Raw genomic sequence first — 288358 nt, forward strand, 5'->3', positions numbered from 1 at the left:
TCTTGCTGCAGATAGTCATTCAGAAGTTGCAGTCACGGGTGGCTGTCTTCCTACGGGAACCAGCCACCATTCCGTCTGCTACCCAGGCTGTGACATCTGTGGCTACTTCCCCGATGACCACCCACGTTAGCAGCGTTAGTGATATGGGGAACTCTGCGAACGTAAACCTGCCTGCCAAGTGCTCACGGGCCGATCGCACCCCGATTCGCTCTTCTGAACGTTCCCCAACCGGCGGTGGCATACCGTCCGGATCCTCACACACACACTCGGAAACTATGTGTGACATAGAGGAGATGTCGCTCGCAGCATCGGAGGGAGACTGGCATCCGACTCTGAGCCCAGCAGTCGAGTTCAGGAGGAAGCAGAAGTGATGTCATCCGTGCTAACCCGGGGATACGTGTTTCCTGAAGTCGGAGCGCGGTGCAAACCACGCCCACCCCGGGTGCCATGTTTTTCCCGGAGGTGCATGAGGAGCTGTGTAAAACTTGTAACGCTCCATTCACGGACCGCCCTCATTAGCCACCGAGACAGTGTAGGGCAGCTCTCGAGCTCCCAGGGACTGTGACAGTGTGACCAAGGGGACGGTCTGCTTCATCATTCCCACGGGGGGTGATTCGTCGGCTGGCGGAGCTAACCATATTTCGCTGGGGGTCCCCCGGAGGGAAGGTTGGCTCCGCCTTTTTGCCTGGCGGGACAGCTGCACGCACTGTCAGTTTGAGAGTGGTGGCAGCTGTCGTGTGTGTACGACCCTACGCCTCAACAGGGTGTGTCAGGTTGCCGGGCACGCGGGATCTCGGAGGCATCTAGGCGGCCGAGTCGCAGCATGGAAAAATGTGGCTAATTGCCACTGTCTGCTTCTTCACCGTCAAAAACTGCTGAGCGCAGTCCTCGACGGTGTTACCAACAACCCACCCTGTGAGATGGGTGCATCAAGAAAGCAGACTTTCTCTGTGTCACTCTTCTGCACAAAGAACAGCCGGGGGTGTCTCTCCTGGACCCTCTCCTGGACACCAGTGATGCCGAAGTCCTACATGCTTTGGACGGTAGGCGTGGCCGATTCCCCCAGGTGGTAGCCGCACGTTCCACCCAGGGGATCTCGACGTAGCCTTTGGCTGCCCCACCATCCAGGGTGGTAAGGGAGCTGGAGCTGGTTTGACTGGAGCGGGCCGTGATTGGAGCGCTCCAAGTTTTACACAGCTCCTCATGCACGTCCGGGAAATAAATTGGAGCTCAATTCGTCAGAGCTCAGATTCGTCAGAGTCGGATGCCAGTCTCCCTCCGATGCTGCGAGCGACATCTCATCTACATCACGCATCGTTTCCGAGTGTGTGCCTGAGGATCCGGACTATATCCCACCGCCGGAAAATGACCTATTTAGAAAAAATCTCTAACACCTCCGGAACCGGCAAGACGCCCAGGGGAAGGTCGCTGCAGGTAGGGATGATCCGTTGCTCTACGTCGTAGATCCGGCAATGTAGAAGAAGAAGAATTCATTGAATTCGTTTTGTTCGTAGTCATGAGCGAAGACTCTGAAGAACAAAAGGTAAATGAATGCTCCACGCCGGCTTCCTTTTATACCGGACATCCGTGGGCGGAGACCGGCATGCAAATTTCATTCGTCAAATTTCATTGGCCTTTTCTATAGTAGTCAGAGTTGATTGGTTCTCAAGGGCGAACTCCATCTGTCGTTCTCGACACAACGTCGAGAGACCGACAGAAAGGGAACTATATTTCATGCAGCATCCTTTAGTTTCAGGCATCAAGCACACATTCCTCATATTTATCCCATCATAATCGGATTCTACAACAATTTTCTGCTATACCACATGCTAACAATATCAACGTATGCAGAGCCTTAATCCAGCCTACAGCAGACTACAGCATTCTCGGCCTGGCTTTCTCACGATTTTTCCCTCCCAAGAATCTTTGAAATAAACGTGTCCGTGAACATGATCCGGTCCGATGTACTGTTTAGATTTTCGTGTAATGTTAGGCCTTCACAGGAAAAAAAATCCCGATATGCAAAAATGTTTGATATTTAGGATTTTATATAAAGATTATGTCTTTGGTATTTTCAAAACAGCCATTGAGAGACAAGTCTGCAAAATGACGGAGGTGACTGATAGAACTTATTATATAAAAAATATTATACACACTTCTTCTCAGTCTCAATGTAAGAGCATCCCTATATGTCAGCAGTTGGATGTATTTTTTTAGTTGGTTGAATGGATTCAAAGCTTCAAAAAGATGTAAAACAAAATTGTTTACATCCGATTCCCGTTGAGAACACATGATATGCATCCTCTGGTATGTTTATCTTAATAATTTGTGACACGTGTATGTGACACAGCAGCAGATGGAGAGCAGGAAGTGCCTACATTTGCTGTCGCTTATGATTGTTCAAATAGCCATGAAACCACAAGGTGCATTTATTGCATAGCAAAACGCTGTTGTTCATGAAGGGGGGAAATGCGAGTATTGACTGAAAATTGAGTGCCTTGTAAACCTGAAATAATCCTAAAGGCTGAGGCTGGCTTTACTTTAAATTCATTATTAATTAAATTTATGTTGGAGATATTTTTTGCTTACCTTTGTTTGTAAACTTAATTTCAGATATATGTATATTTATATGTACTCTTACTGTACATTGATTGTTACTCTGTCTGATCAAAGTAGCCAGCTGTCACTGAACTGGTTGGGCTTGTTTCTTATGTATAACCACACACTAATTGAGGAAATCCTGTTATTGTTTTGCATTATTGCTTGTCTAATGCAGCTGTTACTATAATTGGATTACTTAATCGTTGTGAAACTGCTTGTGTTGACTCTAAAAGGTCATTATCAGAGCACAGTTTTTAGAAGTCTGTATCAGCACACTGTCCTTGTCTTTGTCTCACGCTAGAAAAACTCACTCAAGAGAGCAGTCACAGAACTGAAAACTCACATATGAAAGGGTTAAATTAGGCAACCCAAACAAAATCTTTTGCAAAAGTCTTAACAAGCATACATGGAAAATAAGAAAGGAAAGAAAATAATTAGTCTACGGAGAGGCTTTGTACAGTGTGACTGTGTTCAACCACTAGTTTCCAACTTGAGCTATTGCATATAGGTGTAGGCAATAGGTGTGTGTAATCCAAAAGCAAACTGCTTCTTATGCTTTTAAATCCCTCTCCTGGAACATGGATGTCATATACATTAATGTTCACAGTATATAGCCTTCTGTTTATATTGTTCATAGTACATACCGACTGTCATATTTTCATAGTACGTGCCCATTGTATAGTATCTTCCTAATATTGTATTCTGTATTTATTCACACTGTATATCCTGCACTTGCTAATTGCACTTCTGGTTAGACCTAAACTACATTTCGTTACACTGTACTTGTATATGTGTAATGACAATAAAGTTGAATCTAATCTAATCTAATATGCCTTATCATATGCCACATCTTTGAATCAAAGCATGAAAATACTCATCATGAACTTTAGTTTATTATTTTTTATGAATATTGTAATGCAATTTATTCTAATCACTGTTACATAATGTTGAATGAAAAATAAAATGATATGGTTAGTTGTGTGTGAGGTGTAGAGTAGTATGTGGAATTTGGAATTCAAGCCTGTGATCTACAGTACATAATAAAATGCAGCACAGAATAATCACAACAGTGTGGTACACTGGTTACTAGCCTTTCTCTGTGAAACCTTTCATATAAACATTTGTTAATAACACTACAATACCGAATAAGTTGCTGTCTTTATTGTATTCATGGATGTAAAATATTCCACATAGTGACTTATCATGTAAAATGTGAAAATTACTATATGGGTTGATACATTTGTAGAATATGACATTGTGGAAGTTTGTGCTTGCTGTAACTTCCCAATTCTGTAATTTCATCTTTTCTAACTGTGGTTTTGGAACAAATAGCGGATGTTTATGCAAATTCAGTAACATTAATTTAATACTTAAATCTGGTAGTTATGTAGGCTAGCAACTAAGAATAAAATACAATGCCACAGTATCATCACAACTAAACCTTATTATGCCACAAAAGATACATTTATATGCCAGCTATCACCAGATTCTCAAAATCAGTAGTACACAACAAACATACTTGTTTGCATATCCACCTCACCACATGAATATTCATATAGGTAAATAACCCAGCGGGTAGGCTAACTGGGATTACTGATATAATGTGTGTGCGTGCGTTTGTATTTTAATGTTGGTTCTCCAATTGTGTGCTTCAATTCGTTTTGTTTGCATGTATTTGTTGGGGCAAAGCAGACACGAGATGAACAGAGTTACAGTTGCACCCGGAGGGTGATTTATTAACAGTGGTTACCAGTATAGTGAGGAAATGTTCTTATGGGAAGTTGACTCGTGGGGTGTCCTTTAAAGTGCTCAGTGAGAGCTCGTGGCGGCTGGTTGCTTCCTCGCTGATGGTCGTGCTTTTATCCTGTTTGGGAATGGTGTACAGGTGCTGAGGACAGGCAGGTGTGCGCGCGTTCGTTTCCGTGGAACCTATCATCTTCTGACTGGTTTTGAAAAGGCGAATGAAATTTGCATGCCGGACTTCGCCCCGGACCTCCAGTTATAAAAGAAGATGGCTTGCTGCATTCATTCACGTTTTATTCTTCGGAGCCTAAACATCAAATGATATACTTTATACTGGTGTCAATTGCTGGATTCTTACAGTGGATTGTCCCTCTTCGTCAGTGACCCCCCTGGGTCCCCTCGGCAGTTCCAGAGGTGTTTCCTAAAAGAGTAAATGTTTCCAGCGTGGCATGCCCCACTGTTCTCGGGGATGGAATACTCTCATCGAGGAGGGGGCGGACACGATGTCTGCCTCAAGTGTTTGGGCGTCCGGCATGTTGAGGCAGCCTTCGTGGATACATCCTGCCCACACTGCAGGCGGATGCCGACCAGACGTTGCGGTCACAGGTGGCTGTGTTCTTTATTTTATTCACCCACCACCTCGTCTGCTTCCCATTTCTTGACAGCAGAAGGCTTCAGCCCAGGGAGGGTGATATGGGGATTACTCACGGACAGGTTCACGCCTTTTCAAAACTAGTCAGAAGATGATAGGTCAACACCATCTGTCGGTTTGACACAATGTCAAGAGACCGAGAGAAAGGAAACAGCTCTGATTCTGAAGATTATTGATGGATCTACACAATGTGGCAAGGCGACTTGATCCCAGTCAGCTCACTCGTCTGACCGTTCCCCTAGAAGCGGTCTCACCCGTCTTGTTCCTCAGCCACGTATTTGGAAACGTTGCGTGATAAGATGTCCCTTGCAGCATCGGAGGAGGACCTACTGAGATCGAGACCACCATCGGGCCCGACCCCAGCCATTCCATCGCTGGTCGGTCAGTCTGGGACCTGCTGGGCCCCTTCGTGGCCAAGTACCTACAATCTCACAAAAAGAGTATCCTCTCTCTCTGGGTATTTCTTGCAGCCGCTCTCACCCTCCAGACGTCGGTGTTCGGCGTCAGTACAGGGTCCTCCTCTTCCGTCTGTCCCGGTCTCCACGAGTCTTCACGAAGGTGGTGGAAGCCACCCTTGCTACCCTCAGGGAGAGGGGCATGCGTATACTCAACTATCTCGACTACTTGCTCATCTTGGCACACTCGCGAGATCTGTTGTGTACACACAGGGACCTGGCTCTTTGGCACCTAGATCATTTGGGTTTACAAGTAAACCGGGAAAAAGTAAGCTCTCCCCCGTGCAGAGCATCTTTTTCTCAACATGGAACTCGACTCTGGCTCCTTGACAGTGCGGCTGACTACCGAGCAAGCACAGTCAGTGCTGAACTGCTTGAACCTTTTCAAGCAGCAGCCAGCGGTCCCCCTTAAACTATTTCAGAGTCTCCTGGGGCACATGGCATCCGCAGGGGTGATCCCCCTAGGGTTGTGTAAGAATGTAAACTTCTTACGTCCCCTTGTCTAAACGATATTCTATTGTTGAAGAGTCTAGTCGACGGAACACACAGAGTTTCTGGATCCAGGAGACAAAGTTTGACACAGACACAAGTGCTTGTTCAATCAGAGTCCAATTTTTATTGTTTAAAGGACTAATATTTATAAGCTTGAAACAGGAGGTGTCATATAAAACCACCAGAGTGGAAAATCACCAGACTTTCTGATTAGTCTTATTCCTCCTGAACAATCAGATATGATCACGTATTTAATATTACAACATCAAAACAATTGTCCCTAGGCATCATTAGGAACCTTGAGATGGAGAACAACAGATACTTATATCAACATAAGACAGTATAAGATACGATACAACTTTCAACGAGGTTAAACAACAAGAAAGTAAGGCACATCTTATGTGAATAGAAGCTAATACTAATAGGAATGAATATGAATGATATATGATATACATATGATATATGAACTTTGTATTAAACACAGATGCAATATTTGTAGAGGACATGATGAAATCCAGATTCTCACAATGGCCACTTTCAGACCAACGGTCTTACAAGTAGTCCTATGTCCCGAATCGTCAAGCCCATTATCTCCTATTCGTTCTGGTTCTAACTCATATGTGTGAACATAATCATTATCATCCTCGTCCATATCGCTGTTACGATCAAATGTTTATCCCCAAGTTTGATTCTGATCTTTTGGACGATAACCTTTAGGTGTTCGTCTAACCAGCATAGCCTGGTTGACGTCATTTGTTCTCTTTGCTAACATCATTCTATAGGTTCCGGTTATCCAATATCCCAATCCCCCTGATAGGCTGTCCAACCATTGAAACCATGTTGCATCTACCGGTGTGGGATCACGAACTGATTCTCTCATGTGCTTCACAACTTCAGTGACATTATCTGCATAATCTGGAATTGAAAAACAACAAGACACTCCTAGCATTTTGCACACTCCTCCTTTCTCTGCTGTTAATATATCCAAAGCAAGTCTATGTTGCACGACGGCAACTCTCATTTTCTTTAATTCGATAGAGATTAAGTTTAAATCTTGTGCTGTGTCATTTTCTAGAGAAAGAACTTGCCATGCCAAACCATTGTTTTTGTTCAGAGCAACAGTAGTACCGGTTCCTGTAAACAAACCTGCTATGGACCATCCCACGTTTTCCCAAAGAGTAGTCCATGGATCACTAATCTTGTGGCCTGCATAATAATTAGGCAGTTTCATTTCCCTTTTTTGTCTCTTCAAAGATGTGGCCAGACAAAATAGCAGCATAACAACAACCTTTCCATTCCCCTGCATCTAAATGGTAATATGCAGTTTCACCACCTGGGCACATGTTAAGCATGCATCCAAAACAAGCTTTGCTGTTATATGAACATCGGCTATACAATACAGTTGATTAATTTCTTGAACTACTTGTGCACAACTGGTGTGAGATAACCCATGGTAATGTCTAATTAGGATAATTAACCCTAATTTTGGTAGTACTATTCTACCCTGTTCATCTCTTATAATCCCTTCCTTGTCAGGAGTGCAAACACTTTTGCTCCAATGCTCTAAGTCTCCCTGTGTTGGTTGACTTTGCAGGAATTTGATATCAATGTCAGGTACATTCGTTATGTGCACTGTCATTGCTACATGTGTTTCCTTTTTTGGATTTAATATGAGCTTGGGCTGCTGCCTTTGCGGCTTCATCAGCCCTTCTGTTGCCTATAGTCTGTTCATCCTCCCCTGAAGCGTGACCCTTGAACTTAAATATGGCCACTTCGAGCGGAATCTGAATTGCTTCACTTAACTGTCCCATCAGATTTGCATGTGCTATTGGCTTTCCATCAGCAGTTTTGAAACTTCTTGCTTCCCACATTTTGGCATAATGGTGAAGAACACTCCACGCATACACTTAGAGTCTGTGTAAATTGTTACTCTCCTTCCTGTCATCAGCTCACAGGCCCATATTAATTTCCATCAACTTTGCTGCTTGAGCCGAATTGTAGTCTAGAGCAAAAGCTTCTTTTACCTCTCCTGAATCGGAAATCACAGCATAGCCACAAAGGTAGACACCGTCAGAGGGCTTTGAACAAGACCCATCAACATAAATGTGTTCTCCCCATGCATGCTCCCCTCTGCATGTTGTGTAAAATTACACCTACCTGATGGGATGCATATAATATTAAAGGGTGTGACAGTACAGTTTTCTCAGCCATCTGTACAATCAGAGCAGCTGCAGCCACAGCACAAAGACATGCTGGCATTCCCGTGACTATGTTATCTAACTTCTTAGAGAGATATGCAACTGGCCTATATGTTGAGCCATGCAGTTGCAACAGGACCCCTAAAGCTGCACCCACTGCCTCCCTAACATGCAAGTGAAAAGGCTTGGTGTAGTCCGGCAGGCCCAATGCTGGTGCGGTTGTGATGGCTGCTTTCAAGGCATTGAAATGTTCATCTGCTTCCGCAGTCCACTCCAATGGTGTGTTTGGTCGAGCTTTGTGATCGATCAGACCCCTCAGGTGCCTATCGTGAATCGCGCAGTCAGGTATCCACTGTCTACAATATTTAATGCGTCCCAGAAAGCTTTGTAGCTGCTGCACTGTTCGTGGGGACTTAACCTTTCTGATCAGCTGGACCCTATCTGTGGATATTGCTCTGAGACCCTGCATCAGCACATGACCCAAATAGGTCACCTTAGTTTTGACCCATTGCAGTTTCTCTTTCGAGGCTTTAAAACCTGTTTCAGCCAGTGCATTGCAAACTATCACAGATGCTTTTTCACAGTCCACCTCCGTCTCCCCCGACACGAGGATGTCATCTGCAAACTGAAGAACACAAACTGATGAAGGCAGATCAGTCATTTTGGCCAAAGTTCTGTGCACTGCTGCAGAAAAGACAGCGGGTGAGTCTACATAGCCCTGAGCAAGGCGTTTCCACGAATATTGCTGCCCCTTAAATGTAAATATTAACAAATGAGTATCTGGGTGCACAGGTACAGAGAAAAAGGCTACACACAAATCTATTACTGTGAAATACTTGTGCGAATGTGGCACTGAATTCATAACAGTCAAAACATCAGGCACAATTGGTGCGAGTGGTATGATTAACTGATTAACTCTTAAACCTTGAGTTAATCTCCAAGTTTTCCCATCAGCTTTCACAACAGGATTAATTGGTGTGTTATATGGTGAGTGTGTTTGTTCGAGGACACCCTGCTTGACAAAATTTTCAATCAAATGTTGAATACCTTGTTCCTTATCTTTAGACAAAGGGTATTGTTTAATGTAGACAGGTTTGTTTGTTTTAAGTTTAGCCCTGTAAGGTTCCATGTCAATGAAACCAGTGTCATCCCTGAACTGAGACCATAACAAAGGGTTAATCATGGTGTCCACCCCTGGAGGCATGCTGCCACCGGAGACAGATTGCCCTTGAGCCGCTTATCAGTCCACTTGTAGGCACAGGATCGACAGATGCCTGTAAACTGTAATAATTGTGAATTTGTGGAAAAATGGTTTAAGACCATTGGCCTCCCCATTACTCGAGAATGTTAGGGTCATCATACAAAAATTAGAACCGACATCACTCTGCGGGTATCCCTATGCTTGGTTTGAATGCCACTCGGTTGGATATGAAGCACCCGTGTTCTCATGTCTGCGCTGTGGTGTGTGTGTGCGAAACTTGTGCAACTGTCTGCACTCTCGTTTGTAATGGCCCCTCTTTCCGCAATGAAAGCAGATTATTTCTGACTTCTTCCTTTTGCTAGGATGCGGCAATTGCGGATTTACAGACGTTTGTTCAATGTTCCTCTTTTCTGGATAGCCTGTAAACATAGCATGTTCCATTTTTACAGAAAACCCACCAGAGCTATCCAGCTCTCTGATTCGCTTTCCTAGAGCCTCTAAAGTCATATCATGCAAGTTTGAAGTTGTTATTCTGATTAACTGCGCTTGTTAAGGATTCATGTTATTTAACAGAGTGTTGACAAACAGGGGCTTTTTTTCATTATTCAATGGCAATTTAGAATCTTCAACCCATGCTTTCTTAAAACGCACAAAAATTTGAGTCTCTCTTGCTGCCTGTTTCAAAAGATAAGTCCTGTTGACTCCCTAGACATTTATCAAGAAACACTCTTATCTGTCTAAAAAAATATTTCAACATCTGTAAAAGTTTCCCAAACAACGCATGTGGGTTTGCAGCCGTACCGCTGATTACGATTTTATCATGGTCAAGTGATAATGCAGGACATTTTTCAATCAGTATTTCTTCCGTTATGTCAATGTTATTATCAATTATTTGTTTCACCGTTTTTTTAGACTGTTTTATATCGACTGTTTGTTCTTGACCTGAAGTGTTAGGTTTTGCGGAAGCTTTGGGTTTTATCATCAGTGACAGGTGGAGAGGGAGAAGTCTGTGTTTGGCAAGGGGCAGTGAATCCCGGCGGCTTTTCTAATGGCCACCGGTTTTGATTTGCATACGCAACAATTTTTGTTTTTTCCGGACTCTGGTCCCAAACCTTTTTCATGTCTTTCCATACTGCATAAGCTTTAGTCATGTAAGTATAATCCCATATTTGGTCTCCCCAGCCTTCATGTTTTTTTTCCGGACCCTTTGCCAATAACATACACTCATCAGAAAAGGACCCTTCCCTCGGATAGGGAATATCAATTTTCGGTTTTATTCCCTCCGACCATACTGCGAGATTGCTAACATATGGATCTATATAAAATCCTTGATTATTTCTGTACATAAATGCCACTGGCGTTTCTACCGGCAGTGGCCTTGAAACAGAATTTCCCATCTTACACTTCAAACCAGGCGGTGATAAAACAGTACAGACAAAACAAAATAAAGAAAAACCCTTGTGTTCAATCGACCAACAGTTTCAACAATGCTGCATGTATTATATTGTGATCAGAGGTGGATATTAAATTCACCGTCTTTTCTGACAACAATATTTCAGTATATCATGCAGTAACAATGATATCTATAATAAATTTTCAATTTAACTGTAAGAATGTTATTTTTTGAATAAACATCAAACAGATTATTTTTGTGAGTAACAAAGCCTCTGTCTCAAAGCTAACACTTAGATCTCAAATTACAGTGTGATCAAGACTGCATGTCCTATTCATTTTCGTTAATAATTATTTTACTAATTACTGTTGTCAGCCTCACTGTCACAACAAGGGGAAAGTCAATTCCCACTAACATGAATTTGAAACACCACAAGAATCCTACAGGGTAAGCGTTAGATTTCTGTAAGTCAAAAAGAACTGTATAGAAAAACACTTACCCATTTTATGTAGGTCTGTGACCGATCATCAGTGCGCTTGTCAGGTCTTTGTTCTCTTGGTTCTAAGAGAGAAGAGTGTCTTCCCCTCTTTCGCAGATGAGCCCCCAATCTGTAAGAATGTAAACTTCTTACGTCCCCTTGTCTAAACAATATTCTACGGTTGAAGAGACTAGTCGACGGAACACACAGAGTTTCTGGATTCTGGGAGGGAATGAACTTCTTCTGCTGTTCTTGGATCAGTTTAGATGTATATATGCTCTTCTTGCTGTTCCTGCTCTTTGCTTTGACTTCTATTGCTGTTTGCATGCGTTTTCTTTGCATGGCTTTAGTGTAACCATTTCTCCAAGCTGCTTTCATTCTGTTGTTTATCTGAGAAATGAAGAACGCTCGCCTTCACCCCTGTTTTAACCTCTGTTACTCTCTGCGCCGTTTGTCATTTTCTTTCCCCTCTTGTCATGTTTCCTAGTATCTAATGCACTAACAACGTGTGCGAGAAATGACGCAAACCAGAAAGCGTCGCTTGCTCGTCCCTCAGACATAGTGTTTGTTTATGCTTTACTTTGTCTGTACTGTGTACCTTTAAGAGAAAGGTTTTGAATGTTTATGACCCCAGTTTACAGACAGCGTATATATATATATATTTCATTCCAAAACAAAGTTTTATTTTTATACCAAACTTTAAAAGTTTGTGTTCTGTTATGCGTTTCAAAGTAAAATAAATCCAGGTTTAACATATAATTTTAATATAGGCCTACTCATATTACACGCCCCTGCTTTGAATGTTGAATGTGTGTTCCTGTTAAATCCTACATTGTGGGACCAAATAAGGGACAGGTCCCTATGAGGCAAACGGCTTATAAATCAAATTTATTGGTGTTATTTGAAAATATAAGAGTTCAGCAAAGGTCTGTGTGATGGACGGTTCAGGGGCCAGAATACAGTTACAGTATAAAAATAATGTCTATGCGAAGTCCCCATAACATGTAAACCTAACATGTGTGTTTATGTTTGTATTTTTATCTTGGTTGTGCAAGTGTGTATACATGTATTTCTTTGTATGTTGTGTGTGTTTGTGTATTAAAGTTGTGAGTGTGTTTATGTTAGTGCGCTATTTTAACACTTTCATAAATCGTTATTGCTTCTAACAATTTTTACATTATTATCAAAGTCAGATAAATCTAGGCCTAGATGAAATGCAAACCATTAATGGTCCTGGGCTGGCAATGATGATTTACCACTCAGTGTTTATTGGTGTATTTGTTTGAATCTGCATCAAGCTCACTGTTTCTCTTTTATATATTTTGTCTTGGTTTGAAGAACAGACCTATTAAAGAAGAAAGTCTCCGGAATCAGTGCATTTTCCTGATTGCGAGCAGTGCTCTGAACAACCACACGGTGGCAGCACTGTCCCATGTTTATTTCCTCAACTGAGGTTTCTGTAATCCTGTGGCTTTACCTACAACAAACGCCGTTAGACTTAGTTCTTAGTTCCAAAAAGTGTTTTTAATTCATTTTTAATATTATTAGTTATATTGAAAATGTAAAGTTACGTTTGTAAACGTCCCACTCGCATGAACGTTCAAGCCGCGTGGCCTCATTTATTAAATGTTTCCTTGATTAAATATAATGGTTACCATGTAAAATATGCAAAACTAACATATTAATTTCTAAAATAAATAAAATGTTCTTATAGTAAAGTATTGAGTTTGTTTAACAGGTGTGTGTGGGCGCGAGCACGTGGCGTGCTGTCACGTATATTTATGAAATAAATTTTGTGTGTTTATATGTTTATAAAATTCATACATAGACCCACGAGAAAAGCCACATCCCGCATTTAGCTGCTCAAAAGGTAAGATGTGTTGGTTTACATCTTGCGTTGCGTGTGAAGCTTGACATGTAGCGATTCTTTCTCCACAGCTTTATTTAAACATCATAGTTCTGGTTTTGTATATCTGCTCCAGCTTAAAGTGTTTGTGCCTGTTGTGAATATATTGTCAGGTTTGAGTATGTTGACACTCGACATGTTTTTCTTCATGTGAGAGTTTAAGTGTGGAGTCTTTTCCAATACATTGTGTTAGGTTGTGTGTCCCTAGGCTTCTGAGGCCATTGTGTTTTCTGTTGTTTGCAATGGAAGAAGACGTGTTTATTTACACTAAAGCGTGGATTCTCAGCATTTTTTACATTGGTTTTAAGAATTACAAATACTTGAAAACTATAATGTGACAGCAAAATGTAGAAAACAAACCTTGTAAAGGTACATTGTTTTTATTATTGATATTTATCAAATCATAGGAGAGGTTTTTTCCATCATTGTTATGTTATTTTATTTCTGTCAACTAGTGCCATTGAAAGAGAGAGTCGCGTCTTCTACGTTGACTCCAATGGAATAGTTTTTTCACAGTTTCAATAGTTTCAGGAAGTGACTAGTAACGCAGGGAGCTGCGACTAAACAGACCAACTGAGGTAAACTTCTAACCAATTTAAAGATGAAAGCCATTTAATGCATACAAAATGAAAGAAATAAAGCATTTAAAGAGAAAACATAACTTCCTAGAACTATCTGAAGGCTCCATGAATCACGTGACGCTACATCGTTTTGGACTTCCTTTGGCAGAACTCTCTTTCTCAATGGCTCTGCTGTCAACTACCCATTTACAAATGACCCAATTACCTTTTTTTTTTAAAGGGATCATATGGCCCGAATACGTGTTTCTGTGTCTTTTGTGTGTTATAAGTTGCCCTTGCATGAATTACACACGTAAAATTGCAAAAATGAAGTGTCGGAACAAAAGATACATTCCATCTAAAAGCATATGCTCACCCAGACCTGCCTGAAACGCCTCGTGTAACCACACCCCCACAAATCTACGTCAGTTTGTGGTATGATTTGTCTAAGTACGGCAATGCTATGAGTTGATAAAAGCTGGATTTATACATTCGTCTAGCTCCGCTCTGCGAGCCTCCGCTGACTGCACACGTACCTCTGCAAACGAACAAGGCGTTTATAGTTGATGCACATGCCGATGTGCTATTCTTCGAAACAATATAGGGAAACTCGGAGTAATTGAGCTAACTAACCATAACCAGCACATATTAGCGTGGAGAAGTGGTTTGCTCATACAAGGCAATTTACAATGGTTTTACTTTTGCATTTATAGGATAAATCATAGTGTACACAGATTTACTATTGTCTCACTACGTGAACATTAGTTATATATAAGTGCTATACATTTTAAACTTTACATATGTTATTCAAAATGTATTGGATAAAGAGTCTGCATTGTTCTGTAATCTTCGTTTTAGCCGTGTCATATGACCCCCTTTAACATTTTATTGTTTTTTAATTTTTGGAAGGTGTGAGAGCTCAATGTGTTGGCATTGGCATGCGCTTTAAAAAACCTTATTAGAAATTGAATTAAGCTGAAAGTGGTTAATTTTTTTTACAGTGTAGCAATTTGATACCTCCTGTCCTATGAAGACAAATGAGGACCTCTACAGCTAGAGTCACAAATGTAAGCTTTATTGTGTGATTACTTCATGTGAGTCACGCTTTCATCAGAACTTGATTTATTTGGTGGTCTCGGAGTATCCACACCATGTGTTGACATTTATGACTGAAGTATTTTTTGTCATTTTTAAATGCGCCCAGAAAAATGTCCACACTGCATGCACGACTGCGTCAACCCCTAAAAAGACGCGAAATGTGGAGCAGGCCTAAAGCAGTGTTCTTCACTGAATGCACTTTGGTTGCTATGAAACAAAATATCTGTGAGATTAATAATATGTTACCTGTAATTGAGTGAAAATAATTTGTTGGATCAACACATTCATAAAGCCAGAGGATGTCATCAGGTTACAGACTTGGACTCTCAGAGACCAGCATTATGAACATTATTAATGGTCAGTTAATGTACATGTTGCGTAGGTTGTAAAGGTCGGTAGGTGTAGTTTTTTTGCCCAGCCTCTCATGTGCTATGATTGGATAAAAGTCTGCTCTCATCAGTGTCACTTTCACTCACCATTGCAAACATTTAAAATCTATGCTGGCCTTAAGAAAAAATGTTTAGGACACACTTTCTCGCTCACTTTTGTCCAGGTCTGCCAAATTCTAAATCCTGGCCGAGTTGTTGACATGACATGTTTTTAGTTTGCATTTTTAGTTTTTTAGTCTGTCTAATTTAAAATATATTAATCGGAAAAAACAGACAGTTGTAAAATTGTGCATATACTTGTTTATGCTTTTCTTTTTAATTTGTAAAAGTTGTTATTTATCGACTCATGCTTGAGACATTGAAAATTTTGAGATTGATAAAATCGAATTACAATATTGTCTTTATTACAACAGTTCCATGTAAGAGAAACGTTCACTCCCTTTTTTATGACAATAGTAATTATATAAATGTTTATCCTGTGTGACAGTGAAAATGTCATGTCAACAGCGCCATGCCAAAATCTGCCAGTGTCGTAATACCAAACATTGACATTCAAGAAACCTTAAAGACGTGCAGCATTTGTATATATAGATATCATTTTATTTGCTTGGCATAAAGCAATGGTAAAAACGCAACTTAAATAATCTCACATCTTTAAATAGAAAACCTCTTTTCTCCATTACAAGATTTATCTATAATAGCTTAACATAACAAAATATAGATGAAAAAAGAGAGAAATACACTCTAGCTTCCCACCTCAGTCAAACCCTGTACAAATGGCATCTATTTAAGCATGGGGAAACTTTGTAGACACTTTAGACATGATCTTTACATATTTTAGGTTCTGATAGCTTAAGCCACACAAACACTGCAGCATTTAATAATGTCATTTGCACTTTCTTGCATTTTGCACAAGAACCTAAAGCTTGTGTTTCTAAAGCTCCACTTCAGTCAGTCCATCTTGCTTTCTTTTTTATTGTCCATTTCCTTTCGTTTCTCTCTGTCTCTCACACCCGAGACGTCACGAGCAGTGATCTGAGTCTGCGAGTTAACGTCGCCTCCAGCACCTCCAAAAGTGAATCTTTCCCGATCCGTGTTCCGGACCCCAGGATTAAAGCCCGGAATGCTTCCCTCTCCAACAGTCCTGCCATGTTCTGTAGGAAATAACCCTCACAGTACGTACTGAGCTCCAGCGCACCATGAGCCTGCAATACAAACACCAACTATTATTATAAATTATATTTTACTTTAAACAATGATAAATTATTTTAACCTAAATGTTAGTAGTATCATTATTTTTTTTACCTTAGCAGTGTTGTAGATGTTTATAGCATTGTCAAGGTTGATATTTTTAGCACAAAGAATTTCACTGTGTCTCTGAAGCGCCCCCAGCTGGAAGGAGCTCGCCGCTGACAGTAACTACAACAGAGAATAAAACGAAAATGTCAAGATTGAATAGTGTGGAACAAAAGAAATGCAAACGTTTACCTTATGTGTTAACCAGAAGAAAGAAAATCACACGGGTGGGGTGATGAAATGTTGACCGAAATTACATTTTTTGGTGAACTGTCCCTTTAAATCTTGTGTCATTACCGATTACATTAAACTACAAAAGTATTTTTTTGCCAAAAACAACTGTAATGTATCTGAAAAGATTATTGCAGATAATATGCGAGGTTCCACTACATGAGCAATACAAATGATTTGGCTCTTAAGTTTCTTTGGCAAGGTTTGAACGCTTGGGAATCTCCAAGATCATATCTGCCTTCAGTCTCCTTAGTGCTGGAGAAGATTATGAAATGATTTATGAAATGTGGGTTGACTGTATATTGTTTGTCTTACCTCCAGTAACTCCAAGACGTCCATCTTGAAAGACTCAGTCCCCCCGCAGTACAGGTATGACATCATCAACTAGATATACACACAATGCGAGAGTCATTAACCCTGATTTGTGTAAATCATGTTGTCATACGGCCCGGTGAGTGAGATTATATCTGACGTTACCTGGAAGATGTTGTACTTGATGTTGCTGATCGCGATGTCTTTGCGAGGCTGAGCGCCGTCTGACCCGTTCATCGCCAGGAGAGTTCTGAATCTGATCCAAGAACAGAACATTAGAATAATTGTTGTGAACTTTAAACACCATTATTCCTTCAAAGCATCACTTTACAGATCTTAACGTGTAAGAAGTCCCTCCTTTTAAGTGTGGTTTTACTTTGGGGTATACAACAGTTCTGGTTCTCAAATCTGATAGGATGAGAGATGTTGGAGTGTTGATACTGGACCAAAAGAGGGCTGGGATACTAAACGTTTTTGTTTAGATCATTTTTGAGTACATTTTAGCCAAATTCCAAAATGCCGTTGTCGTGCAAATGAACAGTCGAAACGCATAAAACGTTTTCAGTTTTTATTGAAAACTGTCTCGTGTAAACGGCATCTTAAACTAAATTCTCGTGCTCTGATGAGATCTCACCTCTCAGACGCTGTGAGGAGCAAAACACCATGAGCGTAGAATGGTTTCCCTTCCAGTAGAAACGTCACGTCAGACATCTCTGGGTTGTTTAGGAAGTGAGGATCTGTGGAAAGAGAAAATGAGACAAATAAGAACAAACCTAAAACAGAAACCAGCTCTTCTGTCATTTATTCACCCTCGTGTGATTCAAAACCTGTCTCTGACTTCCTTCAGTGGAGCTCAAACGAAGATATTTTGAAAAATGTTTCAGTGGTTTTGTGTTCATATGATGTTAGTCAATGGGGATCAATGTTGTTTGGTTACCAACATTCTTCAAAATATCTTCTTTTGTGTTCCTCAGAAAAAAATCATACAGGTTTGCAATGACGTAAGTAAATTGTAATTTTTGGCTGAACCATGCCTTTTATATATGACACTAAAGTATAAAGTACTTCAGTTGTTTATGTTTCGGTCGCTCTGGGATGTTTCATAAGCTGATAGATGGTAGTAGTTTAGATGTTGATTGTCAGTGAATGAAGGTGAAGTTCATTACCCAGCTGAGCCGAGAGAGCCACTTTCTTCTCCACGATAGGAGGAAGTGGAGCTGGACCATAGCAGTGAGATATAATGATGCCCAACTGCTGGATTATGGCCTCATTCTGTAAAAATAAACACCGGCAGAAAGATTATTGTAGTTTCACCCGGAGACTTATATTACTTAAATCTGGTGCATATTTGGGTGTCGATTCAAAAACCTACAAAAGACTACAAAAATGGCATATTAACGTGCACACCGTAAATACTTCCCAGTCACCCTGAAATGTTTTGGTCTGTAATGTATGTAGGATGTATCAGTTGATTTGGACTATAACTGATTTGTTTCAGTACCTTGCTGTTCTTCAGGATTTTAAACATCAGAGGAAGGCCAATGGTGACCAGTTCCTCGCAGTAATCCTCCTCTTTGATGTCTTTGAAGTCTCGCAGGAGCGACAGCGTGACCACGGCTCTGGACTTCTGGTGAGCGCTGCGCAACGACTCCAGCCACACGTGGAGCTTCCACGGCACTCCTATAGAATGTGTTGACTGTTAGTGAACTATGATTACCAAGATATTCACGCATCTTCAAGGTCAAATACCAAACCTACCCAGTGATCTGAGCTCCATGGTGACGTCCAGGTAGCCGTGCTCGGCGCTGTAGAACGACGCCTCCTGCAGAGCTTTCATGCGGGCCTTGCACAGCTTCGGCAAGACGACTTCTGACAAATTGTTGCTCAAATTAGGAGACGGCGGAGGGGGTAAACAGTGTCCGTTCCGGCTGGAAGCCCCGATCTGAGCCTCCACGCCCTCTGCCAAGATCTCCTCCAGAGAGAGCACGTCCTCCCTGACCTTCTGAGGCTGAGAGAGGAGCTTTCTCAACACATTCCTGGAGAAGAACAGCGTAAGATCACATGACAAATCATCAATTAAACCAGACAGTGCATGACAAAGCAGTGTTATTAATAGTGTAAGTGAAAACATGAATTCATGATGTGAGTGCTTTAAAGTGTGCACTTGAGCCGTGTGTGCTAGTGGGATCTGTTTTCATTCAGCCGGGGGCTGATGGGAGTCGTACCTGTGGCCGTGGGCGGCGGCGTGACTAAAGCAGTTCATGTCCTCATACAGCGATGATGTCAGCGTGTTAGCGCCCTGGGATCTCAGCCGGGGGTCCGCACCTCGCGCCAGCAGTAGGCTGACCATTTCGTAATTCCCTGCGAAACACGATGAGCGGAGGAAAAACAGATGGTGAGATTACAGAGGACATATAATAAATTATAGAAACAAAAGCAATTGGGGGCTGTTTACAAATCACTTTTTTAAACTTAAATCTCTTGTTGTGTGTGTCATCCCTTTTTATTGTGTTTTGGTTTCCTCAAAAGCAGTTTTACTATTATAATTTCTTTGATGTACAAAAATGTAAATTGATGACATCATGTGCATGCGTGTTTCTTTACAAAGTCACATCGTGTAGCAAAATAAATTTTAGTTTTCGCAGATTCTAAACATTACACAAAATTGTACTAAAAACAGATAATGCATACAGATAACATTGTAGTGGGGTCAGGGTATCCTGAGTCTTACAATGGGAAAACAAAATGTACTGAAAAAATAGGCCTAAATTAATTTTATGAATACTAAAATCAGTCTTTTTATTATAAAACAATGACTCAGGAGCATGCAAATCTAAAGTCTTGACCTCTGATCAAACTCTCTTTATAGTACCTCCCCAAAGTCAGAATAAGAAATGTATCCACACATATAAAAGGTTTAAAACTAAACACGTGTCCTAAATTGTGAAGCACAAAGACTGCCAAAACTTTCCTGACCCATTTTAGTCAACTCTGGCTGGTTTGTGCCCAGTACAGTTTGGCTTTGGTCTGCCTACATGGCTGTATTTTGAGGAATTCCTGTTTGGAATGGGAGTAACCAAGATCCAATGCAACATCTTTGACTTGTTGTCCAGCAAAAATCCAGTAAGTTTACTGGCAAAGCAAAACTGTGTTTGCTTTTGTAAGGCTTTTCTAATTCTTAACTCAAGTAAGATTAAACAGACTTACGATTCAATATCTTATGCACTTTTGTCTTTCAGGTACATTTATGTTGCATGTTTTTTTACACATATCACATATTTTGCAGTGTGATGAGCTGGTACACACCTGCTGCAGATGCCAGCTGAAGAGGCGTCTCGGCACCGCTCTCTTGTTCATTACGGATGGCTGCTCCTTCAACGTTTGCACCGGCATCTAAAAGCAGCTTAGAAAATAACCAAAAACTATTAGTACCGAGGTAAGATTTCCAACAAATATGACCCAGTATGTGAAAACCCAGCTAAAGTCATTTTAATTCAATATATAGCGCTTTTCACAATTTTCATTGATTTTTTTTTTTTTTTAAAGTATAAAATTCTACAGGGCACAATAATATTAATTTTATGTTAATTAACTGTTTTATACCTAAAATCACTCAACATACTGTAAAGACCCTGATGAAAAAACAGCATATGCTGGTCTTTGCTGGTTTAAACTGGTCAAATGAGCATCAAAACATACCTAACCCAGCATATGCTGGGGTTTTTTCAACAGGGGAACATAATGTAAAAATATAACTTTGATATGATTAATATTGACTGAGTGAAAGAGTGAAATGATAGTGAAATCAAACACTGATGCATGTTATCTCAACATTTGACTTTGGCAATTTAGCTCAGATTTCAAAGACTGGGTCACAAAAATGCCACGTGTAATATGATCGTGATGACAATCTAAATGGACATGATCATACCCACAAAGGGTCAATGTAATGTAAATAAAAATGTATTTAAACAAGCATCTGTTTACCTGTACCACTGATATATGTCCATGTAACACGGCGAATGTGATCGCAACCCAATGTCGACTGTCTGGATGAACTGAAGGGTGTTTGGGGGAACAGCCAGGGACCTGAATGCACAAGATTATTAGAGTTGGTTTTCAATAAAGACACATTACTATATAAAGACATATTCACACATCTGAGCTTTAGTCACATAGAGATTCAGACATTTTTAAAACAATCTCAAAAGTTTTGCCAAGCATTGCTTCTTGTTTCTTTTTTTGCGTCCTTTAGTCATATCTAAGGCTGCCAGAGTCAGTGATGTCATACAAATGGTAGTACACACCGCTACATCTAGATTGGCCCCGGCGTCTATCAACATCTGGACTAAAGCTTCATCTCCAGCCGAGCAGGCGTACATCAGCGGGGTCATACCCTGTTACAGATACAGAGAGAGAGCACTGAATCTGACATCTGGATCCAAAACATGCTATCAGTTTAACCAAGTGATGAATAGTTTAGTGTAAGTTGTTGACAGGTGGTTTTAAAAGCGTGACTTGTGGCTTTAATCGAACGGTACCTGGTCATCCATGCTGTTGACACCATCTGGTCCCAGCAGCTCGATGGCTTGGCCGATGAGATCGGTGCGGCCGCAGTTGAGCATACGAAAGCCCAGGTCCAGCTGGAACTTATCTGTGGCGGCTTTGGCATCTAGCCGTCTGAATGAACTAAAGCAACACTCAGGCCTAGAAGAGAAAAGAAGAATATTAGAAAACAAATGTGAAAGGTGGAGAGTCAGTGAGGGAGTTTGAAAATGGATGGTTTGGGTGGAGTGTTGTATTTTTTCTTAAGTTTTTATGAATCTTTAAGAATAGATTTGAGGTCCTGACATCAGCTTGTGGGCCGCATTACGGGTGGATCTGTACAAATCTGAGGCTTCGTCTGATGAGGTTTTCTCAATATTTTAATATAGTTAGTTGGAAAGTCACACTTATGAGATCATGTCTGGTATCTTCAGCTGTGCAGCACTTGCTTGAATGTATTTTCAGAATAGTCTCACGTGGTAAGAATGTTGGTAAATGCACCAAATTAAAGAATGAACCTGAATCCACACAACTTTAAAAACTCACCAAGCCTGGAGCACATAATATATATATATATAACTGAGCTTAGATTTACTTTCTGAATCCTCTTTGCATGTTATTCTAAGAAATGTTAAATCGAAATGCAATAAGGTTGCCTGCCTCTGCGTTTCTTTTTTTCTTTTTATAATTCAACCTACTTCATTTTGTGTCCGAAACTTCATATTAATGGGATAATATGACACGGCTAAAATTAATATTATAGTTTGTTTTGGATGTAATGCAATGTGTTAACACAATTCAAGGTTAATAAATGCTGTATTTCCCACATACAGTGCATGTTTGTATCTCCTCTTTGCCCCGCATCTCTGAAACATGCAGATTTTGAACAAAGCTCATCGCTTTGAAAAGCGAGGTGTGCTCTGATTGGTTAGTTAAGCAGTGCGTAGTGATTGGTCCAATACTGCAAGCGTGTGATGGAAATCTAACGTCTCTTACCATATTTGGAACGTCAGGTTCCAAAGCAATTGTACTGACAGCACACACACCTTACTTGGCGTTCTTAGTCAAAAATCATACCACGAACTGTCGTAGATTTGTGGGGGTGTGTATACACAAGGTGTTTCAGGCAGCACTGCGTGAGCATTCGCTTTTAGATTGAATGCATCTTTTGTTCCCAAACTTTCATTTTTGCAATTTGACATGTCTAATACATGCATGGGCAACTTATAACACACCAAAGAAAAACACGTATTTGTGTCATATGACCTCATTAAGACATTACTTACTCCTTTAAATAAAGTTCCTACCTATTGTCCGTTAATACAGTACGTTCTATAAAGTATGTAGGGGTAGTATGAATAGATTTCGGAATCCACCATGTTTTATTGTCATGTGACCCGTATGCTCTTTGTCCTATAACGCATTAACATTAACCTATACCTAGGCTTCGGTACAAACAGAATTAATTCACAAGAAATTCATTAATTTTAATTACATTTAGAAAACTATTTTTATTCCATTAAAATTTGACCATTGCTCAGCTCTCGTGGCATCATGGGATAGAGAAGTGTCCGTCCGATCCACACTCACGAATCTCAGCGGAGGCAGTTGACCATCCGTGTATTTCTCGCCTACTGAGGTTTCGTACATACTACTCCTGACTCATTCTCATTTTCGCCTACTTCATAGTATGGAAGTAGGCGATTTTGGATGCACGATTAGTAATGGTTGTTTTAGTGTTGTGATGTTGTTGCTCAAGTGTTCTGCGTGGTGGTTTCTGGTTATTTTCCACAGTAACACAGCGACCACGATCTCAACTGTATGCTTGCTTATAGACCATCTTGCAAGATGTAAACAAAAAAGCACTTCCCAGGAGCACTTTTTAAGTCTTAAAGGTGTTTCATACATTTAGAAATGTTGGTTGTAGTTTTGTTCCTACTGTTTGTGTGGAATAAAAAAAACATTTTGTGTTTGGACCAGCGTTGTTTAAATCTTGCAAATTGTGTACAGGTAGCTATAAATAAACATACAGGAGCTTATGTTTTGCCTTAACTTGATAATGTGTTATTTCAAAGCTTCTTACTTCAACAGTCTGGGCTCACAGTCTAGTCCAGGCAAGAGAAGACGTGCAGTCTGTCTGACATCATCGCTGTCCACCAATAAGCTGCGACGGTGCTCGGCGTGGACAATGGCCACGCGCATCCACTCCATCAGAGGGGGGAGTAAAAGGAACGGCCTGGAGCAGAGAAACAGGATACACATCACAAGTTTGCAAGGAATTGTTTCTATTATGACTTCTTTTATTTGAATGTGGTATTGCTGTAAATGACCAGCAGTCACTATTTAATTTCCTGGCAAACTCAAATTGAAATCTTTTATACGTCAGGTTTCTTTATCTGTACTCTAATAGTCTCATTTATGTTTAAAACTTCCGAAATCATTCATTCACCCACTGTGTGGGTGTGGGAATGTAACAAATATGCAGCGATCCAAAGTTGTGTAAAACAAGCTCGGCCACACCACACTAAATCTGTTTAAATAGAAGGTCTTGTGCAATAAGTGGAGAGCTTTCAAAGAGTCACACCGTGTCTTTCAACAGCCTGTCATATCAATGTATTCATGCTTAGGACGAGATCCATCTGCTGGAATTTTGTTTATAGCCATTAAAGACATGAATGTGGTGTGTTTTTGTAGGCGTGTGAGCTTCTCGACAGAACTTGATACAGATATAGTTAAATCTGTGTTTACTTAAAACATGTGGGTTGATTCTTGGAACCAGATCAAGTCATGTAATGGACGAAATTACACTATTAGAGGCACAATCTGTGTTGAAAGTATAATTAATTACTTTCCATTGTTGACAAGACTTTCAGGCTCTTAAAGGTACAGAACAGTTAAAAATGAAAATTCCTGTTAACTTGCTAACATGTTTCAAACTTGAATGACTTTATACAATAAGACAATTTTTTTCTTGATGCTTCATTCCATGAAAGCAAACCAGCAGCATCTTCTTTACCAACAGGGGGCAGTGTTGTCAATGTTCAGTGATCACAGTTACCAAGCAGTTTCTTTGGCATTGTCTCTTCCCAAACCCCAGTCTAATCTTTACGGCAGAAAACTTTGATAAAACGACGGAAATACCCATTTCCAGCACTGCGGGTGTTAGATAGCGTCTCCCCAGTCTTCCATGCCTTTAGAGGAAGGGGGCCTCACGTCAGATATCACACCGAGGACTGTCTCCAGAGTGCTCGATCCATAGCGAGAACTCAATGACGTCAACGTGAAAAACAAAAAAATCCGCAGAGAGTCTTGACGGCCCAGCGCGGCATGCAAATGAGACTTACTAAGAGGTGCGTGAAGCTCATTAAACGAACAAGATATGAGAAACAGAGAAACCGATCTCTGGAGGACTGCAGACACGCTCAACCACAACAAACACGAAAACATGACACATGACAGCTTGACAGGAGCAATTTTGGGTTCTGAGAGAAAAGTGTTCTTTGAAGTTGAAACCTCTAAAGATTTGGAGGAAGATAAAGACACTGCATCCAATTCTAATTTGTTAAAATCTTTAGACTCATTGTGTGTCTTTTAGCTAATCATTTAACATGATACATTTGTTCAGTGTAGTGAATATCCAATATCTACATTTATTCTTAACATTGCCACAAGGTGTTGTAGATGGTTTAATCGGACGTACGCATCTGGCCTGAAGTTAACTTTCAGTCTGTGTTCAGTTATAACAATTTTATATTTATAGTAATATTGTATTATATATTAATTGTATTAAATTCAATTAAAAAACTACTTGACAGCTATTGTTTCTTTGCAGAGGTCTGCTGTAAGTTAAGTTTGGGCCATTTAACATTTCTGTTGTCTGTAGACGGTTTCAAAGCGACAACATAAACAAACATTACTGCGAATGCACACGTAAGTGGACTGCCCTTATCTTCCAGTACACATTCACCAACATTGGATTGCCTGTAGAATATTTTTGATAACAAGCAAAAGAAACAAAGAATAACCGTAATTTGGCTAAACTTGTCTATTTTTCTCTTTCAAGGCAACAACATTTTGAGGTGAACGTTGCTTGGCAACTTAATAGTAGTTATTTTTAAAGTTAGTGTGTAGCTGGCTACATGTTATAGCTGCTGTAAAAGTACCCCATAAAATCGATAATTTTCAAGTAAAATATTGTAAATGCTTCAAGAAAATACATGTTTTCATGTTATTTTACAACCAACTTGAAAATTTGCTGTTTATTAAAAAAAATGTGTAAACATTCTGTGTAATAAAACAGTATGGCGTAGACATATGAGGTTAACTTTTGACCCCCTTGAGTACAGATGTTTATTACTGCTAGAAGACAAAGGTGCATGTTAGCATGTTGCAACAGGGCCACTTATTGGCTTTTACGTTTGTGCAGTTTCATATTTGGTCATCGAAGTGCTGACTACTAGTAATAAACCTGCTCTGTCTGTTCAGACTAAAAAACAATCACAAAATGATTTTCAATCTGCTTTTGAACCACATGTTAATTTAATTTGAAGCTTTATTATTTCAGTCTATCAACTTTCTTTTTGCTGTATGAACTGAACAGATTTGAGTTGGATAAGCCATACATAAATCAGATTTTCTGCCTCTCTCTTCATAAAGCCAAGAACAAAAAAAAACAGAGCCATGTATGTAAAGCCAGCAGCTGCATAATTCTTCTACATCAGAACTTAAGAGGTTTTTGTAGCATTTGTTAAACCCGTGGTTGTAAAAAGCTCAACATTAATCCAAGTGTAAGGAAAGAACTTCACAGGAAAGTGAGGGGAGGTAGTTTGAGGAAACATGACTGAGATACGCACTTCAACACCTCATACTTTAACACAAACAAATCGTAAAAGTACATTTAGTTGCCGACAGCATTGATCAATAGAAGTTTCCCAGCGATATAGTTAAGACTAATAGATTGCATCCTGGTAAATGTGTTTATGTTGGGCGCTGAGGAGGAGGTGGATCGTGTTAGACTTTGCTATCTATGTGAGCTTATAAGGATTCGATGTGTGTTTGTATCTCAAAGTGACAAAGCGCTTTTCCATACAGTATTTACACACACAGGTATGTGTTAGAAAGCTGCTAATAACTGCACCACAGAAACACTTATGAACTCACAACACTACAAAATACAAGGATGTTTATGGTATGGGAAGCTAAGCTACCATTGACATCTATATCTTTTTAAAAATAGCTAATTATAATTACTATTAGTGTTAATAAGTAGTAATAATTTAAGTCTATATCTAAGCATTGCATTAATATCCACGCAAAGGTTGTGGATTTGATTCCCAGTGAACACACACACTGACAAAAAAATGTACACCTTGTATGCACTTTGCTTAGGATAAAAGCGTCTGCTGAATGCATAAATGTATATACACATACACAACTTGATTATCTGCCCCATAGCTTTTTTTCCACTGCTAAGTGGAATTATTGATCCCTCAAAAGCTTTTCAACCCACAACCCCCTGAAATGTTTACAGCTCGATTAGCATGCTAGGTTACAACAGCCCGCTATGCATTCAGGGAAATGCAAACTTCTGATGGATAGTCCACTCGCCTGACCTGCTCTTATATGAAAACAAAACCAGCATGAAATGTAAGCCCTTCAACATTTTTACAACCCTGGCTTTGTTCTGTCGTCAGCGCTAACACTAGTAAAAAGCAAAAGCCCGTCCGCATCCCTCCGTCTCTTGTTCGTTTGGCCCCTGGGTCGCGCCTCAACAATGACCCCTGCTTCTGATTCAAGGGCTCAAGTTCACTCCGCGACCTTCGACCCGAAACCCGAGCTCAATTTCGGCCTACATCAAAGCTCGGCTAATCAGGGCTTGCGGAAACCGGATAGCGCTTCAGGCTAATTGGGCGACTAGCGCGCACAGACATTGACACACGTGTTTAGAGCTTTTAACATGACTAGATTACACTAGAGATGTGTAACGGTGATTAAGACAGTACTGCTGAGACCACACGACTAGTTTCCCTGATATAAACATATAAAAGACTCAAAGACGTCTCTGAGTCATATACAAATACCAGAGGCTGGCAGACGACTGTATGAGCACTACGTCTCAAACCCTGTAGTTTTCATCCCAGGAATTTTTAGCGGTTTGGCAGAGGATCATGATTAATTCCACCATCACTTGCATTAAAGAGGAGTGTTATGAAGTGTATTTGTCTAAATTGAAAAGCATGTTTATATAGTATATTTGGTACATATATGGATTTTTTTGATCAACTGTCCTTCTATACATCAGACAGGGCAACTCTTTGATTAATCTGTTCAATTGCTCTTTATATATCACTGGTCAAAGTTTGGAAACTCAATTTCTTTCATTAGAACGTAAAAAAAAAAGATTTTATATTGACTGAGTAAGATCATGTTAAAGATTGAAATCATAGTAAAAATAAATGGTTAAAATCAAACTCATTAAGATTATAATACTTTAGCTTGATTTTTCTGAGATAAATTCTAAATAAAAAGTTGAGTTACTTCAATCCAGTGTTGGATAAAAAGTTGGGTTAGAAATGAACCTATGCATGGTTGTTTCAACCTAAAATGATGGGTTGTTTTGACCCGTTGTTGGGTAAAATAACATATTCTGGGTTAATTTAACCCAATTGTCCATTTTTGACCCAAAGATAGTTTGAAATAACCCAAGATTTTTTTAGAGCGTAGGGTCACACACATGCCAACTGGGATACAACCCATACTGTTCATCCACTAGCTGGTCTGTAAGGACACATCTCCTCTTTTGGGGTCAGTGTACTTCAATCCTCTCATCTTACATTGCCCCCTTGATGTGTGTCCACTTAACACCCAGCACTCCCCTGCACCTCTCTCGACCTCATCCTCCCTCTTTCTCCACCCATTCGATACTCGACACACAACCTGTCCTCGGCCATCATAAATCAACATTTCCTACAACAAAACTCAAGCTCAGACTCTGCTGGATCCATAACGCCCCTTTCGCGTTTACGGGCCTCTGTTAGGACCACACAGTTCGCCTGTGCCCCATTGTGGTTTCATTTCAAACAAAGGTTTTATAGACTTTTCAATGGGAGGCGTGATGGGGAGACCTTGAATAATGATTGAGCCCTTTACCGTAATGACTGCCAGAAGTGAGGAACCTGTATCCCGTTCTACTCTACCACACACACATGCTACACACCATGACGCTGTAGATCCTTTCTTCCACAATCATGAAACAGGATTCAGAATTGGGGATCTGGAGTTGGTAGTAGGGCGTCATTGTTGTTTTTCGCAACTGGGACAGCTGTAGCCAATATGAAGATTTCCCATACACAACACACAATCTGATAACTGCTCACATACACTAAAGTACTCACAATCAAGCCATTTAGACAGCTCTGCTTCACAATCAACAACAAAATCAAAGTTCACAAACATCCCATTCCATCACTGGAGGACTTGATTCACTTTACTTCTGGATGAAGGAGACGGGTAACGCTTCCAGATGATGTTCTACCTGTGTGACCTATATGTTATTACAAAAGGAATGTTTGGAAAGATTTGGAGGCCCTGTTATAGGTTTTGGGAGAGCTTTGCTAAAGGTTGCAAGAAGCTTTTTGAGCTTATGATCGCTTTCCGGATTAATTGAATGACTGAATGGAAACATCTCAAACTGTCCACAAAGCTTTTGGTTTAAAGGCAACACAAGGAAATTATTAACAGCAGTTCTTTTATTCAAGTGTGCTATTAATGTTCTTTTACTAACTTGGTAGTTGACAAATATACAGTAAATTTAGAAAGAGTAAAGAATGAAGATAAATTCTTCTTATGCTGTTTAATATTATAATTTAAATAATAGTATTTGTTATTAATAATAATAAAAAAAATTATAATTATTATTAAAAAATTGTTTTCTAAATTTTGTCACACCATAGGGACACATTGAATGTACTTTTAGAAAAACATAGTTGTGGATAAAAACAAACTGGGCCAAGTATTATTTAAATAGTTCACTTACAAGTATTTACAATATATATATATATATATATATATATATATATATATATATATGTGTTTACAATATATATATATATATATATATTAATTATTAAGTGAAAGAAATACTGATGGAGCACATAAATGTGAAAATAAAATGTTAAGATATGTTTCTTATAGCTATGGTTTTTTACGGTATGACATCTGTTCAATTCTATTGATTGAGCTGCCAACGTGTCACCCGTTACCATATATATAATGTTAATATTTTGTTCATTTTTAAATTTGTGCTTTCACTGCATTACGAGGTTCTCTCTTATGGTTGTTTATTTTTAATTCTGGGTAAAAATTGTGTTTTATTTTAAGTGACGGATTGACTAATTTGTATTAATTTATATACCGAAGCATTGAATGTTGTCAATTCTTCATTTAAACAAATGTTATTAAACACTGTTAATATTTTGGAAAGAAATCTGTTATTTTAATTTTCAGTTTTTTATATTTTGTATCATAATATGATACAATTGTAATTTTGTGTAAACACCCCTATAATGTAAACTCAAAAATAAACTTGAACTTTTCTTAAGAGTACTTTGGTGTATATTTAAGGGATTACTTGATGCTATTAAATTAACGTTCAAATATTTTCTAATTAGTTAACTTTCCTAATAAAGTCAATGTTTCTAAATAGGGCGCAGCTTGACCAAAACCCTGAATTTTATTATTTTATATTAGAATTAGCTTTGGGAAAGTTCATTTTATAGATGCGTTTGTCCAGATGGGATTCACTAGAATCATCACATTGTAACTCAACCTTGCCATACGTAAATCATCTTATTAACCTTCAGTAATACTTGTGCCCTCAGGACATCCTCAAAGTGAGACAAGGGCAGCCAATGAGCCATTCCTCAAAACAAACATCTTCTGAAACAGAATGTAATGAATTTCCAGAACACAGCAGCTGGGAAAGGCATTTCAGGAGCTCCTCACACTTCTACTGTATCATTAAGAGCTTTAGAAGTTCCTTCAGGCTGTGGATTTCACAGAGTTTACTTACATGTCAATGGGCCATTAGGGGTTCGGGGTGTTCATTAGTTTAGTCCATTCATTGTGTGGATTAGACTGGATTAACGGGAGGGGGTTAGTAATGAGACTCACCTTTCTTTGCTTAAGGCCATCCTGGGTGGATCCAGGTTGGGGTTCTCCATGGACTCCATCTGAGGACATCGCAGGAAGTAATAGAGAGTGTGGAGGGCATCTGGAGACCAGGAGACGGGCTGTTGGCGGGCGTGCCGAGCCGGACTGAGGCCGTGCCGAACAGAACTGAGACGCTGCATGTGGTGCATGGCCCGTGACACCAGGTCACCTGATGAACAAACATCATATTTAACAGTTTATACGAGAATTTAAATTTTTCCGAAGCAAGAATGATCCTTATATCACTGATAAGTGTGAGATCATTTTTATTCAATATTGTTAGGCATTGTTGTATTCTTAAATCTTATTGGTTGATCGATCAGTGAAGGTAGTTCTCGCTTAGTGGAGCAAAATTTTAAGTACAAAAGATACAATTTTAATGTTATTGTGGTTTTATTATTATATTAGATTATATTAAATAATTATTTAATAATTATATTATAATAATATAATAATTATATTATATGTAAATTCTAGTTATATTTTTATTTATTTCCCTCCCCCCAATAGTATTATTAATTTAGTTTAATATTATTCTTTTTCTTCATTATAATTGTATAATTATAATGATTTCCTTTTAGTAATCATATTATTATAATGACATGTTTATTATATAAATCATATATGTTTTTTTTTATTGCTCTTCCCCTTTAATTTTTACTTAATTTCGTTGTTTAACTTAAAATTATTTAAGATGACGGCTCTTATTTTTCTAATGTTTGAAGGTTAAAATAAAAAAACCTTCACATTTAAAATAATATTTTAATTGTTTCAGTTAACCATAATAACCCTGACAAGAACCAATAAATACATTATATAGACATATGCATGTGGTAAGTATGATAAAATCATAAGAACTGACTTGAAATATAAAAAAGAATGCATCTGACATCCACTTCACGACTCCAAAATGTTCAATATTAACATATATATTTTTTTTTACATACACTTTTAAGTATTCCTATACACTTTTACAGAGGGTTATATCATGTTGCCTACCTACATAACAGAACACTAACCAAAACCACAAGCTATCCATTATTGTAGAGCTAATATGGAAAAAGAATCGACATGGATAATGTCTCTCCTCAAACCAGTTTCTGAACAATTCACACACCTGCTGAACTATTTTCCTCATGTTACTCTCTGTTTGAGAGGATATTTAGAGTATATATACGAATATCTGCCTCGACAGTGGAATTAAACTCAACATAAAGAGAATGTTGCAGACTGACTGCTCCATTTGTGGGAACATGGGAAGTAATTGCCCCTTGAGTTTTGATCCGAAAGATGCCAAATCTGTAGCAATAAGGGCCCTTTTGTGCTCTGCCGCGCCCTACAAAGGGTCTTAAGAGAATTTATAAAGCCGTCAGGAAGTTATGGGCCTTTGTTCCTAATGCCTGACCCTGGCGTTCACATCATCTCTATTGGACTGAAGATATTAAATACAACATTCACAAAGTTCAACGTAATACTGCCCTAAGCGCCCCTCCAAACAAAACATTAAACCCACCCCTAAACAGAGCCACACTTTGATTAGTTTGTAGACATCCGTAACTTTCCCCACACTGTACACACATCCTCCACGGTACAGCTGGATCGAACCTACACCATCGCTCGTGGGGAAAGTGCCAAATAAGCCATCAAGCTTACGGACCGTGTACAAAGACAGCTCTCACTGAATTTGTTTAGTTTGTGGGCCTTTCCTAACGCCCCACTAAATGTTTAGCCGGCATGAACGTGCGCTTGTGCTGTAAGAGACAAACAGTGGAGTGTTTGGGTTCTCGCAGAAGGAAATTCGTGCCTTTCCATCAGTAAATCCAACCTGGCCACCGCAGGGCCCGTGGCATGATGGGTAAACACAACTCTGCAGGAAAGAGAGTAGGAGAACGACGACCTGTGCCTACAAAGAAACTCCTTTAGCGTTGAAAATATCCCAGTTTCAAATGTAAACTCATGTGAGAAGGGAACCAAAACATAGCACAATGAGCCAACAGTCGTAGTGGGCGTGAAAATGTGTGTTGGATGTTTCAAAGTGTTTCTATGAATAGCTACTGCTGTGATCTTTGGTAACCTGTTTTCAAGAACTCCAAAAACATTATGAGAAACTACTTCTAATTATGAGAAAGAACTGAGAAAAGCAGTTTTTATTTATTTACTGGCATCAAAATAGACCAACAGAACCAGCAAAATACACAACAGGCTTTGTCTTTATCAAGAAAACCAAACATTGAATCAGGGAGACAGACAGTGCGTGTCTCATTTCAAGACATATGAGTCAAACATTATCTAAAGACGACACTGTCTGGGAAGAGAGGAGAGGCTTCTTTCTCTCCTGTTTGATAAAAGGGAAATATTTGTTCATCCTGCTGGATTTATCTGGACAAACTGGTGCACTGAGCACTTAACCGACAAGATAATAAGCAAAACACTTTTCGTCTGTCTTGTAGCGTCTCATTTAGCTTTTTTCTTATCAAAACATTCTGTTTAGAGAGCAAACATGGCCTTCTCTTTGGCAGAGACGTCAGCGTTGTGTACAATAATGGACTTATCAGTTGGATAAGATAAATCCCATTGGCACTATCTCTTTCCCCATTGTGTTTAAGGAGACGACACCGGGCGAATGTGTCTCTGCATGATCCTTGTAATAATCTTGTCTCTGTTGTGTGTTATCTGAGCTCTCTGACAGGTGGGGATATTAACCACAATCCAATGATGACAAATTTGACTCTGAATGTATAAAGAGTCTGATAGCAGAGAGATGTTCTTTAAAGCTGCAATCTGTAACTTTGGTTAAAAATAAACAAAAGTCTATTATAGTGGAGGGGTTCTCAACTTTTTTGACTCCAAGGCCCCCACCCCATTGTATTCAACAATATTCAAAGGTCCCCCCTCATTCACAAAAACACACAATTTCTACCCAATAAAATATTTTAGAGCTTGACATTAACTGGAAAATGTTTATTTATTATAAAAATGGCCAATTAATAAGAAATGTGTTTTTTATATACATATTTCTATGCTCTAATTTTTTATTATTAGTCATCTTGATGCCCATTACGAAGTTTAAAGCGTATTGTTACAGTGTAAGTAGAGTAAAAAGTCTGTGTTTAAAGTGGTCTCAATATCTCACCCTGATTCACAACTGTGGTATAATACTGATTTAAACTTTGAGCTGTCGAGAACAATATCACAGGTGACGGCACTTCATTTGACTTGAGAACCTGCAATTTTATGGTCAGAAACAGAGATGGCAAAATAGAGGCAAAACTTACAGATTGAAACTTGAAATAATACAATAAATCAAGTTATTCACACAGATTTTTATAGGTATATATATATACACTTTCCGAGATGTAAACACTCATCAAGAAACACAACGGTTCATTTTTATTTGATTATTTTAAATCATACATATATAATTACACCTTTAAGATATTTATTTTACATTTTGTTAAATACAATTGAACGGGGAGTTCTATTGGAACAGCTTTGGACCAGCAACTTTCCAAAGTGGTCTGGAGTATTATTTTTTATTTTATTGCATTTATAATAATTTTAACCTTTTAGTGATTTTCTTTTATTTATTTGTTGATATATATATGAAGAGTTAGATTAAAAAATGAGATAACTCTGTTAATTTTTTATTATCTTATCATGTTTTTATTGTGTTTTATTTTGTTAGTCAGTTGGATTTTATATACGGTGATTATGGCTTAAATTAAAACAAACCAACTGCAGTTTGATAAAAAATTAATTGGAATCCACAATAAAAAAATGATTTTTTCTAACCAAAATCTTCATTTTATTATAAATTGTAATAACTAACTGTAAACTACTATTTAAAATATAATTTAGTTTATAAGTGTTACTTCGTTTGTGTAACTAAGCACCAACTTCTTTGTCAATACAATCATATTGTTGTTTGTCACGAAAACCAAATAAACCAAGTTAATTTTGAAAATATGAGTTTTTTTTTGTTTAACTGCATTTTAGAAAATACTTTTAAAAAGCTCTTATCAATGTGCGTCATACTGTAAGGTCTTGGCATGCAAGACATTCTCATAAGCTGTATGACTTCATAAGCTTGACCGTGACCTTTATGAGTCATATACAGTACAGTAGATTCATATTGCTCATTATGGACGGTGTAACTCAGGAGAGAGGAAGTGAGACAGATAAAACTCACTGAGCTCTGAGATGCTGCCCACACATGTAGCCAGTAGAGCCTGTTCCAGCGTCCGGAGTTCCAGCTCGGCGTATGCGTCCTCTCTGCTCTCCAAACCTGTCTGTCGGCCTTCTGTATATGGACTAAAATGAGCAGGAAGTGACAAAACACCTGAAACAGAGAGAATACTGACATTTAAACATTTCCATTGCTACACAAGTAACGTTTTGTACATGACAGGTGGTCTCTTGTTAACATACACATTTGCTATGAATTAAGAAGTCTTAATCAAATTAGGAAAAAGTGAAAACAGCCCCAACATTTCGGATGATAAAAATCTGTACACAGAAAACGAAAATAGGGCATTTTTTGAGGGCTGCCGAACCACATTTAGACAAATCGGAGACATCAACACAGTCCACAGAGTGACATCTTGGCAGATTCTTGGCATCCTTGCAGATGCAAACTTCACATCACAAAAAAGGGTTCTTTACAAAACCACCTGTTGTTCATTTGCAGTATACCGTTGATCTCAAACATGCTACAGTAATGTTGTGAAAAAACACAACTGTTTAATTACCAACCACAACCGCCACCTTAATTAAGCAACTGCGACCGATTCCACACTGAGATCATGAGACACCTATAGACCGTTTCATCAGACATGCATGCCAGGGCTGCCTTTAACTTCCTGTCTGTGTCTGATATTTTTTTGTAAAATAACTGTATTAATTAAGCGATTTGTTGAATGGGTCCTGCAATTTGATCGCATTTAAAGAAACCTAATGGCACATTGACATCTAGTGGTTGAGCTTGGTATCACAGTCTAAATTCAAAATATCAGAGAGACAATTTTAGCAAAGTTACGGTTCTCGGATTCTTCTGCTTGTTATCAAAAATAATCCACAGGGACTCTATTGTTTAAGAATGTTTACCAGAAATTGTCCCTGAACGACTGGAACGGGATGTTTTGTTTTGTTGCTTGGACTTGAGAATCGACAATTTTCAACAGATTATTTTATATACTTGCTCACTGACTCATTGACTGCTTGTCACTTTTAAACCATTGCAACTTTAATCTCAATGCGTTACAAATGTTTCACAAAAATGTTTTACAAAACAGCGGTTGCGCAAGGTTGGTACAGTCACTTCCTCAGTAAACATTTGCTCTGACGTACACAATTGTTGTTTTCTGGAAGAACCTGGTGGTCCAGTCTCAATGATGATAACTGGTGAATTCATGGGATCTTCCCTGTAACATCTGACAGTTATTCTCTTTAAAGCCTTCCGTGTTAGAGCGATGCGTCGTGTTCTGTACTGCTATTGACCCGCCTGCCAAATTAAACAATTGTGTAAGACGGTTTCATTAAGCTATTGACTTATGGTAGATACAATTACATAACATGACTCATGGCTCCTTCTAGCTCTTCCTCTTTTCACTCCAACTGAGATGTTTGAGGCCGACTTAACTCAGAACTTGTTTGGATAAAGAACTGGTTCTTTGTAGTTTCTGGGATAAAGCTTTGTTTTGGCCTACAGGGGTGACATCCCTGCCAAGGAAAAGGAAACAAGCAAGGAACCCAACAGGGACGCACAAACAAAGCAATATTGTCCCATAAGAACTGTTTCTGATTTAGGGATAAATTATCACAGGAACACTAGAGATCATTGTTTTAAGGTGCATGGATTTACAAAATAATACCCGTATTCTTCCATCAAAAAAAGGTCAGAAATGCATGATATTTACAGATGAAAGTGGCTCCACTCTTCACCAATACAATCGATTTATAAAGCACAGTACAGTACTACGGGAAACGGCTCTCTGGACCGCTCACAAACACCACGATCATAAATTCCAGTACACAGCTAAATGTTTGTTTACAGTAAACACCCTCTGATGTTATCTGTGATTTATGTTTATTATGGCACATTTACCGCCTCAGGGTGACTGACTACCAACAATACTGTGAAAGGTGATACAATATCAGACACAAAAAGACAAAAATAGCATTTTATATGAGTGAACTAAAGATATCCTGCTATCACCTTTGCTTTATTTATCGAATGCTAAACGGTTCTGGGTGGTTGCCAAAGTGTTTTGGAAGACTGCGTTTCAATGTTGTTGCTAATGTGTTTTGGTGATTGATAGCTTTTTTTGTTATAGATAAAAAATCTTGTTTGTTTTATCCACCATTCGAAAGGTCGAAATCAGATCTCACTCTTGTGAACATAAGGTATGTTGTATTATTCACATAAGCTTACACTGTAAAGAAAGTCTGTAAAAAACACATTTTCTGTCAGCTGGAGCAACAAAAATATACTGTAAAATAATACAAATTCCTGTCAAATTAGAGGATATAAGAATATATAATAAATTTGTTTTTCTTGTATCATTTTCTGTCTTTTTCTGTAATTTTACAGTTTTTGACCGTATTTAAAAAATACATGTAAAAAATTACATATTGTTTTTAAAATATTCTGACAGCGGGCCCCAGAAAAAAAATGGTAAAATATATTTTTTACCAGTAAAATTACATATTGTTTTCAAAAATACATAAAAATCTTAAAAGGAAAATCTATAAATTAAAGTTTTTTTACAGTGTATGTTTTTTCTTAACCGGTTCAAGTAAGGAACTGAAAAGTTTTTGAACCAAAAAGAATAAATACCAACATGAGAAATATTAATATTGATATATTTGCTGGTGTGAGCACCACTGAATATGAATAAACAGACTCAGAAATGTCACTATGATTGCATGATTTCGTCATCTGTGATGCATACCTCCAAATACAAGACAGACGGTTGGGTTTAAAATATATTACTTGGTTAAATCCTCATGGCTTTTCAGTCAGTTGTGGTTAGGATTTCCAACAGTAACGTCAAAGAGTTCCTGGTAAATAAATAATTACCGGACGTCCCATATGAAGATCTGCTCTGTGGTTCATCATTTTTTAACATGATTGCTACATTATGAATTATATATGTAAAAAATAAATGCACAGATCCCTAGACATCAACACACACAAAAACATATGTTGTGGTTGTTTGCAACAGGCGATATTACTGTTTATCAGAAGCTTTAGATTCCATCAAATGAGATACAAAACCTCTCTGTGAAAACCCAACCCACAACAAATTTGTCCAGCTGCGCGGAGTATAACCTCTGTGTGTGTGTGGTTTTCAGTATGGAGGGCATGACAAAGCCTTGAGTATTTGCTGACGCTGTACGTTCCATTACAATAGACCTTTTACAATGAGAACACAACAAAACAAATACGTTTAACACGTGTGGTACTAACAGCAGGGGTCATAAGCATTTATTTAAAAAGCTTTTCTAAGTCTAGTTGTCGTCAGGAGATGTTTGTGGCAAATTAGATATGAACTGAATATTGTGAAAACTGTTTTTAAAAAGTCTAAAGGTCTGTGTGGTATTAAGGAGGATGTATTGACAGAAATACAATATAATATAAATACCTATGTCTTCAGAGGTGTTTAAAGATCTTTTATAATGAAGCATTATGTTTTTATTATCTTAGAATTAGCTATTTCTATCTACAACGCGGTTCCCCAATTCACCATGTTGTTTCTACGGTAGCCCTAAACAGACAAACTGCTCTACAGAACATTTCCTAAATAATTTATCAGCCACCGTATAGTGATTTGAAAAGGTGGAGTGAGCGGTGAAGTGAACCATTGGTTGCAATTTAAAACCTTAGCACTAGATGTCGCTAGAAATCATACACTGGACCTTTAAGAATTTGAGTTTAAATTTGAACAATTTTACATTGTTGTAAAGTAAAGTAGGGCCTATTTGTTATCGTATTTAAGTGTTTATCTTTTATTTATTACTTTTATATTATTTATTTAAATATATACATTTATATTTTTTACATTACTTTTTCCTTTTTCGAATAAAAGGGTAAATTAGATATTTATTATTTAATTTGATAAGTCAACGAGTAACCATTAAATAATCGTGATGTCAATATTGGGCAAAATAATTGTGATTATATTTTTGCTCATAATCGCGCAAGCCCTAAAAACTGCAGTCAAATGTATACATACTATAGTCTTTTTGAACTTTACCGTCATAAAGCTTTGAATACTGTATGCTACTTGCTTCCTACAATTTTCATTCTGTTTACTTTAGTAAACACTAAAGTATACTGCAGTATTTTTTATCATTTGGGTTGATTGATGTAACTTTCTTTAACTGAATATTACTCTTATACGTTGTCTTAACCAGGTGCACAGACGTGTATCATTTATCCTAAAAAGACCATTGTCAACTTAAAAATTTAAACCAATTCAAGGTCATAGGAATTTAAGGTAAACCATATGGCATTCATCTTCTGTTACCAACCGCGCATAATCTCATCTGTGTAGGCTCACCAAATTCAGCTTAAAACAACAAATCTCTCTGTCCCGATCCAGTGTCACGCTAACGTTTATTCAGTATCTCATGCTATAAATGACTGACAGCAGGTATGCATCCAGCCTGCTCCTTTTCCGAACACTTCACACATAATTTTCACTCTTCTGGCTTCTGCGAACAGCAATAAGTTTAGAAGCTGCCAGTAACAGTGAGAAAAATCCCACGAGTCCGCACCCAGCCTGAACTCCCGTCAGCCTTTCCCATAGCACGTCCCAACACACTCATACATAAAGAATCTCCCTGCCTTGTTTGTTTTGGATCATCACTTCTGGGAGACGAGGGTGATAAAAGTGAGAGAAAGAGAGATCTGTTGGTCTAGCTTGGAGTTAAGAACCAGCTGAGGTGAAAATTATTTTTTTTATTCAATTTTCACATCCGGCACCAGACCTCACATGCTACAAAAACAGGCAGACGGTCTCCCAATGTGAGTGTATATGAATCTATTATTTAAAGAAGTCCGTCTGACACTTCCAGTGACAACAGTTCTGTCCGTATAGAGCGCATTCCTGCTAGCTAATTGGTCTGGAACTATAGATGTGTTTGGTCTAACACGCGTCAGTTGTTCCAGAATGTGTATCCGAGTGTGTAAAGTGTTCGCTCTCTCTCCTTCACAGGCCCAGAGGTCTTGTTCTCTGATGTCTAAGTGGCCTTTCACATTCAACGAAGGCCACCTGCTCCAAAAACAAGCACTTTATTCATAAGGACCATGATGAACTTCACAGTCATTTCCTGCCGATCAGAAACGGTGTTTGTGGGACCATTCAAAGGAAGATGAAGAAACAATATGAAGGTTGAAATGTCACAAAACACCGGACCTGTTTTAGGGCTGTGCTGCCCACACATCCAGAAACAATAGGATTTTTGGTCTTCCAGATGTCGACTTTTTGAACTTACAAAGTGTTAACCGCACCTTAAGACAGCTGTTTCGTAGGCTGTGTGGCATTAATACATTAGTAATGCCATTTAATACAAGAAAGTACTGTAGCTACTGTAACAGATAAGTTGCAACATCAATGTCATATGCTAGTAAAGCATATTTATGACTTTATAATTGTAGATCATAGTAAAGATAACATACAAGTATAAAAAAGATTATACAGTATAATATATAAGTAATACCTGCTGCTCCCCCTGCCACTTCTTCCAGAAAACAATTTCCATATTAAACACACAAATACACATTTAACTGCACAAAATATATACATTTGTATATATGCGTTTGGCTCGTGCTTTTATTCAAAGCGACCCAGAGTGCATTGCAATTTTCATTTCTATTTCATTTCTATGGAATTGAACTCATAAACTTTGCAATGCTTAACCAATTGAAAGTGATAAATGTGATCCCACAAAACCATAAGTCATAAGTAGCACAGGTTTTTCTTTTATGCTAAAAATCATTAAAAAATTGACCCTTATAGTTTTGTGGTCCAGGGTCACATATATATATTATACTTGGAGTGTAAACTAAAGGTCAGCTTTGTGAAGAATTTAAGAAGGATTAGCAATAACAATGCACACAACCCATGTGTAATGTTTATAAAGACACAGCCTAGAAGAATGACTACATAATATTACCACATGACAGACATACAATTATAGTTTGCTTTTTCATGTGCATTTGTAAATTTAAAAATAAACTCTCATTTTCTGATACACTGTAATTTACCTTTTTCAGAATAATTGTGTCCAAATAATAGGTATTTACCCTAAAAAGTCAGTGTTTTGTCAATTTTGTACCAAACACTTTATATTTGCATGTTTTGATCTAACCTAAGGGGGCATTAAAAGGAAATTCTATGGAAATGTGCAGCCCCCGCGACATCACTACTGGTGTATATGGAAGTAATGTTGTTGTTTGACAATGTTTAATGTTGCGTTAACAGTCGAGTTACAGCAACTGAGTGCTTTGAGGGTGGTCACCGGTGGGGGGGTCTTTCGAACAGTAGGAAAAAATAACTTGAGCATCTGTCTTGCCAGGTTGAGCAGTTGTATCTGTGCGGGAACATTCTGGTTTATATCATAAGAGTTCAGATCACTTCACACGTGCCTGTCAGGCTGATGAATCACAGCGTGGACGATCGAACGCTTGTGATTTATGATCCAGCAAATTTAAGAGGAAATGTTTATTTTAAAATAACTTAAATAAACAAACAAAAACAAGCATGCTATATGAATATAAAAAATATTATACCACAATTCACAATCGTTCCCAGGAGGCTTTAGGATTTTGTTAAGATTAGGATGCTGATTTTCTGGTCCTCTTACTTGGATCTAATGCCGCAAGCTGGATGATTATTAAACTTTCTGCTCTCTGCCTTCATGGCTCATGTAGATCCTGTGTTATGAATTCAAGCCAGCTGTGGAGCCAGTGGTTTCTTTTCATGTTTACAAGAGATTACCACAAATGATTTCGTTGTTCCCATGTTCCAGGTAATAGATATAGGACCATAAGGACCAATTTTTCCCTGTTCAGATTCATAACGTTACAACGAAATACCAGATTTTGTTAGATGGCCATCACTATTCATTGCCAAAATGTTCTGAGTTTTTTTCCATGTAGTCACATTTCTGTCTCTACTGTACATGTATGTAGTGTATAAGTAACAGTAATAGTGATGCTTACCCTATCAAATACTATATTCAACTAATTAAAACTAAAAAAAAACATGAAAATAGCCTCCGAGTTCAACATTTTCCCCACCAGATGTTGTGCAGAACTGTGCGTAGTCGCCTCCAGAACAGAACCTCCATGTAAGAGGAGACCAAAAACAATCGGTCTGCTGTTCAGTCTGTGAGCGATGGAGAAATGGCAAATCTGATGGGCTGGGAACGTCAGCATAAATGGATGGAAATTTAGCATGGTGTCAAATGTTGATTTTATTTTCCTCTCACTCCCTCACACACTTACACTCTATACTTATTCCCTCAGATGTCCGGTTTTATGGCCCGTCACCTCATTAAACAAGATGTTTCACATAATACACGTGAATCAATGAGACCAGTGTTTCAGCAGGACTGTCTACAATACATTTAATAGAATGAGAATTATATTTTGTTAGCATGACGGCACAGCTAAACGCATGGTGCTTTAACCACAATGAGTTAAAATATGTCACAAAGCTTTTTCTTTCAAAACAAAATCCAATTTTTATCACTCAAACTGTCTCAAATCAAGCCTCAAGCTATCTCAAGTTTGCTAAGGCTAGCAAAAAAAACTTAGAACAAGATGATGATCTTAGAATGTTTTACTTTTCTTAAACACAGTGTTATAGATTAAAAACAAAGTAATAACATTAAAAACATTTATCTTGGATAGTAACAAGTCCTGCATTATTTGTGATACAGACATTAATGATACCTCAAATTATGCTCATTAAGGTTGGATGCTGGGATTCTTTGCCTGCTGGGCGATAGAAAGGATGTGAAATACCCTGTTGATATACACTGAAGGAGGTAAGCAACCGCTTAGAAATGCACTAATAATTAACACCATAGCAACAATAAAGCAATACCCTGACAACCACCTACCACACCTACTGCGGCAGTGATTTTTTCACAAATAAGCTTTACAAAACTTGTGCAAATCTGCGTAATGGTTTCCATTTGTTTTTAATCTTATAGAAATGTACAGTTAACAGAAATCAATGCGCTGCAAACCAGAGCACATATGTTCTGAAAACCCCCCTTTTAAAAATCAAGGACCTCCTCCTACGATCTTAAAAACTACAATAGAAATAGATGGTAGGCTGAGTTTAAACATCAAGAGTAAATCTTGTAATGGTCGTCCACAATTTTACAGTGGAAACCTAATTCATACCAGGAAAAGACCCAAACCTCACTTTCCTGGCACAGAGTATGTGATATTCAGATCAATTACACTGTTTAATATACTGCCTGTAATTACAAAAGTTCACTCCAGTCTGAGTGCCACACAGCTATAAGTTGTATTTTCCAGCAGAAGTTGTTAAAACGAGTTTATAATTAATTAATTAGTAATCGAGTCTTCTCAAAAGTTTAAGAACGAAACACAGAAAATAAGTGTTTAATAATAAAACCAAATAATAAAACTGAACCACTACAGTTGTTCATAAGGGTTTTTTTCATTCAAATGCAGAGGAAAATTCTAACTTAAACTCCCCCAAATCATGCTCCTGACAGCAGGCTGTATCTTGATCCTCCGGGCCCTGAGGGGACAGAAGCTCACAGATGTGAAAAATCATCCCAACACTCTGTGCTTTGACCTCTGACCCTCACACCTAACTGAGTCAAACATTCTGTCTTACAACATTGTAGCCCCTCAGCACGAAAAGCAACCCCCGGTGCACGCAGGGAAACAAAGCTACTTTGTGGCAGTCCACCCAAACATGTCATTCATAAAGATATCATTGTTTCAACTCCACATGTACAGAAGAAAAGTAGAAGTTGGTCACTTAAAGTTTATGTAATCATGATATACCTTCAGTTGCAGTTGCTTTGAACAGCTGTCTGCATTGATAGCATTGCTGTGTTTTGTATGCGGTCCTGTGGGGTTCCTGCAGTTCGACTGGTTTTTATCATAAAATAAGCATCCTTCATCTTCATTTAATATAGCATACTCAAGTAGTTCAAGTATATTTTTAGTATACTTTATGTACCAAATACACTAACATCAATGTCCAAGAAGTATACCTATAAGTGTACTATTTCAATAATTAATTCAGACACTATTGGTCCACTATTTGGTTTATAAAAGGATATTTTTGAGTGTCCTTTAACTGTAACAGTACTGAGTACACAATGATTTTCCTATAACAATGTTTTTGTTTGTATTGCATCTACTGTTGAAAAAAAATGTATATTGATAGTTCAATAGTTACTAGTTCAATACATTTTAATAGTGTTTCATTTAATATTTTAATAAATAAAGTATACTTTTAGTAAACTATAAGTGAAAAAAGTGAAAAGGGGTTTAATGTTACTCAATCCAAAGAGTTACCACAACTACTAGCCAAGTAAACATAGAATACTTGATTTTAAAAATATAAAGTTTAGGCCAAATGTACTTGTGTAAGCAAAGTATACTTGAGTGAATTTCTAAGTATATTTCTGGGAACATACAAAGTAGACTGAAAGTATACTTACATTGATTTAAAATGAAGTATAGTAATGGCTCACTTGAATAAACATATTTTTGTAAGGAGAGCGTGTGAAGCATTGGGTTCAGGGTCATGGGTCAATTTCCGAAAAAAAAAACGTGTGGAAATGTGGAATTCTTTTCATCAGAAGAAAAACACAATCAACATGTTAACTCTGTTAACAAAGGATTGCGTTAAAGTTCACTGAGAAATAAAGGGCAACAACTCCTGAACCTGTGTCCTTTGTTTATAAATAAGCTCAACGTACAGCTGATGTTTTGACGCCATAATAAGAGACAGTTGCCGTCTGGTAAAAGAGCAGCCAGACAAAATACAGACCTCACCTGAGAACTGTCATTATAGGTAAGGTCCCAGTTGATTAAAACGTAAGTTCTCACTGATCTCTAGTAGCAAAAGTAAACTAAAGCACTACAGTTTATTGCAAACCTGGCCGAGAGCCACTTCTGTCATGCTGGACGGGCTTCGATTTATGTGCCCTGACAGAAGCGTGAGAGAGAACAGCAAAGAAATTGGGAGTGGACCTGTTACAGAGGCAACGCTGTGGTTTGCAAACTCACCGCAAATCATTCAAAGACACTCATGGCTATCTCAGAGGATTTCAAGTTTTGCCGTTCTCCACCCTCACAACTTTCTTTTAGTCTGTGGCTTGTACGACCATAGAAAACAAGACCCAGACCTGTTGTATGCCAATGTCAGATGCCATAAAGCTTGTTTCCATTCATAGACAGATGAGACCGCAACTTGGTATACCATCAAAACATACAAGCCAGTCATCCGGTGGTTGCTGGTTACCACTAGAACTGTGAGAAACTGGACAAATGGGCGGACAAGACTCTAAGGTTGCCTTGGAGGAGATGAACTGGGACATGTTCAATCATGTGGGGAGGACCTTAAACAACTCGGCTCTTGTTTAACAAGCAACATCAATTTTGTGCCGTTCCCACGTTAACTTTCTCAAGAATAACCAAAGGATACTCTGGAACTTGAATGACCTGCTAAACAAGTAGACAGTTTTCATATTTTGAAGAAAGGAACCAAAGCAAGTTAAGACAAAGCTGAAGGCGAACAACAGTGGATTAGCTGGAATACAAATGTAAAAAAACAATATTGAAAAATTCTCAGGGAAGTGCATGGGAAATAAGCTCAATGTGTTTGACAAATTTGACACAATTACTGGCTCAAACCCCCCCCTCTTCTTTCCCTGATGGGCTTGTTGGAAAATGGGTGGCATGTTGGGGGGTTTCTGCCCCACTGCCCCTCCTCCACTGGCTCTTGATCTCTCAGCATTCGGCCATTCACTCTTCCAAACCCTTACCCACCCCATTCCATATCTCCATCCCGAAATAAGCTCAGAGAGATGCAAGGGGAAACCAGCATAGTCTCTTGAAACTTTTAAACACATAGATCATGAAGACATGTCTGAAAGCAACTATAGCCAACGGCTTAAAGCTTTTCAATGAGGATACTTTCCACTACATGCCATATATTTTATTTAGTACCTATCCTGACAGGCTGAGACTAATTGAAATTTTCATGGCTCTTATAAGGCTATTTCCAATTTGGCAGCCTTCATGAAACACAATGACTTCTGTCTCCATAGGTGGGCCCTCTGTCTTCCATGATAAACATATTCAGATGTCACACAGACCTTGCTTGGTTTGAGGACAACATGATGCTATTACACAATGTGCCCTGAGCATCCAATGTAAACATAACACTCATGCTCATAAATGGCCGTCATACTCTTATAAACTCCACCTGTGCCAGAATTCCTTATTCTTACTATCATGAAGACCCAGCTGTCATTACTACAGGTGCCTCTTGGAGGTCATCTTTTTTTGACATCTTTAAATGACAACTATTCTACACACAACACATAACCTCATTCTCTACAACCACAAACAAACACAGCAGGGTAAACACAGGCATGCTCATTCAAATACCACTGTGTTACCACACCCCACCCCCCCCCTTCTGGACACAGAACAGAGCGGAAGGAAACAGGCTCTGGTCCCAGAGGAACATGGACTGCTTTTCCTCCAGACTAGTTTAATGGAGACTATAAGTTGGGGGCGAAACTCAGGATTATAAAAAATCAATATTCATTTGAAAAAAATCTAGTTTGGGGTCTTTATTTCAACATCTCATTGAAACAAGCAGCTTATCGTCAAAGTTGAAGGTTTTGTTCGAGTTAATTGCCGTTTGTTGGTCCAGGACTTAAGTACAAACCACATTATGTGGTAATTAAAAACAAAACGGCATAGCAAGCAGCAGCTTCATGCTTGTTCAGGAGTTGGTGATGGCAATAAGAAAGCTGTGGCCCAAAGGCCCTTGGGGCCACCCACAGACGGCCCATTCAGGCACACAACCCAGATGGAAATAGCAAAAAAGTCATGCTGGAAAGGCCACTGCAACCTCTCCTAAAACCTACATATCTGCATTTACCACAAAACACTAAAACCAGGCCTTGAGGCAAGACATACCCCTGTTTAGTTCCTTTAGACATATTTGGAGCATAGATGGTCATGTTATAGGCGTTTCCTGCCCTACATGGGGTAAAGGAAAGGTCAGACCATTTTGTTTAACATTTTTTCCAGTCCAAGACCCACAAAATTACACTATTGTACTCTTAAACTAGCAGTCGTTCCAACAATGCATAACCATGTGTAACACCATCTGTTATACTTCGCATTATAGATTTATTTGAGAGATTTATTGAGATGTACCCAAAGCAACTTGGAGCGTACAATGTTCACATACATATTATCAGCATGTGTGTTCCCCGGCATTCAAACCCATAACCTTTCCATTGGTAATGTGTTGCAAATGCGTTGCTAATCAATGCTAAACCAATTATGGACTAGAAACATCCAGAATTGGTTGTTGTTTTCTCTGGGTAAGTTGAGATATGGTAAGGTAAGCTCTATTTAAAGGCTACAGTTTTTTTATAAAGTACTAACTATTACCTTATAAAAAAAAATTAAAACAACCCAAGCATCTCAGTTACTTATACAAGCAACCCGAATGGACCATAAAAAACACAGGCTTCCAGAGTTAGCATCCATCTATTAATACCGCAGCTAGCGTCTGTGCAAACACCTAACCCCCTGTTCCGAATTTGTCTTCATTTTCTCCTCCCTTCAGGCCTGATAATGTGCTAATAGCACATCTTACCCAGATGAACTACACCATTACTTCTTAGCTGTTGTTTTTCTATAAACAGCCGACATATGCATAGCAAGAAAAGCAGAGGTTTATGTTGATTGGGCGCTAAATGGTGATGCAGTCTCATGGGATTCTAGACTGGCTTTGTTTTCTTGCCATGTGTGCTAGTTTGTCTACTGCCTTCTTTTGACACTGTAATTATCAGTCTGTTCTGCTAGTCCTTTAATAACAGCGGGATGCTGAAGAAACGGGGGATGGTGCAAATCCTGTGCGCTAATCTAAGACTAAAGATAAGGTTTAAGATATACGTTAAAAGTGTAAACTGGCTTAGGGGGATCTAATCACGAGCGGACAGCGCTCAAATGAGGCCAACGGTGACCGGATAATAGAAAACACTTTCAGTAAATGTCCACGTCACACTTGTAGTGGGCAACTTCGAGGAGATACATCAGGTAACAGATAACTAAACTTTTGAGCGATATTGTATATATGTACTGTATATTGTTATTGATAATACACAGTCCCTGCATCAAAGGGCTCCTACTTCGGTCCTCTATGGTATGTATACTCTGAAAGCCCATCCATAAAAATCATTCATTGACGCCGTAATGGATGAGGTTATGGATGTAGTCAAAAAAATCAGCTAAAAAATTCAATCATGGAAGTCACAGGAAATAGACATATGCAAATACACAGACTTCCTTTGCACTTGGTTCACAAGCTTCTCTTGCAGATTTTGGAAAGCGAGAAGTGCTAATTGTCTCTCTCTGCTATTTTAGGAGACTCCTGTCAGACCACATGTGTTCTCACGTGGAGCGGGGTTCTTCACATAAAAGCAGGCGATTTTCTCAATTATGAGAGTGAGCGTTCAAGTCAGATACTCCACATTTACTTATTTGCACAGGGACAAACAGAGACATCAGAAGACCCATCATCAATGAAGATCTTTGCACTTTAACAGGAAATAAGACAATGCATCTTTTCCTGCCCCTGTGTTGAATAACTGCTTCCTTGGGCCTTTTTTCCTTCCTTGTTTTCCCCCAAGAAACCTCTGAAAGTTATTCTCTCCAATTTCCCACGAGTTTCAGTATAGCGTTATGAGCCATTTGTGGTTACTCCATCAACCGGGCCTGGCAAGAACCTGGCTGAGGTTAATAGGGCTTTTAAAGATGCTTTATAGAGGAGCTTGAACTGTATTTTCCAAGTCTGTTCTACTTTTGAAAGGTGATAATCTTTAAATACTAGGGATACACCCAGCCAGTTTACTGAATCCTTACCTCAGGTGGCATCTCTAAGCAAATATCTCAGAACTAGACTCCTTTTACCTTCATTTGTATCATGAGATGTTAAACTAATATTTTTTTAAAAACCCTCCGAACTGATCGGGATAGTCCGCATGTTGTAAAAAAAGGGGTTGATTGATTCTTTCAAGGAAAATTAGAGACCCTTAGGGGTAAAAGTAACCACTGTTAATGAGGCATATCCTTGATCTAGACCCCAAGAGAGAAAAGACCTTAAACCTCCATCTGTTATAAACTTGCAAACTGGCTTAATGACAATTCAAGACGTAAATGTGGACAGGGGTTGAGGCTTGGCAGGATGCAAAATCTTTAGCAGGGCTTAGTAGACCTAACTATTAGCGTGTGCGTGTGTGTGCGTTTGCGAGGGCAAACGTATATACGTTAGGCCTCGTCCCAAATGCCGCCCTCATCCTTTGCGGTTCACCTACATGGTTTGGTGACGTAATGCTGCAGGGCCTGTTGGGTAGTAGACCGCCGAGAAGCTGTCCAAAAAGGAGAATTGGGGGAATATCATGGCCACAGAGGGGTTGCTCGTGAACAAATCTTAAACCATAAAATGACAAATGGGACTTCACGGACACAAGTAACCTAAGGCAACAAAACAGAAAGTCTGATCAAGTGCACCATTTGGACAGACTCAAAATGACAGCAATTTGTAACAACAACCATACATATTCCATATAGATTTTTATAAATGTACCTACAAAATAAATCAAGAAACTCGCTAGAAAAACAATGTGTAATGCAATTACTTAAAAAAAGATGTTGGCAAGCCGTGCTGTAGTTTGAAAGCTTTGAAAAGCGAAGTTAAGCCAAACCATCTAAACCTCCTATTTTCGATAGATTTATTGCATATGAACTCATAATTCATAAAGAGTGTCACAATGTTTTCCGTGGAAAGCAAACTGCATCTTGTTTTGAATCTAAAGAGAGGCGCTGGGACTATGTGGTCTCACACAGCTGACTTATAATGTATTTGTGCAACAGGTACTGACAAAATATTCGCTACCAGCTGAAGATGTTCTTCAGAAATGAACAGCTGTTAACCACACTGTAATAATAACCAAACAAAATGACACTTGGAAAAAGTATTAAAGTTTTTAAAATATAAAAAAACTGAGACATGAAATGTCTATCCATTCCAAGGTTATTAGAGTTGATCAGAATTATTTAAACGTTTCTGTTATAATCAAATATTAAAATCAAATAAAACACTGGCCTAAGTATATTTAACAAAAAAGGGAAACTAAATGAAAATGAGGCATGTTGCCTCTGAAATAATTTACACTTTAATTTAGTCATTTAGCAGATGCTTTATCCAAAGCGACAGGGAGGAATAAAGCGATATATCATACAGAAGCAATAATACAATAGGTGCTAATACAAAGTACCTAAAAAAACTGAAAAAGTTGAGCCATTAAAATGATCTTGTGAAAATAAATGAAACCTAAACTACAAACAAATAAAAAATATATTTATTACCGACAATATAAAAATAATATAATAAAAAACTTTTAAAGCAATATAAAAATAAATAAATAACAAAATAATAAAAAGCAATAATAGAAAAATAGCTAAAAACTAAAATTACCAGGTTACTTTGAAATATTACCAAGTTTATTCGAAATATTAATAAAACTACAATACGTTTTATTTTATTTAAAACAAAACTTCAATAACTCATAACCATTCTTCAATAACCATTCTTCGAACCCCATGGAGGGCTGGAGTTTATTCAAGCATCTTGGGTCACATTCATGGTAAACCCTTGACCGGTCCTTCACAGTACAACATGAAACATAGAAACACAAACCCAACTATTGTGCCGATTTCGAGCGCTGTCTGCAATAGTTCCTTTAAACCCAACCCCCTCCCCCAAACCTCATTCAATAAACAAAACAAACTTCCAAGCTGCTGTATCAGGTACCCTGAACCAAAGAGTCATTAAACTTGCATCATTCGTTAAATGGCGCAGGCTGGGGCGAGTTCATTAAAGCAGGGTCATAACACTGTCTTTGTCTCAGTTTGAGTCTGACTTGCAGATGTCCCCGTTACATGAAGAAGGACAGATGCCACATATTTCTCCTGCGCTTGTCTCTGAGCACAGCTTGGTTTTATAACCACGGACAAAAGTGTCCAGTCATAAGTCTGTCCCCAGACAATTTGCAGATCAACAGAGAACAAAAGCCTTCACACCATCAAACAAAGCATGAATTAAGCTCAGATTTTACTCAATTGAACGCTTTTCTTCTGTTTTTAACTTGTAATTTCAACTAGAAATAAAAATCAGGTTCATTGTGAAAAAAATAAAATAAAATCGGGTTTATCACTTCATTGTGTTTTTTCAATGACAAAAAAAGACATTCAGTGGTCCTTTTTATATAATGCCTGCCATTATGGCAACCAATTTCTATGAAGGATCATGTTTTTCATAACTCTATTTCTCACGTTGAAATTTATTTGTAGTCATTTATTAAGACAATATCATTCAAATAAATCTTTCTCTTTAATACATGATTTTATATAAATGCGCTTATAACCAACTGACTAAATTATCCCTTTCCTAACATATATTTTATCTGTTGTAAAATATGTCTAACACTGATTTTAATTGGATAAGCTCCATTCAAAGCTCTTATATAACATATACGCAACCCTTCAAAAAATGGAATCTCTTGAATGGCAAGTTTTTAATGATCTTTTGACATGAAAGCATATATCTGAGTGCTTAAAATTATGTAGATAAAACAGTATTGCAGCATATTCATTTCTTTCATTAGAAAACAGAAAACGTATTTCTGAAAGCCGCAGACAATCGTGTCCTTTAAAACGGTCCATCTGTCTGGAGGCCAAGCTCAAAAATCAGCCTCTTACCACTGATTTACGACTAACATCCTTAACGTCTCAGTGTCCAATTCGCCTGTCCAAAACCAGGGTGACCAGGGTCTCTGAACAACAATAAAGCTAAATCTTTCCACCATCTCAATCTGTTCCTTCAGGCCACCAGGAAAGGAAGATCTAGAACATTAAATTTGTCCTCAGCGTGTCTCAACTGCTCTTGTGCTAATCTCAGACATGTAATCTGGCTTCAAGAAACAATGTGGAAGTACACAAACAACTTTACTTTACTTTGACACAATTTTAAACTAAACTGAATGCAAAATGTTGAAAGACAATAAAAGCTGGTTAAATTGGAGTGAGCATGGTCTGTATTTATGGTTGGGAATGCACATCCTCCCAAGCAGATATTGTCTCATTCTCTACCAGTTGTTTCATGCTATCTTGATGCCCGCGGGGTGAATTCCTCCTCGTATGAGAGAGGTTTCTTAGTAGTTTACCGTAAGAAAGATGCCTGTGATATTGTGTGTAGCTCAGAATATTTTGTATTAATTTTCAGGCCTGGGCACGTGTCGAACAGAATAATGCTGGGAAAATAAAAAGGTTTCTTCAAAAAAAATTAATAAACTCAAGATATGTTATTAAAAGTTGCACAGTATGGTTCACTGCATTTTATTATCTTTAATTTTTTTTTACTAAACCATCTCCTAACTGACTTAAGAAAGCTGTTATCCTGTGGGAAAGTTGGTTTTGCAATCAAACCTTCTAAAGGCAACAGCTAGATAAAAAAGCGCTGTGGACATTATCCAAAGTAAACCTCAGCTTCTATACAGCTCTTAAAGTCCGTACATTGACCTTCTGACTTCATTAAACTTTGATGCGGCTACATGTGTTTTAAAATGCTCTCTGTGAAGAGAAACACAGGGACTTATTGGGATGACCGGGCATCTGAATTGTTTCAGTCATTAACTGTATTGAGTGTAAAACTACAAACTAGGTGGCATGTTTAATCTGTAAAATACTTGGCATCCTGCTAAAATGTTTTAAACTTTAAAATAACTCATTCTGCGAGTATCTCTAAGACAGTGAGTATCTCTATGTTCCCATTTAAAGCAATTATATATTACAGGAATGCTTTGGCGAATGGCTGCTTATGCAATATATCATCTCAGATCCGATTGAACACAGCAGAAGAGATGATGCCGAGAGATTAAACACAGAGGAAAGATTGTCTTGTGTTTGAAAAGGCTTTTTAAAGTTATCCCATTCACAACTATCAAGACAGATGTCCAGACTGTAAGCCAAAACGGTAAAAAACGCATGCGGTTATATCATCATTCATAATATCTACAAAGCATATGGTTGAATCTAGAATTCTGCTCATGACTGATGTGGATAATGACTGAGTTTGTTAAATACCCAATGATAACCATCAGGGTATGCTGTACAATCCAAAACTTACAAACTACGAGACCTCTTTGGGTAAATTTCATGAATAAGTCATAAAAGTCCCATTGAAATTAAAAATGACAATGTTTTTTCATGAAATGTTGCAACATTTATTGTAAATAGTTAGTCAATGTGGGTCATTCTCTTTTTAAATTTTGTGTGGCCTCGTAATCTTCCGTTAAAATCTGAATATACTTACCCTTCATTTAATGACTCTCCTTGACATGACGCATGTTAGACGGCTTGGGCGGAGCATCCGTTAACTCCTCCCCTTTAACTCTCAGTCTCTAGCCAGTTCGCTTTCAAAATGCAACGGCTGTTTTTCTACATGCAACCAAATCGCAGAGAAAGACGAAAGTCACGCCCACTACTTTTCTCATTAGAAGTTCCATTTCACTCGGAAATGGGTTAAAATATGGAAGTAAAATGATCGCAACTTCCCGTTCACGGGGACTTTATCAAACGTTTTATTGTGACAGTTGCGATCTGTTCACCCAGAAAACTAACAGCACAACCAATTCATGCAATATGAGGTCTCTAGAGAATTTGTTACTATTTTACAAGGTGGGTTAATCGAATGAATTAGTACAATCTTATTTGTACGTTTTAGTACGATTTGTCATTGTGCCAGTGATTGTAAACTTTTGGGCGGGGTTAGGGGCTTAACTATAACTATACCATACTTTCACTATGCTAACCTCAAAACGGGGAATAAAAAGTCACCAATAACGAAAAGTATACTAAAGAACTTTCTCATCACTTGTTTAAAGCTACAAAAGTGAAAAAATAGCTTTGCAAGCTATTTTAGGAATAAACAGCTATTTATGAAGCTTTGTGCTGACAGGCAAACTCTCTTTAGAGAATTATGTTTGCTGAGCTGCACAATTCACCTGTCTCTCTCTCTTTCTCTCTCTATCTCTCTTCTCTCTCTCTCTGTGTGTTGCTTAAAACTGAAACACGAGCTTTGAAACACTTTGAAGCGAAATGGAATTATTCCTCCATCACTCAATTTTTCCCTTCTTGACTGTTGGAAAAAGCAAGACAGCCTTTTCTTTTCACTATTCACTCCAGTGTTAAACTCCTGCACGTGTCATTGTTGGCCATTTTCCCACACTGACCCTCATTTCCTGTCTGGGGTCAGCGTTGTCATGACAACATGCAGAAGACTGACCGAAAATGCTTATACCGCTAAACGAGAAATAGGTGAGGGTGCCAAAAAAACAATGCCATGTGCTCAACAGCCTCAATCCGCTGGATATTGCCGTTTCTTTTATATCAATCCTTCAGTCCAGCAAAAGGATTATGCCCCAAACTACACCCCCTAATTCCACAAACAACATTGTCCTAAATCTATTGCTGCTGTTGTTACGCTTTTGAAAGCAAAAGCCTTAATTTTGTTTTAGGAATGCCAAGACAAACGCTTACTTTATGTTATAAACATTCCTAGACAACCATGCAACACAACAGTAAATTTATTAATCTACCAAATTTGTGAACAGATATGTAACCATATGTACCCCAACCAGTATTTAAAAAATAAGGTCAGAGAGATTTCGCTTTTCCCGGTTGTTAATTAATACCAGCTGTGAAGTATCACAAAGTAGTCACGTCACAGGAAACTAAGTGAATGGTATCCAAATGAGAAGGGAGCCAGGGTCATTACCAGTGCCTGGACCCGTGTACACGATATACTGATTCATGAGAGCAAGGGAGCTGATTTAGACACAGGGTGTTCACACAATAAACAGTTTAAATAAAAAAATATTGTATTTTATTTCACCCTCATTTAATTCCAAACCTGTGTTCGACTCTTTTTTTCTTTTGAACACAAAAGAAAATATTTCGAGAAATGTCTCAGGGGTTTTGTCCATACAATGAAATTCAATGGAAGCCAGTATTGTTTGGTTACCAACATTCTTCAAAACATCTTCTTTTGTGTACTGCAGAAGAAAGAAGGTCATGCATTTTTGGAATGACAAGATGGTGAGTACATGATGAAATAAATTTTGTTTTTTTGATAAGTAAATGCTAATGACTTCACATATTATATAATCCAACAGTAAAGATTTAATGCTTTAAAAATGCTTTTATGGGGCTTCAGTACATTCAGTGATCTTTGGATATTTTGAACCGCCATAAAATACTCGGGCTACACCATGCATGGACTTTTTTAGCTACTCGCAGACATCTAAGTAACTTCTACAGCTGGGCCTTTGGTTTTGGCAGGAAATGTGTATAAACAGTACCACTGACCATGCAAGATGGTGTTTTCCTTGTTACTGCCATCCTAAATCCAAAAACCATAAAAAAAACTTCCCTGTCTGAGACACAAGTGCACTGGCCTGAAAAGTCCATATTCAGAATGTATCAGGGGCTGAAATTATATTTTAGTGCCGAATCGTTTCCATCATGGTAACCATTATATGACTGCAGTGCACAGTGCCTGAAATTCAAGTGAAGTCCTGCTTTGCACAAATTATAAGAACGGTCTCATTCCCCGAGAATTCAATTTTCTAAGTTCTGCTATCCACATTATTTTAGCAATAAAGACATACATAAAATGGCTCCATATCTCAATACTCTCACTGTACATCAATTGTCTCATTAATGTCTATTTCAAGAAACTATCAAATAAAGTTATGGATTGAAAGAGCACCAAATTATTCCACTTGGAAACGAGAAATAATAGCTCATCTAAACTCCAGCTCAGGCTCACCATTGTCCATCTCAGCAACGAGAAACAATATTTTAAGTGAGCAAATCTCTGTCCTTATTCAGGAGCATAAAGATGTTTTAAACATGAATCGATCAATCAATCACCGTAAAACTATGTAACACAGAACATTATTATCATAAATTCTCTGTGAGAGAAACTGATGCGTTCGGTCCACCTCTATCTCCTGATATTCACTCAATTTTAAATGGCAAGTTGGTACAGTGGGAGCCTTGTTAAAGCATGTGCGCTCCCAGAAACGGCTCCAGGAAAGAAGGACTAAAGTAAACAGAAAGGAGAGAGTGTGTGCGAGAGAAAGTGGGAGTGACTCGACTTGGCGAAGAGAAGTCGGCCTTAAAGATTTCCAGATGTGGGGCTGGTTGGCAGATGATAGAGAAGAACGATTGCAGCGAAGGGACTGTGAATGATCCTCTTCTGAAAGTCCCTATTCCTTTAGTCTTTTGATTGAGAAATACTTCTTTCATTACAGCCATGTTAGTCAACACAGTAAAGTTCTTCCTTAGTCAACATTTAGGCCGTTTATAAAAAAAATTTGAGCAAAATATGGTATTAAAGGAGCAAATTTATTTTTTTATCACTGTGAGTTGATTTGATTCTGAAAACTGGGTTGAAATAAGAGGTCTTGATGACATCAGCGATAAACAAAAGTTGTCGGGGCAATTGCAAAACGTTGCATAATAACACAGAAACATGTTACAAGGGTTCTGTATAACAAAACATTCTGTCACAACAGTATACACAGTTATTTTCCCAAATATTGTTGTACAATCAGAAATGTCACATTACAACAGTGGAATTTTGTGAACTTAAAAAGAGACATTTAAAGCTAACCATGCAAAAATATAAGACAATTACAAAATGCAAATAAAGGTGCACTGACGCATGGCAGGACAACAGTGTTTAAAATGTTCTCAGGCTCAACAATAGCCTACAACAGTAATGATGAATAATCTGGGAGTGAGCCGCTTTGCGTAATCAAGTGCCACTTCTGAAAGTGCGCTGACTCACTTCTGCATTATCAATGAATATGTTCTGCTGTGATTTCACTGCACTTCATAGAGGAAACACAGATGCCCATTCATCACAGATATGGCACACAAGGGTTCTGTGAAGTGCACACGCTGCGGTTTGTTAACCTGGCCGTCCTGAAAGCTCATTGATCCAGCGGGTGTTTTACGTGCTGACCTACTTTGTCCGAAAGTAAGCTGCATGAGGCTCGTGCAAAGAGCTGAATGGATCTTTGCTGGCCAGCCTAAAAAAAGCTTTCAGCCAGCGTAGCCTAAATATTTCACCTAAATTACTCTGATGTCCAAATAAAGTATTTTACAGCCTTTGAGTCACGTGTACGGTGACAAAATCACTTCTGCTTTCAATTTTAGAGCCCTGAAATGATAAAAAATGAGAGAGTTGCAACTTCATTTCTAACAGACTTGAGATATAAACTTGCCGGAACATAAAGGCTAATTCACACTTATCCAATCAACGCCAATAAATTCCAACACCAACAAACATCAACATTCTAAATATCCATTAGCATTGATTCAACAAACGGCAACATGGGTTTCACATTGATCCAACAAATGCATTTAAAACAGGCCAAAGCCATTTGACCCATTAAAAAAATCTGGGAATGCCAGATAAAGAAAACCTTAGCAACTACCCACAAAAGCCTGTCCATGTTTAGTGCAATGATGCCAACAAATTCTGCATTGACAGAAATATTACAATCGATTTTGTTTGATCTATTTATGATATCGTGGACATGAGAGCTATATGATTTCAACTACAGATTAGGCATGGGGCGGTATGAGATTTGGACGGTATGATAACCTTTAGCAAAAGTGGCACGGTTTCGCGCTATTGCTATTTCAATACTAAGATGTGTTATTTTCAAATGTCTGAGTATACAAACAACAACTTTTCAACTGGACACAAATACATTTTATTTTTAAAGCGGCCCTAACACACATCGTTTCTGCCAATCTAATATAAGTATAGTTTGATCACATTTATAAAAGATACATAGAACTGTACAATTACTTCCGAAATCATACGGCACGTGTGGGGAAGGGTAGACTGAACTAAAGCACGTGGGTGCATACAAATCACATACATCAGTTTCACTCACCACATGCGGTTCATGTCCGGCTTCTTTTAACTCTGGGACAGCTCCATATATCGGTTTAAAACAATCTCCAAATCCAGCGTTATATCCACCGTTTATATTACATTTATTACCCAAATGCAGTGAACAAACAAACACCTGAACTTCGCGAACGTATGCTCTATCTCTCTCCTGCACACAAGTGAAAGTCTGCGCTTGATCCTTCTCCTTGCGGCCACGTAGGCGAGCAAATGCTTTCCGGGAGAATTGTCCAATAAAGGACTAAGAAAATTTGTTATGAAACAGTTTTATATTTTCGGAAAAACCTTTACGAAACCTGTACGATCACTGGGGGAGTGTATCGGGCACAGAAATACTATGTAATACGCCCAACTCGTTTTTTGACAAGTTGACCATGTTACGCATGAGAAGACGTTTAACATGCAAGTCAGAATGCATGGAACATCATTGCAGCACCCCTTTAACCAACATTCATAGAACATATATGTCAGGTAAAAATTAAGGCTTAAAATTATAAACTCTTTCAAAAAATATATTTTTGTCATACCCTATATATTAGGCCTAAACATCAAACATTGCATTACATGACTTAATTATGTATTCTTTTGTAAGCAGAGCTCAAATCTTAGAAACGGTAACACAGAAAATGTTAGTGGTTTTGAAACCTTGACTCTTTCAAACCTCGGTATACCTTGAAACCGCTATTCAGCCCATGCCTACTACAGATACAATAAGCTGATGAGATAAAAATCATGTTGTCTCGCTGTTTATTTTTTCATGCGTGATTTAGAACGGAGAGTTCAAGTGGAAAACGAATGTCTTGTGAATGCCGGTGAAAAAACCCAGATGATGCTGGTAAACCACAGAAAAACTGAAATTACAATGCAGGTCTAGATGATGGAGAAGCTGGAGAGCGAAAAGTTCTTACAGATGGAAGACATGAACTGGACAAATCATAAGCACAATGTGATTTTATTACACTGTGATGAGGTGACTTACCAAAACCTCACACAAGAGTCTTTGTATGAACCATGAATTTATAAAAATCCGCTCTTCTTCATTTCACTCAAGGTGTAAAGCACAAGTGTAATTTCATCACATTAACCAGTTCTATTAATTTTTAATAACATGTCCACTGTTCATTTAAAACATTACACAAAAGAAAAACAAATTAAGTTACATTATGCAACACTTACCATTGGCGTTCTTCCCACATATGAGATGTTCGTAGGGTTGCAGGACGCCCCACAGCTCAGCATCATTATTGATGACCCCCTCCAGAGCCTCCGCTGTCAGGACGCAGCCGGTGGTCGCGCCGTCCCTCTCCGCCGCCTGCAGCCGCACGCCCACCTCCTCCACGAGCGCCTCTATGCACGCGCTCAAACAGATAGCCGCGTACTCGTGGATGCGCACCGAGATGCGAGTGTCCACCATCCAGCGGAAAAAGCGTCCAGCCGAGAATGTAAGCCCACACCGGGCTGACTTCCCCTTGCGCAGTAACTCTCCAGCGTTCATGTTATACATAGATATGGCCTTCACGGTGGCCGAGACGCAATGGTCAGCCAGTGTCCAACTGAGCACCAGCCGGATCGCGCTTTGTATCTCGAACCGGGTGCATCTGCAGTGCATGACACTGAGCCGCTGCGCCTCTCTGGAGATTCGAATGAGCGCTCTGCGCATCAGGGTGGACAACCTCCGGACAGCGTCCGCGGAGAGCGCAGCGCCCTTTCCTGCGCCTTTACGCACGACCCTCCCCACGTCATCCTCCGTCCACGGGAACTCCTCGAGCTCTGGTAAGCGGGGACACTTGGAGAAAATGTCTTCGGGGTCCTCCGGGAGGACTGTGTTGACTGTATCCCAGCTGTTGTTGCGGCTGTTCATGGACCCCGAGTAGTACCACCAGTTACCCCGGTGAGGAGCGTTCGTCAACGCATGAGAGTTTGACCTGGAGGAGGACAGGCTTAAAGAATTACACGAGTCCCCTGCCCCGTACCCGGAGTCCAGAGTTAAATCCTCTAAGGTCTTCATGTTTGCGTTGTTTATTCCTGCCATGGCTCCCGGAGTTCTGGTGTTTAAAGGGAACCTGAAAGAGAGGAGATGCGCGTTTAAAGCGGTGCGAAACTCAAGCTCGTTCAACTGGTCTGGTCCAGTTTCTCTTTGATATTTCCGTAGCGCTCTAAACTGTCACACAAACCAGACCTAAGCACACTTGTGTTTTTAATGTTTTAAACGTTGTTTTGCATCCCCTGAAACGATAATGCTCGAAAAAAGTCGCTTACCTCGCCAAATGTCCATTCCCAAACTCGTAAATTACGCAGGAGTTTCTCGTGTATTATTATCCAGTTCTTGAAAACAATCGATTAAAGTTTAGGCAGCAAATCCACAAATATGATGTAAATCAGATGCCAGATCGATCGGTGAGATTTAATGTAAGCTATTTTTTACGAAACGCACAAAAATGGTCCAGGAATGGGCGATGTGCACATGTCACACCACACGCCTCCTCTTACTGGAAACTAACTGAACTGAAAGCGGGCAGCGAGAGAGTGTGGTGGTGTATGATTCGCGAATCATTTGGTTTAAACGACTCCTTTGAACAGAGTCACAAAGCGTTTGCCTGAATCTCTTACTGTACGCCGAAGACAAATTGGCAACTGCAAAAAAACAAAATCCGGTCAAAAACATTATGCGAATCTTCAGTGTTTAACAGTAATGTAGATTCTTTTAAACAAACTCTAAAAATGATATTTTCTGAGGTAATTGTTGATGTTTGAACGAGGACGAATCGATTCATGCTTTTAAAACAGGCCATTTAAATAAGTCGTGTGAATAAAGAGTCGCAGTTTCTCAAAAACACAATTTTCTTATTTATTCTTATTTTTTCTTATTTATCCAAGAACATATAGGCGGATTTGCCTTTTTTAAATCGGATTCTTAGATTTTTTTGATGTCCTTATATTTTTATGACAATTTAATGGTAATTGTATTAATCAATACAAAACATAAATGAACATTTCTTCCTTTTATTCAATCATTTTCCCATCCTTGTCTCATTTCAAACCTGTATGACTTTCTTTCCTCTGCAGAACACAACATATTTTGATATTTTGAAGAATGCTGGTAACCAAACAACACTGACTCCCATTGACTTCCATGATACGGACACATAACCACGTAGACATTTCTCAAAATATATTTTGTGTTTCTTGAACGACGTGGGGTTAAATGAATTATGACACAATTTTATTTTTTGGTGGACTGGGCCCTTAAACGAAGTAAAATAAATGCCTTTTCCTTTCAGGACTCAGGACTTTGTTGGTCTTTATCTAATCTTAAGGAATTTACATTAATTGTGTTAGTCTGGGAGATGCTACACACACTATTGTCTCGAGCTCTGTATGTATTTTTCAAGCTGATAAAATAGCTATTGTTCTTTGAATTCACAAAACAAATATGATTCCTCTATTATTAAATCATTAGTTCCAAGTTAACCATAAAATGTATTTGTTGTATCATTAAAAAACGTTGAACAGGAATCAGAACAGAAAGAAAAGCACAGACGGGTGCGGCAATTTTGTGTGCAATGTCAACATTACGTAATCTGTCAAGACAAACTTTATTACATATGGTCATTCTGTAAACTGAAGAAGTGACACCTTGCTCTCATTACTCTTCATGACGACATTAAAGCAATCGTCTCAGCAGGCTTTGTCGGTTCCAGTCGCCATAACTGTTTACAAACTACATGAAACCAATATGTATTGGTGACAGAGATAACCAGACCCGTAATATATTCATTCAGTCAGGTTAAACAAATTAAATTAATCTCTGAACTTTATTACTTACCTGAAACAAACCTGATGCAAGTCTTCGTGAGTTTGTTCGATCTCTATGCATCGTGTTGAATATTGTGTAGAGTCACAGTAAAGTCCTCAAATAAATTGCAAATGTTATCTCGATTAAAAAGAAGCACGTTGTGAGTTATAAGCAGTGGATTTGACATAAAGTGTTTAACTTATAAAGGGCAGCGCTCGCTCACCTGGTGCAGCATACTTAAATGAGGCCTCTTATGGTTGCCAGATCCACATAACAAAACCCGGTCATGGGTCTTTCAAAACCAGCACAAATCAAACCCTAAAACGCTCTCATGTATCTTAGCATATTTTAAAGTAACTGTCATGCTTTACAAATTTATTTTTCATCATCATAAACACACAATCTTTTAGGAATGATGATGAATGAGGAGAGCAGACTAATACAAAGGGTAACCGTAACCTGGCAACACTGGCCGAGACGTAAACTTGTACTGATGCGACCTCTAGTGGTTGAAAGATGAAATCAAGAATTTCACTCCTTTAGACAGTGCGTATACTTTAAATGCGTGTTTGTATGGAAGCAAATAAGAGACATAATGTTTTGAAATTTAACAGCCTATGAATACTTGATTTTGAATTATTTTACTTTGGAAACCATGTATCTGAATTTATTTGTTTCGAATTTACCTCTATGAAATTTAAATATGAAAATTCTTGATTTCCAATTTAAAAACCTGAATTTAATGCTCACAAATTCAGATGCAAAAAAAAATCTACTTACAGAATTTCAGATAAAATACATTCAGATTGATCAAATTTGATTGCTCTTATTCAGATCTCAAATTTCAAATTAATACTTTTCAAAGAAAACATCTGTCTAATTCGACTGCTCAAATTCAGATCGAAAAATTCAAGTTAAATATTCACATGGTGACATCCGGGCTACCCAGGATAGGAAAAACAGTTGAGCCCAGAGCCCTGTCTGCAATTGAACCGAACCACTGAACCGAACCATTGAACCGAACAAGTGAAATATAAGTAAAATAAGTTTATTTTTTTTGTATCTGAATTTGTGAGCATTAAATTAAGGTTTTTAAATTGGAAATCAGGAAATTTCATATTTAAATTTCATAGAGGTAAATTTGAAACGAATACATTCAGATACATGGTTTCCAAAGTAAAATAGTTCAAAATCAAGTATTCAAGTATTCAAAATATTCAAAACATTATGTCTCTTATTTGCTTCCATATGTTTGATTTCTGCACCTCGAATCCAAACGGAGCTATGACGTTAGACGGTTTCAGCAGCAACAACATAAACGTTACGTGGCCCAACACTTCCGGTAGACCTTTGCAGAATGTACTCTCTTCTAAAACATTTGATTAGTTTCAATTTAACTTAATTAAATGAATTAACAGTAATAAAAATTAAATAAAGTATAATTCTCATATAATAAGCAAACATAAGAAGTTAACTTCAGGGGTCTACACAAAATCAAAACAAGAAACCAGTCAGTGAGGTGCTTCAGCTTTAAGCTTTATTCTTTTCAAAAAAATAAACCAAAACGGTAAAAGAAAATGATATACAGATAATAGCAACATTCTGAATATTTCTACACAACAATTTCACAGAAATTACCTTGTGATGCAGATCCCTGTATAAATGTCTTCCTTTCCTGTCCTTGTGTTGTTATATAGGCAGTCTGAATGGATATCAAACCAAAACTCTTTTAAAATGACTTGGGCTGACAACTCTCATGTCAGTTTGTAAACACATTTAAAGATGTTCTTGTTTGCATGTTACAGCAGAAAAAAAACAACACCTGAGCTGCCCATGTCAGTGTACAACTATGTTTTAGTCTACAAGTTTTCCCAAAAGTACTTCGTCTCGAGAGTCAAGAATAAATGCAATAAAAATGAAATTGAGCAAATAATGAAAGCTCAAGCTGCCCGATTTCGAACTTTTTTATACTCAAAATGTTTTCCAGTATTTGTTTGACACAAAGTTGTTTATTGACAATCGTGTCTACCTTCTCCCCCCGGATGGACTGCCCTGTTAAAAACATCAAAGAAAGGCACACAGCTTTGGGACAACATCATTTTCCTACAGTTTAAGTCTTTAAAAATGGATACTGCAAATAGTCTTGATTACTTTAAGTCCAGTCTGGAAGTCAGACTAAAAACATCCGTCTGAAAAGAGTCTCGCTGCCGTCTGGCTTAGAATTGGATTTCCTTGGCCTCTGTGAAAGGAGCCATTAAAGACTAAACCTGTTTTAAAATCCATTCGTGATGAGGTCAAGAAGCAGCTCTCGACAGCAAACAGACACAGATGAATACAAAGACAGATAACTTTAATTTCTTTGCTCAGCAGGCCGTTCTGGGGTCCAGATATGTACATCTGTGATCAGCAGGACTTTGAGAGTCGCCGTTTATCAGTTCAATCCCGCGCTTCAGATGTAAGAAGTTGTCCCGTCTGAGCCACAAGGGACATTTAAAGCAATATAACAGCAGACGTTTAAGTACCAGCGCACAACTAAACCTTTAAACAATCATTTCGGCGTATAACACTTCAAGTGCAAACCATATTAACTTCATCCAAAGTTCCTGAGCTGCTCGTGTACAGTACATTTCACCCATCACAGAAACAATTCTCCATTTTTAAATACATTTTCAGTAATTTCTCCAGAAATCTCACCTAACAGACAGTGAAATACATACAAATCCAGTGACGCAAATCTCAAAATCTGCTTCAGTCTGAATGGCAGCTCGCAGACAATAAATCAACCGGATCTCGTCCTGTCTTCTTATATGAGATGGACCTCACAGTAGAGGACTCAGCGGTATGTTCGTCTAAGGGTCCCGTTCTTGGCAAAGAGCGGAGTTTGTTTGAAGTGCAGTTTTATCCCTTGGGTGTTTTGCTGGACTGTGAGTTCCACATGCCTCTTTTAGAGTGATAGTAGTGAAAAAAGTTTCTCAGTCGTAATCGCTCGACCTCGAGACCGTTTTGTAGCACTCTGAAAGAGAGAGAGATCATGTCATTTCATAATGCACTGCTTTATTTTGTGAAATGTGTAATCTCTAGTTTGGACTCATAAACCATTAAGTGCATTTAGAGATTTTATTTTATTTTATCAGCAGACATTGTACAGCTTTTAAATTTGGTAAATATTAGTGAGACTTGAAGCCTTTCCATTGCCAGTTTGCTACATTGAGCCAGTTTGTGTCGCATAAACTTCCAGGTTATTTGACACTTATCTTAACCTGAGTTGAAGTCAAATGAATATTTTACAATCGCACCCGACAGCTCAATTTATAAATCGTTATTTCAAGCATACAGTTGAGATCGGAGAAAGATAACAAGACCGAACACAGATTTTTTTATGTATCTACTTATTTATTTATTTTTTACAAAACACAGACTGTATGCTTCTTTTTAAGGATTTTATATTTTAATGACAGAGTATATTAATATATAATTGTATTATTAACTATTACAGCTGTAACATTTAGGTAAACGTATTGCCATTGACAGAATATTTAGCAATCTGTTTTCACTATTATACAGAAGGGGGCGCTATTATGCATATTTGAAAGAAAAAGCAGCAATTTTTTATTGCTTGGACCATTGTTCTGAATCTGATCTGATTGGTCTAAGCCTTTTGTTCAAAATGCATTTATGAAGAAACCTACCCACATTCAAGAAGTGATAAATAGAACAAATAACGATATTAGATTTTTCACTATTAAAATAAGCTATTAAAAAACAACTTTCATTTGATATACTGTATGTTCATATATTCATAGAATAAAATACTATAGATCCCATTCAAGTTCGGTGAAAATGATTCTAGTTTTTAATAGTGTTTAATATTTCAGTTTAGCATGAATATTCACTAGTTTAGTCCATCTGCAAAAATAACTGTTTATGTCATGTCATGAATCGAAAAACTTAAATTGGTTTGTAGAAAGGGAAAATCAAATATGGAGATGCTGTAATCCCAGTCTATTTGTTTCAGATTACACAGGAATACTTCAAGATGAAGCATGTAGACTCATGTCGGATGTTTGTACCTGTCCAGCAGTTCCCAGTCTTCTCCCCCCCAGCGGTCTTTAAACTCCTCTGTGTTCATTCCACCAATTTTATCAAAATCGGACTTAAAAATACCAAACAGGCCAAATCCGTTTACCTCCCAGTAACCTATAACAGAAAGACATAACAGTGGGATTAAGCATACAATATATAAAATTTACTGTTTAATACTTTATAAACCCAGGAAGAACGTTATTTATTCCAGCTTCATATAAGTGGTTTATTGTATAATGATTTTCATCTTAGTTAATGGATCTGCTCTTTTTTTCTGATGTGTGTATTACCATCAGGCTCATATGGTGAACTGCCACAACTCAATCTCATGACTATAGGAGCGAAGGCCAGTCTCCCCTCAACACAGTGTTTTCTGATGCTCTCCAGGATGTTCAGAGGAAAGTGAATGTGTAGGTCACACAAAAACACAATACTGTGACTGTCCTGAAACACACAAACAGTAAAATCCCACATCAGAGTAAATAAGTGTATACTGTAGAACATACTGGTAAAACATGCGGATAGAAAGATCTCAGGTTTGATTCCCGTCTGAATGACTGACGTCATCTCAATTTCTAAAATATCTGAATCACCTGACGATTCCTAGAAACAGATTAAGATCTTTCTTACAAACAGGGAGTCTTTTCTGATACTACGCCTAATGTTTAGGTTTAATCTTTAATCCTCTTTAAAGCTCTTTATATCACACTGGAATTTCAGTAATGATACATTTCTGGGAACTAAAACCATTCACATGTTTGTCAAACTCGTAATTATGAATCACAGAAAAGTGCAAAAGCCTGGATTTGATCTGTTCAGCCTGGTGCTGTTTGCACTTGTATGAGGCAGTGAGTATTTATTGAAATATTATTGAAGACATTTTCAGTGCAATCTAGAGATGGACTGATACCAAATTTCTCCACAGATACCGTTAGCCGATTGTTCAGAGTGATATCTTTACATTTACATTTATGCATTTGGCAGATGCTTTTATCCCAAGTGATTGACATTACATTAACCTGTACATTTATACTTAGGTATGTGCAATCCCCGGAATCGAACCCAAAAACATGCGTTGGTAAACAGGAAAGCTGTCGATAATGAAGAATAAATGAATATTTCTAACATTTCTGAATGTTATCAATTCATATAATCTCTAGTACAAACATACTTATTTTTTATCAATTATTATAGTGTGAAACAAAATTTTCAGAATGGATCTACAGAACCTGTTCAATGCTATTGCTTTAATCTTCGCACCTAGTTCACATAATTCGTTCAGGCAACTAAAGCATTAAACAGTATTAGAATAAAACCATCAGGCACAATACATTCTTAATAAACATCCTCCTTTCTGTTATATAAACGTTCATATTGATTTTCTAAAAATGTTACTCTTAACCTTTGTGTGGGGTTCAGGGCCCGTATTCTTAAAGCGTCTAAGAATCCACTGAAAAAGCTCTTAATTTAGCTAAAAACTTCTACGTAGGAATCTTAGCATAAAACCGATTCAGGGCCAATCTGAGGGCAACTTTGAGGAAGGAAAAGACAAACACATTTATCTTAGTGAGGAGGCGGGACTGACCCCGTTGCTATGTATGACACAGTCTTTTAAAGACTGTGATTGGTTGGCCAAGAAGGAAAAAAGGCCACTGTTGAATATGGGGTCGTAAATTTGAAATTGCACAACTAACGTTTTTCAGTTTTACCAAACACATGCACACACATGCACTATATATATATATATATATACATATCTATATGTGCATGTGTATATACATATATTTTTCCATGCTGTTAATATCAACGTACAGTATTTGATAGAGAATGAACAGTGACACAGTATCTGTAACTGCTGTAATTGTTTGTGTGATCACATTGTGACTGTTGTGACAGAACCAAATCGTCTCTGCTGTATAGTTGCATTCCTCCAGTTGCCAAATATGTTAATATGATTACTCCTATTTCAGGCGCTATGGCATTTCTGCGCTGTCTTGGAGATGTAAGCGTCTCTAATTTCTCATTCTAATGTGTTGTGTTTTATTTACTCAATGTCATTCAAGTTAATTTAATATAGCGCTTTAACATTTTGCATTGCATCAAAGCAGCTGTACATGAAAACCAAAACCAAAAAAAACCTAAAGGTAAACCTTAAAAGTAATATGTAAATTGTCATGCATTGCAGCTTTTGTGTTTCGTGAATTCGTCTACTGCTAAAGAAACTCTTAAGTCTCTTGAAAGTCCCCCTCGCTATTCCCAATATCATTGACCTAACAGCTTCTTTAAGGGTTAAGATGCTTTATGAATTACTTTGTCTTTACTAGGATCCTTTCTGTAATTCTAAGGGGAAACGCACACATTTCTAAGAATTTTCTTAGAATTTTGTCACTAGGAGCAACTCTTTGAGCTTAGATTTTTCATGAATATAGCCCCTGGTCTGTGTAAACCATTTTCAAGGTTAACTTAAGAAAGAAAAAAAAGATCTCAGACCTTAATATTCATTAAAGATAAACATGTTTTTATACATGTCATGGAAAATAAATGCACTTTTTTTCATTAATGCGATTTAAATGAGGTAAATTACAAATATTAACCATATACTGTGTATGTTGCTTGTAATCCAGTTCCTCAGAGGTGACATCATTTTGTTGGCTAACCCGGAAGTAAGCCCCACACTTGTTCCATCGACCGAAAGCCTGTGCACTTTTCCCATAGACTTTTGGAAGATCGCAAAAAATAAGAACTGTGATTAACAAAGGTTTATGATGTTTAATCGTTTTGTCTAGACAAGATAACCTTTACAAATTAACAATACATTTGTTACCTATGAAGTCGAAATACTATCGGCAGAATTGAAGAGCTATCACGATACTATATACAGACCTACGGTCTATATCAACGTCACCACCACCTAGCCTCCAACAACTCTTTCAAACTTTATTAAAAATGTGTTCCCTGGTAACTTATTACTCCCAGAATGAATCAACATTTAAGTTTTAAGAGATTTATGCCCATGTTGCATTATTTGTGAACTTTACATGTTTGATGACTTCTATCGTCCTCGCCAAAGGAAGTAGTAGCTATTAGCAACTTGTTAGCAACCGCCATTTTCAAGACACAATAAGACTTTTAAAATATCACAAGCGGATTATAATTGGTGTTTTACTTCATAGAATAAAACGTGAAAATATTTAGAGATTTTGTTTACCACAGACCTTATTTCAGGCGATTTACCAAAAACCCATTAAAAAAAAACATAGACTTTGGGGTGATGGAACCGGAAGTCGTAAAATGCTAACTCGCTTCCTGGTTTTGTATACAATAATACGTCATCTCTGAGGCTTGTTATTGACCTATCAGTAAGTTGTGAGAACAGTTAGCTTTTAGGTTTGTACGTTAGCATGGACTCACTAACTCAACTAGTATCAGCCCGAGATACGATACTGGTACTGAATCACTAAATGACATTAACAATCTGCAAATAAAAACTATAACTTTGTGAAAGTTTGACAACCAGAAAATAAAAGTTTTTGTCTTCACTGGGATTGGAGTTGAATCGGGTTACTGCGCCCACATTTTGCTCTTTTTTGTGTGGGTTTAGGAAATTGAAAATAAATTCCATTCCTAATCCTCCCAGGACACCTGGAATTAGTACACCAGGCACATCGCTTTATCATTTTTGTAACACCATAAAGCCGACGAGAACTTCGGATCTTACAATGTTTCTCAATGGTGCTGAAACCTGATGTTGTCCGAGTTCTGGTCCCCGTGCAACAGGTATTAAACTGCCATTGGCTCATCTGCGTTCAAGGAGAGGGGCTTACCGATAGACCAATTGGGACGACGTAAACATCTATGACGTAATCTTTGCAACTATTTATTGACATTAAAAATAACAAATAATACTGTGGGTCCACTAGACCTGCAAACATTGGCAAACATAGCAACAAAATTATGAAAGGGGCCATAATGGGTTAAAAATGTCTTCATTGTATTTAGAATTTCATGAACATTTCACATGCATTCTGCAGCCGTTTTTATAGTAAGCGACGAACAGTGCATCTAAAGCAGACACTTCTTAGTACATGCTGCATAACCTGGGACTCAAACCCATGATCCTGGCATTCATAGTGCCATGAATCAGTTAGTTAACATGATTTACTGTTATCATAGCAAGAATTTTTATACCTCTATGGTGTCCACACCAATCTGTAACCCCGCAGAACGTTCAAAGTTCCCTTCTCTTTTTAGATACTCGTATCTGTTGCCGAAGAGAAAACACATACTAAGACATAGGCCTACTCATTTATAAATCCAAACAAATGTCATCAGCAGTGTGCTTCTAAATTAATATATTAAGCATTAAGAGAAGAGAAGCATTGGCTATAAACATCTAATAACATTTATTCCTGCAGATGAATGTAATATGGAGGTGTTTACCGTGGAACAGAGCTCTCTCTAAGTGCCTGTTCAACATCCATATCTTCACTCTGAAAGTCCACGATGATGATGTTAAAATTGTTGTCCTTGGTCTCACGGTGGAGCAGCTCCATGTCTGAAATAAACTGCTGAACCCAGCGGGCCTGATTCTTCACTGTAGGAAAAATAAATATCCACAAACTCATCCTTATAACATTATATCTGTTCGCATCTTATTTCCTTGGCAGACTAGGAATCCCAGAAGTGTGTGATTCTTAATGTTGCCATCTTTGCTCATGGGCACTTCTGGACGTAATTTGAGTTCAAAATGAGTTCAAATCAAATTAGCCATAAATGACATTAGAACAAAGTAACTATTGAGGTAGACAGAGAAAAAGTCATCCAGAAACATAGACTAAAATATTTGCACGTAGCTTTTGTCATGGTTCTGCCATTTCTGTTCAGGCTTTTCCAGACTTGGGGTAGAACCCATGATAGTATTACGTGTTTAGTGTGAGAAAGACATGGCTGTGTTTATATATTGACATGGCATGTGCTTTCTCGTGTCTCGTCTATGGCCCCGCCCCTCTCGTTTCCTTGTTAGCTTCCCTTCAGTGTTTCATTACCCACACCTGCCTATTGTTAATTATCCTTTGTTCGTCTCCCTATTTAATGCCCTTGTATTCTCTGTCCTGTGCTTGTTTGTTCATGTATCTTGTTGTGTCCGCATGCTTGTTGGAACTGCCTTATTGAGGATTGGTCAACGCTGTGTCCCAGCGTTTCTGCTCCAGGGCTCAGTTCCTGTTCATTAACCTTTTAGATTTTTTCTTATAGCTTGTTACCCTCCGTGAGTTTTTTTGTTCCTGTTTGGCTTTCTCTGTTATCCCTGTATTTTACCCCATTGTGGGTTTTTTCTTTGTGTTTCTTGTTTAAATATTAAAGTCTTTTGTTTAATCTCACCACCGTCTGCCTGCAATTGGGTTCTCTCACCACACGTCCAGTGACAGCCTTTTTCATGTAGCTTTGTAATGTGATATTTTATCATCACAAATAAACATTTACAAATTACAATACAGAAAAATGCTTTTAGCTAAAATAAAATTGATTAATAAATAAGAAAAATATAATATATGACCCTAATAATAATAACCATACTAAAACAAATATTAAATAAAATACTTAATACATAAATACTATATTATGAATAAAAAAAGGCAAATAAAACAATATAATAACTAAATACAATACAATACAAATAATTTAAAACAAAAAGTACTCCAATGTTACCTCAAGTGTCACAGAATGCAATGTATCGGAAATAAAAAAAACAGATGGATGAACGGAACAGGTGAATACATTATCGACACAAACACCCAATATCCACTTACCTGGTACTACAAAATGTACCATGACTTCCTTTTTCCACTGTAGCATCACTGGCTGGCAAAGCAGGGGTTTGGCATACACTGTGCCTGACTGTGCCGTGCCGTGAGCCCCTTGGGTGGGCATACGAGATGGCGGAGGCGGGCTGGCGACTGGGGCCAAGGGAGATGATGCAGTCACTCCTTCCACATTCTCCAGACTGTCTTCCACCCGACCGCGGTGCAGCAGCATATAGATGTACTCTGAGAGACGGACCACCTTACGGCCTCTTTCCATCAGCTCCAGTTCAACCAGATAACGGTTTCCACGAGCAGAATCGCGACGCTTCTCTACGTTTATGATGCGAAGGAGAGTGTAAATCCTATGACGGAACAAGAAAGAATTTGATTGGTTGGCAAAGACAGAGACTATTCCAGACAGGAAACTGTAACATTTCCTGTTTGCACCGCAGTTAATCTTGTCGAACATCGCCTCCAACGTATTCTATTTTGCTTTTGCGATACAAATATTAAAGCTGCAATCCGTAGCTTTTATTAAAAACAATAGAAAATCTATTAAAAAAAGAAATCAGAAAATGTCAGTTTGTTGCTTTTGACTTCAACACACATAAATACGCAGTATGTTTAAGGGGTCAAATGCCACGAATATGTGTTTCTCTATGTCTTTAGTGTGTTACAAGTTGCCCATGCATGTATAAGACAGGTAAAATTGCAAAAATTAAAGTGTCGAGACAAAAGATGCATTCTTTCTAAAAGTGAAAGCTCATCCAGACCTGCCTGAAACGCCTCGTGTAACCACAACATGGTGAATGTACATCACTTCGTAACGTGACTTAATTAAGACCGCCCAAATCTATAATAAAACCTCCTTGTTTGCCTTGCCAAAGAATGAGACAACTAAAAACAAATGGTTATATTTTATCTACAACACTGTTCCGGAACAGTACAATCTGAATGTTCAAGTTTGTGCAGCGCATTTCACTGACGATTGCTTCATGAACCTGGGAGAGATCAAGGCCGGCTGTACACCACGAAAGCTTCTGTTTAAAAGTGAGGCAATTCCAACCACTACAACTTCGCAAGGACAGTCTGGCGCTTTAGATTCACGTAAGTATATTTTCATTGTTAAAGACTTTGTTACGAACTGAGTTTTGTCGTGTGTTTGTGATCTGCAAATGCATGCGCACGCGCAACGTGAAAAAAGACAACATAAGTAATAAAAATCAGTAATTATGTTCCAACTAGAGCCTACAAATGCCATGTTTATATAGGGGTTTATTCTCTTTGTTGAGTCGCGACGAGACATGGTGTAACACTGGTTGATCACTAATGGCAAATCTTTATATCGTCGTATATAAAAGGTAAGGCTATAGTCAGCAATAGTTTTTAACTAGTTAACATAATATCTTTTTAAAAACCCCACCGATCCTTTACATCCTTTACATCAAGTCGCGCTGGCAAAGTTGATGTATCGCTTTGAACCTCTTTATTTTACGGATCAAATTTGGGCTCGAATTGACATTTTATCAGCTGTCAGTACAATTGCTTGGGAACCTCATGTTCTGAATATGTTAAGAGGCGTTACATTTCGGCCACATGCTTGCAGTATTCGACCAATCACTATGCACTGGTTAACTGGCCAATCATAGCACACCTCGCTTTTACAGCAATGAGCTTTGTAAAAAATCTACTCGTTTTTAGAGAGGCGGGGCAAGGGAGACAAACATAGACATATGTGGAAAATACAGCGCTTTTAACCTTAAATCGTGTATACACATTGCATTACATCTAAAACAAACAAAAATATTCGCTTTAGCCGTCATTTGACCCCTTTAAGTAACCTGCAAATGAATGTTTCAAACACAGATGGCGACATAGAGGCAGAAGTTACAGATTGTAGCTTTAGGCAGCTTTTAAATTGCAATATGTCCATTTAATCCATTTATTGATTTCCTCAATGAGTAAATATATATATATTGCTTTATAGCTAATATTTAATGATAAAAAAAGGTTCTTGTATATCAAATAACAAAAACACCAATATTTTAGCAATTTTCAAATGAAACTATATATTATAACATTTAATTAGTACACTGATAACAGCATGTTTATATGTGACCATAAAACAACGACATGCAATAATCATCAGAAATGTTAACTTTCCCTACGTCAGTGATTTTTCAATCAATTACATAATTATGATGTTCATTTACCTTTTGGGGGTAACTTTCAGCCAAAATTGATTTGCTAATAATTAGATGATTTAATCACCAAATCGTGTCATTCATTTGATAAAATATTTGTAATCGCTTTACAATCCTACTAAAAATCAAGGTTACTTCTTAGTGTTTGGTTATTTGTATAAAAAAAATTCTTCTTCTAGTTATGCCATGCTCTATAATATTTTATTAGGTAGAAATTGTAAGTGAGGTGCTTTAAAAATTGGATAATGGGGGGTGGGAGGGGCGGACCTTGAAATTAAGAAGGTTAAGATCCACTGCTCTAGTGTAAACACTGAACTTCATTTATTTAAATGTGTAATAAATGATCATCAGTTGTGCACACTCCTCACCCTCCATTGCGTTCATTAAGTTTCTCCATGTACTGTGCCAGAACATCCACTACTTCACTCTCGGCTAGCTGTAGGTTTCCTGACACGTTGCACCGAAGGTCATTCCAGTCTGAGCGTAGCATCTCAAAGTCCATGCTGTTCACAGAAAATGTCCTTTGCCAGTTTATGTCCTCTTCCGCCCACCCAGGGCGGGGCTCTATGTCCTCATAGCTGTACTCCGACAACCCTCCGTCCTCCTCTGGATCTGTCTCCGGACGCTGCTGTTGGGACTCGGTGATCTCGGATGTGTGCATGTAGGAAGTGACACGAAGAGGCTCTGTGGGAGGAGCATTCATGGAGGAATTAGTGAATGGCGGGCTGGGGGTTATGGACGAATGAGGGGTTGTAATGACCCTTGATGGACGCTGGTGTTTTTGCCAAACACCTTTGATCCTTTTATCAAAGCGGGTCAGCGGTGCAGCTCTGTTCGAGACAGCTGGATTTTCTGCTGGCTTGATGAAGTTGGAATTTGTGGGAGAAACTCTGTTCTCGTTTAGGGGAGACCGGGCGAATATCTGGGATGCTCGGAGAGCTCCTTTGCTAAATTTTGGTTTGGCACTGAGGCTAACCAGTTTTGTGGTTTTGCCGTTCTGGTACAAGAAAACCCCGGGGAAGACCTCTCTGGGTTGGCGTGAAACAGTACTTTGCTTCTCTTTAGCAGGACGAGGTCTGGTAATGTAGATCTTAGTGTCCTCTTTCCTACGTTCCTTGTTGGTGTGGCTTCGTTGGTTACCTGGGGTATGAATAGTGTGAACGGGACTACTGAGGATTTTCTTGGCTCGGGTATTGATAGAGACCAATGAAGACTTTTGTGGAAACAGCAAAGCCGACCGGCTTATTTTGGGTGAACGGTCTTCTGATCGACCCTCTTTGAAGTCCCGCTGTTCTCTTTGAACCCAGTTGAGGGAGCGACCTCGTACTACATTCTCCCCCTTTGGCAACTCTATCTCAGCTGGATGGTCAGGAGCATCTTCATCCATCTCTTTTGGTTGTGCCACACGGCTTCCTCTCGTGAAAAAGTAACTTTGCTCTCTTCTCAGAGCTAGACTGTCCGGCTCTATTTTTTGGGGGTCTGGTATTGTGGGAACGGTTTTTTTGGAGGGACTTAAGGTGTGACTTGATTGGGTGGGATGGACAGGCTTCTTAGCCGACTGGGTGCCAACAACTTGTGCCTCATCAACTGGGTCCGCCCCCTCTTCTTCTTCAAGAAAATCTACAGTAACAGAAACACAGAGGAATTGGCAGCTGTTGTGATACGTGCCATATGACTTATCATGAGACACGCTAGAACCAATGAGATTTGAAGTTATCGTGTTTACATATTCAGATTTAGCGTTTATGGGTGTGTTTTGGTTTCAATTTTAATAAAACATGCTCAAAATATGAACCGTTTTCTCATCCACCCCAAACATTTCGCTTCCAGAGACATTCACTGGTGACCCACCGCAGACTTTTGATTACTTTTACGATGGATGTACAGTATGCGCTTTCTCAACACAATCTAAGGGAAATTCGTAACTATTTTACGGCCGATTTGTATGAAATTCATACAATCTTATTCAGACCTTTTACTACGATTTGCTTTCGCGCCAGTGACGAAAGGTTTAGGGGAGGGGCTTCAGTAATGCTTTTTTCAATGAATCGTATGTTTCTGTATGATTTACATAGTGCCGATTCATACGAATTAGCCATCTCGTAAAATAGTTTTGAATCACTCTGAGATCGGATTGGCTTTCAAGAGCAAGTTTTGATCTATATATTTATATAACGTGACATATATTATGATAGAATTCTCATTATTGGTGAACTGTTGCTTTTATCAGTTTTATTTGTATTGTGAAATCAACACAATACATTTTTTATAGTTGTATGTATTTTTTTAGTTGCAAAAAAACTGTTTAACATTGAGTATTTTTTTGCTTTATAATCAAATTTGATGTGATGCATTAACGCATCTTTTGTATTGCTCTCAGTTTAAGTAGACCTTTCGTTCTGGGAGTGAGCAGGCCTTAACCCTATGAAAATAAAGACGAGTTTAATTTCTGGCTGCAGACCAAAGGCATTTTCTTCTGATGAATATGTCTGCGATGTTCTTGTAAAGTGGTTTGTAAGAGAACAATGCACTAGTGAAGTGATGTTTCTCTTCTGGATCACTGATCACAAACTCACACGCACCATCAGGATTGGGGAAGAAGAAAGGCCTGTCATCCTCTTCCTCATCCATCTTCATGTATTTATAGAAGCCAAACCTGCCATGATACACAGAGAGAGAGAGAGAGAGAGAGAGAGAGAGAGAGAGAGAGAGAGAGAGAGAGAGTAAGCCACTGAAAATGTAAGAGAAACAGAACTTTCCTAATCTACAATCGATCTCTCTTAAAACCTGTAAACATTAAAAACTATGAGTCTCCATATGATGTTTCATCTCTCATCAACCTCTTGAATCTTTCCTGCCTTATGAGTAGGAAAAATCATTTAAAGCAATGATATCATAGCCAGATTTACACAATCCAATCACATGTACATGTATAAAAATCCCGCCTACTAAATAATCTGTTCCAATCATAAACATCACATTAAAGTGAGACATGTATTTTGAGTTCATCCTAAATGATTCACATCATGCATTGTCTTTACAATTTATCAAGGTGTAACACATATCAACTAGAATCTTGAAGCAAAAGCATACTTCTCCAGATAGATGGGCGACTCTCTATAGAAGCACTTGTTCTCTTTCTCCATGTGGGTCAGACGCGTGAAGTCATTTGGATAGACGAAAGAAAGATACACCTGGAGACACAACCAGACACAACAACCTGTTAACTAACCTGACATATCGGAAGCTCACTATCTGAAACAGCATACAGTACCTAACAACAATATTTATTTATTCTGTATATCGCAATATACAATGTAAATGTAATTTGTATAAAATTGAGACCACATACTAAACTAATAAAGTGATTTTGTTTTATATATATATATATATATATATATATATATATATATATATATATATATTTATATATATATATATATATATATATATATATATATATATATTGTTTAATACATATATTTCACATATTTAACTAATAATCAAATTCTGCTTCAGTCTAGTAAATCAGATCAGTCATAGAAAATGTAATAGATTTAATGGGTATAATCTCTGCTGATAAAAACATAGAAATCAAATAGAAACGATCACAGAAATTCTAATGGTTTGGATTAGAATACCCTTACAACCCAATAGCTTTTGCCATAAAAAACATTACAAAACTCCTTTTTGTAGTGTGTTTTGGGCATTATTCCAATAGGATTTTCACATCCCACCAATAGAATCCATCACACACCAGTAGACATCATTATAATTTCCATTAAAACAAACACAAGTTCCATTATAACCAATGAAACCATTACAACTTCTTTAGTGGTTTCTCTTGTTTTCTTTCAGCAGGGATGGTGTCTACTGGTATGTGATGGATTATATTGGTGGGATGTTAAATGTTATTGGAATAATGCCTACAACACACTTCAAAAAGTTTTGTAATGGTTTTAATCCCTGCTGAAAAGAACCCCAATAGAAACCATTAAAGAAATTGTAATGGTTGTAATGGTTTTAAATGGTTTTAATGGAAACTGTAATGGTGTCTACTAGTATGTGATGGATTCTATTGGTAGGATGTTAAATCGTTTTGGAATAATGTCAAAACATAAAGGAATTTTGAAATGGTTTTAATGGAAAAAGCTAACGGTTATGATAGTATTTTAATGGAAACATTAGAATTTCTGTAATGGTTTCTGTTTTTTTTTTTAAGCAGGGTTGGTTCGTTGTTTCATGAGTATACTGTTACTTGCACTGCATTTGTTGTGGTCATACAGTACAAAATCACATTATAATATAAATCTATTATAAACTATTTTATTAAAAGCTTTTTGTTATTTTCCTGATTATTCCTGTAAAGCTGGTTTGGAGCAATCTGTCTTTACAAAGTGTTAGTGCTATATAAATTGCTTCGATGCATTTAGCTACCTTTTATTATTTGCTTAAACTGCTTAACTGTTGTTTCCTCTTACAAAGTAGCTTTGCCAACACTTCATGCATACAGAAGTAGCGCAGTGATATCCCATTACAAACACCATTTAACATGACTGTTAATGTAAGCCTGTCGTAACATTGTTGAACCAAAAGGGGGCAGTAATTACACATTTCAATGCAAGGCAGTCCTCAAGCAACAGATGATTGAAATCTGCTACCATAAAACCATTTTGACATAATGCATATATCGATGTGCATATGCTTCTGTTTAACTCACAAATTGAAGTCCTTGATAGCGGGCGATGGGGAAGTCTTTGACCACGTATGTCGGGGAGTACAGACAGGCGGGCAACACGTTCTCAAGACGAGCGGGGTCAATCATGGGAACTGTCAGAGAGACAGGCAATCGTTACAAAAAGCATATTATACAATTTCACAAATACGAAAAACACAGAAAAAGATGCACTTCAATGGAATGAGTGACAAAAGAGAGAAACGGAATGAAAAGAGTCGAAAGAGACTGTGAATGGACAGTGGCTCACTGTTGAAGAACGTGTCGCGGGGGTCTGGTTGCAGCATATCGGCGCCGTGTTGGCTGCGGCTGCGAGACTCGGCCGGGACGGGACTGTGGCTGGCCAGCGTCTGAGGAATGTGATCCACGTGGTTCATCTTCAAACTGCTCTCATCTTTCATACAGAAAGAAAGAAGAATGGATGAAAAGATGACAAAACAGTGTCGATGCGCATACAATGCACAAAAGGAGATGTGTAAAGAGATAGTTCACCAAAAAAAATGCCCTAAATGAAAGTTTAAGGTGACTGCATCACTAGGACGAGCAATAAAAAAGAACAGGATTTAAAGCTGTAGTTCACCCCAAAATAATATTATGTTATGTCATAATTTATTGAAACAACACAGTTTGATGAGTATTTGTATCTATGTATCTAACTGACATGTGGGTCACTTCATATCAGAGAAACAACAATGTCTGAGTGACGCATGATGGTCCCACCCATCAAACGATGAGGACCTCCAGACGTCCTCCTCACAGATGAGACAAAGAGCCTGTGATATCCGCTTGAGGCGGCGGATGTCACACACGCTCTGCTCTTTAATGTTTGAGTGACAATCGCTGTGAAGTGCTTAAGCTCTGTCGTATGTTCAAAGGGAGTTCAGATGAAGGTCAGAGGAACCAGCAGATGAATCAAAACAAGAGCCGGAGCAAAGGGAAGATGGAGGGCTAGGTATTTAATATTACAATGCTGCTAAACTGCAAGCTCTTCATGAAGGCGTTGGGCTCTTTAATCATCATAGCACAGCAAAGTGTCCGCAATGTAAACTGCTCACACGCACAGATATGCCATTTACAAAACACAGCCCTTCTGTGTCTTGAACCCAATTATAGGGATAGTTCATATATCCATTTAAACTCTGTCATTATTTATTTGCCCTCTAATCATTTCAAACCTGTATGACTTTCTTTTCGTTTGCAGAAAACAAAAGAAGATATTTAGAAGAATGTTGATAACAGAACAACATCAACCCCCATTGACTTCCATTGTATGGACACAAAACCTCTGAGACATTTCTACAAATATCATTTTTGTGTTCCACCGAAGAAAATGTCATGTATAGGTTTGGAATGACATGAAGGTAAAATAGTCATTCCCGTGAGATCAGGTTGGACTGTTCAAGCTGCTCTAGCTATGCTCCAACTACAGGGAATTCATTTCGTAGGACATCACACTTGATTCAAAACAACCATTGTCAGGATTTCTTTTGAATAACCGCTTCAAGCGTGTAGCTCTGCAGCTCATTTAGTGATGGCTTATATTGAACCTGTTGCTTAGAGACCCATATCCCACAATCCCCTGCTTCCAACACAAGCGTCTCAAAGTACGAGATGTGTTATAAGAAGGAAACTGTTACCTCAACATTTTGCAAAGCATTATAGGTTACAGGATTTATTTTATTAAAGATTTTAATTGAAGAGTTTTCCATTTGCGTTTGCAAAAACAGGTAGCTCTGTGAGAAATGTTTAATAATCAAACTGCAGTTGGATGGTTTTCAATAAACAAAGTAAAAATAACTCGCTCACTAACACAAAACACAATAAAAACATGATAACATAAGAAACGTGATTTTTGAAAAATCTGCTTTTGCAATAAACTCTTAAATTATTTCTCAGAGATTCCTCTTTCATAGCTCAGTAAAATTTTTGACATTTACAAGTAGTCATTTTTTAAGCAGACGCTTTTATCCAAAGCGACTTACAAATGGGGTAAACAATGGAAGCAATTTGCACAACATAAGGACAACAAAAAAAGCATAAGTGGAATAAAACTGGTCTCACAAAGCCCACCACAGTATACTGAGCAATTATTATTCATGTTATTTTTTTAATAGAAAGGGTAGAAAAGAGATAGAAGTTGATCAGTCAGATGCTGACGGAAGAGATGTGTTTTCAGCCGATTCTTAAAAATGGCCACAGAAACTGCAGATCTTGTAGTAGCGGGCAGATCATTCCAACAATGTGGAGCCGATCCAAAGGTGCGTGAGAAGCCCAAACAGACACATAATGGACAAACAATAAGAACATTAAGACTTAAAGTTACTTGAGCAGCTCAAATAAACCTGCTTAGGAGAAACTTTATATAGAAATCTCTGACTTCTGACTTCAGCCTGTGGTTTTTTATAGAGTAGACTTTAGCATATGTTGAGATCATATCTGAAAACTTAAAAAACGTCTGAAAAGCAGAAGAATTTAGCAAAGGGCTCCTTATCACCTACAAGAGACAGATTTTAGTTTAAATATCTAAATTGGGAAGCTCTGTGAGTTAAACAAAACAAAAAAACACAAGCACTGCTGTGTTATAAGATGACATTTGTCCCAGAGACGGATTTCCGAAAGGTTCTCCTTGAAGGTCAGCATCATCGTCATGGCAACGGTAGGCAGGCTGCAGACGTTAGCGCTAGCTCCCTGATCTCTCTGAACTAAGACCCATCCGTGCGATCTCATTCTTTCCTACAACAACTCACAGCACAAGTGTCATTTTAATTCACCCAAAAATAAACATTCTGTCATCATTTATTCCTCCTCATGATGTTTAAAACCTGTGTGTGACTCTTTCTTCTGCAGAACATCAAAGAAGATATTTTGAGGAATGTCTTTTTTTGTCTATACAGGTTTGAGCTGACATGAGGATAACTAACTATTGTACAATATTCCTTTAAGCTTTTCAAGGAGCTTAAGCTAGGACTACCTCTCTTGAATCCCTGGTACAGGCCCCTGAAAATGACTTTTGAGCGTGATGCGGTAAAAGAAGGCATCATGGCTACATCTAGTCACTTCATGCCCCGTGGGACAGTATACAAAGACCAGCGACCGGAAACAGCCTCTGGCAGCAGAACTCTGTCATCCATCTCAAGGATCCCAGTGAAAGCTGCTTTCTTCCCTTCCTGATCTCAAAACAGACACGAGGCGCTTTCTGTTTCATAAATAGTTTAAAGCGAGACCTCTCGACAATGAAGCATCTCTGGGAACAACATGAAAGACGAAAGTTGAACCTAACCGATCCTGAAACCCGTGACAGAATAACAGAGATACTGTAGCTTGTCAACGTTAGTTTGTTTTGTAACGCGTGGAGTTTTAGAGAAGGGAGGTTTACCTGTGTACAAGGAGATGTAGGCAGAGTCGATGACCTCATATTTGAGTCCTGGCAGGAAAGGGCGCCACTGTAATAAAGACAGAGAGACGGAGCATTAGAAAGAGAGAGAGAAGTCACAGTCTCAGACTGTATGGACATGGTTGGTCAACAATCCGTTTGCTGAAGGACTGATGCATTTTGCTCACAAAACTGGCCAGATCTGACAGAAGTCACCTGTTCTTTTCAGACTGGATGACTTTCATAGTTCATGAGAGTCAGAGCACACTGTTTCTATCAGTTGAACACATAGACTGTATGAAACATGGACGTAGTGTCTGTGACGTCACCCGTAAGTTTGTGAAGAGCAATTTTGAAGCCTAAAGTGGGCGGAGACATTTTTCGTCATCTTGGCAGCGCATCAACGTACGTCACTCCTGGATGGTAAAAAAGGCAAAAAAGCAGGACGTGTGTAGAGCTGAGGTGTCTGATTGGTAAAACCACTTGTCACTTAGGTGGCCACGCCCTTAATTGTGTAGAATTATTTGTACCAGGCTGTAAACATGCTTTTTCTGCTATAAAGTTGGGCATTTTTAAGTCCTGGTGAAATTAAAAAGAACAATTCCTATAATTTCATGGAATATTGCAGTGTTATAAATAGCTTATCAGTGTGGGCCATTCACCTTTTAAAATTAATGTGTCCTCATAATCTTTCATTAAAATCTGAAAGTGCAGTTCCACCCTCTAGTGGCTATCTGTCTCGGATGACATCAGTTAGACGCCTTGGGCGGGGCAGAGCCGTTAACTCCTCCCCTTTAACTGTCAGTTTGCTGCTAGTTTAATTTAAAATTGCAACGCCTGTTTCTACACATCCAATCAACACAAAACACAACCCCTGACCACTATTTTTGTACATACATAAACAACGCAAATTAAAAACATTGCTGTACTTGCTTTACAACATTGAAGTAAATTCGGTTGTTATGACTACATCACTCGTCAAAAAACGCACAGGACACATGAAAATGAGAACATGGCTGATGTAGTATGTAACATCTAATATTAACATCAGTACTGACACAGAATTTACCATCTCTAACCTATATGTTTACATTTTAAGCTCTGTCAGGTTACACTCACAAAACACCCACTAAATCCACAGCAAGAAATGACACGTGCGCACATCAAGCAGCTTCTCACAGCACACCTTTACAAACCATCAGACAAGCTACAATCCTTTTAATGACATTGTGCAATTACCACGTCACTTCTACTTCTGCTCACTATAATGAGGGGAGACAGGTTATTTTCCTCCGTCAAACACACACACACACATACTTCAAACATCAGGAAAGACCAGTGGCCTATATCAGGAAGCCGGTTTGGGTTTTTACCCAGGTAAGTTTCCTGTCAAGTTTCCGGGCTCAAGAAGGTAAATATATTTTTGAGGGGGTTTCGTCACCATAGTAACTTAGGCTACATGGCAAACCAGCAGGTTTTATTCTGGGTTAGAGATCACAAACCAAAACTGGACCAATCAGCTGTGAGAAAGTGACGAATATCTGATGCTGTAAAGCCACCCCCCTCGTATCTCTCGCTCCAAATAAAACAAAAGTTTTGATAAGATGTTAGAAAATATTTAACAGCCAAGTGTTTATTTGTGTTGTATTTTTACATTTATTGATCATAATCTAAAACAGGTTCATGTAATTCTTATGTGAGTTGATAATTTATATTTATTAATTTATATTACACATAGCATTTAAATTAATATAACTATATTCGTATAAAAAAACTTTAATATATAAAGCATTTTAAAGTAATGAACTACAAATATTATATTTTGATCTTATTGTAAACCTATATAAATCATTTAAATTCAGTCAGTAGCTGCCTTCTCAAATTTTCTGTTTCTCATCGTTCCCAACCTTTTTATTCTATTTACTCGCAAATTTCAAATGTAACACTTGAATTTCTCTATTGGGATGTGGATGGATTATGAAACAGAATGATCCACTTCAAAATTCTTCTTAAAATCTATCCTGTCAATTTTGTGATCTAATGAAGGAAACATGTCTTTCCCTGATCTTGTTTGTATGTATAAATTCTGCAATAAAAAAATCTTACACTACAGGTGCATATCCACGAAATGTAAGCTATTGATTTGTGTTCATGGAGACATATTTCCTCTTTCTTTCGTGTCACTCGGCACGTATTTAAATATTATCTTTCAAATGCATAAAATCTGATGGGATTTCCCCCTTTTTTACTAGTTGGCTCATTCGTGTGAATGCCTACAATCAAATTTTTATTTTTTTGTTATGATTTGATTTTGCCCCTGTGACAATAGATTTAGGGGAGGGTTAGGGCAGCTATTATCGTTGCTTTGCCACCACGTGCAAGTCGTGTTTTTTGCTAAATTAGCCTTTGTGCCTGTAATTTTAGGGTTTGGGAGGAGGTAAGGTGTTGGTTAGCCACCACCTAAAATATGTACGACATCCTTTGATATTAAGTTATAAATGTACACATACACACAGTCTGTGTATTAAAAAGTCTTGCTGAGTGACATGAAATAACTTGTGCTGACTGATTCGAAAAAAGGGTGAAATTTGTGTCCATGAACACGAATCAATTTGACATTCCAGGCCTATGACTAGGTTGGCATTCCTATAATAAACTGTAAATCCTAAATTCTCTAATTCTTAATCGTATTCTCTTGATCAAATACAAGTATGTGTATGCGTTCATTAATACAAAATTAATATGCATTGGGTATGGACACATATTATTATAAACACAAACTTTTATTCTGGATAAACAGCCCTAGTATTCATAAACACAACATACAGAAATCAACACATACTAAATTGTAAAATTAATTATTATTCCCGCTTTAGAAAACCTTCGTTTTCACATTTGATTGTGGTTTAAATAATCAGATTACAAATCGTTTTGAATCCCGTTCACACCTGTATGCAAACAGTCCCATTAAGACGTCTTAAGTAACTGCTAAGTGCTTACACGTCTCTGTGTTTCTCAGTGTGTTTCTCTCCAGGCTGAGTTTCAGTGATAATATAACTTGAGTGTATTGATGAAAGCCATTGGCAGTTAAAAGCCTCTTCTTCATGATAAATGTAGGTGTCTCGACTTGTGGATGCTATAATCATTCCAGCTTTTAAGAGAGACAGAAAGATAGTGAGTGCAGGAGAGCGACTACGAAAAGTAAGTGTTTTTGTGACATGGAAATCAACTAAAAGCTTTGTGCGTAGAAGTACTCTTGCAACACCTTTGGTGACAAAAACTCATCTGAAGAGAGAGAGAGAGATCGAACAAAACACTGTTTATGGGGATGTGATCAAAAGATAAAGTGCTATCAAAAAGTAAAAAAATAAATGTATATATTTTTTCTTGGTTGAATGTATTGTCCATCATGAGAAAAATCAGCACAAATAGTGACGAAAGAGTTATGCGTCAAAACTCTAAGTATATGACACAATATTACTAATGTTTTCTGAATCAAATATCACACAAATATTTTTTTAACTGTAAATGTTTTTATATTGTAATTAGCTAAACAATAGAGTCAATCATGAGACAGCTGTTGTTTGTGTAGCTCATGTCTTCTCATCTTATGTCTCTAATGACATTTATTTTGTGAGACAGGTCTGATTCACTGACCTGAAGCTTCCAGCGTCAAGAGACAAAATCAACAACAAGAGGGGAAAACAAAAGGTAACAATACAGCGAGAAATGACGACAGTATTTTATTGTTCTGTGAGCTGGACAGACTCCATCCAAAGGCTTTGGGTCAAATTGGATTACCCGGAAGGTCTAGTTATGCTGAAAGAGTGATATTGTAGACAGAATCTCAATATTAACGTCTCTGTATGATTTATTTAGCACATATCCGAAAGCAACATCCGATGTTTAGCTCTCCAAACTTCAGATTACATTTAGTATAATACAATTAAAACCAAACATACGGGAAATAGCTGAACTGATATTTCTGTTTGAAAATGTTTTTGTTTTTCATTTTTTGAAATTAGTCAATTCAGTACAGCAAAAAATCACCAGGGTCATAACCACATTGATTTTGCCGAGTAAGACCAATTCGGGGTCAAAATTTTTCATCGGCCTGAAAAAAAACCTGAAACTAGAGGGAAACATTAGGTTTATAAAATCCTCTAACCCAGACTAAACGTAGTCCTTAGATTAGCATCAAATCTATTATCTGTTTGGCCTTCTGCAAATCAAGTTCACCAGTCATAAACTCTATTGCCTTTCGTTTGCATATTGTCCTTTGCATATTTTTTTGCACTATTTGCCTGGCCGGGGGGGCTGCTTTTGAATTTAGAAGTTAGACATAATAAATATTGCATATAAGAATTTATAGTCCGTTTAATATTTGACCTGTGGTTCTCTCTCCTTTACCCCAAATGTGTGCTTTCAATGTGCGTGTGTGCGAGTGTGTTTGCGTGTGTGCGTCTATGTCAATGTGTGTAAGTATGTATGCAAATTGTGTGTGTGGAGCACTTGTATGTCTGTCTTTTGTTGTTTTCACCTTTTTTTTGTTTTTACAGGTATATGACTTTAGTTGTTTTTCTTGTAGTCAATGTGTCTCATGTACAGCTGCTTCGTAACAATGAAAATTGTAAAAAGCGCTATATAAATAAAGTTGAGTTGAGTTGAGTTTGTCACTTTAATATTCAGATTAATGTTCAACATATGTGGGTTAATCAACTTAAAAAACTTAAAAAACGATGTCATGTCTTTTATTCATAAACATGTGGCTAATAGTTTTGAAATCAGTAAACCACAATGAATGGCAAAGGGTTTTAGGCACAAAGCATGTCATTTTACAAAACTATAATATAATAAAAGACACTTACGTTTCATAAACGGTTACTTATTTATTATTATTTATTGGGGTAAAAAATTCCTTTACCACTGTCGCGGTAAACAATCCTCTACTAGTTTAAAGACTGTGAACACCAAAAACAATACCTGTTAAGACTATAACCATATATTAGCTTTATTATTTTTATCATTACATTATTTTTGTACTAAACTCGGTGTAAATTTGAATGGATTTTGATTGGGTCTCAATGTTTTGTTGTTCATCAATTAAAAAAAATATAGCATTTACTTGAACATTTTGGCAATCAAAATTTTTTTCTGTTAACATTAATTCACAATGAACAAGTGTATTGACATTAACCAACATGATAAAGATTAAAAATGATAAAAAAACTGTGTTGCTTACTGGTTAGTTTATGTTTAACCTAATGTTATTAAGTTATAAATTTACTAATGTTAACAAATACACCCTTACACTGTGTCTACACCGGACGCGACGCATTAAAACATTTGTCCACACTAGATGTCCAGTCAGTGTCTAAATTATTATTATTTTTGAACTAGCATTACTAAAGAATTAGCAAAGTTTAAAATTAATATATAACAGATTAGTTTGATTTTATAAGAGGTGAAATTGTGGCAGTATCACTCAGTTTTACTGTGAAAGAAAATACATTTAGAAAATTTCATTTGGACGCCTTTTCGTGTGTGTCTGATCCTTTCTGTGAAATGAGGAGCAGCCAGCTGAAGCTAAATCAAAACAAAAGTACTTTCAATCTCTTTTCCTCCCACAGAGTGTTTGCTATGGACTGATGCGTCTGATGGCTTCACTGAGGGGGGCCTTCAGTCTCATTTTTGGTGTTTGTGATGATAATGTGATGATGTTCAATTTCTTATCATGTTTGTGCTGCTCTTTTCTAAAACAACAGAAGGCTTTGATGACACATCCATGTAACGTTTATTTTACCCTACATACCTTTTCTCTATATAAAGTTGATCAATGTCAAAAATCAATGTTTTTTTTTAATTAAGAGATATACTAAATGAAACACCACCACCTTGTATTTACAATTATTTGTCTAAATATTGAAGTGTGTTAATACGCCAGTATTTTTAGTAATGCTACAAATACAAAGAAATGTAAATTAAACAGGAACACATTAGACAAACAATTTGGCCACAATATTCGTTGTAACCAGCCCAGCATGCATAGTGAATATATTATGTGGTCAATTATGTCCTATAATTATTGTTTTCTTGTTTATGCCACCACGGTTTGTTATTTGCTGTGTTAAAAGCTCCTCTTTTTACAGAATATTTGTTAATTATTGACTGTGACTGTATGAATACATGTAATATATTTACTTTGAAAGGTGTCCAATTATCTAGAGCCCTTCGATCTGCGCGATGTGGAAAAGCGTGGAAGGAATCACATAAGGGGAATTCTAATATGTCATCTGCGTGTGTAAGGGTGAATGAGTTGTACAGTTTAACATGTTACAAGCGTGACAGTCGCTGATTTGTCTGTATCTCACTATACGTGGACATGAACACATTAACTTTTTCAACAGCACTGAGTTTATTTTACAAGCGTTTCACTGTATGAGTGAAGCTACCGTAAAACACACACTGAACCAAAGTTTAACAATATGCGCCAATGCCGTTACAATGAACGGAGAGTAATGCAAGGCACAATATGGCGCTCTAGTGAAGGAAGTCAGGCAATAATGACTGACGATTCTCTGGGGCGTGTCTCTTGTGAGGTGCTTGCCAGCCTGTGCGCAGCCGCAGTTGATGAGGCGACATCGAAAAAAGTTAGCAAACCAAAGTTATGATACAATTCATGTCATATTTAATTTTTGATTGAAAATATGCTCTTTAATTGTGAATTTTGCCATCAATTTCAGAAATATCTGCCTGACACCATTCAAGTAGATAGGACTGTGGACTTGACGTATTGCTATCAGCGACTTCCTTAAACGGACTATGACTGAACCTCAAGCGTCTTCGCGATGACCCGCCAAAATAAAAGTCAGCTCAATTTGAACCTAATTCAAATTATTATACTTGTACTAAATGTAGTAACACTATACATTATAGTGTACTTTAATATTTCCTACAGTAAAGTTCAACAATACTATAGTACCCAAGAATTTCACTATAGTGAAATAATTACAATATTATAATTACTACAGTATACTACCGTTTTTTATGGACAAATGTATTTACTATTGGATAATAAAAATTTAGAAAAAACGAATTCGGGAAAAGGAAAACTTGTCCGTAGGGTGTGAGTGCGTGAGTGAATGAGTGAGTGTGTGTGCCCTGCGATGGGTTGTCACTCCATCCAGGGTGTATCCTGCCTTGATGCCCGATGTCTACTGAGATAGGCGCAGGCTCCCCGTGACCCGAGGTAGTTCGGATAAAGCGGTAGAAAATGGATGGATGGATGGAATTCGGGAAAAAATAAAAACGATATGGCCCAATTTATTTATCTGTATGTAACATTAATACTTTGTCATTTTCCTGCCTATTAATATAATGAACTGCAGTTTTTATGCTTGTGCTACATTCTATTTGGCCTGTGCTACAAAACTTTAAACCTCTGCCAATTCGGTGCTATGTGCAAAAAAAGATAACGTACAGCCCTGCCTTATGTATTCTTGAAATGCACTGTAATTTGCTCTGGATGAAAGGAATAGAGATAACTGTAAATTCTGTAACTGTCACCACCCTTAGGTTATAACCGAGCAAGCACATCGAGCGCATTCAACCTTGTAGCCAAGTGAGCGTATCGAGCACACTCAGCAAACATATCGGGCACGCTCTCCTGCAGTATCTGTGCTCTCGAGTGCCGCTGGGAAGAACATTTTGCGTTGTTGAACTGGTATTTTAAAACAAACCAGTAAAAAGACTGAGAACGAGTTTTTGAATAAGGGCTATGCATAATTCTCCTGCCCACAACTTCACAAGTTTGCATGAAGGATTCTGAATGCACATATACTGGATAGTAAATATAAACACTCACGCATTCTGAGCAAGTAACTTAACATTTATTTATTATATAACATAAAACACAGTATATAAAACAGTCACAATTGTTTTTTTAAAACACACAAATATTCCAAGTGTACGATCCAGTAGTGATGTTCCGTTTGACACTGATGCTTCAAAGCTTGTATCAAAAAAACAAAGCATCTCACAGTGAAGGACTGTTCAGGAGCTTGATTCGTTTTGCCATAACCACGTGATCAGTGACGTCCGAAACTTTGTTTTTAGTCACAATCAAGTGACTGCTTAGTATTCTGATTTAAAATGCTACACTGCATTAATACAATTAAAAAAAAGATGCTTTGCTAAATTAATAAACTTAAGTATACAGGAAACATTACATGAAAAATAACATATGGGATGCAGCAATTGGCTGTCGATTGCGTCGTGACCTCTGTACGAGCGCTGACTACACGCATTACATACATGGTTGACGTTCTTCTAAAGGTATCTTCTGGCTACAATTCAGAAGGTTTGCAATGCAATTTGTTTTGTAATATACTGTTTGTTGGTCAATTTATGGAATACATACCTGTGACTGTGCTTTCACTCATTTTGTATGGTAGAGAAGGGTTAAGGGTGGCGGATGGGTAGGGGCTCCAAAATATCTTTAAAACCGTAAATATTCATGAAATTATTGATATAACGCATTCAAAGAATTAATGCATAAAAGTGAACAGCCTAAAGCAATGGAATATCCTGCAGGTCAATACATAACCGTACGTCGTAGTAAGCTGTTGGTGATAGTGGGCTTTTGGTCATAATAAGGTGCTTGTACAAACGACCGATAGTTTCGCCTTTTTTTGGTGGACAGTCTCTTTTGGACAGTGCAAGTATGGGCAAATCCAATGGGAAAAAACCAGTGGTCTTTTTTATTGACAAAATTTCAAATAAGTGAAGGAATATCCGTACATAAATTGGTATCAGAAAAAAAATCCTTCTGGTGAATCCCTTTAATGTAACAATAATATTTTAACCAGCTCACGTACTAGCGCTATATTCAAACAGTAGTGCGGTGTACTGGAAGCTAAACTGTAGCATCAGTCATGCAAAGGTATTGAGAATTTTGTACTAACAATAACATACAGACATACAACCAGACGAAGATGCTCATGTAAAGATCTTCATGGTACCCAGACTGAATAAATCTGTTCACAGCCTTAAAAAAAAATCTCCTTTCAATGCTATTCAGGTCTATTTCTGTGTTATCAAAGCTTTGAGTAAAAGTGGATAATATCAAAAGTTTTATTTCCTATCCATCTACAGTATTTTCAATCCTAAATTGTTTTTTTAAGCCTCAGAATAGCTTTCAGTCTGAAAAGCCTCATATAATAACATTTACCAAAGCAGACAATAACATTTTTCCTAGAGCAGAAAATGGATTGTTAAGAATTTGAAAGGACAGCATTTAGGCTTGCGTATGTTTCAGAAGAGACAACCAGATGGGACATGAATGGAAAAGTGCCCTGCAGTCTGATGCAGGCGACCATCAATAGCGATTAATATCTGAAGCTCAATGCAGGTGTTTCAACATAAATCAGACTCACCCCAACTTCAACGTGATCTGAGCCCTTCTCATCTTGCTTGTGGAGAATCTCAAAGTAATATCGTCTGGACGCCATGAGACTAAAGAGAGAAAGAGTTAACATTTTGAGTTAATAGGTTTAAGTCCTGTATTTGTGTTTTGTCATTCTTATCTTATTGTTGCATACTGACTCGTATCATCACGATACTTGAAACCTATAATTTGTTATTTTATTGTATATTGTTTAGTATACAATAAAATCAAACTCATACTTATTCAATTGTAAAATTGTATTGAGTTATGTTTAATTATTATTAGGGTCTCGACTAAGGATTTAAGTTGTCGAAGCAGAAATATAATGTCTTGCCTACAGTGTGTGTGTGCATGCGTGTGTGGGGATGACACCAGGTTGTTAAGGGTACAGCACAAATCGCAGGGGAACATTGATGCTCCAAAAGACAATCAAACATTAATTTACAGAATTTGTTTACAGAATATACATTTATTTTAAATAATAAAAAAACAAAATATGCCAGAATCAAGAAACAATGTGCAAAATAAATGTGTTTAGGCAAAATGTCTGAGATTCAGAGGAACATACAGTATATTCAAAACACAAGACACAAATAGTAAAATTAATGGACATTTTCCTTACATACAACACTAGACCAGATCTTGCCTCAAAACTATTTTCAAAACTACTCGATAATAATGAACAGTTTTTTACAAACGGGAATACAGCACATTCATTACCAATTACCTACCAATAAGGTTCCTTTATTACATTCCTCCTTACCATGCGGTAAATAACGCATTTTACCATTTAAACAGTCGAAAATATCCCATTTCTTTACATCATAAATAATATTTTTGGCGCAGTGCGTGCCCGTCTGCTACGCCATTGCCCATATAACCAAAATGGCATGATCCCCATTGCATAACACCTCTGCGAAGATTCGCCTGTGAGATTGGTAGTCGAATCAGGCTCCTCCTATCAAAGCATCAAATCTTAGACTCTTGGGGGTCACCCCTAGTAGTTATACTCTATATACTAATGTTTTAAATCACATTGTAAAATATTATGGAATCATATACCAGCACCCATATCACCCTGTAGCCCAGTGGTTCTCAACTCTGGCTCGCAAGATCCATTTTCCTACCAAGTTTAGCACAAACTCTGATATAAAACACCTGAAAAAGCTTATCAGCGTTTTTAGGAATAGAGTCAAATTAATGTGGCGCTGCGCAAATCAATCAGTGTATGAGATTTAAGTACTGCAATAGCGATTTAAGTGCAGATTGCGCGATTTGAATCGCTCTCGCGGTACTTTAATGCGATATGCCAAACAATCCCTGCAGCCCAACATTTAATTGAACGTGTCTGTTCCTGAAGTCACTTATTAGCCTCTTCAGGTGTTTTATCAGAGTTGGGGCTAAACTCAGCAGGAAAGCGGATCTCACGGCCCAAAGTTGAGAACCACTGCTGTAGCCCAAGACTCTGAACCTGGTCAGTACCTGGATGGGAGACCTGCTGGGAAAGCTTGGTTGCTGCTGGAAGAGGTTTTTGTGAGACCAGCAGGGGGTGCTCACTCTGTAGTCTGTGTGGGTCCTAATGCCCCAGCATATTGATACTGTCAAAATGCACCGTCCATCAGATGAGAGGTTTAACCGAGGTCCTGACTCTCTGTGGTCATTTAAAATCCCAAGCCCTTTGAATAAGATTAGGGACGTAACCGCGGCATCCTGGCCAAATTCGCCCATTCGCCTCTATACATCATGGCCTCCAAATCATCCCCATATTATGTACAAATTGGCTTCATCACTCTGTCTCCTCTTCACCAATAAGCTGGTGTGAGGTGTGACCCTATATGTAAAATTGAGGCAAAACTGAAACCTAATAATGAAATTAGGTGCATGATGTGGTCATAGCCATAAAAATGACAGAAATGGGTAATGTGTGATTAGATCTGTAAAAGATTAAAAAAAAAAATTCTTGTAAATATTTGAGAACATTGTACCATACAGTATATACCAATAATATATATATCATTACTATATAGCTACTTATAATATATTATTACTATAATTTAAAATATAAATCTATATAAAATGTATTCTGTGTAATTATAATGTAATCATATTGTCCTGTTTTATATATCACAGCATGTCATAATATGTACAGTATATCAAATCATACAACATTACACAGCATATATTGCCAAATATCATATTCTATATTATATTGTATTATACTATGTATTATATATCAAATGGTTTGTCTGCCTGATTTTGCATTTGTGAATCACTCACTAAAAATCTCCTACAATGTGCTCTCCGATCACAACAATCACACCTTTGCTTCATTTCACACCTTATTAAACCTCTGAATGTTACATTACAAACGATTACTCGCCGGCATCATCCACCCCTCACTCTCAAACCATACAGTACCAACATCATTTATACAAACAAAACACTATTTAAACACTTTGCTAAATCTGTGGTGTGAGGCGGCATGTTTTATTTACACAAACTAATTATTTTTAGATTTGTTTTGTGGTGCCCTGGCAATTGGAGAGAGGAGATTTGCAACACGAGGATCCCGAAGAGCAAATTTGCACATGCATATTCATGAGCGCCGCTAATGCGCAAGACATAATTTAGCTCAGACGCAAATGCAAATGTCTCGCCTGGTCCGTTGGGCGTACGAAACAGACAGAGGAACCGGAACGAGCGAGAATAGACCTGGGTTCAGGGATGAAGGGGATACTAGTTGAAAAAAGAGAGAAATGGAGAGACCTTGCATCTATCACGTCACAGTAATGTACTGTAAAATTACTGATGGAAGGGAACAGCGGCCCATCATCTGAAATGATAGACGGAACGGATGAGCGGTGCAGAGGACAAACCGCTGTGTGAGTCGGAGGTAAAAACAGGAAGTGTGTGGAATTCTGTGGTAAAAGTAGAAAATAGACCCTCTTTGCGGGTGAAGGTGAATGTCTCAGTAGTGTGAGTGGACCGCTGGTTCCCAGACTGAGAATTAAGTACAGTGGGGGGTGTCGATGACAGCACAATTTTGCCGTCCGATTCGCTCTGCCTGTCTTATATACCACACTGCAATCAATCACAGCAGGTGTGTCGGCGGGATGCCAAACAGGACCTTTAGAAATGTGGAGAGAAATAAAGCTTTCCCATTCCAGAGAAGACAGGAACCAATGAGAAAAATTGTTTATTTCCGGATATCTAGTTCATTTGTAGTGAAACAAATGGTCACATTTTGCAAACAGGTTCACAAAAACACAAGCCTGGAGTATATTTAAAAACTACAGATCAGTTTGAAAACCTAGTCAGCTGTCTACCTAGGGAACTTTATAGGCATTATAAGCATGCACTGAAACACAGTGTGTTTTATAAAAGACAGCAAAATGATGGTGCCTTATTAGAAACCTGTTTTAGACAAACAAAAGCAGAACTGAATGATGTATCCTTCATGTTTACGACAATCCCAGAATGCACTGCGACAAGAAAAATTTCAATTCCAAAAATAAAGTATATTATGTATAAATGTTCTATATGCAAACAGTTTTGAAAAACGAAGACACCAAATAATTATTTATTCTCAGGTTTTTAAAGTTTACTTTATAGTAAGTATGTGTATACATACAAATTCTGCAAACTATTGAGATTTCCAGATTCCAAATAATTAAATAATTAAATAATTCCAAGTAATTTTATATAGCAACATACAAAAATAAACAAATAAATAATAAAATAACTAAAGTATATATCAACATTGCTAAAAATGTAACTAAAATTAAATGGAAAAATAAAATAAAATTTTAAATATGAGTAAAACTACAGTCAAACTAAAAACAAAACTTTAATTATTAATTTTATATAATAAAAAAATATTGATTTTATTTGCAGAAAAAACAAAGGGCAAACTGGTTGAATTCCTTTAGACCTCAAAAAAAATGTGTGTATATTTTAACAACACATCAATACTAATGTTTAATGTGTGAACTGATTTTTATTCATATATTTCGATTGTGCAATGTAAACAGTCATTCCTGTTTTGACATTGAAACTACAGAAACGTTTTTACGTAATAAATTGCTTATGAAAGGTTGTCGTTAACACATGCAATAATTGTTTTTCAGATTAACAGCTTATATATTTAAAGCCATTAACACAAAATCTGTTTTTTCAGTCATAGTGTCTAGCATTACATTATATACCCACGCTGGAACACGGCTCAGCGAAACGCGGAAGCGGTCCCGTCTGGGGAACACATGGGCTACAGGCTGCATCAGAATCTGTCAGACAGCGTACAAGTATTAACTTCTTTTTCGTGCTTGAATAAATAAAAAAAACACACAAGATTATGCCAGAAAGCACAATTTGTCTAGTATTTTTTTTAAATCTGTTTCATTCATTTATAAGTATCCTCCTCATTCCGCCCAGGGATTCACCAGGGTCATAGAGCATGCAGGTCACTTTTCAAACAACAGCGCTTCTATTTTCTTGACAAACTAAAAGATGTAAAATTGAATTTGTATATACTTAGAATGATGGATATGGAATGCATTGCGTGTTGCTTGCTTGCTTTGATCAAAAGCTTGATGCATGTAAGTCTACATGTAATAATAATAAGAAACGATGCTTATAACCAAAGCTCTAGACCTGTAGTTCCAATCATGCAACTTTGCGATGCTGTTTGCTATGGATCGTTGGAACGATGGTTTTGGAAAACACTTTAATCGTTGAACTATGCTTGAACGACAGAACTTGCGACCATAGTTGTCTAACATTGTTTCACATTGTCTTAAAGGGGACGCGCTCTTAAACGTGCAGCTGTGTCTCTTGCCACTAATGTTAATCAAAGAACAAAAGAAAAGAAGAAATCAATGTGATGTTGTAGCGTTAATTAGGATTCTTCTATATTTCATGTATTTAGCAGCAAAGACTGTAACGTGTTTGAGAACTTTATTTATTTTCTATTTAGGTCTATTTTCCTATATAAGAATGTTGACTTTCATTGATGAAATGATGCTGGTAAAGAAATTTAATTTTCTACATTAATTTGGAGATAAAATGTGATCTATCGACAGCCCTTGTTTAAACATTTTGTTGTACATAATCACAATCATTGACTGTAGGATTAGTTGTTTCACAGCTATATTTACATTTCATAAAACAAACCGGAAGTGAAAAACGCAGGCGTTTGTTCTCATCCAGCAGGTGCTGTTACAAATGGGGGTTGGGATGTCCTCATTGTGCCGTGAGGGATGGATAGCAGTGCCTGCTGGATATACAGCATCAGATATGAGACTCAACATTGTCTCATCATGCTCTGTCAGCAACGTCCCATTTTTACACCAAAGTCTCTCAGCCAAAACATTCTGTAGTTTTAAGTAAATAGCGTTCATCACAACTTATCAAACAAATGACCTCAGATCAACTTTCCTTTATAAGACCCGAGATGCACTTGCAATTTCTGGAAAAGTATGTCATCTACCAAATTTTTTTGTTGACAAAATTCAAGTTCCCATGCTTGATCTGACAGCAAATAATGATGTCATAATCTGTTTGTCATCAAACTTAGATATTGCATGATTTAAGAAGATGGGCACAAAACAGTGCATGTACTAATCTCAATTCCTTTTCGATTTATATAATACTTTTTGGAGCTTGTCAAACATAGTCTTATCTTCATTTGTAGCATTGGATGAAGATCTGATCCATAAAGCAAACTTCAAAACTGAAAACACATCAAGAGTTTAGAAGTTGTCATCTCATTGGTTGAATTCTTTAGGATTTCCAGGAGATGTGTGTGTTGCGTTCATTAAAGCCTGGAAACAAAGCCAAACTTTTGCTTTATATTTCAGTCAGACAGTCTTTTGGGCAGTCTTTTGACAATGCTGCTATGGAATCCAGATCTTATGCCACCAGTCTGAAGATCTGGCAACACAAGACTATGCAAACATATCAAACCTTATAGGTTATAAGAGGAAAATGGTGAAGGTTTGTATGTATGTGTGTAAGTGCGAGCGTATGCTCATTCACATGTCAGAGAAATGATGAATAGAGGCCCAGTCCGAATGAGAGTGAGCGAGCGAGTGAGGGAGATAGAGAGAGAGGGAGAACAAGCTCTTAATTGTCTGGCTAATTGCAAACTCTGACTCAGTCTCTGAGTAACTGTGCCGAGTCCAGAACAGACACGAAGATGAATGTGAGAGAGAATCTAACAACCCCATTACCGTCACACTTTCTGCCAACAAGATCCGTCACAATTTTACTTTTCGTAAAACATTTCACCACAGAAGCAAACATCAAAAGGCTGATCCCACATTCTGACTCGACATCATAAAAGCGCAAGAAATGTTAAAATAGAGATACAACATTGCTCTGGAAGACAAACTAACTTTAGATACCTCAGAAATAGAGTGGGCTGATGCTCTTGTCAATAATTCAGATTCACCAATGGCTGTTCGGCAGACATATTGCATCCCTGTTCAGCATACAGAAACACAGCCAGAATATCACAGCTTGACGTCTGACAGTGATATTAAACAGACCAATTGCTTATAAGGACTGCAGATATATCAGTGACATGACAGATCCTCTTCGTTGAGCCAAAGCAACTCAATGGTGTTATAGACCCCTTTTGGCCAATGTCAAACAATAGCTGAAAGCAAAAACTAGAGGCGGCCAATAGAAATCAGCACAGATTCAGCTACATAAGGAGTTTAAAATATCATCTTGTTGTGTTGTTTAGTGCCACAATAGACAGAGTACAGTCTCCAATTTGATATTTCAACACATACCTGCTGCCATTGCAAAACAAACACATTGATTTAAAACACAATAAAAGGAGCGGACTGAACAGAAGCGATCATCAAAAATACTCGCGTTTCACTTCATAACAGTAATTTAAGATTAAAAAACATCTGTCTATTTTTGGTGAGGATTATGGTTTGGTCAAAAATATCTCACGTATGCCCAAATCAGAAACTGGGGAAAAAAGGTTATTTTTCACATAGCGCTAACTTTTGAACGCAGAGGGTATCCTAGCTAACTTTGTAGTTATAAAACTAGCAGTTAACTATCGACCAGAAACTAAACATAAAGGAAACTGTTCGTCATCTCTTTTGTTTTTGTTGTCACAAGTGCATTAGTATAAAGGGAGGGAACAGTGAGAAGGCTCATGTTATGTGTCAGGTTTGTGTTCAGTAAAATTAATTTGCTAACGTTTGCCACTATTAGTACACGCAGGTATCTATAGATGTATTCTCTCTCAGTTTATCTTTACTGTACACACGCTTGGTTTCTATGTCTGGTAGGTGTAGATGTCAGGGCACTTAACCGGAGGTAATCATGTCAGTTCTTCTCTGGATCCATTGAGTGAGCGTGTACAGGTAGGCCAGGTTCCTTGCGCTAAAGTGAACTTTTTCAAAAACATTGCGGTCATTGTAGTCTTCGTCAAAAAGAAAGCAAATAAAATGTGCTACCTAGCATTAGTTATGCGGTCAGGGGGATCTTTCTAACTCCACCTAAGCTCCTCCCACAAAATGTGTCACAATGTTAACTAACAGAAAAGGCATCTATACGACAGAAAATTTGTCTGCCGACTTGCAAAAGCTCATTGGCGCCATCTTGTGCAACTAAGCCCATTAAACCGGAAACTGATATCCCGACTTCTGACAGCATCGAAAGTTCGTCACTTTGCTTGCGCATTGAGTCCATATCAAACAGCCCTGGAAGGCAAGTCAATATATGGTAGCATGTCGAATTCCATTGGTTCTCGCGTGTCTCTTGATTAATAATCCTATGAGTGGTGAATAATGAGGTAATTTACATTTATAGGTGATTTATTCCTTTAAAGACAGTTTGCAAAATACCCACTATAATGCTTCTAGTAGCAGTGCTGAGAATGCACCGGGTATCATAATGTGAAAACATCAAAATGGTTAAACGCATCATAAGCATCCTTATTTCAATTGCCTAGCATAACCTACAACATTTCGAGTTGAGTAAAACATGAGTTGTATGAAAATGGTGTAAGAAAAGACGCATAGGCAGCCATGACTCACACACAGTCCTTGCTACAGTGTTAAAACTGTTGACTTTGACTTTATTGTATTAATGAACTCCATGAGATCTTGGGCAGCTGCGGAATCATTAAGATTCATAAACTTTGTGTATGTGTGGCGTTATTAGTGCGAAACACTTCATTTCTGGGATCCCAGCCACAGACAGACTTCACATTAGATGTCAGTCTGATGTGTCAAGAGAGATCAAAGTTTACAATCCAACTTAAAACTAACAAGCCTCAGCTATACTGGAGGAAATCCATTACTGATTAAAGAAAAAGAGAGAACGTCATGGCTCAAGGGTGAGGGAATTAAAAAATGCTATATTTGGAGGGAAATTGTATTTTTAACTGGATTTATGTACATTTACTAAAATTGATAGTAGTATTTGCTCCTACAAACTGGGGGCAATCACAATGCTGTGGTTTGCTAGGTTGTTACTAGGTGGTTACCAACTGTTCTAGGAGGTTTTCCCTGTCAGATAACCCTGGAAAGCGTTCCTCAAAAGCCTCAATTTGTTTTCAGCAGAAGAAATAAACACACAGACGGCTTGAATGACATGTGGGTGATTGAATTATCATGAAATTTTCATTTTAAAGTGAACAACTCCTTTAAAATCAGAAACAGTATGGTTAAATATTGCTTAAAATAAAGTGGGATAAGACTTTTTATTATTCACTTTGCAATTCATTTCACTTAATGCAACTGCACTGTAACAGACAGAGCTCCGTCAAAACTTTTCTAAATATATTGTTTATTCCTGTTATATCTTAAGATTTATGTTCTAAGTTGATAATTCACAGAGGGTAAAACGTATCCTTAAGTGTATCCCATATCAAAATCGTCATATAACGCACAGATAAATTTGTTTTATACAATCATTCACTATTAGCCCACAGGCTGTACGCATTCCCAGCCTTTAGTTTCTGAATATTGCCTTTACTGCTTAACTCACTGTTCTCATTATGACATGTCTCTGCGCAGGTAAATGCGATTCTGAAGGACGACGAAAGCGTTGGAGCCATAGTTCTGCACGCGGGGGTGATTGATGTGAGAATGCGGCAGTCAGAGATCCTGAAGAGGGACTTCAGGAGCCTTGTCGATACTGTACGCAACGCATCTCCCAGGGCCAGGATCATCGTATCAGGGCCGTATTCCTACTTACCGACGAGGGAACGAAAAGTTCAGTAGACTATTAACGCTTAATAATTGGTTAATGTCATGGTGTATTGAACAGAAGCTGCTCTTTGTAAACAATTTTTATCTGTTTTGGGAGCGACCAAGGCTTTTCCTCCCCGACCTGCTGCACCCCAGCAGGATTGGAGCGGAAATTCTGTCTGACAACATCTCAAAGACGCTACACACCATTTGACTAGTAAGTACAAACTTTAACCATAGTCTGTGTTCCTCTCACCCAACTGTTAAGAATGTTACTGTTAAGAATTTTACTGCTTCCAAATGCATAGAGAGTATGTCTGTCCCCCGAATGATACAACCAAATAATAATTTTTGTAAAAGTCAGATGAAAAACCTTATCATGATTAAACGAAAAGACAATATATTTAATGAGCAAAACCAACGCCTTAAGTTTGGACTACTTAATATTAGATCACTAAATCCAACGGCAGTCATTGTAAATTAAATGATCACAGAGAACAGTTTTGATATGCTATGCCTTACTGAAACCTGGCTTAAGCCAAATGATTATTATGGTCTAAATGAGTCAACTCCACCAAGCTAGGGTTATATGCACGAGCCACGTCCGGTTGTACGAGGTGGTGGTGTCGAAACAATCTTTAGAGATCTTCTCACCGTAACTCAGAGAACAAAGCGTACATTTAAATCATTTGAAGTGCTTGCGTTGAACATAATTGTTCTGAACAAAAGTAAAAAAACGTTGCTTTCTCTTACATTGGCTACTGTGTATAGACCCCCTGGGCCTTACACTACTTTTCTGATAGAGTTCGCAGACTACTTATCTGACCTCTTGGTTAACGTCAATAAAGTACTGATTGTCTGAGATTTTAATATCCACTTCGATAGTGCTAACGATCCATTAGCAGTGGCGTTTAAAGAGCTACTACACTCTTTTGGTGTAACGTAATACATCAATAGACCTACTCATCGACGTAATCATACACTATATTTGATTATATCTCACGGAGCCGATCTAACCAATATCGATATTATACCTCAACGCGACTATGTTTCCCATCACTATCTTATAACATGTACACTGCGCACTGCAGAAATCAGTTGTATATCTTGTTATCGACAGGGTACAACAATCACCTCAACTACTAAAGATAGTTTCAAAAGGAAGCTGCGAGATCTGACTCCTTTAATAACCTTGCCAACAAATATACAAAATAATGACATACACGAAAAGTTTCAGTCTGGCTTCAGACCGCATCATAGCACTGAAACTGCGCTCGTAAGAATTACAAATGACCTTCTTATTGCATCAGATAAAGTTAACATCTCACTCTTAGTCCTGCTTGACCTTAGTGCTGCTTTCGATGCTGCAGTCCTACATGTCGCCACGAAGGATGTGGGCTGACACCGGGTTTACGCGAAGGTTGTTAACCCTTGCGAAGGTGTTTGGGCGTAGCCCAACCCGCAGGTCTACAGATGTCTGCTAGAGAGGCGCTTCTGGCTAGTGCCCAGGAGGTGGCTATACCCCTTGTGGAGTAAGCCCTCACTGTCAATTGTCATGGGAGAATCTGAGATCATTATGCCGTCGTAACGGTGCGCCAGCCTCTGCTTGGAGACAGCCTTCCCCTTCTGCTGTCCTCCAACACAGACAAGGAGCTGGTCAGAGCTTCTGAGCTCTGCGTGCGGTCCAGGTGGAGGCGCAGTGCGCGGAGTGGACACAACACGGATGGGGTCCCAAGAGGGTTTGGAGCGGAGACGAGGCGGATGTCGAAGGGGTCCTAGGCTGCCGGGAAGCAGACGTCACGTGGGATCTCGGAGGCCTCTAGGCATCTGCTGAGCGCAGTCCTCGACTGTGTTACCAACAACCCACCCTGTGAGACGGGTGCATCAAGAAAGCGTACTTTCTCGGTGTCACTCATCTGCGCAACGTACAGCCTGGGGTATCTCTCCTGGACCACAACCGTGGACATCGTCCAACCCAGGGCCCGTGCCGCCACATTGGTCGCCAGTAGAGCGCTGTCAGTGGCGGCACGGAGATCCTGCATTATACCCAGGACGGCCTTACCCTCGTGGAGCTCTCTCAACTCCTTGGCCTGGCGGACCTGCAGGATGGCCATGGCGAAGAGAGAGTAGGCAGCCTGGCCCGCCGGCAGCGCAAGCCTTCGACACCAGAGATGCCGAAGTCCTACACGCCTTGGACGGTAGGCGTGGCCGATTCCCCAAGGTGGCAGCCGTCTGCAGGCACAGGTGCACCGCAGCCGCACGTTCCAGCCGGGGGATCTAGACGTAGCCTTTGGCTGCCCCACCATCGAGGAAAGTGAGGGAGCCGGAGCTGGTTTGACTGGAGCGGGCCGTGAGTGGAGCGCTCCAAGTTTTACACAGCTCCTCATGCACCTCCGGAAAAAAAATTGCACCCGGGTGGGCGCGGTTTGCTCGGACCCCTGGACCCACGTATCCCCGGGTTAGCATGGCAGACATCAATTCTGCTTCCTCCTGAGCTCGACCCCTCAGGGGGGGAGCTCATCAGAATCGCATGCCAGTCTCCCTCCGATGCTGCAAGCGACATCTCATCTACGTCATGCATTGTTTCCGAGTGCGTGCCTGAGGATCCGGACGGTATGCCACTGCCGGTTGGGGAACGTTCAGAAGAGCGAATCGGGGTGCGATCGGCCTGTGAGCACTTGGCTGGCAGGTTTACGTTCGCAGAGGTCCCCACATCACTAATGCTGCTAGCACTGGCGGGCATCAGGGCCTTAGCCACCGACGTCACGGCCCGGGTATCAACGAAATGGTGGCTGGTTGCCGTAGGAAGACAGCCATCCGTGACCTCAACTTCTGTATGACCATCTGCCCACAGTGCGGGCAGGATGTGTCAATGAAAGCTGCCTCAGTGTGCTGGACGCCCAAACACTCGACGCAGCTATCGTGTCCATCCCCTTCCTCGATGAGAGTACCCCACCCAAGAGAACAGCGGGACATGCCGCGCTGGAGAATGGACCTTTTAAGAAAAAATCTCTAACACCTCCGGAACCGCCGAGACGCCCATGGGAAGGTCACTGCAGGTAGGGACGATCCGCTGTTCTACGTCGTAGATCCGTCAATGTAGAAGAAGAATTCGTTGAATTCATTTTGTTCGTAGTCATGAGCGAAGGCTCTGAAGAACAATAGGTAAATGAATGCTGCAAGCCGGATTCCTTTTATACCGGACATCCGAGGGCGGAGACCGGCATGCAAATTTCATTCGCCAAATTTCATTGTCCTTTTCTATAGTAGTCAGAGTTTATTGGTTCTCAAGGGCGAACCCGATCTGTCGTTCTGGACACAACGTCGAGAGACCGACAGAAAGGGAACATGGAATTAGCTTCCACTGTTATGCAGATGATACTCAGCTATATATCTCATCAAGACCAGATGATTCCTTCAAACTATCCAAACTGGCAGAGTGCATCGAGGACATAAAACATTGGATGACTAATAATTTCCTTCTTTTAAACTCTAGCAAAACGGAAATATTACTTATAGCACCAAAAACACGTAAACAGAATATTTCCGATTACAGCCTGCAAATTGAAGGCTTCACTGTTACTCCAACAAATACAGACCTTTGCGTTATATTAGACGGCAACCTGTCATTTAAAAATCACATCTCAAATATCACAAAAACAGCCTTCTTCCGCCTTAGAAATGTTGCCAAATTACGAAATATTTTATGTGTTGCTGACGCAGAAAAGTTTATTCATGCACTTGTGACCTTAAGACTTGACTATTGTAATGCTTTACTTAGTGGTTGTCCTGTATCATCAATAAACAAACTACAGTTAGTTCAGAATGCAGCTGCCAGAGTTCTTACCAGGTCAAGAAAATACAATCACATAACCCCAGTTTTATCATCGCTTCACTGGCTACCCATTAAGTATCGTATTGATTTTATTTCTTTGAATTACTTACAAAGCTTTAAATGGTTTAGCCCCTACTTACTTAACTGAGCTTTTATCACATTACATCCCATCACGCACTCTACGATCTCAAAACTCAGGACTTTTGATGACACCTAGGATAACTAAATCCACTAAAAAGGGTTGAGACTTCTCATACGTAGCACCTAAACTCTGGAATAGCCTTCCTAATACTATTCGAGGGTCAGACACACTCTCCCAATTTAAATCTAGATTAAAGACACATCTTTTCAGCCAAGCTTTCACTTAATGCATAGTTAATGAACAGCAGCTACGCTAATTATTCTCCTTCTGCCTTCGCCTCGGGATGCCCATCCCGAGGTAGGAAGAAATTCCGCCAGGTCCAGATGATCGACATATGCCCATCCCCACCTAAAGATTACGCCAGCTACAGCTACAGACTGACTGACCATCCCAGCTCCATCTAATGCAATTCCACCACCCAAGAGAAATACGACCATTGGACCATCCCAGCTCAGACCACTACATCCCCAACCAATAGCAAAGACGGACTACTTGTCACATTAATGCTGAAGTTACACTTGGTATTTAATGCTAAACTTACATTACATGTCAGCAGTTTGAAGTTATAGCTGCATTCAGTGGCCCTGATTGGAGGTTGTTGGGTGGATGTTTGTGTGGAGTGGGAGTGGAGTGGGGGGACTCGTTGGTTGTGGGGATTCATCTGCTGGGGCTGTGTGGGTCCGGTTTGGCCTTGTTTTGTGGTCGATGTCGAACAATGGAGGAATAAAGCTACAACATGCCATTACAATTTTCCCTGGTTGTTCCTCTGTTTTCTGGTGTAGATCGTGGAGTGGGACCGGGTTGAACCTGCACGGTTTTCGGTGAGTGGGACTTTCTGGGTTACAGATGGTGGGCTCTCCCTCTTCCTCATGGATATTTGCTCGGTGGCTTATGGTCGGGGTCACTGAGTGCAGCTATGACACGTCAGAGGGGATCTGGCCCTCCCGGCTGAGCCTGGTTTCTCCCGAGGTTTTTTTCTCCATTAATCAATCATTGGAGTTTGGGTTCCTCGCAGGGCAGTGTTGGCTTGCTCACCGGGAGACTGCATTTATTTATTTATTTATTAATTAGATATTATTTATTAGAATGATCTTGCTTGTTCTACAAACACCATGCACTGTGCTGTGTTTTACCTTTTCTGTTTTTCCTGTTTGCCCCTGTAAAGCTGCTTTGGAACAATGCACATTGTGAAACGCGCTATATAAATAAACTTGAATTGAATTGAATTGACTGTAAGAAATATATTTGTAACAAATCTCCATAAAAGGGAAGGAAGGAGTCGGGAACCGAACATTTAATAACAGAAATAATAACAGCTGGCGGCCCCTCACGGACGACGGCCGGCGAACAAAACATAAATACAAAACACAAGAACATAAATATAAACTTAACATATAATCGGGCCCGGTCCTCTCTCTTCGACGGTCCGGTCGCTCGATTCCTTTTATATGCTCCCTATCTCCTACGTGATTCGAGCCCGGTGTGCGCACAGCTGGCGCTAATTCACAATTACTCACCGAACCACGGTCTCGCCCCGCCTACTCCACTACAATATTTTTTTGTATTTTTGTCTTGCTTTTCAGTACATATGCAGGTATCTGAAACGTATTAAATCAACTGTACATTCACTTTAAAATATTAAGTCTTGTTTATGGAAAATAGTATCAAAATTCTTAAAGCAAGAAAAAATATCTGCCAGTAGAGTAAGAAAAATACACTGAATGAACATCACAATTGAACCAAACTGTTTTCACCATTCAATAAAAGAATATGATATGGCCTATATACAATTATATATGTGTAGCACACGATGATGTGAAAAGAAACATAGACCAATATACAAACATTTGCTCCAGACTTCCAGGCAGTATGACATAGCACTTTTGTGGAAATGCCTGAGGGCTTGCTAAAAATACACTGATATGATGCCCCTCTCTCTACGTCTCATCCCATCTCTCTTCTCTTGCTCTTAAAGTGCAGAAACAGATCTCACATTCAGCAAACCCATCTCTGAATCCTCCCATATGGTGCTTTTCCACAGGCATTCTGGCCACCTGGCTTTCCTACACAGCGTTTGTCACTCCATCATATTATCATCCGATCGCATCAGTAGGACTAATCTAATGGAAAGCCCATCAGAGACTGCAGACCTGCATCATCATTCAGCTTGCATGTTCAACATCAATTTGATGAAAGCATATAAGATAACCACCAAAAGTACTTTGAGAGTTGATCAAACTACTAACAAATGATCAAACCCATACGTGGGATGTATCCTGTTAGCTTTCAACAAAACACTTCAGGAGGTTTCTAAGGAACTTTTCAGACATCTGCAATAAAACAAAAATGTGCACACTTTTTCTTCAGCAAGGAAAGATGCTTCGATAATCACTTTCATGATTTACGAGAGAGTTGGAGTTCATCGAAATACAAGCAGGAGCTCAATTCAATCAAGCGAGTGCACGCTGAATGGATGCAAGTAGAGAAGTGTCTCATAGCGGCTTGATCCGCCGTTAGATAAGATGCCTTTTCTGTTCAATGATCTGTGCTTGTGAAAAAGACTAACAATGGACTATCCCACATTAAAAGCGAAGTGCTTATCTTCCAATCAATATCTTTCATTGCCTCAGTATTTCTCTCTTGCTCAAATTCAATAACAGCATTGATTCGTGATCATGCTAATCGTGATAAACACAGTAAGTGACTACACATTTTGTCTCTTTCACTGTTGTTTTGTTAATCAGATCTTTGTGGTTTTGGACAGATTCTCCATATTTAACATTGGAGATACTAAGTGCACAAAAAACACAATTTATTTAAAACTGTCTTACGTGGAAGGTGTATCTTAGAGAAACATAACCGTTCCAAACTATTCTAAAGTACCTATTCAGACAGCACTTTAAGCACAAACTTCGAAATAAAGAATTTTGTAAAAGTTAGACAGCATAAAACATTAATTCAGTTCAATTTAGTTTCACATGTATCTGTGAGGAACAGGCAATTCCAGAATGCACGGCAACAGGCTCCAGCCCAAATCCACATAAGAGTAGAAAATTCGAGAGGAAAGTTCAATCCAATTATTCTTATTTCACTCAATACTAAAGTATAATGGTTTTGTCTGATAAAAAATTGACTAATTTATTCAATATTTATGTGTGCTGAGTATTTATAGGACAATGCTAATGGCAGAGTCTCTCTGGTCCATTAAGCCCCATCTTCTTCATACAGACAAAAGTACTGGGTGTTCTAGCACGCAGTATTGTGTTTTTATCATCAGCTAAAGCATTGTGTTAACAAAGGAGGAGTACGATTCTCAGCAAGGTCACACATACATATTAAAAGATATTTCTGGAAATTTAAATCGTCTTCAATGTTGTTTGTGGTGGACTTGCTACAGTTTAAATCCGTTATAACGATTAAACTTGGCTCAGTGATATCGAACTGTAATTCGGTCAACAGATCTGGAACTACTTTAAAGGTGTGCCTTTGACTGAAAAATATTGCACACCGGAAGAACCTTCATCAGCCAATCAGAACCAAGCATTCCACAGCCCCGTGGTATAATTTGATATATAGCATGATACCAAAATCAATATACCAATAGAGTAACAAAAATTCACCATGCTTAAACTACATGGTATTGTAACAATTGTTTTTACTTTTTTTAATCGGTAGTATAAGTAACAGGGATGTAATAATAAAATCTAAATCTTACCGTACGGTAATACCTCGATATAAAGTCCACGAGACTATATATTTGGCAATATTTAAAATGGCAAATGATTTAAAATGAAAAATTATGACTTGGAAACGTGCCTCAAGCATCCTCTTTTCTATAAATGTCGCTTAGAGGTATGAGTTATAGTATGAAATGGGTCAAATGACCCAAAAATCCCTTTAATACAATAAAATCATTGCACCAGATGGACCTTGACAAAGGTTACATCTATCATTTTTTCTAACGTTCTCTGTTCGGCCCAGAAGATCTCTGGTTTCATACAGTCATGTGACCACGATAATATTGAGACAATAACACGATATCGATAATATTGTTTCATGCCTAATTGGTAATAAAACTGTGGTTATACAAATGGTAATGTATTTGACAAAAAATATATAATTAATAAAATCATTGAAAGATTTTCCAAAGCGATGTTTGTAATGCTCCAAAGTACATTTAAAAACCATACTGGTGTTGTAACATCTTCACCGCTGTCTGAGAAACTGTTACAGGTGTCATGGTTCAAATACCACGGTACTTTGTTTTACATACTGTAGCTTATAATGGCCCAGGTACACAGTTAGCATAACTGTTCACAATACAATGCATTTATACCGGATGAAATTCATCATACTATCAAATCTAATCTGAGGCTAATTATGGATCTACTTGATTATCATAAAAGTGATTAAGATATTATTAGCATGCATGAATTAGCCTTTTAAATCACGGCACACATTATAAGAGAAGAACAAAGAAACTCTTATCTTAGAGCAAACATTAGAAGCAAGATTATAAGAAAAAAAGCTTTAATGTTGGCAAATTTGCTTTCGCTTGGGTCCCCCCCCCTCTATAGTCAACCATCCATAAAATATACATCCAGACATGTTTTCTTATCTATTCTATTTTTGTACAGTACATGTTGATAACCGCTGCTTATCAGAATGATGTGAAATGGCTTAAATCTTCGGATTTTATTCATGTACATTGTTTTCATTCAGCAGATGCTTTTATCCAGACTGACTTACAATGCAGTCATACTGTATGTTTTATCAGGCAACCTGTGACCCTGGCATTAAGCATTATGCTTTACCAATTCATCTATAGGAAAGATAAGCCACTTCGTTGAGCAATTCAGTGTCGCTCCCAAGGGTGCACTTTTTTCCATCCAACGTCAAGGGCAGTAATAGGTGAAATACTTACAGGCCACTACAATGGATGAATAATGCAAAGAAATGCTAAGTCATATCTCGTCCTTCGTACACACAGGCCAATGTGAGCAGTCGAAAAGACTAGTTTGACTTGACTGCACATGTGGTTTTTGGAAAGGGTGCACGAAGATGGTTAAAAATGGGCTTGTGGTATATTTCTGGCAAACTTCATACTGCTCTTCAACAGTTTTTTGAGAAACAGCTGAGCTAACGCTGACACTTAAAAGAAACAACAGTGAACTGACAACAAAAATCTGGCAATCAAGATGTATCAACCCGTAACCGTACTTGCATGAACTGTGAAATAATATTCCTAAAAATATACAGACCTGCCCAGAAAATATGTAAAAGGTGAGACAGTTGCTACTATCTATATACTCAAACTAAGATTTACGAAATGGGGTCGGATAAGTTTATGCGTAATTAAATATACAATAAAAGAGAATGCTATAGATCACTTTACAGCCGCACATATGGAAACAAACTCACTGCTAATTCCAAGAGAACCATTTCACACCGTTATTAATGATGCAGAGCATCAAATTAAAATGATTTGTTGGCTTTAACAGGCTTTTTAGAAAAACACAATATGTTAATCGACCGATTTTACTCAGCTTATTGAAAGCGGAAAAAGGTGTTTCTATCTTAGAAGCAAAAGTGCAATTCTTTAGTATGATATTTAAAATCACAGCGGTCGCGTGGCTCTAAATGATGCCGGCTCTTTGAGCGAAGCAGAGAGAGGAAATCATTAAATGCCCCATCAGATAAAGGGCAGCAATTTCCTCTAATTACCAGCCCAATCAGTACCATCAGGGGTAAAATGACTGAATCAATAGACATGAGTGTGGGCGGTTTGTTTACAAAGACCGAATAGAGGCTCTTGATTGGACAATGACACAGGAAGAAGAGAATAGACTCTGGAGACGGCAATAGACGTTACTCAGTATCTTATTGTCAGCTTTGCAAAGCTTTTGTTTGGATGATGAATCCTTTGTCACCAATGAGTTGATGTGTGTCAAGACACACATTCTTGTGCTTGTGAATCTAGGAAAAAATATGAACAAGCTGCACAATGCAACCATAGCTCACAATACAACTTCCCACTTTGTTAGCTTTGTTTTTGAACGTTGTATGATGTAATTAGTGGTGTTCTGAAAAAGCATCAGTATTATTGTTGTGGATACTTATTATTCTGCTGCTTCTTCTTCTTCTTCTTTTATGTGAAAATTTCAGCACACTTCTTGTACCGCAGCTTTTGATGTAGGCCCACAGATGAGGGCTCAAAACGACCGGCCTATACGGGAATGGTGTGCTATGACTTTTACAAGCAATTGGGAGGAGCAGATGCCCCTGTCTTTGATAGGGGGGCAAAAAAACACCATAAACATCCAATTGACTTAACATGGCATCCAACTTTAATGGGTCGTAGCTCCGAGCGAGAATTTCATGAGGGTTACAACATTTGAGGAGCCTATCAGCCTCTGTAAGAACATACATCATATTAGGGTGTAAGCTGTACCCCTGGGGTGTAAGAGCCCCCAAAAGTTCCCCATTGATTTAACATGGGGCAGGAAACATGCCCATATAAGCCTTCACAACTGTCATAACTGTCCCGTGTTGAATATCTTCGCAGTACAACCACTTAGAGACAAGGGGGTGGGCTTATTTGACTCCAATTTGCAACCAATGAGTATCACATGGTCATCATGACGCGATGATGCCATGTCCCTAGCAACCATTTACAGCAACCTAGCAACCGTTCCCATAGACTCCCATTATAAAAGAACCAGGTGGATATCTCTGCAGCACAGTGTCGTAGAGACAAGGGGGTGGGCTCATTTGACTCAGACAACCAATCAGCCTTTTAAGATCATCTTGAAGCTATGAAGCCACACCCATAGCAACCCTTTTTAGCAACCGCTCCCATAGACTCCCATTATAAAAGTCCCAGGTAGATATCTCTGCAGCACAGTGTCGTAGAGACAAGGGGAGTGGCTGTATTGACATAGGCAACCAATCAGTATCCAAGGAACTTCATTACGTTACGAAGCCACGCCCATAGCAACCAAACAGGTTAGCCTAGCAACTATTTAGCAATACCTATATCTTTGCATGGGAACATCGTAGAGACATAGGGGATGGTTCTTTTCACTCATAGCTGAGAGTATCTTTACTGGCAGATGCTAAGCCACGCCCCCTAGCAACCAAATATGTTAACCTAGCAACCGTTTAGCAATACCTATTTCTCTGCGTCAGAACATCGTAGAGACTCAGGGGTTGATTCATTTCACTCATAGCATTTAGTATCATCAACTGGCATATGCTAAGCCACACCCATAGCAACCAAACAGGTTAGCCTAGCAACCGTTTAGCAATACCTATATCTAAGCATCAGAACATTGTAGAGACATGGCGATTGGATAAACTCTTTCCAGCCTTCATGTGTCACCACCCTAGTGAGTGCACAGTTCTATGGTTTGCCACGAAGCACCACTCACATTTTCTTCAGAAAATGTACATTTCTAGTTATGTTTGTTATTTGCAGCAATTATAAACATTAGTCCATTTGTAAGCTAAACAATGGTATGAAAGTGGGAAGAAAAAAAGCAGTTTCCTGATCGAGAAATGTGTGTGAGTAAGCAGTGTTTAGAGTAAGTCGTGATTCGCTGATTCGTGTCACAGCTGCTGTCTGGTGCACATTTAAATGTTGTCATTTATGTACTCACTGCATAGACTTCGATGTCTGGGATCTGAATTTCGTAAACTCCCCGGGTGCAGTCCACTCAGTCCCCAGCTGAAACACACAATAAATATATAGTTATTTTATTTTTATTTTTTTATTTCAAGTATTAGAAAAAGTTAAAGCTTTTTAACTTGTTGGAAGTGTGCTAGATCTGATAAACGCCTATGATCTGTTTTTGTGAAATACACATTTGTAAATTATCATATTGTTTTAGGTATGCATGGTAATTTATAAAAAAAGTTTTAGAGGGATATAGCCTAAAAACAGTAAATACTTTAGAGGAACAAAAATTTCAGGTTCAGGTGCAAACCTCACAGAGTCGGGTACAAAAGCATTGGACCATTTGGGTAACACAATTATAACTACTACTACTACCAATAATAATGAATAGTCAATAATAAAATAATATTTCATAATAATGATAGTCATAATAATAAAAATGTTGTTTCATAATAACTATTTTTTTAATTGTAATTTTAATTATTACAATTTAGCTTTTAGGCATTAAATGCAGTTCAAAGTTCTTTACATAATCCACAAAAAAACACACAGTAAATATAAAACAGGAAATAAAAATACACCAAACATAGAAGATAAAAAAGATGAAATACATAAGATACAGTATTAAATGCTAAAACATATTTAAGAAAACTAAAATGTAAAAATGATGTATTTTCATCTGTAACACATCTTTAAAATACAATAATTTAGAATTCAGTTTATTATACAAATATAATAATTCAAAGTTAACGAGTTAAACACAGCGTCAAAAGACACATTTTCGCTTTCTTTTCACTAGCTGTAGTAGTGAGTGTACCAGCATCCCTAATATCACATGGTAGGGTCTTTCACATCTTTGGATCATCATTTACAAATAATATATCTATTAATATATATAAGTTATATATCTACTCCATCTGTAATATAATTACAGGCATCAGATAAATGACTTGTGTGGTAAATTTATGCTGAAATGCATTGTGGTTCATGAAATGCTTACTATAGAATGCATCAGTACAATGCAAAATCTAGTGAGTTGTCTCACTGTCTAGTATGGGTTATATCTCCCTTTGAAGACAGCACACATGGCTGATTAGAAGCCTCATAAGTTTCGCAACACTCCCTTAACCACTTAAATAGTTATTTTTACATTTTGCGCACGTGAGATTCGACTAACAGACCGTTTTATTCAAAGAGTTGTTGTTGGTATGTTGCCAAGCTAAGACGCTGAAAATATATAAGTCTATGGACAATTTCACGCATTTTCAGCATTTATTTTGCTTATTCAAGTAAGACATTAGCTTAGCAAAATGCTTATGCCAAACTCTATGCACTATTCATGTGAGCGGCATTATTTGAGTTGCAGTTTAAACTTTTTCTTTAAATCCCAAACTTCCCCAACCTGACCTACAGGGCCAGGTTCTTCAAATAAAATCTTCAGCGCTCCATCCCAGCATGCCTGTCTTTAATTGTCACGTGCAGCGTCTCTCTCACTCTCAAAGCCGCCGTGCACATCACACATCGCTGCAATGAATCATAATGCCTCGTGGATCCCTGTTGCTCTCAAAGACGTCTTTCATTTTTCACACACCGGAGTCTCAAAGATGCCCTCCACTCTAATTCACCCACACATGCTCCTTGTTTCACAAAAAAAAGTGTGTTTACTTTCACACACACCTTGCCTGACCATCAGGTGTGACACCATGTGACTCGGCCAATGCTAATTACCTCGTTGCCAAACGCAACTCGGTCTCTTGTGGGGGTTGAGAACAAAGATGCGCTGTGTACTTGTGTGTGTGTGGCTCGGCATTTGCCTCCAGTGGCTACAGTACATTTCCACTTGAATGATAGTTTGGGGAAAAGTTTAGAGTATGAGGAAATGTTTGCTCCGTGCATGCTTCGACGCAGTTCGGCACAATAAATATCGAGGCTTGTTAAGGAAAACTTGCTAAGAAAAAGATGTATCAAACGAGACAAGAGGTGTTAAAAATAAGCCCAAGGAGAGACGCAGTCGGTTATTCCACTGAAATTTCCCCACTGAAGCTGTGCAAGGAAACACATTAGTGATATGATATAGAGAAAAATATTTTTATTTATATGTATGACTCATTTTTCTGCATGAACTCCACTGAACATCTAACAGTTGGGCAGAAAATAGTGCGAACTACATATTAGCAATATGTTTTATAGGTAAAGGTGAATGTGTAATTTTGCAATTTATGGCATCAACAACAGAATTACAAAATTGTGTAAAATTGCACATTTAAGACTTGAAATTAGCATCACTTTCGGCTAGCATGAAACTAGCACTCTTGTAAAATGTTCTAACATGTTGATAGTCCAGCTTTCATTTTAAGTTAAATGAAGTTCGTTTTACAATAAGCGAATAACAAAAGGTAGTAAACATTTCTTAAAAATATATTTCACATTATATTCAGCATGGTAAATGTTTTTACGAACACAATGAGTGTTTCAGCTACAAATAAACTAAAAAAACACCTTAAATAATTTGGTAAATTGTAATGGTTCTACACTCAAAAAGTTATATGTTGGACTTTTTATGTCCACAGGTTCCACAAAACTGGATTATGTTTAATTTAAGCAACATTTACTATTTCAGTAAACTTAAGACACTACATTAAGTTAACGCAATCTTGTTTAGTCGAATCATCTAGTATTTGCTTTAAATCATTACTTTGATCAAATTTGATTGTGCTAAAATGTGTATTTCACACTAAATAAAAAAATGCATTCAAGATTATTATTTTTGAACAAGAATGATCAGACAAAACTTTCATTTATCTTCTTTCATCTATCTTCAATAAGAAGATATTGAGTTGAGAGAGCTCAACAATAAATCAAATTTAAAAGTGTAACCCCCCCTTTCCCTAAACAACGGCAACGCTTTTCTTAACAACGGTAACCACAAAGTTTAAAAATATAACAAACTCTTTGCTAACTCTCTAAATTCCTAAGATAAAAAAACATTAAACACTAACAAGTGTTTTTTTAACTGAAAAACACATACAATAACAGTTATTTAAGAAAATGCAGTCATATGCAAAGAATGCTGGGAAATATAAGTCCTCTGCCCAGCTGTAACAAGTTTCTGTTAACACAACACAAATCCTTTTAGTAGTCACAACATAAGTGGATAAAGTTGAATAATTAAACATATAAAATCATGTTGTGTCCAAATTTACCAAAAAATGTGTTGATTTAACTTAAGTAAGGTAGGTTGGACAAGCATCAAAATTCGTTATTTAAAAGAATGTTGTAAAAATGGACAGTGACTAAAATGAATCAACTTCAAAAAATACTTTTTATCATATAAACCATTTTACCATGCTACATGAGACACAAGCTTTTTTCTTAAATAAAGTTTCTTTAAAAATGTGATATAGAGTATAAGCGGTTATCAACAGCCACAATGCCGGCACATTTAGCAACAGTTTGTCATTAGAATATTACTGCTACGAACAATCAGATAACTTTATTCGTCTGTAAGAGAAGAGATATAATATTTCTCTATGATAGATGGCAAAGGTTACTATTTTTCCTCTTCTGTATACAATTCAGACTATTCTGAGACACGTGAACTTTCCTTGAACACAGAATTACATTGAAGAAACTCATTTCGGTTATCTTTGACCCTGGAGAATGGAAAGGGGGCAAACAGAAAATAAAGGACGAGTAGAGTCATAGAGCTATTATAGTGAAGAAATATACTGCATTCTTATGTCTTTTTTGGGTCAGCTTTTTTGTTCCCACTTCATTCTGTATTTGTCAAGTAGACAGCTCAGAATTGAAAGAAATCTTAACTTTAGCTTGCTTGCTTGTAGTACTGTCATGAGATTTTTCTAGCCAAACTTAATGTCTATATGCAATAACATTCTTTTATTACTCTTGGTTGGATTTCCCCACCTACATGTGACTGGAAAGGTCTGTCGGGATCGTACTCAGGAAGTCACTTGGAATTCCGGACAAGCTGTGAATCCTCACAGACAAATAGACGCCTCAGTGCCTCTTTGTTTCAATCGATCACGCGTCTCAGTGCCAGGATATCGAGTCCTTGGCGAGTCAAGCCCTTTCTCAGCCAGACGTAATCGATACTCTAGTAAACCTCAAAGTCCCCAAACACGCTCGTAGGTATCTGACCGAGGTGCTAATTGTGTTTTACAAAGCCAATGCGCTTATACGGATCTACGGATAAACAGATCTAAGGAAAAACACATCTGGGGAATAAACATAAATGAAATCCAGTAGCAGTAAGGCTCTCTGTGTGAGGAAATTGACACCCCTGCCCACAATAAAACCTATAAAGCTGAAATCACTCATTAAATGAGAGCATTTTTAGCTTATATTTTTTGGTATACTTGGTCAAGTATAAAATAAAGTTTATTCGAGTATGTCATTTGCTTAGCAAAATGCCAATGTCAAACTTTGTGCAATTCCTGTAATTACTTTCGGCACCAACTGAATTTAAATTTAGGGACTGGACTTTCCATTTCAGATGGAGGGACTTATCGGACACAATTATTTCCTCTCATGGCAGAGAAATTACAAAAAACATTACAAACAAAAAAAATGTCATATAGAATTAAAAGGGTCCTATTTGAGCTATTTTTCAAAGTAATTATTATGTTTATATTATGATTGGATTATAAAAAAATCCTTTATATATTACATATTTGACATATTAGCAGTTAGCTAAAGCCCTGATGCCGGCACATTGTGCAACAGTTTGTCATTAGAATGTCACTGCTATGAATAATCTGGTAACTTTATTCGTCTGTAAGAGAAGAGATATGATATTTCTGTATGATTGTTATGACGTTGAGAAAGCCTATGCATCTGAATTTTGTTTTGTTTGTATTTGCTCATCCACCAAGACATTTTTATGTTCCAGGTGGGTGTCGACTCCTTTAACCAGTTGGTGATGATGATTGGCCTGGATATGCACCTTCCACGGATATCAGGACCGCCCCGAACACTCGTCCATGGCCTTGATGACATTGTGCAATCGTGTCAGGTGTCTTCACGCTTTGTGTAACTCTAGTTACATTCGTGATTTGCTTTCGTTCTTAAATTTTGATTTGTGAGATTGTTCGTACTTTCAACTTCCTGAGATTACACCACGTTGTCCCAGAGAGTCATTTTTGTGTTAAAGCTTTAGAGTGTTTTTTATAGTAACTTGAATCCACAATCTTTTGTATAAGAGCATCACTTGTTTTATGATTTGGATTTTAAGATTGTTGTATATACACTCTTTAACTTTAAAAATATTTGTATCTTAAATTATTGTACATATTTTTGCCAAACTCAACAGAGGTAGGGGGTCAGACGCCATTTTGTTTACATGTCTTTTACACTTTGTTAATGATTAAGGGAGACAGTTAAGTTGATTTGTAATTTTGTTATCTTCCTTTCTGTCACACATACACTCACCTAAGGGTTATTTAGGAACACCATACTAATACTGTGTTTGACCCCCTTTCGCCTTCAGAACTGCCTTAATTATATGTGGCATTGATTCAACAAGGTGCTGAAAGCATTCTTTAGAAATGTTGGCCCATATTGATAGGATATCATATTGCAGTTGATGGAGATTTGTGGGATGCACGAAGCTCCCGTTCCCCCACATCCCAAAGATGCTCTATTGTGTTGAGAACTGGTGACTGTGGGGGCCATTTTACTACAGTGAACTCATTGTAATCTTCAAGAGACCAATTTGAAATGATTCGAGCTTTGTGACATGGTGCATTATCCTCCTGGAATTAGCCATCAGAGGATGGGTACATGGTGGTCATAAAGGGATGGACATGGTCAGAAACAATGCTCTGGTAGGCCGTGGCATTTAAACGATGCCCAATTGGCACTAAGGGCCCTAAAGTGAGCCAAGAAAACATCCCCCACACCATTACATCACCACCATAATTGCATTAATAAGAAATCGAACAGGTGTTCCTAATAATCCTTTAGGTGGGTGTATATCTGATCCTCCTTCGCATCACCAGAGATCATCATCTCCAGAGTTTTAATGGACTTCATATCCCATAATGCTTTGCCCATACTGATTACGGTAGCACCTGTTCCTCATTCCACAAGACTATATAATCTAAACTCACGTTTATCTAGTCTTGTTTGTTTATACCTACATTTTGCCCGTCTTGACCTTCTGCCTGTTCCTGTTCAGGAGTTCTGCCTTGCTCATGATATACCTGTTTGCCTCTTTTTTGACATCTTTTGTAGTTGTATGTTCCAATAAACTGCAAATGGATCCACAACCGTTTAGCTCTGGGGAACACTTTCAGTCTAAAAAGGTTATTTAGGTTCTAAAAGTAGATTTTGTAAAAAAAATTGGCCTTGTCTAACCCTGAAGAGATTCCCTGTATTTAATACAATTCTTTATTTGGCAAAACTCTCTGTGTCGACAAAGAACCTTTTTTCTGTTACGACTTACTCCTAGAGGTTGTAACAATGAAAGATGGCTAAGGCTAGTCTTCTTCCTCTTCTGTATACTTTTCAGACTATTTTGAGTAGTGGTGGGCGCGTTAAAAAAAATGTCGCCGTTAATCTATTCTCAAAGTTGGGTTGGGAGCTGGGTCTATACTACGCAAGCTATGATGACTTTCACCTTGATATTTTAGCGCGGATGTATACCAGCTTAACTGCACTGTACCGGGCGAGAACGAGATTTTTCAACTCGCGTGATTCGCGTCATTCGCGGAAGCAGAAGCCGCCTCATCATCTCATAACCAGGGCTTCATTCGCGCGATTCGCGCAGCAAGTAGGTCTATTGGCTCTTTGCATTAACATATAAATCACTCGCGCTTGACACGCCATTCGCGTTTGGTCTGAACACAACATAACGTTACTGTGAAATTACCGCATCAAACGTGACATGCTAACATGGATGCAGCTATGAAGCCGCCGGGTTTGCTTCAGGGAATATTAATTTTTAAGAAGCTTCACAATAGAAACATCGACAAGACTAAGGTTGTTTGCACCTTGTGCAATGCGGAATTGGTTTAAAAAAAACACTTTCTCTCAACAGGTAGTGGTCTAGCTTTAGTTGAAACCAGTAACTTTGTATTGAGATCTAATGTATTATGGCTCCTCTATGACATATCGCTTGTTGCTCCCTCAATCTTTGTAAGTCGCTTTGGATAAAAGCGTCTGCTAAATGACTAAATGTAAATGTACTGTAGGAGCTCTTCCAGTCTCAAGTACCACCTAAACGGAAATCATCCCTTAGCTAATGCGGAAGTAAACACAAGTTCATCTTATTGAACATAATTTAATTTTCATCACCAATTATCATAGTAGAACAGCTTTCTCAAGCAGTTTGTGATGCATTTTGGAAACAGGAGATGAGCCCCTGGTCTAATGCGCCACCTGGCTTGAGAAACCCGTTCTCAAAGACTTACTTTTAGTCATTATTTGGGTAGCACACATATTCTGAATGCCTTCGGCAGAATTCAAATGAGCCATTTTAATCTAGATTAATCTAGATTAATTTGGAATTAATCTAGATTAATCTAGATTAAAAAATTAATCTATGCCCACCACTAATTTTGAGACATGTGAAACTTTCCTCGAACATAGAATTACATTGAAGAAACTCATTTCTTCTATCTGTGACCCTAGAGCCCTGAATATTACGAACATTTGTAAAAATGTCACATGTAAAAATTAAGACTTAAACGGGTCCTATTTTAGCAATTTTTTAAATAATTAATTTTATTATGTTTTATATAATACATATTTTACCTACGTTTTACACAATCATCTCAATTCTCAGAAAACAGGCTGTTGAGATCCTGGTTCTGTCCCGCCCCACTTTTCTTATGTCCGAGATCAGCCAAAGCGCTCCCACTGCACTAATGAATATTTATTGTGAAATAATAATTTCTGGACAAAAAAATTATGTGTACTGTCGGCCAAAAACAATAAGAAGGTCTGCAATATGTATTTGAAGTATAAATTTAGGATGTGAAAGTGACTCGGAATAAAGTAAACAAACAGAAAAGCGCCATTGCTTTCTGACACGTTTAGGCACGAGTGAAACTGTGATTATGACCATAAAGATTCAAATGTTCCTTCGATAAAATTCTGACAGTGTTGATGAGATGCAGTACTTCTGCGATCATATGACAGTCTATGAGGTAAAACTTCGGACAATTCTTCATGTATGAGTCTGTTTTAAGAAGTCTTTATTGTTGTTCCCTATGACAGCTAAGATTCCACACCGACATGACTTTTAGCTGAGATCATTTTCACACAGTGTGACGGCCAGCAACAATCACGAAGGAGTTTAAAAACCACTGAGCATGCAGCCTGTTAAACTCTATGGTTTAATTGTCGGACAAAATGGTGAACAGCAATATGGGGCGCATAATATCGGCATATTGTTTGGTCAGGTCCTCTGTCAATCAAACTTCAGGCAAAGGGTCAATTACCCAATCCGTTTTCCAGGAGGCAGGGTCAATGGACATTTAGGAATTTTTGATGTCACTAACCCAGAAAAAGTATGTTGTTGTCCCAATTCATTGTAGTCTTTAAAAAGTGATTTATCATAAAGAAAATATCTTAATTTTCTGTGACCGATGAGTGTTGTGACGCGATGTGTTTATGCTCAAACAGCTATACTTCTCACTAACTACATTTAAAGAAGTGATATTCCATTAGACCACCCCTTTAAATTGTTCAGAAAAGATTATTGTATACAATAAAAAACAAGCATAACACGTACTCCATACTCAGTGGCGCAAAAATGGGGTATGCAGTATATGCGGTGCATATGGGCGCCTCATAAGCAAACATATAACGAAAAAGTCATTATCTAAAACGTTATAGTTTCACTTTTGACTAGCATTTTAAATGAGTCCAATAAATATGTATTTCATTTAATCAAGTTATTTTGTCAACCAATCACTCTGTGACAGTCATATGACCAAATGGATCGAGCAAAGAAACTTTGAACAGAACATGAAAAACAAGTAAATTGACAATTAAAAACAATGTCCAAGTGGATAAATATTGATTATCATTTCATCTCTGTAAATCTTTAATTTATTTAATGTTGCTTGAGAGGTAGTTCATATAACAAAACAGTATTAGTTCACCTCTAGATCTTTGGCGCTTGTAAAATAAATCTATGTTTGTGAAGGAGCTTATAAGTACATTCGGGAGAGTCTGAGACGGTTGTTAAAGCTGTTTCCCACTATCTCCCACTATGCATATAAGCTTATCGGGTTCTGCATTAAACGTGGGACACGTTTGCCTCATATGACGATGTGAGCTGTGCAGTTTGAACGTCAGGCCCATGTTGTTCATATACCGTGAGCAGATGCGTCTTTTGCAAACAACACGAGCTGACTCGCGCAGCACACCGGGAGATTGCGTGAGGACAGTGAAAAAGCACAATGATTGACATGATGACGGAGACAAGAGCGCAAAAGAACGTTTGTTAATAAAAAAATATAAATGAGTCTCTCTATGTTATACTTTAATGATGTTGTGTTTCATAAAATGTGAACCACAAAATCCAAAGATCTTTTATTTATTTGTGTTATAGTGTATGTTATCCATCATATTTCGTTTTTCAATAAAAGTTTAATTATAAATGCACAGTAAAAGTATGTTAAACATAGGCTTTTTAATTGTTGTGTTTTTTTTAAATATTACTGAACCACAAACTAAGCATTCGTTTTAAAGTAGGCCTAAGTGGGGAAAAAAAATAATCTTTGTTTATTTGTGTAATGCAAGGCAAGTATATCATGTGATACTTCTTATTCGTCTTATTCTGATAATAATAAATAATGTTAATAATACGTTTTGTTGAAGGAAAGGGAATAATCTAAATGTATAACTTTGAAGATCACAAAAAGTTTATTTCCTCGCAAGCACATCTCTAAATGTTTACTTATATTTGAGATATTTAAAGAAGTTTTATTGTGTACAACTATACAAGCTTTTTTGTAAAGGTTTTAATTTCAAAATTCTACATTACTACAAGTGAAAATCACTTTTCAAAGAATACAATAAATAGACTTATTTGTGGTTTTATTTAGCTATCATAAGCAAAATATCTAATAAAAAAATGTTAAGCCTGTTATCCGTTAAAAAAAAACAATCGTCCGATTATTAAAATATGCGTTTGTTCCAGCTCTAATTTATTGTGCATGTCTGAACATAAAATTGATGTTCTTTTACTATTATTGTTGTTCTGTTGTTTCATTAGTTTCAGAATGGTAATTATCGTTTCAGAATTGTGTATCTGTTACACTGTGAAGCAGTTGGAAAAGTGTTTATGTAAAAGGTAACCTTTATGATTCTGTTATAGATGCAAATCTTATTGTCACCTTCACATGATGTAAAATATAACTAGAATGACTCCAAAGGTAATATACAACTTGTCTACTTATTTGTTGTGTTTTTTAAATATTGTGGTGGACAAGGGGGGGCTATACTGGGGTGTCAATACTGATCTCACATACCCCTCTGAAAATGTGCAGTTGCGCACCTGTGCACACTGCCTACGAATAGAAAAAACAATACACAAATAAAATGTCAAATGATCTTTAACATTTCTTACATTGTGCCTTGGATTCCTGCTCAATTTGACCAAATGCAGTAATCCAAGCATCTGTTTAGTGTTAAACCCTGCTTGTTTTATCACTCCCGCATGATAATAATGTAGTACAAAGTGAAATGTTGAAAGCCCTTAATTTTTACAACCTTTAAAATTAAATATAGCACTTGGAAACATATGGGGTTGTAAAAGGAGACCTGAAGGAGCCACACCTGGAGCACATTGAACAGAACATTAGATTCTGTGAAGTTAAAGAAGCATTCAAGCAAGTAATGTGACCAACCTGAAGCCAATATTAATCAAACTCACCTTTCCCACATAGGCCATCAGACGTGAGTTAAGAGGATTCTCATCTGAACTCAGCCAAAACTCTGAGTTATCATCAGAAGAAACTGCGAACTGAAAGTCTCCTGAACAAACAGAAACGATAAAATACAAATCCACATGAAATCTGAATTTTACTTTCTTACTACATGTTCCTGATCTTACTGATGATTCATTGATGCATGTAACTCAATTAGAGCAAATCAATGTCTAATTTTTCATGAAATATAAGCACTGGCTCCACCTCTGAAACAAATTTCCTTTCAGCTTATGTCATCAAGACCTCTTACCATTAAAAATGTCAAAACAGTACTTTAAAACTACTGTTAATTTAATACATAATTATCACTGCTAAAACATAATACAAATAACAATTTGGTATTTAATATAAAAGTATATTTACCATCTTTGTAAGGTAGAATGTATCCAAATATTCTCAGACCGTAGTTCTTCCATTTAGGAGCCACTGCTAACTTCTTTACAGTAGTTCTTGTCTGAAGAGGCAAATATAAAACAAAATCCATTAACATAAAATACACAAGCACTTTATAGACAACAACATAAACATGTCTCCTCTGTGAGACCGGATACAACTGCCTTTCATTTATCTGGATTTAATGAGATCGTTATTATAAAAAACAAAGAAATAGTACAATTGATAGAGAGAAAAACAGATCAAATTAGATTTTTATGACTTTCATTGTATATTATGCAGTATATTCAAAATTTACTTATAAAATAATGCCCAAGTGAAAATTAACGCTTAAAGAATAGTGTTTGTAGGTGGTCTGAACAAATAATCCCACCAATTACCGGTTAACTGTATCCAAAAATATAAATGTAACCACACACAAAGAACATGGTTGAGATTTGTTGATACACATACCAAAGCCATACAGTGTACACTCTAAAAAAAGGCTGGGTTAAAACAACCCAATTTGGGTTATTTTGGTAACCCAACATTGGGTCAAACATGGACAAACCCAGCATTGGGTTATTTTAACCCAGCCAGTTGGGTTAAATCTTTGACCCAACATGCTGGGTTGTTTTATTTAAATCAACTTTTGCTTAAAAATTACATTGATGGTTTAAAACAAACCCGAAATGTTTAAAAATAATAATAACAAAATCACAGAGAAATACTCGAGGCATCAGTAAGAATCAATAATTTTATTAAGGATCAAAATGCAAGACAAAAGGAATTCATAAAAACATGCAATATGTTATGCTCAATGAACAATAAAATGGCATATAAAACACTTTGATGAAATGTATGTTTATACATATTTAAAGAAAATTAACTTCAATAAATTACATTAGTTTAGATTTAAACATATACATTTAACAAGGTTATTAAAGTGGCACAAGTAAATATAAATAGTTAGACAACTTAACACTTCAAAACACTATAAAAAGTATTTTACTAAACCCTTGTTGATAGAACCGCATTTATATGATAAAATATAAGTCTATGCACAAGTTTTCTATAAAAAAAGAAATAAACAAGCGTTATGGATGTGAAAAAGGGACACCGTAACTTTCCTCTTCATATAAACTCACAAAACATTTTAAAGAGTGTTAGTTCTTTCGGTTTCAGCACTGCTTAACCTAAAATATCCACTGAGCAGTCTTACTGAAGAGGATTCTTTTCCTGGGAGTTGTAGACAACAGTGTGGTGAGCACTTTTGGAAGTGGATGTTCAGCAGGAGGGTTTCTTTATCAATTTGTTCATCTATAAAGAGACAAGAAAAGAGACAAGAGAAGAGACAAGAGAAGAATGTAAGGAGACTGGCCTACCCAGAGCACAATGGATTATAATAAACATATAAAGAAGTACATTAACATTTTACCTAAATAATGTTTACCTTTAAGCCTGTTATGAAAACATCCAAGTTCCAGTTGACATTCTCTTGAATAGAATGATCCATTAATATTAGCTGTTATTCTGCACGCTGTCAGTGGGGGGAAAAAGAAGAGTGGGATCTAGTACAGAAAGCGAAATACAGTCTTAAAAAAAATATTATAAACGTTAAAACAACCCTTCACTAATTCGACACACTCGGGAATAAGTAGAAGTCTAAAAAGAGCAACAATTTTTCGTCTCATATACCCAAAATTAACTATATCGCATTGTTAGTCACTAACGTTATAAGAGCCAGCGGCTATTCCCGAAGCAATGGCCGAGATAGAGCTGTTCTCCACGGAGACACGACCGCTGACAGCCTGATGCTCACACCTCCGACAGCGTCTTCACAAAATCTCAAAGAGGCGTTATGTTTATATATAAATCACGTATTTGATTTCTTAACAACTACATTCTCGTCTAAAAGACTCTTAAATCTAAGTTCCGTCACCGAACATTAGCGGTATTTATAAAAAAAATGAGCTGGATGCTTGCTTTTGACACGACGCTCTCATGTCTACCTTAAACTAATATCAAGTTGCGTAAGTTACTGAACTTAATGACTCACACAAGTCACACATTTCAGAGGAAATGTTCACCAAAAAGGAAGTTTAAATGATTAAAAAGCTGTAAATTAGAACAACGTGGGCATAACGTAACAGACTGGCTATCCAAAGCTAACGAAGCTAGATTGTAACGTTACTTTCAAACCTAATGCGAACAGCCGAATTTTGCATTCTCTTGCATTTTTTTTACAGTAATAGTTTTATACATTAAAAACTCGTAAAACATACCTTTTATTCTCCGAATAACAACTTTTCGTGATGAGGTGCATCAAAATGCCCGCGAAGGTAAAGTTTGTCTGATGCGTAGAGGAGTGGGAGGGGTTTACTCTCTCAACTGTCACTCAATTGGACCAGACTGGTAACCCAGCGTTTGGGTTACTCAAAAAATGACCCAACACTGAGAAAATAACCCAACAAAATGACCCAACAGGCTCAACCCAGCTGTTGGGTTAAGCAAATAACCCAGCATTTTTTAGAGTGTATGAAGTATAACCCACAGATTAGATTGCATTATACAATACAATACTAAAGATGACATACAGACAAGTATTTAGCTAAACAGACCATTTGGGTAACATTTTACTGTAAGCCTTTATGCATAAGGCATTTTAAAGGGTTATTAAAGGGTATGATGCGTTATAATTGTTCATATAACAACATGTGTGTTGTTATAGTTAAAAGTTGTTGTTAAGAATTATAGCCAAATAAAAATGCAATGAAGTGATGAGTTTGAAAATGTTTTATCTGTAGTTACAAGTATTCATGAGACGTTACAATGCATTATAAGGTTTGTTACAATGCATAATGAATACATTAAAACTACTTTTATGATGAATTATACATATAGGCTTTAAGTGTTGTTAAACAATTCCTTAGTTTACCTTCTGATATTCTTTACTAGACTACCTATGCAAACATACAGTATGATCAATATATATATATGCTCCTATAGGTCAGACATGAGCGCTGCTGTATCACATAACTATTACTGTAAATGATGTAAATATGAAATAACGTTCTGTAATACACACTGTAGCTCTCTGGATGACTGTCAATTAAATGTACTTGATATACTACTGTACACAACAGTCATGTAAAATTACATATGCACTACATTATTACAAACATTTCATAATTATAATGTAAGACTAGAATCATAACCATGAGCTGTAACTAATAATGATTGTTTCTTTCAGATTTAATGCTTTTCTTTTCGTATTAACCATATCATTTTCACAACTCAACCACAATAACTAGGTTCAATGTGACAAAATAGTGTCAAAAGAGTCTGTGTCAATCTGAAACTTTTTACTCTAACCCCTGCTACTAGAAAAGCTAGTAATATTTTGTCAGACACTTTTTGTATTTCTGTTGTGTCACAATAAGTAACCAAACAACAGTTTGGTCTCACCGGGTTATGGGGCTGTGTCCAAGGGGGTGAACGCCAGACGCTTGACTGAAAAAGACGGCTGCAAGAGCATATGAGCTAAGCATTGTACCCCAAATTGAGTATTTTTCTTGTCAAACACCAGCACTGAGCCCCTTTAAAAAGTAGAAATAAAGGAAGAAACGCCTTTGTGGACACAGCCCCGGAATGTTCAAGATAAACCGATCTACTGGTGTTCACTAACCTTTACATTGTGAGGACATGAGGATTGTACATTGTGTATGTTTGTCCACAAAAGCTCACAAACACAATGGCTTTATTTCACACTTACGTGAGGGTAGAGAGGAAAATGCAGGTTCTTCCTGAGCTGAGCGACTGAGGAGCCACACCAGTCTTCAAACACGTGCAGGTTTGCTTGACCTTTGAACTGTGAGGAGGACAGAAGAAAAAGCTATATTAAAATGTGTGAGAAAAACAAAACAGTAAAGTAAAGTGAACCATTGGTTGCAATTCGCAACCTCACCGCTAGTTGCTGCTAAAATCTACACATAGAACCTATAGTGAACAAAGTTTGTTTGTTATGCTAGTTAACCAAGGAAGTCTTGCTGGTTACGCGAATTAACTATAGACTGTAAAAAGATTGGTGACGTGTCCTCAATCACTTCTACTGAAGAAAAATGAAGCCAAAATGTTTGAGATATGGCCACTGACATATTGCGGCAAAGACGTAATTTGAAGCAAGAGTCTGCGCTTGTAGTGAGCGTGAGGTGGAGCCTATCAAGGTCCCGCCCATATTCTGGATATCTCATTTGTAAATGAAGAAATCATGTCACCACACCTCTTTTTATAGCATTTTATAACTAAAACCAAACATATTAGAAAAAATTAACACTTGAACATATAGTACAGTACATTAGGGCAGCACGATTAATCATATTTTAATCATAATAACGATGTATGCTTACCACAATTAATTGAGCATAATCCTTGTGATAACAATGTTTAAAAGCAAGCACAAAACACCTTATAAGGTCAAAAAATCATCGCTAAACTTTTTTTATCTTTTAAATTGCCACTTAACAGTGAATAAAAAAGCATTTTTTTTCACCGCATTTGTACTATTTTGATATTTATTTTGTAAAACCCACATACAAACATGAAGGGTGTTTAAACGATTGATTGCGTGCTTTGAAATGTGGTGTTGAGGATGTTCAATGGCAGCAGATTATAACATATTCATTGGCAGTAAAGCGAAGCAAATTAAAAACCAAAGTTCTGAACTGACAAAATAACTGTGTTTATTAACCGGGATAAAAGTTTTGAGCAAAATAAAATAATCGTGATTATCATTTGTGAAAAGAATTGTGCAGCCCTACAGACCAAACATGTAATAAGACCTCACAGAACCTGTCATTGGCAAAAATATATTTGAAGTGCTATTGGATTTTTTTTCATTTTACATGGAGAGGGCGGGGCTTATGACCTATACTGCAGCCAGCCAACCGGGGGCAATGAAATTGTTCTGGCTCTGCTGTTTCAGCACGTGCGCGGTAAACCTGTTATTAACTAAGAAAGTTTTGCTTGTTAACCTGAACGTTGGGGAAAACCAATGCATTTTTGTATAGTAGCCCAGTGACTTTTAAACTTCATTTCTAGTATCAAACTACTGTTTCCAACAAGTAGTGCTGTAGTCTGTTATTGTGATGTTTATTTGTCACATTAAATGAACTGAGGCTCTAATGAAACACATTTCCCTGGAATACAGTGTAATAGTCCAGATGATACGCTCTCAAATAGTTAGACATATGCATGCAGAAATGAAGAAACTATGAGGCATCTTGTGTTTATGTACTTGGTGAAGCTATTTATTGTACATTTATCTTCTCAAGATAATTGAATTTACCCAAAATGACAGCCTTATTGTTTTATATTGAGATAAATACTGCTATGATGTTAAAAACAAATGTTATTGTCTGATGTAATTTTAAAATTAGGTGTTTCTTTGTGTTAGTAGCTTGTAATTTTCTTTCCTTTGAATGTAAAAGTAAAAGTTACATTAAACTACTTTGAATTAGAAAGCTACTTCAGGAAAAGTTAGTTTCAAAGGAGCTTCAACAACCCTGCCAGCAGCCCATGCTGGGATCAGCATCCTAAAACACGTGCTGTGGTCTCTCCAGCATGGAGCCTCTGCGTTCCTGGTTTAAAAATACAGACTTGTCAAAAAACAGCAGTTATTTCGCTCAACTTTTTCTGCTTTATCAGATGTATACTAAAATGACATCAGAGACTGAGTCACAAGCTGGTGCTGATCCCTCGGAAGAAGGGATGTAGGACTAATCCCCACATGACCGCTGCTGTCTGACCTCAGCTGGGCCGAACTGCCGAAACTACAGATTGTGATACAGACGAGAGTTCTTCATTAATAAAACATAAGGGCAGTTTAGATGACTGGTGTTCAGGCACACGCTGTCCAGCAAGCTCAACTGAGCATCTAAAGTCTGTGGAGTCAAAACAAAACAAACACCGGAAAAAAAACGAGGTGTTATAGTCCAAAAGGTAAAGCAGATGGACAGATTCGAGCCCGGTAGAAAAAATAAACCGGCGCTTTAGATCACATCATAAACGCTTCTGATGGGGCACGTCATAAAAAATAAGCATCAGTTAGCATGCGAAAGCACAGGCGGCCATGCACAATAAAATGCCAACTCTCAGTTGTATTTTTATAGCATTGAATTAAAAAAGCGTGTGTTGTTAAAAAATGTTTATACTTTATATAATTTTTATGTCATTGTGTTCAACTGCAACTGCACTTCTATTTCTAATTAGTTTTTCTTTACTTCTTATTCCTTTTATATATAAACTCACATTTTTTATAAATTTTATTGCTGTTTAATTGTTTCTTAAAATCTAAAGTCTTATTTGTGATCTTATATCATTTGCATTTTAATGATACGTCTTTGTGGTGAGGAAGCCGGGACAAGAGCTGTGAGGCAGGGCCGGTGGCGTGAGTGATAGTTGGAATCAGCTGTGCGCACACCGGTCCCGCATATCTCAGGGAGGAAATAGGGAGCATAAGAGGACACGTGACGGGACTGCTGACGAGAGGGGACCGGGCCCGTATATATGTTTAAGTTTGTTTTTATGTTCATATGGCCGGCAGTCGACCGTGAGATGGCTGCCGGCATTTTACTTCCGTATTATTGTTTATTTATTTTGATTAAAGTGCTTTAAATGTTCGCCAGGTCCCGCTTCCTTCCTTCCTTTTATTGAACCGCGTTACAATCTTATTTCTCTCTGTCAATCATTTTATGTAAAGCACTTTGAATTCCCCGTGTGTATGAAATGTGCTATATAAATAGCCTTGCCTTGTCTATTTCCCATATTGATTTATTCATCGCGGCCTGTCACACCATCAACTCTGGCCGCCATTAATAGATTTTTCATGATTCCCATTTACATTTTTACCTTACTTTCTAAAACAGCTTCATTTATTGTAGAGTTACGAGCGCTCAGCACCTCTCTCTCTCTCTAATGTTGCGTGCAGTGACTCGACAGCTCCTCTCTCACATGAAACTAAACAAATTAAAAGGTGGTGTTTTCAATATGCTTTGCTCCATGTACTTGATTTTTCATGTAAACGTCAACAGTCACAGATGTTATTGTCAGAGTAGATGTCTGATCTAGATTATCATAATTTAACGAAAGGTGAGCAGAGTTTCCCACACAGTCTTTCTCTATGTGCTTGGTGTCTGTGTGCCAGTTCTCGCTCTCCCCAGGGTGCGGTGTGTACGCGTGTGTTCTGTAGTTGTTAATCTGTGGAACAGCAACAGTATATTCTCTCATATTTCTGAATGTGCACCGAATTGTCTGCGCTATACGCGATCTACAATAAAACTATCACTTGCATTTAAAATCCAAAGAAAGCTCATAACACAACAACACATTGATGAGAAGAGCAAAGGCAGTAAAGAATGTGCGCTGCATGAGACAAACAATCAGGCTAATATAGCCAAAATCACCTCATATATCTGCCTGTCATGAACACTGAACAAAGAACCTAGGTTTCAGACAACAAGGGGTTAAATGGAACAAAAAACTCTTACAAAATACAAATAAAAGCCCACGAGGAGGTAAAACAGCAAAACAGGGGAAGACATCAACTCGACTTAACAGGACACTAAAATAAACTAAACTAAGATGACACTTGAGGAAGATGAACACTGACTTAACTTAATGTGAACAAGGTTTTCCAAGATATGAAAAAGACGCAATGTCTTTAACCAGACTAAGAACAAGCTACAAACTGGCACCAGACAGGGCATTATAAAGGGATCTTAATCAAGAGGGAACAGGTGCGGGGCATAAACTAATGGAGAGAGCATAAGAAAGTCCAACAGGGCCAAAATGGTCTCTCCACATAAAACAAAAGGCCCTGCCATGATTCTGCAACAAGATCAAGAAGGCATGACAAGAAGAGGCAGAATCATGACATCTGCCATTCAGTGTAAATGTATGGTGATTTTATCAGGCGATGTCGTGTTTATAAATTAGGATTTTAGCAGCAGTTAAAGTAAAGTAAAAGTAAGTTTGGATTAAACACGAGATGTTATTGGGTCGTGTTTAGACACTATTTTATACTCGTTTTATGTCTGACTGTTCTGCGAAACAGATTTCAAATGCCAAAACAAGACCAAACGCAAACAAGACGTGATGACGTCACCAAAAATTTTAATTAGTGTGTGACATCATCGGCGCCACAGTCTCTCAAAATCATGTGGGAAACACTGACTGTGAAATAAAACGAAAATTCATTCGTTTTAATGCTTTGTTTATATTCCTGGAATCATTATTCACTTTCAGATTCAGGTTCCCTTACAAAATAAAATATATGGAAATAAACTGAAAAATATAATGCAATATCTTAAATACTAGATCTCTATATACTCTATATAAGTCCATATATAATGTAAAAAAAGCAGCAATTTATTATGTATTATAAATATTTCTTTATCTTGTATAAATATATATTTAATGTATATATAAATATTAAATATATATTATACATACATAATATCATACATATCAGAATTTTTTTTATCATAATTGTAAAAGTTCTTGCTGACGAACAATCGAGAGACGAAGATAATCCAATGTATACTTTAATAAAATCCAAGATGAAGAAGATACAACAACATGCACAATATCATATACACAAACAATGGACAATGAATGACAGAAGTGGACGAGTATATAAAGAGTCCAGAGATGTTCATCAGTTCAGGGTTTTTCCTGCATAGAGAAATTGGAGGCGGCCGCCTCCGTCGATTGTCATGCCGCCTCAGACTCGAGCCAAAATTATGTAGTGAGTCTTTACAAGAAATGCTGCGTGCATTTAACAGACTGTCATTTGTAACTGCAGTTGCAGCATTATGCAACAATGAAAAGCTGTTTCATTATCAGCCTGTGTTTGACGGCTGTTTGTTTTGCATCAAAGCACGTTTAATTTCTTCATTTTCTTAAATTAACTTGACGTACATCATTGTAATGTCTTAAACTGTGCAGTTGGATAGTTTAATCAGCGTTTACTGTACACAGCGAGTTCACCAGTATGAACTCACATTGTGTTCAGAACGACTCGCCCACGAATGACTAATTTGAACCGATTCATTTAAATGATTAAACTTTTCAGTCGCTAGCGAATAAAAGAGATCATTGAATCATTCAAAGTGAACCACATAGAATGCAAGATGTGAATGTTTAGTAAGACTGGTTAATTCTGTTGGCTATTGTGGCTGAAAAGTTAGTTAAAAATGATAAAAAAGGTTTATTTGATTAAAAAAACATATATTTTTGGTTAAATGAAAGTACTGTTTATATAACTTAATAATTGTCCTTTTTATCTAATTTTATATAACTTTTAATATGTCAAACTCAAAGTCACTTTGGTTAAGCCACTTAAAGGTAGGCCTACGTGTGTGTGTGTACAAGATCAGGATGGCACCACCTCCGCCTCATTTTGAATCCAGGAAAAACCCTGCAGTTGGGGGTGAAATCAAACATAACTTGACCGGTGCAAAGGATTATCGGTACGGTAGTCCAGTGGTGAATGAGGGCTAACAGTGGACCGTGACAATAATATTTATGATATTATAATATTTCGTATTTAATACATTATATTATGATAAAATATACTAATTATATATTCAACATTTTATGATGTAGTATATTGACATTTAATAGATAGAAAAACAAATTCTGTAAGAGTTTCCAATAATTTTTGGTTTTAACAAAAAAAAGATTTTGTTAACAACTCCAATAAACAGATGCGCTACACTCCTATCAGACAGCAAACTACACTTAACCCACTGTGTTTTATTTCTCCTGTTAGGTGTCTGTCGGAACACATTAGATTCTATCAGACAGAAGAGAACTCTGAGTTATTGTTTATTTCTTGCCGTTGGCTCGCAAATGATTCCTTGCTATTCCTCTCCGAATTCTCTAAATGCAATCAATAAGTGAATACACAATACAGTTACATGCCACATTTGCACACACGACAGAAACTTCCAGAAAGCAATAAAGGCACCTTGCGGTACTGGCAGCGAGGGAAAATCAATCCGTTTCGTTTGTTTCATTGCATCAGTGTCCAGCGAATCTTATAACGCACGAATGGTTTCAACCATCAGAACTGAGAGGTTGGAGGTCAAGCAATAATTACAAATGTGCGTTGAATCTAATAGTAATGATTCATAAGTGACTTGGTAGAAACCTTATTTTAAATGGCTGTTTTAAAATCAATTTGTTTTCACACGTCTGTTTTTTGGTGCAAGGAACCTTGACTAATATTAAAATGTTACTTACAATCTTCAAGGGAAAAAATGATACAAAGTAGCATATGGTCTCTTTAAAAGCAGTGACCACATGGGGATCTAAGGCCATGTCTATTTCCATCCTATCCTGAACATGTCGCACCCTCAGGGATGTCTACACCCGGCCTGAATTTCTGTTAATGGCAAAATTAAATTTGTTACCATATAGGAATCATCAAAATATACTCTTTGTACACACCATGTACAACCACAAATGAAACTGTCAAAGACAACAGGCATCAACCTTATATAACTAGTTTTATTATGTTGGATTTAGATATTCTCAGGCTTTCATTTGTGGTATGAGGTCTATCCTCTACCAGCCCAAAAACTAGGCCACAGAGATTAACCATGTGATTCCCCTACTATAAATAACTGTATTTTCCATATGGTGCCATTCTTTTTACATGTAACTACAGAGATTTTTGGGGAAGTTTGGATTAATAAATAATTTATATAATCTCCAGATTTACGTGAAATCTCTTGTGCTCTTTACAAAAGTGATTTATGGCTCCTGAAAATGCATTTTGACGCATTTTTAAATATTAGTGAGCCTCAAAGTTCAAGGCCCTTTATTAAACCACTGCATATAATCATTTACACACAATATACAGTATACATAAATCTATTCCATATAGATTGTGAATATTGACTTTATATTTATTTATTTAGTATCTACACATTTTTATTGCAGTATTTACGCATGAAAGTTTCTGGTTAATTTGTCAAAATACAACGGGGCCCTACAAACTAACAGACAGTCAACAGATTGATATTTTTTAACTGCTTTGCATTTGCATGCTGTCAATCAACATTTACAGTAGTGTTTAAAAGAGGCTCTTTTCAAATACATCATTGAGTTTTTAAGTACAGATCTACTTCATTTTTGAGAGGCACTTAACACTGCAAAAAAACAACAAGTTTTTAAGATCTGAAGCCCTAGACTGCTGATAGCCATTAGAGCCGTTGGGAGATGCCACATTTCCTCTTTCATGAATATGGGCAGAAGCGCACACACACATAGCGCAAACCTTGCACTTCGGCTCTTGCCTGGATTGAACTCTCAAGTCATTTCTGTCAGACGATGTTTGATGACTCCATCTCTAGTTTAAGAACCTACTTCTGCATGTCTCTGCAAGAGCTCATTGATGTCACTTAGAGATGCATTGACAGACCTTCTGAATGAGAAACATCTCATCCTAAAAAGGTTTTCCACACTAAAGTATGTAGGCCTATGTATGAATGACATCTTTAAAAATGTTTCCTGACCTTTTCCCAGGAACTTACTTCACAGGACATTTGTACCAAGTATAGTGAATGTATGAGGGAAGAGTATTTGTCATACAGCCCAAGGGATGACGGGGTCTTATATTTTATTATATCTTATATCTAATTTTGTCAGCTGGCATTTCAAATAAATGCCATTAAAATGTCTCCACGAAACTTGGAAAACCATAATAAATCGCATCTACAACAATGTCATTTAATACTCACACTTTAAATCAATTGTAGTCCAGCATTGATATCCAGAAATGCCATATATCAAATGGATTAGTTGTTGTGCTTTGCATAGTTTCATGTATCCATTTATCGATCTCATGAGCGATCACTCATTTGTGGCCTTTATGATGTCATATGGGCTCATATTGAATGATGATAGCAATCAAACGCTCTTAATAATGTGCAGATGGAAACCATGCTGCCTCACAGTACCGGCGACTAATGCATGACCTGTATTTCAGAAGAACGAATTAGTCCATTACTCAGATTTAAGTTACATGTTGGGGTAGCACTGAACTTTGCCTCTTGTTGTGAATTATTTTTGTGTTTCTGGCATACCATTAATATTGTATTATTGGTATATTAATGGTTTTAGGTAATACACATTGGAAAAATCGCATTCTGTATGATTTCAACCATTTTTAATGTAAACTCTGTTTCAGTTGGTTGCATTCAGGAATGTGTCAGAAAGCAGCATTAATATTGCATATTTGTATGAACAATGGGGATGGACAATGGGGCTGGAATTCATATTTTTATCCTTGCAAAAGTGTTTTAGACAATACCAAGAGGAAAAACATAAAAACATTTTTGTCAATAAAAACTTATACTATAAAAAAATGAAATAATAAGTTGAGGAACTAAAATGATTAATTCACAATGAACTAAGCTAAAACTAAAAAAATCTGTCAAATTTATATATGGTTTTAGCGGCAACAATATAAAATAACGTTAACAGAGCAATATAAAAATATTAAACTATAAAATGAAAAATGCACATTTCAAAATTGCTAACAATGTAACTTCAAAACTAAAAATATAACAATAAACGTTTAGTATAAATTAAACTAGAATAAAACTAAATTAATAAATCAAATTATTACTTATTTAATATTTAGTAAAATTATGTCAATGTTGTATTTACAGTACATGCATCTCATTTGGAATTACAGGCACATCTGTTTCAAACTAGTGCTGTCTTTTTATATTAATAATTCATTACATTTATATAGCGCTTTTCTGGACATTCATAGCACTTTAAGGGGTTCTCCTCAACCATCACCAATGTGCAGCATCCACCTGGATGATGCGACGGCAGCCATATTGCGCCAGAACGCCCACTACACACAAGGTTATTGGTGCTCACAAACACGTCATCCAGCAGCAACCTAGCTTTCCCAGGAGGTCTCCCATCCAGGTACTGACTAGGCTCAGCCCTGCTTAGCTCCAGCGGGCAACTAGTCTTGGGATACAGGATGATATGGCTGCTGCCGATATTTAACACCAAGTAATAATTTATTTGTTTACAGTATTTATTACATGTGCAAACATACAGACGTATCCTTGTAGCTAAAAGAAAGTAAGAAGAGACAATCATTGTTTTTATTTATAACAAAAATGAGTATCTTTTCTAATACAGTACATTGTGAATATTCAACACAATCTCACAAGAATTTGTAACTATTTTACAAGGTGGAGGTTAATTCGTACGGCATGAATTTGTACAACCTTATTTGTACGTTTTAGTACGATTTGCTATGGTGCCAGTGTCATTAGGTTTGGGTCGGGTTTAGGGGAGGGGCTTCAGTACCGCCTTTGTTCATTATTAGTACACTTTTGTACATTCACGTTGTAAAAATTCATATGAATAAGCCACTTTTAAAAACACGTACAAATAAAAATCAAAAGGATTTAAAAACCTTGTAATATCTTTTAAATATTAAATCTTTATTCGCATTTTAGCAAATCAAATGACTGTTTTGTTCACTGAAGAGCAGAAAACATTTCTGTAAATCACTTTTAGTGTAAGAGGCCTATTTGAGGCAGGTCTTTGGTAAAGTATTTTCCATTCAGTGGTATGAAAAAATGACTTTGTACAAACTGTATGTAGCCAAAAAGGCCATTTCTTTTGCCCCAGCGCAAAATAATATCAGTAGAACACCATTTTCCCCCAAGAGCCTTTTTATATTTCTAAGAGAAATCCATGTATTCCTTTGAGTATGTGTCTAAAAAAAAACATGACCTTCACCCTCACTCAGCTCTTAAGACCCCCTATTGATCTAAACCCTTCAATACCACTGGAACTCTCTTTAGTCCAAAAGCATCTCTTGTCCCAAATATAATTGCAGACCATGGAGGAAAAATCTCTTACAAAAGCAAGATAGTGGATGACACAGACAAACAATCTACCATCGCTCAAATGACAAGTTGTGTTACCATTTGTCACCCAAAATCATTCTGAGATGGACACCTGGAGACATGACGTGTCGCAATTGTGCGTCTTCGAAAATCAAATGTAGGTTTGCACTCTGGAGTCAGTCTAGACGGTTTTATAGAAGACGCATCGCCAGTGTTTAGTGTACTTTTGATGGGTCACATTGGTCAAATAGTCGTCTAGACCAGTGGCTATTCATTCTGATCTTGGGGATATTTTATGCATTTTAGGCCTCCTTTGTCTGACACACTCAGTTTGGAACATTGAGCTGTTTGCTAACAAAAAGATGTTTTAACCTGAGTGAATTAAATTAAGGATACATGAAAACACATAAAAAATGTGTAGGTGCGGAAAAGCAGAAAGAATTTGCTTTATTCGTATGAGAAACGTTTTCCTCAAACACTCACTAAAACTCAAAGGTATTTGCAAAAACAAAAGTCTGGTAAACTTGCTAAATAATGAAACACCAAGATGAAAAAATGTAGTATTATACTTTAGTGTTTTTCATAGTAAGATGCAGTATTCTGCAGAATGTTACAGTAATTATAAGGGCTGTCAATGTAAATGGGTTAATACATGCGATTTATGTTTTCAGATTAACGCGTTAAAAATATGTAACGCCCTTAACGCAAGTCATGTTAAATTCTGATATTCAAAATAAACCAAAGTATAAAGAAGACAGATTTGTCAAAATCAACTAGTACATCACTAGTAAACTTGCTTGTTTTTGCCTTTTAAACTGCTTTCTGCGATGCTCGATTCTGATTGGTTGGTAATTACATTCCAAGTGCTGTTAACCCCTCTTGACATCTGTGAAAACCAATAACACCGCTCATCCAGGTACGGCAGTCCAGGTTTATTCTGCGATAACAATGGGTACATTATCGCTAACATGCAACATTGGATTAGTTCATCAATAGTGATCAGATTGATGGCCATTTTGTTGAATGTCAATGTATACACCCGGTCGGACAGCAATTAAATTGATCAACAAACTTACAACAACCGATTGTAAAGAAGCCCATAGATATCCCACATATACTCTACCGACTCTGATCTTTGTGACTGAACCGTAATAGCCCAATGGAAGGTTGCTGTTGCACACAATTTTCTCAACTCCCTAATGACACATAATGGCTTTAAATAACCACTGTCAGCGCTGTCATTTAGTGTCAACTGGCCAGAGTAGAAGAGTTCTTCAAGAGGGAAATGGATAGTGTCCTCAAAGAGGGGAAAAACTAATGATGCTCGTTGCAAAAAAGGGACAAATGTGGAAAATGAATCAGAGCAGTGATAGGTCGGAGGTCAAAGTCCTCGGTCTGACACACGGACCACCACCATTACGGGTAATCTATAAAGTGCCATATATTCAAGACCGGTCGGGTCTGTAGTGCCGCTAATGGACTGCAACACCCATTACTGCTAATCCCTACTGTAGTCTTACACCTCCATCTCTCAACATGAAGGGTTCCAGTTTGGCCAAAAAAGGTTTGGTTAATGTATGTCATTGGTTGAGCAAGCAACCAATCACAACAATTGACTTCCTTTTCAAAGCCATTAGCTCTGTGAGCAGACCCCTTTCATTCTTTCTACCCTATACTTTCCTGTTCGATGTATTTACTGCCCTGTTCAATAAATAAATAAAATTAAAAGAAAAGTTGACTTCCTTAAAACCACAAGAAATAACTCTGACCTTGTCAAAGCATCTTTTAAATTTGATGTTTGCAGTGTTTGGATATGTGTATTAAGGATGGTAATGCCTGCTGACTTTTTAAATACTCAGTGATCATGAAAACAAGAAACATGACAGCAGTGACAACATTTTCCATTAAAAATACTGCTAATAAAAATTGCACAAAGAATGATCAAAGCACTAACAATGTTCTCATACAAAGAAAAATCAAATATGATAATTACACTGAAAGAGCGGGATAAAAAACAACTGTGGTGAAATACTTTCTTGGTAATGAAAAAAATCCTTTAAAAAAAAATTAAATGGTGGAGCGTCATTTGTACATTAGTATCCGTTTGTTTGCCAAGGCCATGAACATTTGCCTGATCTCATATTGGGCTGTTGATCACCTCTGCTCACTCCTAAAAATAACAGCCTATGAGGGAGGTCAGGCAGTGACCATCTATTCACCCGTAAGCTACTGCGGCCAATGGTTTATTTGGTAATTAACACAGAAGAAAGTCAGAGGCGGAGAGGCAGTAAGCTGTGCCAGAATATACAAACAGAAAAAAAACATTCACTATAAAACATATTGGATACCATTACAGAACTGATTCACAAAATGGTTTAAGATCTTGAATGGAATTTGTTAATGTAGTGGTTATTTAGTAAAAAACATCTGAGACAACGTCAGATTTACTGTTTGACACTGAAGGGGTGAAATGTACTAGCAGGTATTAGCCATAAAAAAAGATTAAATACAGTTAATACAGTTGCAATTCAGTTATTTCTATTTTCTATTTTATTTACAAAAATATTTTTATGATATATTTTTTTCGATTTATTTATTGAACAAAACGGATTGATAAAGGCAACATTACTCATTCGATAAATTTGAAGAGTTTAACAGAGGATGTTTTTATTCAATGGGACATGTGAATGACTAGCACTGTTGTTCTTAATTAAATCGGCAAATCCATCATGGCTGACAATCCCATTTAATCACAGGTTAAAGCTTTAATTACTTAATCGTTAAGATTGTTTAAAATTGAGCACTGACATGCTATTCAATCTAAAACAAAACCTAGGTCAACAAATCCTAGAGCTCTAAACTCTGCTTAATTGAATCCTTATTTGTGTAACCTACAAAAACTTTCAGAAATGCTAATCTAGAACGATTCTCTGACTTTATTGGCAGAAAAATTGGACCAACACCATCATTAAAAGCCAGCTTGCCAATGTCTCATCATCAGCAGCATTGTTACATAATGACAACTGAATCGCACACCGACCCGAATGAAACTGAAAGGTCTTCAACATCAGGGTCACCCGGATGCAGCAAATCATTTTGACAAATTAAATGTAAATAAAATTGCTTTAAATGTAAACTTTTAATAACATTTTTCTTACCTCAAAACCGGAAGTAAACAGCTTTTCCTCGCGAAAGATCTACATTCGGTTAAAATGAGCTAATAAAATATCTCAAATTCACATTTAATGTCCAGTTTTTTTCTCATGTGGCAAGAAGCCGTGTAATACGAGGGATAATGTACAAGCAGCCGGTTGTTATCACGAAATAAGCCCCTTCAGTGCGATACAAGACCCTTTTATATTTGTTTAACTTTTTGGCATTGTGTAGGGTAGAAAGTAACCAACTCTTTACCTCTTAATTCATGTAGAAATAATTGTAATTAATTTGACAGGTATGCGAGTGCAACGTGTTGTCATAGCAACGTGGTACTTTCTGTTTCCTTTTCTGCCAGTATGTCTGACGAAGGACATCTCGTTTAATTCTAAGTTGAGAACCCTACGTATACCGCATCCTATAGAGGATGATATCTATGGAGGACACAAGGATGCAGCCTTACGAAACGAGACACAGCTGCAGTGTTTTGTTTATGTTCAGAGCTTCACAGTGTTTCCTTGTTTACATTTTTTAAGAGCTTTGCATTTGTTGTTTAGTCTTTTCTTATGAAGCTGCAGATGCATTATATAGTTACTAAAGTGAACAGTTGTATAGTTTTTTCCCTTATTAAATGTGTCGATTTGTAGGTCATTTTGAATGTCCTTTCCCTCATAAGGTGGCTCATCTAACTGTCTTTATTCTTCTGGTGTCCACTGGCTGCATTCAGAATAATTTATATAATTTATCTGACTCATTATTTTGCACAGTGTGGTTTGGTTCAGCAACAGAAAATGCACTCAGTTAAATCCTCTGTTTTCCTAAATAAGCAGCTTAGGAGAAAACCTTTTAACTTTATCTGACTGGAACAGTTATTACAGTAGATTTTCTTTTATGGAGTCAATTTAACCATACAATATAAAATATCGTCTTTCCAACTTTAAGATTGAGCAAATTGGGTCAAAGTAGCAGAAGTTGATTGCTAACCAAGACGATTTGTACAATTGTACTGGAAGATTTTTGGTTACGCGGTACTATCTATAGAAATAGGATCATACTGTAGCATACAGCAGGTCCAGCTCATTCAATAGTATTCTGAATATTAATGACCTTAAAGGCGGGTTGTTCGATTTCCAAATTATGCTTGTTTAGACAAAGTGTAGACAAAAGAGTAACAAAACAACCTTGTAGCCAATCAGCAGTAAGGTGCACAGTACACAGGACTGACATTAGTCGAGCTAAGCGCTGACAAAAGCGAAAGATGGGGGAGGGGTGTGTCTGTTTTGGTGATTTGAACATTAACAACGGCTATGAGAAATCGGACAACCCCGGCTTTAATGTAGTCTTAAAAAAATTAGCTAAATCCGGCAAGATATAGATGTTTTCTGCTCAACTCTGACAGTAATCGGGTTTGTTCTTTTGCAAAATTGCATGTTGAAGAAAAAGGTCCAGTTCAACATGTGCTTATTTGAGAAGCTTTGACAACAGGGCTCGAGAAGTTCTCATTAACATAAACAGCTGAGATGAACCCAAACTGTGAAAATGAGTCATTGTCAAAGTTAAAATTAAAGAATTAAAAGTGTTGTGCCTCTACCTCTGGTTTCCATGGTAACTTCTTGAACTTCTGCATGAGGGACCTGAGGATTCCGGCTTGATCATGAGGGGGGCCAGCGTTGGGCTCATCTTCCTGCTTAAAACAGAGAGAGAAAGTGTCATATTTATATTCATTTATTTCCATAATTTGTTTTATGAATTTTATTGCACACTGCTAAAAAGGTGGAAGTGGTCTTAGCTGCTCTTCCAGGCTGACTAAGCTTTTTTTCCGCTGGTTTAGCCTTTTTCCAGTTGGTCTCCATCATAAACAGCCCAGCTGGAAGAGCAGCTTACCACAACAACTGTACAGTATGTACCATATTAATAGAGAAAGTGATGTTCACAATCATTTTCAACAAGCTCATGGTTTCATATATTTTGCTAAATGCTTTTTTTTCACAATGTTGCATTTCATTGCAGTTTTCAATTGTTTGTTCAAATGTGCAACACCAAGTTCATGAATTTGATTTCCTAGAAACGAGCAAATTGATAAAATATTCCTGAAATGCACTGAATGTTGCTTTGGATAAAGTGTCCTTAAAAGCATTAATGCAAATCAAGTCATCATATAGCAACATTTATTTAGCAACCCTAGCATTCATATTTGCGGAAAATATAAGTACACCATGTATTTTATAAGAATATGTTAATAATAATTATACCGTTATCCTGGCCAATAATCGGTATCGGTGAATAAAAGCAATTTTTTTCACACGAAAAACAGCCGATATATCCCGTCAATCAAATGAGGACAGCACAATGCAATGTATGTGTGATCTGTATAAAGAAAATGTTAAGAAACATTAACAGTTTGTTTTTCAATATTAATAGTCAGTATGAGAATTAATAACATTCAGAAAGTAAAGAAATATTAATTTAATCTAAAAAATCCGTTTCAGCCTTTATCTCTCTAGATAATCGGTATTGGTGGAGAAATTTAGTATCGGTGTATAATAATTAAATGTTCGGCATAAAACCGAATTTGTGATGTTTTTTCTTCCAAATAGTAAAAAATGCACTCTTTATGGTATTATTTTCAACCCATGGTTAGATCATAAAGTGTCAAACGTATCCGTTGGGTTATATCAACCCAGAATATGGTTTATATTTGACCCAACCATGGGTTGCCAGCATTTTTCATCCGTATTTTGTGCTGAAAACAACCAGGATGGGTTTATTTAGCCCCTTTTGACCTAACCCTTTTTTAAAGTGTATCTGACTGTAAATGGCTACTGCAATGGGCAAAATGTAATAATAATAAACAATGCAATATTCCATATAAATGACAATAAACACATTTGATTTCATGGTGACTTTAGGGATGAAAATGCAACAGGTCGTGTTTTGTTTCAGATTGCTCGAAAAAAAAAGAACAAAATCTGAAAAAAGCTTCCGAGGGAACTCTTGGTAAAACATTGTATATCGGAAATACAAAGAAACAAAACCCATACACGTGACAAGGATGAGAAATTTGGGAAGCAGATGTACTTTAAATGTATGCATGTTAAAATGCAAAACTGGATTTATTCTTTTACACAGTACAAATCTTTTTTCTTTATTTATTTTGTTGTCTTATGGGAAAATTGGGGAAAATAATAACACATTCTAGACAGACTGATTAGCAGGGCCTTAACTCTGTGTTCTTGAATGTATTTTGCTTGATATATTGTGAGCCCTATACAGCAGCCCATTTACAGTTAAAAAACATTTTTACTCTGATCCAGGCAAAGGCAATGATATTGATCTTTAGAGAGAAAACCAATCATACAGCTTCTCCAAGCTGAAGTATTTGTAAGAGGCCAATAGCAGGGATACAAACTCTTCTGTTTCGCTCTCAGTTCAATTCTCTTCATATTAATCTTTTTCTTCAACTATGTGTCACATGTCAGTGTGTGGCGTTAATTGAAAACTGCACTGAACCATTACAAAACCCGATAAGAAGTGGCTTGAACTCAATACTGTCAATGAGCAGTCATAGTAACTGTGGCGTTAATATATTTGTGTTAGTTATTATCTTCCTGGTTTGACAGGGGACAGCTGAAATAACTGGTTGGGTAATAACATCAAGCTATCATAGTGCTCATACTTTTGCAGCAGTATATAGCACACTCTGGGTTGTTTTTTACCCATGGTTGGGTCAGAAATGGGCAAACCTACACGGTTAAAATCAAAACAACAAAAAAACGTAATATTACAGCAGCTGGGGCCCCAAAAACAGTAAAATAACATTTATGCATAATACATTTTACGATATCTTGTTATTTTCCACCCGGCATGTAAATTTGCATACTGTTTCTGTAATTTGAGATTTTTAGCCTATTTAAAAAAAACTGTTCTCTTTTTCTCTGTAGAAATATTTGAAACACACAAGAGATTTCAGCAAATGTTTTCATTTGCTCTTCATTTAATCTCATTGATATCTGAGATAAATAAAAAAGAATTGGTCGACTAAATAGATCTCATCTGTTTTTTTGTTGGTGTAAAAATTGCACACTTTACCTTTAAGAATCAAGAAAAGGCTGAGAAATCCTCCAAGGTCAAGAACCAATACATTTTCCTAACGCACTGACTGTCGGGAGAGTCATGTATACCGCTCTCATTATAACAAGAAAATTCATCAAAGCAAGGCGTTTGGCTAGATCTTGATCTTCAGCTTACTTTTTAAAAATTGTAGCTTCATCTGTTATTGCAATCACTGTTAATCTGACCTGAACAAAAAAAAGCGCTGAACATAAAACAAACTCGGAGATGAATCCGAGGCATCAGAAAGTGTCTGAAGGTACGAGCTCAGAATATTAATGAGGTTAATTAATTCTCCTTGTTCAGGGGTAAACAGACTCCGAACTAAGAGCAGAAGGCCCGGGCGCATTTCTCACGTCCGCATATCCACCAGAACGACAAAACACGGCCCCTCCACAAATCACAATTTAATTTCGTCTGCCCTGCGACGTGGAGGATAATGACCTGCGCGATCTGTTTCATCACTCATCTTTGTCTTTGCGCGGATGAACTGAGCAGCTAGCCGGAAAGAGAAAATGTTTTGAGATGATCTATGCAAGGTTAATGCATTCATTAAACTTAGCAAGAATTTAACCCTTTATGAAAATGCTAAATGTTAACAAAAACTGGCTTCCCATATGACTTGTCCTTATTTTACATTCATGCATTTCTCCAAAAGCAATATTTTTATCCAAAGCAATACATTTAATACAAGTTGCATGTTTTTATCAGTATGTGTGTTATCTGCTAATCAAACGCCTGATGTTAAGCTAATATATGCCTTGTGAGCATGTCTCTAAATAAATCTTTTCTGATTTCTGATTTTGTGAGGGAAGTTAAATGTACTTAAGAAATGAACGGACAAAAAGTGTTGGAAGTGTTAAGCTGCACATATTTGTCCAAAACTTCCAAAAACGAAATTTTTCTTGCCCTCCGTGTCCACATTGTATCCATGCCCACAATTTTTATTGACGCACAACATGTAACTCCCACCTTGGAACCAAAGTTCCTGAATTAAGGTTAGAAAATCATATTACGGAAAGATAAATACTGCAAACAATCCTCCAACATTTTCAGACAAAAGATATCTGATTTTCATTGTCATCCATGTGTTTTGTTGTCAGCATTCATCTTACAACACAGACAGAAAACATTGTAGTAAAGTTTTCACTTAAGACCCATTGGCTATCAAGTTCATGAAAATTAATTGTTTTGTTACATTAAGTGCAAGTGTATTGTGGCAGCACTGATACATTATTCATACCGTTGTATTTTGAGAGTTAAGTTGTACTGTAAATTCTCAATAATAGTTACAACTAGTAATGGGTCGACTCTATCCCACAATGCAATGCACTTAACTTGATCTTCCATTTCAAGCGTGGTGACCAAACCGCAAAACTTCTCGACTCATGTATCAGTCTAGCATAAGTCATTTTTAAACAAAAAACATTTTTTAAGATGATAACCAGCATCCTGAATTAAACATGCAACCTAATGGAGGCATGTGACAACAATGTAGCATACAACTTTCATTTATCACATATAAAGCAGAACACTGTGTTTACTGCGCAGTATGCAAATTTTCTCTTCTGAAAATAGAGTGCAGGTGCTTCAATGCCGTGAAAATTGCAGTTAATGATTATACACAAAGCAAACTTAATCTTGTGTAACTAAACACGATTTTCTGCAGCTGACTTTGCTTTCAGCATTGGCTCTGACAGAGAATCGAATAGAAACATATCCCTTCTTTATCATATCCGCATGAGGCCAAGCACAAAGCACGTAATGTTTTACACTGATCATACATGCCATTTTTCCCAGACACCTCCTGGCCAGAATGTCAGGTGCTTCGTCCGGAAGTCGCATTTTTCTCAACCATACCGTTTTTAACTGAATTGTGAGAACCTTGGTGACGTATGCGGTGAACAAATGCGACCGCACCCGAGATCCTGGCCAGGACGTGTGTGGGAAAAATGGAATATATGCGCCGCGTCCATAATCGCCAACTTCCATATAGTAGGTGAAAATGAGTATGAGTCATGACAGATATTCGAAACATCAGTATGCACAAAACAGTAGGTGAGAAATACCCGGATGGTTTTATACTTCCGCCGAGATTCGTGAGTGTGGATCAGATGGACACTTCTCTATCCCAAGATGCTACGGTAGCTGAGCAACGGTCAATTTTAAAATTAAAAATAAATCTAGCGGAAAACATTAAGGCGGAAGTCCTTTTTAAGTGCCAATAAATGAATTCCTCTTGACTTAATTAATGTTACTTATCAACGCTCACGTATGTATAGGTTGTTGTTAATACGTCATAGTTCAAAGAGCGTACGGGTCACATTTCCATAAAACATGGCGGATGCAGTATGTCTGAAATTTATTCATACTACTCCCACTTATACTATACAGAACATTCTGTTTTAACGCTAACCCTACCTATACTAGAACAAGAAACGATTTTAGCAACTGTTTTTGGTCTCAAAATAGCAACTGTATCAATGCTAATCTATTTTATTGTCAAATCCATCCATTGTTCATTCAAATCTCGACACATAACACATTTTTTGTGACAACATCTCATTTAGATTTCATTTTGAGTTAAATCCGTGGCTCCCTTTGACTTCCATAAGAAGCGTCAATTTATATAATTTTAAGGTTTAAAATAAAAGTGACTAATGTGCAGTCATTCATTTCACAGCACATTCATTTATGCTTAATTGTATCTTGTTTTGCTTACATTTGACATTGGCATTGATTGACTTGAACGCTTTGAAGTCGGAGTCGGAGAATTTGAATATAAGTACTCTCACCCCCGACTTCACCTGTGGCGCAATTGCATCACATTTGTCAATAATTTCCAATGAGATTGGTCTGATCACAGAAATAAGTTCTATTACAACTTTAGCCAACCAGCTTCTCCTCATCATCTCAGTTCAAACAAAAATGGTACAAACACAAGAGCATCGATTCTTCGCTTCATGTCCACACAACCTTGGTTTCCATTGACGCACAACATGTATGACACAAAGCTACCACTTCAGATTCTGGATCGACGGTTGGAAGAATTATATGAAAGGCAAAAAATGAGAGGAAAATGCCTGGCTATAAAAGCTGAATGTGAGGTCACGAGGATCTCCACCCAAAGCCGTCTTTGTAACAACATGTTTTCTGAGTTATTTTTTGGAAAATCTTACTTAGGTGTTTATTTCTCAAAATTGCCTCGGTTATTCAACATGACGGTAAAATATATGTCCAAGCGCTGACGATGTACATTCACAGTTTGCAAAAATAAATGTTACTGTCATCACAATGGTAAAGGTCACGCTACGTGCTCCTGAGTGAATACATCTTATGTAAAACTCCTTGAAGCCCTAAGCAGTAAATACCATCACAAAAGAATAAAAGACAGAAAGGATGTTCTATTTTCTCCTTTCAGCTCCTCTTTATTAATGCATGCAGCCTTAGAATATTTATTTTAGGGAAAAGTTCAGCATATCATCCATATTTGATCTCAAATTCTTGTGTATTGCATAAATCTAAACAATGTAAGATTATTTAAGAATCATTGCTAAGCGTTGCTCTCTTATGTAGGCTTACCATAACTGATGTTAAAATAAAATGCCTTAATGAAGTGTGCTATTATTTTTCAATGGAAAAATGCAGGCATCTTGGACGTGATGTCAAATGACATCTCCCTAACTTTGGAGTTGATTTGGCCAAAGTTCAGAGGTCAAACCTCTGACTTCGAGCGCTGTTCCAAACGTTATTTCCAAGTAAATTTCAGTCACCTCCAACACAGCTGTGAAATAAAATAATAAAATAAATAATAATATAGTAACATTGTTAAAGCGGTCCACTAATGAATGTACGAATAGCGTTTTATAATCATTTATAATCATCTAAAATGTTTGACAAAAATGTTAATTTTTAAACTTTCAGAGTACTTTCAAAGAATGCTAGCCAAAGTTCTGAGAACATTTCCTGTTAGCTGGGATAAGACCCTCATCAGATTTGTTCAATAAAGAAAGTAAATCACCCTAACAGCAGGTGGGACTCTCACAGCAGCACTCTTTCCAGCCCACCGCTGACCTGGTGCCAGTCATGGGACAGTCATAACTGCGGGAGAGTGACAGGCCAGCGGGGTGGAGAAGGCAGGGTACAGCGGAGGTGACAGAACTAGCATAGATGCTCGTATGAGAGACACCAGATCCCAAGCAGTCTGACACATCACAGCTGTCACTAATAATCCCCACACACTCACAATGAGATGAAGCTCTGCTTTATGTGTTTATGGTACAGTCTGGAAACCCTCCACTGAGTTTTGATGGGTTTGCTAAGGAACATATGCTAAATCTTTGTAACAGTTGCTTGAGTCCAAATTTCAATTTGATCGCACCTCCTCCAGCTGTTCTGCGTGAAACGTGGTGGCTTTTCAGAATATGTTCATTTTCAACTGAATTAATTAAAAGAGAAAGTGGCAAAAAACAGCATGTGATCAGCCAAGGACAAAAAAGAAGGAAGACTGCAACCAAGACTGCAATGACAGTTCAAGTATATCATATAGACGTGTCAACTTCCATGATCTATATTTTCTGTATATGTTACAAAACGCTTTGCGCTCTACTGGCGTCTTTCAACCATGCAACCATGACCCACGATAGCCATTGAGACAAGGAGGTAAAAACGTGGATATATGGATTATATGCACAGAAAATACCTTGCAGCTACTAAATTTAGTTATGCTGTGATCATTTTTGTCTCCATTTTTATTGAACTTGTCCATATTGGCTAGTTGGTTCTTGTCACATGACCTGCGCTTGCGCCTTTCTGAAAAGTTGAGATTCTTTCATCTCGATACGGCGCCGACGCTCATGAAAAAAAGAGCGCTTCGTACATGCGTCGCTCCCTATTTTTGCGCGGCTGCCACGCTTCTACATTTAAAATAACGAAAATGGACGTGGAAAAGACGCAAAATGTGAATCGGGCGTCATTTTCTGGATACATAAAGATAACAAAATGATGTACTGAATGAATCCTCTGTATTTATAACAATAATAATACATTTTATATAGCACCTTTAAAAGTTGCTTTCTCAAAGTGCTTTATAGTAAACATCACAACAAGCGTGGGCATGCCATAGAGAGCATAGAAAGATTCCTGTTGGTCGGCTGTATGATGACTACATGCATATCTCCAAACCCTTAATTACATTAAATCGAATTAATGCAATTAGCGCGGGTGATCCCAGCGAAATAAAACAAATACCTAAATCACATCCCTGCTAAAACCTAGTGAGCTGCCAATGACAATGGTTGTTGCTACCAACAGAATTGCATAACTAACCTGGAATATTTATTTAAAGACCCACTGAAGTGATTAAAATTGGCCTTAGCTTTGTTTGATGCTAATGTAACTTCCATTGAAAACTGAAGTTAGGGTGGGACATATCATCTGGACATATCATCTGGAAACACCCATTAGATAACATCGCCCTGTAAACTGGCAACAACATACGCTTATAAATCATAGAAACTGGCAATTCACGTAGCTGATATACAGCTGTTGTCTCATGCTGCAACTATTTCTGAGAACCGATCCCAAACATTAGATTTAGCAGCGTGACCTTCTTTTCTTTTAATGATGTAAATTCCAAACCTTAATTTCTTCTGCACCTCGTCTTCCATCTTCACTTTTATTTCTCTGTTTTGTTGTTGTGGCTAGCGGAGGGAGCAGCTTGGCGCTTTCGGGATGTGTTCAGTTTGGGGACATCACGCAAGATGTGTTGCCTCGTAGGCTTACGGTACATGTTGTAACCTTATCAAAGACCTAATAAAATATGAAAATATATATTCCCAAATATTTAATATAGGCTTTAGGGAATTGCACGCAACCTACATGTTTTTATTTTGTTTTGAATGACACGCCCCACAAATAAAGTGACAATTTCTTTAACCCCTGCAACACGACCCGTGCATCAATTATACAGAGATCCTTAAAAATCCTCATCATTTATTCACCCTCATGTTGTTCAAAACCTATATGACTCTTTTGTGGAACACAAAAGAAGATATTTTGAGAAATGTCACGGTGGTATTGTGTTTATTTAATGGAAGTCAATGGGGTCCAATGCTGTTTGGTTGCCAACGTTGTTCGAAATATTTTCTTTTGTATTCCATAGAAGAAAGAAAATCATATGGGTTTGGAATGACATGAATATGAATAATTGATACAAGAATTTCACTTTTGGGTGAACTGTCCCTTTAGGGGACTTTAATACAGCATTCTTATGCAAAACAGTGTTGAAATGAACAAAGGCTTTGGCGACAACTTTTGGCATTTAACAGGTGGCAATTCGATGAGCAAACCTCACTATGAAAGCGAAAATGCAATCAAATCTTCGGTCAATGTTTTTCTCATTCAGTCCATCGATTTGGATTCAGCCAAACTGAAACTCAATGGACATAATCTGCTCAGTGTTCATAAAGCCGGGCTCAACAGGGGCTCCTGGCACAGCTCTGGCCCTGATTTATTAACTCCGTAATAGGCTTATGGCTGCCACCCCATCACTGGCAATGACATTTTTGCTGAGCGGCAATCTCTTGCTTTGTGGATATGTTTGTATGAGCCAAGCTCTTTGGTGACTCCTCATTCTTATAATTCACATTCCCTCCGGACAGGAAGGGGGAAGTTAAGTTCAGGCAAGATTTATCCAAATACCAAAAACAAGTTGTGGTTTTAAGTGCATTTAAAAACAATCATCTCTACCCTTTAATGATTTCCTTCAGGTCATGCATGCATCACTTGTGTACAAATGTACCCGCTCACAAATGGGGCAGTGTATAAAAGGTCCCCACAACAAAAACTCATTTAGCCTTGGTGCTGTCCTTCTGACCACGTGGCTTGTAATTATTTTCCTATCTTGCCATGCGCTGTTCATGCGGCTACAAGGTTACAGATGATGTGCACTCGTGGAGGCACGACTGCAAGCTACATGTAATGAATCTCATTATTACACTAAGAGGTGAGGAAGACAATATGATGAAGGGTTGCCTGATAGAGATGTGACTCAAGAGAGCCGCAAACACCGTGGATTTGACAATGAGCGGTTAATATATATGATGTCTTTGGGTCAAATAACTGTACGTGTTTATAAGAATAGCATACTTACATACTATTCATACCATTATTTTTGCGTGCGGTATGCATTCATTGCCTATGTGAATTTGTTTGCAGGTATTAAGTACCTGGATGACCTATTACATTTGCCACAATGTGCAGTATACAACCAGATCACATTGCATGGAAAGGTGTCCCACAATGACCTTTCATTTCCAGTGTGATGAATAAACAGAATATGATATCAAACACAAATTTTGACTAGTTCTTGACTTTGATGAGTGAAATAGTGAAGCTATTTTTTTCTGCAAAAGAAAAGTACACTATAGTACTAAAAGTACAATATATGCATGTAATGCAGCAATCATGTTACAACAACATTGCATACTACTGTTTAAAATGTTTATCATTGCATTATCCAGACATTTCGTATATTAGTTCAAACATATAGTTGGTAGGATACAGCATTTACTGCACAGTTAGCAGGAGAAACTCAAATAGGAAAAATGATTGCTTGCCGTAAGTGATTTTATTCCTTTAATGCCCCCTCAGGTTTAATCAAACCATCAAATTAAAGTAGTAATAATAATAATAATAATAATAACAATAAAAGTTATAATAACAACAACGATTATAAAAATTAAAATAACATTGACAATAGATAATAATATAATAATATTAATAATAATAGTACATAGTATAAGTAGTAGTATTATTATTATTACATTATTAAAAACAATAGATAATAATAATAATATAGTTTTTATTATTAATAAAAAATGCATAGAAAAAAGTTCACAGGAAATAAAGCGAACATTGACTAAGAATTTTACAAGGTACAATTCCTCTCTTGTTTTTGACACAGCAGTCATTCTCCTGAGACTTGACTCTATAAGATTTGTAAATCACTTTTGTTAAATTTCATGGGAAGCCATCTTAAATTCTTCTATACTGAGCTCCAGTTTACACAGCAGTACAACTATTTTACGTTTTTAATAGATCATAATGGATCACATTTGGACATCACTTTGGCCAGGTCTGTATATTTGTATACTGTACATTATGTGCATTGTTCATTGTGTTCATTAAAATCCACAGGATTCGAATAAGAGAAGCCCTCAGAAAACACAACACTGTAAACACATCCGTCTACACACTGTTCAATGTAAGGTTAGATCTCAGCACGGCTGAGCACGGGTCATTAAAAATGCTCATGCTGTTTTATATCGCTCTGCTCTAACTTCATGTTGGCCTGCACTTGCTGCTGTGTGGGAGAGAAATTTATGTGGCATAGTGCAGAAAACAAATCTTTTGATACAAAATTACCTAAACCACAAGTAAGAGGACAAAATATGCAGCTTCTGAACATATTTAATGGTGCATGATCTAAGCAAAATATCTGTATTTATTTACAGGGGTTCATAATGATAGGACATACTATAAATCCCTGTGAACCGGAAGTTGCGATTGTTTTTACTGCCATATTCTGATGCATTTCCGAGTGAAAAGGAATTTCAAATGAGACAATTAGTGGGCGTGGCTTTCGTTTTTCACTGCGAACTGATTAGATGGAGAAAAACAGCCATTGCATTTTTAAATGAAACTGGCAGCAGACCGAAAGTTGAAGGGGAGGAGTTAAAGGATGCTCCGCCCAAGCAGTATAGTCTAGTGTAGTATAGTAAAATGTATTGTCATTTCAGGACTGAAGTGCATTTTCAGATTTAACTGAAGATTATGAGGATACATGAATTTATATAAGGGAATGACCAACATTGATAAGCTATTCATTACAATCGAAGCAATATTTTATTTAAAAAAAAAGAATTGTAATTTTTTATTTCACTGGGACTTAAAATGCAACTTGCCAGAGAAATACTAACATGGGATATAATTAAAAAGTCTAAATATTGATATTTAAAACATCTTTCAAGTTTTTTATTTTTGGCATACAAGTTAAATAAGTGTTGAATACAACTTGAAACAACTATTGTAAAATGCTTACAAATTTTCTTTGATTTCTCTTTTGTTCATCACATTTTTCTGTCAGCTGAACACAGAGCAAACTGTGCTGGGCACGGCTAAGGTCATGAATATTAATTATGTTTTGTGACTATAGCTCACACTGATTGACTGTCATTGTAAGGGGGCTCTCTAATCATAGTGAAACTACCGGTTAGAATTTGACATCTGTTTGTCCACTGTCAAAGCAACATTGTCTCAATGTTACATTGTATTACAGTTACAAAAGTATTAACAGTTGGAACAACACCTTTTAAGCAAGTTGACATCTGTTCAACCTTTTAGGTAGATTACACTAAATTGTTTCTCAGTCAATTTTACCAGCATGAAATCAGTATTAATCCGTTACATCTAATATTCAACCAATGCCATTTTCAAACAGTATTTATTTTGCCTGATATACTTGATACAGCTATCCCCTTATAAAATCAAGCACTGTTTACTTTATTTGTATTTCGTTTACTCAAGCAATTACCTAAAACATGAAAAGAAACATTTAGTTAAGACTACCTTGAATTTAATTTAATTTGTATTGAATGATTACCCTAATATGAATGACATATATTTACACAAAGCGATGAGTAGTATATCAATAGTTTGGGCTGCATTGTAGTTACACGCTATATAATTGCTATATAATCATCTGTATACATTTCATATTATCATTTATAAATCAATAAATGTATGATTGAGATGACAGTTATGATTGAGTTCAAGTATGATGTTGTTTTGAGGCTTTCATTACCTTGTGTTTGGTAGGATGTGTTGAATGTGGTTTGGGTCCACTGACCCTAATTTTGACTTTGCTTTTTTTGGATTTCACTGTTGTTTCCTCTAGAGTAGGAGTTATTTTTGCTCAGAGGCTTCACTTCTGTGATTGGTTTTGTCATATTTCCCTGTTGTTTCAGGACTAAGCCTTTTCTTATTTTAGATTTCTATAACCATCCCTACAGTATGTACAGTAGTTTATGTAGGAAGAATAAAACTACCTGCTTTATTGCCCTAGCATAAGCTACATAACTACAAATCTAGAAAATTTGATAATTGTGAGAATAGACAACTCAATGTTTGATATTCCGAGAACCCTACACTTGTCTTTTATGAACTCGACATAAAAAAGAGAATGATCTATTCTATATCTAACCAGGAGCGTTACTGCATTCGCCTGAAAATCAGTCCACGTGTGAAAGAAATTTATTCAAGCCACACATTCTTGTAACCGGCCTGCTCTTTTTCCACACGGACGACTGCATATGGCAAAAATGTATGTTGGTGTCACATAAATGTATGCTTGTATCACAGAAATACAAAATTTTGAAGACAAATCACAGTTAAATAAGACCTCTTGCTTAAAACCATCAAAAGGAATCGCTAAGTGCTTTCTAAAAAATCCTTAATTCATGAGAATAATGTTGGCAGTAGAAGAGCCGGCCTCAATGACAGAGTCAAGTCCTCATCTCTACGGAGGCACCGAGCTGACTGAAGCTTTTTGGCTGCGAGCAGGAAAAGATCTGTGGTCGAGGTCATTTCCTCTCTTAATAGTAATTACAAGGCAATACCCGACCCCAGCGGTGATAGCAGGGTTAAAATCTGTGCGTGTGCGTATAATGGAACGAGCCACAGACCACAACCAGGGAGATATCCAATGAACGTAACTTTTAATAGTAGAACTAAAAACAAACCCAGATTTCCAGAAAACACATGAAAGAAAACGCCATATTACATGTAGACCAGATAGAGTATAAATAGAGAGTCCGGGTGATGAAGTAATTGCCGGCAGGTGCGGTGATAACTAACGAGGGACTGGTGAGGGAACGTGGAGGATCGTGGGAACGGAAGTCCGTGGGGAAAACATGGGGAGAAACCCAGGGAACTGTGACAGTGCGAGCAGATACCATCATCCAAATGTGTTTGCCATTAGTTTAGGCTGTGGAACAGTCTATCAGGTGAGCAAAAACCACAAGAAGGGTTTTTAAAAGGATTTTATGTTTGGTGTTTTGCTGAGCTGTGCTTTTCTTATTTATTTAACATGCCATTTATAACTAACTAGCCTAAACACTTAACGTAAGGAATAACGTGGTTATTCTTGTATTGTTGTGGAGCCATGGCATAGCCTTTAGTTATGTGGTGGGAGAGAGACTATTTTGGCACCTATTTGGCCATACTCTCTCTCTCTTTCCGGTCTGCGTCATTGTTCCCATCATCTTTTTCCTTGTCAGCCTCTCCTTAGTGCTTAATCCCCAGCACCTGTTCCTCGTTAATGATCCTGTGTTTGTCACCCTTTAAAACATCCTCGTGTTCATTGTCCTGTGCTCGTTCATTGTAGCTGTATGATATGTTCCAGTCTTGTAGCTGTTCATTGTGCTGTAGCTTGTTGATCTGTATTCATGCCCTTGTCTTGTCTTGTCTTGTCTTGTCTTGCCTTGCCTTGTTCCCGTACCCCGAGTCAAGTAAGTCTAGTTTAGTTAGTGTTTATATTCAAGTGTTTGTTTTCTTAGTTTAGTTAGTCCGTGTTCTTGTTATTGTTAAAGGTATCCTGTCTTGTTTTCACCCTCGTGGGTTTTGTTTTGTCCTTTTTTTTATATATAATAAATCCCCTTGTTACCCCTGTCTTCTGTCTCTGCCTGCAATTGGGTTCTCCTGCCATGTCTTCCTGTGCAAACCCTGACAAGGAATAATATCATATCATGACCCAGACATCAATATAAAACCATCCCAACAGATCCATGCTAATCCCCAAGCTACGACACATTATGGTTCTGTATATAAACACAGTAATCCTACAGTAAATATCAAAGTTCCTAAGCATTGTGTGATCTATCGCTGTACAATGGTAAAGCCATGAGGAATAAGAAGGATAAGCACAGATGAAAGAGATTGATGTGGTAAAGGATTATCCCTAGTTTACTTATGCATAATTCTTCACTAATGTTTTGATTTTGAAGTTATTTCATTGGAAAAAAACAGGTCAGTGCCAGTACTGTTGACCATAATTTATAGCATTTACAAAGCATTGTATATTTTACACATCCCATGCACAAGATTACTTCAAAACATGCAAGATTTTACTTGGTACAGAATACAGATATAACTTTGCCAACACTGTCATCTCTGTGTGAATGCTTGTTGTTAATTTAAGGGGAAGCAATAAAAGTATGAAGTAAATGTTGTGGTTAAAATTACCTTATTTTAAACCTAGAATAAACTTGACAAGGAGGATTAAACCAACTGAAAGGGAATGAGAATACAGAGAAAACAAAATGATTTTGACTAAACAGTAGAGCTATGGAAGTGCTGTGTTTTATTTCTTCTTGTATCATTTAAATAAAGCTAGTATCAAAAGTTGTGACAGATATCAAAGATTTGTAATGCATGGCAATATCATAAAGATATAAAGGAGCGCAAGAGAACCCATGAATTCTGTGTCAATCTCTCTCGAGCCAGGACGGAAGAGTGAACCATTAATGGAACACACAATTTAAAGCAACTTTGACTTAAAGTGAGTAGCTTCAGCGGGACACCTTCACTCACTGACAGGATGAATTCCTCGCTGGTGCCCTGCCAACACTGAAGATAACGCGCGTGACACGGTTGTCAGGAAATATTGTGTATTTTTAAGAAATGCACTAAATGAATTTTAAAAAATTATGTTTAAACTAGTGGTGGGCATAGATTTTTTTTTTTAAATGTCTCATTTGAATTCTGCCGAAGGCATTCAGAATATGTGTGCTACCCAAATAATGACTAAAAGTAAGTCTTCGAGAACGGATATCTCAAGCCAGGTGGCGCATTAGACCAGGGGCTCATCTCCTGTTTCCAAAATGTATCACAAACTGCTTGAGAAAGCTGTTCTACGATAATAATTGGTGATGAAAATAAATTATGTTCAATAAGATGTACTTGTGTTTACTTCCACATTAGCTAAGGGATGCTTTGCGTTTAGGTGGTACTTGAGACTGGAAGAGCTCCTACAGTACATTTACATTTAGTCATTTAGCAGACGCTTTTATCCAAAGCAACTTACAAAGAGTTAGGGAGCAACAAGCGATATGTCATACAGGAGCCATAATACATTAGGTGCCAATACAATTTTACTGGATTCAACTAAAGCTAGACCACAACCTGTTGAGAGAAAGTTTTTTTTTAAACCAATTCCACATTGCACAAGGTGCAAGCAAACAACCTTAGTCTTGTCGATGTTTCCATTGGGAAGCTTCTTAAAAATAATTTTTCCCTGAAGCAACCCGGCTGCTTCAAAGCTGCATCCATGTTAGCACGTCACGTTTGATGTGGTAATTTCACAGTAACGTTATGTTGTGTTCAGACCAAACGCGAATGGCGCGTCAAGCGCGAGTGATTTACATGTTAAGTCAATGCAAAGATGCGATAGACCTACTTGCGGCGCGAATCGCGCGAATGAAGCCCTGGTCATGAGATGATGAGGCGGAGCGAATGACGCGAATTGTTGAGTTGAAAAATCTCGTTCTCGCCCGGTACAGTGCAATTCAGCTAGGTATACATCCATGCTAAAATATCAAGGTGAAAGTTATCATAGCTTGCGTAGTATAGACCCAGCTCCTAACCCAACTTTGAGAATAGATTAACGGTGACATTTTTTTTATCGCGCGATAAGAGTCTCACGTTAACGCAGCACGTTAACGCCGTTAACGGCCCACCACTAGTTTAAACACAAAAAAAGAAAAATACAATAAATTTCAAGGAAAAGTAAAAAAAAAACGTTTGGAGACGTTTTAAGTTGCAAAACAACTGGGTATACGGAGCATATACACGAATATACGGAAGATATATATAAATACGCAAACAGCACTATGGAAAAAGTAAGCATACGGCATACATGTGCGTATTGCCCCGACTGCACCACTGATTATATATATATATATATATATATATATATATATGTATATGTATATGTATATGTATATGTATATGTATATGTATATGTATATGTATATGTATATGTATACACAGCCAAGAAAAAAGTAAGAGACTATTACAAATGTTTAGGTAATCATACATAATCTTAATTTCTAGATGTATTGTGGTCATAAACATACAAATATTAGTAAAAAAGCTTGACAAAGTCCACCCTTAGGGGCTGTGTCCATCAATGCGTTTCTTCCTGCGTAACAACATGTTTTTTCAAACGCAGCGTTTTTTTTTCATACTCTGCACTGGTGCTATGCGTATATCCTACGATCAGCGCCGGCGTGTGACCGGACGCCCAGAGTTAAATATGCTCAACTTTGGGCAGAACGCAGCGGGCGTTTTCATCCGAGCTCCTGCCGTTTCAGCCGTGTAATAGCGCCTCGGTGGATACAACCCCTTAAACCCCAAACCTTAGCATTTCCATCACAGGGGCAAAAGCATGAAAACATACAAATCATATCATACAAATCAGCCAAATACCTTGACCTTAAAATAATTATAAATGTATTAAAATTAGAAAATTACGAGTTTAAACCAGTATGATTTCTATAGCTCCTTAATATCAAACAAACACACAGTCCATCTGTCCTCTTCCATGACATATGTTCACTATTACTCATCACCCAAGCTCAGAATACTCATCGACAGTTCTGTACTTGTGTATATCCCAAACCCAGCAGTTACAAAAACATAACCAACACTCACTCCCAAACAAAACAAACGTTACCATGACAATATGCTGCATGGACAGTCCACGTTGCTGTCATTTATTCAAAGTCTATGGCCGCATTCCCATTTATAACAATAGAAAAGCGTCTGCAGTCCATTTGTAGTCCGGGATAGAAGAACTAAGAGGCCGAGCGGGGGAAATCGATGCTTTTGCAGAGGAGATCAATCATGGGGCCGGCAGGCTGATAAAAATCAATGTGAAGTGAGGGCCATGGGCTGTTTTTCAATAGGAGACAGTGCATTATATACTGCAACACACAGTGGCAATATAAGAGAAGGAGGTCTAGTGGGTTTCACAGAAGGAGTGTGCAGGAAAGATATGACTTCTGACTATAGACTTCAAGCGAGACCTAATCTCAAACATCACATCTAGGGACCACCTAGCGCAACCGTGTGAGGAGTACAAAAATGGCTGAAATCGCAGTTTAAACCTTAAAAAAAAAAAATGTTATGATGACGTGTGCTACCAAAGGCAAGTATAATATTGACAATCAACCAAAAATAACCCAGCAGCTGTTTTTAGACACAAAATCTCCAAAACGGTTTTTAACTATATAGCTTTGTATAATTGTCATTGTTACCAAGCAGAGTTTTCCAAGCCAACATTTAATAACTTTTTTGAAATCACCAGTAACATGGTACCTTTTGTCATGTATAAAATCTAAACCTTTACAGGTAAAAAGACTAAAAGTTGAAAAACTCAGCTGGAGACTGCAGAGAATGACATAAGTCTAGGTGTGCTGAGTCTGTTGAACCTGCACCTTATAGTTAATAACAGAAGCCGATAACAGCAGGTGAACTGAGCTTCATAGTTCACCAACCAGGGATGTGTTCAGTACGAGAAGTTGAAGTGAAGGTGAGTAAAGGTTTAGAGATGTTCTCTCTGTGTTTTGAAGCAAGAGCTGGAGGTGGGTGCTTACTGAAAAGTGCTGTGACAGTGAGACTTTTTAGGGGAGGATAAAAAAATGAACCACTGACATTTCACGAACACAAAGGTTTCTATAGACTTTTCACATATATGATGACATTTTTTATTGTGCAAACTATATAAACTATATTTTGTATCCCAGGCTTCAAACTCTCCTAAAAGGTCCAGTGTGTAATATTTAGAAGCATCTATTGACAGAAATGAAATATACTATACATAACTATATCTTCAGATGTTTATAAAGACCTTACATAATGACGCTTTATGTTTTCATTTCCTAAGTGTGTTGCAATTTCGGGGCAGATGTTGCCATGATTACAACCAACAAGGTCCCACTTGTATTTGCTAAAAACAAAATAAAACAAATAAAATTCTGTGTTTTCGTCATTTGTTTAATTTCACTGTCTTCAATTATTTAATAAAAAAATGTGTTTGGCCCAACTAATGTTGCTTGAATCGATTTGCCTGTAGAGCGTCATCAGTTGCACGTGCTGATGTAAGGAATTTGTGGGAAATTATAAATAAAATTTAATATTAATATTTATATCTCTGTATGAGTTTTTCGACGTACACCTCTGGGAAGTCAATAACAGTTTAAACGATATTTTCCTCCATATTTTTAACATTCGTCTACAAGATGAGTAAAATGTTCTATGATTGACTGGTAATAATCTGTTCACTGATTGGTTAAATCTGACGCGGCTGCCGCTGCCCGTGGAAGCGGCAGGATTTTGGGTGCACGAGCACTGCTTGCGCACAGCCTCCGCTCCGCCAATGAAACCCCCCGCGTTTTGCAGCTTACCGCATGTTTCCCATTGAAAATTAACTGGACAAACGCGCCTGCGCCTACCGTCTGAAAGCCCCTTTAGTTATTTTCTTTTGAGTTCCTGTTTCAATTCCTATTTTGTTGTCATTTGTAGTTCTTTCATTCATTGGTTCCCTGTTAATTATCTCCCCAGGTGTTTCTTGTTACTTCGTTTCCCTAATGTATTTAAACCTCAGTGTTTCAGTTGTCCTTTGTCAGTTGTTGCACATGTTAGGTTGTGATCTCTGATCAAGTGTACATGGACAACAATAATCTGATATTAACACGATTAGGAGAATACTCTGATTAAGAATGGACCATGTCAACAGAGATTTTTCATTAGCATAATCTGTCTAAACTCGTAATCTTAGTTAACACAATCGAATTAAGAAGGGTGGAGTACTCCTATTTTAGTCGCATTATCGAAGTGCGGTATAGACATGTACACAGCTTAATCGCATTATTACCGGCACGTAGGAACTTTCGCGGCACTTTGCGACAGGTTACACACATGCACGGCAGTGGACAGCCGTTTCATTTTACGGCGAACAACATGGCTTCTAGCAAGAAAGCACATTTTTGGTCCGAACAGGAAGCAAGAAAGATGCCAACAATTCTAGAAGATAAATGAAACACCTAAAAACTGTATGTGGTACCATGGCGAAGACAAACTGTTTGTTGGTACATTAAATTATGGAGGGAACGGCGTCGCTTAGGGACGTAATGACATATGCCAAAAATCAAACTATGTAGTGTAACATGTAAACGGGAACATGAAAGGTATATTCTTAAAGCAACCCATGTAAACACCTTAATTGTAACATTAGCTTACTCAGAATAACGCAAATAAACGATTCCTGTCCATGTAAACGTGCTTTTTTATATGTTGATGATTTCTCTCTTACTGTTTGTTCTCTATCTCTATGGAGATGGTGGTCTAGTGGGTTAAACCACTGACTGGTAAATCAAAGGTTGCTGGTTCGATCCCTTGAGCAAGACACTGTACTACATGTTGCTCCAGGGGGATTAATAAGTGCACTGTAAATCGCTTTGGATAAAAGCGTCTGCCAAATGACTAAATGTAAATGTTTCGTCTATCGAATCACACTGAACGAGGATCCGCTTCTCATCCTGGTTTGTCATCATCATTAACTGAGTCTATCAGTAAAAATGAGAGCTCAAATAAATAACGTTGTGAAAGTGGCAGCAAAGATAATGAGGGTGCAGACACTAAGCTCCTTACAAGGATTTTCTGCTCCTAGTATGATTCAGCAGGCTAACAAGATTTTAGTGGACTCTTCACATGTTATATTCTGAGAATGAGCTATTGAACTCTGGTTGGAGATGTAGAGTACGCAGGCACAATTGATATAAACTAATTTTCGTCCCATTGTCTTACACATTAATTAATAGGCAATTACAGTATGATGTTGCACATCTGTACTGCGAAAGTTACCTGTTTGTCAGGTATGGTGACCCATACCCTAAATGTGGCCTCTGCTTTTAACCCATCCAGAGAGTAGTGAACACACGCACAGCAAGTGGTGAACACACTGTAATACTTGGTGTTACAGGAAATGGACGATTTATTTATTTATTTATAGATTGTATTGTTTTAGTAATGTTGTACCTGTCATCTGTGGATGTTGCAGCAGCCCATTTACTCTAAATAAATTTCTCCTAAGTGAGACGAAAAAATACTAAATACCTACACAGAATTCTTCATGTTGTTTCTACAGTAGCCCTAAACGGAACAAATTGCTATACAGAGCGTGTTTCGTAAATACGTTATCTCCTTGTGAAGTAAAAATGTTTGTCCTGTGTCAGCCACCGTAGTGCTTCGAAAGGGAGGGGTGAGCCGTTGGTTGCAATTCACAACCTCCCCACTAGATGCTGCTAAAATATACACATTGCTCTTTTAAACCTAACCCTCACACTACTCATTTAGCATTTTCACATTATTTTACATTATACCTTAGTATAATAATTTACATCATTGGAATATATGAATCAGACTATAACTATCCATATGGAGACACACAATGCTTGTTTATGATTTAACTTTTATTTTACAGTGACTGATGTTAAAAAATGTTGCATTATGTTACTATAATAAATTATATAAAATATCTCTATCTACACAGCATTTGGTATTTTGTACATGTTACAACATGGATACTGTACATGTTGTAGATTAGAAGTTTGAAAATGGATTTTTGCTTAAATCCTCGTATAAACAGTAAAGTATAAACAGTAACAAAGGTGACGCGATTGCCCATGACATTATGCATTTGACATTTGCTTGTATCCAACACAGCTTACATTTCATTTAAGCAACACAATTTTATCAGCGTATTTGTTCCCTGGAGTCGAAACAATGACCTTTACATTGATAACATGATGTGCTTTACCAAGTCAGCTAGGCTACAGGATTTCACAAGAACACTGATGATTTATATAATAATAATCTTATCACTACAATATAATTGCGTATAATCAAAAGCATTTGATGGGCTGTTAAACAGTAAAAAAATAGCGTCAGTGTTCTTAAGCTGCAGAGCAAAAACATCAAACATGCAGTCTTCAAAAAGGAGAAAACTCAAAGTGAAACACAATTGTTAAAGTACATGAAGAGTAGGGAAGTGAAAAATTAATATGGATTGTAAAAGTAAAATATTTTGGTAAAATTGATGAAAAATGTTTGAGTTCATATTGAGATTTTCAATAATAAAAGACTCAGTTTGGGATTCAAGAAGAAGTTTTCATTTGCTCCCCATTTAATCTCATTATCTGGGTAACGTAAATGAGATATTAAAGAGATCTCATCTGTGAGTGAGGAGTGTTGCTGCCCCAAATAAATAAAGAGGATTAAGACCATAAAATGTTCATTAAACAACATAATAAATACGCAAGAGATACTGTAAATAAAAGCATAAACTAAGATTTTCCCATCAAATATTCATACATAAGAGCCCCTTCATGTTGCTTGGCTGACAAATCTCAACATTTCTCATCCAGCTATACTTCAAGTACAACTACAAAAAAAAAACATCACTAACCATTTTTATGGTTATTGTTTATCATTTTATCTACCAAATCTACAACATATCTGAAGATACAATTCAACCATTTATCGTTATACAGTATATCCTCATACCGCCGTGTACCGCTTAACTTTTGACTGTCACATTTGAGCTTAAAAAAAGCTCTTCAAAGGCCCTTAACATCTTCCACATTGCCATCATAAAAATGCCATTGTTAACCATTGCACCTGTGACCCAGCAGAGCCTCCAAACCGCTTCACAGAAGACAAACCCCATAAGACTGAGACCATCAGGCGCCTAAAGTAAACTGGTTTCAATGTCTCAATCCTCATTCTGGGCGTGAATTAGAGGACAGAACTCTCAGGGGTGCCTGGAAGAGACTGAGCTTTTCATTAAAAGTCTCGTCAGAATCCATTGCCTCATACCGTCCCCCAGGAACATCCACATCTCCTCTAAGAACCATACTGCCCTTCCTTGGGTTTAAGCCATTACCTGCAGGCTTTGAGGAGCGCAGAATAATGGTGAAGTCTAAATCACAGAGCCGACCTGCCCGGGGGCAAAATGCCTACAGTGACCTTTGAAATAACCCAAACTCAGGGACCCAAACTCCTCAATCTTCCTGATATATTTAAGAGTTCAGCATAATGGATAAAGGAATCAAAAGAAGCAGGTGGCAGATTTTTTTTCAGAGAAAGGGAAAGAAATGGAGAAGGGGGTGAATGGTTCACTGTCATTGGTTAAACAACTCCATTTTCCAGAGATCATTCCACTAGAATAATCAATGGCTCCTTGATCTAGTAAAGGTCAACAAATTTGTTTTGCCCTGCGGTATGAGGGTTTGTGTGTAAACAAGAATGAACTGACTGACCTGAATCCGCAGTAAACACCATGAAAACATTTGGGTGGTAAAGTGTTTTTTTTAGCTTAGACACTTTGATTTGTATAATGCGGAATACACACAAAAGTAATGTGTAGCTCGTGTCTGATTCATCAGATAGTTTGTTTTATTCAAAAATATGTATACTGTCATAGCCCGGAGATTTTCGATTGGTTGGTGTGGAATTTGTCCCGCCCCTTCAACTCTGTCATTAGACAGCTTGAAAAAACATTGAAGAGCCAAGACAAATAACTTGAACATTTTTCAACACACGGGGACCAAAGTTAAAACTGCAAATGTTCAGCATGCAGTGTTTGCTTTTATTTTGTAAGTGAGATAACTGTGCATATTATTTCTGTATTTATAAGCACATACATGTATAAATATTTAGGAAATATTTTTATAATATATGAACGTTAATTAATACAATAACTTTTTTAAATAAAAGAATAACATGCACAGACACATATTATGTAAATATAAACTTTTATTGTGGATGCGATAAATCGCAATTAATCGTTTAACAGACCTATTTGTAGGGTTATTTTCAAAGACCAGTACACCTTTTCTGGAGATGGTGGTCTAGTGGGTTAAACCACTGAACTGGTAAATCAAAGGTTGCTGGTTCGATCCCAGCAGCCACCACCAGTGTGTCCTTGAGCAAGACACTTTACTCCACGTTGCTCCAGGGGGATTGTCCCTGTAATAAGTGCACTGTAAGTCGCTTTGGATAAAAGCGTCTGCCAAATGCCTAAATGTTTTCTTCTTTTACCATGTGTCAGTGCTGTAGTGGTCCCTGGAAACAGTGACATGTACGACCACTCTATTTAGTTTACCCAAAAATACGTCAGTAATATTTGCTCATTGTCACATAATTTCTGCTGCTTGATCTCAGGGAGGAAGGATTATGAAATTACTAAACCAATACTAGCCCACAGAACAACAACTTTGCATTTTGAGTGAACTATTCCTTATTCCTGGAATGACACCTATTCTCTCACTTGGCAAGTCAGTAGTTTCTTTCTTGTCTTTGAACAGATGTTTGCAACAGATAGCGTTAGCTTTGCTAACATTAGATGAGCTGCTGGCTGATGTTGATTTGCAAGGACGATTAAAATTTTCAAATGAAATTTTTGTTTGGATCGCTCGCTTAATCTTACCGGTTCATAGCAAAACGTGAAATCATTTCGAGGAAAATTGTAGCAATATTTACCTCCGCATGACCCACCCATCTCTGCCTCCGATTGGCTCATTTGTCGTCATGCCTAAAGTTAACCAAATTTAATCAGTAAAGGCAGCGAGTACTAGCCAATTAGAGGCAGAGTAGCTTGGGTCATGGCTTTACCATCCTAGGGAAAAAATGGGCAATGGCTCGCCGAATACTACTGAATGTTGCGCATCAGGGGTGAATTAGAGGAGGGTATACGCAATGCTGATCGAAAATTAAGTGGGTATACGCCCTGGACTATATGTGTGTACCTCTGCCATGTGTGTAATGTCATCGAAAAAAGGTGAATGCCACAAACAAGAGCATAAACAAACATCCGCAATTCCCTGCATAGGTCTAGAGGAAGTTAAGTTTTGGTCACCTAACATTTGTTTTATTGTTACATTTGTCTATTGCTGAAACCATCTATACTATGACAAACTTTTTTTTACGAATTACTACCACACACAAATCGTGTCAAATCAGGTGAACTTGTGTAATCTGAAGCGGTCATTACAATTATGTGCCATTACAGCATTATGTAAAAAAAACGAACCATGCTTAAGAAAATAAAAAACGGTAGTCCACTTTTAAAAACACATCTCTCCTCTGTGTTGCTGTTAATAGAGGCTCAATGTGAAAAGAAGGTTTATGAATAATGATCGGGTCATGCAGACGTTGCTTGGTAACCTTTCTGGAGCATCCGGTCAAGTAAGTTTATACATATCCATGGCTCATGTATAGACAATACTGTAGAAGGGTTTGTCAATTCACCTGTGGATTGGCACACACTGAACAAGGTCATTCTTTTAGCCAACATGGTAACATTTAGTCATTAATGTTAATGAGCATAACAAGACTGCAGAACAAAAGAAGATATTATTGCCAAACAGCACCAGGTCCTGAGGGAAGCACTTTCAGCACAAATACACATCAGCTGATATTGAAATGTATTGTCTATCTTGTTGGTTCCATTGAAAAGCACACGATATAAGCTATAATTCAACAGTTTTATTAGCATAGAATATTATCTTTAAAGGGCAAAGGTACCTATTGCCCTGCAGTAGCCTATATGAAAATGCAGATGTCTGATCAAAGCAGGTTTTCACAGACTCCTTCCACAGCTTCTGTAAAGACAGAACGTGCTGGTCCAGAGAGAAACACTGTCAGTTTTAAATAGATATTCAGAGACACACAGTGCTTAAGCTACATATCACACATTCCAAATCAAACTTTTGACGTGACTAACAGATGTAAGAATGTTATCAAAAAATGTCACATGTGCATTTGTTACAATATATTCATGTCATTCAATAAAAAAAACTTGACTTCTGATATCTTAGACTAGAGCTGTGTCTGAAACCACTCCCTGTCTCCTATATAGTGCTGTATATTGTGTGTCAGCCATTTTGTAGTGATGTCTGAAACCTAACGGAACAACTTCATACCCTACATTCGTTCACTCTTTTTTTACCCACAATTCTCTCTGATATTGAGTGTACATTCGCTCACTCTCTATTTCCCATGATATAACGAGACGACTGCTTGATAAGAATCAGCTAAGGAGAGCGACTGCTATTGCCACGAATGCACGTTTACACACTTTCGTTTGTTCTTGTCGATAGTTATTTCTCTTTTAAGGAATAAGTAGATAAAATGAATGATAAATGATAAACAGTAGCGTTTTATCTTAAATATATGTAATCATTTTATTAAACGTGATAAGTAAGCATGCCTGCAAATAAATATATTTTCTATTCAACTAATTTGAATAGAAATTGAACTACTTCAATAACTGCACTAACTCATCTACTGCACTGTAACCTTAATATCCGCATTAACGCATCTACTGCACTGTAACTTCAATAACTGCATTAACTCATCTACTGCACTGTAACTTCAATAACTGCATTAACTCATCTACTGCACTGTAACTTCAATAACTGCACTAACTCATCTACTGCACTGTAACAGTATAACTGCATCTACTCATGTATTGCACTATAACTTCAATAACTGCATTAACTCATGTACGGCACTGTATCTTTAATAACCGCATCAACTCATCTATTGCACTGTAACTTTAATAGCTAATGTCCGTAACTAATGCACACTCAAGTCACTTGCACTATTGTATAGTCTATATTGTTATCTGTTCATAACCACCTGTACATTAATGTTGACAGTATATAGGCTTCTGTTTATATTGTTCATAGTACATACCGACTGTCATATTTTCATAGTACATGCCCATTGTATAGTATTTTCCTAATATTGTATTCTGTATTTATTCACACTGTATATCCTGCACTTGCTAATTGCATTTCTGGTTAGACCTAAACTGCATTTCGTTACACTGTACTTGTACATGTGTAATGACAATAAAGTTGAATCTAATCTAATCTAATCTAATCTAATACAATAAACGTGACAAATAATGTGAAAATTATTTTTTGTATTTTATAAAACAATCCACAAAGCAACACATGTGTAATATAAACTTATCCTGATTTTTTTATGATGAAGGTCTGCGACAGTACTGTCAGACGCTAAGCTATGTACGTCAGTGTCCAAAATCACTCACACATTTTCATTCACTTCTTCCCCATATAGTGCACTCAAATGTAATTCGTAACGTTGGGAATAGTGAATGAGTGAATGAGGGAACGGTTTCAGACACAGCTAAGCTTTGCCAAGTCAACCCCTAGTGAAAAATAAATAAACTAAAATGTATTTGAATATATACATTTATTCCATATTAAGAATACTGCAAATGCATTTGCATACAGTATTTATGTAAATTAGTATAAATGCCCTGTATCTGTACTTTGGGTAAACCAAATTGGTATACTTAAAGTCTGCTAAATCGGAACAACTTATCTTGTACTCAATGCACTTGAATTGCGCAGAAGTAGTGCATAGGTCCAACAAAAGATATACTGAAGTGTATTTCATTTTGCTAAGTGAAACATAGGGTTGGGCAATATATATCGCGATTCACGTTAATTGTACATGTCTAAATCGATTCTGAAATCAATTCGATGTTTTATGCTCTGCTCTTCCGTGAACTACGGCTGTTTGATCAGTAGGAAGTACTGCTCGATCTAAAATCACAACGAGATTGAGTCGTTTATAACATGTATTTGAAAAAGCAAAACTCGTCTACTATCATTACTATAAATCAACTTTATTATCATGAAAATACAGTACCTGAAAAGGTTTGAAGAATATTGATAGAATATGACCACCGGCATTTCCTGGAACTAGTTATTCTTCCTCTGTTTCCCATATTCTAAGTTTCTGCGCAAGAGTGCCCTCTGGTTGTTGGATGTGGCAGCATTTAACCGTAAGTCATTGAGAAACTGAGAGCATAAGAATCATATGATCTATCGCGCAGCCCTAGTGGAACTATTGCTGAGTATTTATAACGTGCACGTAAAATATCTTGCAATCCTTAACTACAGTGACGTTAAAACTACAGTTTAGGTTTACTATTAAGGAATGTGCAGTGTGCACAAGTAGTTCTCCAAATAGAGTTTAATTATAATTTTATTTTAGTAAGTCTCTAAATGTGGAAATAGATTTGAGCTATACTTAGTACGAAATAAATGTATTTTAAAGGAGCATTTAAGCGACATCTACTGGTAAGATTGCAAATTGCAACCAACTGCTCACTCCACCACTCCCTTTTGAAGCACTACGGTGGCTCTCACAGGACTAAGATGTCACGTTTTCACATCTTTGCCTAAAGAGATAACATATTTATGAAATGCACTCCGTAGAGCACTTCGTCCATTAAGGGCTACGGTATAACATGTCAAATTCCATGAAAGGGGACCCGCAGTGTATGTAGATAGAAATAGCTCATTCTAAAATAATAAAAACGTAACACTTCGTTATATAAGGCCTTTATAAACATCTGAAGACACAGTTATGCACAGTATATTAAATTGCATTTCAGTCAATAGATCCTCCTACATATTAACACACAACACCTTTAAATGTAATCCTTTTTTACTTTGGACTGCTGCAGGTGAAGTTTTTGTGGAAGGATTTTGTTCATTGGCGTCCATTTTTAAGGAAAAATGTTAACATGTTAACATTTCAGGATCTCCTCTCCAAATTATTCCACCTGTTTAGTGTATGTATAGTAGTATGCTTTATGTACATGTTTTATTTATATTAATTAAAACTAAAAGGAAACGATAAATGTTTGATCAAACAAAAAAAAGGTTTTTGCTCACTTTTATTTCAATAAAAATTGTTTGTTATTTTTATGCAAGTTAAAAAAACAAATTTTCCATTAAATCATTTTGCAAAGCTCATACACCAATCAGAATTACAAACTTAGAAATTGGTGACCAATCAATCAGAATTAGCAGAACTGCCCCACACTTTGCAGCGCTAGAACAACTAGTTAGCTAGCTAGCTTTAGGCTGGAGTAATGTTTTGGAAAATGGAATTAGTATTTCCCAAATGGTATTAATAGTATTCCAAAGATTCGAGGATGGTCTACTACTTCTGGTAGAAATTTAAAATTTTAAAATATTACCTACAACACACTGCGAGAGGGTTGAGCTTAGTGACACTCCACTGCATTAATGAAATTAAATAGTATATGCTTCACTGAATTAACAAATGCAAGTCTACAGCAAACATTACATAAGAAATAAAGAATACAAAAATCCTTAAACCCAAAGAAGAGCTTTATTTTGATGTTTGTGAATGTTAATGATCACAGTGTAGTCTAGGCAACAAAGGCCACTTCCTATGTGCGTTAGTATGTCCCCGTGCGTGCATACAGTCTTGCTATGAACTGAACTTTATATACTTTTCCATAACAAAAACAGTACTGTGGCGAGGCGCAGGTCCAGGATCAGCGTCGCCTGGGAAACGGCTCGGCAGCTGACGCTGATTGCGTCCACCTGACGCTGATTAGCTGCCGGGCATATAAGCTACGTGTTCCTAACACCCGGGGTTCTGGCTCTGACAACGCCTAACGTGGAGTATTCGCTTCCCCCGAGTGAGTGACGGAGGAAGCGATCTGCGAGAGGAAGCACGGATCCTGAGATGGCAGCAGACGAGCACCCCAGACATTACCCTTTTGTACGAAGTACCTTTTTGTTTTATAATAAATTTCCCACTGGGGTTGCTCGAAACCTTGCTGTGTTCGTGTCGTGTCTCTTCACCCCGTCACAAGTACATACTTTTAGTGTATAGTATAAGTACGCGAATAGGGACGCAGCATAATTATTTTTACAGACACAATTATAAGAAATAAGATGTTAAGTTAAAAATGAGTAATGAACATCAAATACAGTTTGTATTTTAACTTTATAACATTTTATCTGTGTTTGTTTGTAGTAAAACAACCTCAGAATTTAAAAGATTAAGTTTAAGCTAAACCTGTTGACACACACATGACCTCATTTCCAGTCGGTACAGCACAGTTAATAAAAATACAATTTAGCCAATTAGTCTGATCTATCTGAATGTAAAGCTCATTAAGAGGCGCCTCTTGGCCCCTTATTTGTTGTATAGGCTTCACAGCGGTCTGGCTCGGATATCGATATAACGTGCCATCTACATCGGCCGCTATATTGACTGCCTGTCCGGCTTCATGCGCCACTGATGGTGATTAACTAAATACTTTTACACCCGTTTGGGTTTGGGGAAGACTTATAGCAGAAGGCAAACTGAAAGGATACATTTATTTTTTGCGTGGGCTGGTGTTGGCAATATCAGTCACTGCCAGACTGACAGATGGCGTGACAGGCCTGCCCCCTGCCCGTAAAGAGCCAGCAAGGTCAGATAGCTTGTTTTTTATGGCAGCGTAAGCAATTTAAAATAAAAAGTATTGACAGAAATCTGTATTTTCAGATGGTCGGATCGGCTTTATTGACACTAGAAAAAGGAAATGAACTATTCCTGCAATTAGCGTACCTTCTACTTTTGATGAAACCAATTACAAGTTCCTTAAAGAGCCAACAAACAGTCTTTTTGAAGTCAAAGACAACTAGACGGTGTGTGAGTAAACCTCTAATCTCAGCCTCAAGCTAATTATTTGTCCACCCAGAATCTCTACAGCTTTTGACGTACTAAGTCAACTCCGAGTACAAGACCTCCGTTGGCCTCTCTGTCGGCCTCTCCATCTTGACACTAATCTCCTAGCGCCCATTAATCCGACAGGAATGGATTCTGAACCTGGTGACCACCCTACGCTTCTCATAGACATTTAAACAATCAATGGCGGTTTAGAGTTTAAGTGGGGCTATTACTTCTTTCAGGGCCCGCCGATGGAATCATCGCACATTATCGGTGGCATAGATTTGCAAGCAATTATAAGAAGAGGGTGGAAGCAGTCTGAGTGGAAGCATTGTCGATTTGAGTGGAGACACCAAACCTCTCGTGATGCTCGAGGGTTTTATTGTTCCGTCGTTCTGTGCTGTGCCATATAATGTGTCTTTACTGCAAAACTCTTCTGTAGAAGTTCTGGGTGGCTGTACTTCCGTCCTTTACCCTGAACAAACTGACAGAAGTGCTGAGCTCAGATACAAGGTCCTCGGGGTCATTAATATGGATGATACCCACAGTGACTTCCTACCCTTCATTCTGCAACATCACTTCCTTCAACTGAAGAAAGGTCTGAGGACAAACGTGACATGACCTTTCTTTGCCAAAGTTGCTTGATGGTGCCCATAATGTAAAGGATTCAGGAACGTCACAAATGCATTATGGTTTTAAATGGTGTGTTAACAAATACGCCAGATAGTCAAAGCACTATGCAGGAGGAAAAAGCTTTGAAAAAGAAACAGTGATGTCAGATTGTAAAAATGTGACTTAATGGGTACACAAGTAGGTCTAGGCTTTTAAGCTATTAATTATCTCTCAGGCAAGGCTGTGTGCCGTTCCGTCCTCACATTAGTAGAGAGTGCAGTGCCATCTCTATTGACTGCACCTGTGAGGCTGCACTACATTACAATTCAATTTTTTTCCTAAATTATTATTATTGTTTGTTTTAGATGTAATACAATGTGTATACACGATTTAAGGTTAAAACGGTTTCCACATACCGTGCATGTTTGTATCTCCTGTTTGCTCCGCCTCTCTGAAAAATGCTGATATTTTACAAAGCTCATCGCTCTGAAAAGCGAGGTGTGCTATGATTGGCCAGTTCACTTGTGCGTAGTGATTGGTCGAATACTGCACAGAAATCTAACGCCTCTTACCACATTTAGAACATCAGGTTCCAAAACAATTGTTCTGACAAGCCCACCTTACTTGAGTATATATTTTGGTGGTCTTAGTCAAATTGTGTTACGAACTGACGTAGATTCGCCGGGTTGTGGTTACACGAGGCGATTCAGGCAGGTCTGGGTGAACGTTGGCTTCTAGATCAAATACATATTTTGTTCCGACACTTAAATTTTAGCAATTTAACGTGTCTTATAGATGCATGGGCAACTTATAACACACCGAAGACTATGAAAAACACGTATTTCCGGCGAATCACCCCTTTAAGTTTTAAGGGATGTATAGGAAAAGTTTACACAAAAAACAACATTCGGAACACAGAAACCAGTTCACTTCACTTTCCTTTGAAGATAAAGATAAGAAAAAAAAGAAAAATAAGAACAAATCAAATGAATGGGAATTTTTTTGCATGGATTAATGATTTAAAAAATGTACTTAATAATCAAATTAACAATGAACAAAGATTAAGAAATGCTGTAGAAGTATTGTTTATTGTTGGTTAATTTTTTATGTTGGTTCATTATACTAATGCATTTACTCATTGTTTACAAATACAACCTTACTGTCAAGTGTTACCAATAAAATAAATAAAAATAATAAATCAAATAGAAAAATGTTCAACTGCCACTATATAATTTTGATCCTGCTGCTTTTTCTAAGAAACGCAAAAAATGTAGAATATTTATGTAGCTCTTTCCGTTTGACGGTCTAAAGAGAACGACAAGGCATAAACAATTTAATCATAAATCTAAGCTGGAACAGAGACACATGATACCAAAACCACGCGTAGCATAAACAATAGCAGACAATGAACTAAAGAAACAGACAGGCTTAAAGACCGTATTGCATATGCCATGCTCAAAAAAGATCAAAAATATATATAATTTATGTATTATACATTTAGTTGTACAGTCATTATTGCAATACATCATGGGAATAAGTGCGTTTAATAGTGTCCACTATGGTTTCAGACACCATTACAAAATGGCCGTCCCCTCGAATAGTGCAATATATAAAGACAGCCAATGAAATTGTTAAATATTCAAAATGTGTTAGACGGTAATATTAGAAATATATGTAATATTGGCCTTCCTTTAATGAATCTTCTTTACATGCACTATGCAAAAAACACATTTAGGCAAATATATTTTCCTATAAATTAACCTATCAAAATATTAAATCATGCAATATATATTTGAAAAATATTTGTATATATTGAATAATACATTGCTTCTTGCTTCTTGTCATTCACAGTGTCGAAAAATATAAGCTCTCGGATACATTTTTAAAAATGTATTATTTCATATACTTCATTGTATATTCCAGTATATTCCCATATATTTTTGTTTCGTATGGGCCTTGTAGGCACCAGTATTTTCTAAAGGAAACACAAATCTAGTTCTCACTCAAGTGTGGTTTGGAACTGGATGCCACATGTCTCAGATACTTTACACAAAACTGTCACTTTTGATTCCATAGACCCGAAAGCACGAAGACACATGTGTCTCTCACATGACAACAAAGACGTGGTAAATAGTTTCTGTAATAATTTATGACAGAGACATAACCCAACAGTCCACACACACACACACACACACCTGTCCTCTCCATGGACTATATAATGTTTCTGAACGTTTTTTTTAAGTACAAAAAAAGAGTGACATAGATATAGCCATATCAGAAAATGAGATTATAGAGAGATGTTAGAGATAGTATGAAGGCAGAGGTAGTGTGGGGATAAAGCAGATAAAATGATAAAGACTTGAGATATAAATAAAGACAGAAACAGAAATTGATATGACAGAGTGGAGATAAAGATAGCTTGAGTGAAGACAGACAGACAGTCGTCTCAGCAGGTGGATTTATCTCCAATCATCAGATAAGCTTGCTGATCACAGACAACCATCAGATTTATCATCGACATAAAAGAACAACTCTGCAACAAATGTAATATTTTATGTTTAAACTACAAATTGACATACAAATAATTCAAGTGTGCAGCATAAATGAGCAGAAGAAAAATTGTATGGATAAAGTTTTCATTTGGTGAAGAGTGTGCGTGTGACATTGGGAACGTGAAGCCGAACTGAACAGCAGTTCAGCATTCACGGCACAGCACGGGCAATGATAGATTTCTCTCCAAACACATAAATCACTTCACCAGCAGAGCATCTGTCACGCTTCTCTGTTTGTCCACATCATACTGCACAATCTCCATTTCATTATGACTTGACAAATCCCTCCCTTGCGGGTTTACAGCCATTGAAATACAAATCCCATGAAATGGTGTGGCAAAAGTCATTTTCGTTTCTATATTGACATATTTCCTATTGAAAAGTGAAGCTGGACTGAAGCATAAACACGGGCAATAGAACTTTCATCGCAGCTGTCTGTTTGCACCATGTACAAAACAGCGAAGATACTTTATTATCCATTGTGAAGCATTTTTAACATCATTTACACCTACAGATAGGATGAAAAATAATATGAGCCTGCATTTGTTTCTGAAATAATGACAATTGCAATTCTGTATCTCAAAAAAAATGTAATACAACCCTGCGGGGAAGAGAGTCATCATTTTTATCATTTATTCCCTGAGGACACGCTGAAAACTTAAATACAGATATTTACAGGAAATGTTGTTGTTGTTGTTAAATCTAACATAAATCTAACCAAGGCTTATGCCGTTATGTAGAGAAAATATGCTGTGTAAGAAAAATATGCTTGGTCACTTTAAGGGGTTAGTTCACCGAATAATGAACATTTTCTGTGGATTTCCTCAACCTTATACCACACTCTTAAAAAAAGTGCTTTAAAAGGTTCTTCGATGCCATAAAGAACCTTAAACATCTGAAGAACCTTTCTGTTTCACAAAAGGTTCTTTATGGCGAAATAAGGTTATTTAGATTATACTGTAGTAAGGTAAGAAAGAGATGGTACCTCAAAGAACCTTTGGCTGAATGGTTCTTTGTGGAACCAAAAATGGTTATTCAATGGCATCGCTGGGAAAAACCTTTTAAAACCCTTTAATTTATTTTTTAGCATTACCTTTCTTGAAATTTAAAAAAGTTATGTCAAAATAACGTATTTAAAATAACGTTGAACCGATGTCCATCATTAATTTGAATTATTCCAGCAAACTTTTTTGTGTGGTTTTTGCATTCCAGAAAATTCAGCATTCTAAAAAATACTGGTTATTTTCAACCCAGCATGGGGTCAAACCCAACCATTGGGTTAAATTAACCCAGCAATTTGGGTTAAAACAACCCCGCTTGCACCGGTGCTTAATAGCTTCTTTACGCCTTAGTCATAAAGAACCATTTTTGGTTCCAAAAAGAACCATTCAGACAAAGATAATTTAAAGAACCATCTCTTTCTTGCCTTTTGAAGGGCTGCTCGATTATGACAAGAATTATAGTCACTGTTATTTTGGACAAAATTGAGATCCCGATTATTTCACACGATTACTTGTTAACTTTTAAAACAATAAAAAAAACTGTGGTGTTTCATAAGACCTCAATATATAGTCGGGAGTTGATAGGATTATTTGATTGGCCTGTATCTGCTTTCTGACTCAAAAAATGACGGCAACTTTCACTTTATAAATTACTAAAAGTACTTTTCACTGTTCTACTGAAGACAAACTTTTGCTTTTAATTTACTTCCCACTGAAGTTAGAGTTAATTTCACATGAAATATGCCTGTAAGGCTACAATTATTAGTGCAATTTATAAAAATGAGAATGTTCTGCAATATAAAAAAATGTGCTACCTTATGGTCCATACATTATTTAATCTAAAAGTGAGGGTGTAAAGCAGATGGACTAGATTGTGTTAGCTTGAGATAGTGTGCTGTGTTTGAGATGAAAGGCGCTAAAAGTCAGACCCCTCTGCGCCGTGGGATGGACTGCAGCAACGACTCTTTGGAGGAATTTGTTGGATGAGTAAAAAGACTATTAATGATTTAAGGGGGGACTCTATATAAGCAAGCCTCATATTAAAAGTTTGTTTTTTAGAAAGGGTTTCCCGAAAAGAAATAGTTTGAGAGTGACCGTCAAATTCTGTGTCTATAAAGCGTTGCTTAAAACATGTTGTCATTAGAAATTGCAGTTTGAACAGCAAAAGAAAAACAATTAACATTTTATATGGCTGCAGTTTTTATGTCAAGGCATTAAAAATAATGAAGTTATTGAAGTTGAAGTTAATAATGAAGTTTAAAAAAACTTGTTTTACTCAGAATACTGTTTTACAAAGAAGGTGAAATGAGACACTGAATTCACACTGCAACCTGAAAGTGGACTCAACCTTTGACAAAGTTTCGAACTCACTGCGTTTTCCTCTTCCAGGCTGTTGCTGGCGTCTTCACTTTTCCGAAACTTGTCCGAGGATTGCGAGTCTCTCTTATGGCTTGTATCAGTTCCCTCCATCGGCCTCTCGCCATCTAAAAATGAGACAAAGACCACACATATTCACCACATTTCACCAGAAGCATTGTTAGATTGTATTATTAGCATTTATATTACACATAACACACTGCATGAAGTCATGAGCTGCTGTTATGGTATCCCTTCTTTGCTTTCAATATAATCCTTAGAGAGAGATTGTGACTTTTGTTGAGGAAGTACAATAAACTAATTTACACCCATTCTTACACCCGGATGGTTAAATGCAAGTACTGGTTTAAAACATGCCTTAAAAGCTTTTTGAAAAAATGTCCCAAGTTAAAACAGTATGCTGGACTAATTTTATTATGTTAAAGGTATAAACAAATGAACAAATCAGTCAGTTAGTTGATAGTCTTGTAGATCTAAACCTTTGAGCAATGACCCTTTCAGGTACACTTTGGAGCAGATTAGTCTGGAAGTCTACTAAGAAAAATCACATACGTATAAGATCTCTTAAATATCTCAGTTGAAACTGTGAAGGCCAATTGGAAACAATTTGCCTCTCCGATTTTTCCCCGCAGAAACAAACTATTTTGACCAAAAGTCAATAATTTCACAACAAATGGAAACCTTTTCTTTACCAATTTTTTTAAAACACCACATTATAGAAGCTCTGCAATCCACTATGCAATTTTTTATTCCTTTTTGTGAATACATGATGATAGACGTTTCATTTTACGAGTGAACTAGCACTTTAAGGTTAATTGAAAAAATTAAAAAAGCATTTCTAATAAAATGTGGATTGGATAGCTTCAATTTCCTAAGCAATAGAAGAGAAAACCACTAAGTAACCACTTGGGTTGACGCAGACATTCAATCAATCAAGTTTCCTCATAATTGCCGTTTCACGGCCATCTGGAATTATTCATAGCTAGTAAATATTCTCAACGGCCAGCTTCAGCTCTGTCACGTAGAAACCAGCCACACTAGGCAACTGACATACTTCCGATGGATTATGGTGTTGTCCTCCATCGACCACCATTAGAAAATGAGGGTCACTCAGGTGTTGAGAAGCTAGAGGGATACATAGAGTCCTACCAGACAGTATCTCTGTATGTAAAGGGCAACCGTATGTCAATTGTTTAAGCATTACTACTTGTGGTGTTATTCTGACATTACCATGTTATAAACATGAATTTTAAGACATTAACCCATTAAATATAATAAGGAAAGCACATTACAATTTCTTATAACAACTACATGTCACCCTGGACCACAAAACCAGAATTAAGTAGCAGGGGAACATTTTTTTGCAATAGCCATACATTGTATGGGCCAAAATTATAAATTTGTCTTTTATGTCAAAAATTGTTAGGATATTAAGTAAAGATCATGTTCCATAAAGATGTTTTGTAAATTTCCTACCTTAAATATATAAAAACTTTTAAATGGTTTAATGGCTACTTGAGGTTTTGTGATCAAGGGACACAATTATGCAATTATTATTGATGGCTCCATTCAAATAGCATTGTAACATACTTATATTACTATTCCTCTTAGAGCATGCAAATGTTCTTTATGCATAATAAAATACCCTGACTACGCTCCACAAGAGATATTCTTTGCATCCAAAACATTCTTAAAAATGTAACCCCTTTGCGTAAAAAATGATTAGTGATAAATCATACTTGAACACGACTTTGTGTACTTGAAACAACAACAGCCCTCTTGTGACATTTTTAACCAAGTACCAAATGAACATATGAAACACAATCGCACAAATAACAACAAACAAGGACAACGTGCTGTATCTCAGGTATATGAACATGGTGTCATATAAGTGTCTGAAAACAGCAATTCTGAGTTGCGGGGAAGCTGTCACAGACACCCCAGGAATTCACTTAACAGATTTCAAACACAAGGATGAGCTGAAGAACAGATCCAGTCACAGCGTGAGTCTCGCTTTCCCAGAAGGCCTTTGTTGTTGAGGAAACGTGAACGAAACTGAGGAAATTCTGGATCATAGCCTTATGGCTCCGTAACTAGACCTTGTCGTTTGAACTTAAAAAAACGATAGGTTTCAAAGTAATCTAAAAAAGTCCTCTCACGGCCGGGACATTAAATAGTGTTTAATTAATTCCAAATAGAAAGTCTTCAGTAAATGTCAACCTCCCAATTAAGGCGTATTAGCATCGGGCCACTAGAAGAAGTGACATTTTAATGTAAATACAATCAGCAGCTTTTCTCCCAAAGCACTGCATCTTATGCAAATACTCATACTTACATATTCATGAGTTACGAAGTCGAAAACGAAATGGAATTTGCACTGTTGCATGTGATTTACCTTGAATCAACTCTGTGACCGTTAGTATGTGCCTAAGAAGGCCATGAATGCACCTTTGAGTAAACATTCACAGACACTTATGCGCCTTTTGAGGTCATGAGAACATACCATTTATTGTATTTAATAAGTTATAATATATATGATATAAAGCAACGGCAAGTTAAATGTTTAATAGCAACTAATATCAAACATTAGAAGTCAAAATATGCAGCTTTAGGTGTTGTATTGGTTTAGGTTATGCTAACATTAGCATCGCAATGCTGCCGTAGCATTGCAGATTTTGGAAACCTACTCTAAAAGAACAGCTTCTGAGTAATATACAGTAATATTTATCTGGGATGCTTGTAATGATTTAGTGCTGTTTAAGTTTGTCAAATCATTACAAACAGATTTATGGCACATTTCAACTGCACACATCCGTGCTTCACATCAACTGTGCTTATTAGTAAAAGTAACTCTGTCAAACTTTTCCAGATCTTAATATGTATTGTATATGAAACATTCTGTTGAATTCTAATGTATAAAAGCTTGGATGTTAGGACATTTAAAGGAGTAGTTCACTTCAAAATGTGCCCCCACTGACTTTCCATAGTAGGAATCAAGATTACTATGGAAAGTGAATGGGGCCATATTTTGAAGTGAACTACTAAGCATAAATAATTAAATAATTAAATAATAAAAATCCAAAATGGTAGCTGTGGATGCATTAGATGTTTTGGGGTAAGCTGTTCCAGTGACTAACAGTGAGCTTTGCCTCAAAGTACAGAAACACCAATACTGTGGTCTTGTTAAGAAACATTAAAACATTAACAAAAGGGAACAGATGTCTTTGAATCAAAGCAAGCGCTGGCTAAGAAAGCCACCTTTCAAAAAATAAGCATTGGTTTACAATCTATATCAGACTCAGAGGCAACAACATTTAATATTTCCCTGTCCAATCAAACGTCTTTTTGCTAACTTTTATATCACAAATTGACATTAATTATATTTCTTAAAGCTGGTGAAAATGTTGAACATTGCCTCACAGCACTTAACTTTTCTTAATATTAAACTAACTCCATTGCCATCTCATCGCTCCATTAAACACCCATATGGTGAAGCTAAACAATTACTCAAAAAATAAGATTATTGTAATGATTGTGTTACGCATTTTGCTTTTAAACAGCAATGATTTGCCTCAGATGAACACTGTAACCAATCACAGACACTCTTAATGAGGAATGCAGTAGCACCAGCCAATCAGAAGCATTTAAATCAAGTTTTTCGGCCAGAAATAACAACGTAATTATTACGGTCAGGGGCCATATAACAATACTATTATTTCATATTTCATTTTATGGCCATAAGCAGAATCATCCAAACACAGAGATGAAAGAACGAGAGCAAATATTCGCTGGTGGTGAAGCCCTTTGCTAAAAGCACCACCCCACCCCACTGCTTCTATTTCTAGGAGCAGATTCTGATAATGCGACGCAGCAGGCTAGAAGAGTGAGCTCCCAAAATCTCCTTAATTTCCTGTAATCTGGGTCACAGGCAACGGGCCAGGACTCCCGCATTCCCCTGGGCGGTGTGCACCTCACTACACACACTGACACACAACCTAACAGGCTCCACATAACACATGCGCCACTGTGTCCATTCACATCTTCACGGCCATCTGAGATGATCTGATCTGTCGCACGCTGCGTGGGGTTTAGCTATGGCCTTTGGACGGAGTGTATTAAATTAATCAAATATAAGAAGATCAAGCAAGTAAGCTTGATTAAATCACGATTAGAAGCTTGAAAACACTTTTGCTGCTCAAATGGAGGAATGGAGAAGAGATTCACTTAAGGAGATAAACAGAGCAGATGTGTTTGTTTGGTGTGCTCACGCCGGTGGCAAAATCGACAGGTGTGCCTGACTGATGCTTGATCCTTCTCTTCCTGAGATCCTCCTCTCAGGTCCTCATCTTGTCCTCTCATATCTTTAACTTTTAATTTCTTCTCTCTCTGCTATCCTCATTTTTTGACACCTCTTCTCCTCATATCATCTTCTCTCCACCCTTCATCATCTGGCTTCTCTCGTAAATTTTTCCTTCTTTTTTGTTCCCCCAACTTTCTTCTGAGCTCATTGTTGACTCCTCTCATCTCCTCTCTTCTCATTTTTTGACCTCTCACATCCCCTTTCCTAATTTTTTTGTCTTCTATTGTGACTACTATCATCCCCTATCTTCTTCAGAGTTTTTAACTCATCTCAACTCTTTTGGTCTCCTCATTTTAACTCTGCTAATCTCTTCTCCTTATCTTTTGTCTCCTCTCATCCCCTTTTCTCATCTTTTGTCTCATGTCATCTCTTCATAATCTTTTAACTCCTCTCATCCCTTCATAATCTTTTGACTCCCCTCATCCAATCTCTTCCTGACATTTTTTAACTCCTCTCATCTCTTATCCTCTCCTCAACTTATGTCTCTTCTCGACTCATCTCCTCATTAATCTTTTAACTACTGTCAACTTTTCATCTTTTGAATTTTCTTATCTCCTCTCTTCTCCTCTCCTCATCTTTGGACTTATCTTATCCCCTCACTTTGCATTTTTAACTGCTCCCTTCTCCTCACCTCATCTTTTGACTACTCTCTCCTCAAGACTTCTCATCTTTTGACTCATCTCTTTTATTTTTTGACATCTCTCACCTCCACACTTCTCCTCATCTTTTGACTCCTCTCTTCTCATCTTTTGAGTCCTCTCACCTCCACACTTATCCTCCTGTTTTGACTCGTCTCTCCTCATCTTTTGACTCCTCCACACTTCTCCTCATCTTTTGACTCCTCCACACTTCTCCTCATCTTTTGACTCCTCTATTATCATCTTTTGACTCCTCTCACCTCCACACTTCTCCTCATGTTTTGACTCTTCTCTACTCATCTTTTGACTCATCCACACTTCTACTTATCTTTTGACTCCTCTCAACTCCTCTCTTGTCCTATTTTTTTTAAATCCTCTCACCTTTGCACCTCTCATCTCCTCTCTTCTAATTTTATCTTTTGATTCCTCTGCAACTCCACACTTCTTTTCATCTTTTGACTCCTTCAATCTCTGCTCTTCTCACCTTCTGACTCCTATCATCCCCTCTCTTTGCATTCTTAACTCCACACATCTCCTTTCTTCTCCTCATCTTTTGACTCCTCCTCTCATTATCTTTTGACTCCTCACATGTCCATTCTTCATATTTTGATTTCTATCACAGCCTTGCCTTATTTTTTTAATCCTGACATCTCCTTCATTCCTATCATCTTCAGCTTCCTAGCTTTCACCTTCTTAACTCCCCATGTATACTTACAATTTCCTTATCTTCCCCTCATCTTTGATGAGTCATCCTTACTTTAGACTCCTCTCTATTCTATTTATATGCATAGCTCATCTTTCCACTTATCCATGAAGGCAAATGTATGATAATTTGATTACATATTAGTCCAGCTGAATCATTGCTAGCTGCACCCAACTCATTGCCTGGGAAACCTGGCCAGGGAAAGCTAAGCATTTCCATCAAATTCAACAAAACCACCAATCTGAAGGACCGAGGCAAGATAAACACTTCCTACCCCACACACAATCGTCCTCTCACAGAGAAGAGGAAGTCTCTTCTGTATGAGACATGCACAGATACCCATACATACGTACAAGCACCCATAAACACAGAAAGAGCCAAGGCAGTAGTTTGGCGCACAGTGTTGGTTCTGTTGGAGCCCAGGACGCAGGGCCGGACTCCAAACACAGAGAATCAAGTCCAGCCCCTCATGACCGCACACAAAGACACCCATTTATCCCCAGGACTCCACAGACACATGAGAGCTAGACCGGTGCTGTAACAAACACACACAACCATATTTCCCATGCAGTAGACAGGTAAGCAAAGTGTTTCCCACATTAAGATGGGAAGGATTTATATCATGTTTGTTTTCACAACGTCACCCAAGGTTTTTTTGCACAGAATTAATATTTAGATATTTATAAAATGGAGTTCATACTAATAGTTTTATCAACAAATCGATTACTTGCATCATTCATTAGTAATAATGGTTGCCCGTTTTTGAGACATTTTAAATATAGTGTCTGATATTGTATAGAAGATGCATGAGCGGGTCAGTGCTCATATGTGCAAATATCGTTTTGTGGATAGTGATTGCAAAAGGTGGATGAAACTATATAGTAGAGATAAACAGTCTCCAGGCTCATCTGGCGGCACTGAGGTATTCTGGGAAAGTTTCGCCCTCAAAAACATCAACCAGACGGAGACCTTAGAGACCTCCTTAATCACAGAAAAACATACTGTATCAAATCTATCAAACTAGTTGGCGTTTAAATTGGCTAAATATTATCATGAGCTGTCAATAAAAGTCATCTAATCATAAACCACAAACCCATCTCTTTTCTATTTTGAACTTTTTTTACAACTTCACACCCTAAACACGAAAATTGGTGTTTGCCAAAGCTGGTGCTTTTCCAAGATAATCTGCAACTCTCCAGAATCAAAGATGTAATTGGCAAGAAGTTTGATGTACATGAACAAGGTTCCTGTTTTTATTATAGGTTCCTGTAGCTCAACTAGATTATAGTGCTAGCAACACTAAAGTGATGGTTTCAAATAATTTGGACCATAATGTAAAAAAAAGGTTTTACAAATGTAAAAAAGGAGACCAAAAATGTGGGGACCAAAAATATAAAAATAGCGAAAAGAGAGTAAAAATAAAACAACACCGGTTTAAAATAAAAAAAATGAAATAAGACTGCAATAAAAATTATAAATAAACATATGTTGATTAAAATAACTGGGTTCAAACTATTATTTGACTCAAAATGTAGGCTTTCATGATTAATTCAGTTTTGTTTGGTTGTGTCAAAATAGAATTCAATTGTAAGGTGACAAAAAGTGCTGTTTGTTTGTCACAGAAATGCGTAGTGTTTCAAATAAAGTCATTTCTGGCGGTTCATGACGGCTAGGATGCTACCTCTGTGGGCAGTAGAAGCAAAACAGCAAAGTTTTAAAACACCTCACAGCGATTCAAACATCTCCACAACTTTTGAGTGCTTATTAGTTTACAATTGTTTAATATCTGGATTGTTTGCATTTTGACAACTTTTCACAAATTGGCGATAGACACAGATTGCACATTTCATGCATGTCGTGAAGGTAATGTACACAACAACAGCTGAAGCTATTAAAAGCCGTTTCTGACAGTGATGTGCATCACGTCCTGATGTCAAGATTTAGATGCTCATAGCAAGCGAAATGCTAACCTGTCATGTGTCAAAACATCCGGAGTGCTTTGAACATGCTCCACCTCCACCTACATCACTCCAACTAAAAATCATTATTTCACAAACATGAGGAACATCACTCCCCTTAAAATGTTTCTAGATACAGTATCTTGTTTCTCGCGTCAGAACTGCTACGCTTCACACTGTAATTTTTTTGTTGGCTTAAATTAAAATATGGTCATTAAAACAAATTATGGTTAATAAGTTAAACATAACCTAAATAAACCTAAAATAAAGTTTTAATGTAAAAACATGAGGTCATGACATACTGATCACATCATTTTTCTATAGTGAGTACATTTTTACGTCCCATTATTTTTCTGAAAACTATTACATTGCAATAAAGCCCATTTTGTTAATTTCTTATTATGGGTATAATACATATTACATTTGATTCCATTCACTGAGTAAATTAACCTTGAAAATGTTAATTGTTATTTAATTTTTAATAAAGCCTTAGTTTTTGCTAGTTTTTTATTTAAAAAAAATATAAAAAATGACAAAAAATTTAAGTATTAATTTAATTCTAAATAACATATATATTTCAAATAAATGATAGCTCCTAAAACATTTTGTTTAACATCCCAAGCATCACTATCAATGCACTAATCACTATGCTTACATGATCCAAGGCATAAGACTCAGAGTGCAATTTCAGTTGTTATTCATGTCACACTGTAAAATAGTTTACATTTGTTAAGAATAGTCAGGCTACACTGACAGGAGAGGCTACACTGCAGGACTAAGCTTCAAAACTTCACTTTAACAATTTTATAAGAAGAAAAACTTGATCACCATGATCATAGATCGTCTGACAGGAACAGTTTACAGGTTACAGATGTTTGCCTTGAAATACATCTTTTAGGATTCTTAAAATTTCAGTCCTAGACTGCCAATCAAAGCCAAAGTCATCCAGTGTGCTTAACTTGAGGATGCAGTTTATTTTTGTGCCCTGCATAGAAAGCGTAACATCGTGATCCTCATTGAAAAAGTAACAGAATGGATAGCGATGTTCTGAAAATGGAGATAAGATCACAATTGCCGAAGCCTCTCTCTATGCATGTCCAACCCCCAAATTCGCGGTTTCTGGATCTTCCACCAGCAATTAACGTTTGATTGCTGAATTGCTTGGAAATGGTCATTGTCTCCCTCTCGCTGATTACAATCATTTCAAAGTCCCGCTGATGTTCTCATTGTACTGTATCAGGTGTGAGCAGAGAGACCTCAGAGTGTACTCAACTATTTAGTGTTCACTGGTGCAGGACGACAGAAAACGGGTGTTAAAAATAGCTCTTGTCATTGAGGTATAGATGAATGTGGTCCCAGGTCAAATGAAGTCTTAAATTGGCGCCAGGTAACGTGGCTGTTTAGTGATGAGTACTGGATCAGAATTGAATCATTATTTTTTTACGCAATCAATTTTCTAAAAATATTTAGCTTGCCAAGTAAATAGATTTTGTTTAAAGAGTAGGTAGCATGAGATCATGAAAATGACATTTCATCCAGTCTGTTATGTTCCCGTGTTTGAAAGTAAGTCGTCTGCCAAATTGTAAGTCCGAAGGTGAATAAATAACAAAGTTATTTGCTTGTTAAAATGGGAGTCGACTCTGATCACACAAACGAGACGTGGAATAGTTCACCTGCGTATCTACGTCACTATAAATAGTCCCCGCCTATGTTTTGCTGAGACTGACGCGAAAACTTATTTCTCCTCCCCCAAACACTGTCGCTCGTTCGTGATGCATGTGTATCATGTCTAGAGTCTGTGTTCTACAGTTGAAACTAAGTCTGTCTTATTTCAACTACCAAAGGAAGAACGTCTGAGGGGAAAAATGATTACAATTTATTTTTCAAGCGAAATACATAGCTCTATGTACCATGACAACGCACAGTTAAGACAAAATAATAGTATTACTAACGTATTAACAGTTTTTTAAGAAAAAAAAATGTTTTATTTAATTGATGAGCAAAAGCACAACATGCATGTTGTCACACTGGGAGTTTTATGACAAGAGTTGTCACTTGCCACTGACAAACATCCTGCTCCAGTCATGGTGGAGTTTGTTGTGCATTAGCGTCTTCTTTCTCGTCAGACTCGGGCTCAAACTGGTACGGTAAAATCGCCGCCATCTCTATCTACACATATAATATACAAACATCCAACCACATGTAAACCATAATCCTGTAATGATGGTAGTGGGGTTCCTTTTGCGACAAATGATGAACGCGTTTGACCAATAACAACAGACTACACCATCTGACCAATCACATGACACAAGGTTAGCGGCTAGGCGGGGACTAGACGGATGAATCGCGGAACGAATCATTTGAGAGTCAGTCAAGAAGTAAGGTACGAATAACTGCCTATTATTACGACATTATAGTGTTTTTACACATTGTATGTACATAAACTTGTTGTTGGACACTCCATAAACCAAAGTAAGACCTAAAAAAACATATGCTAGGTACTCTTTAAGCGTTAGTTAGGTTGTAATATTTTTCCTGTTAACTAAAAATAATGAATAGGGATGTAACGTTTCACCGTGAACCAATTGAGAATCGATTATAAAATGTGACAATTTAAGTCGTTCAAGGTGATAAAAGAATCGCACAATACATGTTTTAAACAGCTTGGGCCGCTGTGTTTACTGCAAACTTGGAAGCGTGCATTTGCTGATTTTTCTTAGATACTTGTATTATTATTATTTTATTGGCTTTGGAATTTGTTTTAAAATTTAAATTTAGTTTTGTTATTTGATTTAACAGATATTTAAATTTTAGATAGAAATGTACAGAATTTGAGAAATAAAAGGGCACTTGTTCATTTCAAATTCTCAATTTTTTTTATCGTATCGTGAGATCAGTATCGTGAATCACATCGCGAGCTGAGGGAATCGCTACATCCCTTACAATGAACAAAGTTTATTTTGTGGTGCATAATTATGACTGTCGTAGCAGGTGTTCAGACTCCCTCACACGCTTATTCTCTCTATCTCCAGAGACTCTCCTCAACACCTGCAGACAGCATCTGTCATGGCCGTCACACAGATCTCATTGTTAATGAGGTTCTGTCCTTCCACAGGCCCTGCTGTCACTGGACTTATAAACAACCACACATCGGGCTGTCCCATGTTGAGGAACAGCATGAACTCAAACCTTGCAATATTGTCTGTAAACACCTCCCTGAAAGCCCACTCTCTGGGTCCCCTTGGAAGTCTAAAGTTTTATGATGCCAAATTTGTTTAGCAAAACTGTATTAGAAAAGCAAATGCAACCAAACGTTGGTGCTTAACTATGTAAAAGTCACCGCCACAATACTAAGGTGGTTGCTAGGGTGTTGCTATGAGGTTGCTAAGATGTTCTGGGTAGCTTTCAGCAAGTTGTGTGGTTTCTAGGACATAACAAAGTAGTAGCAGTTGTTATTTCCAGGGTTTTCCTATGCAGTTACAATGGTTTTATGGTTGGTTTCTAGGGTGTTGCTACAAGGTTGTTAAGATTTTCTGAGTAACATGTAGTTTCTGTATGGGTGCTGTGTGTTGTTTCAAGGACAGGATGCATGGGTGTTGAAGATGGTTGACAATGTGTTGCTATGCAGTTACAAGTTTGTTGTGGTTGGTGGCTAGAGTGTTGCTATTAGGTTGCTAAGGTGTATGTAGTAGAGTAGGCGGGGCGAGACCGTGGTTCTAGTCCGGTGAGAAATTGTGAATTAGCGCCAGCTGTGCGCACACCGGGCTCGAATCACGTAGGAGATAGGGAGCATATAAGAGGAACGAGCGACCGGACCGTCGAAGAGAGAGGACCGGGCCCGAACATGTGTTATGTTTGTATTTGTATTTGTATTTATGTTTTGTTCGCCGGCGGTCGTCCGTGAGGGCCCGCCGGCTGTTATATTACTTTATTAAATGTTTAAATGTTTGCCGGTTCCCGTCTCCTTCCTTCCATTTTATGGAGATTTATTACATTGGTGCTGAAACCCGGGAGGAAGGAGAGACATGCTGACGGAGAGCCCTCGCTGCTGAGGGGCATCGCGGTGCTGAGGAGTTCGGGCAGCGTGGACGAGCGACGTCCGCCAGTGGCTGCCCGAGGCGGTGGTTCTGGAGCGAGGATTCGGCTGGGACGGAGAGCTCGCTGCCGTGCTCCTGGGCCGAGGTGGGGTGGCGGCCGTCCAAGAGGGATCAGAGTAGTCAGCGCCGTTGGCCGTGAGCCGGAATCCTGCTGCCAACAGCCATGATGGTGAGGAGCAGGAAACGGCGGACTGACTCGCTGCCGATGCCCTCACACGGAGGAGCCATCGCCAACCGCCAGGAGGCGGAGGAGGATCGGGCCGTCCACCGGACGTTCAGCATCACCGCATAGCACCGCGAGGAAGAGCCTCTCGGCTGGTTGAGGAACGAGCGGCAGCATGTCGGGGAACCGGACTATACTTTTTTTTTCTTTTCCTCTCTCCCCTCTCTCTTTCCGGTCGCTCCGAGGGCTCCCGTCTCTGTTGTCTCGTCTCGTCGCTGCATACCCCCCACCCCACCCCCCCGAGGGAGGGGGAGGGAGCTTGCACAGTCGCGGGGGTGAGGGGTGATGGGGGTATGTAGTAGAGTAGGCGGGGCGAGACCGTGGTTCGAGTCCGGTGAGTAATTGTGAATTAGCGCCAGCTGTGCGCACACCGGGCTCGAATCACGTAGGAGATAGGGAGCATATAAAAGGAACGAGCGACCGGACCGTCGAAGAGAGAGGACCGGGCCCGAACATGTGTTATGTTTGTATTTGTATTTATATTTATCTTATTATTATATATTATATATTATATATTGTTATATTACTTTATTAAATGTTTAAATGTTTGCCGGTTCCCGTCTCCTTCCTTACATTTTATGGAGATTTATTACAGTGTTTTTAGTGTTATTTAATGTGTTGGTGTATGACTGTTGTGGGTGGTTTGTAGGGCACTGCAAGGCAGTAGGAGGGGAGCTGAAGGTGATTCACAGGACGTTGCTATATAGTTGCATGCGTGTTGTGGTTGGTTGCTAGGGTTTTCCGCTTGTTAACATGTTTTGGGTAGCATTTAACATATTGTTGTGCAGATGCTGTGTGTGGTTTCTAGGAAATTGCAAGACAGTAGCAGGGGTGTTGCCAGGGCGTTGAGGGTGGTTGCTAGAGCGTTGCTATGCAGATGCAAGAGTGTTGTGGTTGGTCATAAGTTTTTTTGTTCATAAGGTTGTTATGGCATCATTCACAGAAGTGTGTTGCTGTATGTGTAAGGCCTTAGGTTTTGGAGGTGGTTACAAGGGCGTTGCTATCAGTTGCAGATGGCAGTGTTCCCATAGGATTTTGAAAGGCTTTTGGCGCTGGTGACGTCAGAAACTAATTAGCATATTTGTGACGTCATCACGTCAATTTAAGTTCTTTTTTGACGTCAATAACTAATAAGCATATTTGTGACGTCATCACGTTGTGTTAGTGTTAGCACAATTTTTGACAAGAAAAAGTTGACAAAAACGCATTTTTAGTGAAAAAAATGCCCACAGCGTATGGTTACAATAGCAGCCATGACTTTGTGCATGAAGGCATCCCACAGAAACATAGGCAGCGTAACGGAAATCTATTTGAATTATAAACAGGGAGCGTCTTTGCAATAACCTCATATATAAAAACTACAATACTAATTTCTCGATAGAAAGGCAATCAGAAGTTGTTGAAAGTGAAAATAAAACTTACATTTAAACAACACTATCCTCCAACAGACGTTCAAGTTTGAACATGGTTGTATTTTACAACGGGATGCAAACAGCAGTCACTTTAACCGCTGCTAAAATTCTGAATTATAAACGCAACATATCGGACAAAATCACAATACAGTACATCTACATTAAAGAGCGGCTATATGCTGTTTGCCCTTTCTCTACAATGTGTTGCTGTATTACGAACGCTTCTTTGATTTTAAATGCCAGTGCCAGTTAAATACGACAGGCCGAGGGCTCTTGCACACACATGGATGGAGCTCATCGGAAGAGATTGGAAGAGAGAGTGCATGATGCGAACACAGAAGATGAGGACGAGCGCACACAGCCACACCAAACAAGTCTTGAAGGAGACAAAACGCGTAAGCTCTGTTTATCCATTAGTTGTTCTATCACAGATACTGTCAGTAGCACGGATGTATAAAAAATGTGACGCAAAATATTCTTGGGCGGCCATAAATATACCTGGGGTGTTCCCAGGGAGTGGCTTTTGCTAGGGTGTCCTGGATGCTTCCAAGGATGTCATGTGATAATCTAGTATCATTATCACTTATGTCCGCAGCACAAACAAGTCAAGTCAGGTTTATTTATAAATCACATTTAAACATGGCCAAAGCCAACCAAAGTGCAGTACAACAGCAAGTTTAGCACAGAGCCAATATACATATACATCCAAGACTTTAAGATAAAACACTGATAGATACAAAAGCTTAAATAGAAGTTATAAAAACATTTTACACCGCACAACAGTAAGTATTAAACAATGTGGGGTGACTTACTAAAGTGGTTAAGGTTTCATATTTACAGGTTGTATCAAATGCCTAAGTATAAGTAATAACAGATAAACAAAGGAGATCGCTCATAGACAGTGAATTAACCGTGGAGTCCCACCGCAGCATTCAGTGCATACATGCACACAGATATATCTTGCACTGGTTAAAGGTGCAAGGCAGAACGGAAATCAATAATTCAATCTGTTACCAATGGCAACAACTCCTCCAGATGGTCCTCTGCACCTTGGCTGGAAACAGATCAGCAGATCCCAAGAGCGATGTGTTTACTTCGCCAAAACTAAATCTCTCTCTCTCTCTCTCACTCTCTCAGTAATGGACTAAAGCCCAGTACAATCTGTCCTTCCCCTGTGAATTCATCAGTTCTCGCCCTCGCTGCGACAACATGCTGGCACAGCCACGCCCGCTGAGCCCTCTTTACCTCACATTCATTATTCAGAGATTGGGGGAATTGATAGCATTTTGTATACACTTGTTTTTCAGAATATTTGTCTTCAATGAAGAGATTATCAATAATTATCCTTAATACAGGTGCTTGCAAGTGAGCGTCACTTATTCGGTCATGGACCTGAATGATCCCTCAAATCGTGCAATTGTTTTTACTATTGTAGTCAATCTGCGTTACAGTTTTCGCTAGAAGGTCTACAGAATAAAAATCCTTCAGACTTACTTTGAAAGAGAGACATGAGCCTTATCTAGAGACCGGCAGCTCAATGGTACAACGTTACATGCACATACAAGTTTCTACGCACATATCGGGATTTAACAATGTATAGTACTAAAGATCATGACTTGAAGCTTTGCACACAACATGCAAGCCCTTTTTCGCTCCTAAAAATCTAAAATCTCTGCTGTCCAGTACTATGAAAAATTCTTGGGCATGTAAGTATTTTCACCCCACACTTTTTTTAGGCCAGTATAAGCCAGTGTGTCAATATCAGTTTACATTTCCAAACATTCCTTTTGCCATTATTTGTAATACAAATAATGCATTTTTACACAAGTGCCTAAAACTTTTCATAGTACTATAGATTTTATATGTAAGTTTCTTTAAGCGTCTAGGAGTCATTGTCACAGTTCTTCTGGATTTCGTCCATCTTAGTTTATTCTCTTTCTTCATGTAATGATAGATATTTTCATATAAACATAACATCAAAACATATAAATAACTAGCTGAAAACCATTTTGGCGGTGAAAACGTGCCACATACTGTGCATAATACACTTGTGTCTGCAGCATCCTTAAAATATGGGACTATCTGAATCCCAGACAGCAATACTCACCCATGACCAAGATTTCCACTGCCTTTGCCCCCCTGCTGCAAAAATGGCTCATTTGAGAGGGAAAGATAGAGAAGGATAGGTTGGGGTGGCGGGTGAGCTAATTGATGTCTTATCCCCACAGAGAAGCTCGGGCCTGTCTATCATTCTGTCAGCTTGAATGCATCCTGGAGAAAAGACTAGACATGAAAAATAGAGGTCCTCTCCTTCAGTCTCGACAGACTGGAACAGCCCCTAACAGCTGGAAAAGCCATGAAGACAGCCAATTCTGCTGTAAGACTCAACATACCAGTCACCCAATTAAGCTTCACTGAATACTCCTCTTGAAGGACATGGCTTGAAGCGCTGCACACAACACGCACTCACATAACACTGATGATTTAAAGGTTCAATCCACTGAGAGCCTTCATACCACTGCTCCAACAAAATACAGTAATTGGACATCAAGACGTTCAAATTAATATTTAACAAAATTTCAGAATCAATTGAACATTTTCTCATAATGTTTTGAACCTCATCACTATCCCAGGTGCACATGACATCCCCTCCTTAGCTTACTTTTGCAACCATCAAAACAAATCAACAAAAATCACTATGTTCCAACATCATAGATCCATCAAATCATCCAAGGGTGGGCCGATGTCTACACTGAAACATTGCAATGGACGATGACATTGCTCTGCGGCGTTACAAAGTGTGGCGCATCTTTATACAATGCGAGCTGCGCAGACCTCTATGGCAAATCGATGGTGTCAGAATTATGCTACAGATTAAACACGTTTATATCCCAAGGCCGTATTTGACAATTTGACGCATTTAACCAAAACACTGATGAACTGAGCCATACCAGACCAATTTACCACTGATCATGTAATGCCTTTGAATTTACAGGATATATGTGCGCAGTGTTACTGTACCTCTGCTGACATTGAACATATCAAAGCTTGCCTACTAAAGGAAGGACTTTTTCTTTTTGGAAATGTAAAGTTACACAGCGTATTCTTATACTTTTTTTATAATTTGTTTATTTAAAGATTCACAAGTTAACAGACAGTGTTTAAGTACAATCAACATGTTTATAATATGTTTATTACAGTGACTCATTATCAAATAACTGAGTGTGGTAAAGCCACGGTTTGGTTTTATAAGTCTGCAATCAAAGAAAAATTTAACAGATCATTCAATATGTTAGCATGATTGAGGTAATTCTATAAAAATATGTCAATCAATTCATGCATCAACTAATATCATCTCAAGCCGGGCCTAAAGTTTATGGTCAAATATTGCATTGGTCACCATGATTTATTGATTTTCTTTATTAAATAACACTGAAGATAAGGTGCTTAAAATAATTGCATATTAAATGGCAATCGCAATATTGGTAAAATAAAAATCACAATAATCTTGTTCACCCATACCACACATAACAGTAAACACTAGGAGGACAAGCTCAGCATGTTTCATAAGAATTTCATAGAGGTTTTACAATTCAAATCTAATTCTAATTCACATTACATGGCCTGTAGAAGTGATGAAGGCTGTCCTGTGTGATTACGTCTAGCGAACAAACTGCTTCGAGCTGTTCTGAGGGAACGTTCAAAGGCGCCCTATAAAGGTGATGTATAATCTCTTCATGTGTTTACTCACCTAATCGCTTCGGTCGTATCGGTGTTTATAAGGGAAGAAGGACAAAGGCGCATTTAAGAGCACTCAACTATAGCAAATGTTGTAATACTCGGCGTGCCAATGCAAATTTTGTGTGGGATGTGAGCAGGTGGTGAGACCAAGCTGTGGATTTGAGCGAGAGAGAGAGAGAGAGAGAGAATAACAAATGCTCGCTAAGGGCAGGCACTCAAATAAGTATTACTGCTCACAACTGCAGTGTAGCCGTAGGGGACGAAAACACTTCGTATTCATACATGCAAACAGATCACGCAAACGACAACAGAATAACTGGAGCCAAACAAGGATGTCTGGAGATGTTTGAGAGTAGTAACACAAAGGGGAGTAACAGAATTCGTTGAAAGTTACATTTATTTCAATTTCATGTTTACATTGTTTACAAAACTACATTAAATAAGAGCTGTTGTGATTAGGGCTGTCAAACATTTAATCACCATTAATCGCTTCCAGAATAATAGTTTTTGTTACATGTATGTTATATACATGTTTATAGCATGGTCAACTCAGTTGAATACTCAATTCTGATTGGCTGGAAGGTGTTCATTAAAACCGTTTAATGCACGGATAGTTCCAGTCAGTTTGATCAACATTTTAAATGTAAAAAAATTGCACTTTAAACATCAATAACAGCTTTAACTTGGCTAATGAACACGTTATAAAGGGGATTATCAAAGGCTAGCCTTGCATTAAATGATTTTAACTACCTTGCGGAAATCTTTCCGCTTCGCATTGGGTGGTTCCTGGCCTCTACATCATGCATTAAAATCCTTTATTGCACAGCTAGCCGTGAATTCTCCCTTCCATTTATATCTGTGTTCTGTGCATAGTAATTTTGTATTTATTGACACAAATACATAAACAAACATGTATATACATTTAGGAAATATTTAGATGTCTTTATTGATATTTACCAATAATTTAAATTACATATTATAATGCTTATATATTCATTCATTTTAATATTTTTTGTTAATGTATGCATGTACGTGTGTGTGTTTGTAAGTACAAAATGAATATGCACAGTAAACAAACATACATTTGCAAACACAAACTTTTATATTCTGACTGCGATTAATCGCCCGACACTCCTATTTGAAATTCCATATAAAAACACCTGACACTTTTTCGCGTTACGAATGAACATCCCCTGTTAGATTTATTGTGCCTCAATGCAAAGGATAGCGGGAAATTCAGTAAAAACTATAACCAAAACCAAGAAATTAAGATTTCAGAAAAGTTCTGGGTCGGCCTCAGTGCTTTGGTCTTAACTCTGCTTCTTCTCCTCACATCTCACTTATGTTTAAAACTGAAGATCCATCTTCAGGCAACATCCCACTTTCCCTGACTCAATAAAATAAACAATCCCAAATCGTCCATGTCTGGGAGATACAAGCTCTCAGACAGACCCAGTATAACCAATGAAATCCCGAAGCATCTCTCAGGGTGTGAAAAAGCGAGGGGCCTCTTCCAGTAAGACGTGCCGTGAGGGAATGGCTCCACCGTTGAGAGACATTCAATTATTAGCAGCCAAAACTAATTACATTTAACTGCTGTTATCCAACAAGATTACAACAGACAAGAAACGAAAGTGCTGAGTTTTAGCTAATTGATGCCATTAATCTGAGGTCTTTGGCTGAGAAAAGAACATTCGGACTTTAGGATGTGACTGGGTTTATTTGCAGCGTTTTCTGTCTTGGCTTTGTTCTGGCGCTTTTTGGCTTCGTTTGGGAATTTCTTAAACAAACACCTAATATGATACTTATCATTTCAACATCCTGTTTGTTTATAGTATGACTTTTTGGCACTGCTTTCAGCTGAGTCTGAGCACTCATATCTGATAATAACAAGAATTGAATTTCCCGGAAAACAAATACCTAAAAATACCAAAGCGACTGACCACATGTTGCCTTCATGATTACAGCTTTAATTTGCAACGTCCACCTAATCGCAGTGTGAAATACAGTATATCAACGAGAATTTTTTTCAATGAAGTCTAAAACACTGACTGGCAGACAGATGTGTAAGTTTACCTGTTCAACTGGAACCTCCCTCAGGGAGCATTACAATAATGGGTGCCGGTTTCTTCCTCTGGCATCTGCTGCTGTAAAATATCAGTTTGCGGCACGTCCCAGAGGGGAGAGTAAGTGGCTTTTCAGAGCAACTTACCGTGTGATTGAAGGCCATTGAAGTGGAATGCTTTGTGATAGGCTGGAGCTCTTATGTGTTACAGTAGAAGAACCGGCCACACATCCGTCAAATGGTAGTCATTGTTATGATAATTGTATTTGATTATTATTTATGATATATATATTTATAAATATATACAGACAATTGAAGTGTAAAAATAAAAACTTTAATTCAGCACCGTATAACATGCACAAAGTATGAGAATGAGCATGAAGCTTATTGGTTATTATTTATTGTACCAAGGGGGCTGTTCAATGCTTCATTGTGATTCGCTGGCGAACATTCTAAGGGTGTGCATTGTTTTTCAGGAAGCATACACCTATAAAGTAGTTCCAGATCTGTCAACAACTTCCGCAAGCATTTCTTAATTTCATCCAAAAATTCGGTGGGACAAGTCCCACCCCCAAATTACAAGATGTTGCCGCTATTCTGGTTTACGATCATCTTATGCTCATTAACATCAGAAACTCTATGGAATTACTGTGTTCGCAAGTGCTGAGAGGTCCTTGTTCATATCTTTCTCCAGACCTGTCCAGTGTGCCGTTCCCTTGGGCAGCAATTTTTTTTCATTCCCCTTGATCTACAGGCAGGGGTGGAGGTCTAGCATCGGTTTTGAACTGCAATTATTGCATTTCTTTTGTGTTATGTGGATATTTGGGATGCAACTTTCTCTGACCATAAACCAGTAAAGTTTAGGGCATCTTTTCCATGTCAGATTACTAAATCACGCCCTAGTGCACGCCTGTGTCGTATGATAAATGCTGGCGTTATAAACGACTTTTCTGCTGCATTTGTGTATAATCATAATGTATCTCCTTTTGAAAATCTCTCGTCTCATGTGTTCCCAGAGTCTCTGTTTTGTTCTTTTAATTCTTAATGCACAAATATTTTAGATGTTATCGCACCCTTTAAGTTGAGGCATGTTAAATCTAAAGCAGAACCCTGGTTTAATGATAATACACGAGCACTTAGACAAATCTGCAGAAGAGCTGGGCTTAAAAGGACAGGCTCCAGGTGTCATATGTGTCATGGTTCTGCCATTTCTGTTCAGGCTTTTCCAGCCTTGGGGTAGAACCATGATAGCATCATATTCATTACCCACACCTGCCTATTGTTAATTATCCTTTGTTCGTCTCCCTATTTAATGCCCTTGTATTCTCTGTCCTGTGCTTGTTTGTTCTTTTTTCTTACCACTTTATCAAGGAGTGATCACTATGCTGTGTCCCAGCGTTTCTGTTCCAGTGCTCTGTTCCTGTTCCAGTTCCAGTGCTCTGTTCCTGTTTATGTTCTTGGGTTTAAACTTGTTGGATTTGTTACAGCTTGTTTTCCCTCCGTGAGTTTTTCTTCAGTTTCAAGTCTAGTGTAAGTTAGTCTTCGTTCCTGTTTGGCTGTGCCAGATATCTATACGACAATGTCAGAAATATAAAACACCAGGTTAAAGATGAATGTTGCATTGAATTCAGACAGCTGCTAACTACTTTATAAGTCATTAAAAGAAGATTGAAAGGCTTCACTGTGGGCGTATTTTGCAGACACCCACAGAGTCAAATATCAAAACCAACAGTCTTCAAAATCAAATCTGCTTTCTAATAAAGTAACATTAAAACACAAACATTCAGAACGGTATATTCAACAAGAATATTCAAACCACCATGACTGCAAAATCCTTCTTGCTTTATATGACAATTTGTAAGTGGGGGTAAATACCAGAACATGCAGATTGACCTGTTTATGTATTTGTCAATGAAGACTTAATCGGAATGAACCCGATATATAATATATGCCAAAATAACATTAATATAATTCTGAAGTACTGCAGAGATACTCTAGTCAGAGGCTCCTCTAGTGAAAGGCACTTTTATTTGCTCTTACATCTGGGACAAATCTCACCTAATCAAATCATAAAATAAACTCAAAGAGAACTGAGCTACACAGACTAAGATGAAAAAGATGAAAAACGTATGTACCAAAAGTCTAAACAAGTCAATAACAAATATATTCACAAAGTGGACACATTATTTCACAACACACTTCAAAAACAAGTGAGACCAATGGTGTGTTAGAGAGTTGATTCACTAACTTACTATGTAACACACGAACCAACCCTTTCTCCAGTCTTTTAACAAGGCAACAAAGGCATGCCTTACAATTGATTTACTATTGGTCAAATAAACATAAAAAACAAACAAGAAATAAAGTGACAATGATGACACACCATGAAACAGGTGGACAAAAAGCCACTTCTACTTCAGTCATGTTTCCCTAAACAATTTTCAAAGATCAGCGCACCTGCAGAGGCTTTGTGCAGAACAAATGTAAAACAGTGTTCCCCTAGGCCGTTTGCGGTAGATTAACCGCCACCGAATGTGATTTGTGTCGTCTCGGGTTTTCAGGGACTATTCTGATGCGCCTAAAGGCAGCTCAACATTTACGCTTCAAACAAAAAAAGTCTGAAAACGCCTCTGTGCGCCCCTGTGCTTCTGTGCTCGCAAGTGTAAATTAAGAGGGGAGTTTCAAAGCAGGACGGCGCCAGTTTACCCCTGGTGGAGATGAGAGCGTTTGTTATTGAACTAAGCCTGAGGGGACGTGGTGTCAAATGGGCTAAAAGCTCCCCAAACCTCTGGTCTACAAAACGCGGCTTGCCGGTAGCCTTTAAAGGGATAAAATCTTTAATGCTGAACCAAAGATTTGCGAATAATGCTCAGACGTCTAAAGGATGAAAAATGTGAAATCATTGTAAAGCATGTTTTGCCACGGTACAGCAAAAATTGGCAAATTGCAGAAGTCAAGAGTAGTGGGATTTACAGAATGGTACTCCTATTTTAACAACTGCTGTGAGTGTTACCAATACCTACAGCAAATGTTGAAAAACAGTGAGAGAGAGGCAGTGTGTGGAGCATTTTAAAGCACAGAATATTATATTGTCATATATATATATATATATATATATATATATATATAAAATGAAATATCATATTAACAACCAAAGCAGATTTCTGATTTCCAAACAGATTCTTGACACTGCTATTTCAGTTGCAACTGGTTAACTCATTCGCCACCAGCCTCTTTAAAAAAAAATTGCCAGCCTACGCCAGCGTTTTTTAACATTTTCACCCAACTTTAATGGCTGACAGTACATTTTATGTAAAGAATATATGGACAAACAATATTTCAAATGAAAGAACAGAGTCTCAGCTTTTAAACAAAAGAAACCGTATTCTTCTATCTTCATTTGTTCGTTTGGTATCACTCCGTAGATGTGGGTAGGTTTCTTCAAAAATGCATCATTTTGATTAAACAGCTGAGATAATTAACGTTTTTTGTCACAGATTCCCCCCAGATTCCACTCAGAACAATCATTAAAAACCGCTAAAACATATACGTTCTAGGTTCTGGTATTCTGTACTTTTTCCCAAAGGTGTGTAATAGCGCCACCTGCTGTACAACAGTACAAACACTGATTGCCGTAAAAACTCGTCTTTGGCGGGGAAGCGTTTTTTTTTAAATGACGAGATAACTCGTCAATGGCGCTGAAAGAGTTAAACAAGTAAAAAAAGGTTTTCATAAAGTTTGTCACAAACCTTTATATTTTTGGGGGTCCTAAAGTTTATTCTACTTGTCTGTAAATCAAACAAACATTTACATTCAAATTAAAGGATTAGTACACCCAAAAAAATTCTCTTATCATTCACCTTCATGTCATTCAAAACCTGTATACGATTCTTTCTTCTGTGCAACCCAAAAGGAGATATTTCGGGAAATGTCTCAGTGGTTGTGTCCATACAGTGAAAGTCAATGGTGGTCAATATTGTTTGCTTTTCTTCCCAATGTTCTTCCAAATTTTGTGTTCTGCAGAAGAAGAAAAAGTCATACAGGTTTGGGTTGAGATGAGGGTGAGTAAATTTGTACATCCAGATGGGTCCCCTTCTGAAGAATGCCAACTGAAACCTTTAATCCACATTATCTGTTGGAAAGCATTAAAAACTGTGGACGATCCCACCTGCTACGGGAACATCTTGTTGGAATCATAAAGCCTCAAGGAAAAAGTGCAGTCAGCAGATAAGGCATTCAAATAAAGACAACATTTCTCCCAACATTCCCAACGGACCGAAAATTGTGAATTTGATTCAATCCGATTGAATCGACAATTTACATACAAATGAATTTATGAATGGTTTACACAAAGATACGTCCACAACAATAGTTGAATGAGCGTTACTCAGTTCCTGTCTTATTTTGATGCTTCATCAGGGCCATGCTCCCTACTCACGATGTATCTCTGGGAGGTGGGTTTTCTGCATGATTTTGGTCTTGTGGCTATTGGCCTCCTTATTGCACCCACAACTTTTTGAATCAAAAACTGACGACATGGGACACTCAATAGGCTTCTCAAAGGATCACAAGTCTATATCATTTGTGCTATTTGCCTGAACTTTTAATGATTTTATTGATCCAAATACTAAGCTTTACATTTGAGAGCAGCATGTCACACATTTCTGTGCATTCCAGAAAACTCGGGGCCTGTAAACAATCAAAACTATTTGGTTGACATAACTGATCACTATTGAGTACATCTGACTGGCTGTCACCACTTCAAAGCCAAAGAGGGTGCAAGGAGCAAACCTTAAAGGTGACCTTTACACGCCCCGCCACAATAAAAGTCCACTCAAGGAGCTCCAAGCCTTTGATGATCGATTGTAATCCAGCTTCACTAAATGGATCACTTACAGTAAAATAAAACCAACTTCAATGCGGCACATCTCTCCGCCAAGACATTGAAATATGATATACTATTTGAGCGAGAGACTGCGAAAGAGTGTGTGTGTCTGATAAAGGCTGAGAGAGCCTTATAACTGCTTTACATGTAATCTGAGCACGTCTTCACTTACTGAAAATAATATACATTTTCGTATGGAAGGATGTGGCAACTGGTTTCTCTATGCATCTTCAGATCTATCATAACATTTATGGCTGTGGGTTAAGAGTACGGGTATAAAATGCATTGAAGATGTAATTCAATAATGAAGTAGAATGACTAATCCATCATATTCTATCCGAATGCAATAACAATCCAGTGTTCTTAATCTCAATCTTTTCTGTTCTAGATTCTAAGGCTGGAATAAACTACAAAACTCCTGCTCAGATTTTGCCCAGATTTTCAGTCTGGACTTGTTGCAGAAAGTCTGCGCCAGTCTGCAGATTTTATCCCGTAGTGTGTAATGCTCTGTTTTTCTTTATAAAAGTCTGCAAGTGTTTGATGTCCCGTTTTTTTTTATCTGTTCAGATTTTATAAAGTTGTGTAGTCTTAACTGCATATAACATGCCCTGAGATATCTTAAAATATATCAGTGCCATTATTTTGTCTTAAGATGCACACCAGTAATGTATTCTTCTATAGCTTTTTATAAAAGCGACATAAATATCTTAATTCAACTAAGGCATTGTCCTGGCTAAAGCCAAGCCATTTCTGTGAAAAGCGTGCCATTGCGTCTTAAAAACGGCAGTTGCATAAAAGTTGCTAAAAACGACTACATCCTTTGGCGGGGACGTTATATGTCATTGTGCATGTAAATGTCACAAATAATTCAACATGGGCACAAATCACTAAAATGGTGCATGGGGATTCATTTACAAACTGATGACTTTCCAGGGTGCACGTTTTAAATAAAGTTTGAAAAAGTTGTCGGAGGCATGGTGGTGGTGATGTTGATATCTAGCGACCGTAGAGTGGTCGGTTTCTAGCATCATGTTTGCTGTTTACTTTTGCTGATTGTATTTAGGCTTTAAAAGTATCAACAATTATGTATTGACTTATCTTTGCGCATGTGATGAAATGACCTGGTATTTCTGGCGCAAGTATTATTTTTCACGGGAATCAAACCATTTCTACCAACACATTTCTAGCATGACGCACAACCAGTTGAACTATTGAAAATCTGTATCCACACCGGGGCCATCCATTCAACATCAAGTGGAAAGCCTAGCAAAAAATTGAAAGCTGTTATAGAAGCAAATTAATGCTTGTGTTTTTCAAATCAACAAGCACAGTCAAAAGTGAAGTTTGGACGTTCATTTATTTTTAGGAATATTATGTATATTTGTTATTGAATCAGAATATACAAATCCATTATAGAGTGTGAAATGACAACAACACTTTTATTACTCATACAACCACTGTACGCTTCCTTGTAAATCGTTTCATCAAACTTCCAGTCTGTTTATATTTAATTTCATTTATGTTCATATTAATTTGTATTTATATTTTACTGTATAATAATTGTATTAAATAAACAATTTGTTGAATTCTGTAATATGTTTATTTGATTAAATAATGGTACACATTAAACTTATATTTGATTGAATTATATTATGCAGTAATAAACAATATGAAAAGTCGGCAAAATGTTTCGTCACAAACAGTGCCAGGCAGTAATTGCACAAAATTACTTGTTATCTTTTGATTCTTAACAGTTGTAGCTTTTAGTCAAGAACTGTGGTTGTTTTCTCTATAAGCTTTTCCATAGTGCTCGTGTTAGCAGAGGTGGTGATCATATCACACTATCGATCCTCCTTCCTCCACTGACTGAACCCTCATATCCTTCCGAGAAACAGTTAAAACTACATAAACACATCATGTTTTATGTTTACATTGCAGATATGTTAGAGACAGATGAATACTTTTTAAGAGCTTTGCCTTTGAATGTATTTAAAATAACGTACTTGCAGTTGTTAGTTTACTGTACTTGTGGAACAGTCAGCCGCTGTTCAACAGCGCGCTCCCAAAGCGCTGCTGGCAGCACGAACAGAGTAAATACTAGTGCTACAGCAGGGAAAAGAGGAGAGCAGATCCATGTTCAGGTAAGTTCTTTAATAAATCCATAATAGTGAGACAAATCCACAATTAAACAAGGAACACGGCAAGATAACACAAGCAGATTGAAGGCATAACAAAAACCAATGATCGACGAAGCACAACTGAACAAAGGGGCAATATATACACAGGAGAAGAGACAAACATGAAATAAGACACATGTGAAACCAGTTACAATAATGAGACACAAGGCATAATGGGAAATAGAGTCCTACAAACCACAAGCAGAAACAGCTCACTATGGCGCCTTCAGGTGGCGAACCGAGGCGCCAGCAATATGACGTGACAACTAGTGCTTTTATGAGCGAGGCGAAGCAAACACAGGAATCCTACGAATGTCTATGCATAGCCGGGCCGGTCACTTTAGCTCACAGCACATCACGCACAAATTTTGTGCAATTATTAGCGTGTTCAGTACAGTAATGAAAACAGGTCAAGCCAGAACAAAATGTGCACTTACACAAATGTCCCAAAAATATTTTGAGGTCGCATAGGTTAAATTTAGGGAACATATGCGACTAAAATAGTTGCAATTTCAAGCCTAGCTCTCCATCACGCCAATTGCGTAAGAAAATTGTGTTCACGCTAGACCAGTCGGATCTCACGAAACACATCGGAGTGCCACGACATCTCGTCAGACCACTAGTCTATACTGTAACAACCAGTGCATCACTGCAAATTCTATCACACCTGAATGTCTTTTCTAGCATACCGATGCGTCCTTTCTTACCTGAAGAGGAATTTCTCAGAATCACAGTGCATGAAATTCAATTATTACTGCTGTGCACCTGTGTGCACTCTCTGTGCAGTTGTTGTAACAAAAGAAGAAAAAAACACATTTCTCAGATTCTGGGTTTTCTGCATCATTGATTATCAAAGGCAAGACGAGTGTCAGGCATGTATCTGTTAAAATTGTAGAACAGACTGATTTTCTATGTTACAATACAGGCTCAAATCCAGATTGACTGTAAATTATTGCATGACCTGTTAAATAACTAATGATAACTAATTACTAATTCATTGTCATTAACCATTCGATTATAAAATCTTAGTATAGTATTTTCTCTGATTACGCAATAACGTATTTTTCTGTGTCTTTATTGTGTTATAAGTTGCCCTTGCATGTATTAGACACGTAAAATTGCTAAAATTAAAGTCGGAACAAAAGATGCATTCTATCTAAAAGTGAATGCATACCCAGACATGCCTGAAAGGCCTCGTGTAACCACACTCCAGCGAATTTACGTCACTTCGTAACATGATTTGATTGAAGACCGCCCAAATCTAAACGAAGTGAGGTGGGTGTACTTGTAAATCTCATTGTATCATCACCGTCACAGCCATGTCGCGGAGACGCTGTGTGTTTCTTTTTCAAAAGAAAGCCTCTTTGATTGCCATCCCAAAATATGTGACAACTAAAAATGAATGGTTACATTTTATTTACAACACTGTTCCAGAAAAGAACAATCTGAATGTTCAAGCTTGTGCAGTTCATTTCATAGACGATTGCTTCACAAACGTGGGAGAAAGACTAAGACCGGATATGTGCGAAAGCTTTGGTTAAAAAGTGGGGCCATTCCAACCATTAAAACTTTGCTGGCGCTTCAGATTCGCAGCCTTTCAGTATATTTTCATTGTAAAAGACTTTGTTACGGACTAACGCAAGTTGAGTTCGTCGTGTGTTTGTGATCTGCAAATGCAGACACGTATGCAAAGTGAAAAAAGACAACATAAGTCCTAATAATCAGTAATAAAGTTCCAACTAGAGGCAACAAATGTTGTGTTTATAATGTCTTTTTTTTGTATTTATTTTGGGTTTATTGTCTTTGCTGAATCGCAACAAGACGTGGCGTAATACTGGTTGATCAAGAAGGGCCAAAGCTCTCGCTTTATTTATGTTACCATTCCCTGCTGTAATACGAGCTTGTTTCTATCTCACACAAACTCTGAAAGATTTATATTGTTGTTTGTTTATAGTCTTTATAACGTTGTATATAAAAGGTAAAACAGTTAGCTATAGTTTTTAACTATTTAACATAATATTTTTGTTAATAAAACCTTACCAATCCTTTAGATCATGCTCAAGTCGTGCCGGCAAAGTTGATGCATCGGCTTGATCATCTTCATTTCGGATCATCAGATTCGGGCTCGTATTGCTATAAGGAGGTACCGATGACATTTTATCACCTTTTAGTATAATTGCTTGGGAATATGGTAGGAGGCGTTACATTTCCCTCACATTCTTGCATACACATTGATGTATTCGACCAATCACTACGCACTGGTTAACTGGCCAATCAAAGCACACCTTGCTTTTCAGACCAATGAGCTTTGTAAAAAATCACTGTTTTTTAACCTTTAATCGTGTATACACATCACATCACATCTAAAACAAAGGATAATATTTGTTTAAGCCGTGTCATATGACCCCTTTAATAATTGCACGGTACATGTAATTTATGTTTTTGTAGCATCAAGAAACTAAATGGCTTTATGTATTCAGTAGATGGAAAACTATACTTCAATTATACATCATTACATAATTATCTTTAGTCCATGCACATTATAGATGGGAAATTATCACTTCACACACTCGTTTCGTATGACATTGGCCATCAGTTCTTTCTTGGCCTGTAATCAACCTGCCACTCTTTTCTGACTCTTTCTCGGTCTTGTGTGTTTTTCTCACAACCTCTCATTCAGTATTCAAAGGGCCGCTGACTGCCCACCGTCGCGAAAATGGGATCAGTTTCCTTGGATTTCTAAGCTTAGCTATCTAAAGAGAAAAACAGATCTGACGGTGTGAGACAAGTCATGCAACATTAAAAAAGTTCATTGGATATTGCTGTCGTGGATGATGTTGGAAAAAACTCAATGACAAATTTATATAAATCTGGTGTGGAGACAAAAAAAAAATTACATGAATTTCACTGTTTTTAACAGATTTTTATGTATTTATGAAATACGAGAGGGAAACGCCAAATTATATTTTTAACTGGATTTTTTACAAGGAAATACTGTAAAAAAAAGATTAAATTACAGAAAAGTACTGAAAAAACTTACAATGAAAACAGGAAAAACATAATTTTAAGTGAATTATGTAATTATTTTTCTGCTGCTTAAGCTTTTTTTACAGTGTATGGCTTACGAACATTACTCTTGGGTAATTTTCTTGGGTAATGTCCTCTATAATTATTCAAATTAAATTTGTTTTGTTTTGTGACAATCGAAGATAATTTTGGATATTAAAACAAAATTTCTTATTTTTTTACTCTGAGAAAACCATTCTTAAATAACAAAAAAATAACTAAAAATCCCTATAAACGGTCCAAAAGTGATTCGTACAGGGCATGTTAATAAAAACTTTTGAGGCTTCAGCCCCCTTGTCCCCCCCCAGCACCGCCCCTGGGTGTGATTATATGATATTTTGTAAAGTTGATTGACAACAATTGTTAGTTTCGCAATTTTGTATGCAAAATTGAATGAATTAATGAAAAACTGGAAGTTTACTCTTATTTGGCCAGAACAAACCATTTTATAACTTCTCTAGAGTACAACTCAAGATTTTCCTTTTCTTAAAAGAAAACTTCTTTTAAAAACTTCGACACATTTGCTCACAACTTCGACACATTCCTTCACACTCGGTTGCTTAAAAAGACCCTTGTACACAGCAACCGATCGCAGCTGGTGCACGGCTATATCTTGAACCACCCCCGTGGAGCTTGTAATTGGGAATAAGGTGACCATTGTAAGCCCTGAGGTGAAAATAAACAACCCCATTTGGGCAAACATGCATTTCCACAGCCAACATCTCCGATTAAAATGTCACCCTTGTCAATTTGTGAGCCCCTACAGCTTTTTAATTTTGCTTCGGCCGACTTGGTTTCGTGAAGCTTTAGTTTCCACCAATACATAAGATAATATAGGACTTGCTTAGCCTTTGCTCACTTGAGTAATTCCAGAAACGCAAGAGAGAAAAGAGCCATTCGTTTTTGGCAAGAGGGGTGATTTGGTGGCCCCCTCAAAGGCTGGAGCGGTCAAACTGATGCTGAGGTCTCTGGGATGTGATTAAGGTCAGTATGGTGCAGTCAGGGAGAGAAGCTAAACCAGAGGATTCTGTAGCTTTTAATGAGAAAGAGCATCTCCTATGGTGCTGTTCATAAAAGGTGTCATTGGGCGAGATTTAAAGTAATAGGTCATCCTAAAATGAAAATGCACTCATAACTTTTCCAATCTTGTATATGCCTTCCTTTCTCTAGCTAAACTCAAACAATGCTTTGTTATGAAAATATATTGTCACTGTATGTACACATACAAATCCTACGTATAGATAACTTTTATGATGGATGGATGAGACCTACATATGTGTATAAAGTGTCCATAAAGTGACAAATATTCTTGAACAAACACACACAAAAAAATCTTGTGTTGAAAACAGGGGATATAGCCTATATACATCTGTGGGTAGTATAATGCTAGGAAAATTCAGAGAGAATTTTCATTTATGGGTGAACAATTCCTTTAGATTTACAACCCAACGCTTTTCATTCCCTCCAACTGACCAATACATAATATACAAAACATTTACATTAGTTTTCATAAATGTCATGCTTTGTATGTTTTTGTGCAATGTAGATTTTTACATTGTACATTTTACAAAAGGAAATGTTTCCATGAAAAGTATACCACGTATCATTTTACTTCCAAGCGGTAGAATGGGAGTGAATGGGTGTTGACTTTTTCAGATGACGGAAGCTAGACACCAAAGTTAATAGCGCTGTCAATATGTATATTACTCTTAAACAAACGCATCGATTTGCTTCAGAAGACCTTGGTTAAGACCATAGATTCTTGTCTAGCAGTTTCTATGATCAATTGATCAAGCATGTGATCAGCCAATGACAAAAAAGCAGGAAGACTGCACGCACCAAAACCCCAATTCCCCCACAAACTCTTTAATGTTGATTTTGAATTCAACATTTGATTTTTAACATTTCAGTTCAGCTTTAAATGTTTTGTTGGTTCTATTTTCTCTAACCTTTCTGTAGCCAACTGTTAAAAACTGAAACGGGAATTGCTTCTAGTATTGTTTACAGCTTGCAAAATGGCCTTTACTGTCAGAATGCGGCTGTGTGCATTTAAAATGAACCTCTGAAAATATGTAAAACAATTCCAATTTTTTTCCAAAATTGTTCAACAGTGTACACATTAACAATAAAAATATTATTAAAGCTACTATGAAGTTTCTATGAAGCATTACCAAAAGCAACAACATCTTATGACCGAGTTTTGTAGCCTCTGGTTTACAGGGGCAAGACATTCTCACAAGCACAAGGCATAGCATGTGGTAACAAATTCTGGTAATTCACACCTAGTCATAGAGATGTGAACCTGGTTTATCTGAAGGCTCACTCCAGGCTAAACTTATAGTTTAGCTGAACAAATATCTGCTTGTATGAGTAAACCACTCGATTTGGCACAACCGAAACACTGTAGTGAAATATATTACAAGACTAAATTTAACTGTTAAGTCCTAAGTACACGTCTTATGTTCAGCATGCAGAATGCAGACAGAAAATGGTACTATTACAGACTAATGCACAGTGGTAAGAGCATGGCGCTAACAACGCCAAGGTCGTGGGTTCGATCCCAGGGGATTGCACTGTGCCATACTTAGAAACAAATGTATAGGATAATGCAATGTAAGTGGCTTTGGATAAAAGCATCTGCCAAATGTATAATTGTAAATGTAATGCATAATAGCTAGATGTATGTTATGCATTTCTCCAATTATTAAATACAGTACAGGCTACTAGACATTAAGCTTTCACCTACTCTCCTGACTTAAAACTTAAGCTTCATTTCTCATCTCTATGAAACTTAATATGCGTAAAGAATAATCACATAGACACCAAGATATATTAGAGCGTCAACCTGTAAATCAGCAGGCAATGCGATGCTTTCCGTCATCTCTACCCGTATATAAAACCATAATATTCTTACCTTTCCCGTAGTTAAAGTGGAGTTTGATGGCTTTGCCCTGGTTGATGTGCAGGTACGTAAACCACACCGCGAAAGTAAGCAGCACCAGCAGCAGCAGAAGTTTGAACTGCTTTCTGATTTTCTTCACCGGGAATCGCAGCATCATCAGCAGCGGCGGCAGCGCAACGTGAATCTCAGCTGCTGTTTGCGCGCTTTCGGCACAACACTCCCGATGTCACAATATCATATTTGCATCAGCAGCGGAATCCGTTTCGGCTGCTCGCCGGTTTGGCGCACTTGATAGGAGGCTCCCGGTGTGACAGTGTCATATTTGCATCAGCAACAAACTGAGAGCGGACGCATTTTAAAACAAGACTCGGGATGTCACGACGTCAAAATGTCGAGAAGCAGCAGAATCGGCTGCCCGTAAGTTCAAACGTATGGCTCGTCACGATGTCATTTCTCAGAGCAGTAGCAGTAGCCGCTCGTTTACTCCCAGCATCAGAATGACAAGATCCTCTTCTCAAAGACAAGACTTTCAATGTCTCATATTTGCGGCAGCCACAGAAAATAACTGTCAGCTGATCCTCAGTTTGGCGCGCTTTGAAGACCTGATGTCATATTTCCTCGAGCTCAACAAGTTTCGTTGATGATGTCAAGCACAGTTTTCTCTCTTACACATAAGCCTTATTTTTTTGCCTCATAAAAATGTTGTTGTTCTTCGTTTAAATCTCACTTTAATAAAAAGGTTTCGCTGCTAAAAAATATTAAAATGAAATTTTATCGTAGGCGTCAAGGCAAAGAAAATAGCAGTCGGTTGTTAATCTCGTGAAAGCCGCTCTGACAGCAGTCCAGCCACTCCAGGGAGGATCATCCTCTGGATTTAAAGCTTTCGCCAAAGTGACCTGTCAACTCTTTAACTTCTAACACTGCTATTTCTTAACAACAAACCATAAAGCATGATGCCATTTCTTCATATGCCTAAGTTGTTGACTTTCTCCTGTTAGAAGTCAAATGTGCATCTTGTGCTGTGACAACTCACACAGCCATGGCGATGAACTTGAACAACAAACCCTGCATTTACACGACATGCTCCTATTATGACAGGACCATTATTAAACCAATAAATGTTCAAATCCTACATTGACACAATGCGAGGACACTTGAGACCAACTTTAATTTAGATCGATACGCATTTAAATACGCACGTCTAGTGGTTGCATTGATTTTGTATGCAACATCAAATTTGAACAATACACAACCGGTATCGTATCACATAGCCATATAAAACACTGCACCCAAATAAATGTTCTTCATCACCAGCTATTGTTTTACCACAGCATAACACTAGTGAGCAAGAATAACCGGTCACATCTCTCTTGTGATCTATAGGTGAACTCGTGGAGCTGCGATGTCGTGCACCTGCTAGTCCGTGAGCAACTTATTTGCTCTTCCTTAAATATTAAATCAAACGCACATGCATCACTGACACGTCTTCTATTAACGCAAAAAAACATAAGCATGAAACAATAACAATGGTCTACAGACGTCCGTAAGCTCCCACAACGCTAGCTGCATCTGACATTTTCAGTGGCGCGCTCCGCCACACAAACGCTTTGTTTCGCAGACGTGGGTTTGTGCATCAGTCTCTTCGATCCTCGTGGATGTTGTCACGCCTTTTGTGAGATCAACTATAAAGCAACGAGTCTCATAAATCCGACGGGCTCTGTTTCCAGTCCTGCGATGCGAGCGACTCCCGAGCCCCGCGTTTAACTAAGCATCCACGAAGCCGCCGGGGAGCGACGTTACGAAGCCTACTATTGTACAGGCACGGCTCATGAATTCATAATTAGGTAATGCTGAAGTTGCACGGCAACCTTTCCGGAGTCGTCCGGTCACTCGGCTAATTCATATTCAGGAGCTCAGCCTTATCACCAAAACATGACTGGGTGAACGTCACCGTTACGTGATTAATATTCATATAGAACTCCTTGACCATAGTAGGGTTTTTATGTTCGCTGCTGGGCAACCGAACTTGGGTGGAGCCGTTATGGGCAGCTAGTGCGTCCAATCATAGGCGGAGTTTCAGCGCAAATGAATATTATTGGAATGGCTCCGGTGACGAAACGCATTCATTAATGAATAATCTTATGATACGATGATCTCACCTCGTTTCTTTTTTTTTTACGTTTACAAACCTTGGGATATGGGATTAAAATAATAAAAATCATATGTATCATACGTACAACATATAAATGTATATGTATATATAATGAGGCGTAATAATACTCATGTAGGCTAATACAAAAGCAAAAATTATTTAACAAAAATATAGCTTAGGCCTATTTTATATTTTAGTCATGAAACGTGTAACGTCTCTAAATTTTTACACTTATTTGTTTATTGTTTAATTTCGAAAATCTTTTCCTTAAAATAATACAATAAAATGATATAACAATAGTACATATACAATAATAATAATAATTATCATATATCCTTATATTATCATCATCATATTGGACTTGGTTCTTGTTTATTTAGAGTATCATTAAAAAAATATTTACCATAAAATAAAAACAAAATAAATAATAATTAAGTAAAATTATATAATCATCATCATCATCATATTGGACTATGTTTAATAGTTAATCTTAATTTTTATATTTATTAATTTTGCGTTTCATTTTTAAATAAACAGCTTCATTTATATATATATATACATATATTGGCTACACTTATCACAAAGATGGGATGTTATGTCTTAATACACCTTACAAAGTGAATACAGCAAAGCCACATCTGCATTTCATAAGACATCTTCGGTCTGCTAAATGCTTCACTTTGATCGTTTTCCGTAGAATCCACCTTTTACTAATCCAACCTGTGAATAATTATGCTCCATTAGAAATAGGCATTGAGCTATAAACTGGTCCAGAACGCATATGAGGAAATATTCATGGTTTCGCCAGCGGTGGTCTATTGTATTTTGTATGAGTAAAGCTGTTTGAGTTGAAACATCCACATTATGTTAATTTCTGACCCGTTAATATCTTATTCAGTCCAGTGCCCCTGTGAGAGACCAAGGTCATGTCTAGCGAGATTGCATTAAAACTAGTCTGAGTTGATAGGTTTGTATGGCTCAGGTTAATTAAAGATGTAGCTGTCATCATAGCGGCAAGTATTATGACAAAAGAACCCACAGGTGAAATTGAAAGCACGGTTGAAAGACAGAGACGCCACGTGCGGTTCTGAGCATTGCTCTTCCTACTGCCGTCGATTTAATTCCTCATAAAAGACACAGATAATCCAATGTCCTTTCCCTACTGTTTCTTTTCCTTACAAGTGTGACATTACAATAAACCGGCCCTTTAAACGGAAATGTCAAGTGGATTAGGAGGAAGGCCTTTTCTTCACTGTTGATCTAAATCCAACACCTGTGCTATTTTTGCAGTAACAGGTGAAGCTTACTGGCCTTTTATTTCCTGAGTGACTCATTTCCACTGCACATCCTACTTCCACATCAAGGGATAACAGACCAGGAATAAACATGTCGTCTTTGCGATATAAATAGATCAATGGCATGAATGATATTTTTTTGGTCCTGTAACCATTGGTTTTGTGGATTTTGTGTCTCTGTGTAAATATGGCATAACAAAATAACGAAAACTGCCTTTGCTTTTTCAGTGTCTTTGTCGGAGCTCATAAATCGTTCACTTGCAGATGAAGGCACCTTGCACAGATTGTGTCCTCAAACTCTGTGTTGTTTGCTGGAGCGAGATACTGGAGCCGAGCATGTGTCGCAAAGCCATAAGCTTCAGACCTTTGCTAAGTTTGGCACTTAAACAAATACTTCTTGCGAAGTGTTATATTATCAGTGACCCTCAAACCTATTTAGACATTTATTAAAATCGCATAAACCACAACATTATATCAAATATCAAACAAATGCTTGCTTGTCTAATGTTCGAAAACAAGAAATTGTCCACAGCAAAAAATGTGTTGTTTATCAGTTCAAACATTGTTGTTCAAACAGTAACTATGTCTTCAGATGTAAATAAAGACCTTACATGATAAAGCGTTATGTTTTTATTACCTTAGAATGAGCTATTTCTATCTATATCCACCGCTGGTCGCCTTAAATGGAATTCGCCACGTTATTTCTACTATCTCCTTGGGCAAAGAAGTGAAAACGTGACATCTATGTCCTGTGAGAGCCACCTTAGTGCTTCGAAAGGGAGCAGAGCTGAGTGAGCTGTTGGCCGCTGAAATCTCCACTTATCCTCACTTCTGCTATTAAATTATTGGGTCTTAATGTTTTAGTATCTACACTTAATAATCTTTATTAAGGGTGGGTATTCTAAAGTATTATACTACTACTTCTACTCCTTTCTTAGAGACAAAGGGGCGTGGCATATTTGCTCCTCCCACTCGTAATTCACTGATGAACATGAGAGACTGAGAGACCTTTCTGAGGACTGAGGAATCTTAGGCAGTAATGTATTGAACTCACAACATGTAACGCCTTTCCAAACAAGCAACGCTGTTGCTGTATTTCTGATGATTATATCATTACAGAAAGCTCTAAAGATATCAGATGGCCATTATTTATAAACGTTTACATTCTTCACTTTTTTACCAATACATTTTTAACCCTTTTAATATGTACATTGAATAATACTGTGTGTATATTTTCACTGTATTTTCACTGTATAATCTCAATAATTAATTATTATTTATTTTCCCATAAACCATTATTATTAATCACCCTTTTATATTTGTCATTGAGATTTGTAGTAGTAAAACAACTGTATTTAATTGTTTAAAATGCTGTGTTTTTTTATTCCTTATAAAACCGCAAATTAGAACATTCGAGGTTTCGGAAGGACAGTATCTTCTGTAGACATAGACAATATTTTTTAACATATTTTAATGCAAGTCTCGGTGCCATGGGATGACCTAAAAACAGCCTGTCTCTAACTGTCTGTGATATTCTTGTCTCTATATTCATGGGTTTTGCCTTTATTGTAACAAGTTATTTGGCTTTTATAGCACAAGTAACAGCTCACGTCTCAGTAATCATCACTAATTCCAATATCACTTGTGTCCGCAGCAGGGAGGACATGGTGAAGTTTTGGGGTTTGTTTAAAAAGTATTTAAGATGCTTGCCTCATATCTATCATCAATTATAACTTTAGATGTAACATAAAGGAATAGCATTCCACAGAATGCTAATGATGGATTGGAAATGTCTCCATAATAGTCCAGAATCGGTCAGATGTTTTATTGGCCAGGCCCACTTAACCTCATTTGTCCATTAAACCGGTCTGAAGAGCATTTGGGACCTGAGAGTTGAAGTCTTCATCATTTGCATGAATCAGAGAGCAGATCAGTGGTCTCCTCATCAGCTGACAAACAATGGTGCAGAAAGTGCATTGAAAAGTGTTGAAGAAACAGGTAAGATAAAGCTTACAAAGTGAAAAATAAAATGTTATTTGCACCCAAGAGAGTGACTTCAGAAAATTTAGAATGATCAACATTGACCTTTATTTAAATATGAATAATAATATTTTTTGATGTTGTGGTAGCTCTGTGTACTTTTTACTCGCATGTCTATTTTTAAACATAAAATAACCGGATGTCTACCTTACAAGGTGATTAGCAAAATAACACAGCAGGTTTTCATTTGCGTGTTTAATTGCTCTGTTTAATCCCTCTAATGACCTAAATCATCAAGCCCATTTGCATGCAGTGTTTATTTTGCAATATTTGAAGGTTTGCCGAAGTCTGTACGCCTGCACGTGTGACTGACAATCCCATCAGCCCTCAGTCTTAAGATGAGGTAGAGCCTCTATAATCAGCTCAGGATGAAAAAGAAGCCCCATTCATACGCACTCGTGTATTCCTGTCACATCTCAGGGAAGAGAGTGTGCGAAGGCAATAAAGCAGCATTTAGCTGGATTCAAAGCACCGATGAGACTGTCAGGTACAAACTTTATTTGTCCGGAGCTATGAGATCTTTTTATTCAGTGTAATTAAGAAACAATGAAGGTGGGGGATAGACGTCACATTTGCATGGACACAGCTGTGAATGCAACACCTGCCTGATGCTTTCACGCCTTTAGGTTTTGGATTGAAAAGAGACTAGGTTTGAAAAGGGTTTCAATGATTTGAAAGAGAAAAAGAGAGAGAAGATTGTTTTGTAAAATGTGCCATGATTCAACCCTGGAGATATATTCAGAATGTCAATGTCTGTGTTTTATAAATGTAATGAATTCAAATGATTTCTGTCATATTTTGTTACCCATCAAAAGATATTCCCGCTTGATCTCACAGGAATTTGTAATTATTTTATGAGGTGGCTAGTTCGTAATGTATGATCATATAAATTCCCCTTTACGCTGTAATTTGACATAATTTTTTATGTTATTTTGGAAAGATGTTTCACGTTTAAAGTCAAAAACTGATTATTATTTTACAGATTATTTTATAAATTTTTGAAATATGGTAAAAAACTAAAATTATTTATAAATATATATATATATCATTACGAATGATATATATATATATGAATGATATGATCTGATCTGATATGATCATGATAAGAATGATATGATCATTACGAATAATAATTTCGAAACCGGGAGGATGGGGAAGTTGTAATTTTACAGGGGAAAGACGTTATTTAACAGTTTATTTCTGTTACAGTATATTTCTTTTTTTACAGTTTCTTTTTTAATTTCGTCAACATATTTACAAGAAAAACAGGGATATTTTTTAATATATATTCTTATATCATATAATTTTACAGGAAAAATATTTTTCTGTTTCTCCAGTTTACAGAAAACTAGTGGGTTTGTTTTGGAAATTTGTTTTAAAAATGTTTTTGAACTTTTATAAGATTGTGTTGAATCTTCACTTAGTTCATTATGAATGCCTTTAATTCACAATAAAATATATTCTGAGATGATTCAATCCTCTGGGTCCAGGATTCAGAAGTCCTTAAGCTTTTCTAGTTCGTACACCATCACATAGACCAGCATCAATAAATTGTCCCGGACCTCAACGGTGGCTGATGGCAAGTCTTTAAAATGGTCCACATTTCTTAGCAGAAATGTAGATGATGATGAAAATCACATTTAAGAAAAAACTCCTACAGAACAAGCATCATTAAGGCCTGATATCACATTGCTTCAGCTTGCAGTAAAATACGATGATCTGCTCAAAATTCAAGTCGTGTGACATTCCTTCTGCTTTCCTCATAAATATGAACGTTGCTCGGCTGGTTTTTCCATGCTACATCGAACACGGCAGATGCTTCAACATCGCTGATTGAAATGATGGATTGTATGGAATAATGATAAACAAATGAAATTCAGCTACGTGCACTGAACACAAAAACCAAAAATAAACTGGAAAAATAAAATGCAATTGTATTCGTTTATGATGCACTTGTGTGTTTGTCTGCAATCATCACCCGGATTTGAGGAAAAGTGTCGACCAATCACCGCTTAGGAAGGTGGGCGTACTCACATGCTACACAGTAAGTGTGATTTAGGGGTCCTTGATCAATATCCTCCTTGGTCTTGAAACAAAAATTTGATCATCTGATTCTAGGAGTGAGTTTTTTACTGCTCAGTGCAGAGGTTGCTCTTTGTCAGGTCAGACAATCTGGTTGCATTTGTGTTTAATATAAGCATTTTTTTTAAATGGCTAAGAAGAAATACAAATATACAATTAATAATTAATATTGGAACTAAAATGTAGATTTTATGGGTAAAATAATCTGGTTTTGTATAAATAAGACTTTTGATCGCAGACTTAATCTCTTTTGAAACTCCAATAGAAAAAATAAATAAGACATTTGTGTTTTTTTCTCAAGTCATTTTCTTAGATGCAGGAGACAAAAGTCGTATTACTGTCTATAAACAAGTGAGATATTCTCGGTGCTTGTATTTATTATTTGTTGTCTGATGTATTGTACATTTTCAATATAAATAATTGATAGCTCAGTAAATAATGTTTGACTCATAGTTGCAGAACACAAAGCTTCTTTCAAACTGAAAGTGACTGGAAATCCCAAACCCACATTCAGATGCCAGAGACAGTGGCATCCAATTACTCGAGGGGGCTTATGTCTGTTTTGACAATATCAATAACATGTATACAGGCTATTAAGAGACAATGTCAAACCCTGTCACAGCATTATTTACATTACTATCCTCAAGAGAGATTCAAACAAACACAGCTAGAGATCTATTTGCAGTACTCTCTGCAATTAAGTTTGGCTTTTATTTAAAGTTACTCGTTTAGGGATTATAACATGTTATGTTTCTAATAAATGACTGTGTTTTGCATTGTCACAAATGTTAGCTTGAGCCATTTGTAACTCAACTTGTTATGAAATGATAATTAAAGTAGATTGTGAAATCACAGACATCCAACCATATGTTCAGAGAGGAGCCTGATGTGTGCGTGAGTTATTCTGTAAATATTCTGCTGACCCCTGTTGTTCATTACTGATACTGCAGTTTTATAAAAAGGTATTTCACATTTTTATAATCATAAATGATAATTATAGTATAGTATAAAAAGTATGTTGATTGCTTTTATTCAAATATTATTATCTATTTAAATATTGTTATCTAATATTGTAAATTATCATTAGATAAGAAATTGTATTGTGGATATTTGAATGTAAATGTCTTTTTAAATCTGACTTCAGATGAAATCTGATGCTAATGCACTGCTTCCAACCCTCATAGAGATGCCACATAAATGAAGAACATTTTTGCTCTCGTAATGAAATAATAATGGCTCTAAGCTAAAGAAAACGAAAGACTTTTGTGTGATGTTGCTTTCATGCCACTAGGTGTCCTATTGGTTCGCATTTGCAAGAAAGAGACAACGTCCCACTAAATGAGCCCAACACATAACCAGTGGAGACCAACATATTCATATTTAAATCAATGCAATTCTTATTATACCATTAAATCCAACCGAATGTCCGTAATATAATTCTTATAGATCTGCATTTAATGCAAACTTAGAATTTTGTTACACCTGCCTCATACTTTGTTTGATATTAATCACAGTGTTTTAATATTGATCATGACTTTTTTCATTCTTAGATTTTCGTAATTCTTGTACTCTTTAGATCCAGCCCCGGATCTTAAAAAGAAGCTGCGGTCACAGTGTGAAAAAAACAACAAAATTCTGTCTCATTTCTTCATTGCAGTGTTTAATAACACCCTTCTCACACCCAGAAGCGCCTGTGGGAAGAGAGGGGAGAAGTGTCAGCTGACAGAGGAGGAGATGTTACAGATCCTCGTAGAAGAAGACAGGAGAGATCATGAGCGCATCAGCACTGAACACGCCTTCAATGACTTCATAGGAGTTGAAGAAGAAAGTCAATGTGAATGTACGTGTCCCAAGCAAGATTTAATGCCATCCATAATGAAAAAGTGATTTGAACATTTACATTTCATAGAAAATGGATTTGAAGATGTTGTGGCTTCACAATTCCAGTAAGCATCTGTGTTAATGACAATTAAGGTGGGCAGGGGCGGACTCGGACAAAAATTCACAAGTCACAACTTACATTTGTGTACAGATGGTGAAATAATGTAAGCAGTAACATGTGACAGATATTTAAACATTTATTGTATGTGACTGGCAAACAATGCTTAGTACTTTTCTAAGGGCATGTGTTTTGTTTTCTGCCATCTCTCCTGCCTGCTCTGCACATCTTGTGTACCCTAGTACTTTTTTTTAATTTAAAATGCATTTATTTCATACTAAGTATAGTTTAGATGCATTAACATATTAACTGACATGACTTACTGACATAAAATTATAATTTAACTTTATTTGGCGTACTATTTAAACACAATGCACAATTATTCATATGTAGACTGTGTTTAAATAAAAATGTGTTCTAATGTCACTTTTGCCAAGGATTTTATGATTTTTTAATAAAATCAATCTTTTAATGTAAGATATTCAAAGTGTACCTGAAGCATATTTGCAATAGTTACACTCTTGCACAATCAAATACACTTAAATGTGTCTTTAGTTGGACTTCAGCACTATTTCTGCACAATTTAATTATAATATGTACAAAATTTGTTGTTCCAATATAGCAGACTTTAAATATACCAAGTTAGTATACCACAAATACAATCAGAGTGTATTTTTATTAAGTACATAAGATGTAAATGGATTTGCAGTTTACTTAGCATAAAATAAATGTATTTCAAATACATTATAGTATATTTATTTTTCACTAGGTTACTCTGCTTCATTTGCTTGCTCTTTTTCCTCTTATTGATGATGGCCCTGAGTGTCATCATTATCTGGATCACTACATGTACTAGGCTTTGCATCATTCAGATTCTGAATAAATATATGCACTTATGAAACAATTACATGGGCCCTAATTAATAATTAATATATTATATTAATCTTGAGTATAGAGTAGTACTGCATACTTCGTATCTACAAAGAGTCTTTAGTTTGATCACATTTACAACAGATACAGCTGTACGATTTTTTCAGAAAAATGGAGAGCCCCAAGGCATGCAGGGGGGGGAACTACAGAATGAGCTCACAATACATCATCGCATCATTCCTGCATAACTGTTGATTCACTATAAGTTTGTGTTGTGAACTTTATGCACGTACATGCCAATGGCCAACAAAACACTGACATATGACTCAGTTTCACTTACTGCGCGAGGTTCATGTCCGGCATCTTTTAACGCTAGGACCGCTCCATCTATCAGTTTCAAACGATCCCCAATTCCAGCGTTATATCCACCGTTTATACTTGTATAACAATCATCACCAAAATGCAGTGAATAAACAAACACAGCTGAACTGAGTGTCCTCAAGCTTTCCGGAAGAACAGCGTGAAGAAGCCAGAATGCATGAAACACTGTTGCACCTCACCTTTAAGGAAACCTTTCTGTGCCATTAGTAGGGGCGCTTATTTTTCATTTGGGTTGGAAGACATGTACTTGACCTCTTCTCACTTGTCTTTGTCTAGGTCACAGACCTCAGGGGGTTCAGATGGTGAAACAGGGTGCTGTCCACATTCTGATTTTTAACCGAAAATAAATGAGCAACATAAGGGATGGTACACGTTCAGGGCTAAGGGGGAAGAGAGTGAGGCTGCTCAATGTAGCGGGTAAGAGTGTCGCATATGAGTAATGCTTGGGTTAATAAAGAGTAATATATTAATATCAAACATACAGACTTAACAATTGACGTACATTTAATTTAAATGATGTTGACATACATCAAATTGATAAACTTGATATGGGACCCTGGATCACAAAACCAGTCTTTAGTAGCACAGGAACATTTTTAGTAAAAGAGAAAAATACATTGCATGGGTCAAAATTATAGATTTTTCTTTTATGCCAAAAATCATTAAGGATATTAAGTAAAGATCATGTTCCATGAAGATATTTTATTATAAATTTTATTTTGGGAGTGGATGGCCGGCCACAGAGCCCCTGATTAACAACTTCAAAGGCAATTTTCTCAATATTTTTTTTTGCAGTTTTAGTGTGCATACAAACAAAAATAACGACATATTTAAAATTTGAGTTTTAGTTTCCAGTGCGCATTCCCGTGAGAGATATTCTGATCTCTTTTGCATATTGATGATAATAATAATGAGTAATTAAGTAGGGTTAGTAATTAATGGCAGAATTTTCATTTTGGGTGGAGGTTCCCTTTAAGACTGACTGCTGTTCTGCTCCCGCCGACCTGCAACTGAACGTGACGATTAAGACCTCCACCGAGTAGAATTCCAATGTGGTTTCAAAAACTCAACATTTTGAGCCACTGAACTCTTGCTTCTTCTCAGATTGCCCCAGACCACCTCATGGCAATGTTGATCTCCTTGAGAAGAATGGGAAATGTATCACCATGAGATGGAAAGCGTGAAGGTGGTAGGGATGAACGGTGAAACAATCGCGTTTAGTGGCGATAGGGTGGAGGAAGGGAAAATGTATAGAGCGGTCAACTCACAGGGCACCAGTGACCTCTTCAAGAGCGAGATGGAGTCTGCTGGACATCTAGTAGGTGAGTGTTTAATCATCTGGTTAGTCATCAATGACTTTACACTGGTTGAACAGTTGAGAACTTGTATGTCTGCCTGTTTGACTATTACAAACCCTTAGGGAATTCATTTAGAATGTATTTATAAAGTGTGCATGACCAAGTGTGATCAATGGCCAGTCATTTGTATCTGATGTTCTTTGTTTGTTAGAGCCGCCAGGTACAGCCTCTCAGCCACAGATGGTGGATGTGACCAAAGATACAGTCACATGACTTGGGCGCCCCCAGCACAAGATGGCGGCGCTCCAATCATCGGAAATATTTTGGAGAGAAGAAAGAAGGGAGGTAGCATGAGGGTTCCTGTCAGTAAAGAACTGATTTAAGGTGAGTGCTTTACTTATATTGAAATAATCATAACACGTGATGGTTATGTTAAAATATACGGAATTGATGGCCGATAATGATAACCGATAATTCCTAGCATTTTGAAGAATTGTCAGTGTCCCTGTCGCTCTCCGGTAGAGGCGAAAAAAGTAGTGGGTTTGAAGCCCTAGTAAACACAAACACTGATTAAAAAATTATAGTTTGTAAGTCACTTACAAAAATAACATAGTCTGCCGATAACCAATTTGTTGGCCGATAGACGAACCGATATGTTGGGTAACTTCTATTTTTAACATTTTATTTTTACTTTTATGCGTAGGATAGTGGAGGCAGACAGGAACATGAGGGTAAGAGACGGGATGTGGAATCATGAAATGACCCGGGTCGGCCTCGAGCAGAATTGTGTACAATATTGTGTAGAGTTACAATATACGGTATATACTCAAAGTTTCTAATATAAATCAAAGTTTTTAATATCATGGTTATTGGCAATATTGGTATACTTTGAAACCTCTAGTATGCACAAGTACATATTGAAAGTTGTGCATCAAAACAAAAACTCATTAACTTGCCTTGTTGTATTCAAAATGTTTTATATGACTCTTTTTTCTGTGGAACAGATAATAAGATATTTTGAGAAATGTAAGACACAATGTAAAAAAAATGTTTTTTATTATAAAATTAAAGTCGATGGGGGTAAAAGTCATTACAAAAGATCCTTTTTGTTTTACAGAAGAAGAAAAAATCATACAGGTTTGAAATGACATTGGAGTGAACCAATGACAAAATAATTTTCATTTTTAAGTGAACTATTCTTTCAATATTTTGAACGAAAACAAACCTATTAAGTTTTGGGTATAAATATGGTGGCATGTTGATAACTTCATATCTCCAATCTCATCATACGACAACTAGTCACGAGACAAAAAAACTATGAGGTTTAAAGTTTTGTTAAAAGAGTCTTGAATACTATACCCACAAGATATGAGTATAATCCTCATGTCATCTCATACTAATAATGTATATTATCATTGTTTTGTTGAACAAAACCAGCTGCTCTTTTCACAATTACGATGGGTGGTTCATACAGTTATGGAACAATACGGCCAGAAAAGTTACACTTACAGTAATACACTTACAATAATACAATCTTCCTCAGGGGAATTTCTGTAAGATTACGTGTTTTTTTACTGTGAATAGCTATAAAAATTATGTGTAAATTATTGAAACATTTCGGACTGACTTTTGTTTCGGTTTTGTTTTCAGACAAAGATGATAATAGTCTGCTGGAATCTTTCTCAAAGGGTTCTGTGAAAGATAACTCATTATTTAAACAAAAGTAAAATGTAAAAAAGTGGGTTAATGACACAAAACAAGAAAAAGAAAAAATTCATTAATGAATAAGTTTGCAGATGTGTCATTGAGAACTAGAGGCTACTTTCAGTAAAATTTATAAAATATAAGTCACACCAGAAAATGTGCCTCTTACCACATGACATTTATGTGTATCGCTTCAGAGGCTTCTTAAGCAAGGTTACACAGCCTCACAGATCATTAACACCAATAAAGGTTTTGTTCACATGACTGTTTTTGTCAGAAGATATTAAGTGCGTTGTTTACAGTAATTTCTGCCGAGACAATCATCAACCTTCCTGTTTATATTACAGATTGAGTGTGCAAAAATACCAAACTTTGTATGAACCTGAGGCAGTGAGGTTATCGTACATTGCAAGCATGTTCTGACACGCAATTACATAACACAATGCAATTTTGTGGTAAATCCACACAATTATTGCGTTTTAGAAACAGATCGGTTTAAATATTAACTGAAAAAACAAGACTTTTTATTTGATAAACTAGCCAGACACAAATGGTGAAGGTGCTGGTTTTTAGTGCCCGGCTGCAATTCTCTTTATGACCACTAGAGGTAACCTTAGGTCATTAGTGCACTTGTTGAAATTCATATTCTACAGCCTACACAGCACAGGATGTCTTATCAGAATGCAGCTCACTAGCAAACCTGGACAAGTCCAACCAAAAGGGGCTCTTGTCTTCAGAACAGGTTTTCCACACAGAAAATCTAAATCTCTGTGCCATACCAGAGAGGACAGACTGTCCCGTCTTAGTTTGAATGGCTGTAAATGTCTTGAGCTGGCAAACTTATATAACATAAAACGTAGAAAAAAATTAAAAACATGAAACGTACAGTATAGCATAAACATTTGTGTATATAAGTCTGGGTTTCACAATATTAAGTGTATGTAATTCTGTACAAGCTCTGGTATCCGGTTGACTGCTTTGTCTGGTCTCTGCACTGTTTAACCATGAATGTTGGTTGTAAAGTGATCTGGTGATCTGGCTTTTCATTACGCACTCCATGATCCATTCCTCAGTGTATGTGTTGAGTGACATTATCAGTTAACAAAACAAATGTGGCATCATTAACTCAACATCATCATTTCAAACATTTATCATTTCAAAAGGAGTCATTTACAGGAGTTTTAAAGGGACAGTTCACCCAAAAACAGAATCTTCTGTATTCATTTACTCACCCTCAAGTTTTTCCAAATCATTTTATTCATTTAGCAAATTATTTTACCCAAAACGACTTACAAATAGATAAGAATATTACATTTTTGTCAACATGCTAAACAGTATCGATAGTTTACAAGGCCATGTTACTACGAGGATTACAGCTAAAGAAAGCAAGGGGGTTATAAACAAGTAGGAAAAATCAGAATGGGAGTCAAAAGTTCCCCAAAACAGTTTGCTTTTTCACATTCTTCAAAATATCTCCTTTTTGTGTTCAACAGAACAAAGACATTGACATTGAAAATGTTTCTTATGGTAGTCAATGGTGGCCAAAAACTGTTTGGCAACAAGGATTCTTCCAAATATCTTTCTCTGTGTTCATCAGAACAAAAACATTTATACAGATTTGGAACATCTTGAGAGTGAGTAAATGATGACAGAATTGAGATTTTTGGGTGAACTGTTCCTTTAATGCCTGTAACACATCTCCATAAAAGGGAAGGAAGGAGTCTGGAACCGGCAAACATTCAAAACATTTAATAAAGTAATATAACACCCGGCGGCCCCTCACGGACGACCGCCGGCGAACAAAACATAATATAAATACAAATACAAACATAACACAAGTTCGGGCCCGGTCCTCTCTCTTCGACGGTCCGGTCGCTTGTTCCTTTTATATGCTCCCATCTCCTACATGATTCGAGGCCGGTGTGCGCACAGCTGGCGCTAATTCACAATTACTCACCGGACTCGAACCACGGTCTCGCCCCGCCTACTCTACTACATACCCCCATCACCCCTCACAGGCCGGGGGGTACCCCCGCGACTGTGCAAGCTCCCTCCCCCTCCTTCGGGGGGGTGGGGTGGGGGGTATGCAGCGACGAGACGAGACAACGGAGCCGGGAGCCCTCGGAGCGACCGGAAAGAGAGAGGGGAGAGAGGAAAAAAAAAATTAAAGTCCGGTTCCCTGACATGCTGCCGCTCGTTCCTCAACCAGCCGGAGTACTCTCCTTCGCGGTTCCTTGCGGTGACCCTGGGGCTTCGGTGGACGGCTCGACCGCGAGGCCACTCGGCGGCGAGGACTCTCCGACAGCATGTCTCTCCTTCCTCCCGGGTTTCGGCACCAATGTAACACATCTCCATAAAAGGGAAGGAAGTAGTCGGGAACCGGCAAACATTCAAAACATTTAATAAAGTAATATAACAGCCGGCGGCCCCTCACAGACGACCGCCGGCGAACAAAACATAATATAAATACAAATACAAACATAACACAAGTTCAGGCCCGGTCCTCTCTCTTCGACGGTCCGGTCGCTCGTTCCTTTTATATGCTCCCATCTCCTACGTGATTCGAGGCCGGTGTGCGCACAGCTGGCGCTAATTCACAATTACTAACCGGACTCGAACCACGGTCTCGCCCCGCCTACTCTACTACAATGCCGTTTCCTCCACACAACAAAAGCTTTTAAAAGTGTGAATCATATCATAAATCCGCATCTTAAAGGGCTGTTATCCCAGAAAATGCACTTTTAAATGTTTTTATAACAGAAATTGAGTCGCCAGCATGTGTGCAGAAACACCCTGTAATTATCAAATCCATCTATTCTTTTTGTAATCTCCTTTAAACCACAACAGTGACACAAAACAGGCTGTTGGTGTTCTCCTATCAATGTGATGTCACATTTACGCCCGCCCATGTCCGCTCACAGACTCCGCCTTGTGAGCACGTATTTCCACCTTCAGCCAGGGACACGCTGTCCGCCATTTTCGGCTAAGAGCAGATGTAGCACTAGCCAGCGATAAAAATGTCTAAGAAACAACAAAGGTGTGCTGTTGTGAATGTAAAATGGAACATGAAAGTCTTTATGTTTCAACGTTTGAAAGTCCCGGACGGAACGAAGATGACTTAGCGTTCAGGAAGAATTAACTTTCCCCGGAAGACTTAAGAGAATCCGCCGGGGCTTCCAAAAGACGCCGACCGCGAGTCGATGTGACCCCTAGGTCGAGAGCTGGAGCTCCCGGTAGCCGGAAAGGTTGAAAAGCGGCTTCGAGGCACTGCGACCCCGGCTCGTTGGTCCGTAACACCCGGAAGACCAGGCTCCAGCCAGTCGCCTTCCGCATCTCCCGCTCCCTACTTTTTATTTTATTCCAAAAAAGGTGTTATGTCGTAACGTAAGTGGTAAAACGCATCGGTTCAGAAGACTTGTGACCGACATCATTTCTGTAAAGCTTATTCATTACAAAGAAAGAAAGCTATAGCAGTGTCTTTCTCTGTGAGTTCAGTGTGTTCTTGTATGTTCTAAGTGTGACAATACTTGGAGTGGATAGAAACAGAGTGCGCATTTGTAAGACAATGAGGTTACGCAGAAATTCTCACAACGTAATAACACCTGGTTGCTGATCTTTACATACCCGTCTGACATATACAAGTAATCTGAATGCATGTTTATGCCTATATTCGTGGTTATGTCTGTTAGTATTATGCATGCACATGAATAATCATCAATGGCCAACATTTGATACAGCAAATGGTCAGCATATGTTGTTCTATCTATGTTTTTGTATGCATTAAGGTGATTTTTAGGGCAGTTAGAGTATGGTTTTGGTTGGACAAGGCTTTACAGATGTAATTGCGCTTTCCGCCATATTGCTTGTCTTGATATCATCCAAAGCACATGTGTAAGCGCTCTACCTCATATTTTGCATACGGGGAGGGGGGCAGAAGCTCATTTGCATTTAAAGAGACACACACAAAAACGGCACATTTTCCATTGTAGCCACAAATGAACATGCTCAACATATTTTAATGAAAGATATTTTAAGCTGAAACTTTACAGAGACATTCTGGGGATGCCACTGTAGGGGATTTACAGTAAAACTCCTCAATCAAATTTGTCTTTTGCCCATTATTAGGAATTTAGGTAATTCAGGAATAATGAATTAGAATAAGTCTCGAACTCTGCCACTGCATCTGATTTCATCATGGGGGCCTACTTGAGATAAAATAACAATTTTGTAACAGCCAAGCACAATCTTATCTCTGGAAAGTAGAACATCGGCTTCTAGGTTTTCAAAATATCAACATGAATTATGTTGACTAATGTGTTTTTATCAACACAGAATTATATCCATAAGACAATTTTAGTGTTTGCAAGCACAAGAGGATGAGAAACTGAAAAAAAATTGACTACTTTGCCATTTAAACTCCCTATATGCAAAGAATCAGATGTGGTTTCACTTCCCTATGTTTAGATAGAATATTTCATTATCAATCAATCTTCCATAATTATTTTACTTAAAACTATCTGTGACAGCCACAGGCTCTGTTCCTTGACGGCTACACTCAAAACCCACCATCACATCTGGGAGATTTGTTTCACCTTTCATCACAGCAGAAGATGGTTTGCCCACATTTTATTCATAGTGAATTATCAAAAGTCAGGAGTGTGGACAGAGTTACTGATAACCAGTTATCTGTATTCTCAGATCACATGTCCACATTAATACCAAAAATATATATATAAATATTTTATATATATATAAATATTTTAACTCCTCAAGGTTAGAGTGGTTTCTAACAGAAGATGTTTTCAAACATGATGATAAGATGACCGTTTTCACATTAACACTAACCAAGCAGGAAGAGAGAACCTAAGCATTCATTAGAGACTTAAAGGAGGGATGAATTTAAATCACGATTTTTACCCCAGCTTTTGTAGTGGGAATCGTATTCACGCGAACATCATGTAAGTGTTAGAACTGAAAATGCCCTTGTTACTGAGATTACATCTGTTATTGACACCAGGCCCACCGAACGCCTGCATAACCTTCCTTCGGATTCCGACATTAGTAACGGCCGTCCATAAAACTGAACGTTTGTAGAACTGGCCTCAAAACATTTGTAGAAAATAGCCTATTACTTATTGATATTGATGTTTTTGAATGTAAAAAACACGCGAACGTCATAACTAGACCTCATATAACAGTATAAAACAATAAACAAGCCCTGTTCATGAGACATTTAAACCATGAATTTTCTCTACTTTCTGCATCAGAAAAGGTTGATGTTAATCATGCTAAAATTATCCATTTAAAATAATATAATGTTGAACAATGAGACAAACACACAAGACTTGTAGCAGGTTTTGAGTTGCATTGCAGTTGCATTTATTTCTCACTTGACTGAATCACATTCATAGCAGTGTCACTACAGCAAAGGAGCACTAGGGTCCTTTAACCACAATAATGAAATGAAAGAGCGGACTTTTACATCAAGGCAAAATAATGTATAGACCTCATATCTACTCAGCAAAAAATAACAGCATTCATTCAGAACATAATAGTAACTTCACAATGTTAAAGGTCAACAGTAAAAGAAGATAAATGCATAATATAGAGAAAAAGAGGTACTCCAAAAAATGAGTTTCCCTCATGTAGGTATATTTTTCACAGAACTAAGACCACAACAACCTCGAGAAGGGTTTTGTATTTTAAGATTGTATTTACGACTACACAGCTTTAACTACCCAAGTATCGCCAACCGCCTTAGGTTTTACATATATTTGTCAAGTTTTACATACAGTATATTCAGTTGGAACTCTATAGCACAGGTGTAAACTTTTCTTTTAGTGTGATTTCCAACATGAATTTACTTGCGATACACAATATTAGATTCTGTGATAAATATGTTGCATAAAACTTTCTTGTAAAATGGAACGGAATCAGATTATGTTTTCTTTTATTAGTAAGAGTAACTTCCCTTTTTTCTCTTAAAGGCAGAGGTGATAGAGAATAGCATACATCAAGCTTGGTAAGGTTATGATTGTACACAATGTTCGCAGCAGCCATTAAAACAACCACAAAACAGACCAAAAGCTGGAAAAAACAGCGACAAAAAAAAGTATCAGCAAGTGTGATTTTTCAAACTTTGAAGGTCATATGTTCTGGTCCTAAATCTAGTGAGCTAACTATCAAGACAGCATTTTAGGGCCTTGTATACATACTCCCAATGCCATAGGTGCCATCTAAGATGCTTAGTTCTTGTTAAATTCGAAAACTGCACTGATCTCTTAATTAATTAATCCAAAATAATGAACATTTCAGCAGAAAGTCTACAAATAAATAATTATGTATAATAATTATATTATTCACAATGATTTTTATAATTAATTATTTACTAATGCAATCATTTGTAATTACTTATAATAAATATATATTGCAAATTAATATAATAATGTAGAAAATTAATCAATAAGGCCAAAGGTTACTATTTACTCAACATTTATTGATTTTTTATTGTATTCAATATTTAATTAATATTTTCCAAAATAGCCACTTCTTAGGGGCCATTATGCTGTCAGACAGAGAATAAGTTTGGTCTGTGTAGACTTAAGCAAATCACTAGGTTTTGAAACAACTTTTGTGTCTGCATAAAACATTGACTTTTTTTGTCCTTCTAGCTTTCAAAGTGCATTTCAGTTGTACACTATAATGCAAGCACACAGACTTGAATCAAGCAGAACAGAAATCATTAAAGGGACAGTTCGCCCAAAAATGAAAAATCAGTAAATCACCCTCAGGTTGTTCCAATCCGGATTTAAGAAGATATTTGGAAGAAAGCTTGTAACCAAACAGTTCTGGGACTAAAATAACCACCATAGTATTTTTTCTATGTTAGCCAATAGTGCCCCAGAACTGTTTGGTTACAAGCATTCTTCCAAATATCTTTTTCTGTGTTAATCTCAACTAAGAAATGTATACATGCTTGGAACAACTAGAGGGTGCCCAGTAAATGATGCAAGAATTTTCCTTTTTGGGTGAACAGTCCCCTTAATTCAGAGCTTTATCCCTGGGTCCACCACAATCAGCTCAAACACAAAGGGGTAGTTTACCAGACAGGGATAATTTTAAACCAGGTCTAGGATTTAGTTTAATGAGGAAATTTAAGTAGTTTTAACAGACATGCCATACTAAAAACATAACTTGTGTGCATTTTGTGACAACATTAAGGCATGTTTTTTAAGTTACAGTATGTCAGTGCAAGTTGTTTTCAGTTTTGACAGCACTTATTTTAGGCTTGGATTGTCCAATCCCTGTCCGAGAAACTGTCCCTAGTGTCAGAAAAACAATAAAGATAAATGGAAAAGTGCAATCATCTACATCCCTCAAAAGTCTGCTTTCAACCGAGTGGGTTAATTCTCAATATTATCAGCGCTCAGACATCAACACCTAATCATTGCCATTAAACCTGAACACACTGAACTCCCAGCATTCTGTTTCTCCCCCCTCGACCTCGATACAAAAGCATCATCCTTTCGATCGCTGAAAGAGGGTGTAAAGCGATCTCGTCATTTGAATAATGTTACTGGCTAAAGCAAAGCCAGATGGACAGGAAATCCTCCCGCTGCCAGTATCTGTCTCCAGACCTCAAAACACTATTTCAGTGATGGAGGGAGCAGGCACCTGCTGTGCTCTTTGGAGTTTGCATTTACACAAAACAGGAAACTGGGGGAGGTTTAACTGTTGAATTACAGCCATCTGGGAGTTGACAGCAGGTTGAAGAAAGAAATTCAATACAATGGAAATTTGAACAATGTAAATAGACCCTGAAATGCATTTCGGGGGTTGCTTACATCACTTCCAGAGTTCTCTCCTAGTATTAACTATCATTACTTTATTTCCAAAACTCTAAATAAAAATATACGACATAATGCGAAACGTTCACAACACATTACTGAATTGTTGAATGATGCACAGTTCTATTGCAGAGACACAGTTTTGATGACTGTGCAAATAACAAACGCTCTTTTGACTAAGCTGAAATGTTCTGCTGACAGCATGACCATTGAACTAGGAATTTATGACACTTGGTACAAAGTAAGTATGCTAAAATATTGGTGCTGTTTCTATTGGGCTAAGAAGATATAAAACAAATAGTCAGGGTAGATGCCACGTTTATTTTGTGTAATTTGTAAGAATAGATTTACAATGCATCAACAGGGAAAAAAATTTTCATCCCTACTTTATTATAAAATCTTAATGATTTTGTTATCATTAAAATTGGTATATTTTCTATCATTTTCTGTTTACGTTTTTTTGGTTGTTGAAAAGTCAGATTTTTAGCGTTTCGTTAGATGAACGTTAGGGAATACGCAACAGTATCAGTCATTTGCTTTCGGTTAATATTGGCGTCTAATCCAACAAATGTTAAATACAAAGTCCGTCTATGACTGGACGTTGTTTTCCTCCGCGTCACGGTCAGGTTGTGCCCGCTCTTTCTCTGTAGCCTGTCATATGTGACCCGTTCCGTATACGGGACACCTTGGTTTGCTTCAATATTATGCATATAATTTCTAATCGAATCATGACAAACTATATATCATTGGAAAGGTGTAAGACTCTAGAATACAGATTGTTTTGGTGTTTTTATAAATAATTTATGTAGGGAGAGTAGTTGATTATATTGTGTGCCCGTATTTTTTTGATGTATTTTTTTAATCAAAGAAAAACATTAACTTTTTTATTTATATTTTACAATAAACCAAACAACATACCTCAAATTTTTTTGTGTGTGTTTTTTTTTGCAATGATCAGCTACTTTTCTTTTTTCAAACGAGACCAACCTTAAGTCTGCATTCCAAAGAATTCATGAGTAACCGCCATTTTAGTTCCAACATGCGTTTTCATGTGTAGGTTCAAAAAAAGGCTCTGACAGTTAACAGTGGCCCACCGGAGTATTCAGCTATGATTGTGTACAAATCCCATTTCCACTCACACCTGAGGATAGAGCAGCTGAGCACATATCAAACCAGGTGCTTGATTTTCTTCCTTCATTTACTATCGGTGAAAGATCAGGTGTTGATCCCTTATTGAGAATTACAAAAACATACTGCGATCAGATCTATTTAAGGGATAATAAATACAGTACATGTGTTGTTCGAATAAATACGTGAATCTCACAAAGCCTTCCAAGAATATGTCAGTTTTCTTCGCACCACTAAATCAAAAAAATAAATTCACTGAAATTTTGTATTAATGCATTAAAAAAAATGTAACACTATTATTTTCATTCTGACATTATTTTCACGTCAATTATCCACCTTTTCCCCCCAAAAACATAGTATGCTAGGTTTTGTTGTACTGGTACAAACTATTCCCGCCAGTAGAACAGAGCTATTAGTTAATATGACTTCAGAAATTAAAAAATCATTCTTAAAATAATGTCACAATGTAATAATAATAATGTAAAAATATATAAATATATATTGCTTTTAATTTTAGGGTAAAATTTGACCAGAGTTTTGAGATCTACCAAAATGTATAATCCAATTGCGAAACACAGTACGAAAGAAAAACTGCAAAAAGCTGACCTTAGAACAATTCGCACGCTGATTAAATGTTCGTACAGAAAATTATGTGAAATAAGTTTCAGGTGGAGAAAAATGTGAATGAGATGAAAAGTGAGTATAAAAAACAGTACTGGCTTTTGTCTCATGATTAAAATCCCAGCAGTTCCAGAGATCAAGTTTTACCACGGATGTTGATTCACCCACAGCAGGTTTCCCGCTTTCGCTAGACTCCCAACGAACACACATAGTGGTTGGAAGCTCGGTACATATCTATCCTCTGATATCACGCCATCTTTAAAAACAATGTGTGATACTGTACAAACAAAACAAACAGTACAACTAAAACTTATTCTCTGTTTCCTTATACCATAGGTATTGAGCAATGCTGCTGACTTGGCAGAAACCTAAAAAAGATCACAGACGTTGTCATCGAATCGCCTCCCAAGAAAGTGACCTCCGTCCCTTTAAACATCCCTTTTACATACTTTGGAAATGTTGCATATCTCAGCATAGCATACAGGCACGATGTACGCTAGAGGTGATGTCAGGCATTACGAACTGTTTGAAGCATGAAACCTACTCCAGCATGTGTGTGCATGTAGGCATGAACGTTGTTACGAAACAATATAAAAAATCAACTCTCAGGTCAATGACAGGATAAACAACAATGCTCACAACTATGGCTCGCGACTATGTGCATTGATTATCAGTACAGCAGCACTACTTACACTAAAATGTCGGCTTTAGTTTGAAATGGTTTTCGTTCTCTGGTTATGTCTGCTGAAAGGATGGACTGGGATGAGTAATCTGACCACCTTGTATTGTTTGCTGGTCCATTCTTCAGCCTAAAAGTAGTTTCCAGGAATAGACTAATCACTCAAAACTTTTTTGTCCTCAGGACGGAAGTGGCCAAGTTATCCAAGGGTGCAAAGGAGTCGAAAATGGTAACTTGGACATACTCGCAAACTGTTGAAGACCAGAACTAGTTCATGACTCTGGTCTTGCATCGTCTTAAACTTGCAAAATCTTGACTAGACAAAGGGAACTGGATATGGACCTAAAGTTTCTGGAAGTGGTTTTTGAACATTTACAGTGGCTAAGGACCTCAAGTCTTTGGGGGAAGTTGGTAAAGATACGGTTCCTCAGGCTCTTTTCCGAGACACATCAGCGTCTTGGCATTCCACCGCTGACAGGGCAATCAACATCTGTGCTGCGTAGTAGGTGGCCATTATGATGGCTCGGGAATAGGGCACTGGAAAGCAGAACTTGTTGACGGCAATGGTGAGGTCGGACACCATGAAGAGGACGGCTCCGAGACACGCCGAAAGTTTTGTCCAGGTCCAGAGGTCGTTGGCGAACTGGACGCCGGCGATGGCCCTCCAGCCCATGAATCCAATGAGAGCAACGTAAACGGCAACCAGGTAGGTAAAAGGACCGGAAAGGTAGGGGTAGAGGAGTGTGTAGCTGAGGCCTGAGATGACGGAGAAGACAATACCTGCTCTCAAGTTGATGGGCTTCATCCCAAATGCCGAAGAGTAGAGAATGTGGGTGATGGCGAACATTAGCAATCCTGATGATGACAAATACACAATATTTGTGAGAATTTGACACGAAACAAAAGGACAGTTACCCTCATGTTATTCCAAAACTGTATGACTATCTTCTGCAGAACACAAAAGAAGTTCATGAGTTCACACTTAGAGTCCATATAAAAGATAGGGGAAAGATATGTGTGTTTTGCAAGCTGACCGAGGGGAGGGCTCAGAGTCCGGGATTTGGCCCGAGCCTGGGATCAGACCCCGCGGCCTACAGAGCGGCCCTACATACATTAAACTTGTATCCTTCTTCTTATACTTAAAATCCACAGACCTTTTATTTTATGTAATAAATAAGACATCACTCTTTCTACAGTCTTTCTAATGCCTGTATGATCTCTTCCCTGCATCAACATGAGAACAACTTTTTTTGTTATGTGGTGGCCACTGTCGTGTTTGGAATGAGCGATTCATGGCAAATCTGTAATACAATGCTATTAGCCGCTGTTAATCAAGAACAGCGCTTTTAATAAAACTTCATATATTTTTAAGAATGTTGGTGACCAAACAACATTGGCCCCTGTTGACTTCCATTATATGGGCACAAAACCGCTGTGACATTTCTTAAAACTCTGTTGGGTTTCACAGAAGAAAAGAGTCATAGACAGGTTTTACAATGACATGAGGGTGAATAAATTATGACAGACACTTTAATAGCCTTTGTACTAGATACACCAGGGAGCATTTCAGTTTTGCTAATTGATGTTTGTTCAAACTGGTCATGGAAAACTTGTAGTTTGAGTAACTGCATGGTTCCCAAGGGGATCCTTGGGCAGAATGGCTTGTTCCCTCAACATAGAGCTAAAAAAAACTAATTCAACCTCTACACTAGAACAAGAGCTGCTGAATCAGGAATAATAACTCTGGGTTGGAACACAAATAAAAAAAAACTCAGAATGGTGACTTGCATAATCGCCTTTTAAGAAATTAGCATAAACTCAATGAATTGAAGCAATTGAAGGGGCAATAAGGTACAAGCGTATTTAATATTGATTCTCCCATAAGTTGATTTCTCTTATCAGTGGCATTTCTTAAACATAGCAAATAATCTGGAATTTATCTTTATATTGTCTTTAATCCGATTCTAATCAAATCCAAGCGACACAAATTATTTTACTCACCGTGACAAAAGTAGCCTTGCTCTTGCCAGATGAGAAATGCGTCACCCAAAGCTGAAAAAATAAGTCCGGCCAGGATTTTCCTGGCACTGGAGTGGGCACCCAAAAAGCTGATGCCATGAGCTAGTAGAAAGACCCAGAGACAAAAAATGGGCAGACATTTGATAAGGGCACTAAACCAGGAGGGGCTCGAGGTGGGCAACCACAGAACGAAGTACACGCAGGTGGCTTTGAAGAACGGCACAAGTTTCGGGCCTTCACTTTTGACCTGCACATCGACAGAAAGAATACAATTTTAAGCATTGGTGGTGAAAATTATCGTCAGTTCCGTAAAAAGACCAACATGGAGAGCATATCAGCATAAAAAAAACTAAGTACTTATTCTAAGTATTATTCATCAATGTTATTTCAATGTTTGTTTTCATCATCTTTCCTCGACATGTATTACCTTGTTCTGTGTTTGTCATGACTGACATCAACAACGCTGCTTGAGATTCAACAGGTAACAGGGATGTGACATGAGGAGCAACGGTACCTCTCAACTGACTGCTGCTCGCCATAGTTATTATAGTTTTGTTTTAGTTGTATTTACTTTAATTACTATTTTAAATGAGCTTTTAATCTTAGATTTTTATGTTTATTTTCATTTTGGTGTATGGTTATGTTCATTTATAATTTATTTGTTAGATTGCTATATAAGATATATGAATAAGTATTTTAGTTTTATTTATAAATATAATTTTTGTGCTTTAAACTTATTTCAGTTTATTTTTGAGGCAACAGTAACATTTTTCATTAAGTGTAAGTTTTTGCAATAATTTGTAGGTCGATATTTTATTTGATTTCAAAGAAACAGAAACGTTTTAAATTTTTTAATTTAATCAACTAAAATAACCTTGCTGCTGCAACAATTTTCATGATCTAGCACATTAATATATGAATTTTAATTATGTATGAGTCTTCTTCAATACGCATTATGCTGCTGGGTTTACGGGTTATAAAACAACGCATTAAAATACTTCAAATCCTTTTCCTCAAAGAGAAGTGTAGGATATCACATATTAAGAGACTGTAAACATAGTTACACCTCTAAAGCATACATGCATGCATGTCAAAGTGACCTGTGTCGCAGCAACAAAGAGACAGAAACAATTGGGCATTCTGTCTATATTTGCTAAAAATATATAAAAATAAAAATAATAAGAATTAATAAAACTATACATTTGAGGGAAAAATATACATAATAGGCCAAAAGAAAAAGGCCACCAGTAAGCAAATCAAAATACTCAAACAGAAGCACATGGCTTTGGCAGTCTATGGGTCTTGTTGCACAATCACCCCAATTAAAAAACCAGGTGATTCCAGAAGTTTTACTTCAGCGGTATGCAAGCTGTAGCGGTCACAAAAACAATTTACAACATGTTAAACCTTACAAGAAATTTGAAAAATCAAGCCTTGCACATTTCTACACTGGCTTAGGATTCTGGGTGGTTGCTAGGTCGTTGCTAAGTGAGCCAAACAAAGGGAAACCAGGATCTATTGAGGTTTTTTTCCTGTTTTACGTCCATCAAGTGAAAATCCTAAATAAATAAAAAATATATGTAATAGAAACCGGTTAACTTCTGTAATGTTCCTAATATTTTTCTCAGTCTGTCAAAGGGTCTTGGCTTAATCTTGGAATTTGTAGTTTGAGTCTCAGGCCATGGGGGAAGTGGAAAAAGTCTATTGTTAGCATGCGTACATTTCCATCATTCTAAAGTCCCCCTGCAGTCTGAGAAAGGTCATGCTGAAATACAGAGACATTGAAACAAATAATGTGAGGAGAGCGATGGGAAAATCGCGGTCTCGACAAAGCAACGTTCTCTTTATAATGCGAATTATAAAATGTGAGGTGATGGGCGTTGAGAGGCCTAGTGGATAAAGATGTCATCTAAAGGACTAAATCTAAAAATGTGCCAGTGAAGAAAGATTATAGGTGTGAATCCGACAAGGGCATCCTATTAGCTATAACAAATCTGTTCTTTAGCAGAACATCTGAGAACGGTATAGTGTGTGAGCTGTCAATGCGCTATTACAGAAAAAAAACAAGTAAATGTATGGACTTGAATGGAAATGACAGCTTTTTAAGGCATTCAAAGACCAATACACTTTTGAGCTACGTGGGGTAATCTTTATGCAATCGTTTGCATGCTATTAGCAAGTATTCACATTTATTATAATTATTTTGTTATTTTGGTCAAATAAAAACAAACAAACAAAACATACATTGATGATTCATACTATTTTGTCTAATCAAATTTTAACAGAAGTCTCCTGGCCTCCTGCGTATCTTACATTTACAATAAAATGAATAAGTCATCTGGCATCAAATAACGTTTTATATTTCATCAAAATCTGAGGACATTTCGGACATAATGAAATAGGTTTGCTGAAACAGCAGCGTTTGCTCATGTCAGCAAAACAAAAGTGCTGTCACTCTTATTGCCATAATGCGCCAGCCTGCATGAAAGAGGAATAAAGGTCTGTCACGGGTGTTTCCACTAAATAAAAGCGCTTTGAAAGCATGAGAAAATAGGGAAACACTGAGAATGCAGAAAAGCCTAGCTGCACAAAGCCATGTTTCATAATAGACGATTCAAACCTTGGCATGAATAAGCCGCACAATTTATGATCCTATAGCACATGGTTTGTTGAGATGAAGTAAACACGGACATGCTGTGGCCTTGGTCACGTGCTCATTGTTATTACTAAGATAACCAGCTCAAGGATGCTTGCATACAAAAATATAGCCTATATAGAATATTTACCGCCTTTGCATGTCTATAATAGAAACAGACTATATACTTACCCACATAATATATATACGTGAATATATATATATATATATATATATATATATATATATATATATATATATATATATATATAAATAACGGTTGTACATCCATACATAATATATGCAATAGAAATGACGACCTCCTTAACGTATGAAACCGTACATAACACGTGTCATGAATTCATAACAAAATAATAAAACAAAAGTAGCTATAACGTGTTGAGCTCGAACACATTCAAACGGATATTTGATACAAAAAAGGAAACAGACTCACCACAGTGACGGGGGAGACCATCTTTACCTCGGGATCGTTTCTGGCTTTTCTTCGCCAGCGGACAGATGAACAGAGGAGTCGTCGTTAGTAAAGCACACGGCAGATTTAACGTCCCTTAGTATGTGAGATTTGTTTTTGTCTTGTGTTTAGAAGAGGCCATCATCAGTGGGAGGAGAGAAGTCAGATGTAATGTGGGTGGAGCCAACTGGTAAAAACAGATAGTGACGTCCAATCAAATTGCGCGGAAATGTTTAAATTTGGCGAGCCTCAGCTTTATAATACTTATATTTTATTAATCTTTTATTATTGTTCTTTACCGCATACACGAGTCCTGGTTATCTCTTATTATGAATATATATATTCCGATATTTATAAAATGCAAGATTTTACTATGGACAGAATCCAGTCAAGGATTGAATGAAGTTACACTGCCACCCAGTGGCAGAATTTGAATAAATGATGCACAGTTCTGCTTTTTTAGATCAATCCACTTTTAACCATTTTCGCTTTTCTAGTTGAAAACAAATTTTAAAAGACCTTCTTGAGGTTTCAGTCAGTGCGTTAGTGTGTGCTCTGTTTTTTATGAAGTGAACTTACAATTTACAATAAGTTAAAATCGTCGTGTATATTACCGTTATAACTGATATGCATTGCAAATTCAAGTAAATTGGGACACTCACTGTATTGAAAGACATCTCAATACGTGTTCACCCTAAACCTATAACAAATAATCGAAAATCCATAGACAATTTTCATTCTTGTTTTAAATTCTTACTAGTCTTATTTTAATGTATACATGTAATTCAATTGTCTGATTTAATCTGAAAAGCTGTATTTAAAATAATATATATATTAAAGAATAAACACGTGTAGCATATCACCGGACGTGACGCATGCATTCGAACCGGATGACGTGGGATTGGTTATTAGTGCTAGAAAATACACATCTCAAAGGATTTCGTTATACGCGGTGTTTTACAGCTTTTCTTCTTCATATCGTTTGACACTTACTGCAACTCATCCTGTATCATTGAAGACAACGGGAGCTGTTCGTTTGTAAATCTGATCCACAGTTGTAAGGGTTTAAATGTCCAACAGCTGATCCAATATGACGAACAGAAGCTGAAGCTAGTTGGTTTAATCGAGGGCTTTCCCTTCTTCTTCCGCTTTTAATCCTCGCTATATTAAATCATCGGGGTTGAGTTATTGAGTTGTATTTAAAGGAACAAAAGCTCTAAAATCAGTGATAATCGATTGCAAACGTGCTAGCTATTGCTGTTAGCTAAGTAACGTTAAGATTTAGACAGGGCAGTCGTTATGGATTTCGATAACGTGCTGTCCATCGCCACCCAAAATCAAGGGCCTGGTGGTGTACCGGTGAGTAACAACTAAAACAGTAGCGCAAAAATATTATAATCGCTTTTTTTCTTTTTAAGATGGACAATTATTTCCTTGAGTAACACCAAAAACATGCATGATTCATGTGTTGTACAACTAACGTATTGAAAAGCATGTCAGATTAATATAAAATGTGGTGATACATTTAAATACAGCAATCGTTGTTACATCCCTTCTGGTTACAGCTATCCAAGTCACGTGGCTGGCTAAGGCTTACAAAAGTCCACTATGCACATTTAACTAACTTTTTACTCCTGTATTTTTTATAGAAACGGTACAGCTTGAAAACTGGGCCTCCTAAAAAAGATGTCAGAGTAAAAGGAGTCAATTCGGCCGCTGTACAGGCCTTTCTGAAGAAACAGGCCGTAGAGCAAAAGCACAAAGGTAAAATATTACCTCCCTTCCTGCCAATTCTGTAATTTCAAACCAACTGTAAAGGACCACTTTAAGTTAACATTTTCAGTATTACATTTTCTTTACGTGCATCTTTTCTGTGAAATTCTCTGTGACTTGTAATGAACTTTAAAGAGATAGTTGACCCCAAAATTCTTTCATTTACTCGCCCTCATGTTGTTCGAAAACTGAATGACGTACGAAACAAGATATCTTTTGAAGAACGTTGGCAACTGAACAACACTGAGCCTACAGGAGTCATAACGTTTTGAATGACAGCAGTGGTTCTCAAACTTTTCAGATCAGGTACCACCTTTAATAAAATGAGTTGTTCCAAGTACCACCTAATGACCACCATAGAAAATCACATGAATAAACACTTAAATTGATAGTATAGCTGTGAATATTATTTATCTTAACACCTCGTCCTCTGCTTTTAATGTATTGTTAATTATAAAAACACTTTTTTTATTTACCAGCTGTTTACAAACTAAAGAACATGTTTTATCATGTTTTTCACGTTAGTCAGCAATAATAGTGGACACAAAACACTTTTCTGTAGTGCACTGTACACATAGGCTCTGTTAATGACTTTGATGGGGGATTTGGTGAGTTTGTTGGGACTTGCAGAAAGACTACAAACTTATATTAAAGACAAAAAATGTGGAAAGAATATTGAACACATTAGATAAATAAAGATAGGTATACTTCAACATCAAGAGAACAGCTATATATAAAAGAGTTTTCTGCAGCGGCGCTTGTCAAAGCGACGCATCAAAAATGCATCGCAATGCACGCTTCATTGATTTAACATCGAGTAGATGCAGACACGTGTTGAATTAGCACTTTACAGCAATAACAACAGCTTTTCAATAGAAACAGCAGTTCAAGTGCAGAAATACAAAATAAACGTAATTTGCACGCAGCTTGTCGAAAGAGAGAGAGGGACTCGCAAGCGCCTGTCTGCTCCCGCTCTGTGTTTGAGCTGCCCTCCTAAAGTTAACTGTTACATCAACCAATGATAAATAAACTATAATTAATACAACTATTTTAAAATTGCTCAAAGGCTGAGATGCATTCCATATTTACAAAGCATGAATTAAACTTTTGAAATTGTATCTAAAACACGAAATGTAAATTAATTTAGAGAGTTTTATGTCGTGTCCCATACCACCCGGGTCGTACCATTCTCAGTCATTGACAGATTTTATACCAGCAACGGAAAAATCTGACGGTTGTCCGTCACTTTGACGGATTACCATGAGGGCAGTTTGTAGTTTCCCTTTTTGTCGATTTGGTTGCATCCAATCATTTCCTTTCATCAGAACGTGTTCAAAGAGATGTGTACATTTCCCATTCATACTCATAAACGACATCATTCATTCAGGAAAACCCGCACGGTATCAGCGGAGACATGCGTTGCAGAGCAAGGGTCGTGTATAAACAAGTTGACTATGACGGCCCAACGCTGTCTAATTTGTTTCACCACAGTGTCAAAACGAACAGAAAATCTGTTTGCACTTTTTACAATATCACAGCGATCTCTCATTGCGTACTCTCATAAACACGTAGGTGCTCACAAACCTACGGAAATTTTCCTTCAGAGAGCGATAGCGACTAGCCTCATTTTGGATAACTTTCAGTGCTTGGAAAAAAGTCTCTCTGCGTCTACTTCTTTCATGACAACAGCTTGAAGTTACTTGTAAGAGAATAAATGAATGATTACAAAACAGTGTGTACAAGCACCTGTCATTGTTACTGACTGGTCATATGAACATTTGTCTGTAATTCGTATTTTATGTCTGACAATAGAAACATTAAATATGTAAACGACTTCAGCTTTATTGGATATTAAAATAAAGTAGGTTCAAGGAACGCATGTATGCTGTGATGGCGTCATAAAAATGCTAATTAGCACCTAATATCACCTTGCACCATAGTGACGGGTAAAAATAGATTGATCGATTTTTTTTTTTACGAGCCTGTCTGTCAAAAAATGACAAAATAAAAAAGTCAAGTGCAACCTCTGGTCTAGAGCCATTATGATATCAGAAAATTTGCGATCGTTTCATGCACTGTTTGTCCATGAAGCACGACTCTGTGATCTATAGAAGATGCTGCTCGATCTAAAAGCAGTGCGAGTTTGAGTTGCTTATAAAAACCAACCCCCATCAAATATAATCATTTTAAATATAATTGATTGTCATGAAAATACCTGACAAGACTTGAAGAACGGTGATTGAAAGATGCTCAGAGGCATTTCCTGGAACTACGTTTTTTTACGGTACTTCTCCTGCCTTTATTTAGAGTTTCTGCGTGTAAGCCCTCTGGCTTTCAGATGCAGCGGCATTTAACAATACAAAAAATCGCAGACAACCGTCAAATCATGTTTTTTTTCCATTGGTAGTTTCGCCATAACATTACATTGTCACAGACCTCATAAAATACTTAAGGTTTGAATAAAAAAATTAAGCTAAATTCTTTAATTGTTGATTTTGAAGATGTGCCTATCAACTTTTATACGAAAGAACAGTCGTTTTATGATTTAAATTGACCTATTTTGCATAAAACGTCATACAGATTTGGAATTACATGAGGTTGAGAAAATATTTGACCCTGACTGTGAAAACTAGGCTCAAGTCTGAGACCAGCATCAAAGTTTGATTTCAATCTTTGACATGTTTGTTTATATTAAATATGTCAAGGTTGTCTTTTCCCCCCAAAAAATTATTATGTACAATGATTTCATGTAGAAAATCAAAATTACCCAAAATGAATTGAGCTGGGTTATAATATGTACGGTAACATACTGACAGAAAGTTCAGAAGCATGGTTATATAATGTATATTTTTTACCATAGAACTCCGAAGTAAGAAAGCAAAAGAAGAGCTACTGGCCAAAAGAGTAGAGCTCAAGTCTGACAGGAAGGCACGAGCAATGGCATCAAGGACCAAGGACAATTTCAGAGGTTACAATGGAGTCCCTGTTGTCGAGCAGCCCAAAAAGAGGCAGTCAAGGGGTGGCAGATCAGAAGATCAGGAAACATCTGCCATGTATGATGAAGACAGTTTTGACTATGAGGCTTCAGATTCGGAATCTGATGAGCCAAGCAGGTCGGTTGAGCCAAGCAGGCCGCTTAAGCCACAGCCACGGGCTGACAGCTTCAGCAAAGTCGACAGTAAACAGAAAAAACCCAGCGCTCCAGCTAGGCCCGCCCCACCACCAATGAACTTTGCAGAGCTTTTGAAGCTTGCACAGAAAAAGCAATTTGAACCTGTCGAACTGAAAACAGTAAAGAAGACTGAAGAGAGGCTTAGAACTGCAGATGAGATTCGAGAACTTGAAATGGAGCGTAAAGTTAAGAAACAGGACAGAGGGAAGGATGTGAAACTCGACAGGAATTCAGGGCAAAAGGATGGCACATCTCATTCAAGCTCAAGTTCACAAAAGAAAATTGCAGATGTAGACAATAGAAATGGAAAGCTGGCCAAGTCAGCTGTGGACAAGTATTCTTCTAGCAATACCAGCAAAAAGCCAAAGCCTCAAAGCTCCAGTGAAAGAACGTATGGTTCTGCCAAACCTCACGTAGACCGAACCAACTTGGGCTCATCGGCCACCATAAATAGTAAAGTTGCCACAAAGAAAAGTGCCTCATTTCAGGCTAAACAAGCACCACCCAGACCTTCACAGGGCCAAAGGCCAACAACCTCAAGTGACCTTACCCCCAAAAAAGGGTTTACCTCAGGACCTCAAGGAAAAACAAATATTTCTGGGATTCGCAGTGGAGCTTCGACTGAGGCAGGTAGATCAGGTCAAGGACCTCCGAAAAACTCTGGGCAGGTAAAACTTGGTCAGAGTAACTTGGATAGAGGTGGACATCCTCAAAAACAAGTTAAACCAGGGACCATACAGAGACCAGGGAGTGGTTTCCCACCTCGGCCTGGAAGCAACGGACTCGTACGACCTTCTTCTGGTGATTCCTTAAAGCAACAAAGACCAAGTGGAAGTCTACAAAGGCCGCAAGTTCCTGGTGGCTCCAGGGGCTCTTTAAACGGACCAATCAATAGGGGAGGTGGCGTTTCTGGGAGACCGACAAACAGCATGGGCTCCGGCCCTGGAAGACCTCAGTGTACTGTAGTTTCAGAAACCATTTCCACAAAAGACTATACGCCAAGACCAGGGATGCCCCAAAGAGCTCCAGGACCCCAAGGGCTCAAGACGGTGATCGGCCCCACAGGCCACAGAATCTTAGTTACACCATCAGGTAAGAGATGAACAGTTCAGTAAGTCTTTGGGCAAGGATTTGTATCAGAAAAATGCATAGAAAGTATAGCCACAACACTAAAACGTTGTTCATTTGCAAGAATGATAGACGGGGGTGTGATGCAAAAATTTGAGAAGTATGGTCAGTGGCAATAGTCCTGTGGTTGGCGCCCAACATATAGCACCAATGTGATTCCCGACTCAAGCGTCCTGAGCTGAAAGAGCTCCTCTATCTCTGTACTGTGCTGCCCAAGTAAGGTGTCAATAAAATAAATAAATTAAAAAAAAATATATATATATATATATATATACACGGGCAAGATAAATCATTTAATTTTAATAAAAAATTTCTCATAGGGACTGTGGATTGAACAAAACTGTATTTTGTATTTCTGTTTTAAACCCCACCTTTCCCCATAGACTTCCATTATAAGTATTTTACTCTTTTTGTTCTTAAGTTATTTTAATCAATATGATACAGAATTTTTTTTAAATAATACTTTAAGCAGTGAGTGTTGGCATCGTAGTCACCGCTTGCTTGTTATGGTGACTGATCTGCAGAACCAGCTTTTCTGTTGACACATCTTTTTTATTTTGGAGGATACATGAAGAATGTGATAAATGCACATTTTTAGACATTTAGTCAAAGTTGTGTTGTTAAGCCAGCACATGACTGTTTAATGGTATTAAAGGGTTACTCCACCCCAAAATGATTATACCCCATAATTTACTTACTGTTGTGCCATCCTATATGTATTGTGCCTTTTTCAGCCAAACATAATCGGAGGAATTTGAATTATGAAACAAAATCCTCGCTTCTCCATGATTGAAATGTATTCCATTTTTGAAGCACCAATAATGCGCATCTATCCATCATAAAAGTAAACCATAGATCCATAGACATAGGTGTTATTGTCTTAAGTAAAACGACACATTTGTAATTCAAACTATTCATATTTTGAGCTTACTTAGTCATGATAGGTCACATTCGAATTTAAGATGTATCCATGAAATGTCACATAGTTAAAGTGATACTTCACCCAAAAAGGAAAATTCTGCCATCATTTACTTACCTTCGAGTTGTTCCAAATGTGTATAAATGTCTTTGTTCCTTTGTTCAGATGAACACGGAGAAAGATATTTGGAAGAATGCTTGCATAACCAAACAGAAATTTCCCCCACTATTAACTACCATAGTAGGAAAAAGTCTGTGTTGTTTGTTCCTTGAACACAAAAGAAGACATTTTAAAGAATTTAGGATAGCACACTGTTCTGGGGCACTTTTGGTGGACTACTATGTAAATCAATGGGTGGCAAAATCTGTCTGGTTATAAGCAGTCTTGCAAATATTTTTCTGTGTTCATCAGAACAAAGACATTTATACAGATTTGGAACCACTTGAAGGTGAGTAAATGATGACCGGTATTTTTGAGTGAAGGATCCCTTTAAAGAGAATACTAGAACTTAAATTAATATGGCAGCACGCTGGCTCCGCAAAGCATATTATTGAATCTGATTGGTTCGAAGACTTGCGTTGAGATTAGTAGAGCTACCGTGCTGCCATTAAATATGTATTTCTCTTATGACCCATCTTTCCTAAATACCATTAAAAAATCATGATCTGTTTTACCCACAAATGGTATCGTTCATTTCGCAAGACATTTATTGACAACCTCTAGTAACTGGATTACTTCTATGATGAATATGAGCTTTTTGGAGCTTTAAAAATGGGACACAAAAGTCAATGGGATTACAAAGTTAGGGACAACAAGGTTTTTATTACTTCTTTTGTGTTCATCTAAAGAAAGGAAGTACATATGCCAAGGAGTGAGTCGATTTCTGAGTGGAGAACTCTATTAAAGTCAAACCTTGTTTGTTTGTTAAAGGACCAGCACTGCCCCCTATAACATCGAGCTATAAACGTAAAAATGAGGAGGAGGAAGAAGAAGAGTACGATTCTGAAATGGACGACTTCATCGATGATGAAGGAGAAGATCAGAATGTAATTTCAAAACACATCAGGGAAATCTTTGGCTATGACAGGAGCAGGTAAGTTAATATTAAGTTGGTCTTGAATGATAATTAAGGTCAGAGTTGATAAGATTCGTATTAGGGATGCTCATTTCGATTCATTTACCTAACAGAGAACGGACACTCGTTATCTGAAGATTAACCGATAAGATTTTAGTAATGAATTGAAATTAAATAAAAATGCATGCAGCATCTCATTTCGAAAGGGGTCCTCCGGAGGTTGCGTTTGTCCGCCGCATACGCCTACACATCTGGATGACGCAGACTTCGAAATGAAACACAGCTACAGTTGACGAGGGTCTGTGAGACATTAAGACAAAAATATCACAGATTTATTTTATTATGCAAACGGCAGCATAACGAATAAATCCACAACAGCACCTGCATTCACATGATCACATTTTCACGAACCTGTGGCTTTTTGGAAAATGGAAAAAACAAAAATAATATATCCGATCTACTATACCCACCCAAGATACAAACATTATTTATTACTAATTCATATTTCACATTCGTGTATCTACGTCACGTCTAAAAGAAGGGAAACCACGGCTTGCGCAGTTTTCTTCTCCTTTCCAAAGCGCACGGGCAGCTGATGCTTAGCATCCATAAATTACGTTTATGTAAAGGATAAATTGATGGCTGGCACCGAATCTGCGTGTCTACATTTAAAACAATGAACTTGGGCAAGGCTGCCAGTGACGCGCTCCGTTTGGAGGAGTAAAGCCCTGACAGTGGCCTCAACAATCCGATGAATTACACTTGTACAGTTTTGTCAAGCGACTTGTGTGATCAGATTTTAATCTGTCTCGAAAACGTTTCGGAGGGCATTTACACCTGGTCGCATGCGCTTGCAAGCTCTGTGAGTTAACACATGTTTAGCATATTTTTCTTTCACCATACAGAAAACCAAGAACATGTATGATTTAAGTTATTTAAAAATGTATTATTAAATTATTATTATTAAATAAATATAATTTACCTTAAAATAAACATATCGATTAACCAATTATATTAATCAGTCAAATTTTGTACTATGGGTTAAGCGGTCAATCTGAGCATCCCTTATTCTGATCCATTTTACACCTGGTTCCTTAGTTTTGAGTCATGTTCATTAATTGCTGTGAGCAGTCAATAAAATTTGTAGTAGGTGTAATTCTATAATTGATTCCAGTTTTGTAATCAAATTATTGTCCTAAAATTAAAATTTTGATTTTGACAGATTTAAAGATGAAAGTGACTATGCACTGAAGTTTATGGAGAGCAGTTGGAAAGAACAGCAAAAAGAGGAAGCCAGAAGGTAAGCTGACAATTGCACTACTAATGCAAAAAACATTCTGAGAAATGAGTTTGGTTCATCATCATCAAAACCAAATCATCACGTTATTTGCCTTTTTCTGAGTGTTTCCTGTGTTTGCTCTGCCCTGATTGTATGGTCAGCCTGCGAATGGCAGTGCTTGAGGACCAGGAGGAGGAGAGACTAGAACTTGAGGATTGGCCAAGAAGTAAAAAGATGGCCAAGAAGAGAAAAATCTGACATGATTCTGTTCGATAGACGAGTGCTTCTGTCCTCGGATGACTGGCGACCATTCCGTTCCTTAATGACATCTTTTTTTTTCTCTACTTCAGTTTACGTCTTGGTATCAAAGAAGACGAAGAAGACATGCGTCTTGAGGAGGAAGAGGAGATGAAGAAAAAGCTAGCGATGAAAGCGAAGCGGAAAAAGATTTAATTTAATTGACTTTAATTCAGTGGTTGGGGATCAGATACAACTGAGTGGAGAGGGAATGAAAAGCCTTCCTTGTGGCACAGACATTGTTACATAATTTATTTGAATGTCCAAGCAGTGGGAGCAGGTTGCACTATTAAAGCCCAACTGTCGCTAAGCTTCAGAGAACATAATATATGAAAATAAAACCTGAGAATCACGATGGCAATTTTTTGTATCAGTAGAAGTATATTATGTGGTTGCCTTACATTTCAAACACTAACTGCTTTAAAATCGGTCATGAATTAGGGATACTTTTTATTGTTTGTAATATTGAATTGCCGAAAAGAGAAAAACTGCCATTTTTGATATGTATTTTTTTGTTAAAGTGATTTGACAAATATTGTGGTCCTGTTATTTATTCATGTTTCATTAGCTTCATTCAAAAAGAAGTTCGCTCTGTAAACTTGTTAAATTGTTCCCCTCATGCAAGTGATTTCTAGATGTTTTGTTTTAACTTTGCAGCCGTTAGTCCACAAATCGTAAATCTAAGTAGTATAGTTTTATGTAGTTTAAAAAAACATTAAAAGTAATTAATAGTATACATATAAATGTTCTTTATGTGGATTTTATCCAGAGTGCTTTTGCCCTAAACAATACTTCTAAACTGTTGAATAGCAGTCAAAGTGTGTTTTGGGGAGATAAAAATGGGGGACACTTCTAAGGAAAGTATGAGCTGCATAGATTATAGTCTTTACACAACTGAAACCTTCCATGACCATGGCATTAAAATTATAAATGGTGTATTAGCACATATTGTTAAACCATCGGAAGCGTTCGAGTCGCCTGTTTGTGCCCAACCCACAGTTTGCATAATTGACCAGTTTTGCTAGGTGCAAACCGTAAATTTAAAGGAGCTGTATGTTATAATTTTACCGTTGAAAATCAAAACAATACCTTAATATGTTCGTAGACATGTAGAAAACATGCCAAGTTCATTCATTGTTTTGTCCAAAAAACAATGATATAGCCAGTTATTCCACTCTGACATGTGCGTTCTGGAATATCGATATATCATACTGGAGCAATAATACAATAGGTGCTTAAATTACTTGTTTCAGCAAAAGCTATACCGCTTTTGAGAGAATGAGAGAACAGTGGACAGTGGACAGTGGACAGTGTTGTGGCAGATTCGATCATCAAATGTTGAGAGAAATCACGAAGACCAAGAACCCAAGTTTCAAAGGTTTAAATCTTATAATTTGTTCGAACAAGTCAAAAAGAGACATACAGAGTTCATCTGAAGATCTGACCCCATTTTTTATGCATTGTTTCCAAGTTTTTATCACAGTTTAAACCAGTGGTGCCCAAAAAAAAGGGCCCAAAGTCGGCCCGCTGCGACCTTTATTTTATCCCACGATGCCATATATGGCAAGAGGGGGAAAACGGCAATCATGCAGATTTTAATTTCTGATTTAACATAATATTTTAACATTTTCCATGAAATGTTTTTGAGTGACTTTAATGTACGTTAAAAGTAAAGGATTAATTATTTATGATTAAGCGTATTTGACTCTTATTTACTCTTCATGCCTACGTGACTCGCAGAAACGGCGCGATCTGCGACAAGGAACGTTAACATTTATAATGGAGAGGGGGCGGCAGTGGCACACCGACAAAAGACATTTAAAAAAAAAATGGCAAACGATTTTCTTTTTACTGAGGTTAATTCAAATGTAGTTTGTCTAGTTTGCAAACAGTCAGTCGCTTTGTTGAAAGAGTACAATCTGTCGTCATTATGAAACAAAACATTCTTCTGCTTTCTCAAAGTACAGCGGCGGGGCGCGAAAGCAAAATGCTAACAATTAAGCTGCTTGCTAAACTTTGCCACGTCCTTCGTCAGCTCAAGAAAATGCCACATTGGCCAGCTATCACATTTCTGCATTAATTGCTAAAGGTGGAAGGGCCTTCGCAACTGGAGAGTTTGTCAAAGAACATTTTCTCAAATCAGCTTGTCAAGGAAAACCGTTACCCGACGCGCAGTGGACATGGCAGAGGACATTGGTGAGCAAATCAAGGCAAAGGCAGCAGCCTTTTCAATATATATCTGATCTGATATTGCACATTTTATGTGGAGTCAATAATTATATTTAGTTTGTATTTACTGCATATCCAGTGGTATCAGCTGTATTATTTTATATATTTGTTAAAGCGTACGTAACATGACATCATGGAAATGACGTTTCATGCAGTCTGTTATGTTGCCGTGTTTGAAAGTAAGCTGTCTGCCAAGTTGTAAGTCCGAAGGTGAATAAATATGAAGTTATTTGCGTGTAAAAATGGGAGTCGACTCTCAATCACACAAACGAGTCGTGGACGAATATCTACGTCACTATACAATAAACGTGTTGCTGAGACTGCCGGGAAAACTTATTTCTCCTCCCACAAAACTGTCGCGCGTTCGTGATGCATGTGTATCATGTCTAGAGTCTGTGTTCTACGGTGTGAAACTAAGTCCGTCTTATTTCAGCTACCCAAGCAAGAACGTCTGAGGGAAAAATGGTTACAATTCATTTTTCAAAGAATACCGAAGGAGTATAACCCCAGGGTTGTACTCTGTGCGCGTCATTTCACCGATGATTGCTTTGATAATCTTGGCGCGTTCACTGCAGGATATGTGAAACGACTATCCTTGAGAGTGGGGGAAATACCAACTCTATTTGGACCTTTTAGCTCCACCGAGTCCCGACCTGTAAGTGTGACTTTTGATATTTGTCTGAATTTCAAGAAATATTTTCGTACCTTATGTCTGTGTTTAGCTAATGCATATAACGCTAAGATTAGCATGTAGCGTTATTTCTGGTGTGTTACAGTTTGTTTATCTTGCTATTTACTCTGCTGATTTAATTGTTCAATCCATGAATTCTCAAAGTATTTGTTTCAAGAACTAAGTCGAGTACTATCGGTATTGTAATAACATCTGAAGATACGAACACTGTACACTGTATGCCGTGTCAACTAGTCCATGTATAATACTGTTACAAGAGAATTGTAAATGTCCGTTTTCTTACTGGGATCTGCAGAAGGATGAACTAATTCTCTAAATACTTTAAACGTTTATGAACTTAATAGAATGTTTTATGAAATAATTTTGGATTGGAATTAAATGATTTAAATAATTCTTCTTTTAGAGTACATCTCAGCAGACCATTGGGTCACAACAAATTACAAGTCTAGGCCAATCAGCTGAAGTGGGTTGTCATAGTGACTTGCCACACAATGTGTCGGTGGCAACCCAAACAGATGAATTGGAAAAAACATCAGTCGGCACACAACTTTCCATTGGTACGCTAAAAGAAAAACACCATCGGAGCAAAGGTACAGCGCAAACCCTAAATATGTTGTAGTCATCATACGTCATGTTGAATTTGTGGTACAAAAATACTAACAAATTCACGTGTTTGTGGTTTCAGCCTCACAGGCAGCAGCTTGTTGTGGGAGCGTTGGCACAGTAACTGCATCAATGTCCTATGACATGCAATTTTCATCAACGCCTGTAAAAGCAACTGAATACAGACCACACAAAAGACCTCGACTGATGTTGGAAGAGGAAGAAGAGAAGGAGGTGGAGGAAGAATCTGCCACACAATTTCAGTCAGAACCTCATGACTCGACTTTTAACCCAGTGGAATCTGAACTGTCGTAAGTAATTATTATGTACTATCTCAGTTATGTAGTATGTAAGTTTAAAATCGGTTTATCTTAAATTTTATTTTCTTAGGTCTGAAGCTCAAAGTTCAATATATTCTGGCCCCAAATATATTGTTTTTGAATCCTGTCTCCGTGAGCTGTTTGACACGTGTCCAATTTGCAGAGGGAAATCGGATGTACAGCAAAGGCGGATGGGAACATATGTGGCATTCACTCAGCTTTGCCCCAAGTGTACGTACTATCGGAAATGGCAGAGCCAACCTTTAGTGGGATGTACACCCATCGGAAATCTGCTGTTATCTGCTGCTACGTATTTTACGGGAGGATCGTTTTTCCGTCTTCAAAAAGTATGTATATAACTAATTTAAAATCTAAAAAGTGTTTTTAAGGAGTGTTTTTATGTATGTTTTTATGTGTTCTTAGATTTGCAACGCCATGAAGTTACAAGTGTTCCACTATTATACATTCCGGAGACATTGCAGAAACTTTTTGGAGCCAGCAATTGTGCATAGATGGAGAAGTGAACAGCAAAACAATTTCCAAAAATTACGCCAGGAGGAAAGAATTGCTCTATCTGGAGATATGCGTGCAGACTCACCAGGTAAGGAGCAAGTTAAGTATAATGTAGGTTTATTTTATTATGTCAAATGATTATGCCTATACAGTGTCATTCTTCAATTTGAAACATGAAGCAAGTTGTGTGTTTTAGGCCACTCAGCAAAATATGGAAGCTACTCTGTCATGCACACGGAAAGCAATACTGTTTTGGACCTTCAGCTTGTTCTGGTGTGTATCCTTTTCTAAATTTGAAAACATGACTCATGCACTCAAATATAGATATTATGTTGATTATGTAGAGCAATGAAGTTGGAGGAAGTTCCCATATGGAGAAAGAAGGGCTGAAGAGATGTTTGGATCTAGTAGAGAAAAACAGTTTATCAGTGGACTACATTGTCACTGACCGGCACCCACAGATCCAGAAATATTTGAGAGAACGTAGAATAACTCAATTCTACGATGTGTGGCACTTTGAAAAAGGTAAATCTTGCTCCTTTTAAAGTACAAATATGCTGTTGAAATTATGCAACCCTCCTAACATTGTCACTGCCCATTTGCTTTGTGTAAATCAGGTTTGTCAAAGAAGTTGGTCAAACTGGCCAAAAACAAGGACTGTGGGTTGTTGAAGAAGTGGCTGCACAGCATTCGGAACCATGTTTACTGGTGTGCGACTTCTTCTACGTCAGGACCAGAGAAGGTTGCAAAATGGATGTCACTTCTCAATCACCTACAGAACGTTCACATTCATGACAATTCCATTTTTCCGAGGTGTGCACATCCTGTACGTATTTCCAGGTCCCCCAAGAAATGGTTTCAACCAGGTATTTAAAATTTACATAACTTTTATCTAAATTTATGAAATACAAACAATATGTTACTCATTTATGTAGATTATATGTAACGTTTTTTTATCATTTTATGAAAATGTAGGGTCAGTAGCACTCCGCAAGGTTGAAAAAGTTCTTTTCAACACAAGGGTTATCAAGGACATGGAGAAGCTAAGCCACCATTTCCAAACATCCTCGCTGGAGGCATTCCATAGCTTGATTCTCCGATTCACACCCAAAAATGTGTCTTTTCCTTTCATTGGAATGTTGTGCAGGTAATACAGTTGTTTAAAAAACATAGTCATTATTATGTGTGCCTATATAATTAAATGAATGCTTTGTCCTTTCAGACAGTACCTTGCAGTGCTACATTACAATGAGAATGCAAACCGAACACAAGCCACTACTGCAGCAGGACAGCCAAGGTACAATCTAGAGCTGCCAAAATCCAAAAATGGTGAATTCATAGCACGGCCAATAAAAACAGAACCAACATACCGTAAGTGATAAAACATTTATTATTGATAAGTAATGTTTTGCATAATGTTAACAAACATTTACATCTATACATTTTTTACAGATTATGTACAAGAACTACTGGGTCTTGTCTTTGAGGAGGTTATAATAGACCCCACACCATTTGTTGAGGAATTGAACAACATTCCTGTTCCCCCAGACCTGACTCAAGATTATGACAGACCATCAAAGGATGAAGCAATTGCCCACCATGTATCCAGATTCACTCCAAAGGTGGTCGAAAGCCAACATACTGACCAGTCTGATCTGGAAACTCCTGCTGTATCTGGGCTACAACACAGGATGGAATGACAACACGGACATGCCGACCTAAGCAGCACCAGCTCACAAAGCTTCTATACGCCAGATGGCGGAATTGCCTATAATTCACAGACATAATATTACATATTTGTAAATACGTGTGTACCTAAATGTTTCAGTTTTGATAAAGGTTTTTCAATTATAAAAAAGTGTATTGTTGTATTATTAAATCAATTCAATAATATTTACACATTGCTGTTTCGGTGCCTTATTGGGCCGTAGTCGCTTCTGTAGATGTTGTAGATGTTCTGCAGGGTATATGGGTTAAGGCAGTTGGCCTCAAAGCCTGGATGATGTATCATGCATGTTGGTGAGACTTCAATTTGATCTATGCGTCTTACAACCTTACGGATGACATGATTCAATTACTACACAGAAAACTCCTTGCAGAATATATTTTGTTGTTATGGCAACAAACGATAGAAAATATTTTTCATAACATAAAGTGATTCATAATAATGTGTAAACAACCTGTTGCACTTCCTGACAGCAAATATTTTCATCCTCGCTTTGCAGTTTGACGCATTTGCCGCACGTGCACCTATATAGATACATTTGGGTAAAACTACAATAATTTTTCATAACGTCGACTTTTTAAATGCTCTATGTACCATGACAACGCACAATTAGACGAAATAATATTATTACTAACGTATTTTAAGAAAAATAATTATTATCTTCATTGATAAGCTAAACACAGCATGCATGTTGTCACACTGAGAGTTTTTATGACAAGAGTTGTCACAGGACTAACATCCTGCTCCAGTCGTGGAGGAGTTTGTTGTGCATTAGCGTCTTCTTCCTCGTCAGACTCGGGCTCAAACTGGTACAGTAAAATCGCCGCCATCTCTATCTACACATATAATATACAAACATCCAACCACATGTAAACCGTAATCCTGTAATGATGGTAGGCGTTCCATTTGAGACAAATGATGAACATGTTTGACCAATCACAACAGACTACACCATCTGACCAATCACATGACACAAGGTAGGAAGATAGGGGGCACATTGAGTCGGCCAATTCCTATTTTAAGGGGTATAAGGCAAGGCTGTCCATTGTCTGGTCAACTATACAGTTTAGCAATTGGGCAGCTGCTTTTTAGACTTCGAGAAAGACTGTCAGGTTTTAATGCACCTGGGTTTTTTTTAGACTCAAGAATGTATCTCTCTGCCTATGCTGATGATATTACAGTTTTTGTAAATAATGCTGAAGATATTAACTGTCTATCTGAGGTACTCAATCTTTATCAGAAAGCTCCATCAGCTAAAATGAACTGGGCAAAAGTGAAGCTTTTTGGGCTGGTAAAGGGGAGTTTGAGAGTCTCCCAAAGTTACCTGGAGACCTAAAGTGGGGCAGAGAGGGACTTAAATTATTGGGAATGTTTTTGGGGTCAAATGATTATGGAAAGAAAAATTGGGAGGGGCTAGTGGAGAAAGTGTGCTCTAAATTGTCTAAATGGAAATGGTTGATACCGCAGTTGTCCTTTAGGGGAAGGGTTTTAGTGACCAATAATTTGGTTGCTTCTACTCTGTGGCATAAAATAACTGTGTTACAGCCACCTGTTGGACTTATTGAGGAGATTCAAAGGCAACTTGTGAATTTTTTTTGGTCTGGACAACACTGGATTTGTGCTGCTGCTTTATACCTTCCGGTTCATGAGGGAGGCCAAGGGTTGATCGACATCAGATCCAGAATTATGGCATTCCGGTTGCAAGCCGCTCAGAGACTGCTTTATCACGCAGATGCTTCATGGTTAAAGACAGCTTCTGCTCTTCTCAGGCGGGTCAGAGGTATGGGACTGGACAAACATCTGTTCTTAATGGAGCTCCAGAATGAGGACCGTGTGAATTTGACTGTTTTTTATAAGTCAGTTCTGGAGGCATGGAAGGTGTTTACCATTTCACGTACACCGAACACAATTGCTGGATTATGGCTTTTTGAAGAGACACTTTTTCATAATGACTTTTTACCGTCAAGACTTGTGTCCGGACCCAACTTGCGTGCATGTTTGACTGCTGCGGGATGCACAAAGCTGGGACATATTTTGACCAAGAGCTTAGAGGAATTGAGTGAAAGGACTGGAGTGAGATCTCTGAGGCTGCTGAAACAAGCTACAACGGAAATTTTAAAGTCTTTGCATGCGGACCATAAGATTTTTACAAATGACTCTATAGCAACTGATCAATGGAGAAAGGGGGTTCCTTATGTTTTCCCTTCTCTGAATGTGACTATTGCAGTGGGAGAATGGCAAGATGATGAGAATTGTCTTTTGTCTTTTGAAACCCCTCAGCTTGGAGTTTTTGAGGAAGTGGGAAAAAAGCCCTCAATATCTCCTGTGTGAAGGCATCCAATGCTGGTCGCTTGCATGGAATTGCTTTAAATAAATGGACAGATTTTTTGGAATTCTTTCCTCCCCTAGAGGCTGCTGGCCGTCCTTATATAAACGCCCCATTGACAAAAGAATGGGCGACTTTCAGTGGAGGATCGTTCATGGGGCGATAGCCACAAACAGATACGTGGTGCACATTGATCCTTCTGTAGGGGTGGGTTGTCCCTTCTGTAAAGATGTTGAAATGGTGTTTCATCTATTTGTACAGTGTGCTCGGCTAAGCGATTTGTTTTCTTTTTTATCTCAATTGTTCATTGAAATTGGTGAAGATTTCTCGTATGAAATCTTTATATATGGTCCAAGGTATACAGGAAAAAAGAAAAGTCAGTTGATTTTACATTTTTTTTTGTCTGGTACAGCAAAACTTGCTATATGGAAATCAAGAAAGAATAAGTTGTTAGGACAGGGTTCTCTGGATGTGTTGATGTTTTTTAAAGGCTTGGTGGCGGCCCGGCTTAGAATAGAACATGCTTATTATAAAATGGTAAATTGTGTAGAATCTTTTATGTACATTTGGGGGATAAATGAGGTCCTTTGCACTGTAGATGATGATGATGGATTAATGCTTGCCTTTTAAAATGTTTCTAATTTTAATATGAATAGTATATATTATATTTGTTTTTGTTTTGTGAGTTTGTAATATTATTGTGAACACCTTATTGTTTAAAATAAAAGTGTATACAAATTCAATTCTCTCTCTCTCTCTCTCTCTCTCTCTCATCCTTAATTTCAGGAATATCGGCTCATTTTCCCTGTCTTAGAGAGGCAGGAATGATGAAAGAAAAGGTACCCGAGTACGATGCTGTTCTCAGCAACCTTAACCAGGAGTTTGACCGTCGCTTTGAGGATTTCAGAAACAGTGCCGCGGACTTTGAATTGTTTTCTCAACCCTTCACCATCAGTGTGGACACAGTCAGTGATGATCTTCAGATGGAACTAATTGACCTTCAGTGTGATTCAGAGCTCAAACACAAGTTCAGGTCCCATCTGTTGATAGACTTCTACAAATGTGTCCCAGCAAACAGGAACCTCAAAGATGTGCAAACAGGCACGAGTGATGCTGTCTCTATTTGGCATCAACTTCCTCTGTGAGCAGACTTTTAGTCTGATGAATTTGAAGTATAAACTGAGAAGCTCACTAACTGACTCTCACTTACATAGTGTACTGACTTTGTCAGTAAGTCAGCTGCAGCCCTATTTGGAAAAACTCAATTTACCAGCTTCATTTATCTCATTAGAGGAGACTGGCTGCACTGCTGTCATAGCTTGATAAGCTGTATTAGGAATTGATTTCATGTGCGCTCAATTGCACCGTTTCTCAATTTTAATCTTTCTTTGTATATGTGACTGTTTCTGTGTTTGGAACCTTGGAATATAAACTGCATTCATTATACAAATCACAGAGTAATGTATTTACTTTATCAAATGCTAAAGAAGTCATAAATAAATGGGAAAAAAACTTTAATTTAAATATCATACAGTTTGGTATGTCACAGATTTTTCGGCCCACAGCCCTGTCAAAAAATTTTTTTGGCCCTTCATAGGAAAACGTTTGGGCACCTGTGGTTTAAACCAATCATGTTAGCCTGACATAATCTTCCAATCAGTTTTCATATGATATCACCTTTTCGTTAGCCTGTCCCTCTTGTGCTCATAGTTCCGGCCTACCATATTAAGATTTAATGGTAGCGTGCTCCTCTCAAAAACAAGTGCCTCTTTATCTTGATACTTTTCCGGGGTTTCGGACGATACATGATTGAACCTTGTTTTTTATTAAAAATGAGCTCATTGTTTAGCGATAATTAGCTACTCAGTGTCCTCATGTATGCGATTAATTAAACTTCTCTACAAAAGTGTGTGGGGTGTACGTCTTAGTGTTAAAAGATATTTGGTGTGTGTGCCGATGTTCAAGTGTTCAAACTCTAAACAGTGAGCTCATTTTTAATAGAGCTAATGTTATGAGATACCAGCGTCCTTGACTCTATGCGACAAACCAAACTTCCTTATTAAAAATTATGTGTGGTGTACGTGCAGTTAAGATATGCTATTTGTTGTTCATGCAGGTGTTCAAGAGTTCATACTCATACATGAGGCCCAATATTATTTCATAAGAATATATGAAACCTATAATTAACTAAAAAAGTATAATCTTATATAAGAAATATCAATACTATAATAGAAAAACCACCATAACAGCGATCCCCTCCATGACACCCTTAAGGATTTTCAGTGGGGGTAGGATTTGGACCAGCGGAGAGCGGTGCCTGAGATTCCTAGAGATGACAGTGTTGCTAGCAGTATCTGGTGATTGACAGTGTCAAACACTGCAGATAGGTCAAGCAAAATCAGGAAAGTGGATTTAGAACCCGGCTTGGCTACCTTGACCGATACCATTGCAGAATGTTAGTTCAACCAATTTATCAGATCATAACTGCATAAAAATCATAAAAAAATGAATCCTTCTTTGTTTCCCAGATAGCAAGCATATTTGGGCCACATCTGAAAATCATCTGTCCTGGATATGGCATGGCTGGCCAAATATGGACCATTTTCGTTTTGCCATAACTTTAGAAATGGCGGGATCTCATTTTGGGGTATATGGCCCAGATAACAACAAACACATGAGAACCACATATGTTTAAGATATGTTACACAATGGAAAACATCAACTTGGAAAAACACTTGAAATTTCCCACCAAAATCAAATGCGACCTGCAGTCCACACAGCATTTTTCTCGTTTTTCCTCATAACCTTTCATGTTGAGGTAAGTGATGTTTTGACATTTTATTGAAATATGTAGCATTTTGTGTCAGTAGGCCTACTGCATGTGATTACACATGGATTTTGTAAACTGTTTATTGAAAAAGCTATCAAATTTGCAAGAAAAATCTGATGTTTCCTCATTATACTGGTTTAATGATGAAGTATGCTAGTCAGAAAATCAATCAATCTAAAAAAGTACTCTCCAGACAGATCGAACTAGACTCAAATTGTCTAACACCGTGTCTACACCAGAACATTGATTAATGATGGCACATGGGCGGTCCGCTCCTGTTTTCCAGATTTGGGCCACAGGCATGCCAAAGCTATGCCACATGTCAAACATCAAAACAAATAAAGCAGATCTGACCCAAATATAATCAACAGTTAATTTCAATTCTGGCCTAGATTTATTTCAAAACCAACACCATTCTGTGCTCCAGTTTGACAGAATTTGTATTGAGTTTCATTATTATTATAGTGATGATTGAGTCATTAGTGATGAACATTTGCTGTTGAAAAATCACTGCGGAAAAGTTTGACCGAAACTACCAAAAATTATGTACCCAGAGAAACACAACAACTACAACCTGAAATACAATCCAGCTGACAAACGTTTGTTATAAGAATGTTCCTTGTAGGTTTGTCACATTTTAATATAGTCAAAATGTCAGTTTTTTTAGTGTTAAGATCGTTCCCAGCTGACAAAAGTCACCATCATGGTGATCAGTGTTTCCTTGAGGTGGGCTCTTGACCCTTGACATTTACACTTGAACATAAATGTACTTTTAAAGTACATTTGTAACAGGTATGGAAATGATAATATAATCAATGGTGTTGGTGGTCATTATTACATTTGAATAAATTGCTGTGCCGCTGATCCTGAAAGAACATTATAACATCTGGGAGATTGATTGCATTTTGCAGTCTATAAAGATTTGTGAAAAAAAGTATATTTTAACAAAAGCAGAATTTAGACACACAGACATGAAGAATCAGTGTATGAATCTCAACAATGGTGACAATCAGCAAACGAAAACTTCATGCTGCAGTGCATGCTGGGTAACATCATAGCACAAAACTCCCATAATTCCCAGCATGCTTTGAGGTTGATCTGTTTATCTGAATTAGTTGGTTGTTTCCACATTTACATTTACATTCAGTCATTTAGCAGACGCTTTTACCCAAAGCGACTTACAGGTGGGTAAGCAATGAAAGCAATTGGGACACCATAAGGACAACAAAAAGCATAAGTGCAATCAAAAAAAGAAAACCGGTCTCATATAACCTAACACAGTATACAGAGCTAAGTTGGATTTTTTTTATAAAGAGTAGAGAATAAATAGAAGTCAGCACTGATCAGTCAGGTGTTGACGGAAGAGATGTGTTTTAGACGATTCTTAAAGAGGGCTACAGAATCTGAATATCTTGTAGCAGCGGGCAGATCATTCCACATAGATGAAACCGATGCGGATAAGGTACGTGAGAGAGATGTTTTACTTTTACAAACCTCTAAGTAACGTTCTTATATAAAAAAATGTTAGCTGGGTTGCATTTTAGGTTGAAGTTGTTGTGTTTCTTTTGGTAAATTACATTTTTTCAGTTTTTGTTTTTTTATTGAGCAGTGATGATGTTTGTTAACAGCAGATGTTCATCAAGAATGACTCACTATAATAATAATGAAACTCAATACAAATTCTGTCAAACTGGAGCACAGAAAGGTGTTGGTTTTGAGATAAATCTGGGCAAGAAATGAAATTAACTATTGATAAAATTTGGGTCAGCTCTGCTTTATTTGTTTTGCTGTTTGACATGTGACTTAGCTTTGGCATGGCTGCGGCCCAAATCTGGCAAACAGGAGTGGTCCGACCAAGTGCCATCATTACATGCGGTTTGTGGGCCAGATGAGGTGGTATGATGTTGGCCAGATGTGGTCCGCAACAATTTGCTGGTTTTGTTGCTATCTAGGAATGTTGTATATTTTTTTAATGATGAATACGGCCATTGTCTCAAAAGCGCTAGTGTGCTAGTGTGCATGGCGCTCCAGCTTTCAGAGCTTTCAACGCATGTTTTCTTTTTTTTTTTAAAAATAAGCCAGGAAGTATTGAATCGGATCAAATAAATCCTGTTTGTAGGCGACTACTTGGCTATTGCGGTGCGATCCACAAAAAATATCCAAGTCACTAACAATGACACTTGCTCATTGATCCAGGCATTTATTATGTTTTAATGGTTGCACGTTGGCACGTTTAAGCCACGGATGATATTATTACATTTATTTACATTTATGCATTTGGCAGACGCTTATTTATATCAAAATTTACTCAACCAAGGACTGTATTCATATACACAGTGTTAAATACATAAAGTTAAATTAACTAAAGTTAGTAAAGATATATAAATATAAAATAATGACAAACAATACCACAGAACGAACACATACAACAGCACAGTTTTACCATTACAGTTATAATTCCTGATGAAAAAGTCATGTAATTCCATGTAATTTAGCAATGGTCAGCAATTTAGACATAGTTGTCTGGATATCACAACAAAAGCATTACCACTGTAAAAACATAAATTTTTGTCATAAACCTTGAAAGGCTAAATAATTAAAGGAAAAAAAAGGATCAAATAAAATAAAAAAAATAAAAATAAGGTATTGGAAAAAAAGAATTGTTCAGTCCCAAATTATTGAACAATGTTACAAAGCACATTTTTTTACAAGTCCATTTCATTTAATAGAAATTTCCCTCTGATTGAAAGCATACCTTTTACATTGATACATCAGGACGAAAAACCATAAAGCTACTTAACAGTATTGATAAGTAAACTCTGATAAAGAAACATTTTATAAAAATGAATCACAAAGTCCCTTATATCAGCATGGAGAATTAAGCTCTCGTAATAAAAACGCAATAGAAGAAACATACAGAAGTTTGACATTTCTCTTAAATATGATACATAATACAAATATATTCTTTGGTTATGTCAAAGTAAAAAAATAAAAATCTCTTATTCAAAATATTACCTAATAATTTTATTTTATCTATATATATCTTTTTGTGTCATTTTATTGTATGTATTGAGGAGAAATGAATTACAGAATCACAACTAAATGTTGTGCATAATATCTATCATGATCACATTTTTATAATCAATTTGCATTCTTAACTGGAAAATTTACATAGATATGAAGGGCTCCTGGGTTCTGATAAATTAAGTCTACATTGGTTCCAGTTCTTGATCGAATCATGTCATAGGCACACTGCTGTAGATAAACATATTGAGCCTGTAGTAGAAAATAGACAAATAAGACACAATTGTATAAACATCAGCAATAAGACCTAACTTAAATGACATTATCTCGAAAAGGAAACATGTATGATAAGAAATTGACGGGACCTAAATGAGCCCCCTGTGGCCCTCCGTATTTTTTATTTGACATTTCATAAGGTTCATGAACAGGACAAGGTTAGACTGCTTAGGGGGGGCTGCTTCAGAATTCATACTTGTACTAAATGTGTCTCATGTACAGCTGCTTTGTAACAATGAAAATTGTAAAAAGCGCTATATAAATAAAGTTGAGTTGAGTTGAGTTGAGACAAGGTCACTTACCTCAGTCTGCACCATGAAAGGCCTGTGCATTCGCATATCATGAACAATTCCATAGACGTCTACCATGCTTTCTCTTTCAATCTGGAAGATCAGGCGGTCGATCGCAATGAAGGTCCCTGTTCTACCTACACCAGCACTGAAGAAGTAGGATGGTTAGCAATGAAAAAAAGATTTTTCCATATTTGTTGATTATGTCTATGTTGTATGTCTGGTTACCTGCAATGTACTATAGTTGGCGAATGACGAGAGTACTGGTCTATGTGTTCTCTCACCACATGTCTGAAGTCATTAAGAAGTTCAGTGCTCTGTGGAACTCCATGATCTGGCCACGCGGTGAAGTGGAATTGCCGTACATTGCGTGTCTCCGCTGTTTTCAGCTGTTATAAGTAACATTATATAACACATTATATAAAATGTAAAGTCATAACCTCTGGATATAAAAAAGCATAATAGCACGCAATATAAACATGTTTTATTCTTTGTTATTCTGTATATGCCATTTATCAAACTTGAAACTTGTCTAACTTAAAGTGCTTTAAAATGACTTGTTGAGGGCACTGAAGAGAAATATACTGCCTCACATTTTTGACGCTAAAGTCTCGTATCGTCCAGCACTCCAGTGGTATCTCTGAGGTAATCGTCACAGAGATGTTATTGTAATGACTAGTCCCAGATGGCCAGTACTTCTCACACTTGATCTAAAGAAAATGCCAGAAAATGCAATTTAGCATACTCCATCTATAATACACATTGGGCCTTATTCATGAAACATTCGTAAATATATGAGTAAATTCAGAGAAATTTGCGCGTAAAACAGACCTTTCCGAAAACTTTCCTCCAGATTCACAAATACTTTGTGAACGTCAGATTTGATAGTAAAATCTGTATATGGTAATGAATTCCAATCACTCGTAAATCGGGCACGCATGTACGCTCATTCAAAATTAGCATAATCCCCGCCTATGAATTAAAGATATGCAAATTACGTATCTTGGAATGCCGGGATCCTCTGGACTTCATTCTCTGGTTTGGCTTAATTTTATTGCATGCTTACCAATAAATTAATCCATTAAACTGAGTCCACCAAAGCGTTTTTAGCCAGCTAAAATAATAATACCTCATGCTCTTTTGAAAACGACTTGGTGGTGGTGCCTGAGAAGACTTTGGAGGCACTGCGCGTTATTCCGGAGAAGCGTTGGTTGGTGTGATTTAGAATATCCGCAACTGTAAGCCTACTAGTATTTTATTTTGAAAGAATATTACTTAATATGAAAATGCAGTAACCATTAATTTTACATTCTCCATTGTTGTGTATGATGGTTGGTCAATGTAGTGTTTGTCCCACCTCTTCCCCGCTGTTATTGGACGGCTGTGTCAATAAGGACAGTTACGAGCTGTCCGCTTTACCCAAAGGTAAAAAATTATAAAAGAGAGTGCAAAAGAACTCGTGAAATATCATTATGATACATAGTGCATCAAAATGCAGTGTCATCTGTTTGTCTAGAAGAGTACAGAACGTTACGTGCGGTTTTATTTACACGTGCTATGGAGCAGGTGTACATATCTTTCCTATCAACTAACATTTAGAAAATACAAACATTTTCATGAATGTGAAAAATGGCATCTTAACGACCTTACGAACGATTTACACAAAAAATCGTTCTGCTCGTGTTTCAAAAATGAGGCCCATTGTCACTTGAATCATATTCCCACCACTTGATAGGATTTGATACGACAAATAATGTACTAAGTCTTGAACTTACTCGTCCCTGCTCTTTGCATTTGGTCAGCATCACTAAGGTGCAGACGTTCTTTTCCCAGATCATTCTCCAGAATTCATTCACTGTGACAGGTAGCGGACCCTGAGCGGCTATAAACTCCTTTCTTGAATTGTAGCCCTGGCCATAAAAAGATTCATGTGAAAAGTAAATAACTTGGATTTTGCTGACATGTGGTCATTTTTAAATAAAAATGTATTTATACTCACCGGAATGTAGTCGGCATTGATGTAGTCGTCAAAAGGGTTGCCACACATAGATAATTTAACTCTTGAAGCATCATCTTAAAAGGCAGATATAAGGCAAATAGTTATAGAAAAATTACACACTCTAAAAATAAATGGTTCTATATAGCACTAAAAATGGTTCTTCAGTCACAATCATGGGGAACCACTTTGGGTGCTATATAGAACCATATCTTGGTGCTTTAGTGGTTCTTCAGCGTTTCTGTGGGATGAATGATGTGCTAAATAGAACCATATAGCACCGTTTCTGTATAAAGAACCTGGCAGCCCCTGCATGGCATTAAGATATGGTTCTATAGTCAAGTGGTTCCCCTATGATTACGAGCAGAGAACCAGTTTTAGTGCTATATAGCACCTTTTTTTTAAATGTAGTACTCTATTGGAATTTTTTTTCAGGCGTATGGCTATATTGTAATATTGGTTCTCCATATTAGAAAATCTGTTAGTTATGTTGTTCTTGTGTACATGATTATTACTTCATTTACTGCTATTGAGATATAAAAAAAGTTCAAACAGTTAAAACAGCAAAAAAGTTCATTGAAAACATGTTGTGTACTTACAAGGTAACACATCATTGTAGCGGTTCTTTGCCTTGTTTTCAATAGACAGTGCTGAATTTTTGGCCTGAGCAGTTCCAACAGTTTTCAACTCCTGCAATAATACAAATCAAACCACTTTTTCACACCTACACATCATAATGTATGAACAAATGTGCATGTGACAGATCACATGTGCAGATACAAACATTAAAGCTGGAATACGTAACCTTTTTGGTTAAGAACAGTTATTATGCAAGTACGTGATTACGCAATCTGTGTTCAAAGCTGTCCATTTACCTTCCCATGATTCACAAGATAAGCTCACTTGTGATTTGCAAATTTGGTAAGATATGTACAGTAACCTGCAATCTTATGTTTCAAACAGAGATGGCAACAAAATGGAACTTTAAGCTTACCTCATACTCTTCGGCGAAACCACAGTTGGAGTCTGCATGTTTCCTCCTATAATACTCTTCAAAATCTTCCAATCTTAAAGCAGTACTACTGCTTTTCATAAAACAAAGAAAGAAAAGGTAAGGATGTTAGTTCTAAGTGCACACTACAGGACTCAAGGTTATTGCCCTAAACAATTTAGACCTTGTTTAAGTTTATTTTAAAGAAAAAAAGTTTCTAGTTTCTTTCTGTCGTGTTTGTATGAAAACGCATGACTCATTTATTGTAGATCAAATGTGGCCAAACATGAGCGACAATTGATTCCTGACAACTGGCCGACTTGGCCCAACTGTATGCACATGCGTCTATTTAAATAAAAGTTTTTGTGATCTTGTGATCTAGAGACCTCATCCTCCTTTATGCCCTCTTGTACTTCTGCTTGCTGTTGTTTTTGTGATCATTTAAACATTGCATAGCAGTTTATAATGGTCCTATGGACCATTTCACAAGACGTAAACAACCAGAAGCACTTTCTGTTTCACACTGCACAAACGTAACAACAAAATACAACCAAAAGAAGATTTAGAAATCAAAATGTTAGATGAATATCTTTAAGACTAATTCTAGATGTGAAACTAAGATATAAATGAAACAGGAAAAACATCTGGACCAGTGTTTTTCAAGTCTTGTGAAATTGTCTATGAGAAGTGTGCTGCAAATTCTTCATCGTGGAGCAGTTCATCGCAGACTAACTTTAAACCTACATTTTCAAATGGGCCTAAAACCTTCAGTCCTGAATTTTGTGCTTTTAAAGATTTTAAACAATATATAAATTACACAGTGTGACAAATTTAATGTTATTTTAATGTTAATATATAGTTTGAGTAACCGAAAGACCCCAGGAGCTATCTTGTCTGGGGCTATATGCCCCTGGTAGGGTCTCCCAAGGCAAACAGGTCCTAGGTCACGGGTCAGACTAAGAGCGGTTCAAAAAACCCTTATGATGCCAATAAATTTGAGGACAGTGACGTCGCCCGTCGACCCACCACCTTAAGGAGGGCCCGTAAGGGGCCGGTGCTATGTGGATCGGGCGGCAGTCGAAGCCGCGGGCCTCGACAAGCCGATCCCTGGACACGGAATCTAGCTCTAGGGACATCGTCTAGCTGGTCTCGCTCTGGCGGGAAAGAGCCTGAGATTGTGAGGTTCAGAGATTCCGACTAGAGGTAATTGGGATCACCTTTACGCACAGCTTGGGCTCTGGAACCACACTCCTCGAGAGAGGATTGACTCTTCACCACTCTGGAGTTGCCCATGGTGAGAGGCAGCGGGCTGGTCTGGGTTTGCTTATAGCCCCCCAGCTCAGCCGCCATGTGTTGGAGTTCCCCCCGGTGAACGAGAGGGTCGCATCCCTGTGCCTTAGCAGGAGCTTGGTTCGCATTGCCGGCAGTAAGTCAGACTTGTTCCCGGTGCATGTTGGACTCCGGCAGGGCTGCCCTTTGTCGGCGGTTATGTTCATAATTTTTATGGACAGAATTTCTAGGCGCAGCCAGGGGCCGGAGACGCCGGGTTTGGGGACCACACGATTTCATCTCTGCTCTTTGCGGCTGATGTCGTTGTGCTGGCCCCTTCAGACCAGGACCTTCAGCATGCACTGGGACGGTTTGCAGCCGAGTGTGAAGCGGCTGGGATGAGAATCAGCACCTCCAAATCTGAGCCCATGGTTCTCAGTCGGAAAAGGGTGGCTTTGCCCACTTCAGGTGGGTGGAGAGTCCCTGCCTCAAGTGGAGGAGTTGAAGTATCTGGGGGTCTTGTTCACCAGTGAGGGAAGGATGGAACGGGAGATAGACAGACGGATCGGTGCAGCTTCTGCAGTAATGCGGTTGCTGTACCGGTCTGTCGTGGTGAAGAAGAAGCTGAGCCGCAAGGCGAAGCTCTCGATTTACCGGTCAATCTAAGTTCCTACTCTCACCTATGGTCATGAGCTGTAGGTACAGGCGGCTGAAATAAGCTTTCTCCGCAGGGTGGCTAGGCGATCCCTTAGAGATAGGGTGAGAAGCTCGGTCACTCGGGAGGAGCTCAGAGTAGAGCCGCTGCTCCTTCACATCGAGAGGGGCCAGCTGAGGTGGCTCGGGCATCTTTTCCGGATGCCCCCTGGACATCTTCCCGGGAAGGTGTTCCGGGCATGTCCCACTGGGAGGAGACCCCGGGGAAGACCCAGGACACGCTGGAGGGACTATGTCTCCCGGCTGGCCTTGGAACGCCTCGGTGTCCCCCCGGAAGAGCTGCAGGAAGTGTCTAGGGAGAGGGAAGTCTGGGCATCCCTGCTTAGACTGCTGCCCCTGCGACTATGGTGGTTTTTCTATTATAGTGTTGAGTTTTCTTATATAAAATAATACATTTAGTTCGTTATAGGTTTCATGTATTCTTATGAAACAATATTGGGCCTCATGTATAAGTATGAGCTGATGAACATCTGCACACACGCCATATATCTTTTAGAACTAAGACGTACACCCCACACATTTTTGTAGGGAAGTTTAAGTAAATAACATACCACCAATGACACCGGGAAGCTTATTATCGCTAAACCATAAGTTCACCTTTGATAGGAACATGGTTAAATCATGTATCGCCCCCGAAACCCCCAGGAAAGTGTTAAGATAAGAGGCGCCTGTTTTTGAGGAGTTCACGCCACCATTAAATCTTAATAGGGTAGGCCGGAACTATGAGGGCAGAGGGACGGGCTAACGAAAAGGTGATATCATATGAAAACTGATTGGAAGAAGACGATGTCATGCACACATGATTGGTTTAAACTGTGATAACAACTGGGAAACAATGTATAAAAGATGGAGTCAGATATGTATTCGTTGGATCCCTTCAGATGAACTCTGAATATCCCACTTTGTTTGTCCGGGCAAATAAAGTTTAAACTCTTGGCACCTGGAACCCTTGTCTCTGAGATTTCTTTCTGCGATGGAAGGCCGATTCGCCACAACATATTTGGTGACCCCGAGACGTGATCCAGGTTAGAGGGGAGGAGGCTGACGGCTGTGACGGGTGAACCAGACAAGCTGATCGCACAAAAAAGGGCCCTAAAACAGGTGAGCATATTTGCTTTATAGTATAAGTTTTGTGCGGTCAGCTAAAGGTAAACTCTGAATGTCGTTTGTCCTCTAAAAGCCTCTCCTAAATTGAACAAAATTTAATGTTAGAAATTGCACTAGTTTGCCAAGTCTTAAGGGTATCCAGATCTCAAGAAATGTGTGTGCGTGATTGTGTGTATGAAAGAGTGTAAGTAAGTATGGTTGAATGAAACGTGTCGCACTGGTGAGTGCAAGGTGTCAAGAGGACATAAATCTCGCTTAGGTGGCGAGTCACACTGCTGGGCGAGTGTGCGCAATAGTTGTTGCAAGACATCGAGAGGATGTGAAATTCCTGTTTAAGAGAAACAGGTCACGTCTTGGGACGTGCCGCGTAGGTCGCGAAGACGCTCTAGGGAGCGTGAGAAATCCTGTTAGGTGCAGGTCACGTGGAGGGTATGAATGCGTTGTGATATATACTATATTTTGTTGTATATTGTAATTGTGACGATAGAAAAACCCAGGAGTGAGGGAGAGAGAGAAAAACCCTCAGCCTGTGAGACTCTGTGTGTGTGAAGAAGAGGGTGTGAGTGTGTGTGTGAGAGTGGGAGGCTAGGAGGCCCCGCAAGTGTGTGCGTATGAAAAAGTGAATGAGAGAGAGAGTGCATATGTGTGAATGGGAAAAAGGACATGGAACAAATAAAAATTGCAGTATAATGTTTGTCCAGTAAAATGTATGAGAAGAAGGAGTGTTAGGTTTTTGATGTTTAAAGAGGCATGCGTTTCGAAACTAGTTGCAAGTTTTTACAGTTTGTCTGTGTCAAAGTTTCATGTGGTAATAAAAGTATTTGAGAAAAAACATGAATGCAAAATAAAGTGTGCATTTGGGTTTAATAGAAAAACTATTTGAGAACACGAGAGAAGCAAGAGTGTGTGTGTAGAAGATAGGAGAGGAGTCAGATAAAGATTTGAAGGACATAGAGTGTGTGTGTGTTTGGCTCACAGTGAGCACATGAGACTTAACGGCAGCCAAAAAAAAAAAAAAAGAGAGCTGCATTGATTAAAGCACGAAGAGCATTGTCAAACGGAAAAATAGAAGATATATTTTGCTGATTATAAATGTGTTTTAAAAATTGTGAGATACTTTTATGGTATAAAGTCGTTAGAATGTACACAGAAAAAATCAAAATCTCAGACCATAAGGCCTGAGTGTGTGTGTGCTGGAATCTGTGAGAAGTGATTTATTAGACAGCAGAAGGGCCTCTGGAGTGTGTGAGTATTCTGCGTGCTGTGAGCGTATGAGACCAGAGTGCTGCTGTGAAAAGAACTGTTTTACATTGAGTGAAAAGTGAAAAGCATTGCTGGATTGTGAATTATTTTCATGTTCCACTGATGTTTTAAAAACATATGGCTAGAATTGAACTGCTAGATGAGGAAAGCTTACAATCATATTTTGAGAGAATAAGAGTAGCCAGAATATTGACTGAGACAAAGGGAGTTAGTGATCATTTCTGGAGAGAATCATTTTATAGGGATTTAGCAGGCATTAAGAAGCCACTGACAGAAGAAAAGAAAAATTATATCTTGAACGAATTAGTGGGAGTTCAGAATTTAGAACAAATTGAGCAGGAGTGGCCATACGTAAATTGGAGAGATATAGTAGGCAGTTGTTGTAAAGTAGAGATATTGAGAAACTACTTAGGAGTTTGCTTCCATAGAATTAATAGATTTTGCAATCTAGACACCGCGTTACAGCGTGTCTCACTGATCATAAAATTCCCAATCCACAACCTGGTGAACCCTATTTATTGCAAGGAGTAAGACAAGGTTATCCACGAGGTGGGGGGAGAAACTATAGATTAATCAGTCACCCAGCAATACAGGTTTATGTAGAAACAAGATACATAAATTGGGAAAGTAAGATATTGTGTACAACCAACAAGCAGAGAGAAATAGAGTAGTTGCAGTTTCAGGCCGTTACACTGAAGAGGCTGATCGTGCAGATAACACCACAAAACCTAGGGCCATAGGTCGCAATAAAACAAAGAGGCGCCCCACTAACAGACTAAGTGAAGATAATAAATAGAGAATGGCCTCCACTCTCGTAGAGATACTAAGAACAAGATATCCTGTGAGCAGAGAACTGATTGGGGAAATTTCTAAGAAATGGGCAGAGAGAACAAAAAATTAAGAACTTCATGGCCAGAAAGTGGAACTTTTGATATGGCAGTGTGTGAAGAAATGGAAGGGTTGATAAGAAATCATAAACCTAGGGACAAAAGCATGAAGAGAGAAGTTAAGAGAAGGAAAAAGATGTATTAAATTTGTTTAAGAAATAAGGAATTAATTTTCTAAACACATGAAGAAAAACAAGGGAACTTCTGAAAGAGGATGAGGAGATAGTCAGTGAAAAATTGAGGAAGGCTATGAGTCCACCACCATATGAATTATCCAGGAGCCAGCTGCCATTGATTGTGGAAGATAATGAGCTGAATAATCAAATGACTTCGGTCAAAGGAGAATTTAAGTTTACAGGAGAGCTGGACCTCCAAGGGGGAGAAAGAGAGGAGTCGAGGGATGATGAACTTCTAAGAGACACATTCGCTGAGAGGCGGCAGGAGAACTGTTTCGTCACGCCAGAGTACCACAAGAGAGGGAAAGCAGAGTGGAATGCTACACCCGCCTATAAATCAATTTATGCTGGGGTATCTGCAGAGCTAGAGACGGCTAGAAGACAGAGATATGAACAAACAGCTCGAGAGCCGGACAAAACATCGACAGTACTGAGAAGAAAAAACATAAGATAAAGCAAGGTGCCAGATGTCATATCGGAGGCGGGGTCCATGGAAGATGACGCAACTCTGCCCAGTCTGGAGAATAGACATATCTCAAGTAACATTGACGAAACGTCATGACCGCATAGAAGAAAAGATATACCAGATAACAACAGCAGAGGGAGATATCTGGTTACCGAACAACAGGAAGAAGCAAGAATATTTAAAGATTGCCCAAAGAGAGAATACAAATGGATGTCTGGAAACATCTGTTTAGAAGACATTGGTAAGAAACAGCCACAGCCAGCCTGGCTCAGAGAAGGGGGGAGACTGAGAGGATCAACATCAGCAACCTTCGCTACAAACAACCCATTCAAAGAGATCTTGAAAAAAAATAAACAGCCACATTATGTGCCTTGGGCCACACTGGATTTGGATGGATTGATCGCTCGATTACCTGATCTAAATGAGGGAGCTGGACGATGGATACGGGTACTGGAAGAAGAGACGACTGGGAAACTACTAGCTCTAGGAGACATTAAAGCTTTGCTAGCTAAATGACAAGGTGCATCTAAAATAAATGAAATGCTGAAGGACATTAGATTGAATCGAGCAATTGACTCCCCAGAATAAGACGCAGAGCTCTTTGATAAACATAAACAAGATATGTGGCGAGCCCCAAGAAGAGAATTTCAAACCGGAATTGATCAAAAAGAACTTAAGGGAGATCAGATGATAGATAAAGAGAATCAAGCCACCTATGTGCAACGACAATTAAACAAGAGCTGGAGAAAAACACTGAAGAAGACCAGGTTATGGCAGCAATATTCATAGATGACATTGTTGACCCCCTGCCAGTAAAAGCAAAACTGGAAGACGTAGTAGGACTGAACTTTAAACCACATAAAGAATTTTTAGAATATGTGGTACACAGTTTTACAACACCGGAAGAGCGAGATGAAGCTGAACTCAAGAAAAAGAGAGTTGCAGAGGGATCCAGTACTAAGCAAATCTAGATTATTAGAAACCTTTTCATTTATATTTGGCCAACAGGAAAGAAGGTTCACATTTATTATCATAAGATTATAATACAATTAATGAATAATGCTTAATATGATTAATATTAAGTCGGAAATGAATTATGGGCTTCACTAGTGATAATGATCTTTGAATTAGTTGATCTAGTTGTGTGATCTTTGAAGTATAACTACTATATATTAGGATAAAATTAGATATTTAAAGATTACCTGAAATAATAATGGGTTGGATTTGAACACAAACATAGGCAAAGTTTTTATTTTTATAAATAATCTCCACAGCCCATATTTAGTAATCATAATGGTCTAAATAATAATCAAACAACTTATTATGTAAACGTATCTAAGAGGTGCGCTTTCTAAATCTCTCTTTAATGAACCATCATATGTAAACCAACAAATTTAAAAACTAGACATTGTATAAAACAGGGAAACTAATGATTATTATGTTATTTAAGAGGCTCTTATGAAGGACATTTTTTGGAACGGTTGCATGACCAATTGCTCCTGAGTCAGCTTTACTAACAATTGGCTTCTCAATGGTTAAGTGGACACCACCAAACTGACACATCCTGTTGGGAGCTGAAGGAGTATGAAAGACAGTAACCCACTGCAATTCATGATGAATCTAATAAAGTAAATGGTGAGTCCACTTGATCTAATTTATTATGTGATAAAGGTATTGATAAATATTGGGACGTCATGTTTCACGTCAGGACTTTTTTATCAAATTTTTAATAGAAAATATTTTTCTGACCTGATCTCTATGCTTTCATAGATCTAGGATTTTATTTTTAACAATAGATTCTGTAATTAATCAAAAGTTGCAGATTTTTAGGGAGCTGTCAGCTGAGCTCTGTGAGAAATTTACTACATTTTTGTTGAAAAAGTGAGTGCTATCCATTATTCTTTGGCCTCACAGCTCCAAGACCTGATGTCTTTGAATTGACTGTCCAGTCAGGCAAAAGTGACCAACTGTTGATTAAATCATCTTTGGGCAGCTGTCAGTCTTATTTGTTGAGAGTGTTTAATATAGTGGTTTAAATAGACTGGGTCACTAAAGTTTAGCGCCGTTTGACTTTAAACAATAAATATTTTTTTATTTTAAATAGTTTTATACACTGTGTCGATAACAGTGACAGCAATGAAGAACAATGTCTATTGCGGTCCACAGAAAGATCAGTTTTCATAGAAAAGAATATGCAATTAGCCACTGAGTATTACTGTACGTTTAAAGGCATCTAGAGGATGCTTAAACTCAATATGAGCACATTTATGGTTTAGATATAGCATACTGAAATCATTATAAATGATATAAACAAAAGAAATTGAGAAGATTTTTAAGTGACTTACTTTAGTTAGTTTTAAATTGATATCATGTTCCTGATATATATTTTATATTCCCCTAAACAGCAGAACTAATCACTAACGTTTAGACAGAGGCAATATCTTTAGATCAATTGGAAAAATGCATGTAAAATATGTATATAATAAATGAATATGAAACAATCGGTTGTCATAACATTAAACTATATTTAGCTATCCTTATAAAGTTAACAACTAATGTTTAAGTGAGAAGGCAAAACCAATCATATTGACGACAAATTGCAGAAAATGAAACTTAACCATTTGTGTACCATATGCGATTGTAAAAGATTCTTAATTTCAATTAAATGATTTCTGGATAAATAACTGTTGAACAAAATAAGTAATAAGTAAATATAATGAGGCACAGATGGGCATGTTCCCAGGAAATTGTGTAACGATTTGGCATCTTAATACAGAAATGTTTGCTGAAAAACGAACAGCAAGATATTTGAATAACAGGTTTGCCTCAGCCACAATAACTGACAATTAAAAAATCATAGGTATGTAAAATTGTGAGAATCAAACATTAGCATATCAAATAATTTTACTGTATGAAAAGCAGGGTGTGCCCAGAGCAGATTATTTTTGAATATGTAGGGATAAGAATTTAAGGCCAAAAATGCTTGGCACCAACAAGTAAAATGGCCTGACAAAAAAGACAAGGACTGAATTGAGTTTTAGCAGAAAAAAGAGGCGTATGCATAATATTTGGAGAGGACTGTTGTAAATAAATTTCAAACAATATTGCCCCTTATGGGTCGTTCACAAAAGCTATGGAAAAATTGAGAAACTTAAGAAATGAAATAACAGCCAATGATGGCTAAGACAAAGAAACATGGCTGGACTCGTTCTTTGGATCATGAACTTCATGGCCAATAAAGATAGGAGTTTTTTGCAGCAATAGGATTTACTATAATTTCTGTAATATTTTGCTGTCTTTTACCAGTTATAAGAGCTATGGTGGTGACTGCTACAGATAAACAGATGATGTTGAGAACGGAATTAAGTGCATAATAAAACAATGAAGAAAATATGTTGAATATGTTAGCTGTTATAAGCAAATATGAGGAACACGATGAGAAAGACAAGTGTCCCATGAATTACAAATTTTTTTTTTTTTTTTGGACAGCAAGAGAGAAGAGCTTAGAATTGTATAATCATGTGTGGGAATAGTTTTAGATATTACCTTAGACATTGTTAGGCAGGTAGTTAGATTAATTTTTGTTTTACTTTTTATTATTTTGACATCAACACGTTTCAATGTTTGATGTTTCAGTTAATCATTAGTGCTCTATAATCAAACACTATTATGAGAGTGCACTTGGTGAACATGTGTGAATTCTATTTTGTTTTGTTTTATTTTGTTTATTGTTTTTGCATCTAAAACATATAGCATGTAATTTCCATTTATTATTTTATTGATATAATCAAAACTGAGTGCACCGGGTGCACATATGTGTATTTGTCATTGTATCTTCCCGAATTATGAGAAGTTGCCAAACAAGTGAGCAGCAGAACCTGATCTAAATAGCAGCAAGGGGTGGCGCCAGTGAGTGTTATATCTGAAGACAGCATCGTCCAGACGGTTTTCATCTGGGCCAGTTTGAGTGGGTCCCAGGGCATGTATAAGGCAATGTAACGCGATGGACCCAAGCATCTTGACAAGTCTTCCCGACCACATCGAATGACTATTCCGACAACAGAAAATGGCTTCTATCTTAGAGAGAACCAGATTTACTGACACGACTAGCAAACAACTGGTCAATGTAACCCTGAATTGAACTGCATCAAATGACACTGTGAAGCTTGATGAAACGATTGACACCGGAAAGAACTTTGACAAACTGAGTGACACTACACTTCTGTTCTGAGCAAAGGATCAACAATTCGAAGGAAACGATAGATCAACGATGGATTAAGCGCTACCTTTGACACATTGATGGACCACCCTGGTCCTCCACATCCTCATGAAATGAATATGTGGTGGAGACTGACGAATCGAACGGCAAGAATCTACTGGAACTAGTCTACAAGATGTCATCACTTGGTAAGAACCATGTGACAAAAGTGTTCACATGTCTATGAGGAGACGAAAACCAACCGCAATACCAGAGAGGCATGTCTGAGATGTCTGAGAAAAGAGCAAGAACAGGAGCGATGGGCAGAAAAATAATATAGATGTTCCGGACGAAAGCGGCGCTGGAATCATTGAAGACAACTACTGGCTGTGTGGGTACTGATTGTACTTATACAGAGGAACTGGACAGGACTGTGTTCCCTAATAAAGTTAAATGGTGGAGTTATCATCATACCACATGAGATAATGACTTGACAAAAGAAGACACGAAGAGGACTGTTTGATTTTCCTGGTAGCTCTGTGCCAAAGAATCATCACATCTGGACTGTGGAGGAGAAAGTCTCAGCTGATTTTAGTCCAATGTTAGGAGACAGCTCTTTAATGAATGAAGTTGAGATCACCAGATTTGAGTTTACGTCATATATGAAGACAACAAAATTTTAACGAAAGCCATCAAAGAGAAGCTACGTGGAATACGACGGACAGTTTTGCAAAATCGCCTGATCTTGGACCAGTTCAGAGCAGCGAAAGGAGGACTTTGTGCAGTAATTGGAGAAACCTGTGGCACCTATATTCCAGAGAACAAGGAACATCTCATTGGCAAGGAAGGAAGATCATCTCTTTAATGATTGAGACTTTCATCAAAACTGAGGTTGACTGAGAAGAATTGAATTGGGACTGGATGACAAGTGTGTTTAATAACATGAAAAATTTGATGTTGATTGAGGCTTGCTTTATTGCATGCATTATATTGACGCTGTGCATTAAGTTATTTCAACGAACAGCTGCAGCCACTGTTCCCAGTCAGATTATTGTTTATGATGTATCACAACATTGCATGAATAACGATCACATTTATGCTAATATTGACTAAAGGAGGTCAAAATTGATGTCTAAGACAGGGTTAAGAACTGAAATACTCCTTTTATGAAGTATTTATAGATGTTGGAAGGATTTTTTTTTTATTGTTACATGTATATTGCTTGCTCGTAACCTAAGTATTTGAACCTACGTATCATGTCAACTTACGTAGTAAGTTATCTTAACTATTTTATCATTAACTGAATGCACACGCAAATTATTAATCAATTTGAGCACTATGGAATTTTTGTTACATTTTAGATATTACAATTTATATTACTATATAATTTCCTTTTTACAGATACCATTTTGTTGGAGTCTGAGGCTTGTCAGCCTCAAAGGGGGGATTATATGGTGGTTTTTCTATTATAGTGTTGAGTTTTCTTATATAAAATAATACATTTAGTTCGTTATAGGTTTCATGTATTCTTATGAAACAATATTGGGCCTCATGTATAAGTATGAGCTGATGAACATCTGCACACACGCCATATATCTTTTAGAACTAAGACGTACACCCCACACATTTTTGTAGGGAAGTTTAAGTAAATAACATACCACCAAGGACACCGGGAAGCTTATTATCGCTAAACCATAAGTTCACCTTTGATAGGAACATGGTTAAATCATGTATCGCCCCCGAAACCCCCAGGAAAATGTTAAGATAAGAGGCGCCTGTTTTTGAGGAGTTCACGCCACCATTAAATCTTAATAGGGTAGGCCGGAACTATGAGGGCAGAGGGACGGGCTAACGAAAAGGTGATATCATATGAAAACTGATTGGAAGAAGACGATGTCATGCACACATGATTGGTTTAAACTGTGATAACAACTGGGAAACAATGTATAAAAGATGGAGTCAGATATGTATTCGTTGGATCCCTTCAGATGAACTCTGAATATCCCACTTTGTTTGTCCGGGCAAATAAAGTTTAAACTCTTGGCACCTGGAACCCTTGTCTCTGAGATTTCTTTCTGCGATGGAAGGCCGATTCGCCACAACAAAGTGCATCGCAGAAGATTTTCTACCTATCTGAGCAGGTGCTGACAATAAACTTGCAACAAACGTGAACTTGTCCAACTAGTCCAACTTGTCCAAGCAAAATCCTTGACAACCGTCTCTGTGGCGCAATCTGTTAGCCCATTCGGCTGTTAACCGAAAGGATGGTGGTTCAAGCCCACCCAGGGATGAAAGCTTTGTGGCGAGCAGCTGTAGTTTTCTGACCCCAAAATGCTGAGGCCCGCCAGTGGAGCTTACTCAACAGAGTCTAAAAACAATACGGCTTTGCAAACACACTGAAAGAAAAGATGCCTTTGGCTTCTAAAGCCGGGAGTTAAACCCGGACCGCTTGGGTGAAACCAGGAGTCCTGACTGCTGGACCATGCCTGACACCTCAGCAAGCGCAAAACGGACTGCAACTGTTTCCAAGAGATTAAGAATCAGAGTAGCGACCCCACATTTTCAATGCAAGTCGGAAAGACTTTTCATTTCTCTGCACGTGTACTAGCAGTGACTGGATGAGCTGGGTTTAAACATTCTAAAGAACAGCTGAAGAAGTGCTTGGCGCGGCTCTTTTTGAACAAATTACAGTGCGTTGTTCGCCCGATTGAAGGCGTTCGCCACCACCACATTTCCAAAGCGAGCGGGAAGCAGTTTATTCAACCCCCCCCAAAAAGTTGCCTCGATCCAGATTCGCTGAGACCACAACACAGATTACTAACCAACCACACGATCAAAGCGAGCTAACAGACGGCTGCACAGGGCTCAGACGAGATGAAGTTGCTCTTTCGCCTCTAGAGATACAAATCAGCATCTGAGCTTAATACACCGCAAACGTAGTCGGCAGGATTCGAACCTGCGCAGGGAGACCCCAATGGATTTCTAGTCCATCGCCTTAACCACTCGGCCACGACTACACAGGGTTTATATGTCGTCTCGCATTCGTTTCGACAGGGACTTCCCCAGCGATGGCACCCTACAACCTCGCCTGACCGTTTGGAAACACTGACAGACAAGGGCTATCCGATGCATCCAGCCCGGCTAGCTCAGTCGGTAGAGCATGAGACTCTTAATCTCAGGGTCGTGGGTTCGAGCCCCACGTTGGGCGCCAGGGCTACCCCAGTCAGGGGCCCTTTCCAAAGGTGCCCCGTCAACCAGACCTAGTGCTGGGATTTTCTTGAGACAAGTGCAACTTCCTCACTCTTATGTTTCCAAAGGGGGTTCTCTGAAAATGAGCATGACGCTCATTTAGTTTTGATACGCTTTTGGCCATTAATTCCGAGTCAAAACTAGCGACTTGTCCAAGCAAAACCCATGACAACCGTCTCTGTGGCGCAATCGGTTAAAGCGTTCGGCTGTTAACCGAAAGGATGGTGGTTCAAGCCCACCCAGGGACGAAAGCTTTGTGGCGACCAGCTGCAGTTTTCTGACCCCAAAATGCTGAGGCCCGCCAGTGGAGCTTACTCAACAGAGTCTTACTCTAAAACAATACGGCTTTGCAAACACACTGAAGGAAAAGATGCCTTTGGCTTCTAAAGCCGGGAGTTAAACCCGGACCGCTTGGGTGAAACCAGGAGTCCTGACTGCTGGACCATGCCTGACACCTCAGCAAGCGCAATACGGACTGCAACTGTTTCCAAGAGATTAAGAATCGGAGTAGCGACCCCACATTTTCAATGCAAGTCGGAAAGACTTTTCATTTCTCTGCACGTGTACTAGCAGTGAACAACAGAAAGAAGAACTACGATTTGAGAAGTATAATCCTCGTTAGTAGGTTGGACAGTATCTCCGCATGTCACGCCGTAAGACAGAAATGATGAGGAGGCTCCTCCCAGACCGAGCTGAGCTGTCTGGGCCTGTGTCGGTACGTGCCAAGTTCTTCCGCCAAGCCTCCTTCGAAATGATTCCCCGACGGGGAGTTAAGCCTTTTCTTTGCCGCTTTCCAATAGCTTGGATGAGCTGGGTTTAAACATTCTAAAGAACAGCTGAAGAAGTGCTTGGCGCGGCTCTTTTTGAACAAATTACAGTGCGTTGTTCGCCCGATTGAAGGCGTTCGCCACCACCACATTTCCAAAGCGAGCGGGAAGCAGTTTATTCAACCCCCCCCAAAAAGTTGCCTCGATCCAGATTCGCTGAGACCACAACACAGAGTACTAACCAACCACACGATCAAAGCGAGCTAACAGACGGCTGCACAGGGCTCAGACGAGATGAAGTTGCTCTTTCGCCTCTAGAGATACAAATCAGCATCTGAGCTTAATACACCGCAAACGTAGTCGGCAGGATTCGAACCTGCGCAGGGAGACCCCAATGGATTTCTAGTCCATCGCCTTAACCACTCGGCCACGACTACACAGGGTTTATATGTCGTCTCGCATTCGTTTCGACAGGGACTTCCCCAGCGATGGCACCCTACAACCTCGCCTGACCGTTTGCAAACACTGACAGACAAGGGCTGTCCGATGCATCCAGCCCGGCTAGCTCAGTCGGTAGAGCATGAGACTCTTAATCTCAGGGTCGTGGGTTCGAGCCCCACGTTGGGCGCCAGGGCTACCCCAGTCAGGGGCCCTTTCCAAAGGTGCCCCGTCAACCAGACCTAGTGCTGGGATTTTCTTGAGACAAGTGCAACTTCCTCACTCTTATGTTTCCAAAGGGGGTTCTCTGAAAATGAGCATGACGCTCATTTAGTTTTGATACGCTTTTGGCCATTAATTCCGAGTCAAAACTAGCGACTTGTCCAAGCAAAACCCATGACAACCGTCTCTGTGGCGCAATCGGTTAGCGCGTTCGGCTGTTAACTGAAAGGATGGTGGTTCAAGCCCACCCAGGGACGAAAGCTTTGTGGCGACCAGCTGCAGTTTTCTGACCCCAAAATGCTGAGGCCCGCCAGTGGAGCTTACTCAACAGAGTCTTACTCTAAAACAATACGGCTTTGCAAACACACTGAAGGAAAAGATGCCTTTGGCTTCTAAAGCCGGGAGTTAAACCCGGACCGCTTGGGTGAAACCAGGAGTCGTGACTGCTGGACCATGCCTGACACCTCAGCAAGCGCAATACGGACTGCAACTGTTTCCAAGAGATTAAGAATCGGAGTAGCGACCCCACATTTTCAATGCAAGTCGGAAAGACTTTTCATTTCTCTGCACGTGTACTAGCAGTGAACAACAGAAAGAAGAACTACGATTTGAGAAGTATAATCCTCGTTAGTAGGTTGGACAGTATCTCCGCATGTCACGCCGTAAGACAGAAATGATGAGGAGGCTCCTCCCAGACCGAGCTGAGCTGTCTGGGCTTGTGTCGGTACGTGCCAAGTTTTTCCGCCAAGCCTCCTCCGAAATGATTCCCCGACGGGGAGTTAAGCCTTTTCTTTGCCGCTTTCCAATAGCTTGGATGAGCTGGGTTTAAACATTCTAAAGAACAGCTGAAGAAGTGCTTGGCACGGCTCTTTTTGAACAAATTGCAGTGCGTTGTTCGCCCGATTGAAGGCGTTCGCCACCAACACATTTCCAAAGCGAGCGGGAAGCAGTTTATTCAACCCCCCCAAAAAGTTGCCTCGGTCCAGATTCGCTGAGACCACAACACAGAGTACTAACCAACCACACGATCAAAGCGAGCTAACAGACGGCTGCACAGGGCTCAGACGAGATGAAGTTTGCTCTTTCGCCTCTAGAGATACAAATCAGCATCTGAGCTTAATAGACCGTAAACGTAGTCGGCAGGATTCGAACCTGCGCAGGTTCGAAACCAGCCCGGCTAGCTCAGTCGGTAGAGCATGAGACTCTTAATCTCAGGGTCGTGGATTCGAGCCCCACGTTGGGCGCCAGGGCTACCCCAGTCAGGGGACCTTTCCAAAGGTGCCCCGTCCACCGGACCTAGTGCTGGGATTTTCTTGAGACAAGTACAACTTCCTCACTCTTATGTTTCCAAAGGGGGTTCTCTGAAAATGAGCATGACCCCAATGGATTTCAAGTCCATCGCCTTAACCACTCGGCCACGACTACAACAGGTTTCAGGGCCTCTGGGTTTCGGTCGTGCTGCAAAGAGGACGATGTCAAAAAGGGAAAGGCAGGACTTCAATAAGACGTGGTGCCCTGCCGTGTCCCGGATTCGAACCGGGGTTGCTGCGACCACAACGCAGAGTACTAACCACTATACGATCACGGCTAGCCAACATGCCTCCGGCAAAGTTGCGCTACCAGGACTGAGTGACTAGATCTGCAGTGAGAAGATTGGCAGCTTTTGCTGAGGTCTCACGGAATTCCTTACGCATGTGCTCGATGAAATCCCTGCTCAAGGCCAATCTGCAGACCTACAACGCACGAGCAAACTGTTTATTTAATTTTTATCAACAGAGGGAGGGCCCATAAGAGCTCACAAGGTAAAGCTGACTAACAGAGTGGAAACACATCGCCCGAACAGGGACTTGAACCCTGGACCCTCAGATTAAAAGTCTGATGCTCGACCGACTGAGCTATCCGGGCTCTTGAGTTGTAAAGACGTGTTCTAAGTGTAGGCTCTCGGGTTGGGGCTTGTTGAGTACAACAGGTGAGTGCAGGTTCATCCCTCATCAAACACACCCTAACCAGCTAATGTGGCTCTGGAGGTAAAACGAAAACTAGACTCACAACGATCCAAGCGGAGCCTTAATCCAGCGCCTTAGACCGCTCGGCCACGCTACCTCAAAAAGGCACCTTGTGCCGCCGGTTTCCTCCATGGCGTTTTACAGTAGGCCCACTGTGACATTTCGCAGACAATCAAGAGCTTACAGGGTTCTGTCGGCCTAGGGTTCAGTGCACCTTTCTGATGCAGGGGTGTTCAGTCCTATATCTGGAGACAATGCCATCTGTTGATTGCAGTTCATCAAGTACCCTTGAACCGGGTAACGGGCTCTGGGAGCTGAAAGTCAGACGTGTTTTAAACACTGCCCTGACAGCTCATCTTTGGTCTTTTATCTGGCCGTGCTTTCCTTAAAGGTCCATGCAAAGAAAACATTTATAAAATCACATTAAAGGCTATAAAGTATGTACACATTGTTTTACATTAAAAGTTTACTCGTTGTTGTATACCTAGTTGCATCGACAACCCATCGAGCACTCCTGTACCAGTCAATTTGTGTTATATCAACATCTCGTGCCATCTGTTGCAGAGTCGCTCTTAAACATTTGTAAAATCACATAAAGGCTATAAAGTATGTACACATTGTTTTACTACATTGTTATATACCTAGTTGCATCGACGACCCATCGAGCACTCCTGTACCTGTCAATTTGTGTTATATCAACAACACGTTGATCTGTTGCAGAGTCGCTCTTAAAGAAAAACGTGGTAGTCTATAAAGGCTTGATCTTCTTCTCTCTCTCAAGCAGCCGTAGTCGGCAGGGTTTGAACCTGCGCGGGGAGACCCCAATGGATTTCAAGTCCATCGCCTTAACCACTCGGCCACGACTACAACAGGTTCCAGGGCCTCTGGGTTTAGGTCGTGCTGCAAAGAGGACGATGTCAAAAAGGGAAAGGCAGGACTTCAATAAGACGTGGTGCCCTGCCGTGACCCGGATTCGAACCGGGTTTGCTGCGACCACAACGCAGAGTACTAACCACTATACGATCACGGCTAGCCAACATGCCTCCGGCAAAGTTGCGCTACCAAGACTGAGTGACTAGATCTGCAGTGAGAAGATTGGCAGCTTTTGCTGAGGTCTCACGGAATTCCTTACGCATGTGCTCGATGAAATCCCTGCTCAAGGCCAATCTGCAGACCTACAACGCACGAGCAAACTGATTATTTAATTTTATCAACAGAGGGAGGTTCCATAAGAGCTCACAAGGTAAAGCTGACTAACAGAGTAGAAACACATCGCCCGAACAGGGACTTGAACCCTGGACCCTCAGATTAAAAGTCTGATGCTCGACCGACTGTGCTATCCGGGCTCTTGAGTTGTAAAGACGTGTTCTAAGTGTAGGCTCTCGGGTTGGGGCTTGTTGAGTACAACAGGTGAGTGCAGGTTCATCCCTCATCAAACACACCCTAACCAGCTAATGTGGCTCTGAAGGTAAGACGAAAACTAGACTCACAACGATCCAAGCAGAGCAAAGACCCACTGGCAGCGGTGGGATTTGAACCCACGCCTCCAAAGAGACTGGAGCCTTAATCCAGCGCCTTAGACCACTCGGCCACGCTACCTCAAAAAGGCACCTTGTGCCGCCGGTTTCCTCCATGGTGTTTTACAGTAGGCCCGCTGTGACATTTCGCAGACAATCAAGAGCTTACAGGGTTCTGTCGGCCTAGGGTTCAGCGCACCTTTCTGATGCAGGGGTGTTCAGTCCTATATCTGGAGACGATGCCATCTGTTGATTGCAGTTCATCAAGTACCCTTGAACCGGGTAACGGGCTCTGGGAGCTGAAAGTCAGACCTGTTTTAAACACTGCCCTGACAGCTCATCTTTGGTCTTTTATCTGGCCGTGCTTTCCTTAAAGGTCCATGCAAAGAAAACATTTATAAAATCACATTAAAGGCTATAAAGTATGTACACATTGTTTTACATTAAATGTTTACTCGTTGTTGTATACCTAGTTGCATCGACAACCCATCGATTACTCCTGTACCAGTCAATTTGTGTTATATCAACAACTCGTGCCATCTGTTGCAGAGTCGCTCTTAAACATTTGTAAAATCACATAAGGGTTATAAAGTATGTACACAGTTTTTTACTACATTGTTATATACCTAGTTGCATCGACGACCCATCGAGCACTCCTGTACCTGTCAATTTGTGTTATATCAACAACACGTTGATCTGTTGCAGAGTCGCTCTTAAAGAAAAACGTGGTAGTCTATAAAGGCTTGATCTTCTTCTCTCTCTCAAGCAGCGCAGTCGGCAGGGTTTGAACCTGCGCGGGGAGACCCCAATGGATTTCAAGTCCATCGCCTTAACCACTCGGCCAGCTGAGGTCTCACGGAATTCCTTACGCATGTGCTCGATGAAATCCCTGCTCAAGGCCAATCTGCAGACCTACAACGCACGAGCAAACTGTTTATTTAATTTTTATCAACAGCAAAGACCCACTGGCAGCGGTGGGATTTGAACCCACGCCTCCAAAGAGACTGGAGCCTTAATCCAGCGCCTTAGACCGCTCGGCCACGCTACCTCAAAAAGGCACCTTGTGCCGCCGGTTTCCTCCATGGCGTTTTACAGTAGGCCCACTGTGACATTTCGCAGACAATCAAGAGCTTACAGGGTTCTGTCGGCCTAGGGTTCAGTGCACCTTTCTGATGCAGGGGTGTTCAGTCCTATATCTGGAGACAATGCCATCTGTTGATTGCAGTTCATCAAGTACCCTTGAACCGGGTAACGGGCTCTGGGAGCTGAAAGTCAGACGTGTTTTAAACACTGCCCTGACAGCTCATCTTTGGTCTTTTATCTGGCCGTGCTTTCCTTAAAGGTCCATGCAAAGAAAACATTTATAAAATCACATTAAAGGCTATAAAGTATGTACACATTGTTTTACATTAAATGTTTACTACATTTCCTAGTCTTAATGCACAGATTGGTCTACCTGGTGTTTAAATTAAGGGGCCACATGTATTAATGCATTTAAAGTTACAGTTCATGAAAGAGCAATGTGTCCACCAAGTTCATACGTGTGGCCTATTCTTATAAACTGCAGGGGGACTTTTACCCTGTTTTTCTCTAAGTCATACAGGAAGTTACAACATGCAGTTTGTAGGAATGGGCCACGTCTAATAATTTGGTGGACATCGACTTTCAGGGCATAATTCCACCTTCTGCGAGTTGATGCTAACATATGTATGTCTAATAAAGTGTACTTAGGAAATAACATGGTTTTTAAAGCACACAAATGCATTTAAATTTATAGTTTATGAATGAGCAATGTGTCCACCAAGTTCATACGTGTGGCCTATGATGTGGAATAAGTTGATCTTGCAGTTCAAAAATTGCTCAGACAAAGATGGTCGAGGTGTCAAAGATTTGACTTCATTTGTTCAAGTGAAACAAAGTGAGATGTCCCAAGTCATTCTGAAAACATCTGAAAATCGGGTGTTTTCCAACATCTAGTTATAGTGAAACTTCTCAGAGGTGTTTCCTTTCGAAACCAACCTAAAATTCCTGCTATCTCTTATTTTTTGTTATCCAATTGTTCTTGTCTGCCAACATTATTTCTAGGCAACAAGTTTTGTATCTTATGGTGGAATTTTAACCTTTACTCAGTTTTTTTTTAAATAACTTGCTCTATAAAATATTGCTGGATTTTGTATTGCTGAAATATGTTGTGCTATACTTGATGAAAATCATTATAATATTTTTATGAAAACAATCATTGCATAAGTATGTTGATTCTATCATTATTTGTATATACTCCTCTGGGTTAGTGTGATTTCAGAGTATTCTACTTACACAACTATGTTACAAACATTCCTATGAATACTTCTTCATAACCGGGGTGAATATGAGAGCCCCATATTATACATAATATGATCAAAATTATACTCAATATATTACCCCCTTTGGGGCTCCATAAGAGTCCCACATCTGATTAAGACTAACATAAGAGGAATATCTACTTCAAAGTGAATATATCAGCGTGAACAAAATGAATCAATATCAATGATAATACTCATTATTTTATGTGTATGCGTATAATCTATAAAATATAAAAATCCATCTGACCTGACTAGGTTGTCTCGTAACACCGACAACTCCTGTTTGTAACCAATTACTTTATAAAAATGGCTTCTACATTAGATTGCAAATAGTTGATCGTCACTGACCGAGTACACCACCATCTGATGGTGAGGAGCAGATCTAGTAATCATATTAACTGCCTGCATTCTGCAAGGCCAAAAACACAGTAATATCAGAATTGGAGCCAAAATGCAGATTATCAACATCAATATTTTATGCAAATTAGGAAATTTGTTGTCAATCCAGTTCCATATTGAATTATCAGAATCAACTGTCCTGTAGGAAGTTGAATAATCCTCTTCTCACACGCCGTTGACTGTCCATTGATCGATGAGGCAAGATAATAGCTCTTCCATGTAGCTGGACTAAAGCAAACAGTCCTGTCCAGTTCTTTGGTA

General features: G+C 37.9%; 8 protein-coding genes, 2 long non-coding RNA genes and 14 other non-coding genes across 56 annotated transcripts in view; 11 read left to right on the forward strand and 13 right to left on the reverse strand.

Moving 5' to 3' along the window:
* The first annotated feature begins 12957 nt into the window (after positions 1-12957).
* LOC130414485 (uncharacterized) lies at positions 12958-17059 on the forward strand. The gene is made up of 3 exons (XR_008905614.1): positions 12958-13083; positions 16185-16341; positions 17015-17059. It is a non-coding gene; the product is annotated as an uncharacterized LOC130414485 (long non-coding RNA).
* Positions 15626-62312, reverse strand: abtb2b (ankyrin repeat and BTB (POZ) domain containing 2b). Of its 2 annotated transcripts, XM_056740417.1 has the most exons (19): positions 62151-62312; positions 61958-62042; positions 59308-60194; positions 34950-35099; positions 30722-30929; positions 23634-23786; positions 21547-21712; positions 21313-21402; positions 20993-21094; positions 20312-20408; positions 19231-19366; positions 18764-19041; positions 18507-18685; positions 18172-18277; positions 17640-17742; positions 17171-17261; positions 17009-17077; positions 16472-16585; positions 15626-16371 (listed from the first exon to the last, which is right to left on the reverse strand). In XM_056740417.1, the coding sequence occupies exons 3-19, from the start codon at positions 60161-60163 to the stop codon at positions 16174-16176; spliced, it is 3096 nt and encodes a 1031-aa protein (XP_056596395.1). In that variant the 5' UTR covers positions 60164-60194; positions 61958-62042; positions 62151-62312; the 3' UTR covers positions 15626-16173. The 2 variants fall into 2 exon arrangements, with proteins under 2 accessions (XP_056596395.1, XP_056596394.1); XM_056740416.1 differs by lacking the exons at positions 61958-62042; positions 62151-62312 and adding an exon at positions 60391-60608 and having other exon boundaries at positions 15627-16371.
* LOC130414484 (uncharacterized) lies at positions 18918-21391 on the forward strand. The gene is made up of 4 exons (XR_008905613.1): positions 18918-19056; positions 19208-19400; positions 20292-20441; positions 21261-21391. It is a non-coding gene; the product is annotated as an uncharacterized LOC130414484 (long non-coding RNA).
* Positions 62313-63442: 1130 nt separating the features above from the next.
* On the reverse strand, positions 63443-212230 carry b4galnt4a (beta-1,4-N-acetyl-galactosaminyl transferase 4a). Of its 2 annotated transcripts, none has more exons than XM_056739944.1 (20): positions 210470-212230; positions 178225-178337; positions 142468-142560; positions 127547-127642; positions 123763-123853; positions 123345-123445; positions 112422-112489; positions 91558-91636; positions 82127-82193; positions 79001-79144; positions 78736-78845; positions 77109-77209; positions 76598-76671; positions 74384-75635; positions 71818-72173; positions 70451-70604; positions 70199-70271; positions 66301-66454; positions 65998-66124; positions 63443-64940 (listed from the first exon to the last, which is right to left on the reverse strand). In XM_056739944.1, exons 1-20 carry the CDS (start codon positions 210612-210614, stop codon positions 64826-64828), a joined length of 3513 nt encoding a protein of 1170 aa, XP_056595922.1. In that variant the 5' UTR covers positions 210615-212230; the 3' UTR covers positions 63443-64825. The 2 variants fall into 2 exon arrangements, with proteins under 2 accessions (XP_056595922.1, XP_056595921.1); XM_056739943.1 differs by having other exon boundaries at positions 142468-142563.
* A 17339-nt stretch (positions 212231-229569) lies between these two features.
* On the reverse strand, positions 229570-239779 carry tmem86a (transmembrane protein 86A). Its single transcript, XM_056740233.1, has 3 exons — positions 239602-239779; positions 236495-236759; positions 229570-235348 (listed from the first exon to the last, which is right to left on the reverse strand). Exons 1-3 carry the CDS (start codon positions 239620-239622, stop codon positions 234921-234923), a joined length of 714 nt encoding a protein of 237 aa, XP_056596211.1. The 5' UTR covers positions 239623-239779; the 3' UTR covers positions 229570-234920.
* A 734-nt stretch (positions 239780-240513) lies between these two features.
* On the forward strand, positions 240514-250006 carry spty2d1 (SPT2 chromatin protein domain containing 1). Its single transcript, XM_056740558.1, has 6 exons — positions 240514-240978; positions 241269-241383; positions 244253-245656; positions 247542-247704; positions 248909-248986; positions 249316-250006. The coding sequence occupies exons 1-6, from the start codon at positions 240919-240921 to the stop codon at positions 249416-249418; spliced, it is 1923 nt and encodes a 640-aa protein (XP_056596536.1). The 5' UTR covers positions 240514-240918; the 3' UTR covers positions 249419-250006.
* A 1052-nt stretch (positions 250007-251058) lies between these two features.
* Positions 251059-258854, forward strand: LOC130414241 (general transcription factor II-I repeat domain-containing protein 2-like). Its single transcript, XM_056740050.1, has 2 exons — positions 251059-251458; positions 258457-258854. Exons 1-2 carry the CDS (start codon positions 251443-251445, stop codon positions 258813-258815), a joined length of 375 nt encoding a protein of 124 aa, XP_056596028.1. The 5' UTR covers positions 251059-251442; the 3' UTR covers positions 258816-258854.
* si:ch211-236l14.1 (uncharacterized) lies at positions 251733-255515 on the forward strand. 2 transcript variants are annotated; one of them, XM_056740048.1, is made up of 11 exons: positions 251733-252146; positions 252586-252772; positions 252868-253096; positions 253176-253452; positions 253529-253706; positions 253815-253891; positions 253963-254143; positions 254236-254484; positions 254594-254765; positions 254841-254989; positions 255071-255515. In XM_056740048.1, the coding sequence occupies exons 1-11, from the start codon at positions 251865-251867 to the stop codon at positions 255316-255318; spliced, it is 2229 nt and encodes a 742-aa protein (XP_056596026.1). In that variant the 5' UTR covers positions 251733-251864; the 3' UTR covers positions 255319-255515. The 2 variants fall into 2 exon arrangements, with proteins under 2 accessions (XP_056596026.1, XP_056596027.1); XM_056740049.1 differs by having other exon boundaries at positions 253269-253452.
* Positions 258855-262674: 3820 nt separating the features above from the next.
* LOC130414617 (receptor-type tyrosine-protein phosphatase eta-like) lies at positions 262675-272457 on the reverse strand. Its single transcript, XM_056740627.1, has 8 exons — positions 267081-272457; positions 266686-266776; positions 266090-266163; positions 265866-266000; positions 264684-264800; positions 264319-264479; positions 264103-264238; positions 262675-263776 (listed from the first exon to the last, which is right to left on the reverse strand). The coding sequence occupies exons 1-8, from the start codon at positions 267177-267179 to the stop codon at positions 263642-263644; spliced, it is 948 nt and encodes a 315-aa protein (XP_056596605.1). The 5' UTR covers positions 267180-272457; the 3' UTR covers positions 262675-263641.
* The window catches only part of LOC130414614 (mucin-2-like), a 112603-nt gene continuing 91349 nt past the window's right edge, over positions 267105-288358 (reverse strand). For all 30 annotated transcript variants that reach the window (XM_056740605.1, XM_056740604.1, XM_056740626.1 and 27 more), the window contains one exon: positions 267105-267168. The gene's annotated coding sequence lies outside the window, so the exon portion shown is untranslated. The remainder of the gene's footprint in view (positions 267169-288358) is intronic.
* trnan-guu (transfer RNA asparagine (anticodon GUU)) lies at positions 279375-279448 on the forward strand. Its single transcript has one exon. It is a non-coding gene; the product is annotated as a tRNA-Asn (tRNA).
* trnas-aga (transfer RNA serine (anticodon AGA)) lies at positions 280093-280174 on the reverse strand. Its single transcript has one exon. It is a non-coding gene; the product is annotated as a tRNA-Ser (tRNA).
* On the forward strand, positions 280293-280365 carry trnak-cuu (transfer RNA lysine (anticodon CUU)). The gene has a single exon. It is a non-coding gene; the product is annotated as a tRNA-Lys (tRNA).
* Positions 280581-280654, forward strand: trnan-guu (transfer RNA asparagine (anticodon GUU)). Its single transcript has one exon. It is a non-coding gene; the product is annotated as a tRNA-Asn (tRNA).
* trnas-aga (transfer RNA serine (anticodon AGA)) lies at positions 281529-281610 on the reverse strand. Its single transcript has one exon. It is a non-coding gene; the product is annotated as a tRNA-Ser (tRNA).
* On the forward strand, positions 281729-281801 carry trnak-cuu (transfer RNA lysine (anticodon CUU)). The gene has a single exon. It is a non-coding gene; the product is annotated as a tRNA-Lys (tRNA).
* On the forward strand, positions 282017-282090 carry trnan-guu (transfer RNA asparagine (anticodon GUU)). Its single transcript has one exon. It is a non-coding gene; the product is annotated as a tRNA-Asn (tRNA).
* trnak-cuu (transfer RNA lysine (anticodon CUU)) lies at positions 283005-283077 on the forward strand. Its single transcript has one exon. It is a non-coding gene; the product is annotated as a tRNA-Lys (tRNA).
* On the reverse strand, positions 283666-283738 carry trnak-uuu (transfer RNA lysine (anticodon UUU)). The gene has a single exon. It is a non-coding gene; the product is annotated as a tRNA-Lys (tRNA).
* trnas-uga (transfer RNA serine (anticodon UGA)) lies at positions 284625-284706 on the reverse strand. Its single transcript has one exon. It is a non-coding gene; the product is annotated as a tRNA-Ser (tRNA).
* On the reverse strand, positions 285113-285185 carry trnak-uuu (transfer RNA lysine (anticodon UUU)). Its single transcript has one exon. It is a non-coding gene; the product is annotated as a tRNA-Lys (tRNA).
* On the reverse strand, positions 285357-285438 carry trnal-aag (transfer RNA leucine (anticodon AAG)). The gene has a single exon. It is a non-coding gene; the product is annotated as a tRNA-Leu (tRNA).
* Positions 286126-286202, reverse strand: trnas-uga (transfer RNA serine (anticodon UGA)). Its single transcript has one exon. It is a non-coding gene; the product is annotated as a tRNA-Ser (tRNA).
* On the reverse strand, positions 286323-286404 carry trnal-aag (transfer RNA leucine (anticodon AAG)). The gene has a single exon. It is a non-coding gene; the product is annotated as a tRNA-Leu (tRNA).

This window comes from Triplophysa dalaica, chromosome 24 (genome assembly GCF_015846415.1).
Source record: "Triplophysa dalaica isolate WHDGS20190420 chromosome 24, ASM1584641v1, whole genome shotgun sequence".
NCBI classification, from domain to species: domain Eukaryota; kingdom Metazoa; phylum Chordata; class Actinopteri; order Cypriniformes; family Nemacheilidae; genus Triplophysa; species Triplophysa dalaica.

Coding starts and splice junctions, on each gene's coding strand:
- LOC130414617 (XM_056740627.1), bottom strand. CDS start 267,179: ATGAAAAGCAGTAGTACTGCTTTAAGATTGGAAGATTTTGAAGAGTAT. Junction 266,001..266,089: donor TCAATGCCGACTACATTCCG/GTGAGTATAAAT, acceptor TTTTATGGCCAG/GGCTACAATTCAAGAAAGGA. Junction 264,480..264,683: donor GAGACTTTAGCGTCAAAAAT/GTGAGGCAGTAT, acceptor TACTTATAACAG/CTGAAAACAGCGGAGACACG.
- si:ch211-236l14.1 (XM_056740048.1), top strand. CDS start 251,865: ATGTGTATCATGTCTAGAGTCTGTGTTCTACGGTGTGAAACTAAGTCC. Junction 254,144..254,235: donor TGTGTGGCACTTTGAAAAAG/GTAAATCTTGCT, acceptor TGTGTAAATCAG/GTTTGTCAAAGAAGTTGGTC. Junction 254,485..254,593: donor CAAGAAATGGTTTCAACCAG/GTATTTAAAATT, acceptor ATGAAAATGTAG/GGTCAGTAGCACTCCGCAAG.
- spty2d1 (XM_056740558.1), top strand. CDS start 240,919: ATGGATTTCGATAACGTGCTGTCCATCGCCACCCAAAATCAAGGGCCT. Junction 240,979..241,268: donor AAGGGCCTGGTGGTGTACCG/GTGAGTAACAAC, acceptor TATTTTTTATAG/AAACGGTACAGCTTGAAAAC. Junction 245,657..247,541: donor AATCTTAGTTACACCATCAG/GTAAGAGATGAA, acceptor TGTTTGTTAAAG/GACCAGCACTGCCCCCTATA.
- b4galnt4a (XM_056739943.1), bottom strand. CDS start 210,614: ATGATGCTGCGATTCCCGGTGAAGAAAATCAGAAAGCAGTTCAAACTT. Junction 79,145..82,126: donor CTACATCTCCTTGTACACAG/GTAAACCTCCCT, acceptor TCTGTATGAAAG/ATGAGAGCAGTTTGAAGATG. Junction 66,455..70,198: donor TTGGTGTGGACACCATAGAG/GTATAAAAATTC, acceptor TGTGTGTTTCAG/GACAGTCACAGTATTGTGTT.
- abtb2b (XM_056740417.1), bottom strand. CDS start 60,163: ATGGCAGGAATAAACAACGCAAACATGAAGACCTTAGAGGATTTAACT. Junction 18,686..18,763: donor CATGGAGCTCAGATCACTGG/GTAGGTTTGGTA, acceptor CACATTCTATAG/GAGTGCCGTGGAAGCTCCAC. Junction 17,262..17,639: donor CTCCTCACAGCGTCTGAGAG/GTGAGATCTCAT, acceptor TTCTTGGATCAG/ATTCAGAACTCTCCTGGCGA.
- tmem86a (XM_056740233.1), bottom strand. CDS start 239,622: ATGGTCTCCCCCGTCACTGTG. Junction 236,760..239,601: donor TGGTCTCCCCCGTCACTGTG/GTGAGTCTGTTT, acceptor GTCGATGTGCAG/GTCAAAAGTGAAGGCCCGAA. Junction 235,349..236,494: donor GCAAGGCTACTTTTGTCACG/GTGAGTAAAATA, acceptor TGTCATCATCAG/GATTGCTAATGTTCGCCATC.